The 288,358-nt window shown below is 40.1% G+C and overlaps 1 protein-coding gene and 3 long non-coding RNA genes across 4 annotated transcripts; 2 read left to right on the top strand and 2 right to left on the bottom strand.

The window, feature by feature from the left end:
- The first annotated feature begins 72,104 nt into the window (after positions 1–72,104).
- Positions 72,105–79,917, top strand: LOC115343181. Its single transcript, XR_003924019.1, has 2 exons — positions 72,105–72,167; positions 79,597–79,917. It is a non-coding gene; the product is annotated as an uncharacterized LOC115343181 (long non-coding RNA).
- A 5,833-nt stretch (positions 79,918–85,750) lies between these two features.
- Positions 85,751–276,045, top strand: LOC115343179 (von Willebrand factor D and EGF domain-containing protein-like). Its single transcript, XM_030018811.1, has 29 exons — positions 85,751–86,313; positions 124,456–124,640; positions 134,841–135,069; positions 137,662–137,894; positions 146,989–147,078; positions 148,332–148,467; positions 152,097–152,314; positions 155,163–155,236; positions 162,041–162,311; positions 165,339–165,517; positions 169,149–170,092; positions 187,340–187,476; positions 188,524–188,685; positions 193,183–193,287; positions 195,956–196,070; positions 199,567–199,817; positions 201,056–201,275; positions 207,063–207,200; positions 209,248–209,400; positions 210,865–211,029; positions 225,951–226,841; positions 236,312–236,407; positions 237,181–237,276; positions 240,188–240,283; positions 241,872–241,967; positions 256,760–256,855; positions 258,013–258,108; positions 266,035–266,132; positions 274,485–276,045. Exons 1-29 carry the CDS (start codon positions 86,217–86,219, stop codon positions 274,497–274,499), a joined length of 5,682 nt encoding a protein of 1,893 aa, XP_029874671.1. The 5' UTR covers positions 85,751–86,216; the 3' UTR covers positions 274,500–276,045.
- LOC115343182 lies at positions 178,990–185,454 on the bottom strand. The gene is made up of 3 exons (XR_003924020.1): positions 185,356–185,454; positions 180,301–180,487; positions 178,990–179,003 (listed from the first exon to the last, which is right to left on the bottom strand). It is a non-coding gene; the product is annotated as an uncharacterized LOC115343182 (long non-coding RNA).
- LOC115343180 lies at positions 205,959–245,692 on the bottom strand. The gene is made up of 4 exons (XR_003924018.1): positions 245,625–245,692; positions 211,275–211,439; positions 209,102–209,364; positions 205,959–206,127 (listed from the first exon to the last, which is right to left on the bottom strand). It is a non-coding gene; the product is annotated as an uncharacterized LOC115343180 (long non-coding RNA).
- Positions 276,046–288,358: the final 12,313 nt, after the last annotated feature.

The raw sequence follows: 288,358 nt of genomic DNA, 5'->3' as shown, positions 1-288,358 counted from the left end.
ATGTAACAGCCGTGGCAGAGTCTTTCCTTGAGCATGACCATGACCAGGCAGAGGCAGAAGTCTGCAACTAAGAGCAGAATTTAGCTCCACTGGACTTGAGTGACAGCAGGAAGGATTTCTTTCTTTTACTTCTGCTTTCTATGGGGATGGGAATACTGGGTATTTCTGAATTTCTGAACATATAGTGTTTGAACGTGAAATATTGCTCTTTTTTTCCCAATGAGTCTTTCCTGAAATATCTCACATGGTCAAAGATACACGGAGAAAGGAAGTTGGCTTTGCTGTTAATGTAATTATATGAGAAGAAAGGTAATCAGCTGTTTTCATGCAATCTGATAACAAATTACAAGCTGTGCAAAATCTGCTTGCATAGTAATAAGAAAAATGCACAATAAGCACTGAGTGTGATTAATTATCTGAGTACATTTGTATCCAATTTAGCATCAAAGAGTGACACGATCAGAATATTTGGTCTGTCTGGAGACTGGAACAGAAGTATGAATGAAAGAAACTCAAGTGCATTCTGGCAAATGCTGTACTTAGCCTATCTGGTTTAGAATATAAACCCTTGGAGGTAATTAGTAAATGTAGCTCTGATAGCAGTACGTGCATGACTCCCATTATTGTTAATGGTGAACATGTGCTTAACACCCTGAGCTCTCTACCAAAACTTTATTGAAATAGTTTCAAAAGATGTCCAAAATGCTGCAGAGCCTGAAGTAAAACAGACTGCTAATGCCAACTAACGTGTGCAATAAAATCCATGGCAAGAGAGCACACTGTTTAGGTGATGTTTTCCAGAATCTTATCTTTAGAGAATACTTACTAATCTTGAAAACTCATTCAGCAGACACTACACTATATAGAGCACATCCTGCTATATGATACAACTAAATAAATCTGACGTACCTTCATACAAGTCAGACTTCTGCAACCATAAAACTGGTGAGAGAATAGACTTCAGTCATTTCTCAGAATGGTAGCATATTGATGCATTTTAGTCTCTCTAATTTGCATGCAATCAAAGTTTAAAATTCATCATCCTGTGATTTCTGTTTAGTGAAATAGGCTTTTAAAATCTAATGCATATTGTTGAGGAAGGGCAAAATTAAGAAATGGCAGAGCTCAGAGTGAAAATTTTGAAATTTAGGGGGAAGAAGGTCAAAGGTTTTGCAGTAATAACTACCACCAACTGTAGGATGAAACTTATTACATACCCATCTGTAAATTTGCCTGGCTTTCCAAGGTTGGGTTTTTTTTAAGATGTCAGATGTCATATCTTTTTGAAAAATAAATTATGATTGTCACTGCTTACACCCTGGCAATTACCCTCTAATTTATTCTGCTGCCTGAGGAGACCCCAAGCTGCTTCGCTGCCCTGGTAGGGGCTCACTCCTTCAGCCCACATCTTGGCGGTCCGAGGCTCAGTCAATGGGCAGCTCTCAGAAACATGACGTGGTAACCATGGTGAACAGGCACCCGGGGGAAGTTACAACCATTATTCTGTATCTTTGAAAACAAAACCCCACAGAAAGTATTTATTAGGTTTTACTCAAAATAGCAAGCAGCAGAAAGAAGTTAGGATAAAAGAGGAATTATAACCAGAGTGGCTTTCATAATGGAGCATTCGATACTTGGAAGCATAGGTAAAAAAACTCTCTCTGCTGTTCCTATTTATTTGTCCAGAACCCTACTATTTCAGAGTTATTCCTTGTGATCAATACCAGCTTAAAGACCCGCAGAGTAAATCCAGATGACTGGTGCTCAAAGTCTTGTTAAATGGTTGGTAATTTTTTTTCTGGAACTGGCTCTTCCTCACCTTGCAAGCCAGGCTTTGCAGAAGCTGTGGTGGGAAGCGGAGTGATATATGTAGGGAATGACTGGGGCTCCGCACGCTATTGAACCGGAGAAGAACGAACGGAAAGCACAAAGAGAGGAAATTGGTTGTGCGTGGGTGTAATGAATATCTGGCACAAAGAGGTAATTAAATGAAGAATGGTTTAGCGAAGGAATAAAGGTATAGTACATATCTTCACAGAATAAACAGGCAGGGGATTTGTGTAAAGTTCACATCCCTGTGGACATCTACTTGCTACTTCTATGTAAAAATATGCACTAGAGTGAAATAACAAATACTGGAAGTGTGGTTTGTGAATGATCTCAGCTGTGGCCTCTGTGTTTTTGAAAATAGATACTGTCATGGAATAGCGTGCATGTTCACCTCATGTTAGACTACCTAAAAGCTGCCTGAAGTAGATAACATGACCGAATAAAAATATTTCCAGGTTATAAAGCTGAAGTTTGTTCTAAATGCTGAAACACAGTTAGTTAAGAAAACGGCAGTCTCTTTATGTGCAAGAGGAAATAAATAGTTTGGAGTAAAGACAAAGCTCTGCAAGATGCTTAACAATTGTTCATTATCATCACAGGTGACGTGCATAGAGAAATGTAAATATCGCCAGAAAACATTCATTTGAAGTATTAACACACACACACAATACACACAGAGTAAGCTCACAAAGGAAAATATTTACCGAAAGTGCAAAGAGACTTACTTTATAACTCGGATGAGTTTCAGCATATTAACATTAAAAGAAAAGGTGTTTATTTTAGTTGGAGGGCTGAGTATTTTAATAATGATGATTTATCCAATACTTATGCAACACTTCTGTGCATGTATCTTATTATGAATGGTTTATTAAACTGGTTGAAGTGGTCAACAGGCACTGCAAATGCATTTACTTTAATGTTGCATGTTACATTAGAAATGGCTGGATAAACATATCTAAGACATTTAGCAGTGTGAAGTGCAACCCTAAAATTCGAGTAAATGTGTTTTTAATAGTGGTTGATGTGTTATGACTCTCCTGTGCCATAAATGTTATGCATACTATTTTTGAGATATTTACACATTGCTAGATTATGTCTATAGTACTCCTGTGTTTATTAAATTATATAGACAAACATTAAAATAAGTGTAACATTCAAGTGTAAAGTTCCCTCTCAGATCTGCACAGCAAATACCTTTTGGGATATTCCAGCGTTCTTAAATGTTCAGGACTTTCACTGGAAGCAGTAAGATCAGAACTATGGTTCAAATAAGCAGTTGAGGTGTTGGCATGTTTATCTGAGTTTTGTTGATATGGAAATCCAGAAATGGCAGATTTGCTTGTTTCCGTATATTCTCAGTGAAATCAGGTAAGACAGAACTTAATACATTAAGGCCAGTTCATGAGAGCTGCAAAACAGCTTATGTGGAGTATTTCATTAGATGTGGACTTCTTTATAAGTGGTATGGGAACCATATCTGTAGTGAGAAATAGGTTTAAGTTAAGGTTGCCTAACAGTTCCCATAATCAACCTCCAATTTTCAGTTGCTTATAACTGTCTCCGCACTTATGTTTGCTTTTGGCTACATAGTTTAAGCCACATTATTTTGGATTTCTTCTCCAGCTATACCTATGAGAACATGTTATTTGACAGCATAGTGCTCTTGTATCAGAGGTGCTTTTCGCTGACTTTGTAATAAAAACTTCCCCAAAGGGGAAATCTTGGCAAACCTCGGTCCCCCTCCCCTTGGCAGAGAGCTGTTGCAGAGCTTTGCATTCGGCGCGCGCGGTCCGTACTCCCACCGCTCCTACTGAAGGGTGACTCAACCTGCTCGTGTTGGGTCTCCAGCTGCTGGAGCACTCATATCTTCTTCCATTTGGGGGTTTCTGTCACAACAAGGCTCAAACTGACAACAAAAAGACTGCCTCGCCTTTGTTTTTAGCCATGCTGGTGCCAGAGTCAGGTAGGGGATAAAAAAACTTATCTGACTCAAGTGATGAAGGGTAAGGACTGAGATGAGGGAAATGAAGGAGCGGGACCAAATGAGGTCATAGGAAATGGATGGGGTAGGAGGTGAAAGTAAAAATAAGAAAGCTGACAAGAATATTAGGAGCCATAAAGAAGGGCCAGGAGTGATGGCAATGGTAAAGGGGGGACTTGAATCAATGCAAGGGCACTAGTCAGAGCAGAAGTGGGGCAGGAGACAGGAAAAAGAGCAGCAAGCAGAAGGAGCTAGGGGAATGGGGACTGAAAATGAGAAGCGAGTTAGATCCACATAAGAACATAAGCCAGCCGACCACTGATGTACCCGGCTCAGCCGCGTTTGTCGAATGGATCCTTTACTACCCGGTACACTGCTAGTAAGGGCCCGTCCGGTAAAATGTGGTCCTGTACTTATACATTGTGTATGGCTATGCAGCATGTTGTAAAGCAAGTGCACAAAGAGGGCATGGCAGTTCGTAACTCCTTTAGTGTTTGACAGTCAATCTAAACCTGCTCTTGAGACACAGAAACAAACACATTCTGAAGAAGGTTGGTCAAAAGATGTCCCTCTTAGATGTGTTCCAGTGGCTGTATGCTTATGCCTTTATGTGTCTGTGATGAAGAAGATGAATCTGGGTAATTCAGTTCTGGAATGGATGTGTTAGAAAAATGTCTCTCTCTGTGCTACGCAGAGAAGCCTGCAGCAAGCCTTGAAAGGATGCTACTGACGGGGAAGCAGGCTGGGATGAAGGAAAAGTCCTACCAGGTGTCATCTGTGGGGCAACAAGACCTGTTTCCCTTCTGGTTGTCAGCAGAGGGAGGAGAGGTGTTGGTGAAGGGGTAGTGTTTGGAATTTCCCCCCCTTTCTCATTCCCATCTTGGCTGGGTTTGGGAAATGCTGAAATCACCAAAATCACCGGTCTACACACAAGGTAGTGTGCAGTGCATCAGGTGGCTGAGATGGGAGGGTTTATACATTTATGCCTGTAATTGGGAGTGTCCACAATTCTCTGTTACATAAATGAGAAAACAGGTCTCCTTGTCTGGACAGAGCGTAATAATTTTCATGATTTTACATACGTAAAAGCTCTTACTACATTGCCTACTGTCTGACTTTCCTTAAATGAAACTTTTGTCTCAACAGCTTGTAATATTTCCAACCTGGGAGGATACCCACTGAAAAATTAACATTAGAGCATTTCAACACTGTCCACGGCTCTGTTTAGCTCTGAATTATACAATTCTGGAATTAGCTACTGTCTGTTTTCAGTAGTTTTCCATTACAAGGGGTCAGGCACCAGAGGAAATAGTTTTCTAAACCAGAAAGGAATATTAAATGACACAGCTGATAAGTATGAACAGTGGTGCAGAAGATTTATTGAGTAATGTGTTAGGTTGATAAATGATAACATTTATTTGCAATTTGAGGATGTGACCCAAATGACACTCATTAGCTCAGCTTGTGTAGAACCGATTAGTTTTGTAAATTTATTATTTGTCTGGTGCTATTGGAAGAAGAGTCTGTTTTAATTGATTGGAAATCTGTTTTATTTCAGTGAATATTACGTATTCTGTTCTTAATTGTATTCCGTTTTTCCCTCCTGAATATCAGGGATATTATAGTCTGTTACTTGAGCAGGGGAGAGCTTGGTGTCTTGCTAAAAGGCTGTAGTGAATGCATTAATCCGTACACAGAGGGGTGGTAATAAAGCAAGATTTCTATTACCCACTGGGCTTCTTAGGAGTACACTGGGAGTGAAATGAGGAAGCAGCTGGCTCACGGACAAGTTGCCTTCCTTCTGTTGGTGGAGCTTGAACGACACATGTTCAGATTTCCCAGAAAAGTCCATGGATTTAAGAGTATGATTCCAGTTACACAGAGCTTTTTGCCTGTGCTCCTCACCGGTGCCAGATGAGGAAATGTCTGTGGCTCTCTTCTGGACCCCCAACAGTAAAATGTAGGGGTTTGGAGAACCTGAGAAGAAACTGTTGTGTTTGGGGCTTTGCTGCAAAAGTCCAGTGAATGTTAAACAATTCCAATTTTCCATAGGTCTTTCTATTCCAGAAAGTGGACTAGAAAATGGACCCTTTGTTTTAGGAGGGTTCAAAAAGCCTAAAGAAAGTAAGATGGTTTCTGGGAGTTGGGGTCTGTGCAATAGTCTGAATTAGGCAGGAACTTTGAAAGGTATTTTCAGGAGAAACGCTGGCCTGTTGAAATCAGGAAAATGTTTGTTTCCACAAAGATATTGATGTAGAACTCTTCAGGCAGGAAGGCTTGCATGTTATTGAAGTGTTGCATTGCAACCTTTTCTAAACCCATTTAGGTGTTTTCTGAAGGCTGGAAATAAGTTTTGTTTTGATACTTTGTTATTCCTTACTGAAGTGTAAACATTAGAAGATCAAAACTGAAATGAAACCTGAGAAAAATAAAAATTTTGGCTGGACCCATGAGAACTTCCTCAGCTTCACAGCCTTCTTCTAAAGGGGGGCGAGACCTCAGCCCCTCACCCACACCTGGCAGCCACAAATGTCCAAGACAGAAAAAATCATGGTGAGACCAGAAAACTATTTCTTGCCTAGTTGTCACAAAGGTTGAGGTGATCGTGGATAGTTGTTTCATTTAGTTACAGCTAATTCCTGCTTCCTGCAAATAAGCTGTAACATATTGGAGAGAAGAGACAAAAAAAGAAATTTGTCCTTTTATTTCAAGAGGTGCTTTGTTTATTATATCGTTAGGAAAGTTGGCAATATTTTCTAAATCTCAGAAAAAGACCCTGGAATTTTTTTTCTTGGTGCCCAGGTTTTCTAGGACACCACAGACTAACTTTAGAGTGAGGAAAGGCTGTGAGCACACATGGCACAAGAAATAAGTAACCAGATTCAACGACTCCTGAGAAGTTCTGATGAAAGGTGGCAATGTAATGCTGGATGCCTGCTGTCCTAAAAAAAGCGCAAAGGAACAAGCAGTTCAGAGAATCATAGAATCTTTTAGGTTGGAAAAGACTTTTAATATCAAGTCCAACCATCAACTTAACACTGCCAAGCCCACCACTAAACCATGTCCCTAAGTGCCTCATCTACACGTCTTTTAAATACCTCCAGGGATGGTGACTCAACCACTTCCCTGGGCAGCCTGCTCCAATGCTTGACAACCCTTTGGGTGAAGAAATTTCTCCTAATATCCAATCTAAACCTCCCCTGGCGCAACTTGAGGCCATTTTTCTCTTGTCTTATCACTTGTTACCTGGGAGACCAACACCCACCTCACTACAACCTCCTTTCAGGTAGCTGTAGAGAGCGATCAGGTCTCCCCTCAGCCTCCTTTTCTCCAGGCTAAACAACCCCAGGTCCCTCAGCTGCTCCTTGTAGGACTTGTGCTCTACAACAAGTCTTGTTCTTCCTTCCTAAAAAGAAGCTTTTCCCTCATGAGAAGAATTTGCCCTTCCTAGGAAATATTGAGATTTAAATAACATTCCTGGGGAAAGCTGACGTCTGGTGTTTGGAGGCATAGGACACACACTCATGTTCTTGCACCGCCATCCCTCCGTCTTCCAACAGCAAGCCCTCACCATGGGGTTAGTGACCACTGTGCAGAAAGGGGGCTTTTAGTCTCTTTTATTTGAGCCTTACAAGTGTACTCATCGGATAAAGGGACCTTCCCTCGCGCATCCCTGTTGTCTGTCCTGGCTATCAGTTTGCTGGTTACTTCAGGGGAGGTATTTTTCATCCTGAACAGAACTTGCAGCTAAAAAGTATTCCCTGACAAGGGTTTGCTCAGCCAGTGTTTTCTACTAAAAAAATGTTCAGCTATGATAAATTATTCTCCACTGATGACAATTCATTTTGTCAGAAAAATTCCCAAATGTGGCCAGTACAGACAGAGCTTCCTTGTTTGTTTGTGCAGTCGGTGCTCAAGGCTGGGTGACGGCAACGCGCTCTGTCTCAAGGCAGGACAGCACGGCTCCTGCTGTGTTACCGAGGGAGGCTCTGCATGCACAAGGCACGTACATTCTTCTAATGTGTAACAAATGCACGAGCCGCCTGCTTTTTCACACAAATAGCTATATAATACTGCGTTGTAACATTCTTTGGTTACCTTTGGTTCCTTCAAAAATGGGTTTCAGACCCATCTTACGATGGGATAGGAACATTCTCCTTTCTCTTTGTATTCTCACATTATTCTCAGAGCCATTTTAGATCTTGTTTTCCTGGGCGTGACTTTTATTTCCTTAAAAAATCACATCTTTCTTCATGTAGTTGTGAGCTACTAAAACCATGGAGCTCACTGATAGACCAATGCTATTGCACATGCTGCAAAAGGCAGCTGCACGGAGCCCTGAGGCCTTTCCATACTTACTGGTATAAATCCTGGCATCGAGGTTTGTGCCAAGGTTTTGCTCAAGTAAAGCATGCAAAGTCAAAACACACATCATCTCAGGAAATCTGGCCATCGCTGCCATCTCCAGGGTGAGCTGCTTAAATTACATCTCCTGCCGTTTTGACTCCTGGAGCAGAAACAGATAAGGCTTAAAGTCCATCTCTGCCCTAGGTATTTTCTGGGGTGTGGGAGAACTGTATTAAAAGCACAGCACAAGATAATACTTAAATGATGTTTTATTAATTAGCATAGAAATGTGTTTAAACCAATCTAAATTTCCTGAAACAATTTTTTTGTCTGCTATTTTAAGCAAATCGGTTACTGCAGACAAATCTTTGGACCAGAAAATGCTGTATGGCTTTGAATGAAAACATAAACCTGCTCATAACTACAGAGCCGCTCCTGGCACCTCCATAATAACATTATCCCTTTTGTTGTTCACACATTATCATCTGCAGTGCAAAATAAATATGCATGGTAAAACTATTAATGAATAGCACTTGGATGCAATTTCAGGAACAGATCTTAGGCATGCTTTGGAGGATGTGAGAAAGTGTAGCTCTATGCTCATACGATCAGCCAGACTTGAGCAAATCAAGCCAATGACAGCATTTTCTTCCTCATAACTATCATCTTTGGCTAGTTGCAGTCTGCCAATATTAAAAAAATTGCTTGTGGTTCTTTATCTGTTACATGGTCCTTTTCTGCTGAGAAAATTTTCCCATTTTTATAAAAACACCAAAGAAGGACATACAGCAGCCAAGCAAAGCAGCTGCAGCTTATACATGAAATTACAGCTAGGAACAAATATTTTGAAGTGCTACATGGTGCATGTCTATTGTGCTAGCCTTGCAGCAAATGGTAGCAATACAGACATTAGCCCACTATCTTTCTGGCACTTGCGTGCCCTTGTCCTTGGTGTGGCTGCTGCCTGTCCTAGCTACTGAGCATCCGCTCCAACACTCTTTTATGTGTCTGACAATTCCTATCACATCTACCTCCAAAATCAACATCAAAATGTACTTACTTATACATCTACGGTAAATACCGTCTCCCCCCGATTATTTTTTTTTCCTTCCTTGCAAGTAGAACAAATTATTGTCTTTCTTTGGTACAAACCATGCCAGCCCCATGAGATGGTAGACAGTACTGAAAAATAAATGCAGCATTTTCTCTGGGTTCTCTACTTATGCTTTCCACATAAGTCAGGGACACAGGAATTAATATTGCTAAACACTGACAGAGAGGACACAGTCATTTCATTACTAGCCCACAGATAACACTAGAAGAACCGGTTCTTATTATCTAATGCTGCAGCACAATCCATGAGTTCAGTGTTTCACAGTTTCTTCTCACTAATAAGTCTATAACAAAAAAAACTCCAAACCCCTTATAAGAGAGCATGGTGCATGTTCCAGACCAGACCTTGGGTTGGTTTGCTGAGGATTTACTCCATTGCCTGCCAAAGTGCTGTGGTCTGCATGGTTTGTAATAAAGGAGGAAGAATGCCTTGAGCCTTTATCCTTCCCTCTATCTGATCGGCTGGATGCTGGTAAGAATAACCATCAGGTCCCACTATAACCAGCCAGAAGAGCAACATGTAGGGATTAGCAGTCACCTTTTGGTTTGTTTTTTTTTTCTTTTTTTTTTCCTTTGTTTTTTTTTTTTTTTTTTTTTTTTTGACTAGTGCTCCCAAATGGCACCTTCTGTAACACTCAGCAGTGTCGTGGAGGCAGATCTTTCTGTTTAAGAAAGGTGTAAGGACTGTACCTAAGCTGGACCACCATATTTTTAAAATCATCTATTAAAAGTACAAAGATTGAAATACCACCTACAGCTTTGACACTTTAGTCAGTTTTTAGAGTAGCACGGTAAAGGTAAGGAGTTAAATGTATGCCATAGATGAGAAAATGACTCAAAAAGTGTAGCATATTTAGCCTGAAAGAAAAAGCAGACTGGATGATGATCTCATTACAGTGTCTAAATATATAAAAAGATTATAGAAGAATCTGGTCATGACCTACCTGGCTGGACTCTGTGAAAATTAAGGGAAGATATATTGACCATGACGGACAATGAAATCTGCACAGAAATGAAATGGGGAAAGTCTTAATAATGCCTTTTGAGCTGGACTGGAGCACAAAGTCTTGAAATAGAAAATGCATATAAAACCAGAAAATGCATGTAAGAGTTTTACAGATAAGCCAAGCTGAGGTGTGAAGAGTAAAGGTATACATGTGAACATAATATTCTTATTACTGTTTCCTAAAGTTTATTAATATCTAAACATTGCAAAAATTATCAAGACAGCCTGGAGGAATGTTTTAGTAGAAGCTGTGTTCTCATCTGTTAATGGTTGACATAGTAGAGGAGGATGGTTTAAAATATACAGTGTATAAAAAATGGGAAAAGACTAGTATATTGGGAAGAAACTTGCCAAAGCTAGAAACTTGACTCAGGGCTGTGTTTATCTGGCCCATGCCCAACCCTGGTAATGAGTCCCTGCTCTGTGTATAGTATACGTATGTATAGTGTAAAAGTAAGGTTTCTTAAAACTTTTTCCAAACTTACAGCTGGCATCGAAATGTGAAAAAGGCTGCCCACGGGTCTTTTAGTAAATGAACTGCCACTTAAAAAACCAAACCAAACCAAACCAACAATCTTTTTAGATAGTGAGAAAAAATAAACACCCATAAATGTAATGCTCATATTGGTAAGGAATTGAATAACCGGAGCAAACAAACAGCCACACAAGCTCAAAATTAGGAAATTAAGACCAATGAGGGAATTCACTCAGGCAGGGCTTTTTACTCAGGATGGAAAACACAAAGAGTAAGTTATCAAGTAAGGTCATAAAAGGCAATGGCATAAATGAATTTAAGAGACAGCTAGACATTTTTATGGAGAGAAGGGATTGAAGAATTCAGAGCCAGTGACAAATCAGGGAGATGGGGTTGAGATAAAATTAACGAGGACAGGCTTGCTTGTTGGCCAGAGGCATTTTACTGTCCAGCAATACCTTATGTCCTCTGTCATCACATCCTAATCTGACGCTGACATCTGAAGGTAGCATGAAATCTTTTACACCTCTTAGTATATTAAAGAGGAAAAAGTGCTTTCAGAGTTTTCCCCAAAGGGAAAAACATAATGTTACTTATTCACTTTTCAACACATGCACGTAGCTGCAGCGGGTGCTGAAAGGACTCAGTCTCAGGCGGTACATGGTGGCCTACTTATAAACTCAGAGTATAGTCCCTTGGTTGCTTTAAAGTTCTCCATAGAGGGGTTTCAATCATATCTCCTTCCATTTTTAAGCAAAATTTTGTTTATTTTTCTGTAGTTACTTCTTTAGATCATGGAGAGCAACTGGAGATTCCCACAGCAGTGTCCTGCTTCTCCGGTGCTGGGTTAACTCGTCCTGCTGTTGCATCAGCTCTTCTTGTTGAGGCATTGCCATACGCTGACGAGGCTGTGGCAGATTTTTACAAGGTCCCTGGACCACCAGCAGCCAGGCACTGCATCCAGAGGCGTCTGATGACTTTTTTAGCCCCCAGACTACAAGGGCTTGATTCAAAAATCTGACCTTGAATAAAGGGAAGAGCAGCTCACGCTGCTCATTTTATCTGGAATTGGAAGAGTGAGCTGTATGCCAGTCAGGAAAGTGTATGTATCCCACAGTGTTTTGGAGTTAATGCTCATGAAAGGAAGATTGAAGGAAATGGGCCTTGACATTTTGGAGAACATAGATTTACATTAGTTCAGGCTTAACAGTATAGAGGGCAAGTGGAAGGCATGGACAAGGACTTCCAGGATAACAAGACATCTTCACAAACTGACATGAACAGCAATGCTATTGCCAGCAGGACACGGGGTGGAAAGACTTTTCCAGGCAGTAGACAAACCTCGGGTAACTCAGAAAACTTTCTGAGAGCCTGTTGGCCACCTCTGGGACACCAGATCTGCCTGGCAGCCCAAACCTTTCCCTGGGTCCAGGAGAGCTTTCCAAGACCAGAGAGATCAGGCACCAAATAATGTGTATGCCATCCTTAAAAATTCATGCAGGTCTCTTGCAGCTGTGCTTTGAGGGAAATATGTGTCTGTGTTTCCAGTGTCTTCCCTCACCTTCTTCTTTGCAGGAAGGGCAGGAAAATGAGCCCAGCTCCTCTGCGGTGAGCACGCTGAGAGGAGCGCGGAGCGGTAAGGGACATGTGCTTCTGAATATGAGAGGCACTGAGCCCAAACTCTAGGGCAATATCAGGGGTGTGAGCTTTGCAATACGCATATTCAGAAGAAAATACCCAGCTACAAAACATTTCCATCATGCTGACAAAATGCAGTGATGCTGCCTTATTGGCAGAATCTTTTTCCTTCCTGCTAATAGCTTCATCTTATCCATATAAATTAAATTTACACAAAAGCATATGTGTTTTTTTCCTTTCTAATCCTTTTCATGGATCTCTATAAATGTATAACCCTTAGGCCCCTTTGTAGAGAAGCTTAAGAGGTTTTTACAGTAAGGCATTTAAAACAAAGCACATCCCGGTTTGTGTAGGGTTTACTGTAACCGACTGCTGGATCTAAACTGCGTTAATGAAGGCTAAACACAAATAATGCTAATTTGAAAAAAATGCCTGATGTGATTAGACTTCTGTTGAACACAACAGGAAGACTGGAACATATTTTCCTTCCTCTTTAGCTACTTCCACCATAATCTGAATATCAAGATCTTAAATTCATCAGGAGCCCAGCAGGCAGCCCACCTTTATGAAGAACTTTATCCTTAAAAATAGAATGAAAACGGCTATTACAAGCCATCAAGGGATGGGCAGCCCTGCAGGCTTACTGCGCTTAGCTAATATGGAACAGGAGGAGGTGGAACTTCTTGGATTTGTTTTTGTTTTAAATGGCTCCTCTGCTTCTCAAGGAGCTGTACTGATGGACTCTGAAAGAAAGCTGAGGTCAACTCTTTGTCTTGATGAGTTAGTGGAGAAATATTTAACTGGGGCCTTATGAAAACTACTTAGCTGCAATAATAACATCAAATCACTGTTAAATGTGTTTCAGGAACTGTCATTAGCAACATAGCTATGCAACCTAATTCTATTTGTTTAAACAAAGATCTCCTGAGGTCACATTATTCTAGTATAAATTTGAAAATCTCAGCTGCTGAAAACAGAAAAATGGAGACAGAAAGCAGGGTTTGGATGATATCCAAACTTTATCATATCCATTCTTTAGCGTGGACCTGTGGGGACAGAGATCTTGCTAGGGCTTTATAAGCTCTGTAAGCAGTAACACTGTGTGATTCCCTTTTGCCATTCTGTGATGCAGCTGCAAAATGAAATCACCAGCTCCATCTTATCATGGGGGTCCTGGCAGGAAACATTTACGATGGCTCAGGGGAAACTGTCTATTTCTCTCTTCTTTCCTGGTGATCATAGAGTCACTCTTCAGTGAAGACAGGAAATTAAAAAAAACCTGTTGCCCAAAGCCGGGATGGGGAGCTACTAATGCAAATGATGCCTAAGACTGAACACATTAAAAAGAATAGAATAGAATAGAATAGAATAGAATAGAATAGAATAGAAGTATCTTCAGTTTGAAGGTATCAATAATGATCATCTAGTCCAACTGAAAGAAAAAAGTAAAAATAATTTTTTTAAAAAAGTAGATTTCAGTTATTTGCATCCTAGTCTTTCTCTAAAGTATCTGGAATCTGGGATCCGAAACTACAATGAGGAGACATTCTTAACTGTTAGGATCCTCAACCATACAATTAAGGAGACATCCACTTAAAAGAAGTAAGTGGAAGACATAAAAAGAGGAAAGTCCCTTAAATGCTGTCCCCACTGCAGCACAGTTTCCTCACTTGGGACTTTGGAGAGTGCCACCATCCACGTGCACCTCACCTGAAAGTATTGAATGAAAAGAGGTATCTGGGTGCTTTCTTTTGAAGAACTGATGAAGGCTCACTTAAGAACAGCATCCCTGGCTAAATGTGGAACAGAACTTTTAGAAGAGAGGTAGTTTTGCACTTTTTATTAGTAGACTGAAGTTAGACTAGTAACCTTGGGACGGGGCTGAAAGACCTCCTCAGCCAGGGGTGGGATCAAATTTATGTCTCTTTCTCAGCAGTTTTTGGTGAAGATGCAGTCACCATCTCTCCCTGTAACTGTATTCCACATTTCAGAAGTAATATAAGGTTCCTTAGTGCAGTGTCGCGTCCCAGAGTTGGAGCGACTCAGGTTCGTGGATTTCCTTTGTCAGAATTAAGGTGAAACGACACCAGGGGAGTTCAAACAACTATCAACATTTATTCAACCTAGATAACCTTGCCCAAGTACAAGTGAACTTATCAATATGAACCTTGCAACATGTCGTTAAGCCGCTGTTTGAGAAGAGAAGGGAAGTATAGAAAAATGAAATGGAAAAAGGAACATGAAACTGTGTCAGAAGGAGAGCCGTCCCGTTGAGTCACGAGGTTCGGAGCAGACCCCCTTGCTTTCTGGACTCCTTCTCAGAGAGGAGCCCAGGGGCGGCTAGATCCACTCCTAGTCTCAGACTTGGTCAACGGTTTATGTTTAAAAGGATGAGGTGTAGGGACTGTGGAAAAGAGAGAAGGAAAAGAGAGAGGGAGAGAAAGAGAGAAAGAAAGAAAGAAAGAGAGAAGGAAAGGGTTTCACCAGTCCTGGGTCCAGCGTTGGTCCAGCCAGCGTAGAGATCCAGTTCCGGAGGGCGCGCGCTGAGAACTCGTTCTCCCTTCTTTTATAGCGTGTTAGTCGATGGTCTCGACATGCGCAGTCCCATTCCCGGGGTTCTCTGGAATCGGTCGGAGAGCTTTGGGGGGGGGGGGTTCATCGCAGAGTTGCCTCTCTTTTTCTGCTGGCATGACCGCTTAAGATAGAAGCACAGTCCCGTCCTCCGTGGGGCCTCCTCCTCCAGGCGCATATGCTGTGCTCCTTCTCCTGGTCACTTAAGATAAGGAATTGCGGCTTTGGAGAAGCGCGGTCCCACCCTCCGGGGGGCCCTCTCCTCCGGCCACATTGTCCTGTTCACAAAACTCCAGCATTTTTACAGAGGCCGTTTTCTCCACCAAAGTTCTTTAACGAATGTTTGAGACATTGACTATAATTTGTCCGACCGTCACATCCAGGAAAATTGAACATGCAGCCCAAAAAAGCAAGGCCAGCTGCAAAGGAATCGTCATCAAGAGGATGCAGGAGAGAGACTTTATAAAGAAATGCAATTAAGACTAGTATTGAGGGACTAATTTTAAAGAGAGTATACAAATGTGTAGTTGATAACAGGGGAAAAAAACAGGTCAAAACTGTCTTAAGCACCCATTTCCAGCCAACACTGGCTGGAGTGCCCCTCAGTGCAATCAAAAGCCCTGCAAGAAACACTTTAGACCAGTATATACAAAAAGCACTTTCAAAGAACCACTGAGAGGAGGAGATAAAAATGGTAACTACTGTAGCTATTATCTGGAATAATATACTTGAAGTGGAGAGATGAAAACCCAAAGGATCTTGAATGAACTGTCAGGATCCAAATGAAATGCTTAGCTAGGAAAATATTTCTTTTCAGTCTGGAAATTATATTAGCCAGCTATGCCTCTCCTTCCATGGGTGAAACTGTAAAAGGGCATTCTGAGGACCGGTTAAAAACATTTTAATTTGTGGTTTATTGCTTTGAGTAAAATTCTCTAGCTAACCAGTATTACATTTCTTTATTGAGTTTCCAAATTCCTTCACTCTCACTCCGACTGAGAGCATACTGCAGATGACTGATGGTCCCTGAGCCTCCATTCGGAGCAGGATTGACCCATATGAACAGTTCTCTGAGCAGGGAAGGAGACATTGCCCCCAAAAATGTCAGAGCAGGACGTGGTCAAGAGCTGCTTTCAGTCAAACCAGTCCTGAAGTCAAAGATACTACTGTGACTTTATCTGAAAGCAGAATTTGGTCTAAAATCTTCATTACATGAGAATTCCACCAGGATATTGCATACTTAAGGTCTCTGAACACATTTAAAATAACCCTCTTTTGCTTTATGTAATGAACAGAATAGATGGAATTGCTTTCCCAGACTTTCTGAGGAAATTGAAGTGATGTGTTAAAGATTTAACAGCTTTTATTTCTCTTTTCAGATCTTAACCCAATATCAAATATTAAAGTACTAATATATTTAAGGAAACCAGAAGTTGCTGTTATAATTAATCTCCTTTCTGAGAAAAAGTATTGCCGATTTCTTTTGGAAAGAATGTGAGTAATCCTTTAAAAGAAAATCAGAGCAAATGTGTGTGCATGTATGAAAGCTGCCGCCTTCTTTTCCCTAAATCTCAACTATAATATACATTGTTTATGTTGTACAGCAAGGCAAAGACACATAATCCGAAATGAGCACATCATGTCACATCAGTAACATAAAAGTGAAAAATGCATTTAAAATATAAAAAATTCAGATCCTGCAAGACACATGGCCTCTAACTCTGGTGGGAAACAGGCAGAGGAGTAAAAATTGAGCAACCCACTGAAGTTTCTACCAAATCTCCACCTTCCTAAATAGGAGTGGAATTTCTGCACAGGTAACTAAGGGTTATAAACTGAGCTTAAACTGAGCAATGGATTGGGAAGGATAGAGAACGAGAGAGAAGGCTGGCACCAAAATATCCAAACAACTATTTCACTTTTCTTTCAAAAGCACTGTTAAAGTTACAGGCTTGTATTAATCACCTGCAAGAGCATGCAATGGCTTCATGAAGCAGTGGTAGTGATAGTCCATGTATATGTCTTCATTACCCTCGCAGACGGGCCAAATGGTTTCTGTTTTCTTTCTAGCTGGAGACAAAGCAAAATGAGTCTTGCCAAGTATTTCAAATAGCCTTTTTTTGTTTGTTTAACTTCAATATTGTAAACAGCCATTTGTTTATAAGTTTATTTATGGATTACTCAATAAAAGAATAATCACGCATTTAAAAAAATTTCTGGTAGCTGCCAATGATAGAACTGTACAACTACATCGGTGACCTCAAAAACTCTCATGTAAAACCTGTGAACAAGAAAGGAAGAGGAAAAGGGAAGTTTCAAAGGTGAGCAATAGAAACATTTTAAACAACTGTTTTTCCATACTGTTCTTCTTATCACCATAAGGGTTGTCATTTGAAAACGGAGTTCACCTCCTTACAGATACCCCTGGAAAAAAGGACATGGCATTTGACACATGACTCACCATCCCACTGGAGAAAGGGGTGAAGCAGGGTGAGCTCTGCGTGTCTGTTCAGGCTCCTTGGGCTGGAGAAATCCCTTGTGTGATGTCAACAACACAAATTCAGTGTGTGAGGTCCTGGGTGAAGATCATGGCTTGGGGTGGGCTGGTGGCCCCACTTCTGCACCCACGCGGCCTCGCGTTCCTCAGCGCACACGGACACCCAGCAGGATGGAGAGGGAATGTGTTGGCTTCACTCCTTTTGAATAAGTAATCTTCACTTCAGCGGTCCCACACGTGCCGTCAGCCACAAGAAGATATTGCTTTGGGGGAAGTGTTTTGTTTTAGTGGGCTGGGGTATTGTTTGGTTTTTATTTTTTGCAGTATAACATTTTGGAGTAAAAAATAAATCCCGAAGAACAGAACCATCCTTTATGTGTGCAATATATGAAGGGGTTTAAAATTATTATTATTTTCTAGTTTGCTTGTTCATTCAAAAAGTCAATGGAGACATCTGGTGCTTTTGCAACTAGATGAGCATGCCAAAAATACAGTAATAATAAAAAAACCCTGAACAAAAACTTCCTCAGGGCCACAGCTGGAAGCAAAATGATGTCTGACATAAAAGTGACTAACCGTGTCACCTGTTTTCATTTACCCTTTGGTATGCTGCAAAATAAGTATGTGGCAAGGTAAACCCGTCTAGCAAAAAACAATGTATCTGGAATATATTGGTTAACTTATTTTTTTCCTCTCCCTTGTTCAACTTCATCAAAGATTCATTTAAAATACTAATGTTCTTCAGTCTATTATTTGAAGTTAAGAGAAGCATATGGTGCTTTGCAACAAAAGATAATTAGATTTCTTGTCTGCCTTCAGTATTATAGTTCGTTAATGCACTTTAATGGAGTTTACAAACAGAATAGGCAGAATAAATGATAGACTAGATTGAGGGTTTTAAAATGATGAGGTTTGATTTTCTGGGTTTGTTTCTTGGAATATCACAACTGTCCTATGGTCCATCTACTGCAGCATTCTTTGCTCCTTTAGGCATTGCTTGATGTTTTGGAAGAAAGTACAATAACCCTGTTGGTGATGGAAAGACCCAGTCATAACAGTGTTTTCCTCCTAAGCACTGCAGTTAACTCTTGTGGCCTGAAGCACAAGGGCTCATAGCCCCTTCATTATGTCCTTATTTGGTATTCAGTCAACATTCACTCCATCCATACCAATGGCTAATCATTCATTTGAATCCTTCTAAACTCCTTCCCTGTATAATATCTGACCACAATGAGTTCAACAAATTGCATATGCATGGTCTAAAACCCAGTCCTTTCATTAGTCTCATTTTAGTTTGCATTTTTCGTGCTCAAAGTGATGCCAACCATGTAACTAAATAATAAGTTAAAGTCTTAAGAATCTTAAAAAATCTTATCTATTGACATGCAACTTCACACAAACATTGTCTAGACATTTTGATGTAACTTTTTTAACTCTTAGAAGGAGGTCTTGAGAAAAAAGGGTTTGAGGCAAGATGGGAAACCACTGCCGTACATCTGCTAGGCTCCCTTCCAACTGCATTTGGAATGAAAAGAATGCATATGAGGAAATAGAGTAAAATGCTCCATAGATTTACTATACCTAAATCATCATGATTTTTTTAGACATTACGTATTTTTAAAAAAAGGAAAAGGAAAAGGAAATGGATATCTTGGTTTTTGGCTTTCGGCAAAACATCTGACTTGGTACAATATGGAAAATTATTAGTTCAGGTAGAGAAGAAGGTGATGAAGTCATCAGTTTGACACCTGTAAAAATATAACATCTAGTACTCAGCTGCATGCTGTGTATGAGCTGCTCTGTAGGGCTGCAACTACAGCCTCTTTCCAGTGAAGATAATGAAATATTTAGGTTACTGAATAAGACTCTGAAGTAAGTTGCTGCATACATTGCCTGTTGTCCATCTTCAGATAAGGTGAACCCAGACTGGAATAGGTACAGAGAAGGGGTAAAGGATCAGCAGGTGAGGAGAGCTTGTTTACAAAATCAGACTTTTTTCTGCTAAAACACAGAATGGGGGAGATATGATTGCCCTTGATAATTTCATTTGCTAAGGTGACTAGTGGTATAGCCTATTCAAATAATCTAAACTCAGGAATACATGGGTCACAGTGGCAAGGTTTGCATTCAAGAGGAACAGCTTTCATTTCCTCCTAAAATGACAGTGAAAGATTGCATTCCTCTGTGTCACATGTATTGCTAAGATGTGGGAGTCAAATAAACTTCGGTCCTCTCTAAAGGAAGGGAAAATATAGTCCTGCCTATATAATATCTTCCCTTAATGCATCATGACCCCAGCCTAAATTGATTTAATCATTCAAATAGTATTGTATCATTTCCTTATTTCTTGTCTAATTTCATTTTATGCCAAGGGTTTTGCATATAATCATTATTTTTGCATCGGCATACTTTTCAAAGACAGTTTGTTTAATTTCTTAAAATAAATTTGTAAGTTAAAACATTAGACCTCTGGCCTCTTTGGCTAACAGGACATAGGCAAAGTAATTTTTTATACTTATGTGGTAATTTAGAATATTAAAAAGACATTGGCTATAAAGTTTTATGTGTCTTCTTATTTTCATGCAGACCTGCAACTGATACATTTACATCGCAGCATATTCTGGGTTATTTGATATTATTATTCTCCTATACGATAATATGAAAGATACATATGACTCTTACTCACTAAGGTTTACATAAATGCTTGCTACAAGGTCTTTGATTTTTAGTCATTAATGAATCCCAAGGTATAGTTATGAGGCAGTATAAGTAAACAGCCACTCATAAATGATAAAGCTGCAGGATTTCATCCCTTCCTTGGAGAATACAGCATAATTTCAAGGCTGTCTGTGACATCTCGTCCATCTGGTTTTCTTCATTTAGGATAGAAAATAACAAGATTGGTCTAAAAAACTTCAGGAACGGGTAAAGTGAGAAGCAAACTGAGAAGCAACTAATAATAACACTTCAATAAAGCTTTAAACCAGTATAAGCATGAACAGAGGAAGTTGCTGCATTCAGTGAGTCCTGAACTATGTATTTAAGAAGAGCTCTCCAGAATAGATGTGGGGATACATCTATTCACAGAATCATAGAATGGTTTGGGTTGGCAGGGACCTTAAAGATCATCTAGTTGCAACCCCCCTGCCCTGGGCAGGGACACCTTCCACTAGACCAGGTTGCTCAAAGCCCCATCCAACCTGGCCTGGAACACTGCCAGGGATGGGGCAGCCACAGCCTCTCTGGGCAACCTGTTCCTTCAGTGTTTCACCACCCTCACAGCAGAGAACTTCTTCCTTACCTCTAATCTAAATCTACCCTCTTTCAGTTCAAAGCCATTACCCCTTGTCCTATCACTACATGCCCTTGTAAAAAGTCCCTCTCCAGCTTTCCTGTAGGCCCCCTTTAGGTACTGGAAGACTTCTATAAAGTCTCCCTGGAGCCTTCTCTTCTCCAGGCTGAACAACCCCAACTCTCTCAGCCTGCCTTCAGAGGAGAGGTGCTCCAGCCCTCTGATCATCTTCGTGGCCTCCTCTGGACTTGCTCCAACAGGTCCTTGTCCTTCTTATGTTGGGGGCCCCAGAGCTGAAGGCAGTACTGCAGGTGGGGTCTCATGAGAGCAGAGTAGAGGGGGAGAATCACCTCCCTCAACCTGCTGGTCACACTGCTTTGGATGCAGCCCAGGATACGGTTGGCTTTCTGGGCTTCAAGCACACATTGCTGGGTCCTGTTGAGCTTCTTGTCAACCAACACTCCCAAGTCCTTCTCCGCAGGGCTGCTCTCAATCCACTCATGGCCCAGCCTGTATTTGTGCTTGGGCTTGCCCCGACCCACGTGCAGGACCTTGCACTTGGCCTTGTTGAACTTCATGAGGTTTGCACGGGCCCACCTCTCAAGCCTGTCAAGGTCCCTCGGGATGGCATTCAATATTATTATTCTCCTATACAACAGTATTAATAATACGTAGGTTTTTAATTTCCTAATGTTTACACAAATACTTGCATTGAGTACTTTGGCTGCTAGTCACTACTGATTCCCCAAGTTTTAAGTCCTTCCCAGACATTGATCCTCCAGCAGAAGAGATGACATGAGCACAAGGGCAGTGACTATCCAATCTCCTGCAGAGCAAAGCCCTCAAGTTCCCCCTCAGAAAACAAAGAAGAAACCAGAGATTGGCAGGAAAAAAACCCCAGGGCTTAAAATGGCTGTTGTTGAAACCTGGCAACAAGGATCTTTTAAAACTTGATTAAAAAAAAAGGAGAAAAGAAATGTAACCATCTCTTGCCAGCTCAGCAGCATGGAGGCCAGATTTGTTTAAGCTGAGGAATGGGCATGTTTGCCTTCAACTCTTTTGAAACAGGTGACAGCTATTGTGCCAGAAATAATTTACTGACACAATTATTGTTTCTTTGAGTCAATGTTTGACCTAGACCTAGGGCTAAGTGTGTTTACTCTCCTAACATAATCTCAAGCCATTTTTTCCCCCAAAGGTGAGGAAGTTTACAGTGAGAAAAAGAATTAATGTGCACAGGCACACAGAAAGTTTACAAGTTGGTGGCAATCCAAAGCTAAAAATATTTGAAACACTGTGCAAGCACATGCACATACCCACTTGAGAGTCAGAGCCTGATTGCACAGCCAAAAACTTGTGTCCTAGCAGTCTAGTATAGAAAAATCCTTCCTTCTGCTTCAGCTCCTTTCCAGCTAAGAGGCTGCATATAAATGTACCATGACTGTCAAAACACATCAGGGTCTTTGACAACAATTAACATTAAGAAAATAGACACTGAGGACATTTTGGTTTTTAAATATCTTTCAAAATTGTGGAAGGAAGACTTGTAGATCTATAGGAAAGCACAAGCTGATTTCAGGATTTGACCAAATTGCAAAAATAACTTTCCTCTGAAAAAGTCTTTTATGTAAGGTCTTTAAATTCTTTTCAAATGATTTCTGTGTCTGCAGGAGAAGCTACTAAATATCCCAGTCTCTCTCTTTTTGCTAGTTTAACATCTTTCTCACTGTCTGCTCCTTTTGTTTGCTAACTGTCCCTTCTTTTCCTATGTACTTATTAAACCTCTGACCTTCTTTCACCCACCCATCTAGAAAAAGTGTAGTTAGAAAAGTATATGGAATCCTTTAAATTTGAGTAAAAATTATGAATGGTAGATACACTCCACGGGAAGGGACAATATAGTTCTTGACACATTTTCTATTTAAGTGAGTAATGCTAAATCTTCTCACCGTATGTCTTGCGTGATTTCACTTTGTATTAATAATTTCAGATATAATTTGCAGCTTTGTTTGTGTTAGTTCACTTCTTATTAAACTATTTGATCCAAATACCCTGGTTCTCCTTTGTACTAATACCATTGTTCTCTCCTCCATTTTTTCCCTCTCCCTTGGTGGCTCTTTTCCCTCTCTTGTGTATCAAAAAGGATAGACTTAAGTATCCTCTTAGAAGACAGTCTTTATGCTGAAAATAAATATTCATTAGCCACCTTTCTGATGTCAAAGATGAACTATAGTATATTTTAGTGTAATTGGTTTTGGCCTCTGTAAAGAATCTTTCTTCCTATAATAGAAGCTTCAGTACAGTTAGATCAAAATTTACTCCAACAATTTCCTCTGTCTGCTTGTTTCTCTTCCAACAGTGCTCTTGAGAGAATTACAGGAGACTTCTGAATAACTGGAGTGGATACAGATTATGTGTACTTCTCTGCATACTCTGAAGTGTGCTGGAATAGTCAGACCTTTGGTCAGAAACACATTTACATTATGACTCAGCCTTCTGACAATTGCTCCATTAGTAGATATTTAAAAAGAAAGAATAAAGATTCCCATGTGACCCACTCATTTATATTCCTCTGAACAAGTGAGGTGAAAATGTGCAGTGCTTTTGCACTCAGAAAATCTTTAATTGTTTTGTGCACAGTCAAATTGTTACATTCTCAACCATGTAAGGATGTCTCTACAATCCAGATGTGTCTACCCTCACTGAAATTGTTGCGGTGAAATGCAAACAAAAACAAATTTAAAATTTTAGAGTTTTCTTTCAAGGTGGTCAGGAAAACCTGAGTCCATAATATCTAAAAGAGTAATGACGGTTGGACTCGATGATCTTGAAGGTCTTTTCCAACCAAAATGATTCTATGTTTCTATGATTCTATGATTCTAATTAAAACTTAGTGAGGAGCACTATGACTGACAAAGTTTCTGTCAAGATGCACTGAAAGTTGCAACGAAACTTTCTGCTGTAGCTGTTTATCTCATGTAACAACTTCCTTGGGAGAAAGCACTGTGCCAAGCCCCAAACAGGAATAAATTCCAGAAGGAGCTAAGAACAATAATTAACTAAATTACTACTTTGCAAGGGAAAAATGAACTGTTTCAGCCTGGCTGGCTCAAATACAAATGCAGGCTAACATGAAAAATACGTGGCTTAATGCAATGATTTGAAGCCTATATAGAACAGATGGACAACTCCATGCAACAGTTGAGGTCATTGATAGTGAGTGGCAGAGAATAAGAGAAGAAACACGAAGGTGTTTAGAAGTCTATGTAATCCTTTATAAGACCTTCCAGCAAGAGATAAATGGCACCAAGGATTCATAATCACTTACGAAACACTTCTTGAACTATCTGAAGTAGTCAGTCATAGTGATGGGCTGGTTTGTTGTGGGATTCCTTTTCCAAAAAAACCTCTTACTGGGCACCGTGAGATTGCTCTGTGTGCAGTACTGGACTCCGCTGCATCACAGATGGATCAAGAGCCTGCGTAATATTTAACAACTATACGAAGCAAATCTATGAAACTTTTTGAAAATGTGACTGTCAAGGACAGCCAGCTGATTTTGCAGTGGGAAGATCTGAGCAGCAAACCCCATCTTGTCTCAGAAGAGCAATTATGATTCATTGATATAAGCATTTAAGAGAAGCTCAGCCATAAATCCTAGCTGTAGTCAATGATAGTGAGCTTAGATTTAAAGCTTGACTTCTCGGTTGTCAGGGTGAATAATCTGAGGGCCTGAGTTCATGGCAGCAACCTCAATTGGACCATCTTGATGTGATCGAGAACTGAACACAGATTTAAGACATGCATATATTAGGTGTTTTCCTCACGCTAGGGACGGAGAGTATTTAATGGGTTCAAACTGCAGATTTGTGAATACAAGAGCTGTGGGACAGGGAAAATTTCAGAAAACACAGAAAAATTGGAGATGCAATCTTACACTTGTGAGATCTGCTAGTTTTAGAGGTAAAGCAAAAAGATGCAGAGAAGATGTTTTTGAGACCTGGATGGAACAGGGAATTTTCTTCTTCTGCTAAAATGTCTGATGTTAAACAGGAAACAAAAGAGAGGATTCGGATTACAATGAGGCATATTGTGTCTGCGCCAAAGGAGGATCAAAGGAAGCAGTATATTATCTTGGAAAGCTTTAGGTCTGGCAGTTGAATAAAGTGGATATTCTTCAAATCATTTCTTGGAAAAAAATTAAAAATGCAAAATTTGAGCTTTATCTCTTATGTGACCCAAGAATGTAGGTCTTTTACTTCTTATTCAAGATTAAATCCTGTTATATGGCTGCCTTTTGAAGGATTTAATTGCTCCAAGGATTCATGCTTATACAGCATTCTTCACCTCTTAAAATCAGCCTAAGTCTTAGTTTAGCAGTGTTACCCTTTGATGGGAATATTTCGTGGCCTGTGTAAACTGGGTTAGGACTTTGCTCATTCCTTTGTCAACACATATGAATCCTGGCCAAAATAAACGTCCTGTCTTATTGGCAGGGACCACTAAAAAAATCTTAGTCTTACTGAGGGAATTGCGAATGAAGGGTTTTTCCAGCCCCAGCAATGTTTTTATTCCAAAGACTGGAATATTTTGGAGCAAAATGGGGAGATCATGACAACAGTTATTGCCTGCTGCTGCCTATATTATGTCTGTTTTGTGGGTAAACAATAGCTCCAAAGCTCTGCTTTGCAAATAAGAAGATAAGTGCTGTCTTCTGCATTGGTGAACAGTTAAGAGAATAGAGCCAGAAATGTGCTCATAATTTCCATGAAAAATAAGCTGAAGGTTTCTGAGGGCTCACAGAGGTAATAATAAGAAAACAGGACAAAAGAAAAAGTGTGTTCTGTTTTCAAGGTCTTAGTTTTCAGAGTGCCACATTTTTCACAAAAAGTGCTTGATTTTACTCCAGCAAGGGATTTTTGTTTTTTAATATGGACTTCAGTGGAGCTAAGATCATACTGCAAAAGTTGTCAGTGTAGTGGAAAACAGAAAAGCAGGAATTGACATGGATTTCTCCCACTATTACTAAACATTCTTTAAGTGAAATTTTTTTTTTTTTTTTAAGGTTTACTCTAAGTATTACTGCAGATTTATTACTTCTCTGTACTGCTTTGGTTAACAAGTGATTCCACTTGCCGATCGGCCTGAAATGCATGAAATAAATGTGAGCGTCCAATTTTCTAAATTAACACTTTGAAAACATTCCATACTTCCTCTCAATGAAGTTTGAATCCATTATTTATTTTATTTTGTAAGACAAAGGTAATTTCCTATTTACTGTGAATTTATTTTCTGTTGAGCAGATTCAGATAGTTCCATCTCAAACTGGCAGTGAAATAAAGATTCAGTCATTACAATATCCATATTCTGAATATAACCATCCATGAAGCAAATGAAGAACAAGAAAAATTGGAAAGATACAGTGAATTCTTTCTCTGGAAATCAAACTCTACCAAAAAGGTCGATTTTTTTTCCATGAAAAAAGATGTATTTGCAGTTCCATAGAAGTATCTGCATGATTAATAGAAATTCGTTTTGATATCATTATTTTGATACTGTCAGGGTGCAATGACAAAGCTTTTATAATATTTATGAGTCAGAGACTGTACAAACTACCACTTCCTGTTGATTAATTGTATTAGACAATGATGTGAGCAGAGGTGAGAAAGCTGCTGCCAAGAAAAACACAAGATAGCAGTGAGAAATACAAAAATAATAAATACCTAAGGATGCACTGGTGCACCTAAAATCATGTAGATGCCAATATATTTAATATCACTGATGCCAATTTCACTGAGAAAGCATCAAACAAGATAGTATGAATTTATGTATAACAATTTGGGGAAAGGAGAAAATCAAGATATTGTGTTGGTTTACAGACACTGAAATCAAAATCTTTCCCTGTAAAAATAATACAAAGATCATAAAGAAAGTATAAAATTTGGCTAGATTTAAGCTTTCAAAGGATGTGTCCTTCAAATCTAAAATAAATTATACAGTAATAGATTTCTTTCTGTAGATTTTTTTTTTTTTTTATCATCTTGCAGCTGACTCCAGTTAGGTCCAAAACCCTCTCAAAGTTAAGTTAATTGCAGAGCAGGGCCTGAAATTTTCAGTGTGGCTAGTGGGCTGCTGCAAATAGGGAAATTATATATTTTACTGCTGTGCATTGTCAATATGCTTAAAGGGATTTGAACATCTTAGGCCAAATTCTGTCTTCAGACAAATATGTACTAAATCCAATTTTTACTTTGAAGATTTATTTTAGTGTTACTAAAGATATAATGTCATCTGCTACTTTATTTGTTTATTTTACTTACATAAGCACTTACACTTACCCACATATATTCACAGCTGACTTAGCAGTGATGGTTCAGGGAATCTGTTTATGCAGAATTTATGAATTCTGGGTAGAGGTCTAAAATCGTTCCTTAATTGGATGCTTTGATATATACTGAGTCTTGTGCAGTCTGCCATTGGCATAATTTTGTCTAGAAGTAATAGTTAAAGTAAAAAAGTAGAAATAGAAAGTAGTTAAAGCTTGATGACCATTCAGGCACGTGGATCACCGTCAGACCTGAAACATAGCCACTTCTTTGGGACAAAATCACAGTGGAACACTTAACTCCCCTGCTTGAAAGTGATCTGGGAGTTGTTTTTAAATGGGCCTTGAAATTATAAAAGGGAACATCCCTGTGCGAGGCATTTTAAAAAAAGCTTTAGATGGGAGAAAAAAAAGAGAAGGGATATTTTGATAATAGGTAGCTCCTGTTCAACTATGAGACCAGTAAGAGAAGAGGAAAACTCATAGGTCAGGTGAGATAGCGGATCCTTGCTTACGGAAGAGAAACGGGGTACAGCAAAGACTGTTAGGGTCAAGGTCTATGTGTAAAAGTAATGGGGAAAATTAAGAAAAGAAATACCTACAGGGGTTTATTATTAAATCCAGATCGATGTCTTCGTTACCCCAGCCGAAGCAAAGAGTCACTAATGAGCATCTAAAGCCAGATGTCTGCTTCTTTTGAAGTGCTGTGTGTCTGTCTGCAGCCATTCATTTCAGAGGAGTTACTTTACTTCAAAAAAATCTGGTTTAAACATTCATCTTAAAGATATTAATGTAAAGAGTGTTCCCAGGCTTGAGTCTTAGGAAAGATGCTTTTACGGCGAGCCCTGCAACAGCCCACGCTGCACCCTCTTTTCCAAGGATGGGGGACTGACAGCAAGTGTCCAAAAGGAAACCTGGTTCAGTGCAAAGGGGAGATGCTCACGCACCTCATTTTGATAGAGAACCTTGAAAACATTCATATTTGATGGGGGTGAGACCCAAATGCTGCAACCTGGTGACTGGCTGGCTGAGACCTAGCGGTGCAATTTGAGGCCCAAAATTGCCAGGAGGATTTCTTCTGGGCAGGACAAGAGGGGGAATGGTCTCACAAGCTTCCTGCTAATTCTTTGTCCATTATTGTTATTATCACCATTGTTGGTATTATTAAACAGAGCTTTAAACTACATAGAATCTCATAACAATAAATGACACTTTTGGTATATTACCTGTTTAATACTACAGTAATTGCTTGTGATTAGATATAACTAATAAAAAGACTTCTTGCCAACATGATCTTTTTAATTAAGCATTTCATAGCTTCCAGTAAAAGTAAAATATGTTCTGAGTTGGTGTTACATTAGCTTGGGACACCAGCCCTGATGGTGTATTTTTTCCTACTTTTCTCAGAAGTTATCTTTTCATTTTGTTCCTCACAAGAACTAAAGGCTACCGATGTCACTTTCTTCGAATAATGGTACTCCCTCCCTTTTACTTCAGATATAATGCTTCAGAATTTGATGCTTTGCATGTTCCCCTTCCTGTTCCTTCTAAGGGTGTTCCCAAAGGAGCTCAGGACTCAATTAAGTGAATCCCACTGATTTCATGAGCAATAGCATCAGACTTGCTTTTCTCCCAAATTCTTCAGGAAATGAGCTTGAAAGCTTGAAGAATTTTGAAAAATCCAGTCTTTCTCCACTTCTGAATTGCACTCTATGATTATTAACATACACGTTCGATATTAAATGGATTAACGGACACCAGGGCTCTGACCGGATTATTGGCTTGTTCAGAAGGACATAGGCAGAAAGTCCAACATTTCTGCACAGCCTCCATAGCTCTCTGATACATGTGAGCTCTTACAGGAACTGTTATAATTTGCTTATCAAACACCCACGTTTCTTATTTCCATTCCATTCACCCCAAATGAGGTCTTGAGATTCAGATCTTTATCAAATATTAACACTTACTTGAATAAGGTTTTATTTAATGACCTTCCTAACATTTATGAGGAGAATTTTCAAGAGCAGTGGTTCCCATTTCTGCTTCATTTCAGCGCTGTCAGTTTTTATTCCCTCACTCTGTGTCTATACTCGCTGCCGATGGTTTTTAAGGCCTAAACAACCAAAAACTTTCTGCTGCTGCCTGTTTGGAGTCTCCTATCTCCTAGCACAACCCACCCTGATCCAGAGATGCAAAACCAGCTATAAGCAACATAACCCAACCTGCATCTCTAAGACTCTAACTATTAACTCCCTGTATGTATTAGTGTGTCCCAGAGCTGGGATGGGGAATTATGATTTTTTTTTTTTTTTTAAGGAAAAGGGTTGAGGAGGGCAGCCTACCAAGAACCAACCGTAGACTGAAAATGCTCAAGAAGATGTCAGCAGCAGGAGATGCTGCCCAGCTATCTCGTTAGAGTACCTGGTTTAATCAGTCACTGGAATTCATCTGTAGCTTGGGTGCTTGATCAAAATTTACAGATGTTCAACGGTTGCAAAGGAACTGCTGGTTGAGTTTCAGCCCATTTCATATATTTATTTTGATTGTGCTGATTTTTCCAAGCTAAGAGAAAAGAAACAAACAAATCTTTCCCCATCTGTAGCAGTAGAAAGAAAACACTTCAAGTACACACATATCTTCTGAAAACTGCTTTTTTCACAGTTCTTAGGCCACAGATTTCAGTTCCTCAAATGATTCATTTCAAAGTTATGTTGACACGGAAAGCTGAGCAGATATTGTTTGCAGAAGGGAGAAAACAATCTTAATAGAAATGCTCGATTTTTCCAGGGTCACTTTATACACTTTTACGGTAGGGTTTCAGCTTCATACTGGCCAGCAGAGCCTCCTTCAGGGATATATTTAGGATATTTGTAGATTATATGAGAGAAAAGAGGCAAAATATATAATAGAAATATCCTTGCAATTAGACTATTTATTATTTTTAGCTGTAGACTAGTAGTAAATACGGCTTTTCTGGGATTGCTCCTGGCAAACAAACTAACTATAGAAATGCAAAGTTGTGGAATTTCCATTTCATTTCTTGCCTCATTAATTTCATTAACTTACAAATAGATGAATACATAAAATTAAAAAGTAATTTCCTTTTAATATTTTTAAATTACTCTCTCCAAGTATTCAAACCTTTTAATCTGTTCTTTTAAGGTCTTCATCTAATTGCTTTTACAGAGGCATAATTGAGCTTTTGTGAATCAGATATCAGTGTGATTGATTATAAGAAAGCTAATCAGAGGGTGCCATCCACAAGATAAATGCAATTGTTTCTAAAATGTTTGCTTGTAGTCTGTGGCATTTCACTAACTTGGCAGCATGTTATGAAATGATGTGTGGGTGGGGTGTGTGAAGGTGTGGATTTATGTGGGGAAATCAAATCTAGCCGTGGAGGAAAGGCTATTTCTTCTTTTTTTCTTATACAAGGACAAATTGCATGGGAATTATAGTGTTTCCCATTTAATAGAAGTAGCCTTCCTTTTGATGTTTTTTACAACAGTGACAAATGGCAGCTAAAAAGAAAGGGGGAGAATGTAATCAATCTTTATACCTTTAAAAATAGTTGAAAACTAAGATGAAAATGAAAACATTTCAGAAAAAAAAAAATAAATAGTTTGAGACCAACAATTATCTGGAAGATAAGGAAAGTGCAGAAGGTGATTTGGGGCTAAGTGCTGGGTCTTGGAGGAGGCAAAAACTGCTGTTCTGTTTTTCTTGCCTGTTTGGGACTCCAGTTTCCATGGACACAGCACTGTAACACGTATGTCCAGAAAGGACAATGTACCCCCAAAAGGCCACAGAGTGAGTCTGAGAGCAGAAAATATGTAAGGGAGAAATTAGGAAGAAAAATTGAACTCTCTTCCAAGAATTCCCATGTATCGATGGCTGTTACATAGCAACAGTGCCAAAGGCTGCAGGTGTAGTTCAGACGAGAAATCATCTAGCTATTTAACATGTATTTAGTGTTAATATTTTGATTATGCATTAACAAAATGTTAATATTTATTAATAGTACTGGAAAAACCATAAAAATAAAATATCATCCAGTCATATTTGAGTGAGATTTCAGAGATATTAGAATAAGCTACAAAAACACATAATGCAAAAGATTCTGCTCTATCCTCAGGAATCCATTCTAAAAGCTCATCTTATAAACAAAAGATGAAAATAGGGAGTCTTGAACATTGTGCTGAACTCAGTGGAATTAACTCCTGGGAGGATTAGATCAGACTCTGCTAGGCACACTTTTGATGATGGAAGATTTGGAAGGGAAAACTCGGCACTTCTCAAATCACATGAGTTGAGAAATGAACAGGTAGGAGTCAGAAAATGGTCACTTATTTATTCTGCTCTTCAAATGACCCTCATACAGTTGTGGGCCTCAGCTGGATTTACAGATTTTATGTTAAGGCATTCTTTATTTGGCTTGGTTTTGTGCCTGTAGAAAATGCCAACCAAATGTTTTCTCAGTGACACTGCTGAGGGTAGAAATTCTGTTACTGCAATGCATGGTTATTGGAAAAAAGACATGTACAGACGCTGACACCTCTAGAGTTTTACAAAACTCACCATTCTTCCTTTTTAAATCGAGTATTGATTTGGTCTGGTTTCAATGTGTGCTTTAAACTAATGCACCATAATGAAAAGTCATGGCAACATTACTTAGGGATAAGTTTTTTAGATTTAGCTGAACTGCACTGTTTTCATAATTTTAATGAAGACACTTAGGAGCATATTTTTCATGTAATGCCTGGCAGTAGTCCAATGTGATTCCCATTAAAATCACCTGGTCAGAAATTTTAAGCCCCAGTGCTTGAAAACAAGTAACAAATTATTTTTTCTTAAATGAAATGTAAAAAAACCCAAACACATTATTTATATATTTTGTATTTATTATATCAGAATTGAATGTCATTCTTTAAACAGGTGGTAGAAAAGGATAACACAAGCTTATTTTTAATTTTTACTGCAGGTGCAAAGGACAAGTTGGAACTGAAATTTTTGCATAACCACACAAAAAAAGATATGACAGGTAAAATATAAATTGATTTTAAGAAACTGGTTTTCATAATACAGTGAATAGTTGTTTCCTTTGGATTTTTCACAGCCAAGGTTTTCTGCACATCCAGACAAGTATTGATGATGTATACCCCACTTTTCTTAAAAATCTCATAATAAAATTTTTAGTAATTTCCTAAGATCCTTTTATGATGGCATCTTGATATACCTGTCTAACCCAGGTTGCAGCTTCCTCACATGGAGCAGATAAGGACTTTTCTTACAGTCTTTTCTTGGCTTGGGGATGAAGGTCTAATTGTTGCACCATGCTTGAGCTGCCTCCTTTGTTTCTGACTTTGCCTCTGGACTTGCCTACCCAAGACTTCAAAAAATCAGCAGTAACATTTTCAGAAGAGCTATGCCACTGACAGTTACTTGTATTAGTGCCTTCATCATTGTGCCTTTGCAGGTGGTTGGAACATGACGTGGTTTGGCAGCAGATCTGTCTTTCTGCTGTACCCAAATGCACTATGGAAGGTGAGTTCTCTTTATTTTCCCGTTGGGGAGTAGGTGTGAGCCGCTCTCGTTTCAGCTCCCGAGACCCAGTTTTCTCTCTTTGAGATGTTGAAAACCTATTAATGTCTTTCCACCCTCACTAACTTCTAAGTATAGGTCCATCTCTGACCGCTCTTTTTGTGTGTGTCCTTCTCTAGCAACTTTCTTTCCTACATTTCAAGCATTACCCTTATCTAACACAGACTTCATCTTATCATGCTCCATTGCTTCTGACATATTAATTTACTGCTCCACCTAGTTGGTCCACTTTTCACTCTATGCTTTTTCTGTGCACTTGTACAGACTATTCAAAAGGAGGTAAAATCTTGAGTTGCTGATGTTGGTGTTTCTTCTACTGGTCCTTTCCCCAGCAGAACCTTCATAGGCTGATTCCCTCAAAGCACTATTTTGTACCTGCCAGTCCCTGACCAGAGGGTAAGGTGGTCAGTAATGGTGGTCCAAATTTCAAGGGACCATCCCTTTGAAGTAGAGTAGAAATACTTTCAAAATTCTGGCTTGCTGCTGGAGAAGTCAGGACCTCAGGTGGTTCATGAGAAAATACGAGGAGAGTGCCAATGCCCAAAGCAAAATTTAAAGGGTGGATGTTTCCCTCTCTGCTCCCTGATCTGCCACTTTAAGATAAAAAAGGCAGCGAGTAACGTGTGCTTGGAGTGCACAAGGTGACACTGGCAGCCAGAAAACATCTGCGAGACGAAAATTCAGTTTGCTGGGAACAACTTTGTCAACATTGAGACTCCCAAAATAAAGCTAGAGTTCAGTGAGGGTCGGGGAGAAAAAGTACTAAAATGCCAGCAAAACTGGGAAATGCTGTCAAAGCATCTGACAAGCTCAGCAAATACCAGAATTGCCTCCCCAGTGAAGTTTAATTAAAAAGTCTATTGTTTCCATTATTGCTTAATGATTCCTCCAAAAGTAGAGCAAAAGTTTATTTTAGAGGTTAATTATTCCTGGATATTTTAAAGGGATATGAGAGTATCTCATCTGGTAACTGAACCATTAAGGAGAGTGAAGCAAATGGTGGTGTAAGAATTGGTGAAAACAACATAAGTCACAGAAGAAAGCGTACTGTGTCAGATGTCATGGTGCTGTTGCATGAAAACCAGTCTACTAGCAAATTAAATTAACTTTCTGTGCTGGAAGAAACTTGTCAATGACTTCTCCACATTTGCTCCTGAATTCTAGCTGAGACTAAGCGTGAGAAAATGGTGCAGTTGTTTTTGCAAGCAAACAAGAAAATGCATCCATCAGGGCACAGCACTGACTGCGCTGCCCAGAAACCTTGATTCTGCTCCCTCATGCTTGTGTATGCTAATTACCATGCTGGGTTTTGTCATCTATCCAATAAGCCATACATCAAAACTCAAGATTCAACATTAAAACATGCTAATGGAAAAAAGAGGTATAAGTTAATAATTTTTCAACACAGTGAATAGTGGAATAGATTATTGCATGTGGGGAACACGTATTATCCAACATGAGGAAGAGAAAAGAGCTTAAGAGGTATTGTTACGCACAGGTCCCTATATCAGCTTAATTTTCTACCAACTGCATGTGTTCCAGAAGTACATTAATCAGTTTACTAACATCTGACAAGTGAAGTTTATCCTTTCTCATTCCTCTCCCAAACAATTAAGTGGCAACATTTATAAATGCCATAAAAGACAGAATTTCCAAAAGCACCGAAACAACAGTCAGTAGGATTCTTGCTGCTTCCCAGTCATGTAGACTCAGATATTTAACTATAATTAGGCACCTTATTACCTACTTAAGATATGTGCCATGACCGGCTCCACCCAAACTGATGCAGTTTGTAGACGTTACCCAGGTTATGCGAGTCTAGGACATACTGAAAATTTCTCTGAGATAATAAAGATGCTTCAGTAATAATTTTACTAAAAGACAGTCATAGCAGTACAGAAAATGTAGCAATCCCAGTGTCCTGAAAAGACAATATTATAACCTACCCCACAACTAAAGATATTTTGAATGTTGCAGATAGCACAAACGTTGAATGAGTAGAAGAGAAAGAGCCTGAAAAAGCACTGTATTTTAACTTCCTGGGATTTCCTGTAAAGAAAGCATTTTAAGTGGGTACCTGTGCAGGTTTTTTCATGTGTATGCTCAGTGGCATATCCAAAAGGTGTTAATATTTGTTAGGCTAGTATTTTTGATAGACAATCTCCAGTAGTCACCTCTACTCCAGTCTAAGTGCCAATGGGGGTTTGAATGTTTTGGCAAGTGTATGCTCAAGTGTGAGATGCAATTGATGTGCTGGCTGGGTGACCCTGCAGTATATACTATTTTTATAAAAGACAAATGTTTATTTGATTTACATCTACCGCTCCCCTATCTATTCACTTCTCAGATCATCTTCTGAAGAATGTATCAATATCACATTTTTATTTATTATCATCACCACTTTCTACGTATTATTGTTACTATGAGCAGTGTTCATTTTCCCACTCAACTTTTAGCTCCCTTATTTCCTGTGATAATGTGGCCACGTTTATCATTAGAAGTAGGTTACTTGAGCATACAAGAAATGTATTAACTCTATTTTTCTGTAGTTTTAAAAGGACATTCTTCATGTTTCATTGAAATTTTTACCAGGTACACTTAGGTATTGCTGCTTATTTATCTTTTCCTTTTAAGTACACAAAGAGGACAGGGAAACTCTTTTAAAGCCTTGGGCTCTCAGTAACTTCAATCCTTTAGCCTTTCTTATTCTTGCAGGTTTTGAATGGGTTTGAACTAGTGACCTGGTAGTGAAAGATCGTTTTCCATCAGGAACATTTGTCTTTCTGATATTGCTTTTACGGCTTTGCTCTACGTGGCATTTTCTTTTGCTCAGGCCCATCTGTGTATGTGTGAAGGTTAACTGTAGGAATCACTCGCTGGCTTCTTTCCTCTTGTTAGTGTGAAATACCAGTATCCAGCAACGATTTTTGACACAGCGGTGTCCATTCATTCATTTACTGGCATCAAGGAAATTGATCTCCTCAGGAGAAGACGATGGCATCTGACCTGCTCGAAAAGCGGAGATTTAATGTTCTGGGACAGGAATCGGAGCAGAGAGCCTGGGAGCTGCACACAATTTGGTGCACCCTTCGCAATGACCTGTCAAAACCAATCATGTCTTTCCTAAATGAGTAAAATTGTCAGTATTGATAACTGAGTGAAAATGATTCCTGGTTGAAAAATAGAGGCAACTCTTACTTAAAGCGTGGTCCACAGAAGCTGAAAGAAAATGGCTTCTAATTTTTTTCTGCTTTTCTGTCATAAGCGATTCTCTTTTGGGGGCTTTAGATATCATAAAAGAACCAGAAAAGAGGAGACCTCCTAAGGAAACACTAAAGCAATATAATTTTTTTTGTTTTTAAGTCTTTCCTCAGTGAAGACAGATACAGACTGATGCTTTTGTAGTAAAAATGTACTATAGCAAGCATCTTGCTGGAAAACAAACATTTAAGCTCTATTTTAAATTAATTCTACAAGAAGTTTTTTCAAGGAATGGATTTATTTTCTTTCCGGTTAAATCTTGAATTACTAGAAGTGGTAAAACTAGTAATAAAAGAAATGCTCTTGTAGGTGAGCCTGAAAATCCCAATAATTTAGTTTATTCAGGCACTCACGTTTGGTTTATTATTTGCAATCTAACAGTCTTCACGCTCAATCTAAAACCTTTAATTTTCTCTCTAATGTATATCTCCATGAAAATGAACAGCTCAGAAGACTTAGAAGCTACAGACATGATAGAGGACAATTAGTCTTCAGCAGTATCTTTTTAAAAGCTCAATGTATCAGCCTTTTAAAATATTTTTAAGGTTTCACTTGAAAAGGAAATTATGTCAATGGGCATTAATCATTTTGGAGGCTTCATATTGCCTCACAGATATTTATAGTGTTAATGAGATCAGCGATGTTAGGAACTAGTGTGTGTACCAAAAAGCTCATCTGCCCAGATAATAGCAGAAAACAGAAACTGCTTTCACGTAAGGTCGTTGCAGCATTCTGGGTTGACTTCTATAGAAAATCTTGTGGGTATCATGACATTCAGATATGTCTAGCAAGATGTGTTATTTCACGAAGCATGGTAACGGTTGGAAAAGAATATGGGCTTATTTATATTATTAGACAGCTCCTCTGTAATGCCTTTGCTGTCGAGGGTGATACAAATGCAGACTCTGTTACAGAGTCTGCAGTCCCAGCAAATGGAGCCCAGCTACAAATAACTGATTTTCACCTATATAATTTCCTATTTTGTCTTCTTGCCAGAACTCTGATGCCAAAGCACTTTGGTACGTAAGCCCTCTGCGAGACATCCTTGAGTCTATAAAATATAGTTTAGCAGGTAACAAAGCACATTGTTTCCCTGGGGCCATGTTACCTACTTGGGCCCTAAATATAATTATTCACAGTCAAAACTCAAACACACTTCTAGAAAGTGGTTGTATTACAGACTTTAAGAAATCAACAAGGGGAGCGCTTTTTGCATGTTTTCAGTATGTCATCATTCACTTCAAATATTTGTTAAAGTTTTCTAGAAAGAACTTAATAAAAGAACAAGCACTGAAGAAGTTATGAAAAAGGGATAGACTGCATGTGCAAGAGAGAAGAATGTGAGGAAGAGAGAAAAAGAAAGAGAAATAGAGAAAGAACAAAAGAAAGAAAGAAAGAAACAAAGGAAGAAACTTACATATGGTGTTTGATAGCTGTAATTGCTGTGCTTTGTATAAAAGCTTCATTTTTTGATTGGAGACTTTAAGATAGTTACTACTGAAAACAGTATTTAAAATTCATTCTTTTCCTCCTTTTTCTTTGAATTCTTCATTATGTAAAACATGTACTCCAGTGCTCTTGAAATGTTTTGTTCTCTTCATTGAATTGCACCATTTTTATTTTAATGCCCCTGTAGTCTGGATATTCTCTAAAAAAGCCTGCCTATCTGCTAAGAACAAATGTTCTTTCAGAGCCTGTTTCCCGTTTCCTTTTAAAAATTCCTTTTCTAAGTGAAAACGTAGTTTTGTTTGCCTGCTTGTTTCTTTTAAATACCTGCCTGCTTTTGTTTGTCAAGCAGATTTCTTACACCGGCACAGTGCCCATTAGTCAGGTCCACACTCATTTTACTTGCCCAAATCTGGTCAAAGGCAAGGGCAGTATGTGATTACTAGATATTATAGATGCAAATTTGAATAATCATTATTTTTATTTCTTAAATATTAATTTTTATGCCCTTGCCTAAAGATCTAAAAATGAGCATTTACAAGAATTTACTAAAGTAAACTTCACTTCTGTTGATACTTTTTAAATGCCAGATTGCTTAAGCAGGATAATACATAGGTACAAGTTCCGATGTCAATTTATCAAACGTTGCCCACCTTTGGGCTGATGTTTTGTAAGACAGCAGAGGAAAGAAAGCAGCTCAGACCACTGAAACTTGTGCCTTTCTGCTCCCCAAAGTGTGTTGAGCAAACGGCTATTTAGTTAGACAAGTTCTTTTGATATAGGCTTATAGGTCTTCACTTAAGGAAACATTTTTATTGAGGGAGAAAAGCCTCATGATGGTACTTATTTTTACTGTGGGTTTCAGCATTGCAAGAGTTATGGACACCATCTAACCAGCACTAATGTGCAGAGGCAGTATCAGGCTGATATACTGAGCATCATTACTTACTGTGGACTTTTTAAGAAGTTGGAAATTGAAGGCTGAAATCTCAAGACAGTCCTCTCAGCAGTCCAAGGACTTGGGTTTAGAGTTATCCATAAATTTTGTTTATGTTTATCCAATAAGAACTTAGTCAGTGAATGCTGCGAAGAATCATTTACTTAAACATAAATGGGAATTAATTAGTCTATCAAATGAGAGTAAAGGAAATTCTGAGCCAGGGATGCACTCATAGTCACAGTAACACATCATCTCTTTGCCTGATGGGCCTAAAGTTTCTTTTAAGGGTGGCTGCCAAATAATCTTGTTTCTTTTGTTTATTAGCCAATTTATACAAACATCTCACTTGAAATGGGAAAACTTCCAGCCTTTTCTATGTTACCTATGACAGCCTTTTTAGCAGTTGATTTCTTATTGGAAAATATTCCTCTGAAAAATACATTTTGCTGTTTATTGATTAATGATCATTTTTACTGGAGCTCTTTTGTAAAGATTCAGTATCAGGTGCATTTCTAACCTCCCAGCCCCTTTTCAGCACATCAGTTGGTGCACTCATCAGTTTGCCAGTCCTGCACTAAAAGAAATTAATGGACTATTCTACTTCATTTCATGGCGTCTGGTTGATGGAGTGCAGAAACCGCTATAAACACCGGGGTTCAGTGGGACTGCTGGCATGAGCAAGGCGTACAGCATTTGGCCCGCATTTTGCATCATCATTGGCCAGGCAGAGTTAAAATTATCACAGCAGCCTGTCTTGAGTGAAGCAGAAAGAGTGGTGCAGGCTGTGCAACCTTCTGATTATTAAATTGACCCATTCTGTCTTTTATTTTTTTCCTTAACTTAATTTTGTGCTATACTGAAATAAATGAGACTACTTATATTGTAAGAGGAAGGACTGGTTAATCTGGCCAATATAGCATATTCAAATTATATGTATTCCACAGTTTATAATCAAATATGAAGCTCTTCCTGAAATAAGCACTATCTGGCTGCAGTGATAATCACTAATGGGTCAACTGGGTACCAGAGTGCTGTAAATTCATACGATGACTACGTGGGGATGCTGTAGATTTTTTTTTTGCTTTTGTGTTATTTTAATAGAGAGAAGAGTCAGGCAAATAAGGGAAAAATTCCTCTAAGGTATACCAATAAAATCTCATTTAATTGTATCTTATAAATCTCACGCTAGTTAATGCTTTCTTTAAGGTTCAACACTTAGAATCACATTCTTTAAAAATGGATTTCCCTGAATGGGAAAAATGGCATTCTTCAAAAGTGGGAAGAAAATCTTGAAAATGACACCTGAAGCTGAAACAGCACATGGAAAACACAAATAAAAGTAAAATCTTTTGCTGCTGAAGCCTGGCTCATGAATTCAGAACATGAAGGTTAGCACTGCTGTTAAATAGTCCCTATACTTCGGCGAGGCTCCTTAGGATCCTCATAGCCATGCGGAACAGGAGGACAGGGTGGAAACAAGTATTCTCTGAATGACAGCTATATTTTTAGAGATATTGGGTGCTCACAGGGTACTTAGTTACCATCCTAAGGATAGACATAAATACTTTTCTCTGCCCTTTCAGATGAAGCAAATGCAGCAGATAAGAGAATTTTGCACTGCAGAAAGAGAGTGATTCAGCATTATGACTTATTTATAGTCCACACCTTGTAAAAAAGAAAAACAGAGGGACAAGGGTGAAATCACAGGCTGAGTGAGGTCAACGGAATAACGTCCTTAGAGCAGACTTCATGCCAAAATTCAGCAGTGACAGCTTTCCAAGGTTTCCTGAGTTCTTGATCATCAAAAGCTTTTGTTAATTCAGTAGACAGTAGAGGTGGGCACTGGGCACTCAGTATTTTGAAACTCCCTTGGTACAATCAGTACTTTGAAACTCCCTTGGCACGTTTTCCTTCCTGTTCTATTTCTGTCTGGTTTTTATTCCTCTATTAATTTTAACGGACTTCAATTAAGGTCTCTTGTCTCTGAATCTTTAGAGCTTTATTTATACAGAGCAGAGACTACTAGAACACTGGTTTCATTTTTTTCCCCCTCAGACTCCTTAAAGCACTATTTTTTACACTGGTCTATTATTTTAATTGGGCTAAATTTAGAAACGTTTAGATACCTTTCAAACCATCTGCAGTTTCACCGCTGTTTAATGACTTTGTCTTTATGGATATATTGCGATAATTGACAATTACATCTGATTGCGTGCCATCCAACTCTGATGTTCTAAAAGCTCAGAATTGCTTAAATCTGTATTTTAGTCACAAAGTAAATTCACAAACCATTCCATCATTAGCTACAGCAAATGGTAAGAGAGTTTTAGAGCGGGAGAACATTATTCCCTATTCATAAATTTAAATCACTTCCTCGTCCTCATATTTCATGTTTACAGGAATGTAGCTTGAATTTTAAGTTTAGCAGCTCTGACTACTGAAGTGTGAACTGCCGGCTCCTCCCCTCATCTTTCCAACCACTCTAAATCTTCTGTACCCGCTACCAATGAGACACAATATCAGTTATGCACAAACAAAACCATGCAAACCCACTGCACAATTTCCTTCTTCGGGAATGTTAAAGCAAGAGCGATCGCAATCAGTGTCAGCAACCAAAAATCTTCAGAAGTGGACATTTTAATTCAGATTTATGGTCTCACTAATTGGCCGGACTTTCAATGTCATTCTAATAAGTTATGTACATTTGAGGGCTGGAATTACCCTTAGGGGCTCCGAGAGTAGTTCTCAGGGAGGAGAAATCAGTGAAGCAGAGTCTGGCTATAGTCTTGAGTTTAACTTACTTTGTACGTATGCACATCAATCTCGTAATAGGAAAAAATCATATGCAGGCAATCCATAATCCATTCTTCTGAAAACTTTAACCCATGTACCATGGTTCAGTTCCCAGAAAGCTACTCTGTCCTGGGAACTGCTTTGAAAGATGGAGAATAAAATGAAAGAACAAGTTCTCAACTATCTGACAATTTCTCTCGAAGGACCACTCTTTAGGAGAACAAAGAACAATACTGGTTTTTTTCCAGATGAAAATTCTGCTTTGCCTTCTGTCAGAAAAAAAACCCAACAACTTTAAGGCTGTTGTTGACAAGATTGCCTTGTGCCTCCTGCCACAACATGATTAATCAGTGGTGCTTTTCACAAAAATGACAGTGAGAACCCCAATTTCTATAACCAAATTCCTGCTTAGTAGTTAATATCTACTCTCTGATGTGCATATCCAATTAAAACTGGACAACCTATTCTTCATTATACCCCAAAATGACTGAGGTGGTTTCACATACACAGAAAATTTCTCTTCTATCACGGAAGTGAATTTCCTTTTGGTACACTTGCTGTGCAGGGAAACGTCCCAAATAAATTTTAACCATGTGCTCCTCCGTTTGGAAACCCGCCTAGCAAAAACCATGTTGAAGTGCAACGTCAACCTGTGATTAAACTTCAGCTTCCTTAATCTGTCCCTACCTAGTGCCTGGGAAAAACTTTAACCTGAGACTCAGGTATGCTATAAAAGACCTTAAAGAAAAAAAATGTCTAGTCTAAGGCAATATCCCCTATTTCTTAGCCTGTGCCATTCAGTGCTGGCACTTCTGGAGAGAGGGTGAGGAGTGAGACTGCCTTTGGCCCTGATCTTATATCCTTAATGATGTTCATTCATCCTCTACTCCACAGTGAGCGTAGCACGCCTTGCTGAAGCGAGCTCCACACCAGCAAAGCAAGGGACACCGTTGGACCTGATCCACCAGAGCAGGTCGACCACCGGCGCCAGCTCGTGCGCCTTTCAGAGAGGTTGTTTGCTTTTTGGAAGTTCGCTGTAGCGGCTCACTTTGGCGAGAGGGGAAGCTTTTTGAGACAGCCTGCCTCACCCCCACCTCTTGCCTTCCAGCAAGGCAAAGGTAGCTTTAAACAACATAGCCTTTTAGCAGCATAATGTATTTCCAGGAGAAATACCCCACATGTTTATTCATGATGTGAATGATGATCTGAGTAGTAATAATGGAACAGGGTCATAAAGGTTTTCCATTGTGAACTAGTATTAATCTAATTTCCTACAGGATGTTTATCTAAGTCAGAAAAAAGCAAGCGGTTCAAAATACTTTGGCAAGTCTCTGATGACAAGAAGCCTGGGAAGTGCTAAGGATTGCTGGAGAATGCTAAATTGCATTCACTCAAGTCTGCTGAGAAGGCTAAGCTGATTCTGGCAGGGTTTTGCTAGGATCTAACCAGTGCAAATTAGCTTCTTATTTTTCTGAATGTTAAGAATCATCAACATTTAAAAAAAAAAAAAAAATCCAACAATGAGCATTCAGGACTTTCATCCATGAATAATGACAATTTTACCATATTGCAAATTTTGCATAAATATTGCAAATTCTATGGGGCTTTTAAAAATTAAATAATAAATGTAGCCTTAATGTAGGTACTTTGCAACTTTGTATGTCCAACAAAGTTCTGTGCTTATTTTTAACCACAAACCTTTCCCAACGTACAAAAAGGTATGGGTTACGCACTCTCCCATTAACATACTTTTAGGCTGCCAGCAAAGCAGTTTTTTCTGCAAATCCATTTCTGTTTGAATGTAATTTCGCTGCCTCGCTAGTAGAAAACACAAGCGCTGCTGGCACAGGCTGTCTTTAAAGATTTGGACACTTTCAAAGATGGGGGAGCCCAGCATTTGACTGGTGCCACTTCCATTTAGGTAGACTTGAGTCTTTCCAAGAGAAAGACAAGTCCGTATACCTCTCATTTCTATTCCTAGCAAATTTTTTGGCTATCTTCCCTGCTGAGATTGCTTACCTTCTTGGGACGTGATCCAATGCTAATTAAGTTAATTTAAGGTTTTTAATGGCAATGGTAGAGCAGACACCTGCCTGGGCTTGCCTCCCTGATCCTGCACACATGCCGATGGGGTCTGGGCTCGGCCCCAACTCCTGGTTGTAGCCCAAGCAGATGTGTTTTGGATGCCTCAGTTGCACCTCTCTTCGCGTGAGCCATTCCCCAAGGTCAGGCTATCGGGAAGGATGCTTTGCTGTCCGAGAGCAGGACTTTTGCTTTGTCTTTGGTGCAGCCGGAGCTGGCGCTGGCACCGGCAGGTCTGCGGGGCTGTGCTGGGAAGGCAGGGTGGTACAGCCACGTCTGCACCGTGCCTGGGCACGGGAATCCTGAGCAAAGGCCTTTTTTCCGTTCTTCGAAGTTAAAAGCAAGGGTGAGTCCCTCCCAGTGAGCGGTGCCGGTCTTTGCTGTACCAGCATAGATGCGGCTGGAGAGTCTTTGGGAACTGGAGCTTCCGTTTGAGAAGCAATTCCCTAAATCACAGCATGGGAATGTCTTACATGATGTGTAAAAGGGCTTGGGTGAATTAGCATATCTGACAGGCAAGGAATTTAACTAGCATTCAACCTCGTACTTAATGAATAGTCCATATGTCCAGAGAAGCAGGTAATTTATAGTCTAACATTTTCTTTTGATCTGTCGTTTGCTCTTTCTCTTTAGAATTAAATCACTTCAAAATGCACAAGGGAAGAAGGCAAAGGGAAGAAGTCTTTTTATTTTTAATTAGAATGTGCTAAATGGTAATAAAGTAATGTGAATACAGTGGAGACCTCTTAAATCCATAACAGTAAATCTACTGCTGCAACAGGTCCATCCTTTATCTGGTGTTCATTTAAGAAGGTTTCACCTGAAGTGTAACAGTGACATGAGCTGATGGTAATAGAGTAATATATTTAAAGAATTCAATAAAGCATCTGTTGTAGATTGCGATATGCCTTGTAATTTTATTGACAGAGGTTTGTTTTGTCCCGAGACATATAAAATGCTTGGTTAAATGGTTTGATTATACAGTACTTTTAAAAAATATGCACTCAACTGATTTCTTGTACTGTGCAGCTTGTCAGTGATTAGCCAAGATGATTTTTAAAATACAAATAATTGGATAGACTCTTAAAAGTTAGAATTTCACTCACTGGGGAAGGAATTCTAATGTGTGTGGCAGAAGCAGTAATTGGAAAATTACATTCCTTTGTATGCAAGCGTTAAGGTATTAGGTAAAACAACACAAAAGGATGTTTTAAAGCCATATATGTAGAACAGGAAAGAGATAATTTCTGAAATACAAATGCAACCAAAAAGTTATGATGTTTTTCTTTATTAGTTAAGGAAAATGTGCAAGAGTTTAGACACATTTCCATGAAGCTTTTTTTTTTTTCTCTCTCTCTCTATATAGATGGCTTGCTTCTACTTGAGTAAAAGTGGATTTTGGATATGACTGTAAGCTTCTTTCACCTGAAAGCAATTATCCTCACTTCGTGTATGCAATAGGCTATTCACTCAATCCTCTCTGGTCCCGAGAAGCTGAAAAAGGCCCTGGCGACATGAGGTGCTATCTGTACCATTTACTCTTTTGGCTGAGGGGACACGTGCGGTGTTTGGACACGGTACAGATTAATATGGGAAGATTACTTTATTTCCAGGTTAGCAGGAGGCTTGGTTTTGGAAGCACTACTAATTTGTGTTAGATAGGATGGCTGCTTGGTTTGAAATGGGGCTATTTTCCTAAAACAACTATCTTCCCTGCTTCTTTCCTAAGCACTTGATCCTGGGCCAGGGACTCCGGCAGCTCTCCTCTGCCCAGACTCGACACTGCATAACGACTGGGGTTTGTTAACTATTCCTCTGCCCTATTTCACTCACTTTTAGAGCAGGTATGTTTTCCTCTTGTCAGAAGGAGAATTTATGACTTCATGTTTCAGCATGCTTTGTGAAAAGGAAAGCAAATGATTTCTTGAAGGGATTATTTGTCCTTGAGGACAGGGCTTTGAGACGCTTATAGGATGCATGTGTGGACATATTGTGGAGCTCTTCTACTCAGTGTCTTGATTTATTTACTGTTGGTGCACTTTGTTCTTTTATTTTTAACTGAAATATTTTAAGAGATGTTGCTACTTTTGCTTCGGTACAAACAAGCGTGATTGCACACATCATAAGGTTTTGTACCACCAGCTTTTTGCTTTAATCTTAAATGACAGCTACATCTGTTGGAAGTTCGTTCCTATCTCCTGGTTTTTTTTAAACTTGACAGGTTGAAGGAGCCCTTTTAATGACAGTCTTGGTAGTTGCAGCTACTTTTTGAGATGCTTTTCCCAGGATCTGAGCCGCTCAGTGCTGGTTTTGCTCTCCGGTGGAAGTTGCAGATGACTCCAGAGCTTTTGTACCAGCAGCCTCTGGGGGGAAAAGCAGAAGCAGCCATTTATTTAATTTATCATAGTTATTCTTTTGGATTCTGCAGACTGGGTTTTGTACCTTGTCACACTGGGGTTAAACTGAGTGGACACGCATACAGGTTTAGGTGGTGGATTATGGCCAAAGCCTGTCACAAGTTACAGCAGCAGTTTCAGTCAGCATTGTTCCATTTTCCTTCTTCTGGAGCCAGGTTTTGTTTCATTGTTGTAATTTCATGTCAAACTTTCATTAATTCTTCATTGATGACCACGGGATCATGGGCCATGGTACCACAGATGTTACAAACCTTGTAGTTAAAGGTCACTGATACGATTAATTCTGTACATAATATTTTTTGTAAGGCTGTGGCATTGTTATCAAGGTTAGAAAGCATAATAAGGTGCTTGAAATTTTTGTGCTTTGAAGTCCTTCAGCATTACAGTGATGGGTAAAACATCCCAGAGAAAATAGAAAAAACTCTTGGAAAGCGTGTTCTCCTTGCAAAAACAGACCAAGGGTGCCTGGGATACAAATCCACCTCGGATATGCAGCTCCCCAACAACCCTGCTGAAAGGCGAAACATCAGATATTAACGGTCAGCTACGAAGGCCCACAAGCTTGTGTGAGAAGCAATGCTTGCTGTACCTCCTTCAGTTCCCATAATTATAAATACTAGTCATCGTTTAGCTTTTTATGTGTTTTCTGCACCGTATGTCTTGAAATTTCCATCATAGCATTCTCAGTTACTATTAGTTTAGTCAGCTGGATGCTGCAATAGAAGCTACTTGTCCAATTATTTTGAATTTTTCTAGGTTTATTCATGTTGACACATTCATTTTTAGTATAACATTCTTGATAAAATAGCCGAGACGTTGCCCAGTGTTTACATTAAGCAGCAGAGAAATCCAACATTACAAAATATGCAAGTGCAAATAGTCTACATAAACCAAAGGAAGATAGTGCTTTAGCTAGAAAAAAAAAATTACTTTCCATAAAATTCAGTTTTAGCTCAAAAATTCATATTTTGAGCTCACTTAAAATGTTCAAAAAAAATCACTTATACCTTCTTTTCTCTGAACGCTGGTGTGGCCATTTGTTTTGCTGCAAAGACTACCCAGAATCATTACAGACTTGCCCCCAGATATCTCAGCCCAAAGCATTTCCCTCCCAGCTAGTGGTATTGATCTGAGAAGTTTTAGCAAAGACACATCTACTATCTTTGAGATGCTCTCGATGCCCCAAGCACCCTCCCTGCTGTAGGTCTGCTTGGGAACTCCAGGTTCTCACCCTGCATACCAGGAGGTGGCCACAAGACAGGATCTCAGGGTTTGCCCCAAGTGCCTACACATAGCTCAGGTCAGAAACATCTCCCGAAATTGTGCAAGCTAAAGAATTGTTTTTCTGCCTCTTTTACCGCTTCTATAGATTTTTTTCTAATGACAAAATATTTTCAGATGATACAGTAAAAATCAAAATGTTATTGCAATAACTGCATTATAATAAATGTAGGCTGGGCTTTCAGCTAGAATTTTAATCTTTTTAAGCTGTTGCACAATCTCAGATCATCAGCTCTAGATGGGGAACATTTAATTTCTCTTAAGCTTCTGCTCTTAAGATTCAGCTAAGTGTCATTAAACCCAGGACATCAAAGAATGCAGAAGAGCTCCATAGACGCAATTCACACCCTTGTTTAGCCATTAGCTATGATTACTCTAATTGTGTAACTTCATTAGTCTTTCTTTTCCCTATTTAAAAGTAATATGGAATCTTTAGGCAATTACAGTGACTAACTAGCATTGTCCAGTAGTAATGCTAAGCCGCTAAAATACTTTAAATGTAATCGGATAGTAGTTCAATGTGATATTAGCTACAAATATTGCAACTAAAACACTACTTTTAGTGAAAATTGTTACCAAAGATGCTGCAATATTAACCTATATTCAGCTAATATGTAGTTAGATGTGGGTAAATGTTGACCTTATTGCACTGAGTATAATTTCTTTGTGCCTTACTCGCAACGTGTGCCTTCACTAAACCACTGTATTTTGCATACAAGAAACTTTGCGTTACTTCGGTATCAACAGTTACCTGAGCAACCTTGTTAACATCTGCAGATTTTTTCAAAGATGTTGCTAGTTATATTTTACTTAGAGTACTCATTTCTTAAACATGAAGTGTTTTTACAAATATACATATCGAGATATATATATCTATATCGATATCAATGTTGATATCTATTTATGTCTACCAATATAGATATCAATGTAGATATATTATTATATATATAGATGTATGCGTACATACGTAGTATATAAAAGTACTATAATGATATTATATTTTGTAATAAAAAGGAATATGTACTAAACATTGTTTTGTTTGTAGTCTTTCTGTACAAAATATTTTATGAACTAAAGCGAGCAAGGAAATGCATCACAATACTAGAAATAAGCCATAGTTTAGACTACTGCCAAATAACATTAGATGAGTGTGCTGATCTCCAAGTTAATATAGTTTTTCTCTTCAAGTGAAAAAGCAACTTAAACATATCTGCATCCACCTGCCCCTTTCCTAGAGCACATGGCTACATACACCGTGGGAAGAATTATAACATTTTCTAATCTGGATGGTTGGAAAGAGGTTGGATTTGTGGCTGAAAACACATGAAAGGCAACTGATTTTGCTTACGTTGCTTGACCTGTCCCATGACTCCAGTTTTCATGTCACTTCAGCACCTGATACCTAATCTGTAGAGTGCAAAATGCATCGTTTCTAATCTGGCAGCTAAAAGAGTATGGGCAGTGGTGCTTCTCCCAGCTCCTCCTCCAGCTTTTCTCCCTCTGGTATTTATTTTGTTTCCTGTTCAGGCCATTTCAAGCTTCTCTGCTCTTTCAAGGAGTTCAACATGCAAATATATTAGAAATGCAATCCGCTTTCACAGTCGTATTACGTTGGTTTCCTAACTACTTTATGAAGCAGAAAAAGGCTCTTCTAGTTGTGTGTGGCCATTAAATTATGCAACATCCGAGCCACATAGACTTAACCAACATTTCCTGCTGAGTTTTGTTTTGGCGAGGTTTCCCAGCTGCAGTGCAAAAGCGATGTCTCTGTGTGTGGCACGCTCAAGTGCAGGTGGAATCAGGAAGCGTAACACCAAGAGATGTACCGTAAACAAGGTACAAGGCTGTAAGTAACAGGCTTGATCGCAGCAGTTTGGGGTTTTTTTTTCAGTTTATCTCTATTTATAGAGCCTAAATCAGGCTTGTCTTTAAGCATAGGCAGGTGCTGAACACAGGAGACAGTCAGGGTCAGCAAAGCATTCTCTCTTGGGATCCTGTGCGTGCAGAGACACCTGAGCGTTGCCTCTGCCTCGGTATCTGCTCTCTTCTACGTTGAGGAGGAGGCGAGAGCAAAGCAAAGCTGGCCTTGCACCACCACCGTGCAATGCTGGTGTCTGCCCTTGAATGCTGAGCTGGGGAAGCAGGGAAGAAGTGACATCTTCTGATTTTCCAAGCCATTGCATGGGTCCCAACTGACCAGGCCATCCAGAGAAGGTGAAGCCCAAAGCAGGAGAGATGGAGGGATTTTTTTTCCTGGTCAAGAGGGAGCTCTGCTGGATATGGTCAGTGAGAAGATGTGGGAAAAATGTCAAGATTAGTTTTTTAAATGAATGAAAAAATTGTATTACAATTCATTTATCAAAGACAATTTACATGGAGGTGCATATGCTTAGCTAGGTACATTTAAAAGAAAAGCTGTTTTATTTGGCTATCTACTTAACAGCGCTCTGCCATTTAATCAAATCACTATGGCAGTGAACATGGTGATACCCTTTAATGAAAGTACCAACGTGGGATCCTTGAACATAAGAGAAGCAACAATAGCCTGACTATTTTCACGAGATGGTTTGGACAAGCAGATGACCAGATGGTGGAGAGAGAGGCAAACACTCCACTGCTGGCAAGCACCCAAAGCTTCTTGAACCTCATGTACTCTTCCCTATTAAATATGTCATTTCAATACCAGCCATGGTAATGTAGTGATAACAGCAGGAGAATAACTCTCCTTATAATTGTGTGAGACATCCAGATATATTTCCCTGTCTCCCTGACTAATGTTTCCAACATGACTTGTTAGCTTCTGCAATGATCAAGCAGCTATTAAAGATAAAACTGTGTTAACCTTTTCAAAAATTAGAAGAGCATGACTGTAACTGGAACTACAATGGCTTCCCGGAGACTAGAGCAAAAGGGTGAAAGATCATCCTGCTGAGACATTAGTAATGGATGTATTATTTATTTAGTATGTCTGAAACGCATATGAAGGATGTGGCCCCATGCAAATGCCTCCTCCTCACTGTGTAACTGCACTAACCAATGTAGGTAGGTAAGCAGAAAGATCCTGGATCAGTTTTTATAAGAGAGGTAAATTATCTCTCTGTTCAGTTTCCCTCCCTGACACATGGTCTAGCAGATTGGTCATCAAAAAAGAACTCTTGAAACTCTGAAATCAACCACATTTTTCTTAATGTTGAGTTTACATTGGACCCCAAACCATCTTAATCCTAAGGAACTTGTGAGAACCAACCTACCTATCTATCACAGTTTGTTCACATTTATACTTTCAGTCACAGATCCACGAATTAGACACTAACATAATACTTAATATAGCCAGACCCTCAACAATGACAACTGGGGTGTCATGTCATCCCATGAACTGACAAACTAGAGGTGCAGGATATTCAGAAATTGGTTTGTCTGATGTTGAAGGTAAGTAAAAAATCATCCTTGACATGCACAAGCTATAATAAAAGACAGGTCTTTGTTTACTGATAAGTATAATCTGTAGACTACAAGTGACAAACAGGCAATAAATCCCGACTAGATATAAGAATGACTGACAGTCCAAAAATACACTAACTTAGTCTACAATGAAAAGCTTTTTGGATTTGCTTTCTTAAATAAACTTTTTTACTGAAGTTATCAGAGCTGCTGATAGAATAAAGCTCATAATAAAAATAGATAATAGCAGCATGAAAATTGCAGAAATGCAATATACCATCCCAGGCACATGGAATATTTATAAGTTCTGACTTCTATTAAACTAGCATCTCAGTCACATTTTTGAGATTTTAATATCTGCAAGTAAATCATTGTCTTCCCACAAGGACCAGTAAAAAGATCTTCTAAATGAGCGTGTCCAAATTAACTGTTTCCCTCTCTCAAGTCAGGTTAGCAAACATTGCGAAGAATCCCTTTTGGAAACCGTCTGCTGCCTGCTTTTGTAGAACAAAATGGAAAAAGCAAAATCCATAAGGAAATACATGGAGAGCTAAGCTGCCCTGTATGAAAATGTTTCATAATGTAGGACCTGCTGTTCTCTCAACAGAGCTAAAATACAACCCATACAAATTCAGGCAACAAAAGAGTGCGGCAGGCAATGATGAAAAGTGCCTGACTTAGAGATAAAAGAGAGATTTCTCCTTGAACTTGGATGTTGGTGGTAATTTCCAGTATCAGAAATTTGCCCCAAATGGGCAGTTCAACAATTGTTGACCTGCTCACCCTGATGCCTACCAGCAAAGAATGAAGTCTCCAGGAAGGAGTGAATCTCATGGGGGCTCACCCAGTGACCACACAGCAAGCAATGAGCAGTGCGAGTAATTTCTCACCATTTCTCAGCTTATTCTTTTGATTTTATTAAGAAACCTAAAAACGGAACAAGCCTAAACTGTTAAACAAAAGCATTTTGAGATCTAGGCAAGAGTACATTTTTCTTGTAGCATCTTCTTACTTCAGCTGCTCTTCCCACATCTAGTCATAAGACAAATAAATGTTACACACCTTTCTCATCTTGGACCTCATGCAAGACTTCAAAACCGTGGGACAAAACAGGCTTGTCTCATATCAGCGTGAACGAAGCAGCCAGGGATATATTTGTGTAGCTGAGAGGGATGATCACGTAGGGATGCATGAAACCTCAGCAATACCCAGCCCATGCTCTAGGAGATTTAATAGCAGAAAGAGATGGAAAGGTGAAGTTTGCTGGAAAAGGAACCTGAATCTAACAATAAAAAACACTTAACAGCTAAAAGAGGTATCAGAGCATCTTTTCTCAGTAGGGCATCTGGTTCCAGCTCTAATCTGAGCAGGGCTTTGAGAAGTTGGTGCAGACCTTGGGTAACTCTGACCTCGTTCCTAGCACTGTGTTTCAGCTGAGGGCTGAAATATTGCAGGCATAAAATTTCTATTGAACTGGGACAAAAATGGAGTACTGTAATACTTGTATGTAAATTATTAGAGAATAAGAAGGCAATACTAAAGCTATCAACTAGAAAATTACTTTAGTACTGTAGCATATAATTTTTTTCAAACATAAACTTTGTGAAGTCAGAGATATTAAGAAAAAAAATTCTATAAATCCCTCTGGTAATAAGCAATGGAATTAAAATCCAGGCAAAATTAAATTCGAGAAGATTAATGTTCCTTTTTATATTTTGATGACAACTATAAACATAATGTAATTTCGTGAATTTACAGCTTTAAAATGCAAGCTGATACCCCACAATGGTGCAATTTAAGTCACAAAGCAAATAAGTACTTTTTATTCTAATGGCTCCACAGATAAATTTCGCAGTAGTAATGAAATGGCTTTGAACTTCTTAACTACCATTTAAAATAATACAGAAACAAGTAAGTAATTTATAATTGAAGTCCTGTCATATTTAAAATATATGTAGCAGCACGTTGACAATAGTTGCATATCATCAAGGTATATGTCCCAGATACCTAAATACAAAGTCTGGAGGTTTCTTCTCCAAAAAGATTTTGTAAAGTTCTGTGCCTTAAACTGCATATTACTTTTTCTCAGTCCTCTGAGAAATAAGCACTTTAGTGGCAATAACCTTGTTAAGTCTTTTGAAAAATCTTTAAATAACCTACGAGGACTCTGAGTTCACTGGAGGGTGGAAGAAAATGGAAATCCTGGTGGACCAGTTGGAATATGATGCAATATCCTGGAGGAAACAGGGAGGAACTGGAGGGCTCCTTCACAGAAATAAGGAATATCTTGCATTATTTGGTTTGTATGCTGCATGCACCCCACCACCACCACCAAAACCACATGCACACACACAATTAAAAAAGGAGGAAAATTACAAAAGGAGCAAGGGGAAAGATCAGGTGACATAACCAGAAGATGATTGTAAGAGAAGATACAATGTGAAGGAGGTGCTCAGACACTTTAAGGAACTTCAACTGGAAGTCAAGTGGCAAAGGACAACTCATGCTCTTTTCCTCAGTGCCATGCCTGTAGTCACAGTACCAGGGTTTTTCACAGTAAGGTTAAGTTGTACCCCTGTTGAGTGAAAACAAGAGATCTGTACAAATAACAAAAAGGACGTCCCCACCTGTTTTCACACTTGGAAATTGTGCTAAATTTGCCCTGGCTGAAATTTTCTCTTCAGATTTCCTCTACAGAACATTTGGGGAAAACGGAAACTTTATCTCCACTGTGTCTCTGATCCTTTTTAAAATTCTAATTATGCTTTAAAAGGAACCTTAGTGATCAGATCTCCCCATTTCTGAAGTCAGAATTCTTCTGCTATTGTTCGATAAAATTCCAACAAAAAAGTTTGTCTGAATTATTTCCATATGTATTTGCCCTATGTGCAGAATGTAATGCTAAAAGGACATTTTAAATCTATTTTCCTCAGCGGTATTTTTTCACAAATCAGTTCTCACAAAGCGCCAATGTGCATAATAATCCACTCGTATGAATAAGCAGTCAAAACAATTAGGAGTGAACAATGTCATGTTGTTGCCATAGAAGTGACAGTCACGCTGCAGACTAACAGGTTTCAGAAAACTCTTTAGGGGATTTCACAATTTAAGGTCCTGTTTCCACTGAAATTACAGCAAAACCTCCATTAACTTCACAGAAACAGGTCTGATCCGATGCCAACTGCAGAGCGGGTATGACAAGGAGCCGGGAGGAGACCAGGACAGCGTCAGCTACCAAGGGCAGGGAGGAGAAAGAGCCTTGGCACCTGCCACTTGCTTTCGATTAAATCCATAGACTCTTGCTAGCAAAAGAGGGATTTTCCCACATCTTGCAAAGAAAGATAATGGGTTGGAAAAGGCGAGTCTCTGAATGGCGGCTCCCAGCTCCCCAGGGCTTCCCTCAAAGGCAGGGATCAGCCATGGGACAACGTAGAAGACTTTGGCCTGACCCAAGAGCGCCGGGGCTTGCTCGCGCCTGAGCTGGTTTCCCCTTGCGTTGGCAATTGCCTCGCAGACAGCCTTGGCTAATTTTTGTCCAGGGCTCGCTCACTGTTACTCTGGTTTCCAAAGTGATGAACGCATTGCTAGTCCTATCAAGAAGAAACATATGCAGTACCCACCGCTGACATCCCTACGAAAATATTTTTAAATGCAGAATTATAACAGCCGTTAAATATTTAATATTAAGTAACCTGTGGGAATTTTAATGTATTCTCCTTGAAGAGAATACGTAAGGTAATCATAAAAAGGTGAAAAGAAATGCAATAGCTGGTTCATCTGAAAGCATGTAGCAATTTTAACTTGTATTTTATATATGAACCCATAAAATTTATATGGAAGAAATTAAATGTATAAAATGATTTATAGGTGGATTAAAAAGGCTTGCAATTTTTTTAGTTTCATACATCTTCATGAAAACAGTTATAAATCTCTGTAACTTAAATTGCTTATCCAAGTTCTATAGAAACAGCGTAAACAGAGCAAGCAATTATCTGTAATAAACTTTTTCTTTAATATTGTGGCATTCACCCTTTTGTAAAACTACATATCATAAATTATCTTGCACGGTATTAGGAAATCAGATTTTATTTGCTAGGCTTACATATTTTTTGCAATTGTGCTGAAACTGTCATCTTCCTGGCAGGGTGATCCAGTCATTAAGTGTTAATAAAATAATAATGCAATATAATCTGTACTTCTGGAAATTAATTTTTATATATATATAAAATAATGTTTTCTCACTCATACACCACCGAATTCTCAAAACTCTAGAAAAATCCCTTTGTAAGTGTGCTTCTTGGAGTTGAAAATTCAGTTTTCATTATAGCCAGTGCTGGCATTTTAAATGATAATTTGAGCAGTGTTTCCCGGGGTTCAGGCATTGACTTTTACACTCAACAGAAGAGTTTGATGGTTTTTGTGTCAGCCATCTAAAAATGTTCAATTTGAATTGGTGTCAGCTATGTTGAAGAAAAGCTCCACAACAGTGGAAGATGTGGGATTTTTCAGAAAAGCAATCTTAGCCCTCAATCTACATCCTAAAATACAAGTAAAGTGTTATCATTTGCTTGGAGTAATACCTAGGGTGGGAATCAGGGCTCTGTGAAGCACAGAACAAAACTCAGAGTAGAGATGATCCCGAATGAGATCAATGCTTACCTGGTTTGGAGAGCAAAACCACTCAGATTAATTGCAGTAGATGCAGAGTATATTGTTTGTATATTGTGGCATAGAAAAGCCCCCAAAGTCTGCTTTGAATAAAGAAAAAGACAAGCTACAGAGATTTATCTCAATATAGAAAGAGTTGTACTTAGGCTGTATGAGGGTTTCTGAAGGGAGGACACTCACGAGTGGGATGGAGATGTGCCAGCTCTGTGGGTCAGGCCGTGAGGTGTGCAGCCCTGATTTTCACCTAAAGAGATTACAGCCAGAAATACAATTTCAATTCAGCATAACGCTCTCCCGGCATATTAATATTTGCAGTGGCATTTCTATGCAGTGTTTGCTCGTTGTTGTATTCTACAGCGTGAACCGTGTGCGTTAAACTTTATGCAAATTGCTGGGGTTTTGAGGTCGAGGCAGAGAGTTTTGCCTTGGGTGACTGACGCTTTGAGCCAGGTGCTTCACGGACACACACCACCTCGCTGCTGGCATGGGTGGTATCAGAGACAGACCCTAGACTTTGCCGACTCCAAAAGGCAGCTCGTAAATGAGGATGTCTGATACTGTTATCGGTAGCTGTAGACAGCTTTTAATCTCTGCGGGCCTTCAGTAGCTCAGATATGTACGTCCTGACTGCAGCCCACACAATGCTTCACCTTAGCATGAAATCAATGTTGGCTCTTGACATGAAGAGGTTGGCATAACTGATGGCTTAAACCTGTATGTCTAATACCCTGCGTACTGGATAAATCAGAACAAACCGCACGTCTATTCAGTGTAGCGTTCTGCTTCGCAAACGGGGAAATCAAGACTACAGTTACAGCTATTAAAAAACACTGGTTGCATTTTGCACATTTAGGCAATCTGTGCAACCTAAACTGCACAGGCTGACCATGATTCCAAGTTTGTTTGCAGCTAAACCTGAGACAGCAGTTGGTTAGACTTAGTGCAATCATTCTTGTGCTTCACCACAAGGCTGAGGCTTTGTAACCTGCATTGTAAGAGGCTGATTTTCCCAGGAGCCCTGGGCTCTCTCCTTTGCCTTCATTGTCCGTGGCACAGGAACATCTACCTGTCACCATCCCAGTTTATGTCTGCAATGAAGAAAGCAAGACAAAATGCCTCTGGTTGATATTAAAAGAGCAGCGTCTTATACTTAAGAGATCCTATTGGTTCACTGTGCTCCTTTCTGCCTTCTTCTCATGTCAAGAAACCTCAGAGCAGCGGTAAGTTTCCACCATGTTCCCTGAAAGCAGAAGGATCAACTGGACACTCAGCCCAATTCACTTTTATCCTTCCAATAAAAAAAAAAAAGGGCATAACTTTTATTGCAAACATCTTTCACACCTACTTGCCTTTAGATTTAATCTTTCAAATCCTCCTGTTAGCAGCAAGGGTCAGATTCAAATAACAAGTTGATCTCTTTAAAAGAAAACTACTTCTGGCTTGAGCAGCCTCTGTGAATTCCTGGGATTCATAGTATTTTGCTAAGCCCTACTTACAAACAGTAAAATAATTGCACTAAATTTGGGACGGCTACACAGGTAAGGTAGCTGGTTAAAGCTTCTTACCTTGGTGCCCTCTGTTTCACCACCTGTAAAGGCTGATCCAACCCATCTTAAAATATATTTGAAACATCAGAAGTAGCTCAGGCTGGATAACCTTGGTGGTTTCCATCCCCAGCTGGGGCTTCCCTGAGTCATCGTCCCTTTGTAGGATGCTGTAGATGACATGACAGCTATTGAATTACCAATGTTTTCTGTCCAATGCATTAAGTTAGTCCAATATCAGCCTCCCCTGAATGTAAGTGCTGTGAATTTTTCTTTGGAGGAGTGTTTTTGCCTTAACTGATTGGGTGATGGCTATCTCATACAAGGCAGCTAAATTTCAGTGATATAAACCCCACCCTGAGTCTGTGTACAAAACACGGGAAACTTTTAGGGGTAAAAAACAGTGAACAGTCCTATTAGGAAGACAGCAATGCCATATGAATCACTTTTCTTGGTTTTCCAATGGAAGAGCATTTCCTCCAAACACTCCATCTTTAAAGTGTCAGAGCTGATCTTCACAGAAGACCCAGGAAAATACCTTCAAAAGGTACCTTCAAAAGACAAGCCAGGAACTAAAAGCTTAGAAGTCAACTGTTTACTACAAATCTGTAAAAGCTCTGGTTTTACAGTACATTGCAATCTTCCTCTCACCCACTCTACAACACTGAGCAAGTTCATATTTCACCCAAGAAGGTGCTGGGTCCCTGTCCCCTGCTGACAGCCCTCGCTGCGCCGAGGTGCCGGCTCCCTTCTCTGCCACAAAGTGATTAACACAAGCAGGTTGAGTTATGAGCTGTTGGTCTGAACTACATTAGGCTGAATTTTGTTCTTCTTGTCAGACTGACAAAGGGACTCTGGCTTGACAGTCTATCTGTTTTCTAATTATATTAGTTGGTTTAATAAGGGATATTATCTTTCCTTATAAAAGTTATTTCTCTTAATGTTAAGTAATGCATTCAACTCACAGAAACATTGTCAGTATTTCACTAACTCAATTCCCTCAGACCAAGTGAAGAGCACATGGAAAAATATCACTTTGGATTTCACTTCCCCCCTCTTCTTCTTCCTTGGCTAAGCTGCGTCCCTGCTTTGGTGCCGGGGAATATTATAATATCAGAGTTTGGGTGCAACTAGCTTGACCTGTCTTCCAGTACATTTGCTGAGCCTGGTCCTCTCTTGAGGCACCTTAATCCAGCTCTAATGATGTGAGTCACGTTCAGCAGTTGAGTTGGTGAGATCTCGCCGGCATTGATTCATCTCCGCCATCCCCTCCCGCAGAAGGGCTTTACAAAGCATCTCGGTGAGATGCAGGCTTTCACCGCTCCCCATCAAAGCATCCTCCCACCAACACAGAGAGAGCAGGAGCAGAGAAAAAGCTCCTTGATATAAAACAGCAGAAGCTCTTTTTGCTCCACTCCTCAGTCTATTGGGCACTTCTTTTAGGCAGGGCGAGTCCTGCCATTTCACGGCAAATGCTCTGTGTAGAAAGCATATGTACATTAAACCGTCTCTGTGACCATGTTTGACTTCCACTCTACAAATAAATGGGAGGAGATGGATAGCTCCTTTCCCTCAGGAACTTCTGTCTGCCCAAAGCTGAGAATCGCTGGGATATGCAGATTAAACGACTCTTTCTCTCCACGAAGGTATGAAAGCAGATTGCTCCTTACCCTTTCGAGTTTCAGGCCAAGGGGCTTCGACACACACAGAGCAAATGGGAAGACGTGTGATTAGGTAACTTCCAAACTTCAGAAACCTTTTCATTTCAAATTCTGACTTCCTGCCATGCACATATTCTTCTGTAACCAGGCTCCAAGGCAATTTATTAACAACTCCAGAGGAGCGATATCTGCAGAATCTGTTTTTCAGCTTTTGAGAGCCGAGCAGGGCTAATGTTACTGTTACAGAGTGCCATCACTCGAGTAATGTATATTCAATGAAGAAGTGCCCTTTGAAGGTGCAGATGAAATAGCAGATTATTAATTAATAATATAAATTATTAATAATATTTCAGAACATTTATCAACACATAAGAAAAAAATGGGAGGAAATAAAAACTAGACTATGTTTTCCAAAGATGATTTTTAACCACAAACTATCAGAAGTTTTAAGCTGCATCTCTTTTTCACTCTACTTGAGAAAGTATTTTAATGGAACGTACTGCATTTCAACAAAATCCCATCTAAGTTAAACACTTCCAGTATTTTAATTTTTTTGAATAAAAAAAGCCCAGTGAAGACACTTCTGCAGCCTTGAAATCTAAAAAAACCATTCAGACCTGAGCTCTGAAATGAGGGATTTTAAAAAATACCTGAAGTACTCTAAATATTACATAAAGAAAAGTTACAGAGGTGTTCAGGGAAGGAATAAAGGGAATTTTGATCACATTAGGGATTTAAAACGAATGTGAAATCATGAAAGTCTTAACATTGTTCTTGAACTTTCCCAGAACAGAGGTCTTCCTTGGATGAATGTTACAAGGAGGGTGGAAGAAGGAGTTAGACTAAAGCAGGATTGACATGCATGATGAATTACAGTTCATTAATCCAATTAATGAGTAATTCCAGAAGGTTTAATCCCAGATAAAGCTCTTTATTATAGCTCTGTTGGCTAGTGCTGCACTAAGAGCCCGTCAGCAAATCCATTGTAAACCTCTATTATATAAAGCCTACAATTCACTGTCATAGCTTTTTTGGTAATATTTTGTCCAAAAAATAATGAGAAAAACAGAGAAGGGAGTGGTCTTCTTGTGGTTTAACCCCAGCCAGCAACTAAGCACCATGCAGCTGCTCACTCACTCCTCCCCCTGCCCCTGGTGGGATGGGGAGAAGAATCAAAACCAAGTAAAACTTGTGGGTTGAGATAAGAACAGTTTAATAATTGAAATTAGAAATATTATAATAATAATAATAATAGTAATAATAGTAATGAAAAAGAAGATAACAAAAAGAGAGTGAAATAAACCCCAAGAAAGACAAGTGATGCACAATGCAATTTCTCACCACTCACTGACCAATGCCAAGCCAGTCCCCAGGCAGCCACCTGCCCCTCCCAGCCAACTCCCCCCAGTTTATATACTAGGCATGATGTCCCATGGTCTGGAATACCCCGTTGGCCAGTTTGGGTCAGCTGTCCTGGCTGTGTCCCCTCCCAACTTCTTGTGCCCCTCCAGCTTTCTTGCTGGGTGGGCATGAGAAGCTGAAAAATCCTTGACTTATTATAAAAGCTACTTAGCAACAACTGAAAACATCAATGTATCATCAACATTATTCCCATTCTGAATCCAAAACACACTATACCACCTACTGGGAAGAAAATGAACTCTACCCCAGCTGAAACCAGGACAGGTGTCTACCTTTATTTGACCAGATTCACATTACAAAAGAATTCAAGGTACATTTAAAAGACACAGAACAGCTGAGTGTAACTTCAGATATTTAAAAGCACTCTTGGTTTAGAAGGCAAATGTATGTTCCCCATTCTGAAGTCATCTGTATGAATGATTTCTTCATGCACATCCTATTGACTGATGGGAGCCAATAAAGTATACCAAGCTGTTTTGTAAAATAATCTCTGTTCAATTTTTACTCTATTTAATTTTTGGTAGTGCTACCTACAAGTGTGATGCTTTCTGAACACTTCAGAAATACAATCCCTCCTCTGCAAATCTCACAGGCAAAGAGGGATAAAGAGAGGGAATAAAGAGGGAGTAATATGAGTTTACATACCACTTGCCTTCATTCACTGCAAACAGCACAGCAGAATAATGTGTGTAAGAGGGAGTTAAGTGTGAGACAAGCATCTGCACTTCTAGTATGTGCCTAAGAAGGTCAAACCATGAATTAAAATCTATATAGCAGAAAGGACAGTGTTTCAGGACTTCTCAGAAAACCAGGAAGACTTTTCTCTCAAGAAACCAGTTCAAATTCCCACCCAATATCCCTGTCACACCAGTCCTTTTTGTCCCAGCAGCTGGTCAGCTCAAATATTTGTTCACCTACTGTGACAGGACTAACAACAGCTGGGCCTTCACCCAAAAACTGACACGTTAGCAGCTCTGGATACTGCGGTGCTACAATTTTGATTTGGTGAGTACTTGGCTATTCAACAGTACGACCATAAATTCATCTATTTTAGTAACGGAAAAGACTTGCAGTATCATGAGAGCCTGTGCAATGAGCTCAAAGGTTGCTCCTAACTTCTTTGAGCAGCTATGTCAAATTATCTTCCGCCTTCTCAGTTAGTAAAAGCTTTATTACCAAGAAGACAAGATCCTGCTATGATGACTATTTAAGTAAAAGTGCATCCTTTCTGATGTTGCGAAACTGCCTGTTGTGGGAGGATGACAGTTCACACCCAATTACACACTGTGATGGATTCATATTTCTTGATCAATGACTTTGAAGCCTTCTGGAACAACATTGCACAATGACCCTTCATTTTAAAGACCAAATAAGATGATTAGTGACATGCAGAAAAAAAGAGTCAGAATTTCGTGCATGTCAGAACTAGTTTTAACCAGTCTCTTTCTGTAGCAGTGCTCCTGAACTGGAAGAAGCTTCAATCACTCCAGCACAGAGAAAGTTGTTTGATGGAAACAAGCAACTGCAGAGATTATTGGAGCAGGAACACAATTGTCTCAAAAGGACTTCCATTTAGCAAAAGCAACATCACAATTTGAAATCAAACTTGTGTGCTTATTGATAGACTTTCAGATTTCTGGAGCTTGAAAATCCAGTGGAAAACATGAACGTTGATGAAGACTCAGTGTACTTCAGCATGGCAAGGCATATTATTACAGCTGACAGGCTTTTACCTACCTGTTTGAATCAGGGTCATGAAAGACTGTGGTATTTAAAATGGTCTTTTATACTACTAGAGCTATAAAGACCACTTGGTTAAAGCCCTGAAAGTTTCTCCTAGATCATCCAAAGGGAATGTTCTATCCTTCAGAAAACACAACAGCCTGTAGAATGGAAATGGACTTGATCCACGCGTGTCTTGCTCCTGTTGTGTAAATGTAATCATGACTGTACGATGTCTATCCAGGAGAAACAGCATGTGAATCGATATTTGACTAATGAAAACAATAATTCCTGCATTTGTTTTAATAATAACTACGCCTCCGAGCATTCAGAAGCACCAGCCAGGTCACGATGAAGATTGTTCAGCAGCTTACAAAACAAATTAAAGTGAAAGTCATCGTGAACTTCAGGGACGCTCACTCCAGCACTGGCTGCATGCCACTGCTAATGGGGTTCACACCAGATCCTCGGTGCATTTACACACGGTCGGTTCAACTCCCCAAAGGCTTCCACCTCTGCAAGTCCATGAGGAAAAGCAGACATTCCCCGGGAGAATTTCTGGGGTGTAGGAGCTGCCATTAGTGCCGGCAGATTTGCCGGGTCCCACCTTTCGCCCTCTTTCTGGGCACTTCTGCTGCTATCAGAAGCTTTCACACCCACAGCTCATGGCCTCCCAGTGCAGCAGCAGCAGCATTAGCATTTTCAGGGACACAAGAGGAATTACAAAACATATGGCAAGTCACAGGAACTGCAAGACTTTGACCTTGAGCAATATAAAAGCCATTGCACTAGACAGCCGTAGTGCATTTCATACCTCGAGAGGGAGCGGAGAAGTGAGAGACGGTAAGTGTGTGCACTTAGAGGGGAAGAAATGGGAGAGAAGGTAAAAAACTAAAACCGATAAAAGCGCAAGATTAAGACTGCAATGGAAAAAGGAAAGTCACCAAAAATGACCAGGCTTTTTAATGTGGGAAGAAGACAATCATGCTGTAGTCTTCCAAATGCTTTTAAACCCAAATAGGCATTTACATTTCTTTTCTTGCACTTTGAAACTTCAATGGTAAAAGCTGTAAACAGTTAACCTGAAAGAGGCAGAACAAATCCATCCTGTTCAGACCTTCTGCTATGTTACTGCTCATAAACTTCCTTAAAAAAATGTCTTTTGTAACTAAGAAACTCGCCATGTGTGCACTGGTTTGTAAATGGCAAATTAAAGATAAGAAAGCCTGAATAAAGTAAGACTACTTCATATTTGCATTCAAAGCACTTTGCAAGGATCAGTCAATTACCTCAAGGCGCTTTCTTACTATCCCCAGTCTGACTGAAAAATGCAAGCTCACAACTTCCCTGCGAGATAGGTGTTATTAACCCATTTTTCATAGCTGGGAAGAGAGACACAGGAGAGGTGGGTGGCTCACCCTGGGTCACGGTGGTGCTGGTGGCAGAGCTGGAAATAGACCTTTGGTCCAGAGTATTAAGGCAAGACACAGGGCAGTTTGTTTCAACAGATGTTTCCACATCGGAATTTTATAAGCCTCCATCACACAGATGAATTGAAATTTCGATACCTCCAGTCACAAAAAGCCTCCTGCTACTCATGTAACTAATTTTTCTTATTATGCTAATTTTAATATAAGTATTTCTCCTTTATGAAATCCTACTTTTGGCTCAGTGTTTTCCCCCATCACTGACTCTCCACTGTGTCAGGACAGGAATCTCTGTGTTCTCATAACTAGACTACTGGTTTTTTTAGGCAAGATTAAGATGAGCAGTGGGAGGACAGAGGTATGGTCTGATGGAATTTATCAGTATCAGTTGTCAGCTTACGAAGCATTATGTGATGTATGTGTCCAGCTTTCACTGTTTGCACTGCTGGCAGATTGTATGATTCCTCTTTATTGCCTTTTGGATTTTTCCTTTAAAAACAAACAAACAATCTACTGTTCCCTGGAGAAGGACAGGTAGTGTTTTTTACATCCAATAACGAGCCAGAAAGGAATCCATTCTGGGACACTCATTTTTACTCTGATGCCGATCGTAACAACAGTACTTCTCTTCTACGAGCAGCCATTCAGTCTGCTGTTGCTACTAAAGTATTATATATGTTATTTGCTGTGTATGTTTAAATCATATTTTATTTATGATTTTTCCCAATGACAGTTCTCTTTGTGCCCAGGCAAGAGTACTTTGGAGTCAGAGAAGGAATAGCTGTTTTGCATTCACTATCAGAGGGAACTATACACCTTTTTCTCCCCACCTAAGCAGGGAATGGCATGCAAGGAATATTTGGATCCCCATCCAAATGCCAGGCAAGTCTCTGCTGAAGACACTTCTAATGAGAGGTTTTAAACAGTTAACTAAAACGGATTTAGATTTTTCAGTCATTAAGGTAGTTTCTAATATATGGCACATAATTTTTCTTGAATTCCATGGTGATGTGAGTTTCCTGTTAAAGACTAAAGATGAAATAATTAAACATGGCTAAGTGACCTTGAAACTCACATCTTTCTGAGAGTCAATAGGGGCTGTGCACATTAATTAGTGTTTTCCAAATTCTGCTCTTAATATTTACGAAAGCAGAAAAGCTTTCCCTCACTCAGTCAAGGGCGGGACTGGCTAGCCTGTGACTGTTGACGTATTTGCCTTTATCATTATTTTCTTTGCACAGATACATTATTTAATACATTATTTAATTTGCAAAAATGTATCTAATATTTTGTTAAAGAAAGCTCTGTTGAAAATAATGTGTTTATTACAGCTTCATTTGAAAACATGCCTATTAATAACAGATTTGATTGCTAGCATTATAGGGTAGCTACTTCTTATCAATGATAGAAATATGAGATGAAGGACACAAAAATATGATTTATTAGAAGGGACATTAGGTCAAAGGTTGCAAATGCAACTAGTTAAATTTTATCAGTCATGCTCATAACTGCATCCTAATTTTAGTATGACTTTTAAAAAGCCTTTGTTTTCATTGTATTTAATAAAAAAGCCCTGTGAAGAAGAGCTCGGTTAAGCTTTACATTTATTCACTTCTTGTTAATAAGAGAAAAGTGAAATGTCTGGCAAATATCAATACAGGGCAAAGAGAGAATTTTAACAGTAGTATCTATTTTGTTGCTAAATTATTTCAGAAGTCTCATAGTCAGGAACACTGGAGACTGGAGTGCACAAGACACGGAGGAAACAAAAGGCAAAACAGTCTTGTGCTAACAGAAAAGTGAACAGGATGAATGTTTTCCATTCTCTTTAGTGTTTTTATGCTAGGCCAGTAAGTTATTGTAATCAAACTACAGAGAAAATCTCTTGTTGAGCTTTTGCTGTTACATTTTACCTAGCTGCCATGGGTCTTTTAATATTATTTTATTAGATTAAATGATGGCATGATTAGACTTTTATGAATGATAAATAAAGTAAATAATTTTAAATAAGGAACTTTAATATATTTGTTCTTTACCTAGTCAAAGGTTAATCGTACTGTATTTGTTGACTCTGAAGACAAATAACCTTGTCAGGGGATGCCTAATTGCCAACCAATACCATATGTGCTTGCAGAGTTTGAAATATGCACTTGTATTCGTAAAGGCAACTCAAGCCCAGAGTCAACTCTACGCACAGCCAAATTTCGATTCTCTGGTAGAGTTTGCCTGCCTGGCTCTTCTGGGAGCTTGAATTACTGCTTGGACGAAATGAACTGATTCAGTTCCACCAGGTGAAATAGAAATTCCAGCTGTGAAGGACTTCTGAAACGTAACCATTTTCTAACACAGCAGACTCCAAGTGCTACTTCATATTCTTTCCCCATAAGGGGCGTAAGCTTTTATGAGCTACTGATTGTGCTCCAGTAGAGGCTCAGCAAAGAATGACATTTTTTTGCTTCCATCATACAGAAGATGTTGGGTAGAACGTGCTAAATGGCAGATGGTCCATAACCATAGTGTGTTGCAATGCCTAGCAAGGGCTGGTAATGCATCCAGGACAGATATAACTTGTTTATAAATTTACTTTTGCTTGGGATGCTACTTTCTGCTGCTTCCCCCCATCATCACTGAATTTCAACCTGTTATCACTAGCAATCCAAATTGAAGAGTAATAGGTAACATTGTGTGAGTAAAAGTATTTTCGGTAAATATTTTTAAAGCATTAATAAGATTATTATTAATTATACATCCTTCTACATTGCAAGAGTTCCAGCACAAAGCTGGTCCAAAAACCAAGGTCCAAACACCAGCTAGATGCAAATGACATTTCCTCATCTCATTATCTAAAGTAGCTAATAGTTTCTGAAGATTTTAAATGGGCAACAGTCAAGTCATGATCTTGCTTAACTTTATGGACATAAGGAGCATTTACACTGGAACTGCACGGAAACAAGCATTTAAATTCCAGCACGTGCGTTTGCTTACCCTTTCATGTGTACAACCTCACTTTAATCTTGACAGTTCTTAACAGTATTAAGTATAAGGATCACCAGCCTGTATGGAGGTTGGTTCTCAAAATGCCATCGGGAAATAAAAATACTTATCTTTGCTTTAGATTGCAGTATTTCCCAGTGATTTCCTGCTTGTACTGATTTCCTAGTACAGTAGTAGTATTTAAGCCATGCATTGCAATTATTTATTTCTTTGGCGTCACACACGTACACGTGGTATTATTGATATCGTCATACATTATTTTAGTTATTGCCAGTCACTCTGACATATTTCTTTGCTGTACTTCATTTTTTAAAATAAATATTTATATGGTTATGAATGGAGTAGCTACATATAGACTTTAAATCAAGTCATATTGATCTGATAAAGGTAGATCTCAGCACTAATATTATCCTACTGCTGCATTTGTGACAACTGAAAGAGTTTACTGAAAAGGAAGAACAAAACTGCTCTCAAGCTGCTACTCCTGCATTGGCAGCAGCTCAGGAACAGTTATCTGAGACAGAAAAGTTTATTAAAAGTCAACTATCATCTTAGATTGAAAATGTATTTTATAGTATCCAGAATCCTTTATATAAACATGTTCCACGATCTCCCATTTACAGATTTTGGATCGAAGGCAACTGGCGAGGAGCTATGAGTAAGACCCAGATCCAGACTTGTGCACTCAGAAAAGTTCACAGGTGAATGCAAATCGAAGTGAACTCTTGAGGATTTCCAAGTCTGCAAGACAGCCTCTTAAATAGGTTAATGAGGCACCTAAAGCCGAGCTGTTGCCCATGCTCAGAGGTGATGCCATCGTGCCTAAGCTGATTTTATACCGCCCAGCAGGCAGGACCAGGGGAGCCTAGAAATGCCGGTTGAAGGAACTTCTGAAGGTCATCTACTCCAGCCTGCCTGAAGCAGGATGATCATCACGACCAGATCAGGTCAGCCAGGGCCAAGTCTTGGAAAACCTCTGGAAGAGGAGCCGCAGTCCACTTCTGCTGCAGAGGCAGGTGAGATGGCTGGACAGCCTCAGCTCTGCGCTCAGTCTGGCATGGAAATGAGGGTAAACAGAAGTGTATTTCAGAGCACTCCTGAGTCTCCTCAGAGGAGGCAGACAGATCTGGTCACTGGAGACCATCAGCCACATTAACGCAAGAACATGCACAAAGTGCCCAAAGAGCTCCGGGTTTGCCAAGGAAATGTGAAGCAATGGATTTAATGCTCACTTCAGGCTGAAAATATTTACACCTCCCAGTTGGGATCTCTCAGCAGAGCCTCAATTACCTCACCAGTATATTACCTGTGGTCTAACGGGAATGACTCTATCCCCTCCTGGTGAGACTGTGCAGTCAACACTGGATTAATGAGAGCAAGCGTACAGACAAGAGAAAAAAACCCAGGTATCCAAGCCTCCTTCGCTGTTACGTTACAGCTGACAGCTTAAGCCTCTTGTGACGAGCTAACTGCGGCCTTTATATAAATCATGTCTCTTGCCCAGTAACCAGCCATATTAAAATTAATAAAAATGTAAAGAGAAGGCCTTATATTAATTAGCAATTGAGTATGGACTACACTTTTATTATCTGTAGATTTTAGGCAGTTGCAAGATCTCTTTAGTGCATAACACACAGCCCAAAACTGAAGGCATGCATTTATGAATCTCATAAATTTATATTGCACTCTGTGTATATATAACATTGTTGTTTGCATGTATCACACACATCACAGCACTGAACAAAACTGGTATCACAAAACTATGGGTTTGCAATTTACCTTTCTAGAAAATTTTGCTATAAGCAACGTCCAGTTTTCACTCTGGCTCTATGTTACCTCTAATTTTCCAGCTGGCTTGAGTGAAGCAAAGGAAGGTCAAGTGACTGGTCCAAAATTACACAGCCACTCCAAGGCTCAGCTGGCTACCAGGGCTTGCTTCACCCATTACACCACCCAATCTCCTTACACCACACAGCCTCCCACAGAGCAATAATAGAAGATGACAGTGAGATTGCCATTTATTTTTCCCTATTAAAGCCTTATGATGTCGTCTTTCTTATATTCTAGTTTTAATTTAGAAAACTTCTAGGCTGAGGCTGCTACACAGACTTAAGAGAGGAAATACCATAGAAGTACTTGAAATAATATAAAGTACCTAAGCCTTTATCATGACCTGCTTGTTACAGCTATATTTGTTTTGTAGTCGTCTTGGTCTGAATTTGTTAAACTGAGTTCTTGACTGGCATGAAGCACTGCAGAAGAGACTTTGAAAGCACACTGACAAAGAGATGGAGGGCTGGAGTCTGTTCCCACAAAATCAGCAATAAAATCCTCATTGACTTCAATAAGTGCAGGGTGAGGTCGGGCATGACCAGATGCAGCGGCGCACCGCTGGTTGCAGTGACCCTTCTTCAGTGGGTTTAAAAGCCATTTTTTGAGGAAGACAGACTCTATCCTGATTTTGCCATCAAAGTGAGGTCAGTCAGAGCCGGTGGAGACTAGAAGATCTGACACTGAGAACATCTGAATTTTTTGTAGGCTGATCACATTTTTCAAGTGCAAATGTTGAGGCACTTTGAAAGTGAATTGCATATAAGCAATTCAAATAAATTAAGATCTGTAGCTTATTGGTATCCCAGTATTTTTTAATGTAATTAATAGCATATCAAATGCATTGCTCTTCTAAGACAGGTGAATTATCAGAGAGATGGCTGTTATCTACTACAAATACTGGTTTTGTAGCATGCTAGGTTTTCTGAAGGTCAGCCATGCTGTGATGTGAGTGACTGTTGCAAATATTAGAGATTTCTATCCTGTAATGTTACTCTTATTGTTACAAGAATTGTATAAATACTCAACCTTTGACTCTTAGTTTCGACAAAAAGTATTGTGTGTCCCCTACACTGATAACAGCAACTTTTGTATGTGGGAAACCAGAGAAGTGATTTTTTTTTTTTTCATTCATTGAAACTATAGGGTAAAATGACTGTTTGAGAGGTTAAATCCAAGTTTGAGCTGCAAGTCAAGTGAAACAAGGAAAAATTTCACTTTGATGAGTCAGATTTAAGAATGTTGCTGTAATGAAGGATAATTATGATGACGGAAACTAAGGACAGAATTATAATTGAAAACTCTGTTGTGGCAGATATTAAAAGACCCTGGAGTTCTGGGGCTGTTAAACATTACCATTAAAATCCTGGTAATTAGAAATACTTGACAAAGGATGGGTGAACATTTAGTAGAACAAAATCTTAACTATTACTTTCTGATAATCCTGTTAAATTGCACACTGTATTACATGCTTAAGTCTTGTGTGACTGAGGCTGCTTGATGGCATAGTTGGTTTCCAGCATCTAAACCTTTCACCTTATTGCCTTAGAAACAGATTTAACTAAAAAAAAAAAAAAAAAAAAAAAAAAAGAGAGAGAGAAGAAAATACTAGAAAACGTCTTGCACTTCAGCCCGCTGCTCTAATCAAGCACAGACCAGATATTTAAAGGTCTAATTCCCATGAAAGTTAGCTTGTGACCCTGTTCTTTGCATTGTATGAGTGAAATTTCCCAATTTGTATATAGCTGTCTAAATTTCATTTCAGGCTGAGCTTGTGGCTGTATGATATGCACTAATTCCACTCTCTTTAGTGAATTTTTTGGGTGCTTTTTCTCTAAGCAATGGAACTGTTTACGTTTTCTACTTTGAGGATCTCCTTAGTTTCTTTTTCCTTGGGCTACATGAAAAGCTGCTTTCTGATCATCTACGTAGAAATCAAGTGCAGTAGAAGGTCACCCAAAAGACCAGGGACATGTACGATCCAAAGGCTATTTTCATACTGCGGTACACCAAGGTAATTAGGCAAGACTTGTCTAATTTATGAATTATTTTAGACAATTTGAAAATGAAGTGATTTGGGTCCTGGAACACAAAGAAGAAAGGAACAGCTAGAATATTGCTGTTCGAGCCAATGTAATAGAATTTACCTTTTGACCAGCAAGTAGCTCCCATCATTTTAGGGGCAATATGGGGTCCAACCCTGCAAACACACAATCCTGGCAGCCCCGGTGAAGAAGTCATTGTGTCCATAGCAACACGCTGCAGCGTGAAGCATTTCTGCACCTTCTCAGCTCCCATCCTGGCACTGCTGGGGACACAGACCAGCTGTGCATGACTGATCCTGTTTATGTCACCACTATTTTAACTCCACATTACAAACCTTGTTTCCCCTGCAAAGAGCATCTGCTCTCTGAGTGACATGCTTTTAATGTGCTGATTTATCATTGTCAGATACGGGATTTTTATTGCTGAAATTTGAATATTGTATTTAAGGCACTTTTGTGATTACAGATGTTTTACATATAAATTGCCTTATATTACAAAAAGTATATTCTGTACTTCTCAAGCAGTCTTATTCTCATGTGTGTTACATTTTTATATCTTACTCTGCATGGCTAAGTGGATGTGAATGGCTCTCTGCTTGGAATAACTGCAACCCAGGCTACAGCGCTGCATTAGCAACTGCCCCTTGATCATGCACGGGCCGTGGTGGTTGAGGAAACACGTTGGAAACAAAAGGTTGGGTCCTGTCCGCAGTCTTCAGCTGTATCCATGCTGTGGGTGCCCCAAAACTCTGAGATTTCTGGGAGCTCTCACGAGGGCCAGAAATGCCAGAGGCTGCAAGTGCTCTGCCATCTCCACGCAACCTGGCTGGAGGTAAGGAATGCAGCCTCAGGCGAAGCACGCTGCAAGTGAACTGCTGACTTGGAGCCATCTCTGCGCTCCCTGGGAAGGGGCAGGGAATGGGAATAAAGGCTTGTGGGACCTCTGTGAGGCAGTGTAACCGGGAGAACCAGGATGCAGCAGTAGCAGCGCAAGACCAGGAGGGTGGCCAGCCTGGCCCTACCTCCCACCTGTGGGTCTGCCTGGGCTGGTGGCCGCTACAGATGTGAAAAGTGCGGCAGCTCAATTCATGATTAAAGAGTGGAAAAAATAGTATTATCAAAAGTAGGTTGACATAGATATATGTCTGTGTTGAACTCTACTTTATTATAGGTCATTAAGGGCACTCATGTCAAAAGTTGCTTGGACTCCTATATCTTGCTAAAGGTGTTGCCATGTCCAAGAAACAGGTTTGGTCCTAAACTTTTCTAGATAGTATATAATATTCATAATCAGTTATTGCTTTCTTAGCATTGTAATATGGAAACGCTGCAGCCTTAAACAAGTATTACAAATTTCCGCTCTTGCTGGCATCAGAAAAATTACTAGCATCATGTTTCAGACTTTGAATTCATATAAAGTATTCATGAAGATACAGGCCAGCTAACTAAATACATGGAGCGACTCAAAAAGTATGCATTGAAACACATCATACCTCAAATATAAGCTAGTCTCCAGATATTGTGTCAGACTGTAATTGCTTGTATATCATCAAGTGAGCAACCAAAATTTCTCAAACTGCCTTTGGATGATCATTTCCAGCTGGTGACTGACCATGTCATGCTGCAATGGCTATAATAGTTTTTAAGGTAAGCAAGAAGATTAAATACAACTTGATTTAGTGCTTGTAGAGAGAGACTCCACACTAAAAATGCTATTTCCCCCGCTCTAGCTCCCATCCAAAGGGGAAAACACCATCAAATCTGTGATGGGGTTTACTACTCCCTCGTGGGATCTTACTCCATGACAGCCAAACAGCCAGGAGCTGAGCTGCTGCGTTTCTAGATGTGGCCAGTAGCTTGAGAAGGAAAAGGGCAGAATACAGGCAAAAAAAGAGATGCCAGAGAGTCAGCAAATGTAACGAAGTATCTGCTCAGAAGGGGACAGGAACAAAGAAGAATAAAAATTTTACAAGAACTGAAAAAGAAAGGAACAGGGTATTGCTGGTAAAGAGCATGAGTAATTAGGTTATCCCACGTAAGCTGCGGAGAAGACTGGAAATCCCAGAAGGAGGTAATTACGCTACCAAGACCAGGGCTGGAGCGCAGCTTGTAGCAGACTGAAATTTCTGGAAAAGAGATCTCCCCCAAAAAAACTTCCTCCTGCTTGTGAGAAGGGGCCCTTCCTCCTGTCACCCACATTTTCATCAAGACAATTGTAAGAATGTTTAATTTAACATATATATCAGCAACATTTATTTCTGCAAGAAGGAATATCAGAATGCTGCAGGAAATAACCTGTAAGTGCAATTCTAGGAGTTGCAAAATCCTAAAGCAACTTTTCCCATAGTTGTTCTGTGCAGCCTGGCTGCTTCCCAGGGAGCACAGAGCAAAGTAGTTGAAATAACACCACCATCTGCTGGGCAGCCGGTTACTACAGCGAACCGAGAGGTAGTACGAAGGTGAAAGCGTGTGCGACTCCCAGCCACGGCTTCTTTGGTACATACTAGAACATGCTTGGTAAGCCCTCATCACGTAATTCTTCATTATTTTTATTATTAATGTTGACTGATGCTTTTCCAGCCTGCTTTCTATGTTAGACAGAGCTAAATAGATATATAATAAAAAGTGACTGCCTTGCATGGATGTGCATGAGGAGGGAAACGGGGAACATTTTTCATAGCATTTCTGTGCAGGGAAGAGCACCAGTGCAGCGGCTGTGCCCTGTAAAAGATATATTAATTTGATTCCCATCACGATTGATATTATTTGCTCTTATAGATCTGTTGCTAGGTCACATGTAGTTGCACGCATCGAGCCTGCAAAGCAGAAACCTCGAAATAGCAACGTCCACTGACAAGTTGAGATGCATGCCATGGCCAGATGTGGGAAACAGCATGTGACAAAGACCCAGAAATTATTCTTGCAGGAAGTATAAATGCTGCAGGATTTCTTGCTGTTGGGTCTATTAGACTTACTGTAGCCTCCTTCCACGCTTATTTCTGATACAAATCATTTCCAGTAACAATGTGGGGTATCTGTGATACATAGGTGGTATTCTGAAAAAAGGAGCTGAAAAGCCACAAGCCTGTCAACTTGGCTAACATGGTTAAGGCACATCATTTTCTATAGCCTAAGGCACAAACAAGGATGACGTGGCCTGTGTGGCATGGAGTATTTTTGCCCCCCCCCCCCCCCAAAAAAAAGAGCAGAGACCTGCTAACGGTTGGATCAGTAGAGAATAGCTTTCACAGGAGTCAGAAACAAGGCTAAAACACACGTCCATTAATGTGGGGAGACAATCTGTTACTGTCCCTTAAATTAAGATGAGTAACAGCCCTTACATGAAAGGCAGTGAGATTTCCTCCTTCTGCAGAGGAAGAATTGCTACAGCTACACAAGACCCCCCCGCACTGCATCAGTCCTCTGAGTTTTTACAAAGTTATAAGAGCTGTTAATGCCTCTAGCTATTTCAGACCCCCACAGGGTAAAAGAAAAAAAGGATGAAGTCATTAAATCTGCTCGTGCTCCTGGTAGGTGCTACTGAAATTTAAAATGCTTTCCCTTTCGGGAAGAAATGTCCAGAGGAGATGCAATCTGCTACCTGAGCTGCAAAGATTTGCCTGCAGGCAGGACAGTGCCACACGAAACCAAATGCTGCTGGGTGGGGATCGTGAGGCCGGATGAAGAACTTGGCCGTTTTGTTACGGGATGCGTTGAGACCGGGGAAATAGTCGTTAATGCAAAGCTAAGGATAGGTACTATCCTTAGGCCAGGTCCCATAATGGTATGGGCATAGGTAGGGCTGCAGCATCCCTGCTGGGGGCCTTGCCAGGGCTTTCTCCTGTAAGGATCAGTGCAATCACAGCTGAAAAGACTCACTGCAGATATATAAGGGTTTTTTCTGGGTGGTTTTTAGATTAGGTTTTGTCTAATATTAACGTATATTTTTACAGCTGAATGGTAGTAAATCCCTAGCCTCAGAAACCTGCTTTCCCTCTCGGAAAAAATATTCTTCCTTCTAATATATTTATTCACTTATATTTACATATAAATGAAAACTAATAGCATCAGATAGCCAAGGTGCATTTTCTCCATCAGTACCAGAAGCAACAGTAGATCCTGTGCATTTATTATGATTAAATATTATCGGTGTCTGTCACACGTGAATGAAGCCGTACCAGGAGCTGATTGTCTATCTTATACAGAAAGAACTTGGAAGACAATTTTTTATGTGTTTTTTAAACCCGTTACCTATCCCCAAGCTATCTGCTGGTTTATGCCAAGGTATCTCTATTGTCCCTGAGATGTATCTGCCTCAGCATAGTTTCTAATACTATGCAGACAGAAAATGTACTCAGCAAGCTTGCATGAAATTTCTAAGTTCAGCAGAACTATGCAGGAATTATTTTCAATAGGACAACTGAGAGCAATCACATTACTTAATATCATAATGTCAACCAAGAGATTATTGTAATATTGCCAAAATATTTATCAAATAATGTAGGGAGAGTATATTTTCAGTTCAGTTGTGAAACGACCACATCTGAACGCTGGGATCCTGTATTTTTGACCTGAATGACCTTCAAGCTGTGATGACTCTGCATACTCTTAAAGGAAGGGGATTGCTTCTCCTGATGATACTGCTTCAAAGAACATCACATGGAGGAAGGAGACATATTTTAATGCAGCACTACAATTGGATCATCTTAAATAGTTCTATGTGCCTTGCAATTGCTTTCTTGCAAATACCAAGTACCAAACTTTTTTTTGCATATTTTCCTTCAACAGTTTTTTTGATTTGAAGTATGCTGTTTATTTTGAAGTGTCAATTTAGCTCTGCCATCCTGTCTATATCATCAAGGCAAGCTGCTTTAGTTAACCCAGGAAAATATTCTTCACTGGGAATACAAACACTAATAAAGTTATTGGTGCAATAAATTATTTTCTTTTGTATGGAGATCAAGTAATTCAGTGCTTACTTCAGAAAAGACAATACAACCTATATTGTGAGTCCATTAGCAGCAACAACAAATCTTTTCTGGCTCTAGAGGAAGAATTAATTATTTACATGTTTCTCATTAACTTTTTACCTACTGTTAACAGTAGATTTTTAAAAGAATTCCTTTCTGTCTGTGATCAAAGTTTTCAACAAGCCCATTTACAAGCAGTATATTTAGCCATTTTTAATTATTTGCAGTCTATCACAGAATGACATTTGCAATTTGTAAGCATTGCTGAAACGCTGCAGGTATTCCAGAAATTCCTGACGAGTCTTTTTGAGCGGCCAATGCTTTTACTCACTGCCCTTGAAATGCTGTTGGATCTTGTGCTTATTTATCAGATACCATGTATATCTTGTCTTCACCTTACAAAATAATAGCAAATCTCATGAAAGACTTGAAGCTGTCTGTACACTCACCCATGGAGGTGACAGTCCTGTATTTCTCTGGAATTGTAACTCTGCTTTAGCACATCCTGGTAGCACTGTTAGTGGGATTTAGGGCAACAGAACATGGAGCCATACTTCTATTTTAGGACAAAATCCCAAGTTTTTTCCAGCTAAACCTGGATTCAGTTTTGGCAAGACAGTCTCAGAGAAACTTGTGATAAAATAGTCTTCACATGTCATCTGAAAACCTTATAGAATCAGGAAAATTCTCAATAATTCCAACAAAAAATGGCAAAATTTGGCTGTCTTTTGGTACCATTTTGGCTCACGTACATCTTAAAACCTAGACAAAGCCAGCACATATCCAAAGATATTTCCATCTATTGTTCGATTTATAGAACCACTTAGACTCTCACATCTCTGTGAGTTTGTGAAACTGAATCCTTTACTAATCAATTCACCTTCCAAACAATTTAAAGACATTTTTTCAAAAATTAGGGAAGGGTAGTATAATAGGAATTAGAACCTTAGATTGAGTCATGTTACAAAATGGACCGTGCCTTCCCAAAATGGCTGTTGAGTTTTCTTTGCATCACTGATCTGCCTTACCCCCCGTTTGTTCATCCCCAGCACCTAGCGCCTGGCTCCCTAGGGCCAGGATCCTTACTCAGGGGCATTAATGTGCCTTTTATCCAAAGGCTGAAAATATGGCTAACGCAACAGTTCCTGCACCATGAAACAGCCGATTTCTGTTCTGTGACTCGCTCCGAACTTGAGAGACTTATTTGCGATGCGACAAGCCAGACTGTTGTTCGTCTTGTCGAGCACTGCCCAGCACCAGCTGCTTCTGAGGAAAGTTCAGCAAACTTGATAATGAGCACTGGGGGAATAACAGAAGTTTCTTCTTCAGCTGAACAGTAATTGGCTTATGTCTTAAATATTTTATGTCTATGATACACTCAAAAATGCTGTAAAAGGTCTGTGTAAGCTCTTGGTTTTCATATAGGTGTTTAGCCTAAATTTAAACACATATAGTAAATTCAGTGTTGCATAATGCTATTGAATATCACAGATTTAAGATTTATTACCAAAGGAAATTGCACTGAAACAATTTATTGGAAACAAAACAAAACCTGTGACTTGATGATGGATGACTTTGTTCTCTAGTCTTAGACCAATTATTTAACAAAGCATTTGTTACATTTGACTTTAGGCCAAGCAACGATGTAAGTTGACATATTCTAGAATAATTAAAAAAATGGACAATTTGTTATACATTAGAGAGCCTACAAAAGAGCAAAGCACATTTAGATAGAGTTATAAAATCAGCTACTTTGATAACTTAGCCAGTGGTATTTAGTCATAATTTAGCCATTGATATTTAGTCAGCTCTACTAAGTGTATAACAAAATGCTGTAACAAAATGAATCATAAACTCCATGTCCCTTAATGCTACTTATTGAGTTAACTCTTCAGCGAGATGCCGTTACCTGCAGTGATTACAGGTTCACAGCATGGAAGTCAAAAGCAAATTTGGCAGGTGCAAACGCCTGCTTCTTTTCTTTATAGCTGAAGAGGAAAAGTGTCCTGTAACCTAGTCTGCTTCGAGTTGGACCAGAGTTTTATAAAGCTCTGTGCATGCTGGGAAAAAAACTTTCCTTCCTCCTATGCAATTTTCCAAGGACTTATTTAGTTGCATCCAGCCTGCCCAGTTGGGTAGGCAAAGGGTTTGGTCCAAATTTTCCTAAAGTATTTTGAATGCTGAAAAGAGATCTGCAGACCATTATTTTAGGCTAATAAATTGTGAGCATACTTCTGAAAAAGTGCTTTACGCTGCTCTGGTACCGAACTCGAACCGAAAGGGCCTGGGCGGCCCCATCAGACCGCTCAGCCGGAGGATGAGGAGAAGAATCAGTCAGGATGAAACAACAACAAGCACCACCTTTTCTACACAGCTATTAGAGAAATAGCTGCTTTAATGGGCTTTCAACCATTAAAAGGTAGAATTAGAGGCTGAATTAGAGTATTCAAATAATAGGCAGTCAGCTGTGTAAAACCTATCATGTGACATTGATGCTCTAAAATCCAAACAGGTAAATGTGATTAAAGTCCCTAATAAAGCAAAAAAATTTTTTCTTGGTTTTATGTTAATAGATACCATAATGCTTGTATGAGATTTGCTGTGATAGACTACTAATTTCAAGTACCTGCATTGCATCAGTTTGAGCCAAGATAAAAAATAAACTGGAAAATGAAATATTTTCTCTGCTGCATTTGTATTGTTTTCATCAACCTTCAGAAGCAGTGATTGCAGAATTGTTGGGTGGTTAATAGCAAATCCCATGTTGCCCCTAAAACCAAAAGGATAAAAAAGCAGCTGTAGAAGGCAACAATGGGGATAACTGACTGTAGGCAAGATCTGAATTTTATGAATATTAGAAGCCAAGGGCTGTCATACTCAAGGTGAAATGTCCCTTAGAAAGTGGCTAAGAACAGCTAATCCAAGATGAGGTCGTAAAAACGTCCATGCTTGTCGAAATGGATGACAACAGAAAAGTTGGGCCAAAAGAAAGGAAGCATTCAAAAAATAACCTGAGAGAGGTCTGTGTATAGTGTGAGACAGCAACACAATTATTTAAGAGCAGCCCATTATCTACTGCCCGGAAAGCCAAACAGGTTTGTGAAATAGAGTTATGGTTCCAATTTATGTGATATTTGGAATGAATGCTTACTTTAGTGTAAAAAAACCCGCACAAAATAAAACCTATTCCAGAACCTTCATTCCCTCTAAAATGTTACTGGTCCATAACAATAAATATTATTCTATTAATTTTATGTTACTAGGTTTTCAAAGGTAGGTGAATTAGATGAGATCTCTTCACAAAAGATGAATTTATGAGACCGCTGTTATTTATAAGAGCTGAAATAATGTGTTTGGAGTGCTTCTGTTTTTATTTAACACCTGCTTTTCCCTCCACACAATTTTCTTCAGAAAAATTCAGTAATGAATTGCTTTTTACCCGTCTCAAAAGATGAAAACCTGGAATTTGCAAAATGTCTGGTAGAGAATACTGAACGGAGGAAGCCTTGTGGAAAATAAATTATTGGGCAGACTATAAATTGGCCCTTAGCTCCCGTGAGGTCTTGCTGAGCTCTGTTGGAAACTTGCTTTTCCCGTGGGGTGATATGTATAAATCAGATTAACTCCACTGGAAGCAATGGAGTAAATATATCTGAGAGAATCCAGCCCTGTATTTCCAACATTTCTCTAGTTTCAGTTATTTTCAAGGTGGACTAAAGCCAGTGGCCACTTAAAGGTTTATGACAATATTAGCAGTAAAAAAGGTGAGATTTTGAAAAAACAGCTTCTGTAAGAGGTGAAAGAGAGTCTCCCATCCATGGCTGGAAGTATGCTGTTTATGACCTGTATTTCAGCAACTTCCATTCCGCCTTCCAAGGCACCACTAACCACCAACACATGATATTCCCCTATTTTTTTAATATAAAAAGTTGATCATTATTGTTTAATACAGAAAAAAGAAGCTCATGAAATGTATCACTGCCCCTTTGTTTTTGAAATTTATGTATTCTGTAAAATCCCTAGAGGAAGAAGTTTTAGGAAAAAAACAAAAGAGAAAAGCAGGGAGCAGCAGGTCCCTATGGATGATAGTGGAGGTGCCATGGCTGATTTATAGGTCTGGAAAATATTTGCAATGCCCGCATTATACTTGTTCTGGGGATAAAGAGAGGATTTAATTCACTAGTACTATCAATCTGTTACCTTTCAAGGCAGTAAATTCACTAAATTCACTAAAAAAAGCAATTCAGCTTCATGAAGTTGTTGTTGTAATATATCATTTATCATTTACTGTATGTAAGTACCAATAGCACAAACATTTAAAATCATCAACAGAACTATAAAGAGATGAAAGAAAAATGTTTCAGAATAAATCTCTGTCTTTTCCAAAGCAGCCTAATCTGTGATAAGGTTATAGAGTGAAACATATGTTACTGGGAGCTTGAAATAAAATTCTTATTTGTTCTGTTGCAAATGTTTTAACAAAATTGTTAAAACTCATTTCTTACTTGTGTATGATACTGATGGCAGGAAGAAGAGTGGGAAGTTTAAAAGTAGGCTGATGTGCCTTGGTTTCCTTTGCAATGGTGCAGTGAGGTTTCTTCAGGGGATTTCTCAGAGACTGTAAAATTATATACTATGGGGAGCATCCTATGGAGGAATCTAACTGTCCCTGTTAAATCTGCTGGGCTGGCTGTCCTTTAAAGCTCATCATGTTAATCTGATAGTGATGAATATCACCATTAATACTTAGATTAACCTATCATCTCTGAAAAGAAATAATATTTGCAACATTTTTCTTTCTTGAATGGATGTAGAAAGGCAATTGAGTCAAATTAGGGGAGTGATCTACACTGTAATACTCACATTTCTCTGCCACGTAATTTCACTCATCCACTAGTTAGCCATATTTTACACTTCGATACCATTTATATCGTATTTTCATTACAGCTGTGATTTTTTTTGTTATTTACTCCTAGCATCTTTTGCTTGTTCAGCAGTCTAAAACCCTTGAAGAGGCAACATCTGTGTTGAAGAAGTAGAAGCAACCATCAGGTCCACTTGAGAGGAGCCCTGCCAAGGCCACTTGCAGTAATCGCGCTTTCTTTGAACACAACATCTGCTTACATACGCTCTCTTACCAGATCAAATCGTAACAGCCAAAATGGAAAAGGAAGATGAAAGAAGAGATGACAGATATATGGATAGTCCGTTTTAATGCCAGTTGTATACTTCTTTTAACCCAAGCCGAATTCCCAAATTCCCACCTCTTGTTATTAAACCTGGTGGTTCTGCTCTGATTCTCATTATTCCTCCCGGCTGGAAGATCGGGGTGGGCGCCGGGGGGAAGAGAAGGGGGAATGGCACTGCACTAGTTGCCCTTTATGATTTTGATTTCTTCAAAAAGAAAAGTTCTAGAAAAAGGCTGAATGAAATGGTTCAAGGTAGGAACAACACCTTTCCACTTCATGGCTTTCCACCGCTAATACTGATGAAAAACTTCTGTGAAATGCCTTTTTGCTGTCATTTCAAAGGAAACTGTTTCCTAAATGGAAAGTTCACTCAATGAGAAAATTCAGTCTGCAATTTTTCTGAGTAATAGTGATTTCTGTATTGGTGTTATCTGTCCATAATCAAGGCTATGAGTAGCCATTTTTCTTACTCTTTCTTTTTATTAGCCGGACAAGATAAGTCAAGATTTAGGGAGAACAGGCAAAGAAGTTTTTCAGAAAAAGTCCAGTTCCTTTTCCCTACTATATCCTATGTTATTCAACTAATCCACCAATGTAAAAGTGTTTTGAGAATTTCCACTACATGAGAGTATTGTGATACTTCCCCACTTATTAATATTAATTTTGCAGAACAATCAAAATGCAGGGTTTTTTTTAATCAAGTAATCCATTTCACCTAATTTGCACGTTTGCAGAAGCTGAAGCAGTTCCTTGTGGAAGACAGGACCATGACTGATTCAGGCACCAGAGAAGCTCAGAAAAAAAAGAAAGAAATACTGAGCTGATCTAAGAATGAAAAAGATTTCTAAAAAAATTATCTCCTTCCTACTGATTCTGTGGCGATCATATCCTTTTCTGAAAATGGATTCTGATGAGATAACCCCAGCCAGTTCCAAGAGACACAGTTTGGACATGCGTGTCCTTTTTTTGTTAGCATTTGCTAATTGCCAATCTCTTCACATAGAAAAGTAATTTTTGGTTTTGAGCTGCTGAGCAACAACAACCATTCTCTTAGATATGTCTTAGGGCACTCTGGACCAGAGGTGAATTGCAGATGTGATTTATATTGACATCCCTGCAGTAGTTTGGTGTTTCCCGGTAGAGGAAGGAACTGGTATGAGAATACACGCCTCAGTCATGAGCGTGCCCTAGCACACACGAGTTCACAGGGTGTTTGGCTCACGTATAGCTCACCTGCCCTGGCAGAGGTGTCCATCCGAATTTAATAAGGGCACGCTGCACCCAGCTAAAGTTCAGACGGCTGGGGCAACATGCATGGCAAAACAGTGGAGAGAGCAAGACAGAGGTTCATCCCCCTGCACAGCCAGAGCCGTGGGTGCACCACGTCGGGTCAGGGATCACATCCAACTTTGATCCATGACAAGGGGCAGCGTAGTTACAGGGAACTGATTTAATTCCTCTAATAGGTTCACTTATGCTGTCTCAGAGCCCAAGCGCTCATGCTCTGTGTATCCTTAAAAAACCTGGAGATAATGAGTAGGTTTCTTCACTTTATCTCTGCTTTAGAGTTTGAACTCCCATAGTTTGGCCCGCTGGCTAATGAGGAGTTATGCACCGAAAGCCATCAAAGTTCTCCCACAAGGGAATTAGAAGCTGGAAGATAAACACGCCAAATGATTGAATGCACAAAACACTCTCTATATTCCTAGAGCTATGCAAAGGAGGATATGCTTTTGTATAATGAATTTTTACCCTAAAAATCACAACTACTCCTTACTTAAATGAAGAGCTTGGTCCTGAAAATTACATGTACTACTTCTCATATTATTTTCTGAAGAACCAGAAATGCTGTGTTCTGTACACTAGGACACAAAACAGAGGAAAACACAAGCTCTGATCACTGTCGGACCACTGTTTATTTGCCCAAACTAGGCATACGCTGAGATGAAATTCTTCTCATTTAATGTCACTCACCTGTGCAGTCTTGAAATACGAGTGGTGCGATAAAGACTAGTTGTCTGGACTAACGAGGTGCGTGAACACTGTACTTTGGTTATAATAAGCATGCTTGGCATTTCTCTAAAATATATGGACAGAGATGACTAAAAGAAATAGGAGCCAACAACAAAGAGAGAGAATCCCAGGCCTGAACCCCTTCTCATCCCTCTTAGGAAAATCCTTTGGGAAGGGGCATTTGCTGGAGACTGTTAGGACTCAGTTAAAATTCATTATGCCAACGTTTCCACCTGCTCGGAAGCTGCAGAAAGGATTGCAAGAGTCAGTGGACACAGCTAGCCCGTATCAACAGAGAAGGGATTGCCCTGGGAGCACAGCAAGTTTATTCCTTGTCACTGGACTTGGCAGGTATTTTCGATCAGATAAAACAAGCAAACAAAAATGCACAGAGGAGGGTTTTGGCAGATGTAAATGTGTAAATTCAGACTAAAAAAAAATTTATACTATTTAGTGAAGACATCTTTTCCCTCTGAAGGACTCTGTCCTACTAGGAAAGTGTGTGTACAGGCAGGGTCATGCTCTCTATGTCACCTGTGAATAACAAATCTCTTCTCTGCCTAGAAAGCCACCCCGGGGGACAGCCTCACAGTAAGAGTATTCCTCACAGGACCAGAAGGAAATAAACCCAGACTGTCATTTTTAGATCCATTTCTAATGAGTGTGTCAGAGCTTAAAAGGATTGTACAACTGCCCACTGGCTTAAGTGCAAAAGTGCTAGCCACACTCAATTTTTGAGAAGAGGAACATGGTACCCCTCTCTCTTCTCCTTCCTGGGGGGAACCAGGTAGATGGACACCTCCACACGGCCTACAGAACATACCCGAGTGACGCATTTCATGCCTCAAAACTTAAGTATAGCCCAGGACTTCTGCATGCAACTCTTAAACCTCCTATACTGACTCAGGAGCCTGAGCATTTCATACTTGGAACAAAGTGTCAAAAAGTCACGTCTTTGGAGGCCTTCAAGATATTTGCATTTTTATCATCATGCTATCATTCAGTTCCATCTTGAGGTTTGGTTCTGCACCTGAAGAAAAAGCAAAGATTGTTGTTCTTAATACTCTTCCCCCAGCCTTCCTCCTACCTCTGCCCAGTCCCGTCCGCCCGGAGCCAGCACAGCTCCTCCAGCCCATCCCCAGCACCGCAGCACCAACTCACCCAGTGGGATGTTTCAGGCAAACACTGTCTCTTTCTTACAAAGTGAAGAGATCTGAATACCTAACATGCGTATCCATCAAACAATTTTTGGCCAAGTCTAAAACGCTGCTGCCAGCTTCCAGCTGTGACTTTTGGCTTGTTTTAACTCCCCATATCTATCCCTACCATTGAAAATTAACTTAATACAACATGGACTGGTGTCAGGCCTTCAGTGTTGTGTTGTTTTTTTGTACAGACAGTGAAGCTAATTGTTTCAAATGTTCACTGCTCACACTTGACGACACCAACTTTCTGGGGAGTTTCAGGTTCTCCTCTTACTGAGGTTAATGGTGTGGAAACTGGGAGAGTATTTTCCAATATTTTTATGCAGGTTCTCCATGGTTTTAGTTTCCCATGATTTTTTAGGTTAATCTTTGGGAGGAAGGAGAAGGTGATTTTCACTATTTTTCTGACTTCTTGTCTTGGGCTGGGAGAACGGGAAATGGGGAATATTTGCACCTCACCTGGAGCTGTTTGTCCTCCTGAAATGAAAGGAACCATATCCAACTGTGCTGGTTTTGGCTGAAGTAGAGTTAATTTTCCTCATAGCAGGTAGCATGGGGCTGTGTTTTGGATTTGTGCTGGAAACAGCGTTGATAACACAGAGATGTTTTCGTAACTGTTGAGCAGTGCTTACCCAGAGCCAAGGGCTTTTCTGCTTCTCCCCCCACCCCACCAGCGAGGAGCCTGGGGGGGCACAAGGAGTTGGGAGGGGACACAGCCGGGACAGCTGACCCCGACTGACCCAAGGGATATCCCAGACCATAGGACGTCATGCTCAGCATATAAGGCTGGGGGAAGGAGAAGGAAGGGGGGACGTTTGGAGTGATGGTGTTTGTCTTCCCAGGTAACCATTTCATGTGATGGAGCCCTGCTGTCCTGGAGATGGCTGAACACCTGCCTGCCCATGGGAAGGGCTGAATGAATTCCTTGGATTGCTTTGCTTGTGCACGTGGCTTTTGCTTTTCCTATTAAACTGTCTTTATCTCAACCCACGAGTTTTCTCACTTTTACCATTCTGATTCTCTCCCCCATCCCACCACGGGGGAGTGAGCGAGCGGCTGCGTGGGGCTTGGTTGCCGGCTGGGGTTAAACCATGACACCAACCCAGGGGAACTCCTTGGCTGAGACAATGGGAAGCTTCATTTCATCTTCACCAGGAGTAACCACCGTCAAAGGTTCCACCTGATTAAAACTCGCTTAGGGAAACAACAGGTAAGGGGATAAGCAAGTCTACAAAACTGTCCTTTTTCTCCTGTTGCCCTGAAAACCTTCTGCTCACATTTTTTTGCCTGGTTACTTTTGCTTTTGGTATCCAAAAGACCAACAAAGGCTGAATTGTTTGTGGAAAGCTCTCTTGCTTTGTTGTAAATTGGTTTTGGTTGCCAATATTTCGGCAAGGATAAATCTCAACCCCCAACAGATTTCAGTCTTTTTCATGTTAAACATTTGAGCTATGCCTTTTAGGCCAAAACTTAGAGTCAAGAAAGATTGGGCCCCTATCAGTTTGTAGAAACTGCCACAAATAAATTCAAGCATTAACTGAGAAAGCCGTGTAAAGGTAGAAATTGTGCCCTGTTTAAAATAAACTGGAATGTTGTTGTTTGTCCTACATTTGTACTCAAGAAATGGATGGGGATCTCTTAGGAAAAAAAAATCAGAAATACTGGCCTTGGAGTCTTAATGATCCTGAAGGAATATAATCTAAGCAGCAGTAAAATCAATGGAAAGACTCCCAAAGACTCCCAAAGGGCTACAAGTCAGGCCTATGAGATAGCTGATCCAATGAGACTACTAAAAGCAGTGCTTTTGCAACATTGAAATCCAAAATCAAAATTAAGAAAAAGTTTTAGAACTTTCTTCTTAAATAATCTATATTTCCCTCAGTGAATCCAGTCGTAAAACTCCTCAAGGGATGTAGTTAAGCCAAATGAACAACATTTGAAACTCCTTGGCTGTACTGCAAAGTATTTTTAAGGGCTTTGCTTATGCTTTTAGATTAAATGCTCCTCACAGTGATTTGTGTGGAATGTTTACAGAGTTGTGTATTACTCTGTTATCAGATAATTTACAATATCCTCACTTAAACAAGCAGACAGAAAATAATCAAACTTGACAAGTCAAAGAAAAGAAGTGCTGGCAGTTATGGAAAACACTGAACAGTGAGTGGGGATAGAATATTTTCTAAATAAAATGCCATGAATATCAGAGTACAGCATGCAATTTAATAGCAAATTCTTCATATTGCACAGTAAGGTGGCAATATCCATCGTCACACAATAAACATAGTTCACACCGACTTGAAGTAGCACAAAGGACCCATGCGGTAGCAACAGGGCACTTTCCAATGAGACTAAACTTTAGAAAAATGTGATTGAGCAACATGAGTGAGTGAATTCTTTCACTGCCGTTTGCTTATGTTTTCTATTTCTGTTATTACTGCTGGTGAGCCGACCTTCTGAAACATAGATCTCATTTTTCAGGATGGGTTGGCAGAGCAAATGCTGCCACACTTTATTTCAGTAGCAAAGGACTATTCTCTAAAATACCAGACAATGACACAGCGACCCAAGATACAAACCTTCCGGACTGCTGTTTGTACTGCACAGACCAGTTCTGTAACAATTTTGCATAAATGTAGCCTCCAGGAACCTGAAGCGAAACCCAAACTATTTTCGACCTTATATTTTAGCATTTTTTAACCCCCTCTCCTATAAACGATGACAGATATGACTGCAATAATCTGAAGTTAGCGTCGTCTGCTTTAAAATCCTCACGAGCAGGCACGTTTGGTTTACAACCCTAATTTCTCCAGGATCACCTCCTACCGCCGACACTGACAGTACATGCTGTTCTCACCCTCCATGTGTGCGCGGGTGTGTTACCGCGTGTGTAAATCAGAGCAGCTGCAGGCAGAGCAGCTGCAGGGACACATGCTCTCTGCTGATCTGTTTGGGGGGGGGGGGGGGGCTGAGCGTGGTTTGTGTACAGCTGGAGGGCTTCCCTCTTGGAAATTCTGGGCTTAATGACACATTAAGCCCTCTCCAAGGGACTGGACTAAAGAGAACGAAAGAAAAAAAAAAAAAAAATTGAAACGGGCAGGCAGGCTGATGGCTTTTCCTGCAAAGTTTAGTACTTCAAAAGTTAACTTCTAAGCAACTGCAGATGCATGGATAAAACCTATCCTGGACAATATGCAGCAGCCCTTTCCTTTCCATCAGCATCTCCAAGTTGTTGCCTACCTGTGTTGGATTCCCTTGTTGGCCATTAGCACTGAGTCAGCTCCATTAGGTAAGGATTTTGTACTTTTTAATTATTTGATAGCCATTCGGGGGATAGAGTTCATGTGTATTTTAAACTGAGGTGATCTTGTTTACATTTACTTCTGAATGTGGGTTAGAGTGATAGAGGGCTATTATTAGAGTCTCCAAAATAGAATGGAGGTAAGGTTAAAATGAACAACTTCTAAGGTGATGAAGAAGGTCACAGTGATAACCAAGCATGCTTACAGCACACAATGTTTATTGTCCATTAGAGGACTCTCACTTTCCTTTTTTTCTTTTTTTTTTTAATAAAGAAATTACAAACGTGAAGATTCTTACTTCCTACTGGAAAAAAACCAAGTGATTTAAAGAATATTCGTAACATTTTCCCATAAATGGAATATATGAAATGAACCATAAAAGAAGAAAAAGCTTTAAAATAAGAATCTATTCCTGTAAGGAAAGAAGTATATACACCATCTATCAGAGCAACATTACAGATTAGTTAATTACACATATAATAATGCACAGCTACACAGTCTCTGGCAATAAAAAGTTCATGAGTAATTTTTCTTCTGCCATACGCATTAAATGTAAGGCTTGTTTCACTCCAGCACAGAGTTCGAAGAGGACATAGATTTTTACATATGTAGCTTGTTTATACAGCTTTATTAATCTACTGCAGGAATACACTGAAAATCATGTTAGACATTATTCAACTACTAAAAACAGAGTTAATAAAAAAACCTGAGAAAAGCAGCAGGACCAGAGCATAGTGCTGTGAGTGATCATGGATACAGCTTTGGGAAATTCTGTGGAGGCACTCCCCCCTTAATGGAAATATGTTGCAATATTTTACAAACTTTAGTTCCAGTAGAGTTTCAACTAGTCTTAAAAGTGATTGTCAGCCAGCACTCATTAGCTCTATGAAGATAAAACAATTTAAAGCACTCTTCATCTGAATATCAAAGGGTCACCCGGAAAGGTTTGCAGGACTAAACACAAGGCTAATGACCTTACCGCCTTTATCTTCAAACAATGCCTTTAATTTCTGAAACCTTTTGAAGGGTTGCCAGTTTTATGGAGTGTAGCAGCTACTTATCTGATAGAACAAGCTTTTCATCAAGGGGAAATGACCTTTTAACTCCTAGTAACTAAGTAACTGTATTTTCCATTGTATTTTTGTTACTGAAGGTAATACGTATAGACATACTTATTAAACTGGGAAGCCAAAACAAGAATTAAGAAATAGCTTGCTGTCTCTTAGGTGATGTGGAAGGATTCATAAGGCTTGTTGGGGTTTTTTTTCATAGTGTGAACCTGAAGTAAATAAAACTGCTCAAAAAAGTTTACATTCTGACAGATCGTGTTGTGACATTATAAGGATATTAACAGAGCCATATGCTGTTTACTTTTGTACTCTAACAAATTGGCTAATCCCATAAGAATTTAACTGTGAATAAGGAATGTCTGACCAAACAGCTTTTTGCAGATGCCTTGTTAAGAAGGAAAAGATGAAAAAGTCCTTTAAAGACCAAGGAAGAACTTTATCATCTTCCGCAATCTTATTTTAGGGGACAAAGCTCCCAGTGACTGAGCATATGATCATTATTTGGGGTTTTTACATCATTTCCTGTGACTGAGAAACATGAAAGGGTTACCAATAACATCCCTAGCTGCTCTCTGGTAGAAGATTAAGTAAAGCATCAGGGACAAAAGCAACTCAGTGAATCATAGATGTGGGAGGGCTGACACAACACAGAGCTTGTCAGACTTTTCTCAGGTGAAATTCTGTAAATAAGTCAATCAAAAGAAAAAGACAATAGATTTTTTTACAGAAGTGTTTTAGACAAAAGTATTTATCTTAAAATAGATAGTTTCTTGTAACATCATGATCGAGATGGAATTACTCCCCATCCCCTCTGGAGACTTTTCATAACATAAAATTGAAAAAGTTGTTAATTTGGATATGAGCTTCCTGCAAAGGCACCAGCCTCCCTCAAAGCTCACGAAATCCACTGGAGCTTCACTACAAGGTGTTACATATATAGTAAAATCAGATACAATTAATTGTTTGCAAGTTCACTCCTGTGGATTCTCCTCAACTCTGAAACACATAAGAAAAAATTGGAGCACATCTTGAGGTGAAGAAAGAGGAGAAGAGAGAGGATGGGGTCGGGGGAAGGCTAGGTGCCAACAGCCAGTGGGAAATGACGGTGCATTCTCAAACGATCCGAATGGTCTAATTTGATTCAAGAAAGTACATGAGAATAGTCTAATATGGCAAAAATTATTCAGTATGTCTTGCAATTTTATAAATCCTGGTCTTGCTTTCACTAGAAGAATGAAGTGAAAATCAGAGTATGTAATACTCTTTGTGTGCTACCCTTGATCTCACTGTGAGCTTCTGCTGTAAAATCTGGGTGCCATGGACTTTCCATGCTTTAAGCAAAAAAATCTAGTGGAGCTGAGAAAACATTTCCCCACGAGTATTTCAAAGGGAATAATTCACACTATTCGGGACCTTTCCCACCTGCTTCATGCGTCTACTGCAGATGACAATCCCTCCCATCCCTTGGTCGGACCTCAGACGTGCCCCCCAGGTCCCCAGCAGCCCTCCAGAGCCACAGGGCTCCCGTCACCCACTGGGTGCCCGAGCACAGGAGGGGGGCAAACACCCCCAGGGAAGCCCCAGGGTATCTGGCCTGAAAACAGCTTGCAGGGATCAAGGTCTCGGGCCATGAGTGGGTTTGGTCAGGGACATTCCCGTGACTTTAGAAATTACACTGGGATTATTCTGGCTCCACGTCTTCGCTCTGTGGAAAGCACAACAGACATTTATAGCGCTGTGCAAACAAAAAATACCCTGCTGAATGCTTTCCTACAGAAGTAAAACCAAGAATCCCTGGCCACGGCAAATAAGCAGTAACAACTCCCAAAGGGAGAGGAACAACCTTTGCAGAATGTTTCTTTCCCGATATTATTTTTAATTATCAAAAGCTGTTTACAGGTTAATATTTTATTTCCCTGTTATTTAAGTTTTCGCCAACATCAAGTAACCCCATTGGCCTCATTGTCTGGAATTAAGCCAGTTTGTATTGTTTGAACTAAGAGTGAAATCTGATTTTATTTGATTATCTGCAGTCAAAGTGAAGCTAGTAGCAGGGGCTGTACAATGATTTCTGTTTGCTGATAACTTTTTTGTTCCGCTCCTTTTCATCTGAAAGACAACAGGGTTATGCTTACCACAGGAATAGTTCTTTCATAAGGAAGGCAAAATCAGGCAGCTGGGGGTGAAGAAACCTCTTTCACCTTACAAGGAATGTGTTTATGACTCTCCCGAGCAGTGTCAGTATGTCACTATTGGATTTTAGGACTTTGGAATTTGGTAGGGAAATAATTTTTTAGTTCACGCGTTGGCCTTTTTATCTTCTGATGAAAATTAATGATTGTTTTCAAAGTTACACAGGCTTGCAAAATATGTTTGGTGTGAGAGGGCTGCCTTTCTACTGCATCTCTCAAGGATTTGCCTATTTCCCCTTGACCTGCCAAATGTGTACGCTGTTTAAACTCCTTTAACAGCTATTTATTACTCTGTGCTGTACTAAAACTGATGATCATTTTATTAGACGCTGTTCATAACGGTATAGGACATTCATGGCCAAAATGTTTGCTTTAATGGTCCAGTTCCTCTAAGTTATTTTGTCTCCAAATGCCAAATCCAAAGAAGTATTGTATACATCTAACTTCCTTTGCAATCAATAGGTGCTGCAAGCAGTCAAGACAAATCAGTGTTAGTTCCTAAATTGACAAGACAAATTGCTGTGGAGAGGAAGCATCATCATTCTGTTTTACAGATGGGACGGAGATGTGAAGTGGCTCAAGGTCATGCAGAAAATACTTTGGTGGAGCTGAGATCTGTACCGAGGCCTCATGAGTCACAACCCAGTCCCATTAAATGCAGCACAACTCGTAACTGAAACGAAAGCCAATATAGTAAATAGGAGTGTAATAAAAATGCTGAACCTTTCTCCATCCTCCTTGTAAACTCTGAAGTCAAATGGCTGCACACACAAACTCAAGGGGACACAAAGTATTGTTGGTGGGTTTTAGACTCCTTTACAAATTTTAGATGACCAATACTTGAAATTTGCCCCAAATCCCCTTTGATTTCAATCAGGAAAGGATCCATTCACTTCCAAAATGCTGTATCTACTCTATCATACAAAATAGTTGAAGAAAAGAAGGAAATGTCATTCCTGCAGTAAATTCATTAGAGACAATTTCTTTTCTGTTTGTTCCTACTTCTTCCTAGACCACTTCTGTAGCCTAATAAAATATTTTTGGATTTGAAAATGGCTCTTTCATTCCAATATATTCCCTCCATTTTTTTCATGACTTAGGCTTGCTGCTTCAGAAAGCTGAGAATATTGTGAGAAGTACTGTTTTGTTTATTTTCCCCCGGGTTTGTACTGTACCTCTTTGAATAGTTTGTTGGGAAAATTTCTCAAGGCAGCCAGATTACTCGTTTGTCTGATTTTGTCTACAAATTTGTTTCTTTGGACCTTTGTAGGTTTGTTCTGACTTTTTGGCTACTTTCTTCCCGGGTGAAGTATCTTTCTTGTCACCTCACAGATGGAGGCTTAGTCTTGGACATTGCTGATGCCCAATCCACTACAAAAATGGATATTGTCTTTAACACTTGGTTGGCAGCATATATTGCTTGTTTAATGATTTTTAAGTTTAATGAACTTAGGTTCAAAGTAGTGTATTTTAGCTTCAGTTATGACCTTTACTAATTTCATTGTGGCAGCTACACTATGTGTTTTGCCCTAAGTAGAGATTATTTATGGTGAAATCTGAAAAAAATGGATTAGTTTGAAGAATATTTTCCATCTGACTTTGAAACATCAGTAAAACCATGTGTTAGTGCATGCAATTGTTTGTACAGCTTTTTTGGAAAGAGTTTTGTGTGTTAAGCTCTTAGGAGATTTACTTAATGAATGTATGTACTCATTTGCTTCTTTCTGACACACATTATTTTGATTATTCTGATGTCTATTACTTTGACTGCTGTGTTCACACTGCATGGCATCCATGGGGAGCCGCAAGGGAATATTCTACATATTGAAAGGAAAAAACCTGATTGCCTAATATAGTTGAGGGATTGTAGTAGTCTGCTCTGCTCCTTTTGCTGGTTTTATATTAATTCTTCAATTGAGAGCGAGTTTATCTTATTCCCCTATTTTGTTCACAAAGCAGCTTCCATGAGCTGGGTAGCAATTTATCTGCATACCACAATAATGTAATGCAGCTCCTGTGGTAGCTGGAACATTTTAAAACTCAACTGTCCCTTGGCAACTTTGTGCGTTGACAGTTTCAGAAAATGGTCCCTCATGCAGTATCTTGCTGATGCCTCGTCAGCTCAGTAGCTCTTGCACTTTCCATGAACTGGTGGATAGCCCAACTTTTCCTCCTCCTTTTGCTAATACAAAAAGGCATAACACTTTCTATCCCAGACTCGCAGTCTTACTTTTAATTTTTTAAATGGCCGATCAAGTTATGTTTAATTTGTCTGAGAAGGCAAAAGTCTACGGAAAAAATCTAGAAGATGATACAGAGACAAGAGTGTTCTCAGAAGTTCCTGAATTAATAACTCTATAATGAGTTTAATGGTAAATGTGGAGAATGACTTGGGCTCTGAACTAGAGCATTCCTTTACAGAAAAGAGCCTGTCTTATGTCAGCTCGTCTTTGCTTCTCATCTCTGTTTAAAATTGTATTTTGCTGATGTTTAACTGTCATGCAAACTTTTCATTGAATTTTATCTTATTGATTTTCTATAGACCTATATGAAGAGCAAAGGGAGGTAAAACTCAGTCACTAGTTTAATAGCTAAGCTAACATTTTTTTATTCATAACTTAATAATTAAAAATTTCTTTAGAATTAGCTTTCTTAGACCTCACTGCATTAGTCAGATATGATATTTGTTGATCTGGTCCAGCTACCAGAACAGGCAGATTCCCAAACATCTTTCAGAGATTATTTTTAATAGTCGTCTTTGTCCCTTTCCTCCTATTATTTACTTTATAATCAACTATGGGTATGCTATAAAATTAGTTGACTGTGGCTCAGCCTCCCTCAATAACAGCATAGATACTTTGATTCACTCAGGCTACCTTATCATCAGTTCTGTTCTTTTCTTAATGGGCTAGGGAAAAAAATATATAAAAATTCACAGAGCCATTTGCTCTGTTCTTTTATTAGATGTTAAGATTAGAGCTAGCAACAAAGACATAAACAGGGTGAAATCTAATTAATTTCTTGTTTCTCTTTTGCAAGAAATACAAGGAAAATGAAGAGGAGGCTAGTTCCTACCCCAATGTACTTGCAACTCATTCTTCAGGTGTTAAAATATGTGGACATTTCATTTTCTGAATGTGTATAAAGAGAATAAAAATAAAGGCAAAAGAAAGTTATCCTGCTCCCTTAGCTAGTCCATAACCACCCCAGAAGTTGTTTTTTGCGCCAACAGAATCCTGTATGTGCCAGTGGCACTCAGTCACTCACACCCCATAACATTCCTGAAGTATTTGGGCTTCTTTTCTCCTATAATATCCTTTAAAAGTCTCACTCATAACTGTTGAATACAGGAATCTTCCAGTTTCAGTTAATTTTCAGTCCTTTGCCTGGACTAGTTATTTCAATTGATCCTGTAAAAGAAATCCCTAGTAAAGCACTGTGAACACTTACACTGGGAAAGCCGGAGTAGCTTGTAGCATTCCCGGTCTGCAGCAGAGATGCATTTTGTTCATCCTCCACTCCCTGCGCGGGGACACGACCTGCCCTACCCGGTGGGTCAGCATCTGCTGAAACGGCAGCAGGCAGGACTCGCTCGGACCTGCCCCGCGCGTACCTCCCGGCACAGCGCTGGTGCCATCCTGCCCGCTGCAACGCACCCCGTAGGAATGAAGGTTTGATATATCCTTAAGATGCCAGTGTCAAAGACTACGGCCATGTGGAAGAACTCGGGCTCGGCTGTGGAGGGCTGAAGTCCAACTTAATCCCTTTCCCTAGCTTGTGCTTGTGTGAGAGCATTAGGCTTAAAGATACTGATGTACTTCAAAATAGCTGGATTCAAGTTGCAGGCTATGATCCCAGCACAAGCTATACATCTCCCAGAGGAGTTTTACAACTATTTTCTCCTTGTGACATGATTGCTGCCTTGCAATACAAATAGCTTTGACATAAATCATAAATCTACTACCCACCCCCATTCTTCCACTTCTTCCTTTTTCATATTTTCCCAATAACTGATACCTTAGTCATGAAAATCACCCACAGTTATTCTTGCTGCTTCATAATGTCTGTTATCCGCTAACATTTCTTGTTCTTTTTGCTATTACCTATACTCTTTGCATGGGTGTGTAGACACTTTCTCTCATTAATACACTCCTGACAATATTATTCATCTGCTGTTTCAAAACAACTTCATCTTCTGTCTCAGGTCTGAGCTTGCAGATTGCCTCCCGAGAATACCAAGCATCCTCATTAAGTGCTGGCAGGATGCGAGGGGACCTGGCAAGCCGTGCCTGGTCAGCCCTGCACAGCTCCCAAAGACCCCAGTACAGAAGTACTCACAAGGTCAAGAACTGTGCTGGAAGGAGTTTCTTTACCACTCAGCAAGGCTGGTGGCAGAGACACTAAATCGTACTTGTATATACAGTGATTAGCTGGAAAACAAGCTGTCTCCCAAAGTCTGGGTTTTGTGGTGATATTGGATTTTATTTTTTTAAGACCTTTGAAGCAGGCAACTTTATTCTGGCTTCTTTTAATCAGGTTTTCTGAGAAATCCTTCCCTGGTAATGAAGCACAGGCTTTCTGAAAGACCCTTTGGTGAGATTCTTAGATTTAAAACCTTGCAGCTGGTCAGCACATGGGGATAAGGTATGCCTTTGACAACCTTAGCATATATTAATACTTATGTTGCTTTCAATGGGGCTAAACTGAATATAAAACTAAAACATTGCAATCCTGTAAGAGGTAGCACAGATGACCACATACACAAGCATAGGGAACATCATTTTGGCCACCACTGTTATCACTGCTTCATGTAATTATCACTAAAATTAGTGCTGCAGAAATGCTGTGAGAAGAATTATGATGGTCACAAAAATTACACCGTACAAATCCACCCATTAAGTGGGATTTTTGCCTCTGAGTTCCGTCAGGGGCTCACCGCTGTTATAGCCCAACTCTGCGCCGTGATTATCTGCATAACAGTTTATAGACTATATGACTTCCCAAAGATAACCTACTTCGGGTTGAGTAACTGCTGTTGATCTACACAGGAAGGGTTTTTTTCTGTCTGATTGCTTTCACAATTGAAAACAATTAAAAATTTACTTTCCCACTGAGACAGAACTGGGAAAAACCCAAAGTGCTAACTGATAGCCTGATATTTTGTTAATCACTTCTGATGGGAAAGATGTTGTGTTTTAGGATAGAGGAGCTGGATCAATCTCTTCTGTCACAGACAAGTGCCCTCAGAACTGGTCTATTGATTATGCCGGAGAGAATATCTTTAGATCTCTTATTTGCACTGTTTCACTTTCTATTAGTAATTAAATACATCTTGGAATAAGGGCTTTAGTGTCAGTCTCCCATGTGTTCATCTGCTGTAAAGTTGTAAATACTGCGATTGACAGCAGGTTGATTCATTCTATGGTGTAATATATATTTGTTATTTATAAAAAATAAAAATAAAGTAATTCCAGTACAGAGTTAGGCAGGTAGATAGACTGATCATTCAATTGATCAATACATGTTCTTTTGATCAAAACCATACACCCAAGTGCATCAGCCTCCAAATGCCTCCCTTCCTAAGATGAAACCTGTTCCCCAAAAAGGTACAGGTCTTCTCAAAACTTGCAGTTTTCTATGAAAAGTTTCATTAACAGCATATAAAATAATCAACACTTGAAACTCCTGACCAGCTCTAACCCAATCACACTGATCAACACACTGATTTTCAACCAGTTTATTAATCAAAGGTCCTTTTCTGCAAAAAGCAAGCCATGGAGTATCCTGTATCTCCTATTGTTTTATGCTTAAGAGAAGGCATAAGGGAACTGGATATTTTGTGTAAAGAAAACAAGCTAAAGTGAACTTAATTTTTGCTTTACAAAAATCATAACTTTACTGAAGGCAAAAGAGTCCTTAATTTGGGAGGCTCTGATGAGGGCCCTGGAATTGGGGGCAGCAGGTACCTGCTGGCACACAGCAGACAGCTAAACAGAGATATATTTGAGTAAATTCTGTATGAAGGGCTGGGGGCTGTTGCGCTATTTGTTACATGAACTGAAATGTGACGTCTTAAGAGCCCTCATAACTTAATTAATATTTCAGCCTGTAAGATATGCCTGGGAACATCCGTTCTCTACTATCAGAGGGTTTGAGCAAGGGGCTGACGAGGTGTTCCCCCCCCATCCAGTGCAGGCACCTGGGATGAGAAAGGCTGCTCTGGGTCTTGCTCCATACCCATATCTAATAACTTCTTCAAGGCCACGAGATTATCCCTGCTCCTTAAAACCACCTTCATTTCCTAAAGTGTTGCCTAGCACTAAAGCGCGCTGTTAAGCTGCTGCCATGTTTTTCCATTCTGGTAGAAAGTATTGTTCTATATAGTTTGATTTTAAGAGTGCATTCTGGCATCCATTTGGGGAAAAGGCACTATATAAAAGCAAAATCAATACGAGGGACAGTTATATTTCCTGAGCTTTTTCATTAGCTATAAAATATATACATTCAAGAAGGGAGGGGGAAACAATGTCAGTTTTACCTAGACTGAAGGAGGACAAGACAAAGCACGGAGGAATAAGCATGAATGTGCACTGGCAGGAGTATGAACTATGCAGCAATGCTGGGCACAGGCAGATCTCTGCTCTCCCTACATCCGAACACTCCTGCAAGACACTGGCCTCTCCTGTGATGGGCATCAGGCCACTGGAAAAATACAGAAATATATGTATTTTGGTAAATGAGGTGTTTGACTTGTTCTCAGTTTTCGTTAAAGCCAAACTGACTGTTGGCTGAATATTCACAGGGAAACTTTGCCTTTGCTCAGCGCTAAGAATGAAAAGAAAAACAATAAAATAGTGCTGAGGCAAATTCTTCCTCAAATCCCCACTGAACTCCACCCATGCTATCTTTTTCTTTTCTCCCAAAGTATACCAAAATATTCTTCTTTCTACCTGAGCAGGCTGTCCTTTCAAGCATCCTTGGATAAACCTCTCATCGACTCATGCAGTATATTTTCTAAGATTTGCAAATATAGAGCTGGAACAAATTCTGAAAAACTGTAATCTATATTTCTACAATTATAAACTTAGAGATATTGCAGGGAATTTTTACCAAAACCAAATCATTACTGCTTTGCTTAAGCCCAGCTGAAAAATTAAAATTCATACTGCTATATTAGTCAGTATTCTAATACAGGTCACTAAACCGTAAGAGCAACTATCTTATTTTAGATTGGAGTAAAATTTGAAATCACAGCGTCTTTTCAGTACCAACATGCGATTATGTGAGTGAGAAATTGCACACAAGCCTTTTTTTCCCTCTTTTTAACATGAGCCTTCTATAATGGCATTTTCATTAGTAGGAAATACCTGTCGTCTGTAGAAAAATAATTTGTCTTGGTTTTTGAAAACTAAATTATCCCCTCTAAAAGATTAGCTGAAAAACACTGTATATATTTATAAGCATTCCAGATAAAATACAAAGTTTTGCTTCTTTCTGGTGACCCCTAGTGATCTATTTTGTGAGAGAGTTCAAGAGTGAACCCAACAAGTTATTTATTTCTGAAACTCAGATAAGGCATCTGGAAGATTTTATCAGTGTGATTTTGCCTCTACCTCATAATTCAGGGAACTGGGAAATAAAGGCCCAGAAAACTTATCAGCGTGTGATTGTTCATTTTAAACCCAAGCGAAGCTGTGAAGGAACGTGCGAGCTGACAATAACAGACAGCACCAAAGAGCAGAAGAGCATTTGTAGGACAGCCCCTGTGTAAAATTGGTCTCTTGGGTCTAACATACCACTTACACTACGTGATTACCATCAATAAGTTTTACGTATATCTTCTCATGTTTTTCTTTTTGCCTTATGCTCTCAGTTTTGTTATTCACAGAGACTCCCATCCTGGTGTGGCCCTCTTAGGGCCCTCAGTGAGGTAAGATAGTGAAGCAAACCAGAATTGGGCTGCAAAACTAGGGAAAAAGTAGCCATTAAATAGAATTTCATTTTTACTATCACAGATACCTGGCACACAGATCAAAACTTATTTCAAACCCATTTCATGAAGGTGCCTCAGAAAGATGTCTCTCTCGCTGTTCGCACAACTATTATATTATATGACTGCGAGGTGTAGCTTGTTGAACATGTAATTTCATCATGAGAGAGCGCTCCTTGCTGTGCATACACTGCTGCATTACAGGAAAAGTTTGGATTAAAAAGAACAAGCCTCCAGCTAGCACTGCCCTGCTTCTGCAATTGTACAGTATGTCTCATACAAATAAGAGACATTTGTCCACCCGATTCATTCCTCTTGGGTTAATAATTGTAACGTGAGCTTTCGCAAGACGTTTTGGTGCCGTTGTGCCATCCGTCACTGTCCCAGGACTCTGTTTTCCTCCCACTCTGCCCAGAGGCCACCTCGTCCCCACGTCTGCTGTTTCCAGTCTCCAGCTCCCGCTCAGTCTTTTCCTGGGCAGCGGTTGGAGCTTGGACATTTTGTCTCCCCTAGCACCCTTCTTCCAGGGGGAAGGGGTAGGAAAGCATTTCTTGCTTCATCTCGAATTGTAGCAACAAGGTGGAACTTTACAATTTTAGCAGTCCTTTTGCACATCTCAGTGTCTTTTTCAGAGAATTGAGGTTTTGGTTTGATAAAAAATAAGATGGAAGAGCCTGTCTAATTTCTTAGACAGGGATCTCATGTTATGAATCCTGTAATACCGTGTTAAATTCAAGGCCATTGGTCCTGTCCAACTCTATTGATTTTCACTGGGAATAGACCAGTCATACAGAGAGAAGAGTTTGGCTCATTTTTGCATTGTAACAGCTGCCCTCAAACCCATTTTCATTAAAAAAACATTGAGACCAGCCTTACATCACAGATTCCCCTTGCATATTTTTTTCATTGCTTCTCGCAAATCAAACTATTGAAAAAATAACATTCACCTTCTGAATATTTTGATTGCTAATGTGAGGAAAGGCAAGAAAATTTCCTTTCTGTTTTTATAGCAGAAAGATTTATCACAGCTTGCTAAATTCTGGAGTGATTAAGTCATATTAAAGACATAACTAAAACAAGTGTTTGATTTCTGCCTTCTGAAGTTTTATACTTGGTTCAAGACCACGTTTTGATCTTGAATGTGATAATATTTCTTCACTATAATACAAATATTGCTCTCCTTCCACAACTGGTCACAATGAAGTCAATAAAATATGCAGACAAGAAATGCAAGCAGCATTTGGCTCAATATAAAGATTGATAATGTAACCACCTAAAAAAATGCTTTTTATCATCATAAGTCTCTCCTGGCTTTTTATAGTTTTCATGGAGCAAAATAATCCATCATACTTGAACTTCATGCATGTTCCTGAAGCCAACAGTTAGTACAAGTCAATTTTTAATTATGATATTTTTATAAAGCCTACAATTTATTTCCTGATTTTGTAAAACACTTTAAACAGCAAGTCATCGATATAAATTATGTAAATCTCAAGTGACCCCAAAGTCATTAATCTGACTGGATTTCACAGTGAAACATAATATAGCAATAACCCACTAGCTCTCCGTCTGACACCACAGAGCAGCAAAGATGGCTACAGCAGTGATGAACGATGGGAAATCACCATTCTGTTCTAGACTAGTGTGATTTTTAACCTCTTAAATAAAATGTCCATTGTGTTTAGAATACTTGTTGCACTCTCACGATTAGGGCCAAAGGAAAATGGGTCTGTTAAATCTGAAAAAGAGAATAGAATAGAAGGTTGTCATCTATAGCACCGTGCAAAGAGCAACGAACCCCGACTTGAAAATATTGAGCTTTACAGTCAGCCGGCCTGTGAACTTGTCCCCATCCCATTCCTCCAGAAAAGCCAGCAAATCCTGTTGTCGGCAGCAGAAGGAAATCCGCCCAGGAGAACTGAGAGCAGCAGTCGCCCTTTGGTAGCAGCAGCAGCCTTGTGCCCGTTTCCAGCGGTCCTTTCTGCTTTGAAGGAAAACCAAAAAAGTCTGTTGTGCCAAACCCTTTCCCCAGGGCTTTTTAGTGCTACAGCCCAAAGGCTGCAGAGCTGCTGGAAAGGTAGTTCCCCCAACCTATATGAAGCGCAAACCCCCCCGTCTACCTTCCATCTCCCTTCGCTGCTCCTTCCCCGGGGTCGCTCCCTGCGAGACAATCTCGCCTCTCCAGACCCGACACCTGTTTCTCTCAGTTAAGCCACTTTGTGTGTGCCTCCTTTAAAACCTCTTTTTTGGTTTTCCAGCTGTTCTCTCTTTTGGTGGCCACCTCAGTCCTTTCCAGCTGCTATCTCTTTAGGCACAGCTGTGCTGGCTCCATCCTCATCTGCTGGCAGCAGCCTTCTGCCTTCCCTTCATTTGTGGGCATGGACATCGCCTGTATCCTTGTGGACTTAATGCTCTTAAAATACCATTGAAGTATGTAAAGGATGAGAAGATGGCACAGGGACAAAGGAGGATTTTTTTTTTGCTTGTGCACAGGAGAGACGCTCACAGGATTTAGCTTTTATTCTTCACTAAAAAGAGCACTTCATGTGTCTCAATATTTTTTTCTTTCAAAAGTAGGATGTGGTTATTGTCTGGGTCTCAGCCTACATGAACTAACATCGGCCAAGCTCATGTAGACCAAAAAGGAGAGGAACTACTAGAAGGCAAAATATCCTGGCTGTTAGACCTTTCCAGCTTCTCTTGCTTTCTACGCCCTTTTTTTCACTTTATGGAAGTTCGTACAGGAGACCAGCAGGTGAGAGGAAGCAAGTGCAGCATTTTAGGATGTTTGCTAAAATGTAGTTGCAGAGTAGCGCAGGATGGCTTAAAAAAAGCTGATGACGTTCACCTTTCCTAGGGGACAATTCCCACATACTCCATTCTTTCTTCGGCACTTGAAATGGTTTCTCTTCCTATTTACAGAGTAAGATATACAGTCTGTACTTCAGTTCATATTTTTTGAACTTCACATGCTCTTCTCCATATTAAAACATCTCACAGGCAAATGCATATCCTTATATATACTTCTTATATTAACCCAGTTACACGGTGGCAATAAAATTCCATAATAAGAAATAAGAGCTCTCATTGCACATTCACAAAGCCCTCCAAAGAACAGAGGAAGAACAGACCGTAAGTCTCATAAATCCAGCTTAATTTATTCATAGTAAGAGTCTACAAATCAGACATTTTTATATTACAGGATATTTATGATAAGATGGAGAATGTATAACCCCCCCAACAATAATTCAATAATTGATGATAAAATAACAAAATAGATAATAGTTTTCCAAATTTTTTTTATTAAAAAGTGAAATATTATAAACAATAATGTGGCCTGTAGGCATTAAATCAAATCTGCAGTGGCTGAGGGCAAGAATAACATTTCAAAACTTTCAGAGCTCTCTGATCCCCTGAACCAGAACCTTCCAGCTTCACTGCTTCAGTGGCTGCAGTAATATGCAGATATTTTCTCTTCATCAAATCTACCCAAGTAACCTGGGGGGGGAGATTCTATGCACACTCATTTTCAGTCTCCGGATGGTTTTGCAGGTGTCACAGCCACAAGAGAAAGGGGGTGGTCTGCTAGAGCTGTCAGTCCAGCCAGCGTGGTTGGAGGTATCTTTGGCTTTTTGCAGGGCACACAGAGGAGGACTTGTTTTGGTCACACCCAGGTTCTGAGAAGATATACTGGAAAGAGGATTTGGCGATGCCACCACGCAGAGCACCTTCAGTTACATTATAAAAGCCCCTCCTGTACAAACCATGTCACTGCTCTTGCTCAGTCCAAGTCCCTTGCTATAGAGGCAGCCATCAAATCCATCTTAGAAATAGATATTTTGCTCAAGCCACCTAGATCTTTACCTTTCTGTAGGTAGAAATTCCCTATTTTCCAGCCCAAGTATGTTCATAGATGTTGCTCCTAAAGCAGATGTTCTCACAACGTTCTCCCTTAGCCTACAGAGTTCCCTTCCCCGCTGTGTACATATCAGCAACATGAAATGCATCCTCAGTCTGCCTTTTGCTAGGCTAAGCAAATTAATTTTAATCTCTACTTACAAAGCAAGCTCTTCATTCCCCTGATTATCCTAATAGCCATTCCCTCTGCTTGCACAAATCTGAACATGTACGCAGGGATCCAAATGAGGTCTATACAGTGGCATTAATTTAACTGTTGCTCTGCTGTATTTTCAGCACTGAAAGTAGCTTTTCACATTACAGTGGAAACAGTCACCTTGTGATCAGATAGTATATCCTTCTTTTATTAACCCAATTCAATTGTTAATTCTCGGCTTCCTAATGTACTGCTCTGCCCTGGAAGTATTCAAGTCTCATTTGTATGTGAACAGGACTTAAAAGGGTTTTTGGAGGTAATTCTAGATAACGGTATATAAGAGGTGCATACTCAATTCAATGGTATTTGTTAGAGAAAGGAGGAAAAAGGAATGTGCAGCAACAAAGGAAATTCTGTGACTCAGCTAGAAAGGTAAAAAGCAGGAATCCAGTAAATATCAGTCTTCTGAGATAATAGCTTTCAATGTTCAGCTATTCTTCACCAGTTCCTTATCTAAAGCCTCTGTGGCACATGCTGATGAGAGAGAATTCGACCCGCAGAGCCTCACAGGAGAAAGTGATGTACACTCTAGGCCCACTTTTCAGCCGCTTAACAATTATGAATGCTTTTTGTTGATCATATAGATTAGAAATCAGGCAAACAGGACTTTCCTACCTGGGAGGAAGGTTCTGATTTACAATATTTCTGCTTATGGAACCTATTCCTCCTGTTTAAAACTGTTCAAGTGTGTGTCAAGGTCAATCTTCCGTGAGGACAGAGTGGCCCACAATGCAAAACTGGTGTTTGCATGATTTTGTGTGATTATGAAATTCTCTTGCTGCTCTCGGGAATTACACACATCCGATCATTTCTGCCTTGCTCTTTCCTATTTAAGTCATCGTGAAACACTCCAAAAAATGTAAATGCAAATGCAGATCAGCCTGCTTCCCGCCTGACAGCAGTTTACAAAACTGATAGTGAATCTCTTCACAGCTCTGCCATTTTTTTTTTTCCCGGGCACCCTAGTGAGTCTATCTTTCTCTAGGAAAGATAAGGCATCCAGCCTGGTTTGTTAAAAGTCAGCCTAGCGAGTAACGCGCAGCACCGCCAAAGCCCATGTGTTTTTCCTGCCTCCGCCTCCCAGAAGAACATACCGTCTACACGTCTAGGAGGGACCAATCCTACCTCATTCTTCACAGTCAAAGAGGGCTTTTATAAAAACAAAAGGCGCTTCATGGGGCTTGAAGAAGCAGGACAGCAATCCCATAGCCCAGATGGCCTCAGCGGCCGCCACGGTCCCCTGGCCCTTGCTGTGCATGAAATACAGGAAAGTCGGGCAAAATATAGGCGTGTTGGAATCAAATGGCTTTTTTCTAGAGTGAGAGGAACAAGGGCTTAGATACTGATTTTATCCAAGACCTGTAGGAGAAGATTACTTACTGCTGTCTGGTGTCTGCAGAGAGCCACGGTCTCGCTCTCACTCAGCCAAATGATGCACTGGCGTTCACGCTTTATTTCAGTCTTCAGCAAGCATTCGCAATTAACATAAGGAGCGTAATACTTATGTATTAGTTTCTGTATTTGACTTGAAGAGGCAGATGGATAAAACTAAATAAATGTCAACTGTTAGACCACGGGACTTAATGTGGTTTTGGAAACAGGCGACAGAAGTTTTAATTGCATACAGAAAGATTTCAAGATCATTGAGATCACTTCCATCTGATGCTAATGACTGTGGTTTCCCAACTCAAACCCCAGAATTTACAGCCAGGCTCAGTACCCATTTTGCTTAGACCACTTCTTATGAGCAGTAATGACCAGTAATGAAACAGTCAAAAGCCCAGGTGGCTCTCCTGCAAATGTACATTTTAGAGTCTCGAGACCTGATCCTGCAGCTGCCAGCTTCACCCTGTGAAAACCATTAGCAGCTGGCTTCATGTCTAGAAGAAGAAAATGAAATATGCTGCATTTTCACAGCCATCAATCAGCAGATGCAGTGCCAGGAAAGCTTCATAATGATGTAGATATTGCCAACTGACTTTGCAAAAAAATGTTCTTTTCAGGAGAGAAACATGTAGGAGAAAACCAAGAGATGATCTCAGCGTACACTTGTGTGCATGGGGTAGTGATGCCTTTGTTATTTGGACGGACTGGGGGGACTGAGACCAGAAAGCACCTCCCCTGCCAGAGGTACCAGCGCTCGCCCTGGTCCCTAAGGGCAGCAGCGGGAGCAGGAGAGCGCATTTCTCAGCACCCTTCTGCACTACCTCCCTGGAGCCGTGGCAGTGGGCTCGTCCCCAACCATACACGATTAGACGAGTGACTTTGCTTGCCTTGCTGAGCTTTCTGTTATTCTTACCGAGAAGAAAGTCCTGAGAGCAGAAGACCTTAAAATGAAAAATAAAGTTGGAAACCTTAGAGTTGCGTAACAGATGCAAGTAAACACGGTGGGGAGCAATACAAAAGTATTAATGAAGACAATGTTACTTTTTGCGTTTTGTTGCTTTTTCTCTTAACGTTTTGCAAAATGACAGAAAGCTATCAGCAGCATCGCTGCTCTTAAATGTTGTATTTCCAAAGATTTGTCTGCCTGTACCCCTTTTTATTACCTTTACTGACTTCCTGACAGAGATACTGAACCGTCTGGCATGACTCACGCTGTGAGCAATCCTTTTGTGAGAACTGAATGAAAACAGGCTGATAACAAGGGCGATCTCATTAAAAAAAACCAGCCAGGTGACTGGTTACATGGGATGTTATTGAAATTATGCATGCAGAACTCTATCATATCGTTTTAGATCATGTTTTCCATGGCGCAGGAGAAAGTATCTTTATCAGCTCAGTGGAGAAAGGTTGGAGATGATTGAAGTAAAACAGCAGGAGGAGGCTGATATGATTAAGTCACATAGCCAACTGCCCATGTATAACACAGTAATGGAGGTGAAAGTAGAGGGCAAACTAAAATTAAGTCAAAAGGACACAGGAGACAAAAGGCTACACATATAGGACAAGGAGAGGATGTACAATGAGCTGATTTGTACAGCAGGTAGAGTGCAAAATTTTCATGCCCTGTATTTAGATATTTCCTGTTAATATTGATGCAAATGCTGTGCTAACTAGTGCTGGAAGGGACAGTCTGTTTAGCGAGCATGCATGGAGAGAGGCATGTTTAATTAATTTCACAGTCGTGGGCAGAGAGGTCAGATGACAGCCTGTGAGTAAAATCCCCAGCAATCAGACTGGACAACAGCAGAAAAAAAAGAGTATTTGGGAGAAAAGCAGGGTCGGGTCAGCTCTGGACCCACTGTTATGATTGTTCACCCCGCTTCAGCAGAAAATAAGGTCTTAATTTTGCTACAAGCCACCAGGTAAGAATATCATTATCGTAGTCCATCTTAGTTGCTGCAAAGTCAACATAGTCTAAATTGTTCCCTCTGGGTAGAACGATGCTAGGTACAAGTCACAAAACAGCTGGTCATATAAGCCATAGGGCAACCAGGGTATCAGCACCATAGTGCTCTCCAAGGAAGAAGTGATCCATAAAAAGTCATTAGAAATGTCTTCAGTTTGGTGCAGAGGCTGTTGTGGGTCACATCATGTCAGGTTGTCATTTGGTCCCCAGTAATCTCAAGCAAATATGTTGGCAGAACAGAAAGCTTGCAAAGATCACTTTTGTTAGTCATCTTCCTGGTGCTTTTCCAGTTTCTCGTGGCACTGTCTCAGCCTGAGGCCTGAGTTCGCTTCAGAATAATTTCCATTAACAATTTACATCATTGCGTACGCTCACAAAGAGTTGTGCAAGTCACAGTTACCTTTCTCAAATGTTTCAAGAAGACAGCAAGACTGCCTGGTACAATCATGCAGTCATCAGGCACGATAGAAGGGGGTGCTAGAAATTCTTATAAATTCATGTAATCACTAAGAGCATGTTATTCTCTTCATCTGTGGATGAAGAACTACAAAAACAGAGAACAGTAACAGGGTGCTAGTTACAATCCCAGGCAGGAGTGAAAGATCTGCTTCCAAGGCAAGGAAGCACTCAGTGCCTTGAAGAAGCCGACAGGACTCTACCCAGCACTTGGGGCAGAGCAAATATTTCACCTTCCATCTATCGACGCACAAAGTTGTGATGGGAAGCGTTCACAAACCAGGAAACCCCAGAGCTCAGGTTGTTTGTGCTGCCTTAATTTGCTCCTTGTGCTTGCAAATTCTAATCCCGTCTCTGTGGCGTGACCACACACAGATTTGCTCAAGGAATGGCACTTCCTTCGGTGCCCAGGATAGATGGCACCCCATAACAGAGCAGTGAGCCAGTATTTCATGTCATTCTTATTTGTGAGCACATGGCTTTAATACATGTATGCCACGAAGTAGCAAAAGCCATCTTGGAAGTGCCATTCATTTCCTGATAGGCTTTTTCCTTCTTTACTATAGTAACTGGGTGCTTAATATGCAGTCATTAATTTACTTTCACAGTCTTTGAGGGGTGAAGGGCAAATATTATTAATGTTATCAAGGCAAAGGAAAGTAGTGCAAGTCCATTAACAGGGAAGGAAAACAGGTAAAATTACATAGGGAATACAGATGCATTTGAAGTCTTCGTTGCTTCAGTCTTCTCAGAGAAATTTAATTACAATCAGATATTTAGCACAGCTAATTTCAAGATGGTAATAGGAACACAAGGCACAAAAAGAAGAGGGACAGCTAAAAATGGGTATATCCAAGTTGTCAGTAACTGCAGAATCCACCTTGAGTAATAGCCAAATCCTTACGTGAATCATTAAAAATTATCTTCAAAAACTTATGGAGAACCTCTGAGATCCAATGAAGGACAAAGACAGAAGAACAAATTCAGTACTTAACATCAAAAAGTGAAGAAAAGATGAATCGAGAACCTACAAACCAGTCAGACTACCTTCGATGCAGGTTCCTAATGACTCGCAACTTGCAGAGTTATTAGGAAAAATTAACAAGAATCAAATTTGTTACTGAGGGTAGTGCACATAAAGCACAGCAACTCATTAGACCTGTGGCACTTGGACTTGAGAGGCCACAGCTGGAGTACCATGTCTAATTTTGATCATCATACTTAAAGAAATTAGAGGCAGTTCAAAAAGGGAGCAGCAAAGCTAACAAAGGGTCTGGAAATATGACCTGCAAGGAAAGTAAAAAGACATAGGCTTATCTTAGAGAAGAGAGCACTGAAAGTTTAACCTTCTAACATGGGCAGTGGAGAAGGCAGCAGTTGGTTATTCCCCGTATCCGCAAACGGCAGAGGAAGAGGGAGACCAGCCTGACCTCGGCATAGGTGGAAGCTGAACACTTTCTAACCGCGGGAGAGTTAGGTGGTGGGACACCTTGTCTGGGGAGACGGGTGTCCACAAAACTCCCGTCACCTGGAGCTGAGAAGGCAATAGGCAAACCCCACAGGTGGGTGGCTTAGCAGTATTAAAACCTGCCTCAGAAAAGGGGAAAATAAGGGGATGGGAAAAAGCTGGCGTGGATTATTAAGAACAAATTGCACCGTATGAGCCCCTCTCCTTCTCTGACAGCGTTACTGTTCTAGGGAGTGAAAGGCAAGTGAGAGGTGTGATGCGTCCTGACTTCACCGGCATCTCCAGGCCAACAAGTTAATGGTTTCAGAGACAGGGGAATGGGGCTAAAAGTGTCCCATCCGCTGAGGTGTCCCATCTCTGTACCCAGAGCTGCCCAAAGGGGAGCCAGGCACAGAGCCGCTCTCTCCTTCCATGACAAGTACAGAGACTTTTTTTTCCTCACTCTTTCACACTGGAATGAAACAAAACCCCTTTGAAATGTTTAGTAAAAGCACTTAGAAAGAGAGGGAAAGGGAGAAAGATCCTTTTCTCCTGCCCCCCTCTCCCCCCACCGATCCCCTAATAGCTGCTGGCCCAGGAGATAAGGGCATTAATTTGGGAAGTTTTGCTCAGGCAGACCCAGAGCGGAGCCTGAGTCTCTCATTTTGTGGTTTCTCATGTTCTTTGATTATTCCAAAGTGCAGAGCTTCCTCCCTTTTCTTTTCTCCTTTTTTTTCCCTCCAGCAATTCCATACTAAAAATCGCACAATGATAACTTCAATGGAAAAACACACTTCTGTGAAATCTCAGCTGTGGCAAGTCAACATTTTCCAACAGAAAAATTTTTCATCAGAAAGCTCACAGCCAGCTTCGACATCGAGATTTCAGTAGCAGCTAAGCTTTAAGTGCCTCATATTTCTGCATATCAGGGTCATCAGTCAGGCACCCACAAAACGAGGAGCATAAAAGTAATGATCACCTCTGACATGGCTGGAGTGACTTATCTGGTGTGGCACAGGCCCCCGTGGCAGCCGTATCAATCACCTCCTCGGGGCAGCATTCTCAGAGTATTTTTTTCCTCCAAAATATCAATACTAGCTAACATTTTTTAAACACTGTCATCCATTTCAGTCAATCTTATTCTTCATAATTTCAGTCTCTTTCTATTGGGAAATTTGGAGTCCATTTCATAGTATGAAGTGTCAAGAGAACAACTGCATGAAAGAACAACATCCTTTCCCTTGCCACTTATATTTGTTTGCCTGAGAAATATGTGCAGTAGCAAAATATACACATCCACCCAAGCAAGAGAGTGGCGGTTCTGATGCACCACCACATACTAAGCATCTCTTAGACATACTAAAAAGGTTAACATTCAAAGTCTCTGCATGACCGGAGATCAGATTTTTAGGTAGTTTGATCTTGCTACCCAACCTTCTATTATTTTTTTCCTCCTTCATAATATTTGGATTATTTAGATAAAATCTTAATGGGTAACGCTACTGCTTTTCTATCTTATCCATGCAATTGCCTTCACTTATTTATATGCAATAATGTCACAAAGAGCTTATACTTTTCACTTTTATCAGCCAGAAAGCATACCGGAATTAACATATGGTATCTCACTCTATTCACTTTATACTGATTCCAAATACTCAGGGGCAAGTAGTTAGCAGACAGAGAGTAAAACAAGCATGTAAAATCCATGCCAAGCCCTAAATAGACAAGGGTGTGAACAAGCCCCTCCTTGTTGTTGAGCAACAGGGGACTGCTGGGAGCCCTCTCCTCAGAGGGACCCTGCGGATATTCCCCTGGGGCAGCACCTGAGGCCCCGAGCAAAAGAATTTGCAAAGTTTTCAGGGAATTTCTGGGAGCTGCTCAGAAAGATAAGTTCTGCATCAAAGCAATACATTCTGCTAAGAGCACAGACCAAGCAACGGTAACATCTCTAAAGTTCACAAATGTTATCCCATGTGTGGAAAATGGGTTTGTGTATAATCTGTGGTGTACGTTGTTGAATGTGGGTGGATTACATGACCTTCCCCAGTCCTTTCCTGCACTATTTGCTTTGACCTTCTATTGCATTGCCAAAATGTAGTTCCGTAGTTCCTCGCTCCTGGCTCAGGCTAGACCTCAGGGCAACAGGGACAGGCAGTCTGTTTTCCCCAGTGTATTTCTCTCTTTCTCCTTCTAGCAAGGTTTTGTCTCATAGACAGGGATTTTTTTCCCCTGTCAGTGTAAGAGGGGCTAACTTAGCTGTAGTGTTAATTTTACTTGGGCCAGAAGAAATGATTAATTGGTTTGTTTATTCTCTTTAATCTTAACATTGTTTGTTAACAGCTCCAACTCTTACTTGATCTGGCAGAAAAAAATCAGCTCTTATTTTAGCTATTATACATATATATATCTATCATAAAAAAGCTGAAAAGCAGACTCTTCCGCTGTCTCTACATATCACGTGCACACACATATATGATCACACCGCAGTTCTTTACGTCCTACTCTCATGGGAAAGGACACTAGCTTAATGACTATTTGCAGAGCCTTTTGCAAAGAGCTGGACTGCCATTTCTCATGAAATCACAGCCAAAATAACCTGCTGCTGTAAGAAATCTTTGGCAATGCAAAAATACTGCAAATTGTTATTGCAAATAAGATTCAATCTGTATAAAAATCTATGTCATTCCTGGCTATACCCATGATGCCCATGGACTATCCCAAGAAAAGGCTTGCCTTGAAAGAGAAAATGTCATTTTTCCTACCTTAGAAGAGGATTTTAAATGATGGGACACATTCCAAGAATAGGTCTGAGAAGAAAATATGAAAGCTGCAATCCTATGATCAGAGTGATAATGTTTTTGGTCCCTGATTAAAGAGAAATATTCAGCTTTGATGTACTCTTTGTAGTCAAGGAGTCATAATGAATAAGTAACAAATACCAAGAAATGAGTTTGAGAGAAATACAGAAACTAGCTGGTTCAGATGGCCGCTTCGAGTCAGACCTACACTATATTATCCATATCACTGATTGAGACCCTAATGGCAAATCAGACTTGCTGGCAACATGAACAAATTTGCATCGTGGCTAAGAAGAATTGCAACCTAAAAGGGTGAAAAAATGTAGGAAGGGCAGCTGTCTCTCAGGACACATGAAGATGAAGACTGTGTCTTGCTGTTGAAGAAATATGTAAAAATATTGCAGGTGACATGGATCCAGAGTGTTTTGGATGCATAGCTAGGGGAGTTGTTCATTTATGTGGCTGATCACTACAGTACGGGAGATAAATCAGAATTAGACATCCTTGCTTGAGGTAGAGGACAGGGAAATACCTCTATTATAGAAGGACCACCAAGAGACCAAAGCGGCCTCCCCGCTTCATGTCCCCATGCAGATGCTGTAGCAATAGCTTAGAGATAAGAAGGATTATCATGAAAAGCAGTAGGCTGACCCTCTTTTCAGCACTGTTCACGCCAAAATGCCTCTGTGCTCTTTACACTGGGTAATCAGGGTTGGGATAAGTGCCATGCCAAGACACACTTCATTCTTCTATGTATTTATGCTGTGTGCATGCATTGCTTTCCTGGTGCCAATGCAATAGGAGCTGTGTAACTTCCAGCTTGTTATGTGATGGGGGTCTTGTAGGAGACCTGTGTTTTCGATCTGGCTGTCCCACAGTCAGAATAAAACGAATAAAAAATAAGGGCTGATCCAATAGAGCAGTTCATGTGTATGAAGGCAGTTGAGATAGGAAAAACAAAAGCACAGAGATTTTGCTCCTTGGAGCAAACCCAATGATACGAGTGCCTTCAGGAGCGTGTTTCGAGTGAACAGAGCTTGGGTTAAAATGGCATTGGCAACACTTTTCTCTACATCAGCAAGATCTACTGTAGTTGCTTTTTGAACATGACAAACTGTTTGGCCTAGAGAAAAAGACACCTATTTTTCTAAAAGTTGAAATATTTGCTTTCAACATCTTTGCAAATGAAATGACTCGATGCCTCATGTTTCCAAGATATTTAATTTCAGGTTGAATAGGAGTTTAGTCTGACTTTCAATTATTATCAGTCTTTCTTTGTGATTTTAGAGATTGTATTTCTCTAGAAAAACTGAAAGGTTTCATTTTAGATTGAAATAAATCACTTTTCCTTGCTGGACCAGTGAATTGCAAATCATCTACTTACTAAATTTTCCACGTGCCGGTAACATATACTCAACAGTTGCCTTTTTCAAAATTTACTACAGCACAGTATTATAGCTGTGTCTTTCTGTCCCTCCTACATGCAATCTTTTCCTTTCTGCTTTGCTCTGGGTGCTGTCTGTACTTACATTATCGCAGCAGAAAAATGTAGAACATTAGCATCTGTTAATCCTTTTATACCTCAAGTCTTCACATGTTTGGCCAACTCTGCTTTCCATTGTGCCTGTCTGTCTCTGGAATAGCCTCAAAATTCCAGATACAGCAAAATAACCCAAAGTGTAGCTTGGTCCCGTGGTACTGCTGGAAGGCTATTTTAGAATTAAGATAATTCAATGGTTTAAGTGTGTTTGCTGGATCCCTAGGAGCAAACTTTTATCCCAGTTTGCAGGGATTTAGCCATTCAGTTGTTATTAATATTGAGCCATGCTGCTGAATCTACATGTTCTGTAAGGAAATAACCTAGATTTTTGTGCTTTCCTTTACAGTAGACACTTATTTCAGCAAATAATAGAAAGGATGAAACGAAACTTGTCCTTAGCCTACAATTTTACAGTGGCATGACAAAGAAGGAATGAGAGGCTAAAAAATAGCTAGCAAAGATCTTCACAGCAAATTTGGACCCCGGCTTTTCTTTCACACCACATTTGAAAGTAATATGTGGGGTAAAATAGAGAGTTGCTGTTCCTGCCAAAAGGGTAATTTGGAGGAAGGTGGGTAAACTGTGGGGACTGAAGTGAAAAAGAGGAAGATAAATGCATCTCAGTCCTGCGATCCTAGCATGATTCACTTTGACAGGCCTGAATGTTGGGTCTTCTCGTGTTCGTCAAACAGAAACACGGACCTGTCTGCAATGTGCTTTGAATGAGAGACAATAAGCCTTGTGCTGCATTCTTCTGTTGATGGAAAGCTGATTTTTGGACTGCTAAGACTGAAACATGCCAAACATTATCAGCTGCAGAATTAGTCTAGCCAACGCAAAAGACTCCAAAAAACCCTAATCCAAACTCTAACCTAAAACCCAAAAAAGCAAGTTAACATCAATTCTTCAAAAGAAACAGGATTAATTAAGAATCAGGCAGGTAGGGAAATTCTTTGAGAGGCACGGTGATGCTATTTTTGACCACCCTTTGTCTCTGAACTTTATTGACAACAAAAGTGATTTTAATTGTAAATGTTGCTTAAATAACATGGTTGAGAGCGAAAGTCCAGTAAGGATATTTAATCATAGTGCAGTGCAGAATAAAGGACCTGGCCCACCTCTAAATCAAGTGAATGCACTTACCCAAAGCAGTTCAGCTTTGATAGTCCACGAGGAGCAATTTTCTTTGCCGCACAGCACGTGGACCAGAAAGGCAGGAGGGCAGGAGCCACCACAACTGGGAGGCTGAGCTGGAGATGCCTAAATTCCCACAGTGAGACTGGAGCAAGTGACAGCACGTAAACCTTGTCATTTAGGGACTCCACAGCTGTCTCATCCACTTCACAAGTCACATCTGTGAAACCCTCTCCCACAGTAAGTGTTTCTGTCAGAAACTATCTTGCTTAGAAAAAAAAAGGAGACATTTTCCATCTCATTATAGCCAATAAGCAGAAGTTGGGCTAAAGAAACTGGTTTTAATATCCCGCTCCCTGGTTTCTGCTCTGCAGGGACATCATGAGGCAGCAGAACATTTTGGTATCAGGCCTGTAGATTTTCTTGATGAAATTATGCATTTTATAAACGTAATTGAATATGAATTGGTGCAAAGAAAAATAAAAGGAAGGGAAACAGTCTTGGAAGCTGGCAAAGTTGGCATGTTCTTATTTATAGCTAACAAAACTATATGAAAGAGAGCAGTTTCAGTGGGAGGGGGATCTGCCATGGAACACCCAAGTGCTCAGGCCATTGCCCCAGCACATGGAAAATCTGGTTTCAAGCCGGGGAAAACCAGCCAGCTCCAAATTTGCCAGTGGAGCCAAACCCAGCAGAAGATATCCCCAAGTTGGTCCCCCTCCTCCTGCCTGTTTGTTTGCATTTCGTTGCTCTTCCGCCGGGTCTATTCTGCCGACTGCACTCTGAGCACATCCAGTACCTCTCTGAGCATATCCACTGCTTGCAAACAATATTTATACAACTGAATTCAACATCAAGGCTAAAAAAGGTTAATGGGATCCTCATTTCCGAATGTAGAAAGACGAAGGTTGTGGGGGATAAAAAAATAGCCTTCTTGAGGTCACCTATGAATAAATGTGAACAGGTGTAAGGTCTGCACAGCAGCATGTGGCACCACCACTTCTCAGTCTATCACAGGCAAACCCCTTTTTATTAATGGGCTGACAGGCGTGTTATTCAAACTGCGGGGTTAAAAACATCATTACATTTCTGTAATATTCCACCCACACGGTGGATACTGTAGGAGATGCAATAGTCAGTCTTGCACGTGGGACCACAGCTGACTCAGGCACTGGTTTGGAGATGTAGGTCCACAGCGTTCTTTTTGAAGTGGCATATACCTTCTTTAGTGGGAACTAAACCTTCTGTGGACTGGGTTAACAGCAGAAAACAACAGAAGTAGAGCTTCCATGCTAAGTTTTAGCTATGTGTGCTTGCGCAGGATATTAGCACATGCCACACGGATCTACCTATACAAACTCTCTGTTCTCTAAACAACTCATAAAACACAACACAGAAATGACCAAAGCCTGACATTCACCACGTTTCACATAATCGAATTTTACAAGTTTCAAAAGCAACTCAGCAAAGATGGCAAATTGCTAAAGAATAAAGTAGCAAATGATAAATTGATTGCCTGCTGTTTCTTTGTGTACTAATTTGTGTTATGGCTTTCCAATCTGAAATTGCTTGAGTAGATTTTTGCTGTTTGTTTTTTTTAGCTCAAATTGCAAATGAAATGACTGTGGTAAACTGAATGCATCAAGTGTAATGAAGAATTGATCAATTGTTATGTTGTAGGGCTTTTCTGAACAGTGGTTTCTAGCCTATCTTCTTAAGATGAAAATTACAGTTATTAGCCAATTACCAAGTAAGAATGCAAAATTGAGTCTGGTTTTGATAACAGAAAGATGGAAGAAAACCTGAAATAGTGCACGTCTGCCTATAATCGCCTTGTCTTACCTATAGATTGTGATACACAGATAACATTTTCTGTTGAATTATTCCCTAGCAAAAGAATTAAGCTCTGGTTACTTTCTCGTCCAGTAATACTGGGTTTTAAACCATCTTTTTCAATAAAAAGTATAACTCTATTTTATAAGCTAAAAGTCTACTCTCACTGTTATTAGGCAAGAAGGAGGTGGAGGAGTAGAATTGAAAGCTCAGCATGGAAATGGCTCCATGGAAATAAAAAGTACTAGGATTCATCTTGTCTGGTGAGAAGAAACTATACTGCATTATCAGTGTCTAAGAAAGAAAGAGAGTGGTTCCCACTGAGAATACTCCATCTGGCAATCTGATTTTCTTTTATTTACTTTCTAAAGAACTAGAAAGTGCCAGTGCTGCAACTCCTGTAAAAAGCACTGGCATCACGTCGACTGTGGTGGCAGAAATCCCCATCCCATCCCATTCCATCCCAACCTATCCCTGCATGGGAAACCCCACACAGAGCCGGACAAGCCACTGAGGGACAGAGCTCATTTCCCGGCTCAGAAGACCTTCTGAGGACACAAATCTCCCCAGCACATTTGGAGTCATTTTTAAGTGAGCATCAATTTTAGAACACAGGAACCTACACTGTGATCAAAGTTAGTTCAGTGTAAATGAGAAAAAAATCAGTCGGTTTACCTTCTGCACGGCTGATCCTGATCAAAACACATCTGCCTATAATATGCACCATATGGGGCAACAATTGTCTCGTGTTTATTCCTATGCCTCCCTAATCCCCTGTGTCCTCTGTAAGCGTGCATATCTGTACCTGCAGCTCTAGCTGGATGGCCAGAGAAAGGCATTTTGCTTTATGCACATATAATTATGGAGATGTTTTTTCTTATTATGGTAATTACATCCTAAAAGATTGCACAGGTAGCAGCTGTAAATGTAATGAAGACTCAGCTGATACCAGCTGAACTGGATTTTCTTTTATATCAAAAAGCAGCTTATAGCTGAAGTCCTTGTAGATTCCTGAAACTTTGATATTATGAATGCTTCTACTACTCCTGGTAAATAAGCAGAGATGACCCTAAACAAAAAGGAAAATTAGTACCTATTACAATGGTGAATGTGGAGTAAATTCCGCTGAATAAAAATAATAAATGCATTTATCTGGAGGTTTTCATGTATAGGAACTGAAAGCCTTGCTCATTCATGGCATGAATAGGCATCAGCAGATCTCGTTCAAGTGCTAGACACACAATGGGCGGCATTTTCCACAACCAGAGGTACGAGATTCCACTGAAATACCAGCATAGCTGAGGGAAACTGCTGGCTGAAACTGTGACCATCCTGTTTCTATAGGAGGAAGGCACTGATGCATTTTAATTTTGAAAATAATTATGACTGTATGTACAGAAACCGTATCTTTCGAATGTTGAAGAAACAAACAGTGAGGATTGCTGATAAACTTGGTTTCTAGAAATCTATTAGACTTAATGTCGCACTTCCACGGTTGGGAGTACACAGCTTTATCTTATCACACTGGCCAGGCAGGCTGCCGACTATTTCTAGCTCATGACCTTTTATTTTAATATTTTTAAATCCATCCAAAGTGCTATAATGCATAAGAAGGGTTTTTGCATCCACAGCAGGAGCTGCTATGTGTCGAGCCCCTTTTGCGTCAACTTTCTCCGAGTTTCGAAGAGTGGGCAGCCTACGAGAGGGTGAAGGACAGGCTCAAAGAAGACCTGAATTTTGGTAGGAAGGTGGTGACATCCTTCCAGGTTTGTGCATTAGTTGGGAAGTGGAGCATGTCCATGTACATTGCTGCAGAATGCTAACAAATAAAGCCTTACTCCAAAAGCAAGAGCAAACCAAACCATTCTTCTTAAATGTCAAAACTCTGACAGAAAAGCCCATTATAAACATGTGAGGAGTGTGCAGCTGCCGAAACCACTATTGTGCCAGTGAACGGAATGAATAATAGCGATGAATAATAGCAAAACAATAGCAGGAAAAATTGCCTCGTCACCCTGCATACATTAGGAACTAAATCACACCCAGGACACACGCACGGATCTGGCATTTGGCGGAGCTAAGCTGCCTTCAGTCGGAGTCCCCTTATCTTTCCGCCAGTCTCTGCCGCATCCTGGATGCACTGACAATAATAAGTTAGTGGTGACACTTTCCCCAATGCTCTGTCATCCACATACAGAATTAAATTGAAGAAATGGGGGGAAATGTGGCCAAAATTCAGCATTTGCCATGGGAGCAGTCTGGAAAAATGTGTGGCTCGCAAATTGTAATTAGCCTGCGTCGCACTTGAGGCATGGAAACAGCTCCAGCTCTCAAAGGGCTAAACCATGGAAATCAAATCTCCATCTGAATAGAGCCCAGTGGGTTCTAAAATCAAAACATGTGAGTTCATTTTTGCTACTGCTATTTAGGAAAGCTACATTTGCAAGTGTATGTTCAACTGAGATTAGGAGGTAAGAAAGAACCTTTTCATTTTGTTTCATTTTTTCATTCTGAGGGATGAGAGCAAAATAGACCAATCAATAACAATAATTATAATTTTCTTTTTATTGATTGCTCAGAAGTCCTTAAAGGCATCATCATTAACTTAGAGATAACTTGAGGAAATTTATGGGGTTTTTAATTCTCTTCTGACACAGCAATAGTAAGTGATTTCTATATTCAGATGCTCAGCTTTCCTGCCTCTGAAGCTGAGCCAGAATTAGCGAGGATGAGACTTGGTAAAATTTAATAGAGTAATTGACACAATTTGGCTTTGTTGCTTTTCTAACTGGCACATTCAGTAGATGAGGCTATATTTCACAAAGCGGGGGAACTACAGACTTCACCTGTCCTGTCCAGCTGCCCGTTGTTTTTCATCTATGTGATCATGTATCGTCCCTGTTGTGCCCATATTGATGAGAGATGCCAGATAACCAGTCCTGGAGACCAAAACATTTTAAAGAACACTTCTGCTGGAAACTTCTTGGCTCATCCAGGTCAGTTGGCCACACATCCATTGTTGTCCCTGAAAATACTCGTTCCTTCATCCTTCCTATTTAGGGACCACTGAAGAAAGTGCTTTTCAGCACCTCTCCTGTGACGGTGCTCCAAACTCCACATTAAACTGCCCAGAAGTTCCTCAGACTTTGCTCACATTTCTTGCAGCGACCCCTTGTTGTCACCTATTTTGTTGGCCCCTCTTGACACCTCTTCTGGCCCCATGCAAAATGCATGTCTGCCTCTATCTGCGTCCTCCTGTGCGAGCTGTACGTAGTACATTATTCTGCAAAGCATTCGGGGGAAACACAGACTAGAAGTGAAGTTTCATATAATCAATTCCTCCTTTTAAACCACAAGTTAAAAATAGAAATGCAAGCCAAGATAAGAAATACTAGCATGAATAAATAATTGTTTTCTCTGGAACTGAACGTTGGCCCTTGGCTTGTCAATAGTATATTGCTTTATTTCATAGAAGACCAGGATGATATGTGACCTTGTTCCCAGGCAAATGAAACTTGGATGCATCATAAAGACAACATCTTGAGATGGTAGGAGGATTTTTTTTCAACTACACTTTCTCTCAAGGCCCCGTGCTACTGCCTTTGTGCAGAAAAAAAGAATTCCCTAAGAATTAAGCAATAAACTCACTAATCCTGCCTGCTGGGAGCAGTCTCTAGTAAGAGTTTCAGTTACATATACCATAAGTACAAAATATCAAGGATGTCATATAGAGCATCCATGGGACTGAGGGAAGAAGGGATCTCTGGCCACATCGCTGCCTCTGTCATTGGTGCTTGGACCACACTCAGGCACTGCAGGAGGATATATTGCAGGCTACGTTTTTTTTCCAAACATAGCAGATCCCTAGAGCTGAACAGTTTAAAGCCTGCTTCAAAAGAAGAGCGCTTACTCTGTAAGACATACATGTGAAAGAGTCTTTAATTGTATACTGAGTTCCCTGACTTACAAGAAGACACCTTATTTTCAAAACAGTGTAATATCTAAGGGGAAGCATTAAGCAGCAGACTCCTAGAAAACCATGTTCCTCCCTGGCTTGATTTTCCTTCGTTTTAATTCTGTCTGTTATTCAGTACAAATAATACATATGAAAAATGTCTTATTCTTTTCAGCGGGTGCTCAGCCTCTTCCTGGGTCAAATTTTCTATAATTACATTCATTTTACACAATGGTTCATTTATCTCTATCAATTTTGTCTTATGAACACATTATGACTTGTTCAAGACCTGGCCATTATGAGTATGTGGTGTTTGCACAATGTGCTTCCTTATCACTTCAGTTCAGTAGGAGATTCTTCTGCTTCTGAATTATCTGAAAATAGCTTTATTTATTAGCTATCAAGGTTTTTTATAAAATTATTATATTTTACCTACTAGAGGAGCATGCACGGTTCAAGCATTTTTATGTAGTGATCACTTTCACATTCACAACAAATTTCTGTCTCTGACTATTTTTAGGAATAAAATTTTTGTCATCAGCATGTGGAATAATTGCATTAAAATCTTAGCAAGTGTTGGTTAAATAAGGCAGCAACTTTCATCTTTAATAAACTGTCAGATGTGTCTTAGCTACAAATGCCCTATCTATTAATAGATTATTGTTCACCTGGAATTTGCATCCAGCAAAAGAAATTTTTAAATGTTGTCACATCAGAGCCTTCTACTGTTATTTTGAACACATCCATTAAGAGCTTGGAAAGAATTTCCCTTTCCCAACATCTGCCTGCCTTTCTTTTCTGACCAACCTCTCTTTCAACGTATGGTAAATCGTAATCCGGGGAAGTGGATGTCACTGACACACTGAAAGCTTCAGAAGCTTTCACTTGAGCTTTGCTACGTCAGTGAAATGCAGCCACCGGGCATGGAAGTGGCTGGTGATTAAAAGGTTTCCTTCTGTCGCTAAAACAGAAAGAGAAGAAAGCGAACACATCCTTTGTCTGCAACTAATTTGGAGTTACGGCTTAATAGCCGACGCATTTCAGACTGATTTTTCCAACTGAAAATCTTTCATAATTTTCCTGTGAAGAGCAATTCAAACACTCTGGAAAATGTTTTGTTCCACTATGGATTGTAAGAAACAAAAAGCAGAAAACTGAAAACCTGCCAGAGAGGTACTTCAAAAATTTACTGTGTCATACAAACGTCAAATATACGAGTATTGTCTTACATAATTTGAAAATATATATATATATATATGCACACTCATATATACGTACGCATACTTACATATACCTATGTGTGCATATTTTCAAATGTCGTACTTCAAAAGCTCCCCAGCATCTCCTCTCTCTGCCTTTGAGCGAAGCCACGTGAAAGCCGGCGGGCAGCCCCGCTTCCCCGGCCCCGGGGCTCGCTGCGGTTTTCAGGGAAAGCTCCAGCCGGGCTCCCACGATGTGGGGGACGACAGCGAGGAAGAAATCTCTGTCTGGGAATATATCTTTCCTGGTCACAGAACAATTACAGCACATTGCCAAATGGTGCTGTTGGGTAGTATTACCTGGATCGGTCACTGGGTTTTCATTCACCCTCCACACAAGAATTATTTTGTGATCTGCCACCTATTTCCCAGAGCTTTAGAATGCCCTTTAAATATATTGCGTGGCTGGCACCACTTTGCCCAAAACAAACATGCACCTTGGGCTTGTGGACTATATTTCTTTTAGGGTGTTCTAGCTGCCATCACCTATTGATATTATTTGATTTGCAGCCACTATTCAAAGCAAACAAACAAAATCTCACAGCTTCTTAAACCTTCCTCCACCTAAGCCACTGATATTTACTGGGAGCAAGAGCGACAGGTAGAGCTCTGTCACATCCGCACTCACCTGCCTTTAGGAAATAAAAGCAAATGTTTAGTGAATTATTTTCTTTCAAGTTTTCAGCCTGCTGCTCCAATTTTCCTGGCATCCCTCCCTGACACATGTGATGTTTCCTCCCATGGCCATGACCAACAGCCGGGACGGATGGACCCTTAGCAAATGCCTGGTGGTCCCCCCAGCAGCATCTTTTCCACCAGCACCTCTGCCCGAGAAGTGCATGTGTGGCTCAGCTGCTTGCAGCCCACCCAGCTACAAACCTGCTTGAAATAAGCTCCAGCCAGCAGATGTTTAAGGTGTTAAATGCGTGGGCCTGTGCTGGGGGGACCCCAGAGTAATGCCCTAAAAACACTCTGCTTTGGCTGGTCCCTGGCATAGCCCTGTGGAACCCCAGTCCCACCCGGTACAATATTGAGCAACCCACCAAGGATGGGCTTCTGGGCTGCTGCTGTCCCCAGGATCTACCGACATTCACGTCTTCCCCCAGCCGTGGTCACGTCAATGTTTCCTTTAGGTGAGAGCCAAATCCCAGGTCCGTAACAGTATTTTAACATGAAACACCAGTTCAGATGATACACACTTTCCGCTCTTTTTCCATCGGATATTTTTGGATGCTTCTGCCCTCTGCAGGAGGCTCTCTTCTTCCCAGCGAGCCCGCAGGCTGCCCTTCATTTCATTTGCACATGACAACTTCCCACACATTAACGTCAGGGGAATCTCGACCTCCAGGCATTAACAGCAACTTTTCTTATGGCTTCAGCGGAGACACGTCTTCCCCCACGGGACTTGCTTTATCATGCCGCCACAGTTATTCAAATGCTGTTTTCACTTAGCAGCTGCAACAGGTATTGTTATTTGTTTGCTTTTTGTGTCAAAAAGGAGCTACTCAGTATGTCTTTGCAACAAGTTGCTGCCACAAAATTGTTGGGTTCAAAAAAAAAAATGCTTGAAGTCTACTGAAGAGAACAAATCCTTATGTCTTAGCAACAGCTCCTTGCCTATATCAAGGGTGATGGTGCTTCAAGAAGCAGCTCTTTGCAGGAGACTAAAGCGCCAGCTACTACGCAACATGCAATTCCAACAACACTCTGGACTGAGAGCAGCAAAATCTCGCTGCACAGTTTAATTTCTTCCTGAAGGAAATCTGAACGGTGATAATGACGATGAGCACTCAGCTGCCTGAAAAGCCAGCATTTTTTTCATAAGCTCTTTTAATGCAATTATAGGAATAAATCTGGGCAATTAAATTAAATGTATAGGTTTCTCGTATGTAAAGAAATAAATATTTCCTTTTAAAGGCAATTTAGCCTGCACACCAGAGAGTAACATCAACTCCATACAAGACATGGATGTGGACTTTTATTGTTTCCCACAACAGGGGGGGACAATTGTGATATTGAGCACTTCATCACTGTACACAAACTTGACATCTGCATCTGACTTTGTCATGAATTAAAAATGAAGAGGAAGGCTTCATCTGATTAGAGTGTAGCTGCAGTCACCATAAGGTACAGGCGGGCATCCCTCAGGTGAACAACCAAGAGGGCTCAACTGTATCTTCTTGGGGTTTTTCTAAATAGCATTTTCATAATATAGTCTGATTACAGTGATGCCTTCATTTATTTATTTCTGCGGGAAAGGCAGTAGTAATTAACTTGTACCATGGCCTGCAATTTACATGTTAAAATTTACAATGATTCTGTCATAAGGCCATAATAAGCACCATTTTACAAGGGAAACTCAATAATTGAGGGATTGTTTTGCTCACGGCTTGCTGCAAAACCTGGGCGAGCTTTTGCTCGCTCTCCCTCCTGCTCCGTGCCAGCGCACCGCCATCGACTCCGGTGTGGTTCTGTCTGATCCGCATCAGGGTGAGAACAAAATCTGTCAGTCTGGCTCCAGGGGAGCTGACAGCGGATCAATTTGCCTTGCTGCCTCCTCAATGACAGCCTGCAAGCATAACTAAGCAGGTATATAAACATACTCTGACATTAAATACAGACTAAAATACACCTTTAGAGGTGGTGGCTGCCTGAGCCAGGGCTTCACATATATGCTCTTTAAGGAGCGAACACATGGCGTTTGTCCCAAATACTGTTAAATTTAATGGGTGAACACCCCTCTCCTTATTGACCTTGCGTGCCTCCCCCATGTGCTCCTCCAAGCCCCTTCGTGCTCTTTGCAAGTCCCGTCTGCAGCGTTCAACTCCTCTAACGTTAATATGCTCTACTGCAAACAAAACTATGCGAAGGATGAAAAATAATTAGCTGTGTCTCAGTGTCTAATATATTTGCATTGTTTAGACAGAGTAGTTAATCATTGGTAAGACCGCAACATGTTGTGTGAATTTGGATTATAATTAATACATATTAAGCAGAAGGTTATTAATTACATTTAAAGGGAGTATTTGATATTATTATTATTGAGAAAGTGAATGCAATTAATTATATTACAATGCTCTTGCAGGATTCCTGTGGCAATACTGTGCAAAGAGCTGTTTACTTTTAGACTCTTCTGTCTTTTGTTCAGAAAGCAGGTACTTAGGGCAAGCAAAAAGCACCACGAGCCAAAGTCGTGGTCCCATTAACACTCCTGAAGCACCGAGTGATATTGAAGGGGTCAGCGAGGGGCTGCATTTTTTAATGGTTTTTAAATACAGGGTAAACTTTTCATTTGTATAAAATAGTTGGTCTGCTAAAATGTCACTTATTCCCTTGGGTTGGGAATTGGCAAAGGACCGTCTCCATGTGGTCCCTACCGCTGAGCCCAAATCTCCAGAAAGGACATCTGAGGGAGGGAATTGGATCCCAGATTTAATTAGAAGAGCAATATTTCCAAGTGTTCCCTCTCTAAAATGGCTCTTACCTGTAGAAAAGAAAAGCTTAGGGCACTCCTTTTTTATTTGAAAAGGCAATTGTATTAATTCAGCTGAATTTTGCATTGGAATTGCACTATCGCTTTGACAGTTTAGTTCCCTGAAAATTGCAATAAAGGCTCTGTTACGCTACATTTTGTCCCCATTTGTCTTGTATACCATTGCCTTGCCTTTGGCACAATAAAAATAATCTTTAAAAATAGTACCATAAATGGATTGACTTTGACCTTCTGAGTATCTTGTCAATAAAATAAAAATGATAAATCTGTTTCAGAGTGCCACTGGCGTAATATTAAAGCAGAGTTATAATCTGAAAAATGACATTTGAAAAATGATATTATGGGGAGGGGTCTTATTCTCTGTCAACGGTGTCACAAACATACATAAGCTCTATTTACAGTGCAAAGAGGTGATTTGCTAAGTGCTCGGCTTGCTCCTGAAACCAGGTTGTGCAATTCCTGCAATGTGCTCTCTGCCTCTTACATCATCATGAGCGATTAAAGATTACTGCAGCAAGAAATTAGCTGAGCCTTCTGTTGCCGATGCATAAAGCAGAGCAGCTCCACCTCAGCCTCCTCCTGTGACCCGCTCTGCAGTGCCAACACAGCGAAAATGGACTTTGCCCCACAGAGAAATGGCTAAGATAATAAAGACAAGGCCTTTTTTTTCTACATGATAAGCTTTCTGAAAATAAACAACTTCTAAAAGAATCACTGCAAGGCTTCTTTTTATTAGGTGATAAAAACCTACTGAATATTCTGTAAAAAAACTCAGGAGATATATGAAAATAAACAGGGCAGGCGTGTAAACAAGCATACGTCGAGGGGCAGCAGTTTTTATTCAAACTTTGCGATGCATGCGCAGAAGCTCTGATGTATTTGGCTTTCTGGGTACATGCCTCAGGCGAGTCTGACCTGTCACTTGAATATTTGCAAGCCTAACTTCAGCTTATTTCTAAAAACCCTGTATTGTTGGTTTTTCACCATTTCGTTTTCTCTTTTTTAGCATTTCTTGTTTTCATTATTCTAAATATGTATTTAAAAGTATGTGAAGTGCACTTTATACTTGAGTATCAATATATATTGTGATTAAAATGCTCATGCATATAGTAAACTAAACTAAAACCCCACATATTTTCAAAGATCACAGGGCTTTGGAACCTCAAAACGTTACTCGATTTTTTGAGGAGGAGCAATTCAGATGTTAATCTGTAAAACTAGACTGAGGTCACATTAAAGGATTGAGGTGTCTGGTTCTGATTCAGATATGATGAAAATCTGGATAACTAAAATCTTCTTGTTACCAAGCTTCCAATTTTATATATTTAATTCCAAATTTGATCTTTTCCCAGTGTTTGCCTTGAAAACTAGCCCGATCCTAAACTGAATCTGAACATAAGAGACGTAACCCTCCTTTAAGCGCGGTTATTAACATTATCCAGTTGAATTAACTTGAGTTAACTTATTTAACCTCTGTCCTTTTTCACCCTTTCCAGCTCCCGAGTGCTCACCGGAGGGACACCGCGTCCTCCGCAATCCCTACCGCAGCACCAGGTTTGACTCACTGGAGTTGCAGCGAACGGCGATTCAGGACCTGGTTTGTGACCACTCCTTGCCACCGGCATGGTACCGTTTCATGATCGACAACAGGCCCGCAGAAATGCCAACGAGATGCGTCGAAGTCAGTAAAACTTAAGCATAACCCTGGTGAATTTTAATAAATCCTTTGATGTAATTTTCCTTTCCAGCCACCTCTATACTCTCATAGCCAGTAGACTGCAATGGGGATAGGTGAGTGGTAATGGGAAAACCACTTTTCCCATAGTAATAACAATAACAGTAATAATAACAGTAATAATAATAATAATAATAATAATAATAATAATAATAATAATACTGTTACATCCAAGGGCAGTAGTCAGAGACTAGGTTCCCTATGGACTGGGCGTTATTCAAGTATAAAACAAGGTGTTTTCCAACTCTAAAGAGAGATACCGTAGTAATCCACATATGTCACCGTAAATCAATTCTGTTACTTTAAGAATGGCTTCTGGAACCTGACTCTTTCCTCATATGATTTATTGTGAATTAGGAACATGGCCTTATTATGAAATCAGAAGGGAAAAATCAGAAAAATGAATATTAAAAGAGATTCTTTAGTGATACAGAAGGAAAAGCGAAATTTGAGTCTTTTTCCACTGTTACCATTTCTTGTATTATTTAGTTTCATAAGTATGCTAATGGCTTTCTAGAGCAAAAAAGCTCCATCACATAAGACTACTCTCTAAAAAAGACAAAACTATAATTATCTGTTTTTATGTATGTTTAATATGTATGACAATAACATTTAACTTGCAATCATTGCTGCCAGAGCAACTTGAGACCCTAACTAAAGTCATTGTCATCTCAAATAGCCCAGCTGCAGGAGGTTAGAATAATTTCAAACACACTGTTAAACAAAATTATTCAGAAAATAATAAACTAATTACCATAAATGAATTTAAAGATGAAATATTCAACCTAGAGTGCCAGGAAGTTTAATATTAGGCAATGCTACCCTAGCTGGAGAACCTTCTCGAAATTAGCAAACAATGTTTCATATCCATTCAAAATGGACCTGTGAACCTATCACAACAGAAGTATATCTTAATAATCGAACATTAAATGAAATATTAAGAGATAATTATTACTACTGTGGGATTTCTAACTCTCTGCATACACAAAAAATAAATCTAATTAATGTGAAAAAATTGGCATGATTATTATTGAAATATTCATTTCATGGCAGGACATCCTTGAATATCCCAATGCATTATGAAGTTTATTTTTACAGTTTGTTCTATAAGTGTGTATATATTCTATAAAATTACTTAATTTGTCATTGTATTCCAACAATTTTGAGTATGTAGTAATGCTCAACTGTATGAGAGTTCTTTCCAACAATACATGCTTTGTTTCTTTTAATCTCTTCTCTGGAGTTTTTTATTCAGGTTTGTAGAGCTATCTTCATTAGTTTAGTTTCTTATCTTGTAACATAATTCTTGTCATTGGTTTCTTCATTATCCTCTGAATGACAGTAAATCTCTGCTTCGCTGTGCTGATGAAGGATTACATCTGTTAGATGTCACAACTGGAAGAATACGCTTCTTTTAGATCTTCACCTTCTAAATCTGCCTCTACGTTCTCTCTCTTCCACTTAATTAAATCATTGTTTAATTTGGTTTTCCATTTAATTTGAGCAAAACCTCTGGAACAAAATAATTTAAATTAATAACTGCACAGCTTCCACTCCTTAATAAGCAGTTATTATTGGACATTCCAGCCTGGCTGGAGTGAGCTGATTTTAATTAAACAAGTTAAAGACAAAAGCCTAACAGATAGAAGAGAAAAGAGACCAAATAAAGCCCGACAATACAGCTGGAGAGTTAAAGAGTGCATTACTCCAGCTCCTGGTGAAATATATGCCTGGTGATATCCTGTTGATACTGGTTGGATACAATTAGCTGCTTATCGATGGATAAGATTAACTTCTTAATTCAAAGTAATAGAAGGTAAGGATTCTTGTCACCCAATTGAGCTCAAAAGGGATTGAAACCATAATGGAGATTTAGAAGTCCTGCCCAGCTTGGGAGGGAATTGCGGCAGGACAAACGGCACGTGCTGGGTGGGCACGAGGGGGGTGAGCTCCAAGAACCGGCTGCGGTGCCTGGGCAGGGGTAGCCGACTCCTTCAGACAAGCTCTCAAAACCTGTATTCTGAATCTTGCCACAAAAAAAGCTCCACAATAAAAATGTGGCCCCAGCTGCATACAGTTTCCTAACCATGGAAAGTATTATATTCAACAGGGAGCAGAACCAAGTCACATACAGAAGTTATGGGAGCCTCAGCCTACAGCCATGTCACAGCTAAGAGGCACAGCAGCCTTTGTAATGAAAAACGAGTAACAGCTCTTAAGAAGCTGCTTCTCATCTACTAGTTTAACAAACAAGTGAAAAACAAAGGGAAAAAAGACAGAAGAAAAACCCAAAAGCTTTCATGTCAAAGAGAGTGAAAATATGAATTGTATTCCTGAATTCTCCATCCCTCGAATCCAACTGCCGTCCATAAACTCATACCTCCAGTGGCAAAATACTTTTGATTGAAACAGCTTTCCAATTTAGGCTTTGCCTGCTGAATTTCTCTGGGGGGTAATGAAGGATCCTGACCTTCCTCCCTCTATTTCTTCTTCGCTTCTCCCCCCGTGCTCCCGAAGGAGGCACAGCAATTACCGGATCCTGGGCATGCACTCTTGGCCACAGCCACTTCCCCATCCAAAACCAAATCCTAGTAGAAAAGCAACACAAACTTGCAAATTTCGTACCCCCAGGTATCGAGGCTGCTGCCTACAGATCACAAACAACAGTTTGTTCTTCAAGAACTGCCAAATTCACTGTGAAAGGCAAAAACACTAAAGGAAGAAAGCATAGGGAAGATTTTACTAAGATTAAGGCACTGTACTAAGGAGCAAGAAACAATGCACAGACATGGCCAGACCTGGTAGTAAAATGACCTTCAGAGAAAGAACAAAAGTGACATAAATATTCAAGCTCAACAGAAAATCTATTAAAAATATGGAGAAGTATTTAACAGTCAGTATAGGAAAAACATACATCAGTTACAGAAGTTCAGGCTTCTAAATTAAAATACTATAGGGTATACACATACATCTGTATACATGTATATATGGGCAAGCCCCGTGCGAGGAATGAATACTAACAAAGAAATCTGAGAGAACACAACATGCTAACGTTATTGAAGATCTGCTCTACAGTCAGATAAAAGATCAATCTGTGGATTACAAAAGAGCAGTGCATGCTGCTAACCGTAATGCAAATCCAAATGCCATGCCATGCTAACGACAGGCAGGCTTTGCAAAGCTGGCTCACACCTCACCATGAAGCCAGAAATGCGACTGGAAATGCACTTCTTCCCCTCATTTACATGGGGGTAAAAAAGCATATATTATACTCTGCAACCTTAAGGAAAAACGTCAATTAAGAATTTGATTATGCAAATAGTAATTGGTTCTGGAGCCAGCAATAATACTCTTGATACCACATGCACGAGTCGGCTTCATTACTTCTCAAAGCAATGCTAATATTTCCAGCTTTAAGTAGTCAATTACAAACAGCAAATGATAAGCTAAAAAGAAAGGGATTAAAGCCAGAATCACTACTGGAACAACTGTCACTATTAAACACTTGTCCTCTGAAACAGAAGATTTGTGGTACCACATTCCTTGAGCAGAGAGATTAAAACAGATGTTACTGCACTGACCACAAAAATCACTGCACACCCACTGCCAAGGTAAGACACTGGTCTCACTGGTCTCCACATTTTCTGAAATGTCAGAGTACCTCAGCAGCCAGCAGTCCTCCCACAACACCCATCAATACCGATGGCCCAGATGTATGGTTCAGCATTTATATATGCGTGCATTAAAAATATGCATACTACCCAGACCGATAGGCACATACCAGATGCGTACACATACATTTACGGAGATACACCCACACCCATAGGTATATATGTGCACAGCACCGCGTCCCGTCAGCTCAAGTTCAACCTCTCAGAGCAGCCACCGCTTCAGTCTTGGTTTCCTCCCAGTCTTAAGACAACCCCTCACTTGGGTTCGCTCTATTTTCTGCAACCCCGTTGGCATGCACGGCAGGAACTTCCAAGCGACCTCTTGCACCAGAGCGGAGGTCCGCCAGCCCCGGGTGCTCGTCCCTGCTGGCAGCCGAAGGTGGTTGTCCAGAGGGAAGGGCAGGAGCAGGGCAATAGTTTCAGCTTTGCACATCACCTATCTCCAGCAACCCCTGGCTCAGGGGCTTCTGGAGTCAGACATGGGTTGTATGAGACTTTAAAGGGATTTCTCTCCCGTGACCCAGCCCAGTCACTGTAAGTTTTCAGCATCTGCACTCCTGCAGCAAGGATTTCTACAGGTTAGTTACGGATATGACACTCTGTTTTGGAAATGCCCAATGATATTACCTGCCTGTGACTGTATACCAAGATTACTGCCAACAGCCTCCTACAGAAATTTAATTCTCTAAATGAGCAAAACCATCTCCAAATTTGTATATGCTCTAAATTCATGTACAACTCTAAATGTGGCATAAGAAGGACATGTTGCGCAGTCAGGGCTGGTGTTTTCTCAACGGTTGCAATTTTAACAATATAAATTTATTTTTATATATATATACTAGGCTGAAATGTAGGCTTAAATGCTAATCTTTGGTGTATAAAACAAGGTCATGTTCAAGCGTGTAAAGTCTAACCTGCCTATGACGCTTAATATTGTAGCCCCTGGAGAAGAAGATTTACTTTTCCCATGCTCGGTTTAATTTCCTCCTCTACTTAAGCTGTTGTAGAACATTTTATACTCACAATCGAAATAGAATAGCTCAACTGCGTACTATTAATTTTTTATTTTGTTTCAATTTTTATTTTGCTCTGAATCCAATCCAACTTTGATTTGCAATTGTTTTATGAACTTAAAAGCAAGTGACAATTTCAAGGTATTATTTCCTGTTTTCATTTGTAATTCTCTTTCTCTCACATATACATGAATACTCCAAGATCATAATAGTAGGTATGAAGAGGTTTTGTTTTTCTTATTTGTTTTTCAGGCATACAAAAAGCCTTCTGTAGAAATTACAATTACAGCCTCTATTGTTCAGAAGCATGTACTTGAAAGAAACACAAGACAGGCAGTGGTTTAATTACTACTACAGATATTCCTGATGTAAACTGATTTCAGTGGAGTTCGGCCCCAGATTGAAATAAAAAAATCTTATTTACTTTAACTTACTACAAAGAAATTCAAAAAACTAAGACAAAGTAAAGTTTTGAGTGGATAACAGATGCAAAATCACAATGCTTTAACTGCCAACCAACAGTATACCAAAAAACCTTCCATCTCCATCTAACTAAAACAATGCATTGCTCACATATGGTGCTACTTATTTTTAACAGCATAATTTCAGTGCAATACCCAAGTGACAAGAACAATCAAGCTTGATTTCTTTGTGCAATTATAAAGAACCTTAGAGTGTTCAATCAATCAAACGAGTTGATTCTCCAAACCCCAACTAAATGGAAGGAGACATCATTGGATTAAACAAGAATGGTTTGTCCCATTGTTTTGGCAAAGGGGGATCAAATTTAATTTTTTTTCATTAAGTTTTCTGAACTAAATTATTTAAAAGATTAGCTGGTACCTAATTACGAATCAAAAATACTTAATGAATGCTTACCTGCCACATAGAGGTGTTGCGAAGATTAATTAGGTAAGGTTTATAAAATGCTTTGAAGATTAAAAACACCACTTAATTGTAATTGGATAAAGTATGAAAGGATACTGAGCACTAAAGAAGCCTGGAAACAGCCTAAAAACTTCTTTTTTGCGTTAGATAAGTTCTCATTTGTGCAAGCTGTGTCACTGGAGAGCTAATACAGATGCACTGAATGACCTAAATTTAGGTCATTTACAACAACACAGTTTACTTCACTAACTTCCCATGACATTGATCAGTCGCTAGTCCAAGTAAACATGTCAACTGAAGCAACCAAATGCTTGTGATCTCTTCTGTGGAGTGTTAATCAGACGTCCACTGCAGCTCACCATCCAGGGCACTGCTCAAAGACGTATAAGGGAGACAGGATCTGTATGGAGAGAGACTATTTCTCATTAGACCTACCAATATACTCAGAGATAAATGGACAGACTGTGGGCACACATGTATTTGCCAGTGCCACTGGCATTGTAGCTTATTTTTCTTCCTGCTTGCGTAGCTGCCATTTCGAGTGGGAAGCAGGGATATTTTGCACGGCACAGCAATAGTGCTCCTGTGCAGTCTAAATTCCGTAGATCGCCTGGAGAACCCCAGCAAAGCCATGGTCTGATCCCCACCACCGGCTTCCCAGCAGACGAGCTCCTGCCTGTGACAGACTGGCAGAGTTTGCTCTTCTGGGGAAGCAGCTGTATAATTCCTCTTCTTCAGTTTGGAAATGCTGCTGAATTATGGTGTGAGATTCCCACAGCTTCGTGCTATTCATAGAGCAGCCATGACGGTAGTTATTGCAGGTAATGCTATATCTTAAATGCCAATCGTTTACTACCTCTGTATTCCATTTTCTGTTTACTCTCCCAAATGACTGCTACGAAATTTAATGCTAATTATGCTACAGCTGGGACTTGAAAATTTTGGCTTTTTGAAGTCTCTTCTCCTAGACTTTTTTTTTTAATATTTTTTCTTTGTTTTTGTCTGTTCTTATCTGTACCGCTGGTTGAATACATGAATATACATTTGCCCTTGCCTTCCCAGGTCTGCTTTCTAATTCACAGAGGCCTCACGCAGCAAATCCTTTTGGCTAGCATGGGGCAACTTGCCTGACTGAGGTGGACAACATGTAGCTCAAAGCCGAAAATAAATGCACGTATGTCATAAAGCTGCCAGGAAAACAGAAATATTTGATTTATACTAAAATTCTTCCTTGGCCACCCTGTAATACTGTATCATAGTTTGTTACAATAACTTGCTTTCTCACAGTCTGACTTTTCCTGGGTGCAAAATCAGTCAAAAGGGTTCATTACTGCTTGTAATTTGTGCACATTACATAATAAACTATTTTGCTCAAACGGTTTTAGCGCAAGATTTGCCAGAACAAATCCGGGGTGCTGCAGATCACAGCGGGGTGTTATCAGAAAGCCTGCACACAATGCTGGCAGCTGACATCAGCGATGCTAATCCATACTTTCTCGAGCACTGAAATGTCTCACAGACTTGTGGCGAGGATAAATACAAAGAGGGAGAAAGTCACCATCCTCTTATTTCAGCATTGGTTTTTTTTCCTCTATGTGTTAACAGGGGATACAGACCCACTTTTATGTACGGACTGCATTTTGTCTTTTTTCGCAGCCAGAATGCACTTGCGTCAGTCTATTTATCTCTATGGCCAACAGCACAGCAGATAGATGGGTGTCTCATTAATGAATTTATCTTTTCAGCACTGCTGCAAGGCAGGGAAGTACTATTACCATCTCAGCCACCTCTGCCTCTAGTTTAGAGATAAGGAAGTGAGGTACACAAAGAGTAAGTGATTTGCCCAAGCTCAGGCAGCAGCCAGGGAAACTGAGGCACCGTGCGTGCCTGGCCAGAGGCAGTCCAGCGGCCGCACTCCCAAATGGAGCAGCGCTGACATGTCGGGGCCAGTTACACTGGCAAAGGCAGGAGCAAATGGATGCAACAGCTTATTTTGAGCAGCAAAAGGTCTTCTACAGAAAATCGTTAGAGTATTTTTTCAGTTTGTTCAGCCCTGGGTGCAAATGTTCCTCGAGACACAGGTATTTGCAGGAGATCAAGTCACCTCAAAGCGATGAAGGTCACCGTTCAGCAACCGAATGTCAGTAAAAGGCGACAACAGCCCTTTGCAGGGGCTGTTAGCAGCATTGGGGGAATGCTTCCCATGGCACGAGCAGTGCCAGCATCCCTCCTCCTCCTCCTCCTCTTCCTCCTTGTTGGGCAGCGAGCGCCGGTGCCAGCCGTGGGGTCAGGTCCTCAGGAGAGCACCCCAGGAGGGATGGGTAGGCTGCGCTGTGTCTCCTTACCAAAATATTTTCCTTCAGGGCTTTCTGTGAGCTTGCACACACCCGTTGAGCTCCAGCGCTCATTCATCTCTTCCTCTCTGTGCCCCCCTACTCTAATTCTTCCCAGCTTGTGGGGTTCAAAACACCTGCGAGATACACTCAAATACCTGCATTTCAATGTCATTTGAAAAATAATGATTTAGTCCAGCAACCTTTACTCACGCATGCAGAGGCACTGATGTCAGCAGTTACCTGGAGTAAAAGGAAATTCAAGGTGCAAGTATCTCAGCAAGAAGATAAAATTTGTATGAAGCAGAGACCGCTGAGCTCCAGTTGCCGTCCTTCTCTCCGTGCCCGTCCTTCTTCCTTCGCGTACAGTACTTCTTCTCTGGACGATGTTTGCTCCAGCCTTCTGTGTAATGACAGGTGTATGCTTATAAACACGCTTTGGAAACATGTTACTTCACATCAGATCTCATTCTCTAGGTCGGAATTTCACCAGGATAGAACAAATTCCCAACATCTGCATTTTTTCCCAGCACAGAAAGCACCGGTGTCCCTTAAAGCTGTAGATAAATAAGCAGAACAAACCTCTTAAAAAGTTACACGCAACGTGGCTTTTAAATAAAGGAAGGGAAGGGATGTGTCTAAAGTTCCAAGTAAAAGCATTTTCATGCTGATCCCCTCCTCTCCTTTGCTAACGCAACGCCGGCACGCTGTTTCTCCCCGGGGACCTGCTGCGCTGGATGACCTCCAGTGCCTTCTGCAGGGACACTGGGGACACGGGCACCTGAACGGGAGGGCAGGGTCAGCCCCTCTGCTCGGCCGCTGCCACATTTCTGGGGGATAAAAAAGACTTTGGACAATTTTAATGGCGTCTCTTGTTTTCAGAAGCCTGACAATAACTAGCTCCAAAAGGAAATCAGACTGTGTCATGTCATATGCTTTAATTTCTTCAAATACCTTCTTCTTCTGGGTGTGCAGCCCCCGCTTCCCCGTCCCCGCTTTCTGGCTTGTATAGCTCCCAGGTAAAATTCAAACTACAGGAGGGCACTGGCGCGTGACTTAATAAATTTATCCTTTGACTTTCACCGCTTCCCCTGCTGTCACAAACAACTTTTGATCTTAAAAAGTGAAGCAGCAAACCCAGGCCAATGGGAAAAAATAGTGGGTTTTTCTTTTTCAATGTGATCTATAGCCAAATGTTCACACCAGGAGGAAGCGTGTCCCCAGAGTCGGACTATTAGAGATAGTTCACTATCGCCGGCTGAAGAAATGCAAAGCAACGGCAGCGGTCACGCTCTGTGGAACATGACTGATATCTGGGTGTAAATTATTTTCAGTATTTGGTAATAATTTTCAAACTTTAGCTCCAATATCTGTATGCTTTGCATATTGGCAAATGGTAGTTAACAGTGCAGAATAACGAGTTACCATTGTAATTGGCTGTGTATATTTTATTAGGCTCCAATTATACCTAATCTCCTTACTGAGGTACTTAAAGGCATCTTTGGATAATCATGTCCCTCTAGTCAGTGGGAAGAGCCTGGCAGGTACAGAGGGCAATTCAGATCCGAGATGCCTGAACATCCGTCTGTAAGTTGGGAAAGGTAAATCTGGTGCAGCCTCTCCCAGCCATGACTCAAAATGCCGTAGTCTAAACCATTTAGGACCAACCCCTTCTACTTTGCGATCTCCTGTGTTCAGGGTATTCAGAGAATCTGTTAATAGATAGAAGCCTGAAGGTCAAAAACCCCAGAAAATTTGATCACATCATGTATACCCTGCACATGTGCTTCTTATATCCTCCAGATGTGTTTCCCTTCAGGAATGAGGGAGAGGCTCAGGCCCCAACTATGTGTCCCGGACGTGCAATCGTCTTGCCCCTCGTGCTCCGTCAGCCTTTGCTTTCTTCTGCCACAGACGAAGCACGGATGGGAATGGCCAGCTGGCGTGGCCCAAAGCGTGCTTCCCAAAGAAGGGAGCTAGCCTGTTTACATGCTTTCATCTCTTTCATACAAACCAACCGAAAATAGAGGAAAATACTTTGGAATCCAGTTATTGTGTTCTTTGAGAATTTTATCTGTGTAAAGTCACCTCTCGAAACTGAGCAAGACATTTTCATCCCCACCTATACAGCTTTTTCACTGACCCTCCAAGTTCACCACACTCAAATTCTTGGGTTTTAGTGATTCTCCACGGAGTCTTACCCCATTCGCTGTAAACGGTTTCTTTTGTGTGCATCTTCAGATGAATAAATGCGGGACGCAAGCTCCAGTGTGGCTGTCGCTGAAGTCTGAATCCCTGCCAGTTCCCGGTGAGAGCAAGCGGCTCACGGCCTGTGCTACCTGGCAGGTCTTCTTCGGGGGCACCAAGGACTGCTGCTTGTTTCGGATACCCGTCGCCGTCAGGAACTGCGGGGAATTCTTTGTGTATCTCCTGCAGCCTACTCAAGGATGCATGGGCTACTGCGCGGAAGGTGAGGATCAGTGAAGTATTTATCAATAAGGTTGCATATGCCTCTCTGGCTCTGTGTTCAAAGGTCCTGGTATTGCAATGCACATCTCGGTGACCTTGCAAGTCAAGCATCGCTCCCAGCAAGATGCAGACCGTGTAGAAAATAAATCAGCAGCAGTCCAAGGTGTTCCTGAAGAATAGCTATTACTACCAGTGCAAAATGTAATCTGGTGTGTATTACTGAAGTGTTCTTTGCTTGGTTACAGTTCACATGTAACCTTTCCTACTGTCTTTGGCTCCACTTTGTCTTGAAGTTGCACACCTAGCGAGCGGACGCATCTCGGTTTTATTGAGGCACTGTACCCACGACACTCTATCTAAGGTCTGCACTTATCTTCAATAATCCAGTATTCCCCCCCCAAAAGATAATTCTGAAACTCCAGAAAGAAAAAAAACCCAACAGATAACATCTTTTTCATGACATTTATATAGTTATTCTCGTCAGAAATAATTTTCAGCCTACTACAAGAGATCTAGCCTCTGTTCAGTAGCTAGGAAACAAAGGAATAGCAGAAAGCAATTGCTCACTCAGTTAAACCTTCTGAACTTCAGAGCATGTTCAGGTGCATATGGATTTAGTCAGAAAAGACAGTTCTTTCTCAAAAGGAAAAAAATACTTTTATATTTTCCTTTCAGCATTTTTGGACAGAGACATGACACACTGAGAAACTAGGGTCATCACCTTTCAATCAGGCAAAATTCAAGCTTAAATAAATTTTAAAGAGAGAGAGATCTATTTTCTTATCTTTATCAATATTTTAACATTCCCACATGAAGAAGAGGGAGGAAAAAAGGCTCAAAGAAAGTGAGATTAATTCACTATTTGAAATAAAAAATATCCATTAAAATAAATGAAACTGCTCTTTAATTTCCATGATTCTGTCTCAGAAATGACTTTTTAGCTGAATACAGCCATTTTACAGTTTAAGTTTGGCTTTTTTTAAACTATAAGATTTCCAGTACCCTTGCTTGAAGAATTTTTTTACCAATACCTTTTGGGTGATTAGTTTTGTCCTTTCTGTTGATCCACACTTGTTTAGCAATGTAAATCTGCCTGCGTTTTTCATAAAAGAAGCTTTGTCCCTCCCCATCTATCCCAAACCAATGACTTTCTGCCTTTTTCTTACCACTGCTGTCGAAACTTTCACCTTTTTCCTGGGCATTTCAGTGAGGTGCAGCTCTCCCGAGTCTTTAACTTCTTGTCTTTAGGATGTTTTTGCAGTATCAAGTATTGGATGGAAAACATCCAAAGCCGAAGTTTTTTACTGGGGTTGTTAACTCACTGTCTTAAATTCAGCTGTGACCATCGCACCACAGGAGCCTCTGCGCAGCCCCAGAGCCGGGTCCAGCTGGCATCGTCACGGCTTCTTGCCGGGGTCAATCCCCCAGCCCCATCCGCTGGAGGCTCGGGAACAGGACATCGGTCGGCACTTCTGAGCTGCAAAACAAAATGAATTTAAAGCTTCATAGCCTGGCAGAAAGGACACGGCTGGGAAAAGCGGTGTACGTGCTTGCAATTCTGCTCACGTCTTCCCATGAGCTGATCACCTAACTTCGTCCTTCTGGAATAATTTCCTGCAGAAAGTCATGATGTGAGCCACAGTTTGAGGCAGCTTCCCTTAGAAACAAAAGAGAAAAGGATATAAACAACTGGCCCTTATTCATTTTTTAAGTAACTTGTTTCTTTTTCTTACCTCCTGTTATTTGCCCTGGACAGATGTTAACATATTGGTTCTTCATTCTGCTATAACAGCCTCATACCTTACTCTCTTGGGCTTCCATAATATTTTCTACACTACTCCCAAAAAGTTACTTAATTTATCCTTTCAAAGCATCTGAACCAGCTTCATGTTCCATTTGAGTCTGAGTCTCTAGAGATGAAAGAACATCACCCTACAGTATTATACATCTTTTTGTTTCTACTTTCTAGGTGAGTTTAACAGGAAGAAAAGTTTCAGGCTTCATTACTCGTTGAAGCCTATAGAAAGCAGGCTGTATTTTTAGAGCAATGGCATTATTCTGGGCAGAGGGAGATTATATTGAGCAGACTCAGCCTAGGTATGTCCCAGAACAGCCTGGAAAGGATCTTCACAGCATGGCAATATGGGCTGGGTGCTCTCTGAGAGTCGGTTTACCTCTGCAACATAATGATTTCTCATATCTCTTCTGTACTTATTGCAAAACTTGGATCAAAAGGCTGTGCTTCAGGGAATGCAAAGCTGATGGCCTTTGCCAGAGTAATTAATTTGTATTAATCTGTTTCATTTCAATAACATTTTTCTTACTGCAAAATAAAAAAAAACCCCAAAAAAACAAACACAAAAAACCAGGTCAACTATTAAAACAACAATGGGTAGTCAGTATACAATTAGCAATTTTTGCACTTGGTATGAAATACATTTTCTTGCTTGTATAGTTAATAATCAAATCACAAGAACATAAAATGTAGCGTTTCTCCCATGTTTAGTTATATTGAAATCTTCTTGCTGAGTGAACAACTGTGATATTAAAATAACATTTTGTGCTACATCCTTCTTTTGTTTCCTTCTTCCAGACAAACTCACAAGCCTGGCTTTGCAACCGGTGATAACTCCCGAGCTTGTGCAAGGTCGCGTCCACCTGAAGTGCGCTTTCAGCCGCCCCTCCTCAAAGCCGCCGCTGCAGTACGTGGTGGTCTGGTCGCGCCTGTCCACCCCTGGCAAGAGAGAGCAGATTCAACGTGACACCACCCTGCAGTCGTTTTCCTACGTAGAGATGAACGGCGTCAATCTCAGATTGGGAGACACGGTAATGTCACCTCGCCTTCGGCAAAAAAGGTCAAACACGCGGGGGGATCAAATCCTTTTCTTAAATTTTGTTGTGTTTTTATTAGTGCTGCTCCTCGCTCGTTATACTTACAACTACTGCAGAAAACTGTTTCGCCACAAGATTATTAAATAGCATTTACCAGATTCAGGATCTGTAACGTTTCTTTGAATTGCAGTGAGTTCACAGAAGCTATCCATTTTACTATTTTCTAAAGGCAACTTGAATATTTGCACTTACATTGCTGCTTGAATGCCACGAAGTTGGTATGAGTAGCAGGTACATGTGCCTGAGCCAATTTTTGCTTAGTATTTTTTGTATCTTTCAGCAGCGAGAATTTGCAGTAGAGGCAGGCTCAGCTATATGCACTCAGTAATTTTTATACTCATGGACCAGAGACACAATAACATCTTTTCACAGAAAAGAAGGATGGTACATTTTAAAATAGAAGGAGGTTTATTTTATGGTCTTTTTCATGGTGTTCTGCCTCTCTGATTCCAAATTCTTGGTTCAATAGCATACTGAAAGATAGAGTTCATTACAAAACAATCTTTAAGAAGTATATTTGATGGCTTACATAGCAACACAGATCTAGTTTCAACAACAACAAAACAGAAGCCAATACAAGATGTGGAAAAAATTGACTTGTGTATGAATTCATGGCCTTTCATGGTACAGAAACAAGACTTTTAAAGTTAAATTAGGTTCATAACTTTTATAGGCAAAGAACCATTAGTGATGCTACAACAAACTGAAAAAATAAACAGGGATAATGGCCTTGTGTTAAAAGCAGGTTGGAAATAGTCTTGGCATTTTGCAGCTCTTCTTTGAGATATTTAAGATGTTTAAGAAATGTGAACAAGCTTTTCCAGTTCTTGAAAGGATGAGTCATTTATAACAGTAGCACAATCTAGATAGTTTTTTCTCATTTCTCCTTGTAATTATGCCTCCTGAGTTCAGAATCTGATTGATGCTGCCCTCACTTACTTTACAACACGAGGCAGAAAATTCTGCCAGTTTAAGACAAGTTTGTGTTATGAAGAGATATTTTCATCAAAATAATTTCACTTGCAATCACTTCAAGTCTAGTTTTAACAATCCTTAGAGATTCAGACAAAATATAGTTCTGTTAACTAGTAGCATCACCAAATCTTTATAAGACCATTTTTATTATATTAAGTTTTCAGTAAGCCCTTCTTTGTCCTCTGCTGAAACTACATGTTTAATTTAGTGGGTTTAGTGAGACTAAAATGTTCTCTTCCTTGCTAGATTTTTTTTAAAGGTCTTCATGGCCTATTTGACTAATTATAATTATCCATAAATCATCACTGGTGAAAACCAAGCAATGAAGCCTCAGCTGTAACTGATAATTCAGTTTTACATAATAATGATTAAAAAAAGCATTTCACTGTGTTTGCCATCCCACTCTGGGTGTCTAATAAGTCACAAAGGGACAGACTCTCCTTTCATCTCCAGTGGTGTAAACCTGAAGCAACTTAGTAAGTGGTGGAGACCAGTGACGAGTGGTGTTCCTCAGGGGTCGGTGTTGGGACCGGCGCTGTTTAACATCTTTGTCAGCGACATGGACAGTGGGATTGAGCGCACCCTCAGCAAGTTTGCCGAAGACACCGAGCTGTGTGGTGCGGTCGACACGCTGGAGGGAAGGGATGCCATCCTGAGGGACCCTGACAGGCTGGAGAGGTGGGTCTGTGCGAACCTCATGAAGTTCAACAAGGCCAAGTGCAAGGTCCTGCATGTGGGTCGGGGCAATCCCAAGCACAAATACAGGCTGGGCCATGAGTGGATTGAGAGCAGCCCTGAGGAGAAGGACTTGGGGGTGTTGGTTGATGAGAAGCTCAACATGACCCAGCAATGTGTGCTTGCAGCCCAGAAAGCCAACCGTATCCTGGGCTGCATCCAAAGCAGTGTGACCAGCAGGTCGAGGGAGGTGATTCTCCCCCTCTACTCTGCTCTCATGAGACCCCACCTGCAGTACTGCCTTCAGCTCTGGGGCCCCCAACATAAGAAGGACAAGGACCTATTGGAGTGAGTCCAGAGGAGGCCACAAAGATGATCAGAGGGCTGGAGCACCTCTCCTCTGAAGGCAGGCTGAGAGAGTTGGGGTTGTTCAGCCTGGAGAAGAGAAGGTTCCGGGGAGACCTTACAGCAGCCTGGCAGTACCTAAAGGGGGCTTACAGGAAAGCTGGGGAGGGACTTTTTCCAAGGGCATGTAGTGATAGGACGAGAGGTAACAGTTTTAAACTGAAAGATGGTAGATTTAGATTAGATGTGAGGAAGTTCTTCACTGTGAGGGTGGTGAGGCACTGGCACAGGTTGCCCAGAGAGGCTGTGGCTGCCCCATCCCTGGCAGTGTTCCAGGCCAGGTTGGATGGGGCTTTGAGCAACCTGGTCTAGTGGAAGGTGTCCCTGCCCAGGGCAGGGGGGTTGGAACTAGATGATCTTTAAGGTCCCTGCCAACCCAAACCATTCTATGATTCTATGGCTACTGCAAAGGAAAGGTGACACCACTAAAGGGAGAGTCAGACCCTGGGGAACAAACTCTGCCACACAGAGGCTATTTGTAACTTCCACCTGCCCATGAAAGATGCAGGTGGAAGGCTTGTTTCTCAAGCAGCTTTAAAGGGAGGTCAGAACCCCACTGACAAAAGCCGTATTAGAGAGGAGACAGTGAATTGAGAACACTTTCCAGTTCTCTTTCCCCTTCACCATCCACAGCCCGGTAGTAGCATCCCCATGGCTGCACACTGCCAGGGTGCATGGGTGGCATTCAGAGCTGAATTTGTCCCCCAGGACGCAGAATTTGCAGCGTTTTGAAAACTGCTTGCTTTTTTTAACCTACTCTTCATCTACTTGCACATAGCCTGAGTTTGGTCTCAGTGCTTTCATAGCCTGAAATCAGCATCTTCTCTGTTCGTTTCTTGATAAAAAAGCTACAGCCAAGTGAGAAGATTTTTTTTTAATCACCTTTTAGGTGATTGATATCTACGCTATTTTTTATCTGTCAAAAAGTCTCCAGGTAATAGGTTAGTCACATAATAGAATATCTATTGATATATTTTAATACACAGTCAAACCTTAGAGAAGAGTTGAGATTTACCGGCCAACATTTCTGAACTTGTATTGACTAAACAGCCAGTTATTTTTTAATAGCCATCATGTGTGCTTTTCTCCCCCATCTTTGGGCTCCAATTTTGTTATTTCAGATCAGTAATGTTGGCAGCATAATGTTCGCAAAACTATTGCAGCCTTAAATAAATCTATAAAATGCCGCTATTTCTATATAAACACTGAAAGAAGCCTACTGCATCTGATATGAAAATCCTGGCATTCCTAAGCCTTATTTATGCGATAGTGACAGAGGTCATTTCATCCCTCAAGGCACAGCCATCTATAAATTATAGCGGCACACTGTGAGTAATGAGTTATGCTAAGAAAGGTGTTTAGAAGAAAACCGTGCAGATTTTGCTCAGCACAGCAATCCAAAAGTTCATACGGCGAGGAGCATTTTTCACCGTACATAAACTATGATGCGCATTGTAAAATAAAAATGTTTAAGCAAAACCAGGCTTTCTGAGCTGTGCGCTGGAAGTGGCTGCTTTGCATGGCACTCTGCAAGAGCAGAATAATACACCCCAGTAAAAAAGACTGTAAATTAGTGCCTCAATATATAAAATAACTAATTTTCACTCACAAGGGGAGTGAAATTTCCCCCTGCTTAAATACTAATCCCATCTCAACCACTGGACTTGACAAAATCAACAACAGAAATAGGAAGACCTGCCTGTTTGTAGGTTACACCTGAGTTTACAATTTCTTTCTCAGCCTTCAGGTAGAGAATGAGGAGCATGCCCACAGAAACAGAGCTCTGGGTGGACTTGAACAGAGATTTTAAAGCAGAAAAGGTCAAAGAGATGATGAACCAAACTCTGCAGCTGATAAGACACCTTACTACTACCCTGGGAAAATTTCTTTCCTTAGCAGATGAATGACCTACAGTCAGCCTCCACACACTGTTTGGCCATTTGGCAACTAGAAAGAGCTGCCTTCTTTATAGATAGTGAGTAGCAAAGTGACTAGAGACGGACTTCCCGCAGTGTCGGGTCACGCTGCTGCACCGGCTCCCTCCCTTCTGCAGCCGAGAGCCCATCACAGGGAGCAATTTGTGTTCAAAAGCTTTAGGGTCTAGTTTATTAATTAACTCGAAGTCGGATTCTCCCTACTTGCCCCTTCCTGCTAACCCTTCTGGAAGGCCTTTCCAGAGACTTTGTTCCTACCCCTTTCTGCAAATACCTACAGCCAGATCATTTCTTCGAGCTAATGAGAACCGTTTTCTTTTTTTTCCTCCGGCTTCCCTAGAAATGCCATCCTTCAGCTCTGCTCATCCTTTGCTCTTTTCATCAAGGCTGTAAACCACAGCTCGCTCCCACACGTACACGCTCCCCAGCTCCCAGCAGAGCGACTCCTCGAGGCTTTTCTAACCCCGGCCCATTAGCGTTTAATAGAGCAGACAACAGCAGCTCCGAGGTCTCGATAGCCATCGTGAGACACCCTTTCACCTGGCGTGATTGATTCTCTGCCCAACCCTTCACCTGCAGGCCATGAGTGTGGCTGAGTGACTCTTACCCTTGCAGCCCCAGCCGGCCTTTTGACACGGGTGATGTAGCTGGGAGGGTAGATCCAATCCTGGAATTAATAGAGTTAATCACCCACAGCTTAGGCACCTGCACCTTACAAGCAGCACGCAGACTTCCCTGCCTAGTGAATGGGAAGAAGGAGGTATCTCTAAACGGTACCTTCTGTTGAGAAGGGAGCTTCCCACCGGTGGACAACATAAATTACTGACTGGCGCAGCATCGCTGAATTCCCACTCCTCCCAGGAGATTGGATGTCTGAGTCAGGAAAGTGCCTCCACCTACTTTTTAATCCAGACCTTCAGCTCCTACTGAGATGTACCTGGCTGTATGTAGTCCTTGAAAGATCTCTACTAGTAAAGGTAAATATTTCAACTTTAAAACATTGCTGTTGCCAATGTGGGGCCTCTGGCACTACAATACAGCTCAAGTGCTTGCTGGAGAGATGGGAAATGGGTAGCTGCTCCTCCCAGCGATGAGCTGCATGCATATCCTGCCCTTCCCAAGGGAGCATCCCAGCCCCAGGGCACAGGCCTTTTTCAAACAGAATTTTGTGCCTAGAAGTAATTTTCTGCCCTATGGGAAGATCTGCCAGCCCATGGGGGAAAGGGAGCAGCCCACACCCAGAAGCAATCCGGTCATCCTGTCTGAGGGCACCCTTACATTTCTGTCCCTTTAAAAGGGGTAATGAAAAAATATAATTTGATTTTTTTAACAGATCTAATGAGTTTGTGGAAAAATACTGCCTAACCTGTCATGGCCATCAGCATACTGCTGTCAGTGGTGCTTTTATCTCTTTGCTTTAAAGAGGCTGCATCCTGAGATGGGGCGGGTGGGGAAGAAGAGAAAGAAAAATTTGATTACTGAACTGGAGAAAAAGAGCTAGTATTTAGCTGAAGGCAGAAAAAACCCTCCTCAGAGTGACTATCATAATAATTATGTGACAAACTGTCAACCTGTAGCTCAGTAGCCGATGAACATATCTGCTGATTGTGAAGTATGCACCTAAAAAGGTAAAGGCACTACAAGGGGAGGAATTATATAAAAGACAGAAATAAAATGTAACTCATGATGGCTGTCCATACACTTTGAATTTGCAAAGTTTGTGGTAATCTCCAAAAGTGCTGAAGATAGAACTGGAATGGACTGATAGTCTAAGAATATCTCAGTGTATTTTTACAGAGTAATTTTTTATTTTAGTGTTCAGTGCTTGTATTGGGTCTGCATGGCAAGGTTTTTGTAGCAGGGTGGCTACAGACGTGGCTTCTGTGAGAAGGTGCTAGAAGCTTCTCCTGTGTCTGACTGCCAGCCGGCTCCAAGACGGACCCGCCACTGGCCAAGGCCGAGCCCATCAGCAACAGTGGTAGTGCCTCTGGGAGAACATTTAAGAAGGGGGAAAAAGAAAACTGTGCTAGTGCAGCCAAGAGAGGAGTGAGAATATGTGAGAGAAACAACCCTGAAGACCCCAAGGTCAATGAAGAAGGAGGGTTAGGAGGTGCCCCAGGCGCCGGAGCAGAGATTCCCCTGCAGCCCGTGGAGAAGACCATGGTGAGGCAGGCTGTCCCCCTGCAGCCCAGGGAGGTCCACGGTGGAGCAGATCTCCACCTGCAGCCCGGGGAGGACCCCACGCTGGAGCAGGGGGATGCCCGAAGGAGGCTGTGACCCCATGGAGAGAGGAGCCCAGGCTGGAGCAGGTTTGCTGGCAGGACTTGTGACCCTGTGGGGGACCCACGCTGGAGCAGGCTGTGCCTGAAGGACTGCAGCCCACGGGAGGGACCCACGCTGGAGCAGTTCGTGAAGAACTGCAGCGCGTGGGAGGGACCCCACGGTGGAGCAGGGCAAAAGTGATGAGTCCTGCCCCTGAGGAGGAAGGCGCAGCAGAGACAACGTGTGATGAACTGACCCCAACCCCCATTCCCCATCCCCCTGCGCTGCTGGGAGGGGAGGAGGTGGAGAAAATTTGGAGTGGAGTTGAGCCTGGGAAGAAGGGAGGGATAGGGGGCAGGTGTTTTTTAACATTTGGTTTTATTTCTCATTATCCTACTCTGATTTGATTGGTAATAAATTAAATTAATTTTTTACCAAAGTCAAGTCTGTTTTGCCTGTGATGGTAATTGGTTGAGTGATCTCTCCCTGTCCTTATCTCGACCCATGAGCCTTTTGTTATGTTTTTCTTTCCCCTGTCCAGCTGAGGAGGGCAGTGATAGAGCAGCTTGGTGGGCACCTGGCGTCCAGCCAGGGTCAACCCACCACAGTGCTTTATCAATAAAATGTACCTCTAAAATATATATGTGAGAAAATACAATGCTTGCAGGGAATGAGGCTGGGTTCTGACATTTCCCAGGATGTCGCTTTGGGGAAGATCACCAGGTTGTGCCTCCGTTAGTGCCAGGCATCCTCATGTGCAACCCTGCTGCCTCTCTTGAGAGCTCCCTGCTTGGCAGGAATGCTCCACATGACATGTTTTAGAGTGAAGTCTCCGTGTGAACATTTTAAGTAAAAAGCAGTGAAGCCAAAAGTGCAAACAGCCCGACAAGTTTAAATATAGTATCTGCAATGCAGGTGCATTCAGTTTGCTCAATAAGCTCTGCAAGGGGATCAGTATTATTTTAATAGAGGGAATATATGTTATCTGAACTCTGTTGTCGCCGCCTTGTCAGATCCTGATTTTGCAGACTCTCCCTGTGGCAGCTGTAGGAGAAGCAGCAGGAGGAAGATCAACGCTCGCCTTCTGCCTTCCCAGCAGAAGAACTGTTCTGCAAACTCTGTAATCTGAACACGAGCCTTTAAGGAATGCTTGGAGATAATAAATATCTAATGATAACAGGGGCTTATTACCTTGAGGAGACAACGACTTGTTCTCCTTTGGAAGCAAACTGGCTAACTATGAAGTATCTGAGGAATTTTAACTGTAAAGTACCTCTGTGAGGTCCATGTCTCCCACCACCCCCAGTACACCCAGTACGACCTCAAGGCTTCCATCTAGGTAACAGAAAAATAACACCACTTTCTCTGAGCTAAACTGGCTGGAGCTGTCAGAAAAGAGTATTTATGAAGGCAAAAATGACCTAAAAGGCACATAAACCCGGGACTGAGCTGGACTGGAAATAATCCACCTGAAGAGCATAGAAAATGCTTAATTTTTCCCATAGCCATACAAATGACTCTGTATTGCCAGTGGGGCATTTTTGTTGTGTGCAAATGAGTTAAGAAAGAGGATTCTTCAGTTTGGACGAAAATCATGACTTGATGGTAACGAAGAGGTTTTTTAGGGTGGTAAAAGAAATATTCCAGAGTGGTATGTAACCTATGCCCACCTGACCAGACGAATAGGGGAATATTCTGGTTTTGATCTTGTTTTGCTGATACTGGTCATGAGGGTCGTGCCTGAGCTGGCAGGTGAGAGCTCGCGAGAGCAGCACGGCCGGTGAGTGGTGATGGAAAATCCATCCAAAAGAGTTTATTATAATAGAAAATAAATTAGATTGGTCCAATTCTTCCTCATGGGTTACTCGAGGCTTAAAAAAGGCAGTAGCTATAAATATGCCATCTGACTATTTGGAATTGATTTAGTATGACACAATCTGTTACTTCATTTCCGAGAATAGGCCAAAAAAAAAAAAAATTCAGAACTACAGTTTCAGAGCCTATTGTCGTTTGCTTTAAGGAAAATTTCTGTAGTTTAATCTTACGATCCTAGAAATTATGTTAGCAGTTTGGGTTTTCTGAAACCAATGAAACATTAAGATGGCAGATGGTGTGCGGTTTCAGCAGAGATAAAGGTTGCGTGACTGTGCTAGGAATAAAACTTAAATGGCCTTGTACATTGTGTCTGACAGAGTTTTTTTGTTTGGGGGGAATTATTTTTTTTTTAATATAAACCCTGTAGGCACATCTGCATCATCTTTTATAATGCAATAAGAAAAAAAAAAAGGAGCTTCTTATATTGCTGACACAGTTTCTGAGACTGGATGACTGTCAAACTAATTTAAATTAAAAAAAAACCTGCTTACAAACATGGTACAGAGAGAGGATATCTGATCCAGTGGACAGACTGAAGTCTGGGATCCCAAGGGCTAATGTCCTAATCCTGACAGTAACATCTATGAACAATGAAATTCTCCCTAATTAAAACGAGTTAATATCACTAACCGAGGTGTTTGAAAAACTGCAAAGAAAACACATTGTAAGCATTCAGTATTATTAATTAAGACAGAAGCCATGTTTCTTGCTGATTAAATGCATCAAAAAATCTTCCAAATCTCAAGATTTAGGCATAAATATTTTTAAAGCCTAAACCCCTGAAATATGTTTCAACAGTAGAAAAAAAGCTTGACAACTCTGATCAACAGGAATAATTATATGAATAATTATATGAGTTTTCTTCAAGAAAAGCTATAGCATATGCTGGTTATTTATTACAGGTCTTTTGCACTGTCACCGCTTTTACGAGGGACACTCCTGAGCAGCAGTCGTTGCCTGAAGAGAGCAAAGGTTTCTATGCTGGGATTAAGGTAATGCCAATGGCCCTGATTTACTGACTTGGCATATCCCTAGAGAATATTTATACATTATCTGACATGCTCCGAAAAGCAAGACACAGAAACATAAGCCCTGATCATCATAACCAGTGCTGCTTTTATGTTCACTTTGAGAAAATGGCTTTCAGTCTGTTTGTAAAAGGCCCTAAAGCACCCATCAACACCGTGTGCAGGTGTTGACACTAATGCACCATAAAGAATGTGGAAAAAATACATCTTCTAGTAAATATGCCCCAAAGTATTCTGGTGGTTATGTATAATGGGAAGACACACCTACAAGGATGCAGAATTTCATTGTAACCAAACCAGAACAGAGTGAAGATAAAAATGAATTTTTATCCATCATCTTATGGTCAAGCGCTACAAAAACCAAATTGCTGAAGATAAATTCACACTGAGTGCAAAAACCAGGTCTAGTCCCGCTCAAGGATTAGACTGTCAGTCTGGCAGTCCAGGAGATTTTGAGATCTTCGGAGTATCTAAGCTTCATGTCTCCACGAATGGTGTTTGAAAACTCTGGCAGCCCATTCTGTGAGATGTTTGAAGAACAGTTTTGGGTTTTGTGGACATGTCAGAATTTCCCAGGGTATGGAAATTCCCATTTCTGACTAGCCCCGAGCGCTGTTTCTGCTCTTGCCCCGGGAGAACAGACAGACAGAAACGGCACAACCCGAGCTGTCTTCCCGGCGCACGAACCACCGAAGCTGTAATACATTATGTACGGAGAAATCCTTCTTCCTGCCATAGCAGGGAAGAGGAATTGGGCAAAAATTGCACTCGCTTTGCACCTGGGGCAGAGTACCAACACAGAGTCCATGACCATGAGGTAATGCCCTACTTCAGGCCATGGTATGTCTCCTAGTGCAATGGAACGGGAGCTCCTTTCAACCAGGGACAGTAAAAAAGAATAAATTCTATGGTATCATGCTTAATAAAAACCTGTTTTGAGACTAGAAGATGAGAAGCAATTAGACACTATATATGACAACTGCAAACATTTTCTTAATTGCCAAGAACGTTGAAGTGTTTTAACAACAATTTCCCCTTATAAAGTTGAAGATCATTATTACGAAATTATTATTATGAAGACTATTACGAAGATTATTGTTATTTTACAAGCAATTATATCTTTTCATAATTGATTAAAACCACTCAAAGTTTCATAAATATCAGTATTGCCTAATTAAGCTGTCAAAATGGTCTAAAAATTATTTTCTTATTTCTAGTTTTTACCAGAATCACTACAAATTGCAGAGGATGGCAAAGAGCATGTTTTGACCATTCTGAGCACTGTACCCATTGCCTGTCCTGGGCATGATGATTCCTGTAAAATTACTTTGCAGCTAAGTACTGAGGATTTGGGTAAGAGTTTTACAAATTGGCATTGAATCAAAGTGATTACTTTTTCCTGTGTTTATGTTACAATGAATTCTAATAGAAATTATAAGATGTAAATAACAACAAAGGGAAGAAACCATAAAATCAACAAAGTAGGCCATATATTTGTTTGCAAAATAAAATAGACGATAATATCATGCAGGTTTTTGAGGGAAAAAAATATCTGACTAGCAATAACCTGAATGGTAGTCCATTGAGATTTATGGACAAAATAACTATCAGTAGAAGAACTTATTTGAAATTCCAGGAGTATAAAATTCCATTTTAAGTTTTTGTAGCAGTAATGGTCTTAGGTAGAATAATTTCATTAATTATCAATAAGAAGTTCACCTGCAGATTTATTATTCAGTAAATGTGTACTGAAGCCTTTTTTCTTTTTTTTTTTTTTTGCTGGCTTACAGTTTTTGTCTAACTTAATATAGAGGAAAAAAAAACATTCTTGTGCTTTTATATTATTCTCCTTCTAAAGTTTTTTTTTTTTTTTAATTGAAAACATTGACAAAGTCCCTTAGAAAATTCTTGCCCTTTTAATCAGTAAATGCTTTCCTCAGGTTAGTCTGGTGGAATAGCATGCCTAACCAAGAGGGGCATATATATATATATATACTTTCCATTTGCACTAAATAAAACACCCAATCTTTTTTCTAGCAAGACAATTATTTCTCTTCCCATAGGTGACTCAATGAAAAAGAAGTTTAGAGATAGGATTACAGCCACAGTTTCTCTACCCACAAAAAGCCAGCTCAAAAAAATGTTGGCAAAACCCAGATAGTTCCTGATATTTCTCCCTTTCTAAATCCCTCTCCTTTCTCTCCCCATCATCAGCCAAGTACTTAGACAGAAGAAAAAAATAATTCAAATGGTATCATAACACAGTGATCTTAAACTGAACAGCACCTTATGGTTCCAGCAGCTGTGTTGGCTCTCGTACATGGAGTACTTTGCATTTCTCCATGGCTCAGTGCTGCTCTGTTCTACATATTGCTCTTGGCTTAGAGCCTCTGCTGGTCCATCAAGCAAACATCCACTTTGCTCCTGGGAACAGATTTTCTTAGATATTGAGGTAGCTAAGAGCGCAGGCTGGTGTGTGGTGGGACGTCCCCGTGGACTCCAAGCAACTTAGACACCCACCGTTTATGAGGATCAAATGCAAATTAGTCACATAAACTGTCGAAGTCATTTTTTTAACTCACATTTTCTTAGACATCGACAAAACCTTTCAGAATCTCACTGACAATGAATGCATGGTCCAGGAGTTCTCAAGTGGGGGAGGCTGAGTTTGACAGATCGGACTGAGGCTGACTCCTTGCCAGGGTCTTCTCCGGTCCCACAACGCGTATTTGACTGGAAGAAAGAGGGGAGGCAAGACTTGCAGAAGCAGCTTTCTTTTCATGCTGTCAATGGGCTTGATGTGTTGGTGCCCAGAGGTCCCAGGATGGAGGCACAACTCAACCAATTAACTAATCTTTAAAGGAAGTTGTCACTGAGGTGGAAAATTTCCGTTAGTTTTAATCAACTCATTTCTGCAGCTTAAACTAATAACCAGCTCTAGCCCTTGATTGCTCCATCCTGAGGCTGTTTCCTTGGATGACACTTGGGCTGTTTATGATCAATTGGGATATCTCTATACGCTTAAGGTTGAGTATCTGCTGCTGGGTGTTTGCATAACCACATATTTGTTTTGTGCCTTTATTGTCTTTAGGGTCCGTTAGTTTATCTGAAAGAACATTGTGGGCTTCTGAAAAACAGTGTCAGCCACAGTGCTATAAATTGAAAATAAAAACAATTTTAGCTGAGATTCGTTTATACCGAATAAATTAACTGACAAGCTCCTTGTCTGACTGAATCCATATAACAACGCTGTTGTGCTAATTATGTAGGGAATAAGTGATAAGAAAGCTAATTACAAGCACAGAAATATCTCTCTAAGTTCAGACAATATCATAATGAATGCCAAGGCACAGCAGAGCCACTGGAGTTCGGCTTCTGTTAAGTTTATCATTACTATTTTGACAAGATGATTTTGTTTGATTTTAAACTTTTGTTCTGGGTTGTGAGCACAGCTCATGGGGCTGTAATGGCAATAACAATTCCTCATGGAAACCTTCAATTTAATTGAATCAAGAACCTTGAAAATGAGCCAGGACTTTTCTATAAGATGTGAGGCAACCTTTAAGGCTTTGATAGGAGAGATAATATGCTATTAATATTTGTAGGTTTTTAGTTCAGTTCCTATAGAACTCTACAGGGTTAATTTAAATTGTATTTTATAAGTCTTTTCCATAAGGAGTAAAACATTGATTGTTTGACCATATTAGAAATACCATCTTAAAACACTTGAGTGCCATCTCCTATAAATTATTAAGCAATTCCACAAATGGGAAAAATGATATGAAAATAAGTGATTTTCATATCAGATTAATTACATTGCCACCATTTCTAGAACTTTGTTCTTATCAGCTGATAATTAATGTTCTGGAACAGAAGACTAAATACTAGTCACAAACACTGGCGGTCCTGAAATCAGCAGCGAGATTTGGACTGGCTTCAGTAGGGCCACGACTTCATTTTTTACCCACCAAAGGATTCGTGAAGGGTTGGGTGACTTCTTGAGGAGCAGATACACACTATGTAAAATGCAGACCAGATGGCTCAGAACCAAATGCTGTCATAATTCAGGTTTTGTAAATCAAAAACACATCTATGGAACTAAAAATCCAGGTTTGTCCTTTACCTGAGACCTCAACATTAAGGGTCAGGACCCAAGAGAAGTGGACACTACCAGTCTTGCTGCTAGGAGAGGTCCCTTTAGGAAAGATATGATGTGCAGAGGCAGAGCTGCATAAATGACTTGGGTTGCCATTGCCATATTGATTTTGACACTATCCATCACTTCCCTACCTATCACAGATACTTACATAGCCAGTACCACCATAGCTTGTTACTTTTCCACATTCTTTTAGTGAATTTATCCTCACAATGCCTCTGTGAAAGACAGAAATAAAACTATCATCATTTTACAGACGGGAAAGTAAAGACCATAACCTAGCTAAGCCAAAAATACAAACGCAAATCTGCTGCTTTTGCCTTCTTGTCGTGGATCCAAAGTTCACTAAAAACTGACTCGAGAACCCTCCCTTTCCAAATCAAAATTTCTGTTTGTTTTAAGTTGAATAACTCCCAGCAGATACTTCCTTGTAATAAAGCTAGGGAAAGATAAACGTTTTCCAGAAACACAGACTCATCTCTTTCTTTGTCACGAGAACTACTCGTCTTCATTCCCTGGGCATGGACCCATAAAGATAAGACTGTCATTCCAGAAATATTAGCACCTGTGGAAAGAAAAGCACCACTGAATTTTAGTAAACTGTCTACGGCAGGGGGAGGAAAAAAAAAAAAAAGAAATAAAAAGGCACAGTGAGATGTGCAGAGGGATGCCAGATTGAGTCAGTCACAACCGTCTTCATGCAAACCCCATCTGGTTTCAAGGTATGTGCGTCCTGGAATGCGAACCATTTGTGTCGGATGCTAAACAGGGTACGGGCAACTGTTTGGATAACTCTTGTCAGACTCGGTGTTCGTGTTCATTTTAGATAGCCAATTACTGGGGCCCCCGAACGTCGCCCTTTCGGCATGCCAGGTGGATCTGCTGCAGGCGCCCTGCTCGGAAAGCAGCTGTGCAGCCGCCGCGCTGAGAGTGACAGCCGTGACAGACTTTGCTCAGGATGGGAACCGCGTCAGCCGCCTCAGAGCTGAACCGGTCGGATGGAGGGATTTGCTTTGGAGGGCTTACACACCTAAGGATGTGAAGGTTGGGTCCTAAAATAATTTGGAAAAGGGGTCAAATTTAAATGGGAGGTTTCGTGTCGAAGAAAAGGAGGCGCTGATAAACCTTAACCGTATAAACACCTGGGGACCGCTGTCAGCAGAGTAAACCCAAACAATCTCTTTATACACCAAGAAAATTAACATATAAAGCTTCGTGCTTTAACAGATTTAGGTTTGATTATTAGTCAGCACATCAGTAAGGCCAACAGCTGGGTTATAGATGTAACCGGGCGTGCTTGCGCCTGCTGGAAGAGGAGAGAGGGAGAACCCAGGTTAGGGAATTAGCACCTTTTCGAGAAGGAGGGAGAGGGAAAACCAAGGGTTTGGAGAACAGTTTCTGAAAAAGCAGAGGAAAGGCAGTGCCGTGGTAATGAGGAAGGAGAACCGGGACTCAGCAGAGCCATGTTCAACTCGTGCCGGTGCCAGGAATCACCAGGACGCCTCCGACAGCACACGCAGCTGCTCTGTCTCTTCATTTATCCCTGTACAGAATGTCCAAAATAAAAATAATAAGAAGCAATCAGGGAGGCAAGCCACACTTTCCCTGCAGAAAGCCTGGCCAAAGGAGCGTGGCGAGCAGGGACCGGCCCGTTGTCTGTGAAGTTGTTTCAGGGCCTCAGCTGGGAGGTTTGAGAGCCGTAATCCCACTGCCCGAGAGAATAAATCAGAGCACAGATTTGACTCAGCTGAATTTCTCAGAGCAGTGGCACATCCAAGCTGGTATATTTTAAGTAACCAAAACCAAACCCCCAATGAAATCTACAATTTCACTGCCCTAATTTTTGTGGATTTGCTCATAAAAGGATGAGATTAAACTGCACCAAAAGAATTTTTGTTTTCAAAGGTAAAATGCCTAGCATGGGACTATATCTTTTCCTCTCCAGCATAGGTTCCTTTTAAACTTTTTAAGATTCTTAAATCAGAAATTGCAGCTAATTCAGTCTAGTACACTCACATACCCATATTTTTTCTTGAAGTTACAAATGCTTTCATTAAAATATGAAAATGTAGCAAGTGTGAAATTGAATTAATAATTTTTAATAATAAATTCCATCTATCTCAGTAAAAACTTGATCTATGGAAACATAACAGACATTACCTTCCCTCCCCCCCATTTCCCCGTTGCTGCTTTGCAGTTAATTAGAGGCCTTAATGTACCACAGTTCCTGCAACATATCAAGGAAAAATCCATATATTAAAATCCACATAATCTTTAGTCCTTCAGACTTGTTCAAATATTTTTGATTTATCTGAAAATTGAACAGAAATGGTGGGCAGAACATCCTGACACATTCAGACACCTGATAAGGTGGATTTCTTCAGCAAACTGAGACTGCCTGCAACTAGGACTTGCATCTTCTGCTGGTATCATGCAAGAAAAGAACAGAGGAGAAAGGGCCACGTGGTTTTTTTCTGCGCAAAGGTTTTACTTAGGAAGGTTGCGGCCATGGAGAAAATGGGAAAATTCTGAGACACTACTTTGTATCACACTGTAGATACAAATGATACGATTGAGCTCAGATCAAAATGCTGTTCAAAGAGGTGTTCAGTTTTTCAGCCCTCAAGACCGTCACTCTGATAGTTTGGTATGCCAGACACCAGCGGGTGCCTAAGCAGTTTCTGTGCGATGGTTAAGGGGCATTTTGAAATACAGATGACATCTTGCTGCAGGTGAGGAATTTTGTCAGGAAGTGTGGTTCTATCTTCACTCCTTATTCATTTATTTAATTTCACCACTGTTCCGAAAAGCTAAGTTCTGCTTTGTCACCGAAAGACTGTACAAGGCTACAGCAGCCATTCTTCTTCCCCGCTCCGTGGATTATGGTAGAACTAACTGAATTGCACCTCTGGACTTCTCATGGGCAAAGAGCGAGCAAAGAATTAACAGCCCTGGCCAAGAAATCAGCCTGGCAGGCTGGATGTGGGAAAACCATAACACTTCATCACTCCCACCAGCATGACTGGGAGCTCTTCATTTTGAAAATCACTACACAACCCAGTCTCGCATTTCTGAGAACTGGATAGCAGAGTATTCAGCCATGAAAAAAACCCACCATCTTGAGCAGACGTGGCACTGCAGGCCCAGCACTGCCTGAGATTCAGGTATTGCAACTTCGAAGGGAGCTGCCCTACCTCTGGCTTTCGCAGGTATATCTGCTCCTTGCAGGGCGGCAGGACTCTCAGGACTCGCCTGGGACCCAGCTTGTGCCCGAGTAACCAAGAGCTGATGCCGCTGAAGGTCTCTGTTGCTATAGTAAATCCTTTCCTCTTTTATTCATGTGCCCAAAACAGACAGCCCCAGCAGCCTGATTTGGGGCCTCGTCACCGGTACCCGATCAATAACCTGGACATCAAATCTACAAACCAGCCATTCAGATGCTGTATCAGGAAATCTAAGGTCAAATTAGGGGACAGGCAGTGACTACTACTAAAATATGCTAACACTACTTAATTACAGCATACTTCATACCATACTCCAGGCATTAAAATTAGTACAATTTAATAAGCACTCTACTTTCCTGATAATTTTAATGAATGATCTACTTCTTAGCAAAAAAGTTTAATAAAAGAGCTTCGCTTTTTAGCAGATAAAGAAAGACAGTGCATTACATCAGGTGGAATAGGAGCACTTTGAACTCCCTTATTGCATGTGATTAAACTCCGTTGTTTGAAAGCAAAGCCTATTTTGTACCCATTCGCAATCATGTTTTAGAAGTCAGATTTTAGTTTGTACTTGACACATGAATCCTGCCCCTAATGTTTTGTGAGGAACAGTAATGAAGAAAAACTGCTGTGTAGACTGTATTCATTACACATTTCATTTTAACTAGGTCACAGTTCGAGACCTCCCAACAGGGAACTGCTACTCTTTCACTGATCCACACATTATCACATTTGATGGATGGTGAGTATTCTACTTTGAAATAATTTTGCTCAATTACTGCAGTTTTCAGTTTCTGGATGTAGCATGCATTTGGTTTTACATTAGAATATCAAAAGAGCATTTTACGAGTTTGCTTATAGTGATTAAAGTAGTGCTTCAATAACATACATGGTTTCCTTCCAGCTGTTTAGACTCCTTTTAACAAAAGGACCAGAAATGGATTCATCTCGAAGCGGCAGTGGTTTTGAGTCTGAATAATTTTTACAAGACAAGGGTCAGATTCCAAAATGTTCTTCAAACAGACCTGTCATGAATGACTTTGAGAGGGATTCTTCACCATGTGCCACCGTGTTAGTGACACCCCAGTTCCACACAAGTGAGCCATTACGTCCCTGCAGCAGCACAGCGCACAGGGACAGCCTGCTCCTCCCCAGCAGTTCAGTAACGCCTGACGTAAAGTCACTCAGCCCAGGGATGCTCTTGCATTCTTCTACTTCCAGAGCTGGTTTATGCACAGCTGCTTCTCTGCACGGAGTTGACACTCATAATCACAACCAAAAAACCATAAAGATGGCCATACTGTCTCAGATAAAAGAACTCCAGAAATGATAATATCAGGGAAAGAGTGCAAAAATGAAGTCGTAAGTCCTCCTGTACTGTCCAGATGTCCTCCTATATTATCCAGCAATAGGTTGCTTAAAGACTTTACTGAGCCAAAGGTGGTATATTTGTGTTTGACAGCCTGTACTGTTCAGAACTTTTCTTCAGTTAACTTCCCTAATCGTTCATGAATCTATTTACCCCAGCTATTAAACGTAACAGGAAGATTTTAAAGTTTGCATCTAGCACGTTTGATCCAAAGTTGCTAATATTTCAGATCACATTCCAGGTTCATCATTCTGCCGTTAACCTCCTAATGGCACAGATAATGACTTCAGGCGCACAGCGTCCACAGGGGCTCGGCAGGCATGATATTCTAATTTTGATATCCGAATGTCCCAATTTCAGTCCAGCATGCTTTGGAGGTAGCATGTGAAATGACGTCAAAGCTGGAGAAATCTGTCAATGAAATGTGAGTGAGAAAGGCGGTGACTCTATTAAAGGTTATACGTCTGCCGCAAATAAAGATTTCACCTAAACTGGGTAGTGTCAGCTAGGAGATTAGCTCTGCACATCGAGGGCTTTCCCGTTTCCCTCCTGCTTCGCTGAATACCATTTTTAATGAGGTCGGGCATTTGTTTCATGCAAGTTTGGTTGCTCAATATGTAGAAGCTGCAGAAGAGCTACGAGAGGTGCAAAGACATTCCCACGCCTTATGTATCTGCAATTATTTCAACTCTGGGATATTAAATTAGATTAGAATATTATTTCAACACTCTCTAAACATTTATATTCTAAAATATTCCCTTCTGATTTAGGGCTAAGAATGGACAATGATCTGCCAGGTTGATGTGTTTAGGAAGTCATAAATCACTGAAAAGTGCCTCTTGAAATGAGGGAACACTCTCAGCCTTGTAGCACATTTTTACATTGCTTCCATGGGAAAAAAGGTCTAAAATAAAACAAAGCAATTTTATTTGAATAACTTATTATGCAACCCTGTTACTGATAGCACACATAAATGATTCTAAGCAATTTACAATTCTATTTGAGGACAGGGAGTTTGGAAAAGCCCATCCTTCTGTGGCATTCTGCCTCAGAGTCACACAGCCTTGAAATGGAAAAATCCCAGGATTAGCTTGGCCCCTTGGTAACTGCACGTTTCTTCCTTGTGGACAGACATTCATTACTGCTCTGTCCAGTGTAGCTTTAAATGAGCCAAGCTGATGGGGCTTCTGCCATCTCAATAACTAGGTTATTTCACTAAGATATATCACTTCTTGATATTCAGCCAAGTTTCTTACCCATCATTTCACAGTCCCATTACTCCTACTTATATTCCCATTTATTATTGTAAATAATTTCTCTTTCAATTATTGTAATGATTATGCCACCCTATTACACATCAGTTAAGCAACTTCTCAGTCTGCCTATCCAAAAAAATGTTAACACATTAGCAAATTGTTTTAAAGCTCTGTATTTCAGGGGTGGGGAATGCAATTCCTGCTTCTGTCCTGATACAAACCTATAACCTAAAGATAAAGGCTGACACAGAGGTATGGGACTGGAGCATTCCCCGTTGGTCATGAAAGGGTACGTGGTGGGAAATCGTGTTTGAAATGAGGTGTGCGTTTGGTATTGCGAATGGAAGAATTGTACAAAAGCCTTGTGGGCTCAAGTAAGAACCCATATGATTGTCCCTCAGTAATAAAAAAGTGTCAGAAAGAGACCGATCTGTAGACTGTAAACAGCAAAGCAGGAGAAGAGAAAAAGCTAAGAGCAATTTCTCCTAGGGACTATGAAGCAATAGGCTGAGAGGATGAGTGGAGCATCAGCTCTTGGGCATCTGGAGCTACATCTACTATAAGGGATCTGTAGGCACAGGCTCAGGTGAGAACATTACACAGGAAAGAAAAGAAACATCCAAAATTCGTCCAAGAGAACCGAAGGAAATAACAGCCTTCACCCACCTCTTTATGGCTACAAAGACAGCAGCAACCAAAGCTTAATAAACTATCATCAAAACTGTTTCTGAGATCAAAAGCAGAGTATCCCTCAGACCATATAACCCCAGGAAAACCATTTGTTCCACCACAAAGCCTGTGGGTCAGCTTACGAGGAGACAGCAGACTCTAAGATCAAACTGCCGTAGGCAGAGCTGCTGTGGTTGGGTGGCGATCAGATCAGTTGTCTCTCTGGCACCCTTTCCACCCGCTCGAGTCGTGGGGATGGCTCACTGGAGGACCGTCACATGAAAAGCAAGGGAAAGGCTGAAGATGGGGAACACTGCCAACAGCAAAACGGTAGGAGTGTTTTCTACGCAAACAGGCATGCGCATAAACATAAGCATATTCCTGCCTTCTACAGAGTTGCTTACCTTCTTTGACTTTCCCATTAGCAGCGGTGAAGAGGAAGGAAAAATACACAATGGGAAAAAGCAAGGATGAAAACAAACACGAAAACAGAAAACTGCAACCTTTTGTGGTTTCCAAAATTTAAATGAAAAGCATTAAAAATTTAAAATTTAATTTAAAAATATTTATTTGAATAATTTCTTTAGCAGATTTGTTGAAAAATGGCATGAAAATCAAAAGACTGGAAGATTTTTTTTTTGGTAGTAAAATTTTCCTACTGAAGTGGTCACTTCCAATGTATAGGTTGTTTCGTGAGGTTTCACAATAATTCTTCATTTCGTAACTTCTATAGTGATGTTTTCAATGGTTTTTAACCTGAGATACTGAGCTCACATTACATCTGAGGTAGTTAGCTATTCATTAGGTAACTGAAATACCTAACTCCCACTTCTAATGATAACACCCCCCTTTGGTCTGCCTCCTGCTAATATATTTCTGTAGAAATATTTATCTTGTAATCTTTTCATTCTTTTGACCAAAGGAAGTGACTGAAAACCAAAGGAGAATGTGTCATATTTTACAGTGTAAGCACAACCAATTTGTGTATATTGGAGCATAGATGTGAAATGGCGTTAATTATACTAGCTAAAATCCAGAGAGAGCACTTCCTTTTATAGCAAAGTACCTTCTAAATTAAACAAATGTGAAAGCCTGGTAAAGCAAAAGTATAGGTCTCATTACTAGTTATGGCACATTATAAATATAAAAGCTTTTCATGCCATAAATTGTAGATTCTTAAATATGAAGTACTAGCTTAAAACTAAATATGCAGAAAATCCCTTTAAGGCAAAATATAAAAAGGGAAATATTTCTTCATTGGTGAACTATATTTATCATTCATGTTATTTTGCATTTTATCTTAAAAAAAAGGAAGAAGATTTTTCAGATTTCTCAAACATTTATGCTAATCCATCCATCAGTATTATCACAGGGGCAATGGGGCCATTTCCTGCACAATAGCAAAATCCCTCAGCTTGCACAGCTTCACTCTTCTGGTTGGCTTTAATGGCATTCATCACAGTAGCCCACAACCAAGTCCTGGGCATGAGTAGCCCTGCCAGAAATGCTGTTCTTTTTGATAGTCTGTAGAAGTTTATACGACCCCAAGCATCCAGTGACTGCTGAACAGAACCCAACAGCTTCGCTCCCCAAGAAGAACATGACCAGTCCTTAGTGGTGAGCGCTCTGAAACCAGAGGACATCCTCCAGCATCACCCAGCACTTCCTAGGGTCACAACTAGCATAAAATAGTTCTTACTAGCAACGAAAGAGGGAGCCTGGAGGGACGTTTCAACAAATCAAATAATTTGGTGGCAAAACTGTGGGGGGAAATCTTTAGGAGCAGCCACAGTAATAACTGAATTAATAAAAACATGAAGTGTAGCTTGGTGAATAGTAAGTGCATTGTGTTAGTTAATCTAATGCTACTAGTAGTAATTGTTTACATGTATTTATATTCCCTTCTGTCCCTCTCTTACAATAAACCAACAGAAATTATTCCTATAGCATCTCACCGTCATAACCAAAGACTGAGGAGCATTTCATAATTCTTGGTTTAAGAGCACAACTTGAGCCATGACTTCATGCTGGGACGAGAACTCGCTGGACTCCTTGAAAAACATCCCAAACACATAGATGCAGAGGGAGGGAACCACTTTCCACCCAGTACATCCATTGCTACAGACCATTAGGGAAGCAGGATGGGGAAGTGCACTGTGGAGGGCAATTTAGACACAAGCAGTGTCGCTTGGTTCACACAGAACACCCAGAGCTCCCTCATGCAAGAGCTCCAGCAACTCTACTTCATGCTTTTAGTGCCACAAGCAATTTCTCAAATGTTGTCCAAAGAATCATTATCACAATTACAGTTGTATAAACATCATAAAAGTTTACCTGACTACGTGCAATTATCCATTCAAGTAATTCAAAGGCAGCTGAAAGCTTCAATTTAGACACATTGCAGATTTGTTATGTGCTATGCAAGCTATGCCCTGACTTAATTGAAGGACTCTAAGTGACATCCAGAACAGTTGGATTGGGTCCACTGTCAATGGTTATTAAGCAGTAAATAGCTCCCGCACTGTAACTGCAGTGATATTTATATGTATATGCTAATACAGTCTTATTTACCAGATACAGCTGATTAGTCTGGGTACAGCCATTCTGACGCATTATTTTCCATCAACCTCTCTAAACACCTTTCCTTCTAAGCTCCCCCTGTTGAAGGAAACTGTGGAAGGTGATTCTCATAAAATATCCTGTCTCCTCTGTCTCAGCTGTGAAGATGTCTAAATGGAGCTAGTACTTGATGTTAAAAGAGATTATCTATTTTTTATGTTGTCCTTAGTTCTAATCAATCTTAGCAACAGCATCTGCACAGTGTACTTAGGATTTATGTACCTGATTAGAAAATAAGATGAGACAGAACCATTCAAAATCTTATCGTTTCATGGCCAACTTCACTAAGTTTTTCAAGATGAAAGATAAAGTCAGATGTGTTTTCTAGCAGAGAAAAAAAGCAGCTGGAGTCTAAATTCTTACAGTGTTTTAAGCTACGTAGTTTTCTATGGCTTTTATTCTGAAGAGAAATAAAATGCAGATACATACATGCTAAAAAATCTCAGTTCTTGAGCCATTTGTTCCTCTGTATAGGAAACATTAAAAGACTGGAAAAATATTGATGTTTGTATGACAGTGCTTAAAAATAATCCTGCTATTTAGTTGAGGTATTTTATACATTCCTTTTTACATTTTCTTCTTTTATTGTAGAAAAGAATAATGCTTATTATTATAAGCTTATACCTTCGTTTCCATGTTACTTAATTTCATAAAAATCGTGTTTAAAACTAAATGCAGTATGCAGTGCCTTAAAAGGAAGTAGAATAACCCATCATTTTTAAAGATGGCAGCTGTTGGCTTGTGAGGAGAAAACTCCAGCAACATATATAAAGTATACAGCTACTGCTTTCTTTACTTTTATTCATCACGTTAGAATAAAGCAGGGTAAGAATAAGATAGGCTTATGGAGAGAGAAAAGAAAGAACAAGGAGAAGAGGATCTTCTTGCAGATCCCTGTTGTGGATGGGGCTGCAGGCGGGAGGGGTTTTACCTGGCTCGGGTACAGGGGAAACCCTTGCAAAGTTATTAAAATTATTCTGCTCATGGTCTCACTCGGGTGGAGCAAGGACTTTCTGTACAGGGAAGAATGAAAGTCCCAAATAGTTCAGCACACTGCACTGTGCTGATTGTCAATCCATTTAGAGCAAAAGTTGTGCTTACAGGGAAGTTGGAGGCAGGGGAACCAAGTTCATTTTAACAGGTTTTTGAGTAGAATCCCAGTTTTTCACACAAAGTATTCACCTAGCCGCAGTCAGTCTTGTAAAAGTTGGCGATTAGTCACAGAAGAGGTTATTTGAGCACTGATTTTGCTTTGAAGAATACCATGCTGTAAAGCATCCGGTTAGAACCAAAACATATTTATTAAGGCCTGGAGGCAGGGACTTTTTCCTATTTGCTTTTTATCAAATGTTTATCCCTTTTATCCATGCCCGTTGCCATGGCAGCAGCTGGGAGACAGCTACCCGCTTTTTACATGAATTCTTAGGCACTTCCAGCTAATAACTGCGACAGCGTTCCCTTGCTTACGGCGCGGGAGAAACGCTTCCCCACGTGTTGATTTTCCCTCGTCCAAGGCCAGCCGCCACGCTGGTCTAATTAAAGAGTGCTGTTGCACGAGTACCAACAAGTGGCCGTCACGGGTGGATGCTCTGGGGTCTCTAAATCCTCTTTTTTGTTGTTTGTTGCTGTTTAGGCGCTACGATAACTATAAAATCGGCACCTTCCTTTTGTGCCGGAGCGTGTCGCGGGCATTTGAAGTGCACGTTCGGCAGTGGGATTGTGGAGGCCACCGCTCCGCCACCGCCTGCAATTGCGGCGTAGCCGCGCGAGAAGGGGGTGACACCGTGGTGCTGGACACCTGCAATGGCCATTTTCGGGAGAGCAGACCCCAGTTAGCCATCAAAAGCACCGAGGCATCGCCACGTGTCAAAATCCTAAAGTCCTACGGAGGGAGAAAAATAACGGTACGTGGGTATTTGAGTACTCTTGTTGTTCTTCTTTAAAAATGTGAGTTTAATATTTCTGAATTATTAATGAAGTTGCTACAAAAATTTCTATCTGAAGCCATAAGAGCGCCTGCAGCAAAATGTACCAAAAAACGAGATGCCGGGAAGAAGCTGGTTAAAGCGTTAGTTTAACAAACTGTAAAACAAAACAAAACAAATATCTCTGGAAATTTCTCGGAGACATAGCAGAGTGCCAATGTTGTTACTTACTGTCTGCAGTATGGCAATCCGCTCTCTGTTTGTTTATGCTAGGCACTACCCAACCACATCACATAAAGTAAATTTCTTTGCAGAGCTTATGGTATAAATATTCAAGGAAAGATCACAGGTAGCAGAATAATGTACTTTTAGAGTGGAACGGTAAGGCAATATTAGTCAGATCCAGATAGCCCCCAAAAGCCATGAAAATGGGCTGCAAATGTGCAACATTTGGTATAATTTAAAGCATTTGCCTAAAAAATATATGGCCACAACATACTTTGCATGAATATCACTTATCCACACTAACCCAGTGAAATCACTGGAAGAATAAGAGTGGGCTGCAAGAGGGGCTTTGGTGAGGAGAGGAGCCACAAATTATGGACAAGAAGATAATTTTATCCTAGAGTTGTATCATCAAGATTTATTGCCAGGAAATGTTCTGGGTGAAGGCAGGTCCACAATAGAGCCAGAATGATGCTGGGAGCGCCTGTGCTTGGCTCTCCTTGTGATCTGGCTTGGAATTGATCTTAGTAAGGTAGTAATTGGAAGTCTGTTAATTATAGCATAGAGAAAAAAGCAGAAAGCAAGCTGTCATTTCATTTTGCAACTGAATGCAATATAATTACTTTTTTATTACTAGTATAATCTTAGCAAGGAATCCCTATTCTCATTTACATCTCATGTAAGTCTCAGTGAAACAAACCAGGACACCCCCGGGACACGAATATGAATCCCGCCCTGATCTGAATGGGGATCTGTAGGAACTGTGCAGCAACGAACACGATCCCTGATCACGCCGCTGTGCACGGTACATCCCAATTTGCTCAGCAGTTGCCCATCACCAACCTCGCGCAGCGCAAGAGCCGGCTCCCCCACGGCTCCCGCGCCGTTCAAGGCTTGATGCTTTGAATGGGGTTAAGTCACTCTCTTTTCTGTGCAAGCTTCCAGCAGGCAGTCACTATATATCTCTGCAAACCGAGGTCTCAAAAAAGCTTCTTCAAAGCCTAAATCGGCGGTGTTAAATCCAGGTGGGTTACAGAAAACCTGGGCAGTTGTTAAGTCCTCAGTGGCAGGTGGGATGCTTTGCCCAGGGCAGCAGGAGGAGAAAGGGTTACAGCCCTCTGAATTCCTGAAATGAATCCACACCTGGAAATATTAATCCAGACAGCATAGAAGACTGAAGCAGCTCATGCAGTCCTGACTGCAAGGATTTTATATGCAGCCTTGTAGGAAATGCTCCTCCCTGTAGTAAGGCATATAATTAGAAGGCACATGTTTATCTGAAGAAGGAAATCAAATCCTACCCAGCACTGTGTCAACTGTAGTTTTCCTGCTCTACCTATTAAACCACTAAGAAAAAAAATTAACTCATCAGGCCACTTGAGCTTTATGTTGGGGAATCTTTTTATTTTTTTAAACTTACCTTGGGAAGCAAAACATACAGCCAAGGTGGAGGTACAGCCAAGATCTTCTGATGTATTCAAAGAACTGGGTTTATATGATGACTTCCATTATTCACCAAGGCCAACAATTTTTGAAAAAAGGATGTTTTAAATGCCCTGATCAAAACACAGAGGGCCTGAGTTCAAAACATAGCGTCCCCAGCTGTTATTGCAATCAGTGGCACTTTGCTGCTCCGCTCAGCCGGGCGAGGAGATCACTCACGGAGAGCTCCTCAAAAAGTATTCTCACGCCCAAAATGATGACTGGGAAGCTAAAATGGGCAAGATTGCTATTTAGTACAGCCAAAATGTAAACTCAGGATTCCAGCACAGCAATACAAATATAAGCTAGTTGCTTTTTCACAGATATGAATAGATTTAGTGGGGAGGAACTTAGAAGGGGCGAAAAAATCCCCACTGAAAGAAACAAAAGTAGTGGACATTGTTTGGCTGAATAAATTTTATACTCAGGCAGGGGTAACTTAAAAAAAGGAAAATAATTATTTTGAAATTATTGTAATGAGATGTTTCCAACTATTTAATGTACTTTAAAGATTAACTGAAAACATTTAATTTGGGATCAAAAAAAATATTAAGGTTACTTATCAGGATAGAGTGTTCCTGCTCCCACTCCTGACACAGATCAGTTTCAAAATAATTTTCTTTTTACCTGTAAAAATAAAGCAAATGAACAAAAATGCATTTCAGTTGAACAGGTTTTTTTTCTTTTCTTTTTTTTTAATATTATTTGGTTGGGACACCAATCTGAAAAATCCATTATCCACACAGTTACTTCTTTGTCTTAACTTCAAGATTTTTTTTTTTCTTTTAAAGGTCAGTGTAAGCCTACCACAAGTTCTTTAATGAGAAAATTGCTTTATCCACTTTAAAACACAATCATTTTCTGGGTAATCCGGCCTTGGAAAATGAAACGATTTTTCAGAGAGAAGAAAGCTGTTTTTCAAACTTGGCAGTTTATCTAAAAGAAATGATTTCCCAGGCAAAGACACAAGGGTGGCCTTATTGTTATGGAATTCACTTCAAAAATTAGCTGGTAACTTACCAGTGGGAAAACTTCAATGGATGTAATTATTAATTTAAAAAGTACTTGTGCAGTTTTATATTTATGTAATGCTATCAGATATTAGTACCATGGAATCTGAAAGCACGCTAAATAATAACACAAATAAATATTTACAGTGTATCTAAGTGATCTTAAATTACCTCTGCCATCGCCAACGTCCTACTTTGATATTTTCGTTTATAAAAAGGGACATTTTTTTATTGCATAAAAAGCTTGGTAACCGCTTCGATTCACTGGGGGTTTTTTCTGCCTCTTCAGATCCTGTTCCCATCGGGAGCATTTGTTCGCGCCGACATGAGCGAGTGGGGAATGGGTCTGACGGTGAGGACGCCGGGTAGCGACTTCAACAGCACCAGAGGTTTGTGTGGCCTCTTCGACGGGATCGGTCACAACGACCTGAGCAATGAGCCTGAGGAAGACTTCATAGAGGAGTGGAGGTACAAAGCGAGAGAGGATCCCGGCCTGGGAGATGCTCTGTAGCACTGTTTCGAGGGGTGTTGATAGGTTTATTTCATTACATACTCCCCTAACGACCTGACAGAGAGATCCGCTTAATCTAGCGAGGGAAGCCTGGAGACCTATTACCAGCCGAACAGCACGGGGCCTTAATTTTCAGTCAGCACAATACACAGAAGCAGTTACTGAGAGAGAAGTTTTATATTCGCAAGTGATGTCACGTTAACAGCTGTGCGAAGATCCCACTCAGCTGTGAAAAAAATTGTGGTTCTCACCCACACTGGAAAATGTAGATAACTGACAATACGGATTAATTAAGGGTTTGGTATTTCCCTTGTTCTTTTATTCCCAAACACTAATTACAATATGTGAGTATAGATTAAATGTTACATTTCGACAAAGTGTGGTAATATATGTACCATGCTAAAACTTAATGTCTACTCTAATAATGATGACATTGAGCTCTAAAAACTTGCACTTTCTGAGGCAGATGGTCTGGAACCAAAGCCAGGGGTCTGGTGCTCTGACATATCCCTATCCCTATCCCTATCCCTATCCCTATCCCTATCCCTATCCCACATTTTGATTCCTATTGCTGAGCTCTAAATGTGCCTAACAGGTGTTCCTAAAACCAAAATGGGTTTGGCTGACTGGGTAGTTTTGTTTGTGAAGTATGTTTTGCAAATAAGGAAAAATAAGTCAAACCGCGTTAGCGTACCGCTTAATCTGTACATGGGAAATCAGAACAATCCTATAGGAACAATAAACTTTTAGACCTATTGCGTTTCAGAAAATAAACAAACACCTCTACCATATTCTAGTTATATTCAGTGGGCTTAAGTAATGTCTATTTAATGGTAATTTTGACCTGTCATTACAAATTTTACTATTTAGAAGTCAACAGCCATCTTTCAAATCTTAATAATGAGATAACCACTCAGAGCTTCCTTCTGGGAAGGCAAATGGAGAAATAGTTTGGTGCGAGAACGAACCAACTGCTGACTACCCAAAAAGGGGCTAACAAGATCCTTAGGAGGAGCTGTTCAAAGCAAGTTTGTTGAAAGATCAGAAGCCAAAGCACTACATATAGGAATTACAGAAGTTTTCTAGGGCTCAGCACATATGATGGAGATACTTCAGGGAGGGCAGAAGAAGCTCCTGCTAAGTCAGAAGGGCAGAAGGGGTGATGAGTTTCACCTTGCGGTACTCCCAAGGGTGAATCTCAAGGACCCTTCAGAACCTGGTTAAAAAACCAAGCCCATGGAAAGGCTGAGGCCACCTCCAGAGGAGACTGGATCGGTCTCTGATCCACCCACGGAGAAATGGCACAGTAAAACCCAAAACCTACAGGGTGATTTTTCTGCTGCTGTTTTTAATTTCATTTTAAATAACACTGAGAACATGTTAGGTTTTCTCCAACACCTGAAGCTAGTCTGAGTGCTCACCACCTGGCAGTTCGGCTCTTTCCCTGGCTCCCACCTCTCTCAAGCAGCTGCAGGGCTCTGAATGGCACAGATCTGTTTTAAACAGCAGCTTTCCAATGCAACTTTCAAACAATAAAACAACATCAGAGCCTCCCAGCCCTTAAATAGCATCCAGACAGAGAAAAGCTGAATTTTAAAGCATGTATTTTAAGTAGGTAAAATAAATTTTTCAAACCATTTTTCAAATCTTTTGAGAAACCAGCAGCAATGTTATTAATTTTGGACTCCTTCTCCGTAACAGCATCCAACTCAGTTGGAAAACTTGTCTTTAGTTTTTCCTTGATTATAACGGGCAGCTAAGAGCAATGATAGTCTGGTCATCTTAGGCAGGGGACAGAAGACACATCCTAGCTCACTGAGGTGCTGTCGGTAAGTGCATGCCTCTGAGGAAGGATGGGGTTTCCAGTGGCTCCATCCTTTCCACACCATATACCCCCCTCTTGTTGACCAGGGCTGACCAAAGGAAGGTATCTGGTTTGACACAGGAATAACAAAGGAATTTGTTTCAATAAAATATCAAGGCAAAAGAGTTTCATTTTACTGAAATATTCATTTGTGGTTTAAGTTTCTGTCCTGATTCTGGACAAGTTTATGTAATTTTTAGTTAGTTAGTTAGTTATTAAATATGTGATATTTACCCTAGCCTCTAATTTATGTAGCATTCCCTCAAAGAAAGAGCTACTTCTGCTGCCTTCGTTTAGGTTTAGTTAGTTCATGATGTAAGTCTGGGTAGCTTCAGCCGCAGGTAACACCACCGTGCAGAGCCGGAGGAACAGTGCGTGCAGGACTCCCACTCAGACGCTAAACTGTGTTGTCCAAAACACTCGTATTCCCTCAATCACCCAATATGTTTTATTGTCCTAGACTGTAGGAAAGTGCAGAATGGTCTCTGCATTTCTGCGAGCATGAAAGCTCTCCTGTTGTATCACACCGTATTCTGTTGTGCCCACACATTGGGAAAAATGGTTTCATAAATGTCTGGGCTCATGTTTCAGAAGAAGAAATTGGTTCATGTTGCCTGTGTCACCATGATGTTTTATTTAAAAGTTAGTATTGTATCAATGATCAAAATAGTAATATCATATATGCCATTTTCAATATATTTTGGAAAAATTGGATAAAGGCAATTACATTTTCTACCACAGTATCTAGCGTCTGGCTCCAAAATTTTGGCAAATGCTTTCGCTTTCCTGTAATCTCTACATTCTGGCTGCAAGACAAAATTAATGCCAAAATAATTTAAATTTTTGGTGATAATTCCAATTTGTCTGGAAATGACATGCTGCCAACTATTGGGACAAGAAGCATATCTTTTTCCATGAAGCTCCAGGATCCCTCTTGTGCTGCACAAATAAGATCAATAAGAAATCTTGTAGTCATGATATTTCCAAAGAAACTTTAATCATGGCTGTTTATTCAAACTGAACTCTCTAGAAGTTCATCCATCATTAAAGCTGGACTAAATTAAAAAGGGAAAAAGAAAATCACCTCACCTTATTTGATAGCCTAGCCCTATGATCAAAACTGCAGAAAACTGCTCTGTGTCAGAAGAAAAACTCAAAGAAAGCTCCATTAGAAGACAAGAATGAAATGAAGTAGAGATTAAAAAAAATTTAAAGGAAAAAACATTTGAAAGAAAAAACATAGTGATCCAAGTGTTAGAAGAAACACCTAGTAAGGAGAGCACGGGCAAATAGATAAAGATGGTTTTCACAATAAAGCATTTGAAACAAACATGTCTTTTTTGTCATTCTCCAAGCTGTATCTGAGTCACGCCAGGGACAAATCCAAGGCCTTATTTCATGTGTAATATGCAAAGGGTAACCTGCACCTTAGAGGAAGTTCTGCAAAGAGAAATCAAGCAGTTAGGCAACGCTCCAGCAAAGCACTTAAGCATCTGTTACTAAAAAGTCCCCATGTAGTGCTAAAGAATGTGCAGGACAACTCAAGAAGGGCAGTGCAAAAGCAACTAAAGAAAACAGAGATTAAACTTAAGCATTTTCTTAAGTACTTTGGTAGATTGGGAATTTATACGTTCCCCAGCCTCAGGGAAGGAAAGCGTACTTGGTATTGTAGACTAATCTGTTGAAAGTTTCCTCCCTCTAATCTCTTTCTGTTTTTAAATCAGAATACCTCCAGGGAAGAGTTTATTTGACAAGACTCCAGCACCTTCTGAGGGGAAGGAAAGGAAAAATTACTGCAGATGTCAGAAGGAGAGCACTAAGTCCGTGCCCGTGGTAAACACGCTGGATGCCTTTCAGACTGCTTTCCCTCCATCCTCTGGTTGCCGTTACGATCATGTGGATTACACCTCAGCAATCCCGTATCTAGATGTTACGTCAGAGTTTGTCACTCACTCAGAAATAGAGTCTACTTTCAGAAAAGATGAGAAACTGTCGACCAAGTCTTTTGATCAGAGATATCTGCCTAAATCAGTCCAAAAGCGAGGTAGCCCCGAGGACCGATTAAAACCCCTCGCACACAATGTTTCCATGAAAAGCAATAGTTCCATTAACTCTACCAAAGCAACAGAAGACCTAAGGAGAGCAAAAAGGCAAGAAGACTATTATGAATACTCATCCTTTCACCCATTGCATGGCCCAAGCCAGAGAGACTCAGAGCGCTTTGCATATTTTTTCCCAGAGGACTACTTTGAAGGGATTAGGACGAAACTTCCACTGGCATGGCCCACTCCCAATGGCTTAACTGCTGCCAAAGCTCGGGAGATTTGCCACCAAATTCTTGCAAATTCCACCATTGGCTTAGTGTGTAAAGGTCTCCTTGGAAAACAGATGGATGAGGCAATTGATATCTGCCTTTTAGATCTGCAGCTCAAAGATGACGTGGCTTGGGTGAGGGCACTGATAGCCCTTTTGGAAAATGAATGTGAAAGGAGAGTGTTAGGAAACAGAAACAGAGTGTTTCATGTAGGAAACCAGCCATCTGCTACCCAGGAGGAAATCCTCACCGCTCTCCGGTGTCCTGCTTTCTGTAATGGCAATGGACAATGTACTGAACTGGGCTGCCAATGCTTTGAAGACCACAGCTCCTACGACTGTAGCATTGCCAAAAGTAAGTAAAAAATTCTGTTTGTTCCTACCCTACCCATCTTTCCATGGTATTAGAATTATTAGGTAGAACATCTGCACAGAGTTGTTTGCTCTTCAAACAGTGCTACTAGTAAGATATTTGATGAATTAGTAATCAGTTTTTTGACCTTGAAGAGCCGATCAAAATATCTGGTTGGCTGGTCCTTCACTTTTTCGCCTCAGTAACTTTTTAAAAATGGATTTTACAAGCCCCTTAGCAAATTGGTTTTGCAGAAGTGATTTTCTTTACATCTGATCTATCACCGGCATGCTGACAAGCAAGCTTCTGACAAAAAAGAGGGTCCTGCTCACCTTGTGGTCAATATTCATGTTAACACTGTATAGATGTTTCTTTTTTTTTCCCTGATCAACGGAGAATAAAATTTGAAAATTAATTTCAAACACTGTACTCGTAACAAAAAAAAATTAAAAGTGACAAAATGAACAGGTAACATTGTCAAAGCCATAAAATAGCTACAGGACATATTTGAGCCTGCAGACCTGATTCTGCAAATATTTATGAATTACATTTACACAGGAGACTATCCCACTAGGCTTGTTTCTTCTTTACAGTTCAGCCTCTCAAAGGATAAATCCCAGTCCAATGTGAGTACTGACAGTGCTTGAAACTAAGCACATGCATAAATGTTAACATTAATTTCAAAATGCAAGCCCTGCCTCAGCAAACCGCATAAGCTTATGCTTGAAGTTACAAAAAGGTGCTTAAAGCTCATCCGTACAGTTGAGTTCCTGTGGCTTAAGAAGTAACAGTATTTCAGCTAAACTGAAATGACAAGGTACGCTCTCTTAACCCATCCCAAATGTGGGGCAAAGCCTTTTTCTATGATGCTTAGGACATTATTCTGTATTTAGGACAGGTAAAGCTCATATCTAGGGTTAGTCGAGACATCCAAATGTCCATCCAGCCCTGGGAGCTCAGCGGCACATCTGATACCCCAACGCATTTACTAGCTGGGACAGGATTACCCACGTGCTTCACAATAAATATGTCTTCAGTGTGCTGATTTAAAGTGGTTAAAATATATCCTGAGATTTTTTTTTTTGTTAATGGCAGGCTAAAATTTGCAGGATCATTTCCTAAATATGGAGGAATTCATTCTCTTCTATACAGAGAACAACTGACACCAGTGACCAAAAAGCAAGTTGAGCAATTTTGCAGTAATTGTCCAATATACAATTCAATGTTTAACTTTGTTTCTCTGTGATACAGTCAGGTTAGGGGGGTTGCTTAGGCCAGATTTTTAAATTTTATTTTATTTTGCTATGGTTGAAATCCCAGAGATTAGAGGAAAATGACTTCAATATGACCTTTCAAGTAAAAGCTAATGGCACCTTGTCTTCTTGCTGCGACATCAAATATAAACAAGGACAGAGTACAGAGCACGGCCTGAGATTGCACAGGGAGGTGAGAAGTGGAAAACAAACATACATCAGCTGCGGCAAACATGCCGTAAGCCATTACTAGTCCCTTGTCTGGCTGCTTTGTCTCTCTCTCACTGCCTTTGCTTCACTTTTCTCCACTTGAGGAAAACGTGGTAGTTAGTCTTTGCTTCAAATCACTTCTCTTTTGGGAGTCTGGTTTATTAGAGTTCACAGTACATCAAATTATTGCCTCCCATTTTCCAAAGAGTCACTAGTATCCCGACTCCCCCTGGCAGACCTGGAAACCTCTCTGCTCCGCTGCTCCGGGGCTCCCGTGGGGTCTCCACTGAGCCAGAGCTGCTCCACGGAGGCTGAGTTTTTAGCACGAGCATCCTCGTACTTAGCCTGGTCCCTGGGGGAAGCAAGCTTGGTGTTGGGTCTGCAAAAGAGCTGTGCTGTTGCAATTAGGAACGTATAAATTTCCCTTAATGTTTATACGGCTCCACTTTCTGGGGGTGAGTTTCTTAGTGGCGTGACAAAATTAACATTGACAGCTTCAGCAGTTTTCCTAATACAAGGCAGAAGGCCCTTTTCCAAAATTCCCGTGCAGTTTTCCCAACATTTCAAGGGCAATATTTGATTTAAAAAGTGAATGGCCCTTGTTCGCTCTATCACACTGTATACAACCCACGTTATCTTAGCTGCAGCTAAGGACTTGTATTTTTCTTAAACTAATACCTGTAAAATATTTTCTGTGGGTGTAAACTTTAAGTACAAATATTATTTTTTATTTAAGAAAACCTACAGAACACATTAATAATAACTATTTGAGGGGAAGAATGCTTTCTAGCTGAATAAAGCAAGCTCGGGGGAAAGCATTAAATAAAAATGTAGTAGAAATTGTCATTTTGAGCCACCAGTATTTATTTTTCTCTTGAGGAAAGGGTAGTGGCCTAACTCTCTAATGTGCAGGGTATGTCTTCCCAAGGGTGCACCTGACCTGGGGAACATTTACCATTCATTTTTCTTTTTTCCACCATACTAGTGAGATTATATGCTGCCCTCTCATCAACAGCTGTCCATCTCCAGAGGTGTAAGACAACAGTCACTCATGGTATATTCTACACCATGAACATACACTGGGAACTTACTCATTTGGACAGAAGAAAAATGAAAAAAAAAAAACCAACAAAATGTCACAACAGACTGTTATTAAGGCTAGTGGAATTAACTTTAATCACTAAAATCTTCTCTTTAAAATATAGATTTATTTTTTTCTATTTGTAATCTGTCTACAAGTTTGTACAGGGTAAAACCCTGACCATGAAGCACAGTTCATGGGGATGGACCCCTCAGGCCATGGAAACCTCTGAGCTGTTTTCTGTATGAAAACTAGGATCTTAAAGAGGAACTCTTGTCTCCCAAATATCCTTGTAGACAATAATACTACTTAGTAACTCATTGTGCATTCTACATCCTAAAGAAAATATTTATTCAAAATATTTTACAATCTCTTTTTCATTAAAATTGGGGGTGGGGGGAAGCAGCTGCTTAAGCAAATATAACTTAAAAAAAAATTGCTCACAAATGAAAAAAATCCATTAACGCTTTTGAGAGTTTTTTTTGTTAAAGAAGGGATTCTCCTTCATATATAAACCTAGGGTTTGTTTGGCTGGATTTGGTTTGGATTGTTGGTTTTTTCACCCCAAATGAAGACACTAAAAATAAAGAGGATCCATTTCCTGACCACATTTACCTAAGACATCATGGTATTTACAAATGGGAACAATGGTGATCCACAGAGTTGCAAATACCTTCTGTAAAATGGGTTCAACAAATGCAAAACACTTCAGCAAATATACCTTTGAATCCATAAATTGCTATCACTTGACTCTTCCCAAAGTATGTTGCCAGAACTGTCCTCAGCTCTTCCACATGATGGGTGAGTGGCAGGCAGTATGAATTTCCCCCGATGTCAGTGGTAACAGTTTGAAGATCATCATCATATCAGTCCTTTTAAAGAGAAGGGCTTCCTTTAGTTTGGGGAACATAACATTGAAACATGTTCAGTGGATACTCACCAAGATTTTAGTGAAGACCAGTGATTAAAGCTATCTTTTCTCTTATACTAATTTCTGAGTATTTGACCATATGTCTGCGCAGCAACCTTTGGATGCTACTTCTGCATACGTAGTATGTGCCTGTGACCTGGATGTCAGAAAACACCTCTTCACCTGAGTACTGACAGAGGCCCATAATCATTAAAAACAACGGACTCCAAATTTGTCGACAGCTTCTCACTTACTTTAGAAGGTTTATGCTTGTCTTACAACAGCCCAAAGTCAGAGCTTTGTACCCTGGAAACTGAGCTGACTGTAGTGCTTTTGGAAAGCATTGATCTGCAGGGTGGTCAAAACCACAAGACTCTGAATCCAGTCCCCTGGAGTAACCTTCTCCAGCTTTAGGATCCCTTGGAGAAGGGTTTGAAATGGTATTATGTCCTTACAGGAGGGTCAGTAATTTAATGTGGATAATTTGGTTTTAATTCCTGATACCACACATAAAAGCATACTTGATAAAGAAGAAATTAAGAACAGGAGGTGTCTTCTGGTACTCATTCCTCCTCCTCTCCCAGATATCCTGTACGAACTAACGCTAGACTGGTGAAACACCAGTCCATACTGGGAGGGCGATAGCTCAGACAGTCACACTGGGTGGCTCCACAGCAGAGCCCAGCAGTGAGGAGGACCTGGCCGCTGGGTTAGTCCATCCCTTGTACTAATGGTACAGAGATAACAGGATGGAGAAGCATTTGAAGTTCAAGCTGACTTGGAGCAAAATTGAGAAAAAAAAATATTCCAGAAAAAATTTTTAAAAAGCAAGGTAACAGCTGGCATGTTTAATTTGCAGAACCTTCTCCTTTGTCTTCAGTACAACTATAGAGAAGCTAAGAGAGGACTTCACAGAAGAAGTTGGTTTCAGCATTAACTGTGGAGAGGGAAAAGTACTGCCACAGTCTAGAGTGAATCAATGTGATGAGCTGCAATGAACTCTGTGTATTACAGACTATTTATGAATTCATTTATGACTGATCTACAATATTCTTTCTCTATATATAAAAATACAGAAACTGTGTATCTATAAAAGTACCTGATCTTGTAAATGCAATGTAAAGCACAGCTATTCATGCAGCCAGAGGTCAGATCCCCTAGAAGGACAAACAAAATCTTAGTTCTGGCATGCCAATCACTCTGACATTATAATACTTGGAAAGGTCAGCTAGTTAATTTGGTACAGACAAGCAAGATAAGTATTAGCATGAGCTTCACCTTTAGCTGTTCTTGATTTTTGAGTTTCCTTCACAACAATTTTTAAAGATATTTGCTTGTTTTATATTTCATAGTGTCATGGTTTAAACCCAGCTGGCAACAAAGCACCACGAAGCCGCTCGCTCGGTCCTCCCCCCCGGCCCCGGTGGGATGAGGAGGAGGAAATATAAAGAAACAGTCGTGGGTCAAGACAAGGACTGGGAGGGATCACTCCCCACTTATGGTCACGGGCAAAAGACAGGCTCAACTTGGGGAAAAAAAAACAAATTCAATTTAATTTACTACCAATCAAATCAAAACAAGGATAATGAGAAGTAAAATTAAATCTTAAAACAACTTCCCCTCACCCCTCCCTTCTTCCTGGGCACAGCTTCACTCCCGAATTCTCTCCCTTCTCCCCTCCAGCGGTGCAGGGGGACGGGGAATGGGTGTTGGGGTCAGTTCCTCACACGTTGTCGCTGCCGCTCCTTCCTCCTCAGGGGCAGGACTCCTCACTCTTCCCCTGCTCCACCGTGGGTCCTTCCCACGGGCTGCACTTCTTCCCAAACTTCCCTGGCGTGGGTCCTTTCTGCGGGCTGCAGTCCTTCAGGCACAGCCTGCTCCAGCGTGGGCTTCCCCATGGAGTCCCGGCCATCTTGGGGGCATCCATCCCGCTGCTCCGGCGTGGGCTCCTCTCTCCCCGGGCTGCAGACGGGAATCTGCTCCCCCGCTCCCCTCCGTGGGCTGGGGGGGGACAGCCTGCCGCCTCACCGCGGGCTGCGGGGGCAGCCCCTCCTCCCCCGCTCCTCCTCCTCCTCCTTCCTCACTGACCTCGGGATCTGCACAGGGGTTCCTCTCACGTCCCGCTCCCCTCTCCGCTGCAGGTTCCCCTCTTAACTCTGTTCTCCCAGAGGCGCTACCGCCATCGCTGACGGGCTCGGCCTGGGCCAGCGGTGGGTCCGACTTGGAGCCGGGGAAGCTTCCAGCAGCTTCTCACAGGAGCCGGCCCTGCAGCCCCTGCCCCGCTACCAAAACCCCACCACACAAACCCAAAACACGTAGGCAGAAAAGTTCTACATAGACAGCATAGAATCATAGAATCACTTAGGTTGGGAGAAGACCTTTAAGATCATCGCGTCCAACCATCAACACTGCCAAGTCCACCACTAAACCATGTCCCTGAGCACCACATCTACACATCTTTTAAATATCTCCGGGGATGGGGACTCAACCACTTCCCTGGGCAGCCTGTTCCAGTGCTTGACAACCCTTTCAGTGAAGAATTTTTTCCTAATATCCAATCTAAACCACCCCTGGGACAACTTGAGGCCATGTCCTCTTGTCCTATCACTTGATACTTGGGAGAAGAGACCGACACCCACCTCGCTACAACCTCCTTTCAGGTAGCTGTAGAGAGCGATAAGGTCTCCCCTCAGCCTCCTTTTCTCCAGGCTAAACAAGCCCAGGGTTGTTTACATGCATACCCCCAAGGTACGCATGTGATGTAACACGCTTATTTGCAGGGAAAAGGTCTACAGTATCACACAATAATGATGTGCTTCTTAAATGGCAGTTCAAAAGACCAGAAGTCCTCAGAACTGAAGTCCTGTTAAGGTCACTAAATCCAGGATTTCACACCAGAAAAGGCTATTAGAGACGAAGAATTAAGATCAATCTCAGAAATAAAGCTGTGTGTTCCAACGGGAAGATCTTGAGGCCCCTGACCGGCAGCTCAGGCATCCTGACCCGGCAGGCAATCAACACCGTGCAAGCACAGGTGGGATAAGCCTTTGGGCTTTTGTATTAATAAGCAGAGGTTCTGTAGGAAGGGAAGAAAAGGACGAGAAATGAAGAACAGAATTAGGTTTCTGCAGGACATACAAAACTGCTGCCTCTTTCACTTTCTTTTAAAGGGCAGGACCGAAGAAACAGAAGAATGTATGTTGATTTTGGAAATGCTAACTCTGAAATGCCATTGTTAGGAAGAAGTTATTTTCCAGGAGAAGTTACATGAGTAATGAAGGAGAAGGCAACTCCTTTTGCTGGCCATATATTTTCCCATTAGCTCCAAAACAAATCTCCGTCTAATTTTCTCAGGCTGGAATTATAGACGTGAATTAAAACTCCCCCAAGATCAAGGAGGCCATCAACATAATTCAAATATCTTTTCCAAGGTCACCCAATCTCAGCTACACTACCGATACATAATAATGTATACTGCCACTGGTTTTGACCAGCACACAAACACAAAAACATGGCCATGCAGCATTTTTACGGATCAGAATACAAACCATAACATATTTGGAATAATTTTAAATGAAAACATGTAGAAAGAGAGAAGATGCGAAGTGTGGCTTACAGACAGGCTTACTTACTCCTCTGCTCTGCCTGACTCCAACAGGAGCAGTCCAGGTGGCCAGAGCTATAATTATCCTCACATGAAAACTGCAATTTGGAGTTGAAAGGCACCTCTGAAATTTGGCAATGCTCCAGAAGCTTAGACTTTCTTAATGTTGCTTAACATTTCATAAAACCCCCCCAACACCTGTATAAGGTGCTTAAAATGTCATTACCACCTGTAATTAAATGCAGAATCCAATTACTGTGGATAGCAAATCAGGTTGGTGCTTACCGTTTGTATATATTGACCATGTTGCTTATAAAAAAAAATCAGGACTAGTAAAACACACATAGAGGGATGTAATATGGAGATTGCATGAAGCTCTAAAGAGCAATTACAAGATAAAAGGTAATGAGGAATAATAAGGACAAATTAGTTTCAGTGAAGTAATGACACTTGAAGTTTAAATTTCTATGTGGAAAGTTCTGGAAAGAAAATAGCCAGCAAAGAAATCAAAGAGAGCAAAACTGATGGTGAGAAGGTGAGAAGTTAACACTTACCAAACACACTTACAGATATCCCATTTTCATATACAAAAATTTCAGTAACGTTATTAAGAAATTTGTGAACTCAAACGCATTTTCAGAGCTGTGACCCACAACTACACAGGTCCCTCAGACCCACCTGCAACAGCAGTTACATGAATTACACTGTGTTATTTTTAGAATGATTATATAGACTTTTCTGAATTTATCACACTGCTTTGGGCTGAGGCTTTTTCGGGTGCTCTAATTAAATAATATTAATTAAAGCACCAACTATTAAAAAAAAATAAATTATACTGAGCAAAATATGGGGTCAGCTATTACAATTCCTCAGGTGGGGTCTTCAAAACAAAGATGTATCTCCCCTATGGAAGAATAAGCTCAGAGCTTTATTCAGGCCAGTCATGCAAGTTCAGGACAAAATATGTACTATAGAAATCTCACCGTTTATATAATTCTGCTTTATTTTTAAGCTTAATTCCTGTTTTCAAGGACAAAACATGAGGGAGACATTTGAAGAAAAGATTTAAATTGTTTTGAGATCCTCGGGTGAAAGGGGACAGAGTATTTCAGTTCTCTACGTCAAGCATCTGCTTTGGAGATTTTGTATGGGAACACATTGACTTTGAAATAAATATGTTTCTCCCACTTCTATCAATTGAGTGGTCTTTAAATTCCAGATCATGGTGCCATAATGATTATTTAAGGGCTGTTAGTCTGTCAAGTAAATGGATACTTTTTGGCACATGCAATATGTGTTTTGCTGATGTGGTACATCACAACAGCGCAGACGGAGCCATCATGGTGTATTGGGTCAATAGAAGCTCTCCATGAATAAATTAGACTATATAAAGTAAAAAATGTATACTAGACTTTTCAAAGAAAAAAACAGTTAATTTCTTAAGTCACCAGGATATCTACAAAGAAACATACTGTATGTAAAGGTGGTAGCCTCTGTCCCTGCGGCCACTCTGTGATGCTGGTGTGACCAGACCTTCAAGGGAGAATTACATTTTATATCACCATAAGGGCCTCAGAAAAAGAGTTACCTGAAATTGTGGAATTTCTGTCCCATCCTCTCCTCAGGAATTGATCAGATTTTCAAATTTGTTTAGATTAGTAAACAAAGAAAAACCACAGCCAAGCTTTTTGCTAATATGGCAAAACAGTTTATATGGTAGTGAGGGTGCAATAGACTTTAACAATTAATTGTATCAAATTTTCAAAATTGGATTTCAAAATAAGAGTCAAACATGCTTGTGAGAACAGCAAACACCATACTTACTACTCTTAAATTTTTCTGGCCAAAACAGAGTGCTATTAATATAAAAAAAAAAAGAAATTATTAAATGGCATTATTCTTTAAAAGGCTTTTTTCTTTTCAAATAGTGAGTCATTGGGCTTAATTCTCCTCTTCATTATAATAATTCCACTGACTTTGGTGGACATAGCATTAACAAAGTCATAGACACTATTACTTCGATTAAGTTTATATTATCAAGAAAAAATTAGGTCTCTTTTTACAAATGCTCTTTTCCTTTTTTCTCATATTAATTATTGCCTTTTTCATTCCACAGTGTTGAGTTTTCCTATCTAGCCAACTGAGGGAGGTTCGAAAATTTCCTATGCCTATGCCCCCCACTTTCCCTCTAGTATGTACTTATTCACTTGACAACAGATGGACAGTAAGTGAGGCAGTGTTATTGTATTATCGTTTAGAAGCTAACGCAACTGTTTCTATCAAATACATTTTTCTTCAGTCATAATTTCTGTAAAGCAGGGAACACTTCGTGCAGATCTCTATATACTGTTGCGACATAAAACACACTTTAATATGCTGCTTTCTTTCCACTGGGATTACGTTCTTTACATAGAGCTTAAAGATATTAAGAATATATTCTTATTTCCTTCAAGCTGACATTAAAGAAGTTTCACTAAGATATCAATACTTTGTAAAAGAGGTTCTAAATAACTTGAAAATGAAAACCTTTCTTTTGAGACCTGTTATCTCCACTTAGTATCAAATTTTTCCTCAGCTTACTGGATAATATTGGAAAATAGATAAAGAATAAATATGAAAATACAAATTACGCAATTCAAGATATTATTGGTTTCAGTTATTCAGCTTTTTCCTAGTTAAACCAATTTATGATTTAATACCAAATGCAAACTGGGGAAAAAAAAAATCTTTTAAATGTTTATTTACAAAACACACTGTTTCTTTCTCCCAGACATCTACAGAGGAGTGGTCCTCACGAGTAAGCTCTGAATCCTAATAATAATGGCATATTATACGAATAAAATTATTTTACAGTTTCTACAGATCTGGGCCATAAAAATTTACACCAATATATTCTTTTCAGGCTAAAAAGAAAGGTGGCATTAGTGGTCATAATTACAAAAGTCATAATGAGTAGGCATAATGAGTAAATATCAAGGCTTTGAGATTACTCGTCAAAAGATAAATTTTTGAACATAGGACTTACTTGCTTTTGAAAATATCATGAACAAATGAACACCTCCAGCCACAAAAATGTTAGTAAGAGTTACAAAATTTACAAAGGAAACATAGTTAAGAATCAAAAGGAAAAAAAAAATTGTGAACCTAACCTACCATTGATGCATCCCGACTGACACCTATGTACTCTATATTGATGGCGACAGATTTTTCCCAGTCACATAAAACATATTTGTGGGTAATTCTCAGGGACTGACAATCTTCATGCTAGTTTTGAAGCTTTTCTTCTTTTCATAGCAATTTTAGTTTACTTTTTGATGGTGCAGTTGCAATAAACAAGCATCTGAAAAGTCAAACATCAATACCAGCTTAATCTACTGTTTTAACTCCCAGTTCCTTCCATTCAAAGCACAGACCTGGCTGAGCGGGAAGAGGACTATTAGCTTGATAGTAACAAAGTCAATAGAAACCGAATTTTAAAAGGATATCAAATCCTCATGATAAGGGACATGGAAGGTTGCATGCTTGGTGATCCATACTATTCCCTGCAAATCAGATCAGGGAGATTAGTCTTTTCTAGTGATTAGTTTATTTGCTTTAATGCAAAGCAGTGAAAGCAGTTCAGTGAAATATGTAGCTAAACAAAATGATTTTCTGAAGTATATATAGAATTAAATGCTAGAAAAGTTTACAAAATTATATGTCTGATTTAAACTGACCAAAGCCAGACACTCCAGATACATACCTATAACTTCTTTACATCAGGCTGTTTGCAGGCAGCACAGGAAATTTCATCCTTAAATCTTGTTAAATCCAATAGAAAACAAAAAGCCCTGAACAACCTCCTTCCCCAAATACTCACACACATGCACACATGACAAATAACAAATTCATGACAGTTTATGAGCTATAGAATTAAAACATTAAAAGCGCTGATTTACACTGACCAAAGCCAAAAATTCAGAGCAAACCTGTAATGCCTTTATATCATGCTTTATGTTGTATAAAGAACCCACAATCCACCAGTACAGAATGTTCAACCAATTGTGAATAAAAACCCAAGTGTAATAACCAGATCTTATTCTAATTCAGTAACTGTAAAGATGGGAAAATTACTAAAAACAACCAGTTGGATACTAGCATGGACATAAGGACCATGAAGACACCCACGAGCACCCTCATGCCCAAATCCCTTGGAGTGGCATCACTGCAGTCATTTGTGGGGAGCCACGAGATGCTGCCAGGGGTTCTGCCCTGAAGCACCTTCGAGGCACTGAAACTAAGACGTGCTTCGGTATGCCAGTAAAAGCCATGAATGTGCAACCAGATCTTACATGTTACCAACTATCAAGGCAATATTCTATAGTTAATAGCACACTCCTCTTCCTTTCTATTGCTAAAGTAAATTGCTAGCAAGCCGTTTAAAAATAGAAGGATAAAATAAACATAAAATGTCATAGTGAGATTTCTAAAGCAAAAATAATTTACCATATTGTTGCAGCACATGGATCCTTTCAGTGTGAAATTGAGCCAGTCCATTTCTCACATGCAGTGAGTACTTGCAAAATGCTTTTCCCATACTCTCCCAGGGCTCACTTCTGCAATCCATACTGGGTACCAGAGACCCTCAAAGCACAAAACCAGATTCACTCCATGTCAACTAAAGATCATAGGTCTTGTCGTGGTTTAGCCCCAGCCGGCAACCAAGCACCACCCCGTGGTGGGATGGGGGAGAGAATTGGAAGATTAAAAGTGAGAAAACACGTGGGTTGAGATAAAGACAGTTTAATAGGTTAAGCAAAAGCCGAGCGCGCAAGCAAAGCAAACCGAGGAATTCATTCAGCGCTTCCCACGGGCAGGCAGGTGTTCAGCCATCTCCAGGACAGCAGGGCTCCATCACACCTGACGGTGACTTGGGAAGACAAACGCCATCGGTCCCAATGTCCCCCCTTCCTCCTTTTTCCCCCAGCTTTATGTGCTGAGCATGACGTCCTATGGTCTGGGATATCCCTTGGGTCAGTTGGGGTCAGCTGTCCTGGCTGTGTCCCCTCCCAACTCCTTGTGCCCCCCCTGGCTCCTCGCTGGTGGGGTGGGGGGAGAAGCAGAAAAGCCCTTGGCTCTGGGTAAGCACTGCTCAGCAGTAACGAAAACATCCCTGAATTACCAACACTGTTTCTAGCACAAATCCAAAACATAGCCCCATGCTAGCTACTATGAAGACAATTAACCCAATCCCAGCCAAAACCAGGACAAGTCTATAGTTTGGTTCTATGACAAACTCTGTTTCTTTGAGAACTGGTTTTGGAAGCAGGGATGCACACAGTCTTCATTTAGAAGCCAGGGAGGTCACTGATGTTCAGAACTCCTGGCAAACAGCATATGGCTGCTAATGCTTTTTCTTAGGGAGGATTTAGAAATGAGCTTTGAGTTACGGATCGCGTAAGTTCCAGAATAACACATTCAATAATTGTGTATATGATTGCTGCAATAACCCTACACACAAAAGAAAGAAATACAGTATTTGTGCATGTATTTGAATGGAGGCAGATTCAGACTTGCTCTGTCCAAGCTGTGAGATAACCAAGCATCAGTCTGCTCTGATCCAGAACCCTCATAGCTGCAATAGCTGGATGTCCACAACCGTGCCAGAAAGCTCTGGCACAACAGCTTGCTCAACCAGCTATATGATTTCAAGGACAGGGCAACTGGACAATATGGGCAATTTTCTTTTGCACTTCAGCAAAGCTGTGACCATACCCAGCAGTTATGACCTGGTTCTTGATTTGCTTTTCGTGACTTAGGTTGCTTATTTATCATCCTGATCAAGAAAAGCAGGGCAGTCCATTTCCTTCGCTTTATTTGAACAAAATTCTTGCAGTTTTAATTTCAGGTCTGCTGCTCCAGCCCAAAGTTGCATGTGTAGCTTTCAAGCACTGCAGAAGAATGTTTGCTTGTGCTAAGATACTTTCCTAATCAAAAGTGGAAACCCAACATGAACCATATCTATCCGTCATGAAGACTTCAATAAGTGTAGTTTTGCAAGATTCTTGATTTTGTGTCAACTGTCTCCGTTTTACTTCTACATCTGTGCATACTTATTATTTACATAATACTCTACAACAAATATCTATATTTATGCAGGGGTTTTTAAAGCCTATTATGTAGCCTGTGCTCCTTGTCAGGTTTGATTCATGTAAATACTTACAGAAAGAAACCTCACTGCCAGCAGCCCTGAACTTACTATTCTTTCCTGCAAATTCCTACTGGGGTAAAGCAGAGGGACTGGGAGGGTCCCTGTCTCTCAAGGGAGGCACAACACAAGCACTGCAAACCAAACAGGACGGATCCCTTACTTCTGTCTAATCGCCTGAGGTCTAGAGGTCTTTTAGATTTCCACCTTCAACTCCAGAGTCCTCTCTCCTTTTTATTCCAAGAGAGTTTCATAAAAACCCGAGATTTTTTTGCTTTTTTCCCCAACATCTCCTGCTGTTCATCAGTGTCCCAATGCGATGCTCTACCAGGTTAGATGCATTTTGGATGTTGTTACTTGGTGTGTGTGCAGACCAGGCATTAGGAATGCATCGGGATGCCCATGTCTGAGCCAGCAGATATGAACACACAGCTCCTTAAATCCTCCTCTGTAAGATGAGTGCACCCTGCCACCCATCTGAGCTGCAGGTGCTACCCTGAGCTTCAGTTTTTAGTCTACCAGTAAAAGTCAAAGTACATCTTTGGCTTCTAGGCCGTACAGAGAGAAGAAGGAAGATGTTGTGTCCCGGATTTTGTTACGTTTTGGCATTCACACTCCTAAACATAAATCGTTAATGTTTGAACAAATCATACCTTTCACAAGCTTGTTCCATGTGCTGCCTGATTTCCCGCAGATTTCTCTCCTGCCTCTAACTTGCTCCTCCACAGACTTCAGACATCCATCCCAGGGCTCCACAACATCCACTCTCTCTGGATAGCTGCACTTTTGCCCTCACTCACCTTTCTGATATTTCCCAGCTCTTCCCTTTGCTCCTCCCTTTCTCCCCTCCAGTCTTCTGCTGAACTACTTGCAGCTCTTTTGCTAAGGTTTTTCAGGCTCTCCAAAAAACTCGTTCTCACATCTCCATCTCTCTGGCCCACGAGCTTATGCACAGGCTTATTAATTACCCATCTACTAACATGGGGAGCGACAAACAACAGCTGAATCTTGATTGTGTTTCCCCCAGCAAAAGCAAGATTTGTTTGGGTGAGTACCCAGCTATCGACTGTCATGAGATTTTTCCAAAGTGAATGTCAGTGAGATTTCACCTTCCATGTTGGATGACACTGGCTAATATGTGACAAAATTAGAAGGCAGAGGGAAAGACAGACAGAAAACCACATTAAAAAAAAAAAAAAAAAAGCTTAATATTCCTATGCGCCTTAAATGTGATATTTTAAGAACCGGTTAGATAAAAATAATGACCATTTTCAAAAGTGATATACTGCCTATGCTGAGGTCTAAGGTCTGAACCCTTGTATCCATTTGTTTAAAAAAGAGTCGTTATAATTACTTTCATTTTCCATCAGACTTTCTCCCTCTTCTTCCTCTCCTCTCAACACCCCCTGCGAAAGGCCTTGGTAAAAATCTGCATGGGGACTCCACCACCTCCTCAGTACCACATTTCAGCTGGCCAGAAATAAAGGAATAGAGCATTAAATTAAATATGGTCTCCCACACAACCATGCTGTGTATTCCTCCTTTTAGAGTGGTCCCAGCTGATGGCTTGACACATCTGGCTGAGGTAACAGAAAAAAGCCCACTCAAACAATAGCTCAGTCCTCTGCTTCTTCCCACCTTCATCAAACTACAGAAAACAAAAGGCACATTTTTCTTCCATGAACGTTTCACCCCTTTCACCAGAAAAAGAAATCTCATTTTCATCGTGATTAACCCACAACATGACAAATCTTGAGAGAAGATATCCAAAGCATATAGGGTGACATATTTCCTCCAGATTTAGATCAATCTAAAGATGTGTCCAAATGTGTGTACAGAATGGTTTGAGAGAAATAAATATGAAATGCCACGCTGATACTGTAGGTCATTTCAAAAAGCATCGAGGCTGGATAATCTTGCCGTGGCCCTGACACGATGGTGTTGCGGTAGTGTCAGGATGCTCATAAAGACGTAAGGGAACCCTCAGAAAAGCACACGGGGCTCATCAACAAGCAACCAACCTGAGAGTGCCTTCCTGGAAGAGGACCGGCTGCAGGAGCACACTCCTGTGCCTCGCTCCGTCCCAGGCTATGAGATTTTACTTCACCCACAGAAGCCTGAAAATCTGCAATGATAATGAAAATGTTAATGCAATCTGAGCTACCTCAGTACTAGTGGGGCTAACTATTAAAATCTCATGAAAAACATAATGAAGCCTTTTTCTTTTTTTTTTTTTTTTAATCTTTATGCACTAACCACAGAAGAAGGCAATTTATCAAAACCATTCACTACATCTGACTAATAGTTTTGTACATTACAGGAATCCACAACTAACTGATGAATGCTGACAAGCTGCAAACCATTTCTCTTCTTGTAAATATTGCAAAGTGTCCAACAGTGCTGCTAATACTGCTGCAATAAAATCAATAAAAAAAAAATAAAAGAAAGAAAAGTTAAAAGCATTTCAGAAGCACAGAAAAAGTCTTTTCACTATTTTTCACATTTATGTTGCTTTCCTGCCTTTCCCTGGAAAAATGAGAGTCATGCAGCTATGTTGTTACAGGCTGCAATCTGGTGGGATCACAGAGTTTAAACTGTATTCATCCTAGTCACAGCTTAAACGGCAGAGCCCTAAAGGAACAGCGAGGTACTGGGGAGGGTTATCAACTCAGCTCAGGGCATTTTGCCTCTTGAATCAGAGCTGAACCAATCTACCATTAAAATATTAGGCGACACAGAGCTTCTGTTTTAGATAAGCTACAGCTCAGAGAAAATTGATGGGCAATATTGCTTTGCCAGAGCAGTGGCGATGGGGCAGGGAAGCGAAAAAGCTAAGCAGCCTCTCCCCACCATGTAACAGGGAAAACTGCTTGCACTGTGCTGGTTCATGACGTGCCTCCGAGGGCTCCCAGTCATGGCTCTGCTACTAAGTGGTGTTCAGGAAACAAGAAGCAAATTTTCTGCTTTGTGTCATTTGTCATCATAGTGGCTTCTCCTGACCATTAGAACTACAAATATTATCAATAAAAATATGAAACCATGATCCTGACTGACTGCTGCTATAGACATATTAGGGTATTAGAGACCTTCTGAGTGTTGTGCTATTCGAGTGCCAATGCAAATATCTGCCCAATTATATTTTTTTTCTAAAGTAAAGATGTGAACTTTGCCATCCAATGAACTTGCATTTTTACTGTGTAAAAATAAACCCAATATGAAAGCAATGGGCAATTTTAAATGGTGAATACCTTAAGTACAACAGAACACAAAGGAAACTTTAACCGAGAATCATAAAACATTTTAAAAACAGTAATGGGTGAAATTCAACCTTGTAAGGGGGACAGCACCGGCTGTACATCATTTAAGCCCTACTTAAGGCCTCAAAATAGGATTTAAGTGAAACTTAGCTGGTGCATGACATTTGTGCTGATGCTGTGCAGAGCTGAGTGCCACCCGTTAATGACTTAACCCTCACAAGCAAGCATTCCTTTGAGGATCATTACTTTTATTGCATCCAAAGCTTTTGAAGACAAAGGACTGTCTTTTGCGGTCTTGTTTGACATTATGAGGAGCCTGGTGCCATGGTCATCTTCAGATATTTCCATGTCTCATTCTCATGCTTCTCTGTGCTATGGCATGACACCGTGTCCTCTCAGCTGTGCTCCCATCCTGTTACGTGGGTCAACAGAAGTATTACCACCGGACACCTTTTAACATGAAGCTGCAGCTTCAGTTAATTGATTCCATGAGCCGTATAACACTCACTGATACATCTTGCAGCACTGGGTGCACAGGGCAATTACTCAATGGAGGTTTGCTGCTTCCCATTTTGACAACTGCCGCTCCTCTTTTCCAGAGAAATTCACAGCGGGGCAAGGAAGACCCCAAGGAAAAGAATTAAACCAAAACAACCAGGAACAACAACAACAAAATCTCTGAGAAACCAGAACAGAACAGCGTGTAAGTGCTACTCTCTAAAGCTTTATATCTTTCTCACCCTTTCAGAGCAAGCTTTGGAAATCACGGGCTTAGAGAACGGGGGCCTCTGCGACGTCCGTGCCTCTGACTGCGCCACGATCCGGGTGTTTGGCCTCGGCTTCAAAGAGTCGCCCAACCTGCACTGCGAGGTCACCAGATTAATTGTAAGCACCTTCCCATGGGCTCGTAAAGTATTACTGATACAGTCAGTCTTTGACCTGTTTATAGTCAAATCTTTTACCCTGAGCTGTGCCGAGTGCCATCATCTCTCACTGCCTCTCTCAGAGGGGTACAAGTACCTTCAAAACCCATCGGCAATATGTTTGCTACGAGTGAGGGGAGCTGAAAAGGCTCAGCCCTTTCCAGGACTGGTTCCTTGGAAATGCACAGCTATGCATTCTTGCTAATTTTCTCTGTGGGGTTTTGTTTAATTCTTGTTTGGTTCAGCTGCACTGTAGTCCGGTGAAGCCTGAAATCACAATATTATTTCTCATTTTGTGCATCTGGAATCGGTACGCTTGGTTGTTTTCCTAAACACATTTGAATGCTAAGTTTTGTGGTTAAATATAAGGTTTCCTCGACATAGTTACAGAGGCTCTTATTTGAATTTTCTTAGTCATAGTTCAAGCGCAAATCAGAAGTTTTAATGAGTATTAAACCCTTCTCTTCTGCTAACACTACAACTTTATTATAGCCAACTATACACAGGCAATGCTAGGACTGATTTATTTGGTGTATCAGCATACTCAGACATGAAGTGTTTGATTCATCTCATAAAAGATGTTCAGCCTGATACCCATTCAGTGCTAACATGATAATGAGGCACAGCTGAGATTTGCCTACCATGCCCGCTTAGGGCTCCTACAAGCAGTGATGTCTTGTGCAGCTGATCTACGTAAGTAGCTGACGTTGCCTTCAAGGAGCAGCAAGCTGGCTGCTGAGCTTCAGGAGCAAACACAAAGTTGGTCCACCACGTTACCCTGTCTCATCCTAAGCACGGACGACAGCACTTCCTAAATTAATAGACCGTTTGCATGCCTAGATGAGCACGGCTTGCTCTTTACTGTGGCTACAGTAATAGCGTCATTTCTTTTAAATAAACAATCTGGAAATGCCTTATATTATTAATTAGAAATACAAACATATGTTGACAACTGGAATTTCTTTATATGAACCGTCAGTTTCTGCACTCTCCTTCTGTTTTACTGCAGCATCTCAATGGCGAATGGATATCAAGAGAACAAGAAACCACAAAAGCAGATTTTGTCAGCTCTGAGGCTGTTGACTGCCAGATTCCTCTCCTGAACATTACAGAGACAGAGGCTGTGCACTTTGTGGCGGGTGATGAGCCGTTCGCAAGATGGCAAGTGAAAGTAGGAATTCCTTATGTTTCTAAGAAATTATTTAGAAGGAGAAAACGAGTTGTCATGGTAAATTAAAATGCAAAGCACAATTTGCTTCCCTTCAGAAATGAAAATGCTTATAGATATACTCACATTAATGTCACGTAGGGAAAAAAAAAGCCAACACCAACCAAAACAATATACGTTAACAACAGGTGCCTTTGTAGGCAATCTGAAAGTGCAAATTACAATCACTTCTCCAGGTAATCACCTGAGATTGATGCAGTTGTACTAATCAATTGTTAATCATTAGTATTTCATTTCTGGCAACCCCAGCTCAAACTCCTGATTAGGCAGCAAGTATAAGACAGCTTTGACGCCCTGGTTGCAAGACTTATGCTTGCTCAGTGCAGGAGCCGAGCGCTGGCTGGCTCCTGGGCAGCGGGTGAGAGCTGGCACGGCGCGAGCAGGGATGTCATGGTCTTGGTCTTGAACGACTGCAGGAAGAAGCGTGTGCAGTACCTGCTCACGCCAGGTTCTCTGCTGCGGTTTTAGCCGCTTTTGCTCACAAAATGATACCTGCTTTCTAAATGTTTCCAGGAAATCAGTGCCTTACTGACCCTGTGCCTGCTACCCTTGGTCTCGCTCTCAGCCTGGATGGTTATTTTCTGCAGATTGGATGGTTTTTATAAGACTGAGATCATTTAAAGGCTCTATAGCTGAGAAAAATGTATTGCCGTTGTAGGAAGACTGCAGATGTGCTTTGAAAATTGCAGCATGTAAAAATGAAATGCGTAAAACACTCACTTCACTGCCGTGTTACTGCCTTGCCCTGCACCCCACAGCTGTCTGTACCCCAGACTGGGGACACGTGCTGCCATGTGGCTTAGGGGAGAGATGTTTGGCAGTGCACATTTTCTGTCCAGTCATTTATTTTAAATAGGTAGGGGTTCGTGTTTTAAGAGGTTAGTGTAAGATCTCTGTGGGAGCAGAGCCTGACCATCAGCTGCTGGGGTGGACCTTGGACCTTCCTTCTGGAGAAGGTGCTGTCGGAGTGGGCAGACACCGAGGCTGAACCAGGAGAGCAGCTCCTCTGCTTAGGGCTCCAGAACTTCTCAAAAGAGATACTGAACTCTGCCAGCTGTGAGATGAAATGCCGCCTCACGATGGAAGGATCTGAGAGAGAGACACCCTTGATTTTCCTGGCCCAAGAGGACAGCTGACATTTTTGCACGTGCACAGGGCTGTTTCTCCAGTGTAACGAGGATAGCTTCCTCGCAGCTCAGGTGTATTATGATGCAGTTTGCTTTCAAGTGCTGCCTTTCAGCCCTGAGGAGGTCTGTATAATTTTTCTTATTTTTTCTCCTCAAAACAGATATAGAATGTCTTTTGCCTTGCACTTAAGTTCAAGAAAACCTCTGCACCTGTAAGCTTTCTGCCCTTTCCCTCTCCTTCAAACCCGGCAGAAAAAAAACGGTTGATGGCTATGCAGCAAATGCACAATTAAATCATCTCAGTCCACATGCGAATCCTAGTTCTCCTGTGGATCTTTTTGCTGAACGAATTGGGAAGGCAGAGCTCAGTGCTCAGTTTCAAAGGCAGCTGGCCTTACACGGCAGCACAGAGAACAAAACAACGGAGCTTTTCAAGATAAAAAATGATTTGAAACTAATTCCACAGATGTTCAAAAATTTGTGCTCCGGAAAATTCCTGATAAGACTTACTGCAACATTGATCTTCTGGGTTATGTTAATAGATACTTTTTAAAATGTAGGTAAAAGATTTTTCAGAGCCAAAAATCAAAACAATTTTTTCTGGAAATATCACTGTTCAGTATTTTCAGAATCTCTCCCCCCTCCCAAATCAAATTTCAGAGGAATCAGCAAAGTTGCACATAAGCTTTTTTTACTACCAACATCAGGGGAATGGGGGGCTTGACAAGCTCTTCCCAGTGCTCTTTCATTTTATCTGCTCTTGTATTCATATTTCAGATTTTACTCATTCTTTCCATGACATGCTGCCGAACATAGGTAGGAAAGTACATGGGGCTACATCAAAGCATTTGGTATAATTAGTTTCAGAGCATTTGGTATAATTAGTTTAGATATCAAAATACAAACTCCTACTTGGGCAGCAGATGACTTGGGCTGTCCGCACAGATGCCCGGGTGAAGAGGTGAAAGAGCTTGGCAGGCACTTATCTAATTTGGGAAGCAGGTCTCTCACTTATCCTCAATTCATTATTGTTGCTTGTATTTGTCAAGAGCAGAAAAAAAAAATTTGTTAAAAAGTCAGTGAGGCAGAAACCGAATTTGAATTCAGCAAGTTTTTACAGCTTGCTTTTTTCATTTACAAACATTCGTACAAGTCAAATTGTATGTGGTTTATGAATGATACAAATAGCCAAGACTGTTTTGTGATGAATGAAATACTTCAGGCAGAAGTGACAGACTTCCTGATTGTCCTGACTGCTTATCCAGAAGTGGTTCTTTCTTTCCAGATGATGTGTATGTTCAAGCAATCAAGGCACAACTCTAAGCACGTCTTTGCCTTTTAAGGGCCAACCAAATTTGAAGAGAGGTTTGCTCAGCTTAGGTCTCGTTGAAGTATTTGTTCCACATCACTAAGATGACTAATGGAAAAGCAATTAAAATAGCTATAAAACAACCCAATTCTAAGAAGACACCAAAATGGATGTTTATAATAGAATGTAGAAAAAAATACAGATTAAAAACCCAAAAAATCAAATTGGCGAGAGTTACATTTCACTCACGATGCTCACTTCAGACAGAACAATTAGTGCAATTTTATAGCTTTTTATATTTTCCCCTGTCTACCCATTTCTTCACCCATTATTAGTGCACCGGTATTGAGACAACATTGGACGCTCTGGTAAAAGAATGAAATGAAATTAAATGTAAATTGCATTAGGAATAATATATTCTTAATGGAAGTCTTGCTGCCAATAAGCACTGTCTTTCAGTGAAGAGCAGGTCTTGAGGGGGGTTGACTGTTTTATTTTTTTCTCTTCTCAGACTGCAGGATAAGGTCTTTACTTCTTTTAAAAGGGTTTTTACCTTTAGTATAACACACAATAGTCCAATATCTCAACTGAATATGATGCCCAGGAAAAAATTACATTTTTCCTTAAAGCTACACCAAGGAATTTTACTGGACCAATGAATTTTACTGAATTTTTGGACCAATTTAAATTAGTCCAAAGAAGTTTTCTCTCTTCCACAATTTCAAATCGTGTATATCCATAAGTACGGCCTGTTTACCTCCTTGTGTTGCTTTCTGCAGAAACAAATGCTCTTAGCTCGCAGTTCATTTTGAGCTGAGAACCATCACATGTAATACTGTGGGATTATCGACTGTATTACGTTCCATGAGCTTTCAGATCATTTTTAGTGAACTTCTGATAATTGGTGGTTTTTATGAAACTTATTAATCTTTACTCTCTGTACTTCCAGTTACCTTTGTTCAATTTAACATACTTTATACTCTTGACCTCGTAAAAGTCCCTTGTAAAGGGACTGAGGATGTTTTAGCTTTGGGGTCACAGGAGAGATGGAGGAGGGCTTGGGGATTGTTTTTATAGCAAGAGAACAGAGGGGTACCTGACCAATCCAAAGCAAAGGCCTTGTTAGATCTGCTAAACAGGAGCTTTAGTTTGACTGTGAGAAGCCAAAACCTAAAAAATACCTGATAGAAAGGGCTTTGCTTTCCTGCTGGTGTTCCTCAGTGTTTACAGCATGGCTTTCGGCAGTGTTTTGGGGTGCTCTTTAACGTTCACACCTCTCAAGAGGTGTCACGACGCTTTCTCACAAGCTACCCCTTTCCACACTAGTCTGGTATCTTTTCATTTTTATTGTAGAAAAATTAAAATATAAACTTACTCAACCCTTTCTTATTGTATAAGCATTCATATAGGAAAAATGCCATGCTAAATTAAGGCTTTCTAAATTACCTACATGTATGGGAAACTGTGAGCTGGGACAGGAGGTGACTGGTCTAATGTACCTTCCTATGGAAATGCAACTGTTGCTCTCTGGTATTATCCACTCTAGCACTTTTTTTTAAGGTTAATTTAATCACCTATATAATATGCATTCTCTTTTTTTTTTTACCCCAAGGAGTTTACTTACTGATTTGCCATTAGTGAGAAAGTGGTCCTGAATTTCAGCCAAAAATCTTAATTTCACAACTCCTTGAAAGACCCCCTTGTAGCACTTACTTGAGTACGGTCTCCATAAGGGTATTGAAAAAAACTCTCAGGAGAAACCTAACAGCAATCAGAAAAGTTGAATGCCAGCTAAGCCAAAAGATCTTTTGGTTATTAATGACTAGTTTCCAGTTTGGAGCATTAAGTAATTTGTTAGCTTGCAGTAGAGCCACTCACAAGTGGTTTAATTTATCTTGCTGGCAAGCACCCAGTTCAAGGGGGCAATGGTATATGCTCCAAAATGAGCAGACAGTCTCCATATGGAACATTATTACTTATAAGGATGATTTTTGTATCATTTAGATCACTAACGATGGCTTCCAGTACAGTAATTCCAGAGTGCTGACCCTGTATGATGCGGTCTGCCAGGCCTGCCAATTCTATCCAACCGGACTTTGTAAATTAAAGGTAATTTAAAGATCATAAAGGTTTAATATGGATCGTTCATCTCTTCCTTAGCCCTCTCCCTCCCTTTGATGTACTGTGTGTAATAACTGCTTTAGAAGAGGAAAATCTATTTCGTAGGTCAGCTGCATAGCCTAACACTTTTCTCTCTTTCACAATCTCCTGTCTGATTTTTTTTTTTTCCACATTTACGTGGGGTATGAATACCTGATAAAGCATGCTTTATGATGGTCCTTTCTCAGACAGACACTTCCAGAAAGACCATGGTTGACAATATTTATACTTTGCAGCTGTTAATGGAAGTAAATAAGACCGAGGAGTCTCCTCTGAAAGGCAGCTTAACTTCACTTTCTAAGTGTCTCTGCTATTTTACCTCTCCTAGCCTGTTTGGCGAGGGCACTGTAACTGTAAGGTATATCATTTCTATACCCATTTTCTGCCTTAGCAAGAGGTATACTAAGATGCATGTTATATAGTTTTTGTCATGTGAAAACACCCTTGAGAGAACATAAAACATTCTTGCTTACATTAAACACTGCTAAGTACAAACATACAGTACTTTGACAGTTTCAAAACCATAATCAAAAGTCTAGTGCTACGTTTTAAATTGCCAACATGCTAGGAACTGCCTGGAGAGCACTATAACCCTCTGTTTTCCTGTGAACTTATTAGTGTGACATCCCCCATCCCTTCAAAAAGAGCTTCGCTGCTCTTATTTTCTAGAGAGCTGCATTAGAAAACTTTTCTGGTTTTCAGTGGGGCTTCAAAAGAAACTTTTGGAGGGTGTTGGGTGGGATATTTGAATGCACTGATCCTGCTTTCCTACCCTGAGGCAAGTATGAATGGAAACCACTGGTCTGCATTTTTATAAAATGAAGAATAATCAGGTATATCTTAACTCATTTGCCTCGCTCATTAACATTAATGGGAAAATATAGTTTTCAAAAATGCACTGATTGCAAGAACATACCAGTTACCAAAATAAAATGAAAGTTCACATTTTTTCAAATAAATCAGTGAATAGAAATTACTTTATAGGCCCAAATGAGGGCAAAACCACTTAAATTTCAGATTAAAATAATTGTGTCAGAACCATTTCAATTAAAGCTAGGGTGGTTTTTTTGTCAAAGGCTTTCCTTATTCTTATATTTTTGAAATATATATGTTTTCTCAATATGCTGGTGTTCTCTACGGATTATAACAATTTCTATCCTAAGATGCTTCAAGGGACTATTTGAACTAGGCTTCCAATTGCATCAGACCACATTCTAATTACCCCTCTTATAACATTACTTTGTAATACCTAAATTGCTTTCAGAAAAGGTGTTTCAATTAAGGGACATTTTATACCAGGCCATTTCACATTCTGTGTTCTTCTTTTATGGAGCCTATTCCGTACCACGCTATCAAATCAGAAAAAAGCATCTTTTTCATCAGAACATCAAGCCCTTGAAAACAACAATGTAATAAAATCTAATTAACATCCAGATTTTAATGTTGAAGTTTTGTCACATTCTATCATGTCAGGGCAATTATGAGAGGCCTTTTTTTGTTTCTCTGCCTTACTCATTACTCTTAAAGTGGTATTATTTAAAATATTGACTAATACGCTTTGCAAAAGAAGTCTGAGAAACTAATAAAGCCATAGATAGAAACCACAAGGCGAGTAACAGGACGCACATCACTCTCAGAAAAGCAGTACATATTCAAAGGAAGGAAAAGGAAAAATGTCTTTCATCCTGGTAGCTTCTCCCTCCTGCTGTCCCACTGTAGCGGTGACATCCCCCGGGTTCACAACAGCTCCCCGTGTTTTGCCAGGAATCTGCAACGTCAGATAAAGTCCCATCTGCAGGTGTGCCCCAACACAGGCTACAAGCAAAAGGCATAACGCTGCCATAGAGCCTTCCCGTGGCGTAGATGTTTAATTACATCTGTTAATTAGGTCCCTGTGTTTGCTTCTCGGACAACCCAATTCAGCTTCCCTGGCCCTGGTGGCCACCCTACCTAGGAGAGGACCAGCTCAGCCTCCAAGGCTGCTGTGCCCACAGCGCACCGCGTGAACTTCTGCCGCGATGTTCTGCCTCACCTAGCACCATCAAGGTGTTTAGCTGTCATTTACAACTATCTCATGGAAGGCTAAAATCTAATGCACTTCTTTATTCTGTTTTTATATCATTGCTTTTTCAGATTTTTATGAAGAACCTCCAGAAATAATGAAGTTACCAGAACAGGATTCCAAAATTTCAAACAGAGCTCTTATCTGGTCTCAGTTTTTGTTAGTCTCATGGAGCTCACTTTTAAGCGTTACCTAATAATCATCATATTAGTAGTCACAGCTGGGAATAATGATCACATACACTATATAAGTGTGGAAATGAAAAAAAAAAAAAAAATCACATTCTGTTGTGTTCATTTATGACAAGCAACATCACATGTTGCCTAACCTAAAGCTTTCAAAGCTACAAAGATCTCAAACTGAAACTGGACATCTTACATGTCTTGTTTTCTCCCTGTCAGGAGAAAGTGCCAGCATTTAAATTGCTACTATTTTGTTTCGAGAGACAAGTGAGTTTCTGCTTATCTCCAGAAATTATTAACTGCTAATTTCTTATCTTATTTCTTTTTTCCTTGCCTCCACCTCCCACCCATTTTTATTTCCTTTTTTTGGCAGGAAAATACTTGTAATATAGATGGACTTTGCTATGGTGAAGGAGAGTCAAGCCCTACCAGTCCTTGTCTTCTTTGTGAACCTGACATTTCTAAGTTCACCTGGTCTATTAATGAAAGTAAGACAGTTTTTCTTCTAAGATTTAGAAGCACTTATCTGAGAATTTATGATTCAGTCTATGAAATACATCATTCCCTCATTTGGCTAACAGGAATCTATCCTGCATAGTGTGCATGGATAGTTTGCAGTGGGAATAATTGGGTACACCAGAAATGCAGACTGACCAGAATCAGACAGTACTCCACTGTATGTACTATGCATCTGGACACATATCTTGTTCTGGCTAAAACCTGACAAATCTCAAATTAATAAAACCAAAATAACACCTGAAAATGAAATTTTGATATGCCAGTGCCCCATGCAGTGCCTAAGTCTGTCAGCTAAAGGTGATGGACCCTAAATACCTCTGTCATCATCTCACAGGTACAAATCTTTAAGGGAACAATTTGGGGAAAATACTGTTTTTAAAACACTAGTGTATATTTTTGGTATCTGGAAGAATTGTTTCCTTTCCCTGAGCCAAATCCTATGAAACGCCACACAGAAGACCTTGGCTTGGCAGGGAGTCTAAGTGATAGGGATCAGCCACTCATTACCTTCACTGCCACAGAACCTAAAGGCTCATTCTGCAGTCCGTCACGGCAGCGGTCACGGAGAAGGCTGCCTTTTGAAGCACCTCCTGAACGACTTTATCATAGCTTTTTCATGGCTGCATCCCCAGTGTAAATAAGAACCATTACTTACCGCATGCTTTACAGATAATCCATGTTTCTAGCAGCATTATCCTCCCAGCGCATCTCCCCACTTACATGAGCACATTTGCATCTGGTCAATATAAAGATTATATTACTGCTTTTATGTAGATTCATGTGTTGGTTCTAGAAAGAGTTTCTCTGCACTTTTAGGTTCTGTAAACACAAGTAAATTACAGAAAGGTATGTATGTGAGTGGCAGGACCAGTTTGCTCTGTTTGTTTGCAGTTTTATATTCCTTTAGGGTGACTAGGTCAGCAGGACCCTTCTGGTAGGAGAGGAAGATTGCTCTTGTCCTTGGGGAACAGCTGGGGATGCTCAGGGACAGAGGCTCCTAGAGAGTGCAAGGTACGGCAGCAGAAACGGCGAGAGCTTTATCACAGCGGCTGGAGTCCATAGCTCCAGCGGAGACACTGCCGAGGAGAGCAGTGAGCAGACACGCTCTTCTCAGAGGCGACAGAAGGGCCCTTGAGAAGGACCAGAAAGGACCCAACGGTTGCCAGCAACACAAGAAGTCATAAGCTGTCTGAAATCAGTTTTGGAAGCAAGAACACAATAGGAAGGGAGAGAGTTGTTCGTGAGTCTCTTTAATTCCTGTTCCAGGATAGCCACTTTGAATTTTCTCTATTTAAAAACATACACGTCCAGTTTATGTCCTAAAAAATCCAGCTTTTGGCATTTAAAACTCCCTGTCAGGAAAAGGTGTAGGCAAACCCATCCCAAGTGTTGGCCAACTAAAAATCCCATTGGATGTGACTTGGATGAGTAGTTAAAATATCTACAGGTAAGCCAGACCTGAAGAGAGCTTGTACACCTAAAAGCTGTGTTTTTTTCCCCAGGAATAGTTTAGTCTAATGAGAGATATTATCTGTGACTCACAAACCTTGCCTCCTTTCTGTCCTTCTGTTGTGTTGGCCGCAGCAGTAGCATCTCTAGGGACGAGTTGATCCTGATTGCTATATAGATGGACTCATTACTAATACCAAGGCAGATCGATTTTAAAATTCAGAAAACATATAAAAAGGGAAAAACTGCATTTGTTTTGGAATTTATAAAGCTAGAAATGATTTGGGAAATCTGAAACAGATCGTGGTTCACTTTTCAATAATTTCAAAATTTAAAAATTTAAAAATATTGAAAAGAAAGGGTTTGTCAGACTTGTTTTCAAAATTGTGAAAACCTTTTTAAAAGTTCTGCTGTAAGTCAGAGTGTATATATTTATATATTCAGTGGATAGCAGGGAGGTCTCTGTGGAATTAGAAACACTCTTATTCACAGACTACTTTCGGAATATCTGATGTTATGTTATTTTGTGCCTACAACTTCTCGTTACCCTCCATCCAGTTAACACCTTTGTGTTTATCTGTAAATGCATACCCAGCATCAATATTTCATTGATTACTTTGGGTACAACTTTTATGGGCTCCATGGTTTAAGTGTTTGGGAAATAAAAGGTAAATTAATAGATGGAAGATTTCAGCAGTTATGCCAGGACAATATGCTGGACAAGCAGTTTAGAAAGCTCTGATAGCACAGCAGCAATGAGTGGAGAGACACATTTAAATAATTGCATAATGTGAGACATGCTATGGAAAGTAAAGCTTGATAAAAGGATATGCACCACAAAAACCCCCTAATGATGACTTCCCACAGGCATAACATAACGCAAGGACACATGCAGTCCTTACGAGAACACATATATAGTTCATAGTTTTAGAGCATGACTTGAAATTAATCCTCGGTATTAGAAATGTACTTTAAGTTAAATATAACTGTGGTCAAATTACATTGTGAGAAGACTCCTTTAAGTATCAATACATGTCAATTTGTACTTCTGGTTAAAGAGGAAAGATGGCTTGAGACTGAGGAGTCTTAGGACATGGAGATGAAATTCTCGGCCCTGCACAGAGCTGCTGTCACCTCAGGGTACTCATCCGATCTTACTTTTCCTTGATTTCTAATTATAAAATGTAATACTTTTCTCCACCTTGTCCTCTTTACCTGTTTATATTGTAAGTATCGTTAGGCAGTGTTTGTCTTCTACTGTAAAATAGCCTTCTACAGTTAGGCTTTTATCTTCATTAAGGAAATACTGAATGTAAACACCACCACTAGAAACAGCAATGCTAATGGTGACATGATATGACCTACTGTCACTGGCGACAGACAATCTCAGCATCACTGATGTACCTCTGCTGGCACTGAGAAGACCTTTAATCCTGATGAAATGTCCGACTGAATTCAGTCAAACTGCTCAGGCTTAATTACTACTCATGTGTAAAGGCAGGAAAGTCTACTCAACGGAAGAGTTACCCAATTCCCGCCCCCTGCCCCCCCACCCCAAGTTGCCCACCCAATTCATCTGTCATTCATAATTTTGAGATTCAGTTTACTTATATGTACAGATAGATACATAGATAGAGGGGTAGATAGAATAAATATATATATATGTAAGTATTAGAAATAGAATTAATTAAAGTTTTAGTAAGAATTGGGGGACTAGTGGGAGGTTATAGAAGTCGTGTCTGATCTCCTCCCATGTATCAGATAACACATTCAAAGTAATCAAAGGTCAATGTGGGAAAAAAGTTCAGTATGGGGCACGAAAAAAATAGGAGGAAAAAGGTGTACTTTTTGGTAAAGCTATTTGCTGCCTCTAACATCTAAATTGCTTCCTCTGTCACTCTCAGGGTATGTTCTGTACCTTTTTTTTGAGAGCACTCCTACAAAGACCCACCCTGTGAATCTTTACACGGGCGAAACTGGAATTAATGTAATCGTGGTTTCATTTTTGCTGTTTAGACAACCTGCCTCCTGTGTTCCAGGCCCCCTCCAGCCAGCCGCTGACATTTATTGGTGAGAATTTTGTTTACCAGTTAGTAGCTGTGGATCCGGAAGGGTCAGCTGTGCTATTCATCTTAGAGGCTGGGCCACAGGATGCCAGGCTCTCTCCTGCTGGCCTTCTTATCTGGAAAGTTGATTCAGAAGAAATGCAGACCTTTGAATTCACTGTGTCAGATGAATGCAACGCACAGAGCAGATACTCTGTTGAGGTAAGGAAATGAACACTTTAAAGGAAAAACAAAACAAACCTGTTTATCATGTCACTGCTTTGGTGCAATTGTCATTATAGCTAATAATTTGTTACTGTCTTGAAAACTAAGACTTCAGCTATTTCCTCATAAGTGTATATTATCCAGCACAGCAACAGTGATCAATTCATGGAATAAATATCTCTGAGAACATAGAAACTATATATACAAGGAACAAGAGAGAGTGCTATTGATTGCTGTTTGAAAGAACACTCTTGCAGAGCCTTTTAATGGTTCATTAATCTGCTTTAAAATTCACATTCTGCATTTGGATTGCTGAAAAAAGCATATAACATAAAAGACCAAGTTTTAGCTATAAAAGGGAGATTATAACTCATTCTCAATGATATTTTTAGAGGATGTCTTGCTCTTATGTCATTACTCTACACTTTAAGTTTCTTGGCAGAGCTTGCGCGTTGCTTTGTCTTTATTGTATACTCTAACATTAATCCTGTGACAGGATGAGCTAATAAAGTGGGATGCAGACTCTTGACATAAGAACAGTTTTGTGAAGAAAAGATTTTTCTTCCGAAAGATTCCTATATCTTTACTCATTCAAACCACTACCATCAAAAATACCAGTCTGCTGAACCCACACAGCAAAGGGGAAACTGGAGTCTAGATATGGTTTTGATGGAAACATTTCAAACTAGACCTATGTTTAACTAGGTGAGATAATACAGAGGTTTGAATCTGTTGAAATGCTGTTCTTGTACATAGGTAAAATACAACTATGGACCTCTCTTCCCTGAAGAGAGAGACCGGCTGAGGAATGCCACAATCATGTTCCTGCCTGGGAGCCATTTGTAATGTGAAACAGTAAGGAGGGCAGGCAGGAAAAGAGAAAAGATTTTTCATTTCTTCTCTGAAGAACAAGGAACAAATTCTGCCCTCAGATACTCTGTAAAAACCGGTGTTATAGGAAATAGGAATTTTTTTTTTTATAAGAAGTTAGAATGTGGCCCTAAATGATGAAAAAAAAAAAAAAAAATCCCTTTAAAGTCAGGCTTTCAGTTAAATAAATAAGTATGCTGAGTATGAGACCATCTATCTAGACAAAGCAAATCAGTTAGAAATAAGTTTTCATACTAGATAACATGTTTGCACTGCAAACCTGTCCCTTCCTAAGGGTAGCAATATACCTCTCAGCTGTGATTATTCAGAGGAATCTTACTATGACTCCCATTTGCCTTCCTCAGGTTGGAGTGAAGCCCTGCAGCTGCCTCAATGGTGGAACATGTGTTACCAATATTAAATTCCCTCCGGGCCTTGGTGAATACCTGTGCTTATGTCCAAATGGATTTGATGGAGAATTTTGCCAGGAAGATATTAATGACTGCAAATCAAACCCCTGCGGCAGCGGAACGTGCGTGGACAGTGTGGATAGCTACTTTTGTAAATGTCCCCCTGGTTTGGGAGGTAACACCGCACTGTTTCCATCTCTGATTTAACTAGAGCTATATTGCGCTACAGGATTTTTTGAGTGCAGCATGACCACAAGCATCTGTCAAGTGGACTACATAAGCCGCCTCTTCTGCTCCCATGACTTAGCTTTAGGCAGATAGAAAATGTGCAAAACCAGCTATCTAATTACCCACGCTCAAGGAAGGAAAAATTACCTAAAGCTCTGTGGTCCTGAAATGATCACTCAAGGAGGCTGTGAACCTCCCTGATGTCAGTTCCCACCTGCTTATTTGCCATGGATTTGTCCATCCATGAGAAGAGCTAAGATAAGACTGAGTGGAAGCAAGAAAAGGCAAAGATCCAGGACCCTTTTGCACTCCACAGGATTTGACTAAATTAAGCCAACAAAAGAACTAGGAATTAATGATTTTTCTAGGTCTGGGAAGGAGAAGTAGATATGGAAAACAGGCAAAAATAAATTGTCCTTTAGTCCCACTTGACACTTCATTAAATTTAAACATTAGAAAACCACAAGCCCATTTGGTTGTCAGACATGCTGATGGAACAAAATCTAACCTTTTAAACTGTTCAGGGCTGGCCACAATATGATTTTAAGAGATGAAAGGAAGAGGAATGATCACTGCACCAAAGAAAGATTCTTTTAGGAAAGCAGAGTGAAAAGCACAAAGAGGAAGAGTTGGAGAACAAAATGCAGTGAGGCCAAAGAGGTGGATGCAAGACATGCAGCGCAAATGGGATTGGAGTAAAGATCTGAAATGCGAGGAGAGAGAGAAGCATCTAACATAACACAGACGAGGAGAGAACGTGTGTGTACCTATCATGCAATTTATAGTCAGCTTCACTGCACTGGGAACGTCTGTGAATGATTCAGACACGTGAAAAAGCACTTGTGACAGCACGCAGACGACTCCCCTGTGCTCTGCAGGCTGGAACCGGCAGAGCCAGCCGTGAGACTCGCTGCTGTGTTAAGCTTCTGGAGTTTGGCTGAGCTGAGTCACTGTTGGGTCTCACAGAGTGCCTACCACCTCCTCCAAGCTGGGACCCACGCTCCAGCTGCTCCTAACACCGCTCGCTTCCAACATAACACGTTTTCACATTGGCCTGAACATGCCTTCTCCTGGAGTTTCATGGAAGCTGTTTTCTTTTCACTTCTAGTTTAGTTCTTCAGGAGGTACAAGGCAAATTTGAACATGCAGGACTTGAATATGATTTCTAAGCCTGGTTCTTCCTTAGCTTTGCAAAGGGCCAGTTAGAATAACACCCACTCACCCAGGTCACTGTCTTGACTGGAAAGTCAAGACATCGTGTTACTGTCCATTCTTGTCAGAGTCAAATTAGCCTCCCACAAGTGAAAGGTGCTAACTGAAACTGTGTTAGAACATCTCTCGGATCAGAACCGTTTCAAAAGCAGAGTAAGAAAAAAACCACCTTAAGCTGATCTCAGATTTCAGTCCTTGAACCTGTCAAAAACCCTATTCTGTTCACATATGGAAGCATGAATGAATTCATAAGACCCATAATGTTGGCTGCTGTGCAGTGCTATAGGTTTGCAAAATCAAGTAGAAATAACATCAAATGCACATAGCTATTACTGCTTATAGTGTGCATATATAGAAGAAACTCAGTTTTAAACAAGAGCAATGAACAGATTTTACCCTCAATGGGCTCATGCAGGCAGCAAGGTACCCTTTCTGCCTTTCAGCAGTTCATGAAACCTTCTTTGTTTTGGTCATGTGGGACTGCAAGTCCAGATTTCATTAACTATAAAATTCCAGCAGAAATGAAAAATAAAAATAATTCAGAAGTGGAAGTTCAGAAAAATGACCTAGAATATCTGTGACACCTAGACGGTATTGACTCCAGGTAATGCTATCAAATAGCCAAAGCCTGCTGCTATGCAAAGTGTTTGTGCCACCAGAGACTCCACTGATGCAAGAACACACAAGCCTAAGCACGGAGAATAAAGTTAGAAAGTGAAAGTTTGATCAAAATATAAAAATCCCCAAACCAAACAAACAAATGCAGAATGTCTTAACTCCCCCTGGAAATAACATTCCTATGAGCACAGGGAAATTTGGGGACCTTTTAGGCTGTATTTGGTTAAACACTGGAGATACACAGTGAGAACAATTATTCATTGCCTGTAAGGAGGTGGATTAAATGAATAAAAAGCGATATAATTCCATGAGTTAATAACTTCAGTGGATCTGCTCCTGTTTGATCTTCGCCAGTTTCACACTGCTGCCCTTCTCACTTTATGCGGTATTGCACATAGATGGAGTGAAATCAAGCTCTATTATTCCACATAAAATAGTCTGCCATAATTACAATGCATTGTTTATAAATTCACATGGAGCGTATTCTGAAATGTGCTTCTCATTCTTGCACAAAGAATTACATATCCAACACTTCAAAATACGACACTTGAAAGCAACATACAGCTGACTGTAGAGATAAGGGCACAGGACACCTTGATGGCCAGAGAAACACTAGGTTTTCCTGAACCCTTAATTCTTGCAGATTAAATAAAAATGCATTAGTTTTGCTGTTCTCCCCTGGCTCAAAATGCTAAAACACAAGCAACAAGAGAAAAAAAAAAAAAAAAAGAAGATATGATTGAATGAAATAGGAATACATCTCAAAGTTTTAATAGCAGGTGAAAAATTATAAGCAAGTGGAGCTGAAAGCCAGCTGGGAAGTAGATGATTTTACTTCAGGGCAGGTTCTGTGACAACAATAAAAGCTCATCCTTGATGCTGTGTTTATGTCTCAATTCCCCAGAAAACCATCAATAATCTAATGAGAAGGCAATGCTATACTGCTCAAGTGACAGCACCACTTCATCGTCAAATCTTTACAAATGATAGTGAACAGGTAGTAGAAACAAAAAGTTAACTCTTTTGAGAGCTTCCCAAACACCACTGCAAGAGAAGCAGCAACACAGGGAGCAGAGTGTGGTGCAAAGTGGCAGCAATTCAGGTGCGTTGGTGTGTCTCAGGCAATGTAAGGGTATAACGTAGGAATGGGAACAAGGCAGGGAGAGAAGCCACTGGAAAACCTGAGAGAAGGATGACTCAGAATTATTACTACTTTAAATTTCTGCAGAGACTTATACGCATTTATCTCATTGAGTGTTCAAAGCTCATTCATTTTTCTTCGACATTGTTGACAAGATAACAAGAATTCCTGTTGTATCTTCTTTTGGCTACTGAAAGCAAGAACATCACCTACCTGAGAACAGAACTCACACTTGAAAACTGTATCTCAATCACAAAACTATTCTTTCTTTCCCCATATACCAGTGATTAATTCAAAACTGGGGGGCGGGGAGGAAGATGGAACTGTAATTTCATTTTACTTTTCAGGAAACTGAAGAAAACCTCAAGATTTGTTCATGGTTTGTAATAACCATAGAGTTCCTAAATCAGATTGCCTGTTCCTTTAGAGTCAACTTAATGTGAACACAGTCAAAAAGTCTTTCTCTGCATCTGTAGGTAGTCAGCTCCTCTCAAGGCATAAAAGGACTTTATCTTCTCAGCCAATTTGCCATGCAGGGATGGAGAAATAGAGCTGGCACAGAAACAGATGTTTCAACCTTGCAACCTGAAGATCTTTTATTCCTATTATTTTTATTTGTACTGTAGCAGTGCCAAGAGAATTGAGACTCCCTTTTGTTGCAGTGCACTGGAGGTCGTGCAAACAGAATAATTGATGCTTCTTGGTATAGACAGCTTTCTGTCCATTTCTGCTGCTTCTTCAGCAACCTTCAGCCAAGTTTCAGACTTTGCAAACATTTGTCCTTGGACTCCGCTGGATTATCATTATGTCCAAATTGATCAGATACTGTTTAAAATCAAATCTCTCTGAGTGAAAAGAAGTGCTTGCATAGTTCACCTTTACGTTACAAAAATCAGTCAAGTGACTGAATTTTAAAATTTAGCTTGCTACTTATGGTGTTCCTTTGCTTTTTGTAATTCTCTCATCTTTGCGATTTTAAAGCCAGCCCTTTGCAGCAAAAATAGAGTATGTAGGAGGGAGAGGAGGGGACTGAGGGAAAAGTGGCTGTTGTTACTGAAACTGGGAACTTCTTTCCTACTTTCATTGTCTATGGTATCATTTTAGTCTTTATATGATACTCAGAGAAAGGAAATAATTACTAATCTAATCAGAGGGTAACTCATTCAATATTTTCCATAATGTGATGTCTAATAATTTCCCAACACATCACCAGAAAGCAGTCTCAGAGAAAAGCAGCCTTATGCTACAAATGTGCTAATACAATCGTACAATAGAAATAGGAATCCAAAATAAACAGGGGAGGGAAAAAAGTAAGTTAAGCCCTGCAATACTATGTGATGTCTAACTTAAATGAAAGAAGCAAGAAGCACACAAAACCAGAACACCTTAGCTTGAGATGGCACCAGAAAAGGGATGTGGCTTTTGCACTGCAGTTCTTTTTTTTTTCCACAAGACAAAGCAGGCATGAGAAGGTGATGTCACTAGCTTTTTTAGGCAGCTCAATCAATAGAGACTTCAATTTGAGTTTTTTACATGGAGATGCTATTTTAACTTGAAAGGAGTAGTGGAAGCTATCTGAAATGCTGAAGCAATGAGAGATTATGTTGTAGGAGATGAATAATAATGCTCTGTTTTTATCATCCTCTAATTCATTCCACTGTGACAAATTTCTTTTTTGAAAAAAAAAAAAAAAATTCTTTTATCCTTAGATCTTTTTTCATGATAAAACTGGATATCTGATATGGAACAAGCCTTTCTGTACCTTGTGGTATGTCTTGAAGCAGGTACCTGGAGTCTCCAGAAGGTGTCCCAGTCTCCTTGGGTATTCCTACAAGGGACAAAGGGCATGCCTTAATAGAAGTGATATGGGCTCGTTTACTACCTGCTCTCAGGGCTGCATATTCTAGTAACCAGCAACAGCCAAGCAAGTTTTCTCAAGAGCACAGAGACAGCAGCATGCACACCTGAAGCCCGAGGGAGTTTTTAACAACATTATATGTGATTACTCTGCATCATTTGCTGTTCAGATAGTAATTTTAACTTTTGGGTCACCTTCCCCTATAGGTATCCGTTAAACCATCCAGAGTTGTGAATTTGAATATCGATTGCTTCAAGGGATTTTTAAAACCCTGTTTCCAAAATCAGCAATAGTCAAGACACATTGTTTTGGGTTCAGATCCTATAGCACCTTATCTTCTGTACGCCAGCACTGTGGCTCAGAGACATTTTCAGAATGTTTCTTCAAATTTTAATTTTAAATAGAAAAAAATGGGTTTTTTAAAAATCTCATTATTTCGTAAGGTTTACCTTCAGCCAGACTCTATCAGGCTGGTTCCCAATAAGCTATTAGTTATGTGAGGTTCACATAGAAACAATAGATCAGTCCACAGGTCATCATATCCTAAAGCCAAAATGGTGACATTCATTGGCTTCTTCAGTATATGACAAAGATCTCATGTAAACAAGACAACAAAAGCAGCAGCAAAGATGTGAAAGGCAAGGGAAATAATTTATTTAACATGCACAGTTTTCTACGAGCAGTAGTTTCAAGTTCAGCACTTCTGGTGCCAATAACGACAGTAATAAACAGTGTGATAAAAGCAGGTTTAAGTGAGACAGTGGGGAATTTGGCTCTAACATGAGTGACGTACCCTGTAATGAGTTTACAGCTGAGAAGTAAGCCTTAGTCTACTTCAACATTTGAGCTGAGGAATAAACAGGGAATCTTTCCTGATTATTAACCTCCTCTTTGTTTTGCCACAGGGCTTACTTGTCAGGAAGACAGGAATGAATGTGAAGAGAGTCTTTGTTTTCCTGGAGTGTCTTGTATGAATACCTTTGGATCATATGCATGTGGAATTTGCCCCAGTGGGATGGAGGGAAATGGTAAAACTTGCAGATGTAAGTGTTTTGCATGAATTGTTTTAATAGATGGGGGAAAATGGGTTCAATTCTACTACTATTATCCTTAACTGAGTACTTTGCCACTCACTTTGAGTACGGACCTTTAAATATACAAAGCAGACTATTGTCATGTTATATTAATATGGATAATTGCAAATTGGTCTCTGCTATTTTTCACTGCAGTTTAGTTTCATTTAGGTTAAGATTAACACCGTAGCATACAAAAGGGTATTTTCCAGATGCCAGCTAGATAACTTGCCAAGGACGTTCCCCATGTTCTCCACTATTTCACTCCTAAATATACCATCCATTAACAAGTACTAGGGGAACACCCCCGGGATTACTTTTGGTTTGGGCGAATGCTGTGTAAGCAGGGTGCAGAGCAAGAGGAAGATCTAGGTGCAAGTCCTTCACATGCTTTCACCTCTTTTTCCAAGGTGTGCTTTCATTAGAGGACACAGTCCACAGCTGCTGAGCTCATGCTTGGCATAAAGTCATGCCACAGGTCCCGACTAGTGAAGGAAATGGCCAGGAACAATTTTACACCAGCTCAGTATTTGCTTTGGGGGCAACAGACTCTTTAGTAGGGAAACTACAGTGACTTTGTATTCTGCTGAGACCTGCCCAGTGCATGGGATGCGACCCACTCATGCTCTGCTTGTTTCAGTCATATACATATGTCTTCCCCGAAAATAACATTTTGTTGGCCAGAAGGAGAGAAATCAACACTTGAAGTGTTTTGCATTTGTTTGTTGGCATTTCCAAAGAAATCTGAGAAGCAAAAGATGCAGACATTAACTGTGCAGATGTTAACTTTTCCTCATATTGACTACCAAAATGAAAAAAAAAATCCGATGTAAAAAGACTCAGTTGTAACTGCAGGATCCTGGCACCAGAAGGACTGCCTTTGCCAGATTTACCAAATAACCCTTCAATCATATTGCCAAATGTCTGTACAGAATGGTTTTTTTGCTGTATTATTTGGCCACATTGGTTATTTCAAAGTGATTTTGCATCTGTTTCACTAATGCATGTTTTTGTAGTTAATTTGACCAATGAAGGAAGGATATACAAAATAATGCCCCTTTTTTAAACACATCAGAAAAGTAATTTCTTCCTTTGCATTTTTTTAATTACAGAAAGATTTCTTTATTTCTGAAATGCAAATTTATTAGAAGGAATAAACCTGAGGGCTTCCTTGTCCACCCAGAATAGATTAGAAATCATTCTTTGTGGTTCTGATATACAGACTTAACATACCTACTCATACTTCCCTTGCTTAAGCAAGTATAAAGGCTTCTGGGAGGAAGGAGGAGAAAACTTTATAGCTCTTGGAGTGGGCTGTAGCTCATTGCATTCTTTAATATATATAAAGAGTCATAGTCCCAGGCTTAATATTAAGAGTACAGAATATCCAAGAGACCCAGGGCAATAGTTGTTTAACTTGCAACATTATCCACATAGACTTTACAATCCCTAATCTGTTCAAGAAGTTACCTTAACATAATGCAGAATCAATATTTTTTTAGTCTCCACCAATCAATTTTCCTCTTTTCATCCATGTATACTTTGTACAGGTATTTTGACATGTACAAAGTTTGTAGCTGAGCTAACCGAATCCAAAAAACATGCACAACATAGTTTCAGACAGAAGCTTTCAAGGAGAGATGGGAATCAGACAGAGCACAGGTCCCAGTGTGTAGCGTAGCATCTTCATCCAAGTAACAGTGCTGTCTAATACATGGGGACCTGAGGCCTTCTTAGTGCCCTTAGCTCAATAAAAGATCACTGTGCATATTAAATATGTCTCCCAGATAAGCAAAGTTCAGTGAGTTTGGGCATAGTAATTTTTTCCATATTTGTGTTGAAGCTTTGCTGCGTGTCAGTAGCTGACTCACCTGATTTGCCTTTATTTGCTTGATGGTTGGCTTCCAGAATAAACTTATGTCAGGTTATCTGATTTGTTGTTACTGTTGCCTTTTATCATCAATCACAGCTAAGCTCTAACACCTTGTTTCCTTGTCTCCATGCTTTCTTTTCACAGCTGTGCTTGCTGCTGACATTACAAAAGCTTTAAGCATTGAAAAAGGCAATGCTAAAGGTGATTTGAACAAGACCGAGGTTGAGCAGCCACTGCAACCCTTAGAGGCAAAGGATTCTCCTGTAATTAAGAATTTTAACATAAGTGATCGACATGGTAGGTATACAAGGGTATGAAGGCTTTTTCATTTGCTGCAGTTTACATATTCAGAAATCATACATTTTTAGCATCTTAACAGTAAACATAAACTAGCTGTTTATAATACATCATAGAAATATCTTTCTATGTTAAAAATAAAAAAACCCTTAATACATCAGACTGTGGATTGCTGCTAAGCAATTTTACGTGGAAGGGAGACATTACAGCAATAGCAATCAGAGTGGTCAGGCTTAACTAGAAATCGCATCGCTTCTGAGGTAGAACAAAATCACTCCAAATCTTGGTGATCAATGGGAAGCAAGATGATAAGAATGACAGCTTATGCCAGCTTGCCATAGCCAAGTGACACTGATGTTTTATTTCAGTATTTGATTGACAGTCACTGAATTAAGACTGAGTTTTGAGCATAAGCAAACCTCGACTCTTGAAGTATGAACTTGACTGTGGCAGTTGCTTTTCCCGGAGGCAGAGCACTACAGCACTCTGACATGGGTGTGCACCTGCACGATGCTTACGTGGCCCTGTTCGAATGAGTGCTGCACGTTTAGTTGATTTTCTAGTGAAAGCAGGGAGCAGAAAAATTGAGACTCGGCATATCTATTGTGTAGGGACATATGTAAAAGACAAGATTATTTTTTTCTCACCTTCTTTTTTTATATGTGTACCAGGCCAGCCAACACCTAACCAGAAGTTGCCTCTTACAGGTATCCATCATAATGCTGTAGGGAAGGTGCAAGAATAATGCTGAAAATACTTGAGAATCATGATGGAGACCTCACCAGAGGCAATTAAAAAAAGATCTACAACCATCATTAAGATTTTATTCATCATCTGTTCTGTCTTGACACTATTAAATACTTCACGGGCAGTTCATATACACTTGCTATTCAGTGACATCATAAGTGATAAAATATTATATACTACCAGAGTGTTAAATTTTGCACGTAGTTCTAAGATAATTAAAGTAGTCTCCTATCATACAAGGTTTGACACATTAAGGATGATTTCTAGATCAGAAACATATGTACTTGACAGTGTATTTTTAAAGGTAGGGTACATGTGCTGTGCAGTTTGATGATTACCTTCCAATTATAAAACACCAAAAGGATGTCAAATAATACGGTTTCTCACTCAGTTAATTTTTCACTTATGATGAAAATTACAGTTTCTATATTATCCATGATAAATGCCAAACAACTTTGAGTAATAAACTTGAAAACATGTAATTAGAGGACTAATAAATCTTGCTTTAATGAGAAACAGCTGTTCTGTTACACTGTGCCTACAGGACATTCTCATGTTTGGCTCAAGGTTTGGGAACATTCTGCATTAATTAGACTTTAGAAGAATAAAAGCAGTTATAAAGCTTTAGCTGGGCTCAGGCAGTTACTGCTTAATTTTACATAGCCATTTGATTTGAGAAATTAAAAATAAACAGGCTTGAACTCCCTTCTTTTTCAGGCCATGCAGCACCACTGTCACATATTACTACCTGTGCCAACAGGCCATGTTTTCCTGGAGTGTTATGTTTTGATCGGAAACCCCCTTACATTGGATATGTCTGCGGCCGATGTCCAGCAGGGTTTTTTGGAAATGGTCGAATCTGTACCAAAGTCCTCAGACCAGGTACTGTCTAATTTTTAGAATTTTAAAAAGGTTTTGCATACAAAGGCTGTAAGAAAAATATGAACTAGTATGGCATTACAATACAATGTACTTTATCATCAAACACTGAAGGCTGCTTTCTTTCATTCTTATCTGATGAGCACCTAGCAGGTCTTATTTCAGGAACACCTGGCTCTATGAGTCAAAATTCAATAGATTAACCACCTCATTTGCCACTAGGGAGAATTCTTCACAACAGGACTTACTAGACGGTATGAATCACCACATCTGTATTTCTGCCACAGCACCGGCATAGGATTTCAAAACATGTTTCCTTCTCAGTAAGATCAGAACATGACACATGCCAGTATCACTCTGTTTTCCTTCTTTCCTAATTCTTTTGCTGCAAGGGATCTGTTGTCCAAGGTGACCTGTGAAGATGATGATAAACAAAGTGTCATGCAGGAACAACTATACCAACAACTAAAGGCAACAGATAATTAAAGCATTTCAACAGTATCCTTCGTAGGCTGAGCAATAATCTTCCTTAGGGAGCTCTGAAACTCAGCTGGTCCCATTAATCTCGGAGGACTGATCATTAGAAGAGGTCTTCTGCTGTGATAAAAGAAAAGCTGGGTCCTGACCTCAGGCAGAAAGTGGCAATAGCATAGCAACCACTCATCAGTCATCCAATCCTGCTCTCTTTCAATGAAATTCTCATAATTCAATGTATGGTTCTCTAGGGACAGTCTGAATGGTTGTCCCCTTTTTACTGCACAGAGTGATTTGCCAAAAGAACTCATGTTTATTCCTTAATAACAGTAGTTACTAGGTCAGATTCCTAGGTTTTCTTCTAAATCTTTTTCTTAAGTATTCAAGACAGGCTGGCTTGAAACCCGTCAATTTGTTCCCCCAACCTCCTGCACTTGACAAACCCACCTTCACTCCCCATTCTGTATCCAAATCAATGACTGTTACTCTGGTGTTATACTTGGATGCATACTATCAAAGCAGAAGCAATTTTACTGCTTAGCGTAGGTATCATCCAATCTCTTTGAACTATAAATTGATTTTAGCCAGTTCTCCGAATCTAAAGGTCACAAAAATAAACCCAATATTTTTCTTTCTCTAGCAATGAGTATGTACAAAGTGTTACTTAGTCTGTCAGAGTCACCAAGTCAGCTATTGACTCTTCTATAACTTGATGAAGCTGTAAAAGTGGTTGAGAGAAAAAAAAAAAAATCATTCTGCATATAAATAAACTAACATTTCTGCTATTGCCCAAAGCTGCTCCTTGTCGTTAATGGGATAATGGGATATACGTTGTACAACCCGAAGGTCTTTTAAACGCTGTTGAGTAGAACAGATAGTCTACAGCTGTAGGTATTGGTACAGTAAATCAGACACACTCACATCGTGCTTATATAAACATTAACCAATAAATTTGTGTATGTTTTAAAAAGGGAAGCATAAACAGTAGTTGCCATTTACTGTGATTCATACCTGTCATATACAACTCCAGGCAAGATTTAAGAAATATCTCAAGTATCAGGATCTGAAACTAATACACGCTTCTTTCAAAAGCGAGCTGTATATCAGAGGATGGGGTTGGTGTTTTTCTTTTTCCTCTCGAATACGCAAACTGAGTCCAGGACTTCATGGACTCCATGCTGCAAATGTGGCCATCCAACCAGCGTGAGCACTTTGGGGAGGGAATGAAGAGGAATTATTTCTTGTTCTATCAGAACCTTATACTCACTCATGTGAATTATATCACAATATAAACGATGAGAATCTTGTGCCTCAAGGTTAAACAAGAGTAGTCATTTGTTTTAATATTCAGAAATGAAAGCAATTGCTGCAGCTGTACTAGCGTCCTAATTTATGACCAAAATGATCGGTTTAACTTTCCTTCCCATGTGCTTTGCTAGTTGAAGCAGAAGTATTGTATAACATTGATGATTAAAAAGATATCAGACAAAAAAGAATGAACTTTCAATTAAATTTATGTACAGTTATGGATTATGAGTATTGTGAAATCCTCCCTGTTAGAATAATAGATTTTCTCCCTTGTAACTTACGCTATCAGTCTTCAAATGAAACAGAACAAATCCTCTTCAGCTTGCTGCAGTGCTTGTGAAGGTACTGAGATTATGTGCCACTTCTTTCCAACTCTAGTAATTTTAATACAAAAATACTCTTGCTAATCCCTATTTTGTACTTTTATTGGCTGCTTTTGACATGAAGTTATACTCAATTGTTGTGATTTAAGGATTAAAGGATAAGTATTTTCTCACAGAGAAACTGCAAAAATTACCCAGCTGCCTTTGTAGACTACTGAGGAGAAAAAATATGCTAGAAGAAAATTGTTTCCTAAGTCAATGTTTGATGAGCTGCAACCAAAAGTCCTTCAATTTTGATTTATAATCAACAAAGTACCATTTCCTCAGAATTGATATGTGATAGGTATTAATCTTTTGATGTACTTGACTTATTACAAAGTGTGTAACTCCACGAATAAGTTTCTGAGCTATATTTACCTGCTCTGCCAACAATGCAGGGCCTCATTCTAGTCTCACTTATGTGTTTTACCTGGCTTATATCACTAGTTTGTACCAGTTTAAATCAACCAGACTTTGTTGCAATTGTTCTTGAAGTACATCAGATTAGTCTTAAGGAAAAACATCACCAGTATCAAAGCTGGTATGGAGTTTCATATATAAAGGGAAATTATTATTATTATTAAAAATACATTCTCATATCAGAAACAAAAAAATATTTCTCTCCCTTCAAAATCCATAAAGCAGGTATCCTACATTTTTTTTAAATTTACTAGTAGGATCAAAAGTCCCTTAATTTTGCTGGCATTGCAATAAAGAAGAAAGTCTAAGGAATTTAAATCTCTCCAGGCTTCCCTGGGCACATTTCACATTTGTCTAAAATATCTGTTACCTTTCTGTTAGAAGAGGCAGATCTATTAAATCAAACCATGCAGTATCATTGGTCATATTCTTGGCACAAAGAAAATAAATATATCCTAATGGGGGATGCTGGTGATGTTACTGCATGTTGCAATATTAGTTCTCGTCAGATGCTACTGGTATTTCTCTAGACTGGTTTCATCACTCACAGTCACAGAGATACCCATCTGTTTGCACTTTCTTTAGCAGGTTAGAGAGGTTGGTGTCATCACAAAAGATTTATTTTTTTCCTATTAGTAAATCAGCAATTTTACTGGACAAAGCAGTGCCGCATCCATCACCGATAAAAGATTGTTTGTTCAGAGCCAGCTCTTTCTGCCTCTCCTGGTTTAGGGAGCTGAAGATCAAGGCAGAGGATTATTTTATGATCTCTATAATCGAGTTCTGCTTTTCCGTTCTGAACACCACTGCTAGCTCTCCTGTCATAGCAGTTAATTTGCGGTATTGTAGACATTTGGCACTTGATATACTTTTGTATGTGCCAGCTATTTGTTATGTTTACGTACTCTATGTTTTACACTATTCCAGTATCTGCACCATGCTTCTGAATTCACTTTGATTTTACATCAGAGAGACCTCTGTGACCTTCTCATTTACACCACTGTCAGATCAACATCAAGGTGTGGATTTAAAAGGAGAATAAAATGGTTTGAATTAAAAGAGTGTGTGTGTTTAAACACATAGTGCTTAGTCTAACACCAGAGGAACATATTAGTCTTATCTTCTCAACTTTTAACTTTGAAATCACTTCTGTCATTATTAGCACTCATCGTTGATCACTGCCCGTGAAAAATAAATAACTCCAGTAAGAGCTCTGGTCACCAACCCAAGGTTTCATCTCCAGAGCTAACTGCAAGAGTAGGGACCTCTTACTGCCTGGAACCAATCAAATGATTTAGCTTCAAGAGATGACTGAGGAACGTAATGGACTCCTTTCATCTCTTATCTAACAGAATTGATGAATTTGCATTAAAAAGATCAAGGCCCAGATTCCAGTCTCACTTACACCAGTGTAAATCATAAGTGTTTCCATTAAATGAATAGCATTACCCTAATGGACTGAGCCGAGCACTGTTCCTGGAAGACACGTCTTAAAACCTGTTAACGTAGGTATATCACACACAGAACTTTTAAATATGAAATCTGTATGTACCAACAGGTGTAGAAAAAATGCACACACTTTTCAGCATTCAGAGGGTGCTTTGCAATGGGTAACTAACGAGTCTTGACATGGTTTATGCAATGAGTTACAAGGCTTACTTGAAGGCAGGAATATTTTGATGCTGCAGTCATTAGCTGTGAATCTTGCAAAGAAGGCATAACAGAAATACCAAATAAATAGTAAATAATACTCTGATTTGCCTCTGTGTGGTAGTCTCAGCTATTCTTGTGGGCTCCAAAACTGGGAAGCATTACATCTCAATGCCATGGCTTCCAGCTCCTAGCTCTGACTCAGGCCATTGAAACTCTGTCCACAATTCATCTTTGGAATTTATGGCGGAAGTTGCCGATCTCTTTCGTAAACTATGTTTCAGTGTTTCTAGTTTGTGTATTTCAGGACAAAATATACGTTTTTTTCAGACTGACCAGTTATGATGTAATGATTTCTCCTTCAAGGGGTACGTGATGAAATGGCAACTGAAGTGGGGTTAGAAACGCCGTACAAAGACATTCCATATAAATTTGGACTCATGAAAGACACAGTTTTGCAAATGGTATACCAGTAATCTATGCACGAGGCCAGGATCAGCCTGGCATTTTGGACATAAGCTGTGACCCTTTCCTGCCCTCTAGGTATGTAATTGCCACTGAAAATCCACTCCCGTACTTGTCAAGATAGGAAGGGAATCTGAGAGTCTTTCTGATGGCTTTCTCCTCCTTAGGGATACCTAATAAAATATTAAGTATTTTCGGAAAAATATCAACAGAGGCCTGTATGGTATATGCTATGACCCAAACATAACAACTAAAGTAGGCACGGTGGGAAGAATATGTTTAGATAATTTAAAAGATAAACGGTTTCCAGCTTCACTGATCCATATACTCTGTCAATCCAGAATTTGTTAAGTGCTTCCAATACAGATGATATATTTAGGAAATGATGTAGCTCAGCAATAGAAGACCAATGAAGCCCAAGCCATAAAACCACTAGGGAAGAGGACTCAGCTATATGCCATGAATAATATTTACATTCAATCAGAACATCAAGTACAGATTACATTTCTCTCCTACCAAGAATGTGCCACCTTTTGCTTAAGCAATCACTGTGCCATCATGACTTTTAAGTGATAACAACAACTCAGTCTCCCACAAATAATCTATGGAGGATACAGGCCCTGTAGTTTTTTACACTGACAGACCAGAGAGCAAGATTATCTTGTCTTAAAATTTCCAAGCTCATTTAATCATCTAGCTATAATAGCACACAGCTTTTAAAGAGAGCCAACCCTGTTTCCACAAATTTGATAAGATTGCTCTTTTCTTAAAGGCACTTAGAAACCCTTTAAATCTGTAAGTAACTCATACTGGACCAATATCCTGGCCCCATTAAAGCAACACAAGAGTTTTGCCACTAAGTGCAAAAGCAAAGCAGGAGTTGAAGAAAAAGGATTCATAAGCAATGCAAAGCACAGTACAGTACAGGGAGGGTAAAAACAGATGTGAGTTACACACTTGTCATTGCTCAGGACAAATTTAGGACCGGCTCCTTAACATCTTGCTGTCATTGATGAACAGGTACTTGCAGAGGTAGTGGCACTCCCTTCAGTGGACTTGCTTGCAGAATCAAGTGATGTTCACTGCCAAACCATGGGAATTTTGCCCCCCAGATTACACATCATATATATAGCGCTAGTTCATTTCTGAAGGGACACAGCAACAGCCTATAGCTCACACAAGACAACTGATCCTCTGGGAAGCAGGAGAAAATGATCTCTCATGCTGATAATTTATTAGATTAAGGATTTCATAGAATCATAGAATAGCCCAGGTTGGAAGGGACCTCAAAAGATCATTTGGTCCAACCTTTGATTTCTCAAAGAGAATTTATTTCATGTATTATGATAAAAACCCCAAAGACTTTTGGTTTGGTGTGGTTTAATTTCTATAGGACACAGGGGTAGAACCGTACACTGGAGAGCATCACCAGAGCTCTCTGGTCTATAAGTGGTGGAACAGCTGAAATATCTTTTATATTACTAAACAGTAACTGTTCTCGCTAAGAATTTCCCCATGTTAACACATGTTGCTTACAGTACTGATAGAATATTGCCTTAAAAATCTCACATTTGAATCAAGCTATTGGTTTATGAAATTTTAAATTCTTCTCGAGCTAATGTAATACCTCACAGGAAAGGTAATCCTTAAGTCTTCTTCCTTCCTTCTCCCCCAGATGCCTCTGGTCAGTTCATAACTTCCCCTTTATATTTGTTTCAATGCAAAAAAAAAAGGGGGACCTGTTATCTTCTTCATAGCTATTTATGTGACAATGTTGAATCCCTAAGTGACCTCGGCTCGCTTCAAAATTCTTGCTCCATTAAAAACAATAATGTCCATAATACATCCTCAGAGCCTAAGAGAGGAAAAGACTAAACACAACACTGCTGGTAGTTGAAGTGCCACTATCAAATGTCTCTACTTGCTCATCCTAATACTTTCAAAGAGAACTACAAATATTATAAAGGCAAGTCTCGTGATATGAGAGCATGTCCCCAACATGCCACCACAGAATTCAAAGGGCAGTAAGTTTTGTCAAGAGCTGATGACACCTACGTTAGCCGTGAGCTATAGTTAAATAACCATGCTTCAGGAACTGTTGTATTAACAGAATATGCTGTTCCGTTGAAAGATAAGCTTCAAATTCTGCGCTAATGCTGCTTAGCTTGGACTTAGGGATGCCAACCTCTCTTCTGAACTGCAACATGAGTTCCATGCACATTGTTCATAGTCTTTATGCACAGCTAAATGGACACACTGTTTATCATAGCTAACCTGTTGGCAATAGTGAAAACCCATTTGGTTAAACTAGATACAAATTAGCAGAACTGACTAAGAACTTTTGTGGCCTACCATCTGAAAACTTATTATTGAAATTCCTTGCTTTTTGTTTTTATATTAGAAAGAAACTATAGATAGTTGTCAACCTAATCAGTTGAAATTGTGGAGAATTCCATAAAAGCATGATTTCACTGGGGGTATTTATATGTGCTTATATGGCATTAAAATACATTCATTACTGGTCTCCAGCAAGGCATAGTTCAGATTGTTTCTTGGCTTTTATATGTAAAGTAACTCATTTTTATGTGTTTACAGCCCAAAACAACATAATTATAGTTTTAGACCATTTACTTCTTGAATCAAATAAAAGGAGAATTTCAGTAAAATATTCAAATTTAAGCTATTTTTTCTTTGAAGAAATATTATGGATTTTCTTTTGAAGAAATGTTATGAACTTTCTTTGTAATCTATTATTACAGTTCTAAAGGATTCTACATAGATGTTTCAGAGAATTAGACAGGGATGCTTCAGAGATGATCTGTCTTGATTTAGCCTATTTTGTATATATCTACCAACCTGTTCAAGCCACGAGAGAGTCTGAAGGCCCATGAGGCATCATCAGATAAGAACACAGTTTCTGTTAATTTTTCTCTCTCTCACAGTGCTGAGAAGTAAAATATACTGCCAATTCCTGAATAGAAAATATAATTTAGTTGTATGAACTCTATCTTAATACTGTCTTTGTAGCTGCTGAAATAATACAGTTGCAGACTCAAATAATTGGAGAAGGTAGAACACAAAGAGGAGAGGTAAAAGTTCAGACCTGAAAGATGGACAAGGGATAATGAAAGAAAGGACAACAGTTACGAGGGGGTTAAGTGGGTGATCCATGGTGTTTTGAAACACAACTGTACTTCTCTTTCGCTTCCTGTTTTGTTAGCTGGATATTCAGAGAAAAGCACATGAAAAGCACTTCTAAAAGCTGCAGCAGAGAATGGGTTAGACCCAAGGAATGTAAAGAGCACGGAAAGAGATCTAGTAACAAAGGAGCAAGAGGAGCAAGGCTCCTGTGCAAAGGGTGAGAGCACATAAACCATTTAATTTTTGCAACCCCTAGGAGAGAACTTTTCAATTAAATCTTGAAATAAACTGGAAGGTTGGAGAGGTGTTTGATAAAACATTGTTTGTTTGTAAAAACATAGCTGGTTTATAAATCTCCATATACAATCCAAAAAAGATACTGATAAAGAAAAATATTGATGGAGAGAAAAAAACCCTCTGTTTGGGGAGCATGCTCATATCTTTGCAATCAGTAATTCTTACACCATTTTTAAAAAACACTGTCTCTGGTGACCCTTACGTTAAAATTTCTATTGAAAACTTACAGAAAATATCACAAAAGGTAAAAAAAAATGAACCAACAAACAGAGTCTGCAAACAAAGTGCACAAAATGCATTATTTTCCTTAAAGGCCCATTTTTCTGTACAGCTATCATTGTGTTCATCACCTTCTTGCACTGTTCTTGCACTTTGCCTGCGTATGATGTCTTGTCCCAAGAATCTTACTAACCAAAAGCTGATGGATACCTTCTTGGAATGCAGATACACATATATTACATGAAACTGTTATGTATTAGGATGTTTCATATTTAAAACTGTTTTGTTACTTTCAGACTTGAGTGTCATTCTAGAAATCCAGTTTATAGCCTGCTACTACTATTATCTACTCAGGACACCTAAAAAAGAGACAATCATTTAAATTCTATGGAGAGATCTGGCTTAAATGAATATAAACTGAGGCAGTATTACTGCCCCAACTTTTTAGGTTTTTTGTTTCTCTTAATCTCTAAATTATAATGCTTTCTACTGAAAAAGTTTTATGAATAGAAAAAATATTTTGTATAAGGAAAGGGCTACACCTAAGCAAAATCGTTCTAAGGTATCGGTTTGGTATTTGTTGAGTATGAAAGAGATTATCTTTATGTATTCCTTGACATAGATAAGACTGAAAATGTTCTCTGACATATAGTTGGTAATATCATTTCTATGTTCATGAACTGTTTGTTTCCTGACCGAGCATCTCAGAACCCCCATTTTCTTTAAATACATCAGTTAATGAATTGAGATGTCAAGTATATTCTGAAAACCTAGAGGCAAATGAACTATACAGTGATGCAAACAAATACAAAAGCCCTTTAATGCCACATAAGCAAACACACTATCTCTTCTTGAGGGAATATATTCTCATATACTCGCATAGGATTTCAACATCCCAGAACTGGAGAAGGACCTCCTTGATGGCAGACTCTAGATCCCATTCCATTTGTGGGAATCATTTACTCTGAATACAGGGATTCGTAAACAAAGTTTAGTGAGTGAGCTGGCTGAAGATCCCAGGTTTTCTCCTCCACAAAAAACATTGTGTTAGAGCAGAATGATTTTGTGTTTCATGCATACAAAGCAAATTTGCGTTGCAAATTATGAACAGTGTTACAGAATTGTGTATGTGCAGCTGCAGGCACATTTGACAAACAAAAGAATCTGAAGCAGAGGAATAGTTATAATCAGAAGCGGCTGAGTGATGCAGACTCCATAGAATATTCCCTATTGCTCATGATTTTGGTAGGTGAAGGGGAAGAAAATTGCTCACCAGGTAGCAACATCAGCAACACAATCTCATTTTCTATCAGGCTGAAACATAGCTCAGGGACAGTGAACTAGATGTTCACCTTTTAATTTCATCATTAAAGCAACAAGTGAGTAAATTTACCCATCACAGAAGTGGTAGTTTGAGAGCACAGATTTTGCTAAGACTGAATGCACCTGTACAGACGGATAGAGAGTCGTGCGACTGCTTTGCTCACGCGCTGACCTGTCTGGATGTAAGGCACACTAGGTCCACAAGCTGTCTCGCTCTGTATGCCAGCACAAGCTAAATAGCCTGGCTGGTTCGTTCTTTCTGCCTATGCACTGCTAGTGCCTCGCATGCAGCTCCATGTCATTTTCTGAGTTGCAAATTCCAGATCTGGGCACCTCTTATATAAAAGTTATTACTCATATCCTCTATTTCCACATTTTTCAAAGTGGGGATTAACTTTTGCCTGTGCCTACTTCCAGTGTGTTCTGTGCTCCTAAACTCTTTTACAATACATTTGACTCTTCAATTTTCAACATAAAAAGTAAGTAAAGGGTCATGAGCTCTAAACTTAAGCTCCTATCTAAATTTATAATAATATCCCAATCTCAACGCGTCTTTAAAATGGTTTTGTTTCTATAGAAATAATCCTGGAAGTACACCCTTTGTAAAACATGGGTAGTCAAAGCTGTACCTCACTTAAAGGAGCTGAGGAACTTCTTCTGGGAGTTACTGCTTGTGATTGTAAGAGAAGGAACATCGGTGACTGGGAAGTCCAACCAGCATCTGAATGTGGGGAAATTCTGGATGCTTAAGAGGAAGGAAGGGAGAATCAAAGCTGTATTTCTAAATATTTGGGAGAGGGAAGATATTAGGGTATGCTTGGATGGCTAAAGAGAAGATTTAGGAATTAAACACACTCTGACTAGAGAAGAAAGTTATGCCAGAACTTAATCAAATAAAACAGCGGATTCAGAATTGATGGAAAACCAGAATTCCCCTAGAGCTTTCTATTGACAGCTGCTCTGTTTCTGCTTCTCACCAAGTAAATACAGAAAAAAATATTAATGTGGAAAAGTAGAGAGAGAAATGGGATGATCCTTAATACTCTGGTAACAAGACTTCTTAGACCAGTGTAATTTTTCTGTTCTCTCTTGACATTTTAAGTAAGATTTATGTGCTGGTAGATGTTTCAAATTTTAAATGATGACCCGCATAGTGTAATATGTCAGAAGAGCATTTCTCTGTCGACATTCTTCTGAATAAGAAATGCTGTAGACAGCATGTACTACTAAATGTTAATAGCTCTAAAACTACACAAATTGTAAATTTATTGAATTGTGTTAATAATGAATTCTTAAACTATTCACAGAATTCTGAAATAGTTGTAACCTGATCGGAATTAAAGGTGCCCACAATCCTCTGAACTGACAGGCAGAAGAAACCACAGCCAGATGATCTTGCTAAGGAGAAGGAGCCAGTCTCCACCTCAAAGGTAGACTGGTTTGGGGCATTTTATTAGATTAAAGGAGAGAGCAGCACTTGAGATTACATGGCAATGCTTATAGTGTCTCCCTTCTGTCATTACATAAAAAAGTTACACTTAATTTAAAAAACAAAATGTAAGTTTCTAACTCTAATAGCTGCAAAAAGAGAAGCATGGCAATGAAAAGGTAACAAATACTCATGTCTACAAGAAGCTTAAACAAATGTTTGAGGTGTCAGCTGCTAGTTGTAGGTCAGGATGGGGCTGCCTCCAAGGCACATGGCTTGGGAAGAAAGGTGTGGAGGTATGTAAGTCTAAGACCAGCAAAGACTTGGGTGAACAGCACAGAGGAATATGGTAACCAACCTGGTCCACCCTGTCCCAGGCAGAGTATGAAATGTGTGGTAGTTCTCTGGGAACAGAAATCGTTGGGGTCAGAAGGGGATGTGATTTCTCTTAAGTCAAGTCTGGATGTGGCCTTTTTCTGAAAGCTTATAAATGCAAAAAAAAAACAAACAACAAAAAACCAACCACAAAAAAAAAAAAAAAACCAAACCCCAACCCCCCCCCCCCAAAAAAAAAAACAAACCAGAAACTCAGAAGAGAGAAAATATATTAGATTTCTTCTCCATGTTTCAGAGTGTTGATATCTCACCCTGGCTTTGAGACTATCGAATGTCTTCTCTGTTTGTGAACTGTTGTTTTCACAAGCTTATATAGTCATTTTATTACCTTCAGAATGAACATGATCATCTTCAACTACAGATATCTAGTAGTTCACCATAAAACACAAATCAAGTGAGAGAAGAAATCAGAATTTGCTGTGCCTTAACAACAGCATGATGGCATTGGCAAACATGAACCAGAGACTGGTTATGACAATTCTTATTTATGAGCTTAGTGCGTGGCACAAAATATCTGAAACCCTGGGTGAACCAAAGGCTGGGGCTTCTCATGTGGGACAACTCCTGCACCACATAGATAGAAAGTGTCCTGGTGTTGAGTTGGATGAGGGACGTTAAACTTCTGTCTCAGAAATTTGCCCTCTGTCACCCTTGTTTTCATCTTCCCCAGACGGGGGACAACAAAGGAATCTATCTTCTCGGGGCCTGATCCGTCCTGCCGTTACACTGCACTTACTTAAAGTTGGTGTAACTCCATTGATACGAATGGAGCTGCTGCCATGCACAACTGGAGCAAAGCAGCAGGTTCTTGGTCTCTTATCTACCTCTATGAAAAACAAACTCAGTTGTTCCACTGCTGCACATTTCCCCGTTAGTACAGGGAGAAATACTGACAGGTAGTGAAAATGTATTTTTGTACAGTCATATAACCTTGAGCACTTTGCCTTGTCATTTTTTTGTTATTTTCATCCAGTCCAATATGTAATCATACAGTAGCATCACAGAGAAAACCAGACTCACGCAATCACAGTTCTGCATTGATAATGGGTTATTCATTTGAAGATATTGATCAACTGCAAGGAAAATAAATTGAAGTAATACAGGATTTGAGAAAGCTGCTGACTACAGACAACTGAGTCTGCAATCTTTTGGTATACTTCTTTGTTTTAGCTTATTTAGATATCTGGAAGACTGCAGAAAGAAATTTTCAAGTATTCCAGCAAAAATCTATTGTATTCTAAGCCTAACCAAATTGCACAGTATCACTATAAGTAAAAATCTGAGATAACGAAAGCTGAGAGGACACTCCAGTAGCCACATTTGAATGACACCAACATCTTATGAAGTTTAGTGGTCTCTGCAGAGTGTGTGAGGAACCTTGATCAGTATATATCACAATGAACAACCAACCAAAATGTATCACTACTCTTCATTGGTAGTATTTTTTGAGATGTAAAAATTGCATTATCATAGATACACTCCAACAGTATGACCCCCCTTACAGAGAAGGCTGAAGTTTATTTGCGGGATGGGTATATCACCTGTATATCTGATAAAGAAATAAAAGATTTCCCTTTCTCAGGTAGTCAGTCTGATCCCCTTACTAGTTACTAAAATTTAGTTAGGAGGAAAACCCATTTAATTATGACACAGTGGAAGGAGCTCAAAGCTATAATCACGGCTTTTTTTGGACATTTGTCAGAGAAGTCATTCAGCCCTTCACTGTCATTCCTGTTGATTTCTGGCCCCTGGATCGAATTTTCTAAAGGCAGTAATGACCATCTATTACTGATAATTTTCTATGGGGATATTTCTTTCATCTTTCTCTCATTCATTTTTAAAAATCCTTTGACTTCTCCTATCCTCTCATGCTCTTTTTGTTGATGTTCTCCCTGCTTCACCATCTCTTTTCTTCTGTGTACTTCATCATTCATCAGCCTTACTTTGGACAGTAAAATCCATGTATTTACCTACTGCTCTACTAAATACCACGTATTTACCTACTGATGTCCATAGCTTGATCCAGTACCATTGTAAAACTCCAAAATGTTATACTTCAGGGCAATAAAAACTCATCAGCCACCAGTAGAATGACACTGTTTAACAGCCACATAAACACAACTTTGTATGCCAGGATTTGCTTCGATCTAGTCAATGCTCTAACTTTCACTTTGATCTTTGCCAAGCATCTTAATCTCTTTCCTTGCTAACTATGGCTAATTTCTACATCAATAGGAGTTTTAAGAAAGTGATTAATATTTATATTTAAAAGGAAGAGATACATCCTGCATGGGGTTAACCCTAAAACCAAGTGAGGGGTTTTGTTCAGGATCCAATATATTCCATTTCCTATGGAGTGAGTATGCCAGAACAGGTTAAAAATAGCTTCTTCCATTCATTAGAGTCAGCAGATGGCCATTAATCTTCCTGAAAGTATTGATTCAAACTACTCGTCTCCACTTTTAAGGCCCTTCACAGACTACCCTTTCCCCATCTATCATCCCTCCTTACACAACTGAAAAGGTGGCTGGCTTTGTAAAAAGTGGGTGACAGTTACAAACCAGCAGTCTCTCTTACATGCTGCCCCTCACGTCTGGAGGGAGCTGTACACAGCATTAACAAAGCTTTTCCATTTGTCTCCTTTAAATGCTTTCCTAAAACTTTCCTTTGCCATAAGGACTACAAAAGCATTACATAGTTATACATTGGTGGGATGGGACTAGAGTGTCTCTAGGACATGATCTTGCCAAGGACCATCTTAACATTGTTTACGTCTCCATCTTCAATATCTATCTGTCCCAAACTGCAATGTCTCGTTCTGTCCAAAAATGTGATGTCTCATCTTACTCCTAGACTGCAAGAGCTTGAATGCAAGGTCTCTGTGTTACGTACTGTCTAGCAGAACATTTCCCAGCACATTCTGCAATGTAGACAGTTAATAAAAACCAAATATTAGCTCAGGTGGTCAAGAACTGTAGGGTGTACCATAGAAAGGTGCACAGTGCCAAAACCTCATGGAGTAGTGTAAGCCAAAATTAATAAAACAGCATGGCAAGTGTTTTTCCCCTTCTGCAGTTTAACCCCTGTAAGCCCAGTGCTGCACCTCAAAGAATAATGCCTGACCTTCACTAAGGCTTACTACCTTAGGCTCAATGTTAAGCCAGCCTAAATACATTTCCTCTAGTTCATCAACTGCCACCCTGTAAGTTTCGGTATTGCCATTCCCTGTGCATCCAGTGCTCGTGTTACCCATAGCAGATAACACCATGTTTCTATGGCAGTCAGCATAAATGTGCCCTTAGCATATATATAAGATAGATTAACTCTTTTACTTCTAGAATTGATGTTCTGTTGTTTGCTCATAAGCCAAATGTTCACTGTGGTGTCTTTAAACTCTAGACCAGCAAATTTGGCTAATATACATCTTCCTTCTGCTCTAGTTTCAAGATCTTCCCAAAGGCATGTGGATTTTGCTGGAAGAAGTATTGAAGATGCTAGAGGCTCTCACCATGAAAATGTTTTAAAGACATCAAGAAACATACATTCCCTTCTTTCCCAAACCCAAATTCCAAGACAAGAAACTACATACTTTTTGGAAAGAAACCCCACAGTCATTAACACTCCATCCCTTACAACGAAAAGGAAGACTTCCCAAGTTCAGACATTGTCAGCAAAAAAACCTGATATGGAGTCTACAGCAACTGAGAAACAATCTTTTCTTGAAAAAAGAGGTGATACACACACTTTCCTTCTGCACGAGGAGCCAGACCCCAGAGCCACAACTGTCAGTGCGATAACCCATACCCCTCTCCATTTTAAACAATACAAACCAGGTACAACTCAGAGTGTTCCTTCTCGTCACAACACAAATACAAGTTCATTCTTTGCAAGGCCACATGCTGTTCAGCAAACTCGTTCCAAGTATGGCTATTCTCCCAGAAAATGGCCCAGTCGAGTCGCAGTCTTGAAGACTAAACCACCCCAAGATTTCCCAACAGAGCAGCAGAGAGCATCTCCTTTGGCAGCACATCTCACCTCCTCTTCCCATTTAATAGGCTCTTCCCTTGATACAGCTCCCCAAAGTGCTAGCGTCCCAGCGGGGTCTGCTCCCCAAGCAAGGTTTCCAGTACAGACCACAGCAGACAGAAAGGCATACAACACAGCGATGGATCATGTGGAACTGCCGAAAACCAGCAGTAGGACGCATCAGAAAGTCGTTTGCGCTAATATGCCATGCTTTACTGGTGTGCAGTGCCAGGTGGCCGAAGACGGAGGATTTAAATGTGGGCCTTGTCCCAGTGGATACAGCGGTGATGGAATTACATGTGAAGGTAAAGGGGAAAACCCTCTTTTATTCCTTTTATAACTTCAAATTTAGTAACTCTCCGAAGTAGAAGTTAATTTTTATTATAAATTTGGAGATTTTTCTAGCTGGGATCATTCTGGTTTTCAAAGCCAATTATGTTTCCAAATAATAGACAAACATTCTATAACTTTGAAAAAGCTCTTTCTGCTTACAAAAATGACATATTTACTTGATAATATCTAATCTGTTGAAACCAGGAACAGATTGCAATCTCACTTACCCTTGCTTAAGGCCAGATTCATGCTACTGAAGTCATCACACTTGAAAACATATAAAACTTCTGTGGAAAAGAGTAAAATTGATTCCATTTCTCTATACAACACATATTCTAGGGAAAACTAATTGTTCTACTACCTTAAAAATTACTTTTAAATATCTGTCTAATATCTTATATAGAAAACTGAACTTGTCATCTGAAACGTATAGCACCAGAAGGGTTTTCACAATATGAATTATTTATTAGACAGTTTAGAATACATCCATAAAACAATAGTATTATGCACATTGTTGAAACAATGAATTCCCTGACTTAGCTATCATTAATTACACCTTTTGTTGAAATCCCTCTGATAAGTTGATATCTTAATTGGCCTTTCACTACACGAAGCAAAAGTATTTGCATCATCTGTTTCATTCTCCTTCACATATGGTTTCTCGTGCTCTGCGCACAGAGCAGACAGGCGTAGGGGGGTCTCAGCCGTGATGCACTGCGGAGGACCTTGCAGGGATTCCTTGCTGTAAGCAAGGCTTTGGGGGGGTGTAAAGCTCCCAGCAATACTGCAGCCCTCTGAGCTCAGAGCAGTGCTGGAGATATATTACAAAATGCATAAGAAAAGGTTACTATACTCTTGGGTGTTATATTTTTTTGCTTGTTTGCACATTTCTGAAATGCTCCTTCTAAAGGTCTTAGGGTTACTTGGCACAAAAGACCCTGTCTTTGACCTCTGTTTTACACCTGGAGCTGGAAAAGTACTAAGTAGCTCCTAGTGCTGAGAAGCCCAAAGCAAATTTGACCACAGAATGGCCTCCCCTCAAAGACCAGGCCCATGTACATATGAATATTTACAAATATGGGCATATGGCTGCTTTGTGTATATTTAGTATGCCCATCAGTACGGTCCTTAAAACATAAATCTACCTCTGCCTTTTACTGTCTCACAAGATGAGAAGTTTTCTTCAATTACTGGTTTTACTGAAATCTCTCTGGAGAGTCCTTAGGATGAAATACTTTATTACCAGCATCATTCTCTGTCTCGGGGCTTGATGACATGAGACACAAACATCCTTTATTTGTCTCTTGTCACTGACCGTGTCACCTGACTCAATAATAAGCCTGTCTGCTCCCTGCTTCTGCTTCATCCCGAGCCCCTCTGCGCACCTGTGAGCAGCACCCTGGAGCATGGCCCGAAATGTGAAAAGCACCCATTGTACCTCCGGCCATTGATGTCTCTTCCCATGTCAGATGCAGCTGATTCATCATGACAGATGAAGCTGAAAGATGAGGCTAATTCTTTGGATTAAGGCCTGTCATAACCTCAGCTGTCAGCACTTTACAATCATAGAATCCTAGAATTGTAGAATGGTTTGGGTTGGAAGGGATCTTAAATATCGTCTAGTTCCAACCCCCCTGCCCTGGGCAGGGACACCTTCCACCAGACCAGGTTGCTCAAAGCCCCATCCAGCCTGGCCTTGAACACTGCCAGGGATGGGGCAGCCACAGGTTCTCTGGGAAATCTGTTCCAGTGCCTCACCGCCCTCACAGTGAAGAACTTCCTCCTCACATCTAATCTAAATCTACCCTCTTTCAGTTTAATTCCATTACCCCTTGTCCTATCACTACATGCCCTTGGAAAAAGTCCTTCTCCAGCTTTCCTGTAGGCCCCCTTTAGGTACTGGAAGGCTGCTATAGGGTATCCCTGGAACCTTCTCTTCTCCAGGCTAAGCAACCCCAACTCTCAGCCTGTCTTCATAGGAGAGGTGCTCCAGCCCTCTGATCATCTTCGTGGCCTCCTCTGGACATGCTCCAACAGGTCCATGTCCTTCTTTTGTTGGGGGCCCCAGAACTGAACGCAGTACTCCAGGTGGGGTCTCACAAGAGTGGAGTAGAAGGGGACAACCACCTTCCTCGACCTGCTGGTCATGCTTCTTTGGATGCAGCCCAGGATATGGTTGGCTTTCTGGGGTGGAAGCGTGCATTGCTGGGTCCTGTTGAGCTTCTCTTCACCCAACACCCCTAAGTCCTTCTCCTCAGGGCTGCTCTCAATCCACCCATCGCCCAGCCTGGTTTTGTGCTTGGGATTGCCCTGACCCATGTGCAGGACCTTGCACTTGGCCTTGTTGAACTTCATGAGGTTCACACAGACCTACCTGTCAAGGTCCCTTGGGATGACATCTCTTCCCTCCAGCGTGTCGACCGCACCACACAGCTTGCTGTCACTGGCAAACTTGCTGAGGGTGCACTCAATCCCACTGTCCATGTCGCCAACAAAGATGTTAAACATCACTGGTCCCAATACCGACCCCTGTGGAACACCACTCGTCACTGGTCTCCACTTGGACATCGAGCCATTGACCGCAACTCTTTGAGTGCGACCATCCAGCCAATTCCTTATCCACCAAGTGTTCCATCTGTCAAATCCATGTCTCTCCAATTTAGAGACAAGGATGTCATGCAGGACAGTGTCAAATGCTTTGCACAAGTCCAGGTAGATGACATCTATTGCTCTTCCCTTATCCACCAACACTTTAACCCTGCCATAGAAGGCCACCAAATTTGTCAGACATGATTTCCCCTTAGTGAAGCCAGAATGCCACCACTATTGCACCAACTTCCCTCAAAACAGTAGCACCCTCTAAGAAGAGGAGGCAGCAAAACTGAGCAAGTGGTCAAAGTTTAGATGAGACAAACATTTGAGAAATCTTCAGGCTTAGATGCAACATCCATGGCAAGTGAGCAAAAATGTTGACAGAGTCAGACGCTATAGGTAGTTTTCACCATCCTATTTGATATCGTAATTCACTGAGATAAAAGAAACAGCCCGTCCGTAGCAAGTTTTAATACCTGTGGAGCTTGAGGGCATGTGACCTTTATTTAATAAGAGTATCTGAAATTACTCTAAGATAATAAATACTTTACTGAGTGATACTTATCTTGTGACAGAATGTAATTTTTTTTTTTACAGTTGTGCAGATTCAAAAGCAGGCTTGGAGGACTGGTAGAGAAAAAATAAACAGCATCCTGAATATGGATTTCTTTTCTACAGTAAATCATACCACACTTTATATCTGTAATATTCTTATCCCTTTGGACAAACCCCTCAGTCTCCCTGTTATGATTTAGTTGGAAGTCCTCTCCCTCTGCTCTGTCTTCCTGCTTTGGGAATCACAGAGTCACAGGAGTCCAGGCTGGAAGACACCTCTGAAGACCATCAGGTCTAACCTCCTACCTTCTTTTAGAAGAACATAGCTGGATGTCAGTGGTTTTGACTTGTATTCAGGCATCTAAACTGAGATATGTTCAGATGCTCTTAGCAATTTCCATTTAGATCACTCCTTCACTAACGACAACTTTGTCATCTGTATTTAGAAGTAGGACCTTGCTTTTGCCCATCTTGCTTTCGCATAATAAGCATTACAGATCCTTAATTCTTTTACTTCTGTCAGCAGCTACTTACTCTGCAGATGAGGTGAGATGAAGTAGTTCCTCAAGGCTCTACTCATCACTCCCATGCTCTTTCCTACAGCTGGCCAGGTTCTCAGCTTGTAGAGCTCTTTCACCTTCCTGCACAAAAGCAGTACCACCATTTATTAGTGGCCTAATGTTAAGACTGGTCTGCTAAACAGGCAAGGCCTTGAAAAACTTCATTTCAGAGTAGCATTTTGGAGATAGCCAGCATCACCGAGGCAATAATAAAAAATAAGTAGGGGAGATAAGGCCTACTGCAGTTCACTGGATTCTCCTGCATGTTGTCTTGCAGAAGATGCTCGCTAGCATTTTTGGAGTAAATTTAGCCAAGAATTCCTCTGCTGATGAAAGAGGTTACTAAATACCTAATTTCCACTCTGAGTGCCCTTTTCAAGGATATATACCATAAAACCAGTGCCTTACTATGGTACACTCCTAGCAGTTTTTCGGGACAGCCCCCATCACCTGCCAAAGCGCACTGCAGAAGTGTCTTAACACTTACAGAGCTTTAAATGTTTCAGCTCAGTATGCCAATCAAATAAAAAACTAGCACTTTAATAACGCATAATTAGTCCAAAGAGGATTGTTTTCAGAATGTTTCTGATATTTTGTCTAGTGTATGACAAGTGGCACAGGTAGCGCAGCACTTTGTAACACTTGAGGCTAATGCTCTGAAATATTTGTTAGTGTTGTTAGTCACCTTAGAGCAATTACTTATCATCCTGCCTCTGTTCCCCACTCTACAACAGGAACACAGACCTGCACACTCAAAGATGCTGTATCCACTGGACAAGGAAACAAATGTTGTCTTTTCCCTGGGCTCAGTTTATTCACCAGGGTCTGTGCACACTGTCTGAGAGCAGCTGTTGTAGTTCTTGAGCTCCTTAGGGTACCCTAAGGTGGAAAATGTCCTTTCCATTTGATAACAGGGTTGAAGTTAACAAAAAATTCTGCTTCGGGCATCATTGTTGTGCTTCTTTCTGAGAGACCTAGACCTGAAGACTGAAGAAAGATAAGAATTTAAGCCAAATTTCTGGTCATCCTTGGTTTTATTTCTCTAACTGCAAGTTCATTCGATAGGGAGTGTCTGGTTACTAAAACTGTACAATTAAAAAGTCAAAGACTCAGTTCCGTAGAATACAGACAATTATTTAAAACTATTCTGGATTAGGTGATAGTTAAGGACTAGTATCTTTCTAGTTTTTTAATAGTCATAAAAGTTCCTCAGAATTCCTATGGAAAATAAAGTCCTGCTACTCTAGAAAGATTTTCTTAAAAATGTTAAGTCAGTAAAGCTCTGGGTTATTTTATAGGCTTTGCACAGCATTTTCTAAGGGAAAGGGAAGTCTAGAACAGTAGTAGTCATGCTTTCTGCTCAACAGTTAAAAACACAGCATTGACTTGACATTACAAAACCACTGTTCAAACCAAGTAATTTTCAAAATAACAGGAAAGATGGAGTAGTTGGGAAAGTATTACAACCTGAGGATGACAGCTGGATGAAATGAAGCAAAAATAATCAGGTAGCTGACATTCATCTGTTCTAGCATTTTTACACCCAAAAAGCTGTACCATATCAGACCAAAAGTCCTTCCTCTATCTCTCTATCTCCAGTAGCTACCAACAGCAGATGTCTGGCAGTATGTGGGAAAGATACAGGGATACTGTCCAGAATAGTCTTTTAGCAAGTTATGGATCATATGCTTCAAAAAGCCAAGGTGATACCTTTGAACAGTACCCTGTTCAACCTTTCCAGGACACGTCTGATTTTGCAGTTTTCTATCCTATCCCCGCAAGTCATGTCTTTCCCACAGACCTAATCTATTCACTTGTTGTTCATACAAAAGCTCTTTTATAACTTTGGTTATTCCTGTCACCTTTTTCTGCATCTTTTCCACTTTCACTATATCTTTTCTGAGCTGGGGGATCAGACCTGAACATGGTATTTAAGATGCAGTTCACCATGGATACAGACCATAATAAAGTCTGGCATTTTGTGCTCTGCTCATTCCTTAACAATTCCTAACACTTTATTTGCTTTTTTTGACTGCAGATGAGCACTCAGCTGACATTTCACAAAACAAAAGCCATTAGTACAACCTAATCAGAACCGTTGTCTGCATTTGTATTCCCAATTTATTCAGTCAAGTTAATCTTGTTAATTTTCTATTTGTTATGATGGGTATTTATTTCATAACTGGGCTCTGGACTGCTGGACTATTTTAATATGCATATGAGTTATTTTAATTGCACTACTACATGCTTTAACCCTGTGCCTTATTTTCTTTATCTGTGTATCTTACATGCAAAAGAAAGGCTTCAGTCCACAACTTTTCAAAAGGAAAACCAATAACCTGGTAACTTTCTTTTCTGTTTTTTTCCCTCCCTCGTGCTGCACGTATTCAAACTTCATCTGTACATTTAGGAAATTAGATTAATGCATCTTGAAAGAAAATAAATAATGTACAATGATTGCATGAAACAAGGTAGACTATGCTCCTTCCAGTGAAGTCCATCCTGACCTGACTGGTTTTCAAATTTTTAAATGGAACTGCAGGTAATGCTCTTACATCTCTGAGCCTTGCTTTAGTGGTGCACGCCCAAGACCTCACGTGCTGGACAGCACAGGGAGTTTACTCGCTGTTGAGATGTTATCAATAACTCTGTCCTGGAAGCCATTTGCTGATGAGGTTATCAAAAACAGAGGAAACAACACAGCATTTGGTATTCTTGAGTACCCCCAAAGTTATCATAGAGAAACTTATAAAAGTGCACGATCTCATTTTAATGGAAAAAAGAAGTTTTGGGATATTTCCCAAAAAGCCCTTTCAAAGAAAACAATAATGGACTTCTCCATTTTCACCTCCAGATTTTAAATTATAAACATAAACATACGTACATTTGACAGCAAGATTGACCATTTGCAGCAATGTTTTCCTCTTTACTGTTATTTTCTACCATCCAAAACCGCTTAGTATAAAGCACTGCAATACCTTTGTACAATTTAGCAAATGTTTATGGAAAAAAATATTCATTTCAGAAGATGAAAGGTAGAAGTTTTGGAAAAGAATTTGACACAAACAGTATATTTCTATTACGGAGGGAAATGTCTTTTAGGTGAATATTACTCTCACTCTTACATTGCAGCCAGTGTTCAGGTTTTATCTTTTGCTATTTGCCAGTAATAGAATAGTTTTAAACATTTGACTATTAAATGTCACCAAAAGAGCTAAATGTTTTAATATCCAAAATACCATGTTCTTTTCTGACAGTTCAGATGCATCTCGAAATGTGTAAAGGCCAGATGGAAAGCACTCTATTCAAATGGACGCATTCGCTTTAAGTGCTACATACAAAACACACTGAAATAAAGCATAATATGTTTGAATGTCACTGTGCTTGGCATAGCACTTAGGCACCTGGAGGCTTTATGCAACCATCATCCTACAGGAAAGGCAATCACCTTTCACACACTTCAAAAAGAGTGGTACATTTTTCCCAGGTTTTGTGTTTCCCTGTCTCCATGCAGAGAATATTAACCAATTCTACCTACTGTTAATTTATAATTGCAAAGAAATCCCTTTATAAACAAGTCCTGTGCTTACCCAAGCCCCGAAGAATGGAGATGTCTCAGATGGACGTGTGTGCAGCGGACGGGTCGGCACCCTCCTTTCAAAGCCCTACGCCTGTCATTGACTTCAGTGAGATCTAGCGCAAGCCCCCCAACGCGAGTGGTGGCTTATAAATATAGTACTGCAATTTTAAAGGAATAAAAAATTTCTTTGAAAACAGCTTCATTTTCTTTCCCTTTCTTTCGCTTTCCATTTCATCACGGACTGCTACCTGCTGTTCGCTCTAATAGCAGAGGATCCCCAGCTGCCTGAGCCTCTGACCTGCTCCAACAGCTGCTACCGGTCGCTGAATTAAAAAAACTTTGGGAAAGTTTAACACTAACTGCTTAAATAGGTCTAAATCAAATCTATTTAGTTGTCCAGACAATGTCTTTTTTTTATTATTATTCTTTTTTTGTCACAGATGTACACTGCTTATTTCAGCGAAACACATGCTGAACTGCAAATGTCTAAACCTTATAGCCCATCAAATCAAAACTAAATTTAGCCTAATGACATTCTCAGCATGTATAATATGGTTCTAAACTATACCTAGTGAGTTTTCTGTTCTCAGGCATGTCAAACCCTAAAGTTATTTTAATGCAGCATTGAAAATTTCGCAGTTAAAACTGTATAGTGATAGGAAATGTAAATACTGAAGTACCTGAAGACCAGATCTAATATCAAATACATTTCTTTAACGTTATTTGTGTCAAAATGGTTTATTTAAAGGTACCTTCTTGGAGCTTGTCTTTTTAACTGCAATTGGAAAATGTGTGGTGGCTTTCATTACATTTTTGGGTGGCAAAGTTCATATGCAATGGCTTTATCTGAAGGCTTGGTAATAATCACAAGAGGTGAGGAGGTCTTCAACACATGAACTTCAGTTAAATTATGTTGTGCCACAAGTATTTGTCCTTCATTTAGCTTCCCAATTACACACTCCATTTTCCAGTTTTAAGAACAAAATGTGGTACATTAGGGTTTTTTTTTCCCTTGTAACAATACTTAAAATGAAAGATGCTTTGTTTCAGATCTCTTTAGCTTCATTTTGCATTTTCCTTGGAATAACCTTGCTTAGCTTCATATCCATTATAAAAGACAAAACTCTGCCAGTAAAGTGTGCCAAAGTACAACATTTTTCTTTGTATTCACTTCCCAAGCACAAGGAAAGGTATTTTTCATTCTGTTATGTGAGGTGGCTTTTTTTTCTGAAGGCACGAGAGCCAGCTGATACACATGCCTTGCTCTGCTCCTGCACACAGCACTTCTTCTTTGAGTAAGTGTCAGTGGTCGTCTTCTACCTTCAGTGGTCTTCTCTCCTCCTCTCCTGTGTTTGGCATACAAAACTACCTCTTATCAGAGGGCTACAAACAGAAATGTTCGTGACATCAGATGTGAGGTATCTACCTTAGATTTCTAGATTTAAGAAGCTAAACCTTCCAGGCTCCCTGCACAATAAAGGCATTAGGCGCATAATGATATTTAAAAAACAAACAAGTGTCTTCAGTGAATAGCCTGTTTCAGGAGCTGCAGTACTTTCCGGCTTTACACAATACAACTGCTCATCCTCTTTCTTCCGCAGAATGACATTGCATATTGCAATATGTCAAGAAATCATTATCTAACTTGTTGCTTTGTCTGCAGACCTCACGCTACTTATTAAACATTAAAATTGTTGCTTAAATGTGTCATTTTGCTGACAAATTCCCATACAGCTCTTTTCTATACAGAAGAAACACTTCATCTCTGCTTTAGAGTAGCTTCTGACACCTGTTAAGGCTTACTGAACATCCACAAGGCAAATTTGTAGAGGGATGGGCAAGGTCTTTAGTCATTAAGTACATTTGTACTTGATCCATCCTCAGAATTCAAAAATACATACTTAAAAATGTGTATGCTCAGAAGTTAAATATGATTATATTGAAATCATTCCCTTGCAGACATTATATAGCTACTCATTAGTGCTGTATTACTAATGTGATACCTACTTTTATCCTGCAGTGTTTTCCTCAGTAGCCAAATTACTTGTTGGATTAATAAAATGGTATGGGAAAAGTCATAACAAGTGCTGTGCTCATAACCACACAGAATGTAATATTTGAACTGTATTTTTTTTCTCGTGTTTTATTCTTGCAGTCCACTGTGACCCACCATGTGAACACGGAGGAACTTGTCTATCTCAAAATACTTGTTCTTGTGCTTATGGGTTTGTTGGGCCTCGATGTGAAACAAGTATGTATGAACTCGTTCAGGCTTTTCTCCTCATTACATGTTTGAATTTGCAGAAAATTAGAAGACAAAAAAAGCCTTTTTATTTTTCTATATTTCCCCTTAAAATGATGGTTGAATAGAGCAAGGAAATCAAAGTATAATATATTGAAGTAATACAGTAGCTAAACTATTTCAGAGCATATATTTACCAGCAGCGTAGTTGTATTATATAAAAATATGCACATCTATATCAACATTTTCTACATAAAAGTGCTTCTGGAAAAACAAACAAACAAGCAAAAACCTCCATGTTATTTATAGTAACATTTATTAAATTCAAGGTTGTGCGAGTGAATGCAGTAATACTAATTTTGAGAACACAAAAAGACAACCATACCTATTAGGAGTCGCATTATTGTGCAATACAAGTTACAAAAGAAGTTCAATATATAGAACATCTGGGGAAAAAAAATCAGCCTTCAAACCCTTCTATATTAGCTGAATGGCGAAACGGGCAGTTTCATTATTAGAGTCCTTGCTGCTTATTTAAATATCAGGTTGCCCTTGACAGGAATATAATTTTATCTCTGAACCAGAGTAGCTGGAATACTTAAAAAGCAAAGAATTTTAGATGCTAGACTTCTAATAGAGAAAGAAAACCAAGGAGAGGGACAGATTCATCTCTCGGTTTACTTCTTGGACTAATACCATTAGTTATCTGCTGTAATAGAGCAACTTTAGGATCTGCATAGGTGTTACCGATGAGAGGTTTTGATCCTTTGCGTATTTTCCAGTGGTGTGTAACAGACACTGTCACAACGGAGGGGTCTGTGTGTCACCGGATGAGTGCAAATGCAGAAATGGATGGAGCAGTCCTTCTTGTGAAACAGGTAAGTGGTTAGAAATGACTGGTCTCTCATGTCTTTTGTTGCCCGAAATCCATGTGATTCCCACAATTCAGCAGTCAGACTGGGAATCGCTTAAAGAATTAAAACATAAGAACAGGAGACCTAGTAAAGGGCAAAACCTCATAAGGCTTTGAGTTTATGTAAGTATTCGTAAATGTAGATGTTTATCTAAATCTCAGGTTCACATAGAGGAAACCCACAAACAAAACCTTTTTGTAGCTTTTTAAGCTTGCATGATTCTGGAGTTTATTCTTAGCATGCACAAAACCAAAAATAAAGCTATTCACCATTTCAGAAGTTACTAGGTAGCTCTGCAAATGAGAATAATTCTCACTGGGATTTTGGAGATGTGTTGGTTTACAGTGTCAGCTGCCACGGACATAACCTCACTTTTTGTTGGTCCTGTTCACGGAGAGCTCAAAGAATGAGTCCTGCCCCACACCTGCAGTGGCAGAGATGAGGGCAACGCAGCCATCTGCACTGCTCACCATCTGTGCAACTTCCAGCTTTCATTGCTTTTAACCCTACACATTTCTCTCAAGGTATGCTGGTGGGCCAGAAAGAACCATTTGGCTTTTGGTGACTTTTAATGGTATGCGGTTATATCTGAACTTAAAAATACATTTTATGGAGATGGGAATAGGAGGAGGCCAGTTTAAGTTAGGACAAGAATATAAGGAAGCAAATGTGAATTCTGCTGCTAAGTTAGCAACCGCATACACACTTCTAATACTGCATAGTCTAAGAAAGAAAAGTGAACCTAGAAAGGTAAGCTATCAGAAATTGAGACTGACTACTAAGATTTTTGTCGTCCAGTTTTTGGATTCAGTTTTGCCATTCCAGAAGATGCCTTGTGACTGTGCAAGACAGAACAAAAGCCAGTTTACAAGGAGAATGTAACCATTCACCCCCTAATGTTAAACATCCTGCTGCTGCCAGAATTCACACTGCTCCTCCTGCCTGCATCTCATACTTGCAGAGTACCTACAAAAGGCATCCACAGAAGTGTGCGTGCTCAGGGAAAAGCCACTTCCACCTGTCAGTACAAAATGACAAGGTGAGGATTGGAACTAGGTACCTATTTCTAGTCAGGACTCGTAGTTTGAACCCTGTTTTGAATAGATACAGACCTTCCACTCAGGGTCTAAGCGCTAAAAGCTGGAGGACGTATTTTTCCTCCAAAGGCACAGCAACTACAGCACTCACCTGGGACAAGGCATGCAAAATAGTGAAATATGAAAAGGAGCATGAATGAGGAGTACCTTAATCAGTGCCAAACCTCAAGGCTACAGAGGCAGTCTGCCTCTGCCACAGTGAATATTAAATGACTAAGACACCTTCAGCCTACATTACCTTTCCTGGAAGGTGAGAGATGTCATTTGAACTTCTATCTCCCGAAGACTGCTTTTCCTGTAAGTGTTGAAATGACAGACCTGTTGAGGACACATAAATTAACCTAGCTAAGATCCACGGTAAATGACTGGGATTGCCACTAGCTATTCTGGTTCCCACTATCTCCTCTTTTTCCTGCTGGAGATTACTCTCCTTGAGTTCTGCAAATTTATTTTGGAGTGGCTTTAAACAGGATTATTCCAAGAGCAGGACAAGCCACAGCAGCAGAAGCAGTAATTTCCAACCCAGAATAACAGCAGCAGGATTTGTTTGTCTGCCAGTACCTTGGGGGAAAGGCTATGAGGCTCACCTCTCCGGCACTGTTTTGTGTGCACTACACAGAGTATTTTGTGGATACTGTTGGGGTTTCCTGCCTCAAGTGATATGATAGAAGTCTCTGGATGAACACAGATATAGAAACAAAAAAAAGGGGGACTTTACCAATGGAAATATAAACACTGACAGAGTGTGGACATCTGTGAACTAGCTGCAACAATGAGGCAACTAAACCAAATTCACCATTAGCAATGAATGAAGTCCATTTTGATTTCATAAGTGACTGCTGCTTAGTCAGAAAAGCCTCTCATCTAGACTACAATTTCACTTTTTTTCTCTTTCCAAATTGACATTTTATTTCTCCTTTAGTTCATCTGAAACATTTTAGTGACCCTTAATTTATTTAAGCTTAAATGTATTTAATTTATTTAATGGGTTATTCTGTAAGATACTGAAAGACAAAGGGAATAGCAGGAAAAAGGCTGTTTTAAAGTGTCACTCTGCTTTACAATGAAAACTTTATCAGATTCCTTATTCTTCACACACTGACTTCCCAACTAAACTAATTTGCAATTCTAATACTTTTTTTCCAACAGTCAGGCACTTGCCGCATAGAAATATGCAAGACAGCTTTTAATTCCTAGTGCCTGTTATATCATCTACAGTAATAACAGATAAATAAAGAGGCAAAGGGAGCTCAGCCAGTGGCTTTGTTGGTGATGCATGAGCCAGTATGTTGTGGGAACTGGCATTTAAATGAGGCAGAACAAATGGAGGTTTTGCAGTGTATACCTATTCAACTTACGGAAATGCCACGATGCTCTGCTGAACTCAGACAAGCAGCAAATGGTTAATATCTCATCTCCAGGTTATCCAGGCTGTATACAATGTGACTACGTTTTACTACCTTGGGATTGTGTTTGGTGAGGATACTAGAGTGGAAGCAAATGAACTGTGCAAATCAAAGGAAGACATCAGAAATAAACTATTAAATTATGTTTTATTTCATCCCCCAAGCTATGCTAAAACACCACTGAAATGATCCCACTGTGTCGACAATGAATAAATGCCGCGGCACAACTGACCAGCAAGGATTGTGCGAAATTTATCACAATATTACTGGAAATGTTTATTGTAATGACATGTGCAGCAGCAAAAGAGTGCACATTCTAAAAAAATTCAAAATTTTATGAGATTCAATGAGTTATGTTATATTCACATACAGCTGTGTGCAATCCTGTGTGCTTGAATGGAGGGATCTGTGTACGGCCAAATATGTGTACATGTCCTTATGGTTTCTACGGGCCACAGTGCCAGAGAGGTAAGAAAGTTCTATTTATCATCTTGATAAAGGATCATCTTGATAAACAGCAGCCTATATCATTACCTGCCCCCCCATGAAGTGTATCCAGAGACTTTCCTTGTCATAACTCCCTGTGTGCTCCTTTGATGTTATAGTCTGTTGTAAATCCACATTATATTGTTCTTAATGGTATTGTGAAGGAGTAAGCATTTATTTATGATGGTATTAATGATAACTAAACAATTAATCTAAAACTATCTGAAGTCAGTGATATCGCTAATTAGCAACTATTCAATTAAATGTTAAAGCATGGCTCTACTTTGTTCATTTTGCATACTCTACAGTGTGTACTATACTGCGTTTCAGAGCCAGATGATAATTTTATCTTCAAATGGGGCTCACAATATCACCTACTTGACCATCCTAGAGTGTTGTGGATGGGAGACTTGTATAGGATTTCTTCAAATCCCTGCTCAAAGATGTGATCAAATATTGCTCTGCCTGACACAGAGCAGGACCTGATTTCAAACCCCTGTCCTGAAGGGGGGAGCTCTAAACTGTGGCTAGCAGTATCTTGGGCTTCTTGCTCACTTTGTGCTGCAGAAATCAAACTAATGAATACTTTAACTACCCATTAGCTCAGGCAGAATAGACAGGAGAGAGGAACTTATGTTATAGGGCTCAAATAGCTGGAAGACCCCTGTGCATATACCACTTGCTTTTCATTTTTTTGAGCATGGCTCTAATAACCCCTCCTGAATCTGGGAGTATAAATAGACTCTCATTACCAAACCTGAACTATTTCAATATTAAAAGTTCTTTTCTCTTTCTCTCTCTCTTTTGTTTCCCTGGAGTTCCTAGATGAATGCAATCCCAATGCATATTTTTGCAAGTGAATGATTCACACACAAAAATCTAATTGCAAATGGAGCTTGCTGGAAGCTCTTTGTTTTTGTGATGTTGGGGGTGAAGGAGAGAGTGAAAATGATACAGACTCTGTAATTTGATGATCTTTCTCTTGAGGTTCAACATGGAAGGTGATTTTCAACATCTAGGTGATTTGGAATTTTTATCCTTAAGTGTTATGGTTTAGACAGAACTAAAACTTGAAAATAAATATCCACATTTGTGGGATATGGAAGTGATATAGGGAGATAGTGGATGGATGCTGAAGAAAAGCAAAGCCCTTCCTTCTGCTTCGTTGAGAAAGGGGGAAGAAATAGCACCAAAACCAAGTTAGCAAGTATCAAACACTGATCTATTTCAAGGGCAGAAGCCCTTGAAGAAGCCCTTTAGCTAGAGAGTTAAAAACCTAGGAGGTTCTCGGGAATATTCTCACCACTTAACTGCAGGTATCTAAAAGAGACTCTTAGGTGCTAAGTGTCATGTCCCACATTCTTTCCCCAAACAAGAGAGAATCAGGACCTCCAGCTAGGCATCTGCCCACATCACCCTTTGGAGACACACCTTCCCTACCCCAACTAAAGAAAAAACCCTCTGCAGACTGGTGTCCCAACACAGGCACCTAAATAAAGAGCCTATATCTAGGCAACGTTGATCCCCTGTGTGATTTTCGTGCACAAAATTTTTGCTTTCCTTTCACTAGCTGTTTGCGTTCCCCCTTGTAAGAACGGTGGTCACTGTGTTCGAACCAATGTGTGTTCCTGTACTGAGGGCTACACTGGAAGAAGGTGTCAGAAAAGTAAGTGACAAACTTCCCTTTGCTTTCCAACATTCCCTGACTCATAAACAGTTTTTCTCTTTTTTGTGCATGTTCAACAGAATATTTAGTCTGGATTTCTGCCGTGATCTCCTATATTTCTATCAGAACACATATAGCACTACGTTATGTCTAAAACCAACTTGTTAATTAGAATAGCATTAAGTCAAGTCAATGTTGGGAGTACAACGTCTTGCTAGAATCATCTCTAAATATTTCATGCGTTCAGAATGAGTAACACTCATATTTGGAGATGAATTAATTATTTTGCATTAAAGACTTTTTGGGGAAAAAATTAAAGCCAAAGGCAGAGCAGCTGACTGAGATCCTTAAAAATATTAGAACGTCATACTTCTAGCTTAATTAAGACAGTTGATTAATAACACTTCATCCTTGCCTTTGTTCTTCTCACTGAAAACTCCCTCTTCACCTTAGCATCGGAATTCATATTCGATTCTTCTATTCTTCTGGGGAAATAGGTTATTTTGGCACTTTTACAGACTCTATTGCTCAACAATATCTGTCACCCAGGGAGTTTAGGATATGTATGTGATTTTTTTTTTTTTTTTTCTCTTAACCAGTTTGAAATTGGCAAAAGGGGAGCTGTGAAAACAACCATTCTTGGCAGGAAGAATCTGTACATTTCCAGAGCACTTTATGTCTCTCACACACAGAGAAAAAAAGCTAGTAAAAAATTCCTTCCAGCAACAAAAGCCCTCTCAATCCCCATACTAGAGATTCTCCCCTCCTTCAGCAGGGAGAATCACGATGCACAGTTCTGCCTGGCTGCAAAGTACACAATTGAATAGTCTGTTCTGGCAGGAACAAGCTGAAGGGAAGAAAGGAGGAAAAAACCTTATGTTTGGCATCTTGTTTTTGAAGTTAGAGAACATTAGAAAAGTGCTGTTTCCAGCTTTAAACATAGTACCACATCTCCAGACAGATCAAAGGAAAAAGAGGTGATCATGATGACAGTCTAGCAAAGCACTCCCCCAAATTCTCCAACTGCTACCAACGCACCGCATGTTTCTTTCCACTTGCAAGGAGTTTATGAGGTTTTGTTGCCCATCTTGGCATAATCTTTTGCAAAAAAGCTTTCTGATATGATGAAATTATTTTTGTTCGGTCCAATCTTGGCCTCCATTCTACTTCAATAACCACTATATAGTCTACTCTATTTAGCCTAGTGTTACAAAAACTTAAATGAAGGGCCTGTGTTTGTGATGAATGAAGAGAAACACAATTAACTAGAAGGCAAATACTACTGTTTGCTTACTCTTACTGGCCACTGACTGTTCACAGGTAAAAAATGTTGACTAATGTTTCTTTTTTCTTGCTTAAAATCAACTGCACATGGGACAGGTACCACGATCCATAGAAAGAAGTAGGTTATTCACAAGCTTTTCATAACAAGCAGTTGGTATTAGAGCTGTATGTCTTCTCATTGTTGTCATATGAAATAGCTTCTCTCTCCTCTGCCAGAGAATCCAGATTTCTCTGCTCCTCTGGAGCAAAGGACTGCAGGGCACACAGCAGAAGTGAGTCTCAGCTGACCTCTGCAAACCTTCCCCCCCAAACAAAATGGAGAAAACTAGTGCTCCTATCAGCTGGAGGCTGCTCTCAGTACCGTACACCTCAGAGTTCAAATGCGAAAGGCATTTCATATCTTTTTTTAGGCACGATTTCATCCCATTCTCAGTCAGGCATCGACCTGAATGGTGGATCAACTGACGTATGTGGCATAAACTTAAAGGCTAGGAGTATATACATAGACACATGTTCCTAACTCATTTACACATAGACAAATGAAAGAGTGGAAAATAAATTCCTAGCACGAAGAAGTTCCACTACCCAACGCCTATTTCTTAAATAAAACGTAAAATGTACCACAACATCCACTTGATGTTCCAAAAAGAGCTAATATACCATGTAGCTCATTCTGTCTCATTTGCAGTGTCACTAGCAGTATATATATGTATTTATACATTTATCAAATTAATTTCTATAATCCTGCAGCTGCTTGGCCCGCTGACTCTGCAGAGGTGAGACCAGCCCCATGGGCTGCGTGCCTGAGCGCTCAGAAACCCAGCTGGGAGACGATCCATGCAGTGCTTCTGCTAACCTTCCTGGGAAGGGTATGGCAAGAAGGAATCAGAAAAAAACAGTAGATTACTACTTTACAGAGAGGATTTTCTCTGGATTTGAGCCTCTTTTCTGTTTGCCTTTAAGGACCCCACGTAACCCAGCTGTGCCCTGAGTTGCGCAGAGTTGTAATATCCTTACACAAAGAGTAAGGAAAAGAAATACATACATGACAATAGCAAAACTGTAATTAGATACAAAGTTTACTGGAAGTTCAATACTACAACAGCTCCCATTTGCAAATCACCAGGACAATGTACCACATTTTCAGAGGAACTGCCAGAGGTGAACATGTGGCCCAAATCACAGCTCGGTGGTGTCTAACCTGTTGCTGCCAGGTTACCCCACGCTGAGAAATGTACAGATGGCTTAGACAAAATGAGGAGTGGGACAATTCTGAGAAAAACAATTGCTTGTGAGGGGTTTTATTGTTATTTTAATTGTTCTTCACTCTCTGAATATGAGTTTTCAGTGTCCTGAAGTCCTTTATGCTTGTAGTACAGTTTCAAAAACCTCTGACAGCAAATCGGCTTTACTATGTACTTACACTGAGTCTCTAATCTTAGAAATTTTGGGTGGATTTATTACCTGCCTAATAAAACCTATCAAGACAGAGTGAGTAAATTTAAGACTAATAAAGACAAGTCTGAAGAAGTTTCCCACTCATGTATTACATGCAGGGCAGCCTCAAGTTCTTGATCTTTAGTTTGGGAAAATATTTGTGGGTTTGGGAAATTTCCCATGAACCATAAAAACTGAGAAACAGCCTTTTCAGAAACAGTGATCTGAACAAAAATATTACCTTTCCAAACATGTAGTGAATGCTTGAAATTGGCAGTCTTTTCAATTTTGTCATTGTTTATACACAGCAGTACACAGTTTTTGCACACTTACCTCTGAAACCTACTAGTAATGATATGAATTGCACCAGTAAACCCTTAGATTTCAGATTTAATGTGCTCCAACACAGAGTTAGGGCAAGGGGAAAATTCCCTGCCATGCACAGCCCTGATTACAGTAAGGATGCTACAGTTTCTAGGCTCATGGTACCATAACACACTTCTGGATGACCCCTTTGATGGAGTTACGTGAAGTCAGGGAAGCCAGAAGAATTTGGATGCCCACCCTGGAGATAATTCACACATTAGGGTTGTTCCTAATGTGTCAACCCAAGTGTCTTGCAACTCAGATGTAAGTAGCAGACGGCCAAGTGGGACAGACATTTGTTCTTGTGATGAGTCAACAAAATAAGAATAATAATAACTGTGGGTGTCTGTTTCTCCAGTAGTTAATGCTCATGATTATTTCTTACATCTTAACAAATATCATAAAAAGGCACCTTAATATCCATAATTGAAATAACAGAATAAAGAATTCACATACTCTAAACAAATTGCATATTTGTCATGATATCAGCTTTATGAAGGTTTTTTTAGGTAGGAACAGTGTTCAGAGGCAAAGATAAAAATAAGTCTAATCAGGTTTTTTGTCACTTACCCCTTGGATATTTTGGCATTGTTTCCACTGCTTTTAGGCATTTCTCGTTCCTTAGTATCTCACCTGTGTGGACAGAGAAACAAAAGCTTCTGTTTACTTTTGGCAGCTTCAGATTCTCAACTGAAGGAGATAATTAAAACTAAAAGCCATGGCAGCCAAAGACAGGTTATTTCCTAACTGAACCCAAATACTCTCTTGGTTCATTCTGAATATATAGCAACATGCCTTAGGATCTTCACTTCCTTCCCTGTACAGTTTGGCATTTCTAATACTCTTTGCCTGACAGCCAAAACCATGCAGGACAGAGTGGCAGCACCACATCTTTGCCATTCGGAATTACTCTTCTTTGATTCCTTAGTGTACGGAGAAAGGCATTCAGCCTGAAAGTCTGTGTTTGTTTTGTAGGTAAATAAACATCACCTCAAAAAAATGTGTAAATCAACCAGCTCTGATTGGCTGCCAGCTGAAATATAAGGCTTTGCCTGGTGTGTTTACTGATAAATAACTGCCTAGTGATTATGCAAACCAGACACCCACACCCAGGACGAGTGGGTGTCAGAGCTGACAGTGAAATGTATGGTTATGCCTCAGCAATTGTACAACCTTGTATCCTCACTTGCTACGCAGTGTTTTCAGTATAATCAGTCTTGTTGAGCGGAAAGAGGCAAATGCTGGCAGTACCTCAAAATAAAATATATTTCCAGATCGACTTTGCATCAAACAAACATACTCCCTGTTAATACCAGAGAAAAGCTATTTGTTCGTGGTTTTAAATTCCCTTTTGAAAAAATGCACAGCTGTAACAATCCTGGGATATCATTCCTGTTCATGAGGCTTTAAAGGAGTGTTCACACTGCTTTCTACTACATACTTACAAAAATGATAAACAAAGAAAATGGATTAGATTTCATTTATTTACTACTTGTATTTTCATAGGACTGCTTTAGAAATGACTCTTTAAAAAAGGAAAGTTAATAGAAGCTGAGATTTCTTGTGAAGGGTTGGGGTGAAGAGAAGGGGAGAAAAAGAGAAATTCATGGGACCACACGTTTATCCCTTCTCCACCGCTGTCTGCTTCTAGTGAGGTCATCTCTGAGCAAAAAGGCAAGCCACAGCTCCCTCTGGAGCTCATCAGCAAGCAAAGGTCACAGAAGAACAGCACTGAACTTCCTCCTCCTCCCTTCTCCAGAACACCAAGCACACCTGCAGCCTGACCTCCGTCTCTCTTTTGGCACCGTACCTTCTTGCCACTCGTCTGGCAGCCAGCTAGCTGGAGTTTACATATGGTTTAAAACAGAGACCATGTTTCTGCATGCATCTATTTTATCGTGTCAGGCTAAATCCTGCCGACTTTGTATCACATAAATCATCGCACTGACATTAGGGCTTTGCACACTGGAGCTCAAAGTTAGTAGATAACTATTTCTCCATTTCAGTAATTCCTCCAGGCAGGATTTATAGCCAATACACAGTGCACAATATAACTCACGCTCATTCTTCCAGCTCTGCTTGCTCCTCTTCCCTCCCCCTCTCTTTTTCCTTCCCAGTACCATGAGGACTTTACTTGCATGAGAGCTAGAGGCAAACTAATTGGAAATATGAACACTGAGTTTCAAAGGCAGCTTTTTGCTAAGCAATGTCATATTATGAAAGTCACTGATTTCCCATATTCCAGCCTCTCTGTGTTATGTTTCTGTAGATTACTGCCTTGCCAGCTCCATAAGCAGGAAGTTTTACTGCTCAACAAATTATAATTCCACTGAGTTAACATCCTGACAACAGGTGATATATTCCCTGGAATATCTTCACTGAGTAGGCAGATTGACTCAAGCTATCTAATATCAGCCAGTTTGCAAACCAGAGGCCCAGCATACCCTCCCACACAACTGAGCAGGGAACAATCCATGTATCTCATCTAAATGGATGGAGGAATCATTTGCGTTAGACTTGCTTTTCGTATGTCAAGGATGTGCTTAAAGGCAACAACTATTTGTCCAAGATTTCTGGATGGCCAATATCCTCAGGTAGTGGGTGTTTGGAAATAAGTAAACAGCTGCTCATAGCAGAGAGACTTGTAACTTACTGCTAAAAGCATTAGTTTTGTGACAGAAGCAGAAAGGTTTGTTTATTGACTGGTTGGTACACAGTCTGGAGACACAGGAAAAGGAAACACTGGTCTCAGTTCTTACTTGATTTTCCAGCCCGTGTAACAGAATACGTTCATATTGGATGTCATCTTCCTTCCTTAGGCAGGAAATACAACAGAAGACGAATTAAAACCAATCAGGGCTACTACTGTCTTTCCCATTCCGCTGAACACAACATGATCCATGCGTCTTGCCTGAGGGGAGCGGGAAGAGCTCTGACTTCCCGGAGAAAGGGAGAGAGCCAAATGGGAGAGAGTGACTTGAGGTACAACCCGGTTTGTGGTCTGCTCTCAGAGCAGTGCTCCTCTCTGCTCACTCTTAGTAAGGATTTGTACAAAACCATTAGTTGGCCTTTCTTAAAAGCTACATTTTGTTCATATATATGTAGCTGATGCATTTATTTTAACAGGGGTTTTGAGCACATGCAGTTGTCTAAATTTATTTTGCAGAAAGAGAACGAGAATATATCTGTGTAAGAACTGAATATATATCCTAAATAAGCCCAAAAGCCTTATTAAATTTTTATTCATTCCATAAGCAAAACATTCACAGACTGCAGCATGAATTTTACTAGAGTAGAAAATCTAGGTTTTGAGCCAGTATTTCTTTATTTGTATCTTAAAGGCACTAAAGAAATGTGTCAGATCTGCTGCTGTATGTAAACGCATACTTAAAGTAAAAGAACAGGGATTGCTGAATTACTGCATTTCTCTTTGCAGTAGGCTTCTGTGTGAGGGTAAGTGCTTTTTTCCACTAACTGATTTAAGAAACAATACTTTAAAATATTTTCACATCTTTTTAAAATGTCTCTTAAAAAAGAGACCACTTGAAAACCCAGAGGACAGACAATTCTGGAGATTAACATTGTCTCTTTATCCACAAAAAGACATTGGCAAGACAATCCTCTCCAGCACCGATTCCCCAGTAAGCCTTAGCTTACTTTCTGAGACAGATGACAACAGGACGACTAACAGATTAGTGCAGTGCCAATGCAGACACCAGTCCCCTTCTGAAGCCCCTGACTGAGCTCCCACCTGAGGTCCTTGCTCTTCGGCTGGGTTATCAGCCGTACCACAGTGGCCTGTGGCTGGTCTTCTTCTTGGCTCGAGACTGTGTCTCCTGTGCCACTGCGATTCTCTTCAGCTACTCTGCCTGAATGTCCCTTTTTTCTTTGTATAGACGAAAATAAACCAAATTGCATCAAGCATAGGTGATGGCTTAGCCCACTCAGCGCAATGAAAATGTGCCTAAATGGCAGGTCACACCACAAGCACAGAAGCTGCAAAAACAATCAACAGAGGAAAACAATGTATATGAGAATCCTCTTTCACTTCTTATTCAGGCATGACAAGAAAGCAGCTCAACAGAACAATTTATACACATGCTGCAATGGTTCACTGACCTAATAAAACACAGAGCATTCTTCAATGAAGAGAAAATGTTACCAAACCCAAGACCCTAACAAGATGGGAATATAAGCTGTGCTGAGAGTATACTTTACAATTCCCCACATTAATTATATACTAACAGTTGCAAAGATGAGAATAAATTATAGCTATAGTCTCTTTCAAATTAATAGTGTTGCAATCAGACTAAAACCAATCAGCAAATGAGAAAAAGATTTTGCTAAGGATCTCAAAATCTGACAGTTCCTAGCAGAATATTCCCCAAATGGATAAATGTGCACCTGCACAAGCTTATTTTGTTTATAGTGGCTTTCGTTCTGAAAGATGCTGAAATATTTTGCAGCTATCCAAACATCATACCACTGTATCTCTAGAAGGAGTTTCACCTGACAAGAGACAATAGGCAAAATGAAGATCAGGAGACCTAGAGGGAGAAACGTTTCAGTCCAAGGAGAGTGGACAGTCCCTATCTGTACTGGAGTGACAATCCCTCATTGGTTTCCAGAGCTTCCTGAGGTTTAAGAGTCTTGCCTATTGCACACTACCAGGGAATCTTCTGGAGGTCAAGGTGGAGAGATCAGGATCCTCTTCAACTGACAGAAAATGTTATCATCTGATGAGAGTGACATGACAGCAAACAAGAATGCAGTACATCACACACTGACACTCGGAGTTTAGTCTAGCATCTCAGTAGTTTTACCATAGAGTATTAATTATTTTTCCCATTTTTCCTGAACTAATAGCTAAATTAGATTTATTTTCTGCATTAAGATCCCTAAAAGGCCCCATAGGTATATCAGAGAACACATCAGAATGAAGATCAGACATAATTAGGCAAAGCACTGGCATTGCACTGCTATCTATATGGTCTACAATTTTTCAGACCATTTTTTCTTCTGAAATGTGTGCTAGGTCATGCAAACTAACTCATATTGCTAGAGCTGTGTGGTAAAGTGAATATATAATAAATGCAAACTGTCACCACACCCATCACAATTACATTTACAGCTCCCTCTGTGTCTTGTAGTAATTTGTTCTCCCGCACTGCATCCCTCAGAGGTTTCTACCAGATTATTTTTACTATTCAGAAAGGTAATTTATTGAAGAAGTGCTTTGCATCTCTGTCAGAGATACATGAAGCAAGAAATAGGGATGAGCAAACCTCAAAATGATTGGTAGCTTGATAGGGATAAGGATCCAAATTTCAGAAGAACCTTGCACAAAAATTGTAAACCATTTTATTACAAGACAAGTATTCCTTCTTAAAATTTAATCTGTGGCTATAATTACTGACATTCAGTGGATCACACATCCGAGGTTACTCTGATAGAGCTTGAAGAGAAGGTTTTTTCTTTATTTCCAAATACAAATCAACATAGACGAGGAATTCCAGAGAAAATCAAGCTCTGGAACAACATACGTGCCTAAAACTCAGCACGGGCAAAACTAGTTCCTTACTGCCCTTGGAAATAGAAAAAAAAGGACCAGAAATTGCTCGTGTCCCGAATCCATAACGTTTTTCAGAGCTATGTGCATTTGGGACCTTCACACCAGCAGATATATTGGTACATCCATCTCACTAATGATCTGTTGAGCATCAGTTATACCCTTTAAAGGGGAGAATGACACTTTTTACCTCAACTAGTTTCTGCTAGTGTCAGGGCAGTAGAATCCAAGCAATGGTGCCCCGTGTTAGAAACACCTTTTTTGGCCAGAACACACCCATTTTGTGATTCTTTCTTTCAAAGGATTAAAGATCATTCAGCAAGATCAAACCTTTATTTGGAGCCTAGAAGCATCCAAACAATTGTTTCCTTACTGCAGTCAGGATAATGTTTCATTTGAGCAGTGCTGCTGGGATGCATAATGCACCCAGAGAGATGGGCAACCTTCTTTCCAGTCGATCAATTGAATTGTGCTGTTTCATGAAACTGCTGACCTGACCCTCCAGATCTCATCTTATAAAAAAGATCAGCAACATCACTGCATTTAAAGGCTGTAGCCTCAAGATTGTCCCATTCCTGGCGCAGACCTTCTCCCTGGCTTTATCAATAGGTGACATATATTACCTATAAACATTGGAAAAGGACTAGAAGTGCCAGTTTTAACACAAAAGCCCTCTGCATTCACATCTACTGGATTCATGTTTGTTCTCAGCTTGAGTTCAGTCATCTGTATTTCCTGACAAGACCAGTCGGTGTTATTTTTAAATCTGTCCCATGCTCTGTGTCCCTACTGTGTCATATCTCCCCAGCTACAGCTCTTTGTTTTTGAGAATGTCACACCAAATCAAGATAACCACTAAGCAGAAAGGAGAAAACAAACATTAAAACATGTACACATACAAAAGCCAAAACTGCGACTGATCAAGCTTCCTGCTCCTCAAAAGAGCAATAGAGAGAGCAAGTGGAAATATGCACTAGACCCACAGAGAAGTCAGTCCAAAACCAACAGCAGTGAGAAATAAAAGCAGTGCCTGTGAATCACATATAAATGACAGCACAGGGATGGTGACTTAAAGGATACGTTGAAGTATGTATCTACCAGTAGGTGTTCTTTTGGCCGCATTTCTGTGTTCTTTGTCAGTAAGCTATAGCCTGATGCATTACCTTAGCTGGCCCACGCAGATGTTACTGCTTGAGGCTATTTTCTCTCCTCCATCCAAAGAAAGCATCTAGAAGCAGGTCAATTTTCTCAGCTTCTACAGGGCATATAAAAAAAAAAAAAAAAAGAAAAGAAAAGTTGTCTTGAAAACTACATCTTCTAATCAGCACTGCAGCATGATGCCCTGTCTCCTCATCAGCAGCACGGCTCAGGATACGTCATGACAGGTAATTTTTGATTCAGAAAGAAATAGTCTGTGAAGTCTCATTGTCAGGAAAGGACGTGGATGTTCAGCTGCAGCAAGGCGTATTCCTGAAACATTGCAGAGGATCCCTTTCTGCCAAGATTTTAGGAGCCTAATTTAATATTCTGACTGTTTTGACTTTATGAAGGTGCTGATGAAGACTGTCTTATTTTGACAAAATTGCAAGCTTTTTACTACTTATTATTATCTACTTCTAGCGAGAAAAGGTGTAATGGGGTACTTGCATCAAAAGGTGGCTTAGGTTCAATTTGAAAAGTTTTTGTCTGCTAAGCCACAGAAGCAGTGGCGGTCTGAAGGAAATATCTGGCTTCTTTTAATCATTGTAAACTAATGAGCAGATACTGCTGGCTAATATTGTTACTGTTTGTTAGAACAAGAGATTACTCTCAGTTGCTTCTAGTATATGCAGTCCCACAAAGCATGCTCAGTGCTTAACCTTGCCTCCAATCCCTTTTGGCTTTGCATAGCAGGGATATTTTGCTTAATACTGTGTAAGTTTTAGGAGAACTGTTACTGTAAATCAATGGCAAGAAAGGCAGGCAAAGGAAGGCACTGGAATTGTAGGTGTTCATCGCTGGTGCTACTTACACCAGGAGGACCTACCTGAGTGTACACACATTTAAGGTGTTGGTTGGCTTTTTTCTTAGAATTTTAGTACTCTCTGGAAATATTTATTTTGCAGGAAAATTCTTCCCTTTGGCTGACGAAGCAGGAGGTCTGACTACCTTAAAGATGTTAGGCCTGAACAGTTGAACTATGGAGCTCCACGGAAGTTGATAAAAAGAGTTGCAAGAAGCACTTCACTGGGTCAAGTCAGCCTAGAGGGGATAAGCTATGCAAAGGGTCACAGGAAATCTTAAGTGATTGTAAGGTCAAAATGTATTAAAGCCATCAAAGAGAAATAGCTGCTACATAAAACAGAAAACTTAGTAACTTGTGAATGCCTGTCAGCGCACAGAAAATTGCATACATTTTGTATGATGTTAGGCGCAACACCTATGTTTTATCTTAACACCTGCAACTGCTTATTATCTTATCAAAATCTCCCCTCACCTGAAATACAACATGTAATCATGCTTTTTCTTTAACCTGGGTTATCACCTTCAACAAAGGCTTACCTCATCTAACCGGTTTTGGAAAACATAAGATCATGGAAGTCCTTTCTAGAGTTAAACAGTGGCCTTATAGAATTGTGGCACATTATAGAATTAAGTAACCCTATTGCATATGAAATTCTGTGCTTCGGTTCTTACTGAAGAGCATGGAAATGTCAACGGTGACAGCAAAGGGAATGGGATTAAGGCTTTAGTGATACTTACTGACTGCCAGCAAGCTTGCAACCAGGATGTGTTGACAGCACAGGACTCTCCCTACCCCCAGTGATATACCCTACAAAACTGCAACAAAGGGAAGACACGAATGAGTTTATATCCATGTCATTAGGGCTAGTACTCAAGGCAGGTGGAAAGCCTACCAAACCACTGTTGTTTTGGGGTAAAGATGCCAGGCCTTTTTTAAGGGGAGGGGAAAAAAAGAAATGTGAGTCTTTTCAAAGTCATGCCAGTGCCTGGGAGGATTACAGTTATTCGATTTGCTCTCCTACTGTCTGATAATTTATTTAGTTTTCCTGTGAGAGGCTGTAACATTTTTGTTTGCTATTTTGAAATTGGAGCTCCTCCACAGAGGCCAAGGAGTGGGACTAGAAAAGATCCGAACTAGTTATCATCAAGAAATGTTGAAGTCTGCCTGATGGGTATTGAGATGGAATTGTATTTAAGAAAGTTAAAGAAAGGGAGACCAAGGTGGAGATGTCAGACAGGAAAAGGGGAGAGAGAGCACTGCCTTCGTTTACATAAAGGTGCTCATGAATTCCCTAGCAAGAAAAGAAAGTATCACCTGCCCCGGAGAGCAGGCAGGCAGAAGTGCCCCTCTAGCACAGAACAGGTTTGGTACTTTCCTTAGTTCACTTTGAATTGAACTCCTTTGGATTTATCACCGAAGTGAGAGATGCCACAAGCAATAAATAACAGAAAGGAAGTTCATGCTATATTTTCATAGTTACTTGTTCATTTGTAAGGAAGATGAACAAAGGGAGAAACAGATCCTAAGTTGAAAGTCAGTGTGAACGGATATGTTTTACTCAGACCAAGACTGGACCTCACCTGTTGCTTGAAGTTTTGCTGAATTACAACGCAAATTGAGCTGGAACAAGTTCAGTTATACAAAAACTGAAAACTTAAAGGTAATGAAAGAGCACACTAGTTTGACTCTCTGTAATTGAAGGAAGAGTCTGTTGTTCTACAATTTAAAAAAAATCTGCTATCAGTACAAAACAACCAGAAATATCTTAGAATGTCATTGTGTGTATAAGGTTAAAAATACACAGGGAATGTAAGGGAAAAATAAAAAAAAAAAAAAGAGAAATACCAATTTGAACAAGTGCTACTGTGCTTCTAGTTAATTTTTCTTGGCTTTAGTTTTTAAGGGGTAGGAGGAAGACATTGTCCAAGTTTCACATGATCTCAAAATCAAATCTCTAGATTTTCAACTGATTTTGGGACAGCAGGTTAGCACTGGGGACACCATGGTCTGTGAATATTACAAAGCATAAGGTCATTTGAAATCTAGAACCAAATTTTATGGTTTGAGGTCATCTTTTCTAAATTCTGAATATATTTGAGCTGTTTTATACTTGAAACGGGAAGTCAAATACAACACAACATAAGATTGTAGGTCAGAAGTCCATTATTGGAGACGTGAGATCAAAGGGGAGAGAAAAAGGTTTTCAGAGTTATGGTTGCCACAGCACTTTGAACTCTTCTAGGTTTTAACTAGTGGTTGCAGCACTTTTTGATAGTTCAGCAAGAACTCTAGATCCGTGTTAGCCTTAGTAAGCAGAGGCCAAGATTATAGCGTGGATCAGGAGAGGTGGAGAAAGAAGGAAAAAGAGGACAACAATTTAAGGGCTTGGATTCAAGCAGCCCTTATAAACGTGGCTAAGTCTGACCTGCCTGAGGGCAGGTCACTATGCTGAGGGATCCAGGAGGCTTCGCACAGAACAAAATGCAAATGTAGCCGCCAACCAAGAGCAGCAATGTAGTGCTAAAACCTTCCAGTGCAGCAGCATCTGCACTGAAGGAATAGACCAGGACACAAAAAGCCACAAAAACAATATTTCAATACATCAGAGCAATAATTAGGGAATTTAAATCCACCTATCTAAAAAAGCCTGATCATACCTAAGAGAGGAACAGAAGGTTATTCTCCCATCAAATAACAGTTGCTGTATTTTTGCATGCTATTTTTTAGTAATCATTCCTATTTTGAGGCTCTTTGCAGGATTCCACCTTCTACAGTAAAGGTCTGAGCGGGGGTTGTGGTAGTTTCAGAGTCCTGTACATCGTGATGACTTCAAAATCAGAATTGCTACAGCATTAGTATTCAAGTTCTGTTCTTACTGCTGATGTGCCAAAAGACATCACAACCTTAAGGCTAATAAAAGGCACTGTAATGCTACATTTTAGCTGTCAGCCCCCTCGGTGCCTGCAGAAGCAAGTAGCCTGCTCCCTGCTGAGGAAGAGCTGGGTGTTCAACAGCCACCCGGCTGGGCAGGCAGGGAGGACTGATGCTGATTACCCTTGTTGGTAATGAGTCACTGGGAAATCCCATTGTGTCTACAAAGCTTTAAACACAGCAGGAGGCATTTGACACAAATGTGTTCTCAAACCTTCATTGTCAGATTCCCCCTGATTTGACTCTCATATTCCAGTCCGACCACTTGCTATGTAACATGGTTTTATTGTCTTTCACCCAGTTATCAAATGCCTTCTTCCATGTAAAAGGCAGATCATTCCCACTCCCACCATACCAGCACTGCCATGTTTCTAAACTACACTGCCTCTGATGGGTCCTTCCTACACTTATCGTAACAGGCAAGGAGAAACAGGAGATGAAGACTTTGGGTATCTGCCTATGGCATCTACCTATATCAAACTGCAGATGTCTGACTTGCCAGAACAGTGAGATTTTACTGTTGGTTGTTGTAAAACAACAATATTAATAAATACAAGGCTTAATCTGAGACACAAAAATTAGCGATTAGATTTCTAATGAAATCTAACAAAAAAAATCATCTGGTTCCTGTGGTTGAAAGAACGACTTAGCTTTCACATCTTATTTATATGAAAGAATAAAGTAAAAAGGTAAGTACTTTTCAACAAATGGCGTGAAAAGGCAATGGAGGAATAGACCAATTTAGTCTTTAAGCTTAGTTGAATGCAAAAACATTCCCAAAATTTTGTGAAAACAATCTATCCTCTTCAAGTCTTTTCTTATCCAAATGAACATCTGAGAACATGTTTTCCAATCAGGAAGTGAAAGTTCTAACAAGTATTCGGTCTGTCCACAGCTGCCACAGAAAATATCTTACTTGTTTTTCCGAGAATCATTGTAATATTAATGCCTCTCTCGTTTTTCTGGTGAGGCAGCTCTGACTGGAGCTTCCCCAAAAGAGCTTCCACACAAGGCACAGCATTTTCCAGAAGGATTTATGGCAGCTATCAAGCCTCTGTGTTTCAGATTCTCAAATCCAAATTACTTTTCTGGTTTGTAATTACAAGCAGTTGAACCTTCTGAAAGGCAGCAAGTAAGTCTCTGGTAAAGTCTTCCCTCATTTCCCATCTACCATGTTCTTCCTTTGCGATGTATCTGCAGGTGTCTGTGATCCCATGTGCATGAACGGAGGGAAATGTGTACGCCCAGATGTCTGCGACTGCCCATCTGGTTGGAGGGGAAAGCACTGTAATAAACGTAAGCACCTCTACTTCCCATCAAACAGATTATTGTTACTTAGGCCAGTCAACATCAATTGTAATCTTCTTTTAATATTAAAAAACAATGTGGTGAATAGAATCTGTTTTGCTACTTCAGCAGGTTGAGGAGAAACAGTTTTAAGTACAGGTAGTACAAAATGCTATAAAGATTTGATGCTTGCAAAGGAAAAAAGCTGTGTAGGGGAACCCTGGTTCTGCTTCATGCAGCTGTCTGTTATACATCTTGTTATGGAAATTCATTTTTATAGTATTAAAGTTGAAGCATTGATTTTATGTTTTAACAACTTCACATATTTTGTTATATTTTACGGAGAAATGCCATATATTTCAAAATACAGAACTATTTAAAGCCTGCTATAAAGCCTTCCAAACTGATATACTCTCAAGGTCACCAGATACATTTTGGTGCATAATTTGGAGGATGATGTGTTCTTACTCTGTAACTCTACCAGATCTGACTACAGTTACATAAAAATGTAATTAAAAAAAAACCTCTCAACCTAAAATATTTTCAAGGAATATTTTTCCTTACGTGGCTATTCATTACCATGATGTTGACAGATAAACTGAATAAATTTATAATCAAGATGACATACTGTATGTAAACCAGATTAAAATATTGGCTTTTTACCCTTTGGGTCCTGATAGTAAATATAATTTCAGGAGAAGTGTTTTGAAATTATAATATTAATCATTTATTCAGAAATTCTGAAGGAATTCTGTGTGTCTCACACTTATAAACCAAAACATGCATTCACTCTTTCAGGATCTCTGAAGAAATAATATATGCAGTATACATATCAAACTTTACTATGAGAATCTATTTATTTATAACATGGAACACATAATATGCATATAACACATATGAATATATCATATGGAGAGTATTCTTAACTGATGGTGAGCTGAGCATTAAAATATCAAAGGTCCTAGCAGAAAGTCATCAAAGATAAATTTCTTAAGAAGCAAATATCAAAGAACCCTGAACACCGAGTATCTGATGAATAGAACACATTCACTTCTTTAGAAATTAACCATAGGGGATAAAACCTAGCAGGTCACCTTTCAGACAGCTCTTGAACATCCAGATATATCATGTACATCTTCTCACTTGTTTCATGTCAATCTCTTCAGCTGTTTGCCTGCAGAAATGTCTGAACGGTGGAGAATGTATAGGTCCAAACATCTGCGAATGCTCTGAAGGGTGGGTAGGAATGCTGTGCCAGACCCGTAAGTCCTGCTTTAATTACTACACTTTTGTAGCCACACACGTTGCACCAGAGACCTTTACGCATTAAATTTTCTACTTTGTGTATCTTGCATTAGGTTTACAGTTGCACTGGATGATCTTAAAGGCCTTTTCCAACATAAATGATTCTACGAGTCTCTGATTCTATTACATGTAAAAGTCAACCATAACATGATTAGCACCTAAATTCTGCCTCTTATTTGTCAGAACTGTCTTAGGCTGCCAGTAAAACTATTACTTTTAATGACATTTCTGGACTCAACTTCAGCGTGAGAAAGAGACCTGACTCATCTTTTACTTATGTGGATGCTAAGCTCGACCTGTCAGTCAAAATTAGTAGTCTTTAAATTAAATAATTTGAAACATAAGGTGAAAAAAGAGGGGTCAGGGACAAAAGGAAATGGAGTAGCCCATTCTGTGTACCCAGATGGCATTAAGCACAGAAAGAAATTCTATGTATCTGCTAACCTAAGAGCCCGATCCTGTAAGTACTACATGTTCAGACTGACCACTAAGATAGCTGGAAGTATTTGCATGTGGAAGAACTGGAAGACCTGGAATAGGAAGAGATCCCTTATTGCCTGTAACATACAGGGTCACTTCAGTTTGTGTATGTTATTAGCTTTACAGTAAAAGGGCATGAGGAAAATATCAAGGCATTATCCCCTTTAAAGGGCAATCTTTCTTTCCTCTCACACTCACAGAGCGTAATTACTTATGGAAATCTTTTGTCAGTTAAATCCCAATGGCTGTGTAATTGTTTCTTTGTGCCAGCTGTCTTCTAGTTCAAACATGGTAATGTTTAAAGTTATTTATTAGTTGATGACATATTCTTGACTCAGTTTATTAAATAAATAAAAAAAAACGTGCTTGTTCTTGTGAAAGGCAAGTAAGGCTTACTATCATTAACATTTTTTGCTGTCCTATGCAGGCACACACACCTAGGCAACTTTTTATATATCTATTTAACCAGCTCCTTTGAAACTTTGCTCCAAATCTGTTCATTTGCTAGTCACTGTTTTTATTATTTCTTCCTATATTTTCACTGTAGTGGGAATTAAATCAGCTTTTTGTCCAAAAGGAGCTGGCTGAAACTCCTAGGTCCCACAGGAAACCCAAATAACCACCAAGTGGTTGGAATTTCTGGTTTCTTAAATAGAAAGAGAGAAGACTATTGTCAGAGAGCAGATGGTGAGGTCTTATAATGTCGCTCCAGGGCATTCACAGTGAAGCAGGGAGGAAGCAGGAGAACAAGAAAGTCTTCATCCTCACAGATGTTAGGTGTAAAGTTTTGCATAGAAGTGTAACCCCTGAAAGCAAGTCTGGTTTTGTGTTTTAATGGGAGTCTGTTTGCCCAAATCCAGAACTCAATGAAAAAAAATGTATTTATCTGCCTAAACATAAATAGCCTTGGCCTCAGCTCTGGCACTGATAAGCAGGCTGCTAACAGCAGCAAAGAGGACTGTAACCAACCTCTGGTTACATCTTTTTGTTACCCTCGTATTTCTTTGGCCTGTTTCCCATCTCCCACAAATAGTGGGCCAAATCCATGCACCCTGCCAGAACCAGCACATTTCTGGCAAGGAGGTGTTTGGTTCATCACACTACTCCCCTTTGCAAAACTACTTTGTCAAATTTAAGCCCCCAAGGTTTCCCTGTGCTCAGCACCCCCTTTCCTGCTTGGATGTGTTTGCCCAAATTCTGTGCTCCGCTATAGTATCAGCAACAAGGCTGAACATGGTCTTGATTTGCACCACTTTAACTACAGACTTTGGCTGTTAAACTCAACAACAGAGCAAAACATTCACATTATAAGACAGGAAAGTAGTAGCAACATGTTATTCAAATATCATTTCATATTCTATATTAATTTATTTTATTACATATTCTATAAAAACTTTATTGTTATATTGTGTATGAAATTATTACTTTATATCATCTATTAATTATTATATTTGTCATATTATTAATCTAAACTGTTTCCATTTCCTAATGCAAATATTCACTTTACAAGTAACAACCCAGATGATAGTTTTTCTCAGCAATCACTGTACCTTCTCCACTGTCCAGAAGCAATTAGGGCTGGATTGTTTCTCTGGGCCTTTTTCAAGGGTAGGAGGAGGTTAGATAACCCCAGTTTCATTCTTTTCAGCCTGTGAATTCATGCAACTGCCCTTATGGAGATGGCAGAGATGGAAATGGAGATAAAGGTTTCATCTACACACTGAACCCCATTTTTTCCTCAATAACTTCCTAACACATATCCAGTAGGGTGACCAAACCAAAGGATCTACAGAGACTTCCACTGTTTTCTGGACATTTCTCAGAAGGAAAAAAACAGTTTCAGTTCTCTATACTGAGATAGCTAGCCAGAGTAAGCCATTAAGCCAACAAAAAAGACAATGGACAAATACTGAGAATTCATCTTGGACATCTACTTTTGATTCATCTTTAGTAAGAAGGCACAGATCACCTTCATCAGTGCAGTTTCTAACTCACAAAAGCCTCAGCCTACAAAGACATGTCAAGAAGATGTTTGGAGGCAGCAGTAAATATAGCTGCCACAATAAAATCTTTCCTAAGTCTTCTGTTCTCAGTCTTCTATAAAACCAGAAAAAGCAAAACATTACATTCTCTACTTTTAAGTCCCTAATAATTAATTTAAATACTCACAAGTGCAAATACTGACTTCTCAGATTTACCTGCCAACTTTCACCAGGGAAGAAGGACATAGATCTCTGTCACAAGTGATAGTCCAAAATGCTTCAACCTTTCAGTGGACAACACCACTGACAGTAACCTAGAGCAGATTTTCAGTTCTCTTGCAATGAAGATTGGCACTCTCTAAGTCAGAATGATTTTATCTCTAAAGTATTTTGAAAATGCTTCAGAGACCATGACCAGTCTCTGGCTACCACTACACTGCAGAACTTTGCAAGAGTAAAAGTACAGACTTTTAGGAGAAATTGGTAATGGATAAAATACAATAGTCTTCTTTTATCAGACTGTAAATAGAGGTCAGTCAAGAGAATAGTTTTGTTCACCACTCATCTGTAGCTGAACAGAATGGCTTCTGAAAGAGGATGGATAAAATAGGTCATTTGTCCCAACAAATAAGGTGTATGGTAGAATACAGGTATTACCCTTGATAAATACCTATGACTTTGATGGTCATAGTTTAAGGAATAATGGTCAAGTTTCAGGCTGTATTGCAGATGTCAGGAAACTACCTTTCAGAAGACAGGTTAAAAAATGTCATTTGAAATATTCAACATGTCTCAACTACAGAAACCAGCAGCTTCATAGATTAGGCTCCTTCCATTAGAACATATTTTCTGTCTGACTTTGCTTTTAGCTTTCATGACAGCAGCACAAATATTCCAAAAATTCCCTCTCTGAAAACACATAAACAGTATCCCAGGATCACCATGTTTTTGTCAGTGATTTCCTTCCCATTCCATATTAGATACCCAGTCTGAAGCTCAATGCTTGTTGCTTCCCCCTGCCTCCTGCAGTGTTGACTTACATCTCTCTTTTTCTTGAGCTGGAAAAGAAACATTAGACCAAAGCAGTGAAAACATGACAGTGCAATCTGATTACCCTGACAGATATAGCCAAAATACAACCCAGTAAAGTCAAAAGGCTTCTGGCCAGGGATAGAAGTCTGTTGTTTAAGGCTCTGAATGAAGGATCAAGGTATAATTCTAATAATTAATTATAAAGTATAAGAAGGTTATAGTTGTGAAGGATCTTCATCATTAAAATTCATGCTGCTATCTGCTGTTCTAATATTATTGAACCCATACTGGCTCCTCATTGCCCTTCAGAATATCTTCTCTTTATTTGCATGTTATAAGTGTCAAGCTTATAGCCTTATAATTTCCTCAACATTCTTCCTCATTCTCTCTCTCTGCCTTGAACAACATCTCAGACAGGCTTTCTTCTAGCTTTCCTATGTAACCCTTTCAAACCTTAAAAAAAGAAAAATTTTTTTAAAAAAAGAATGTAGTTCACATGCAAATTATAGCTCTGTTCTTTTAACACCCAGGGATAAATCTCCTTCTGTAATGGGCATTTATTGATTATAATTTTAACATAAGCTTAGCTTATTAAATGACTTTCTTTGCTGAATCTGTGCAGGATAATGCATACATTGCCTGTGTCATTTTTAGTGTTTAGTGGCTTAGCATCCCTTGTAAATACATTTATGAAATATTCATTTGAACTTCAGCTATGTTATTATCCTCTGTGATTTCAATTCCAATTTTCTTCCAAAATGTTTTTAACTTTTCTCCTAACTGAGCTCTTGTTTTTCTGAGCACTACAGCAAGAAGCAGTGGGTGGAGAGGGAGAGACAGGCAGGTAGCAAAGGATAAAAAAGGAGGAAATCTTTTACCTTCCTTTTCTTTGTTTGCGTCAACTGAGAATCAAAGAAACCACAGACAGAAAAAAGCCTGGTACTTTATCTAATGCCTGTTCTGTCCATGCATACCAGCACAACCCCAGCTGCTATAGGGGTCTCCAGAAAAGTCCACCTCTCTTTGCTTTACCTGTTCTTATTTTAACCACCACCAAGCTGAAAGGGGAATCAACTTCCATCTTTCCCCAGATCAAGTTCATATCAAATGAATAATAGTAATATCATACACAGTTCTCTCTCTTCTAGCTTACTATACAGGGGAACAAAACTGGTGTGAGCAGAAGGATCCCCTTCTGCTGACAATGCACTCCCTACTCGGAAACATTTTTGTTCCAGGAATGAAACTCTTAAGATTTTTCCAGTTACAAATCTGACTACTTTCAAAGTACATGGAGGAGCTGAAGTAGCAGTCAGCAGACGATGAGCACACTGTTCTAGCTTAAGTGTGATTTCATTCCTCCTCTGCCCCATCCACACCCAGGATTCAAACTTGCCCCTACCCCTGCCCTGCCCCGAAGGAGAAATTCAGAAGTTTGCAGCTGCCCATTCTGGGTCTTAAGGAGTGTTTTGCAACAGACACCTAGCAAAACCAAGTTTGTTTCTTAAAATTTTGTTTCAACAAAACAGCACTTTTACCTTTTCAAAATAGCAGAAATATATCAACTAGCTCATATACTAGGATGCCAAGTCACCAGCTCCACGTCACTGGAGTCCTACAGCAGATAACCACCTGACACAGCTGGCTTTTTTAAAAAAGAGCACCTGAAGGTCACCAGCATGTCCAGGTCTCTGTGTGTTCTTGTTCTGGACACGGTACGGGTCAGTAGTTTTGACACAGCATGAACTCTCACTACCTGACTATACTTACAAGAGTAGCAGTTTGCCAGGCTGTTTACAGCTTCTCCTTTTTAAGATGCATAGAGTGGCAATAAATCTGCTTCTTCGCTCCTCTGTCCTATAGCTGTGAGGCCTGAAGTTCAGTATACATATTTAGATTTTAATATTCCCTACTCTGGCAAAATCTCAACCTCCTCACTGAGTGTTAGCTGCCACAATAACCTGATAGAACAAAAGCAATACAAATTCCAGATGTTAAACACTTTGTTGCTGGCCTTCCAAGGTCATTATAACAATCACTATAACTCTGAGAATCACATTTGGATGGCTTAGGATCTCACAGTCTGTTTTCTAAAGAAATTTCACTGGCCTGGTCTGTCTCTGAGACTTCAGATTGTAACACTAAGAATTTGCATGAGCTTAAACCTGTGTCAAAATCAGAACCTCAGTCTAACAAACTGAAGTTCTAGGATTTGTTCCTTCAGCACCTCAAAAAAGTAGATTTCCTGTGAAAAACCCCTCATTGGGTGTCGTGGGTTAAGCCCAGCTGGCAACAAAGCACCATGAAGCTGCTCGCTCACTCCTCCCCCCCGGCCCCGGTGGGATGAGGAGGAGAAAATATAAAGAAATGCTCGTGGGTCGAGACAAGGACTAGGAGGGATCACTCCCCACTTATGGTCACGGGCAAAAGACAGGCTCAACTTGGGGAAAAAAAACCAAATTCAATTTAATTTACTACCAATCAAATCAAAACAAGGATAATGAGAAGTAAAATTAAATCTTAAAACAACTTCCCCTCACCCCTCCCTTCTTCCTGGGCACAGCTTCACTCCCGAATTCTCTCCCTTCTCCCCTCCAGCGGTGCAGGGGGACGGGGAATGGGGGTTGGGGTCAGTTCCTCACACGTTGTCTCTGCCGCTCCTTCCTCCTCAGGGGCAGGACTCCTCACTCTTCCCCTGCTCCAGCGTGGGTCCTTCCCACGGGCTGCAGTTCTTCCCAAACTTCCCTGGCGTGGGGCCTTTCTGCGGGCTGCAGTCCTTCAGGCACAGCCTGCTCCAGCGCGGGCTTCCCCCTGGAGTCCCGGCCATCTTGGGGGCATCCATCCCGCTGCTCCGGCGTGGGCTCCTCTCTCCCCGGGCTGCAGACGGGAATCTGCTCCCCTGCTCCGCTCCGTGGGCTGGGGGGGGACAGCCTGCCGCCTCACCGCGGGCTGCGGGGGCAGCCCCTCCTGCCCTGCTCCTCCTCCTCCTCCTTCCTCACTGACCTCGGGATCTGCACAGGGGTTCCTCTCACGTCCCGCTCCCCTCTCCGCTGCAGGTTCCCCTCTTAACTCTGTTCTCCCAGAGGCGCTACCGCCATCGCTGGTGGGCTCGGCCTGGGCCAGCGGTGGGTCCGACTTGGAGCCGGGGAAGCTTCCAGCAGCTTCTCACAGGAGCCGCCCCTGCAGCCCCTGTCCCGCTACCAAAACCCCACCACACAAACCCAAAACACATAGGGATACATTAAAGTCTTTCAAATCTGATGGAACACTTTGCTCCATGATGAAGGAGATGATGGTACTGGATCATAGATATGTGTCTACTTTATTTTCAGATCTGTCTTAATGATGCATGGTTTGCAGCCTCCTATATGCCTCTGCCTCACAAGAAAATATAAGAAGCCACTTGTTGATACACATCTGACCAGTTTTGAAGACACTTAGTCTGACTGCCTGTAACTAGGATACAATATTCTGGCAATATTTATAGAAGGTTTAACTCCTGAGATCTAATTAAAATACTATGACATGTGTGTTCTTCAATTGGTGCCCTATGAATTGGCTGTTCTCTTTCGTCTATGCCAAAACAATGTCAAAACAATAAAAACTGCTAATGAGGATGAAAAACTGGCTGAAATTTAACTAATTCAATTGATTATCTTTTTTCTCTCTTAAAAAAAAACCCCACTGATTCTTTTATTAACAGAATATCTTCAAACGGATGGGCCTCCATAAGTAATATGGTACTATAAACAAAATTTAAAAGTTTTTCTGATTCCTTTTTACTTGGAATAAGTAGCTCATTACTGATTCTGTGGGACCATGAAATTACATCTTCTTATGCCCTGGTTTCCATAAGTGTAAGTATGCAATTCACCAAATTCTCCCTTTTATTTATTGTGATAGCATCACCTTTGGGAATACATATTTAACATATCTTTTCATCTCAAGTCAAGAACAAATCTTTTAACAGCTGTTATTTTAATTCAACTGGAACAAAAAAAAAAATCAATTTTGGCACAAATCTGACCCAACCATCAATGCCCAGAACATATACTGGCTTTCAAAATTAGGCCTTGCACTGGTCCATTTCCGACTGAGCTGAGGCAATTACTTTAGCACAGTCTTCTCTTTCCCCACCAGTGGGAAGAAGAGTAGGAAAAAAAAAGAAAAATTATAACCCTAACAGACAAATAGGCATGAAAAAGCCTATGGAAAACCATTTTTAATACCTCAATATTTTTTTATTTATTGTCCTTTGCTCCATCATATGAAACTACAGAATCATAATATATTTTGCCAGAACATTTTCAAAAGCATCTAAATATTCCCTTTCTAATTACAAGACTTAGAATAACTGTATTTCTAAACAACTTTATCTTTCATTTGTAGCACTTTGTGAGCAAAAATGTCTGTTTGGAAGCAGATGCATAAGACCAAATGTCTGTGCTTGCAGAAGTGGCTATACTGGTTCAGCATGTGAAAAGAAGGTAAGCTCCAAACCCACTGATTCTTATGGTAAGAGGGACAAAAATAACCAAATGGAACTGAAACAGCCTACAGGAAAATGGGTTAAAGTCTTGTTAACCTTATGAAAGGTGTAAATAAGGTTACAAAATAGTTTACAGGAAGTTTAATGACTGCTAAGCTGCCAAAATACCACTGTATCCAAGTTCTGTACAAAATTTTCCCTTAAGGAACAGTTTAATACTTGAAATATAAAACCCACAAAAGCTGTGTCTATTCTGGTAGGTAGGGTCATCCTTAATACAGTGCTCCTGTCCAAACTCGCTAATCATCTGCAAAGTAAACCCTGGAGAAAAACAGCTAGTTGCAGTCCAGCCCAAGCCTAGAAGCTTTTCTGAATTGCAAGGGCAACCTGTTCTTCCCCACCAGATGCCCCTCCGCTTGCTTTTCACCCCCTTCCCTTCCTAACTTTGCCTCTTGTTTGCAACGTGCACCCAGGAGGTCTATAAACAGCAATTACTCTTGTTCATTCCTTCTCCACTCCAGTTTCTGATGTCCATAGACAGCCTGCTTTGTCTTGCTGAGCTTGACTTCAAACTCTACATTAAATGTCACTACAGACCTATCCAAAAGTGGCAAAACACCAGAACAATTCTCATGGTCGGAGAGGGATTCATCTCGCTTCTCCAAGTAACTTTGTTAGAGGCTCTTTTCCAAGATGAACTCTCCTAGCACCTGTTAGCACTTGCTATTCCGTTACCAAATGGGTGCTCCCACCTATGCTCAAACAGAGCTGATGGGACTAAATCTTCTGTGCCGTCCCAAGGTGAATGGCAACCAAAACAGGTGACACCTGTCCTGCTCTGTATCTTCTTGCTGTGATAGCTGTTCCTGTTGTCTTATGAAGAAACAATGATTTCTCTCTTCCTGGCATTAACCAAAGCAAACTGAAGTCCAGTTCATGCAAATCTTTTTTTGCATGAATTTGAGAAGCATTGAGTTGGGCAAATACTATGCTCACCACCCCCAAAAAAAACCAGTAAGCCATGTCCAACTACCAGAATGGTTTGTAAGGTTATAGTACATCTGACAGCTGGGCTTGACCTGACCATCACATCAGTGTATGTCTTTAAGTCGAGTTTATCCCCTACATCACCACTAAGACAAAATCATTTTTTCTGTCTTGCCTGGTGTGCCTAAACACTGTATGTATCAACTTGAATTTCCCCTTCTATTTTGAGTACTGCTCTATTTCATATCCTGCACCTCCTGTTTCTCAGAGAATCTTCTCCCTTCCAGAGTCACAAACAGCCAAAACAATTTACAGGTTTGCCATTGTTAAGAGCCACAATTTTAAGCCACGGTCATTTCCCATAACTCAAACACTACTCCAATCAGATGTCCTGATTGGCCCAATCTCCAGCTTTCAAAAAGGCAGGTTGCCCTGTCATTTATCTATATTGAAAGGCTAGGGGCAAAAATCAACATATTTTCATTTCAATTACATAACGCATTAAGAGAAAGCATGAAAATCTATTCCAATAGTCATTTTATTCTGTTAATGATAATTAGGTTTTAATATCAGAATTAAAGTTCTGTATGGATTTTCTTAACAAGTACATTCTTATACTAAATTACAGTTCCTACATCAATATTGAAATGCAGCTGATGTAGATCAGATGAATAAGTGTTGTAATTTTCTATATATAAAAAAATCTATTAAATAGGTTGGCTGTAGCCTAGGAAAATACGGTGCACATTTTCTCAGTTAACAGAAGTCCAAATGGAAGCAGGAATATGCCAAGATAAACTGGAGTTATTGTCTGCAGGTGTTTATATCCAGGAGACTTTCCCTTGGTAGGTCAAGAGTTGCCCTCTTTGATACAGCAGACCAGGATTATCAGGATTGCTTTAGAGCATTACTCTAGTTGTGAAAGTGTGAAGTATGATATTTGTCATTTCACAAATGAAGTGGAACTTTGTTGCACTTAACAGAAAATATTACATCAAAAAAATAGGCTTCCTTTTCACATGAATAAACTATTACATGGTAAATCACTCCTGAAAGAAAAAGAAAGTAGAAGACGACTTTGCATATTTTGTATGTCCAAAATGCCAAGCCATCAATGATACATGTAAACACATGGGTCTCTCTAGCAATGATTAATCTCACATTTTTCAAGACTGTTTAAAGCACTCTTCAGTTTCATGGCTTATTCTCCAGAATTACTGATTGGCTGTGCTGATATGAACGTGCATTACTTTGATGTGAAGAAGGAAATGCTCTGAATAAAAGAGAATTAACAGGTTCCCTTCAATCTGTAAGCCTTGCTGAAAGCTAGAATCAAAGTTAGTAATAAAAATGATGGATTTAATGATGTCTAGTTTAAATTACATGGCTTATGTTATATGAAAGCAAATGAGCTACCCCTCCAAAAAACCAAAATTATGAGAGATATTAAAATACAAAGCTCATTTACTAGCATGGATTACAGTAAATTGTAAACATAGGAATTCATACCCATATTGCTGTGGAAAAGTTGTGATGATAGTCTTCCCAAGAGTTAATTTATCAGACTGGATCAGGTATAACTGAACAATCTGTACAAGTTTTAATCAACTTCTTCTCCAAACCTCTCAATCGTGGAAATCTCACAATTTATCTAAGTAATTGTCCAAGTATTTAACTACAATATTAGAGCACAGTTTGTTTTTCCTAACCCTGACCATAAACCCAATCTGCTGCAAGTAAAACTGATACTTCTTGAGGTAACCTTGGTGGGCACAGAGAAAAGTTATCACAGTTCTTTCAGTAACAACATTTATACGTTTGAAGACAATTAGAGTCTTTGCTGCCTGATTTTCTCCCATTTTCCTAAGCTAAACCAACCAATTTTCAAGCCCTGTTCTCTGTTGCTCGTCTAAACTGTCTCCAGTTTCTCCATATCCTTCCTGACATGCTGTAGCTGAGCACCAGTGCAGGCTAGTGCCCAGCAACTGCCTCCCTGTGTGTCTCTGATTAATATATTTACAGCAAGAGATTTACATTTTTCTGCAGCAGTGCTGCAACCTGCTCAGTCTTTTCCACAGTGCCGATACCTTATCACTTATTTCCCATTTGGCATTTGTGCAGTTGACTTTTCCTCTGTAAGCACCATCTTTATTGTCTTTACTTAATTTTGTCTTACAGATTTCAAGCTGTCTCACCCATTTATCAAAACGATTTTTAATTCTAAGCCTGCTTGCACTGCTTCCAAGTGTGACGATGTTCAAAAAGTGACACCTCATTGTCTAAAACATTAATGAAAGTAGCGAAGAGTAGAAAAATCAGGGCCTACAGACTACTGATATAATTATTCCTTGATAATACTTTCTCAAACAGGCTTTGCTCCTTACTTATTTAATCTGAATCATACTTACTGGCACGACTATCTGAGTCATATCAGAAGTCTCCCTAAAGTAAAAACCATACTGTTCTTGGTGGATAGAGTGGCTGGTTCCCTTATTAAGCTTGAGGGGTTTATAAATTGATTGTTTAATAATTTGTGTTAGTATCTTTCCAGATACCAACTTAGTCTGAATCTTTGGCTGTCATTCCCTTGCTTTTCCTTTTTTTTTCTCATTCAAAAATGTGTATTATTTTTACTGGGATTATTTATATCCTTCAGGAGTTCTCAAAGAAAGTCACTGCTGGTTTAGAAAACGCATCTTTAAATATGCTGGGGTAAACTCTGTGAGGCCCTGTTGACCTGGAAAAGCTGCTTCATGTAAAGACCCTCTTATATACTAAGGCTTTCCATATGGGGAGCTAATGCACAGTAGATAGCATACCATAAATTCAAATCCCAGTTTATTGCCTAGTCATTTAACCTTGTAAACAGGCCTTAAATCTGACTTCTCTGAATCTAAATACTCAGTTCCTTCCCTACTCTCCCTTGCATGCCTGTTCCCTTGTTAATTCTGATCATGTTAAACCTTTTGTCACATTTAACCTTTCCGTGAAGACTGAAGAAAAGGCATTGAGCACATAGCCTTGCCTGTGTCATCTGCAATTTTCTCTCCTTCCTGTTAGATTTACCACTATGTTTTGCTATGGGAGTTAAAACTCATGCTTTACTCTGTTTCTGTTATGAATCTTCGAATAATGGGAACAACACAGTAGCAGTGGCATGTAAAATTTGTCCAAAAACCTGGATTAAATTGGAGTTGAGCAGCCTCTTCCTTTCCCTCAGCAGCAGCTGACAAGGGATGCTCTAGGTGACTGCACTCGCAGCTAACTGAATTGCACCAACCTCCCTTTCCTAGGGAAGGAGATGCAAGCTAATTGCCACTTACCCAGTTTAGGAGACTGATTTCCTCCTTTAAACTTAATTTCTGGTCTTCAACTTACTCTCACAAAATTAGAGTGAAAAATTCCTTTTTAGCAGCATCTTTTTCAGAGTACGGACTGAAAACACTAAGGAGATAGATACAGGGAGCTAGAAAAAAAAGGCCTCGAAAAAAAAGGCCTCGCTGCAGAACTCCTTTTTCCTCCACAAAATAAATAGTGTCTGGAGTCTGGTTTTCCCAGTGCATTTGGAAAAGCTGGACGGCCCATATTCGCTTAATCACGTTATTCCCCTTTCTCTGCTGTAATCTTCGGTATAGTTCCCTTTTGTGCAGTTAAGATTCCTGGAGGAACAATATACATTTTCCCAAATTATTCATCATCTACATCCTAGTTCTCACGTTTATATTGCCAAATGATTTGCAATTCATTTTCTGACATTTTTGGTTTACTTTTTTTTGGACTTCTGCTAAACAAAGCCTGCCAACAACATTCCTCAGAAGGCTAATGAACTTGCTAGAATAGCAATCACTCTCTTAGAAATCTTCTGCGTATTTTTAATTTGTATTGACTCTTTGAGAGATCCAGATAATTTAGGAAGTTTCATGGCAGACATGAAGACAAATGCTCCTGCTGACTTTTACACTCAAAACAGCCATTAGAGCACATTTGTTCAGGGCTGGAAGGGGTGACCCAAACAAAAAAGACTAAACAGACCTCTTTTCCAGTGGAACCGCAGTTAAAAACTTTGGCACGAGTCCCAAAAGAGACTAAGAAAGACAATCATGGCATCATTTGCACAACAGGGAGTTTTTCAGAAAATTGAAATTCATATTGTATCTGTTGTCCTATCTGATACCATCACACTTTCCTTGGGTTTTTTTTTCCTTCCTAAATGGATTAAAGTAATAGCATTAATTAAGCCAACAGAATTAATTTAAGCTAAACAATGTTATCTAGTTAGATATAAATGGTACATAATATTACACTACAAGCTATCGTGATGGTGTATTGTCCCAATAACAGTTTAAATATTAATGCACTAAACTTGCCTGTCTGTTGAATATTTATTCTTAAGCATAAAGGTACTGAGAAGTGTAGCCTGTTACAGAAAATAATAATTAAGAAAACGCTCACCTTATAGCAGATATTTTTAACACTCGAATTTACCAGTAAACCAAACAGCAGCAGGCCATTCATTCCCTATGAATGAACCCAGTGACTACCCTCCAAAGATTAAACATACTATTGATTTCAGTACAGCCTGAAAATACAAGATGTTTTTAATAAACAATTCCTCATATTAGGCAACCCTCTGCTGCAGTTAGTGACCTTAACATCACTATTACTTTGTTCATTTATACACTAACAGACATTAAACCACAAATCATGGTGCTGAAGTTATACGAGCTGTATTTAGCATCTGTGAATATACAGGCTAGTCATCTGTGGAGTTTTAGGGAAAAATGGCATGCCTATCCTTAAATTATTTGACAAATAAATGGAAGTAATACGAGATAAAAAAGGGAAAGTCAAATATAAGCAGTATCGAGCTACACATGTATGTCAGTCAGACTATTTGCTTGCTTATTACAAAGGAATGTAAGAGTAGTTAATGCTATTTAAGCAAAAAAAATGAGACTGTGACTTCCTCATCATATCACTGAATATCTTCAACACATATACTTGTTCCTGTATTCAGACTGTATTCAGAGGCTTCTTGATACACTGTAGTTAGCCTAGATCTGGAAGCACCCAAGAGTTTGGGCTTCCAGGCGTGCCCAGATAAATCCACGCAGAGATGTGCCCTACCAGGTGAACTCGCCAGCTCGGGTCCCTGCTAACCTGGAGGTCTCCATGTATGCTCCATCCTACTGACGACAAAAACCTGCCACTGGTTCTTAAAGGATTTAAAGAACTATGGTAGTGCACAGTATGAATACTTGACCACACTTTTAGTTTCAGAGAAGCTTGTGAAGAAAGAAAACTTCTAAAAGTGTTCATTCTGGACTTCTGCTGTTTCCCTGCAATAAAAAGATGCATCCTATATCTTCTCTTTAAGTCTAAATGGGACAGAAAAGCATTACTGATTTGGAAACCACAATGCTTTGCTTTAGCTTTCATTAGAGTTTCATGAACACAGGAGAAACCAATCTATTGAAAGTCTTCCCTGATATGTTTGACTTCAGCTGACACATGCATTCAGAATGGATTTTTGGGGTGACTGCAGACAGGGCTGTGTAACATGAATACTTACAAGTTTCTGTCCTTTTTGGTACTAAATATATGCTCCAACTTTCTTCACACATTTCTACCAAAAGAAAGCAAGACAGGGCCTTTGCAGGATTTTAATTTTCATAATATGTCCTATTTTATATATAAACATTCATATATATATATATATCCGCATCCAAAGAGGAGCGACAAAGCTGGTGAAGGGTCTAGAGCACAAGTCTGATGAGGAGCGGCTGAGGGACCTGGGGTTGTTTAGTCTGGAGAAAAGGAGGCTGAGGGGAGACCTGATCGCTCTCTACAGCTACCTGAAAGGAGGTTGTAGCGAGGTGGGTGCTGGTCTCTTCTATCGAGTAACTAGTGATAGGACAAGAGGACATGGCCTCAAGCTGCGCCAGGGGAGGTTTAGATTGGATATTAGGAAAAATTTCTTCACCAGAAGGGTTGTCAAGCACTGGCACAGGCTGCCCAGGGAAGTGGTTGAGTCACCATCCCTGGAGGTATTTAAAAGACATGTAGATGTGGCACTTAGGGACATGGTTTGGGGATGGGCTTGGCAGTGTTAGGCTGATGGTTGGACTCAATGATCTTAAAGGTCTTTTCGAACCTAAATTATTCTATGATTCTATAAATATATATATATATTTACACATACAAATATATACACATCTAAAATCCAGATACATATTTTAGTATAAATGTGTATAGATAAATGGAAATGTGTAATATGACACAGACATGCACATACATGTTTGTTTGTCCTCAATAAATATATATCACTCTTCCAGATATTACACACATTTTTCCCATGTAAACTCAAATCCTTACTCTAACTCAACCTGTCTAAATCCCAGCAGACACTTGTAGAAGTACGCTCCCTTTTCGTATAAAATAAATGTGCCATGTACTATTCACAAACAAACAACTGCTACCTGGGTACATCACTATCAGAAACTAAGGTAAGGTATTTTAGAGTCAAACAGGGAAGTAAAATTTGGATACATGATGCTAATATCAATGTTAACCTGTCATATCAAATAGAGATACATCAAGATTAAGAAGCACCTTTCTTCTTGTCCTGAATAATAAATTCATGTCAACATCTTTATGTGCTTTGTAATATAGATTTCTATAAAACTGCCCTTCAAAATGGGTTCTTAAATCTATGTGCTAGCATAAAATAAAGCTTTTCATATCATCTATTATCTTGTTTTGGGATAAAGAAAATTCACTCATGTATTTAAACCAAGATGATATTCATGGACAACTTCTGCTGTATGAAAATGGGATAAGTGCACTGAAACGCTTTCAGGCAAGAAGCCAACAATCTCCATGCGTTATACGGAAGTGGCAGAGTGATTTTTTTAAGGCACACCTGCTTTAGATGAAAGAAATTGAATTCCAACTCCATAACTGTCAAGCGCCACCACAAATAATAGAGCCTAAGCCAAATCATTTCAGCAATATAGCTATTTTCCTGTTGAAGCGATGGAGCAGAAATCAGCCTTAGCTAGATGATATCACTTTATGTGCATGCTTTGGAAACAGTTCCATTCATCATTTCACTGCTTAATCCCTTTCAGTAACATGTTCTTCATTCCCTAGTTAATAAAAACTTTGGTTACCTAAGTCAAAATTCTGAAAAAAATGTGGATTGTGATTTTGCCGTAATTACATAAAAATTGTGAAAAAAATACAGTAACTACAATAAATTATTTGAATGCTTGCACATATTTTTTCTCACATGACATCACATGCATGAGGCTGTTTCTTCTACAGTCCCTTAAGCAGCTGAATCCTCATTTCTTTTTTGCAGCTCCCAATAGGATGAAGATAACATAACAACAACAGGACAATGAAGACAATCATTTGGGTATTGATAATCTGGCACTGAGCACGTTTTTCATTTGGGAAGATAGTGTGAAGAAATTGCTAGTTCTCTCCCTTCTATCCTCATATAATCACACAGAAGAATAAAAAAAAAAAAAACAACCAACCCTTCTCATATGTCAATAAACCTACATTTATTTTCAAACCTGTCTATGGCAAGGCTCAAATTCATGATCCATGGCTGTAGTGACACCATCACAATGACTGCTCCTGACAACAACAAGATTTTAAAATGGCACAGACCATTTTATAAAGATTTTTAGTGCCATGTTATTCTGCTTTCATTAAAATTTGAAGGCACAGATAAATTTCCTCATTTCTTCCCATTTTTTTTAAACAGGTATGTTTGCCTACAGTCTAGAGAAAAGTGAATACATAAGATCCTGCTGCTTCTGAGAAATTTCAGTGACTACCAAGGGAAAGACCTCAATAATGTTTAACCAAACTAGCTCCAGCCTGTATTGTCTTTCCCTGAGTAACTGCTAGAGCCAAATGCTTTAGTTTCCTAAGTTGCTAATGTATCAGCATTTATTTGTGGAGGTATCAATGCAGTACCTGGTGAAATGCTGGCTTTTATTTGCCTTTACACCTGAGTTCTTCTTTGCCCTCTGTAATGGCTATACATTGCTCCCGGGCAAGTTAATGGTCGACATGCCAAGGACACAGAAGCCCCCATGTAGCCATACAGTCTTAATCCCTGGAAGCACTTTATAAAACTAGCTCTCTAATCATACAGTAGGGGCTTAGTGAAATACTGGAAAACCTAGGTGCTCTCAGAAATCTGCATCTTAATCCGAAAATTCAGGTTTACAGAAATCTACCATTGGGTCACCTACCAGTGGCCAAAAGATGAGCCGCGTGTTTCATCGCAGGCAGTGGTACTGACGTGGGATGGGATGGAGCAGTGGCAGGAAACCTGGCGGAGGGAGGAAGGAGTGCAAGGAAAGGAAAGAGGACACCAATTATAAGTTCACTTGGAAAAAAGAGTTTTAAACTGTCACCTCGGACAACTCGGGTTCGGTAAAGTAAATCCCAAACCACGCTCTGGGCATTCATGCTCTCCGTTCATTTGTCTCACTGGAAGATTCAGAGTAACTGAAAAAAGACCAAAATCTCAGTGCCTTGATGGAGGAATACAGAAGTTTTGACACTCCCTCACTCTTCCAAAAGCAACTTAGGGGAACAATGATACAAGTAAGGATATTTTGATTGAACGTTCAGGGCTGCAACAGTAACTAGATGTAAGATTTGATCTGACCCTTACTGTCAATTTCTAAGATTAAAAAATACTGACTGTGAGACCTTTGAATACTGCAAATTAAGGGTTTAAAAAAGCTTGGAATAACTGTCGCTACTATAATTCACAGAAACATTCCTCCTCCCTTTCATCCAGCTCCTAATAATAGCATTTTTTCCCCACGTCTAATATCGCAAAATGATTTAAATGTATCCATTCTGTTTTCCAATAAATGATTCTCTATTCTTTATTTCTGAAGTTTCACCTTTCATTTTATGTTATGAACTGCTCCAATGTAAATAGTAAAAGAATAAAAAAGCAAATTACACTTGCCACTCCTTGCAAGTTTCCTACAAACACTTAGACAAAGGACCAGACCTCAAGAATACTTGCTGTATTTTACTAATACATACTTATCTAGATCACAGTTAGCAATGTTAATATGAAGTTAAGTTTTTAGCATTCGCTTTAACAGTTCCAGGAAGACATTAATACTAAAACAGAGCATTGGCACCAGATGAGTATCTACAAGATTAAATTTAGGGTGGCAATTATGCCTTTCTTGAAGTACGGCCCCAATCAATAAAAAAAGATTTCTATTACCTTGCCTCCATAATGTCTACAAGAGACAGTGCTAATGAACAAAACCCCTTGCCAAGATTGGATTTCAAAACCTAAAATAGCTTTCAACACCTTGCAGCTTCTCACTGTATTTCTAGAAGTGACTATTTGAGACAATATACATCCCCATCTATTTTTAGACAATTAGAAAGTTATTTTGCATCATTGAGGATAGTTTATGTGTGATTATAAAACAAAAACAATCACTAATAAACAGTAATGCTCAGGTTCCAGTATCTGATATCAAACTATAGGTAACCTACAGTTACTGCAGTTTCACAGATCGTGTCAGTGTAACACTTCTTTCTGGAGGATGAATTTGACACTGTTCCTTTCTCCCAGCCAGTTTAGCACTTAACTGATTTTCTCCCCCTGATTGTTCAGTATACTTTGGTAAAAAGTCACTAGATGATACAGTGATGACTATATTCCCAGCCTGTGTTTTAAACAAGATATAGAATAATGTAAGAGACAAATTATTCTCTAGAATTTCACAGGTGTTTTACACCTTGTTGAAAAATACCCATTTGAGATATTTTCTTGCAAATACAGGGTCTTATTTTCCTAAACCTTCTCTTATAAGCCACTTCTTCTAATTGTCATGTGTCCAAAAATACTGCAAGGAGCTAAAGGTAGGAGGCAGTCTTACTAATTGCACTCTACCAAAAAAATGTACCAGCTCAGTATAGTTACTGGAAGTTACAAGTAACTTAGTTCTAACTTCTAATTGTCATTATGACTTCCAATACTCTCTGTTTGCTGAAGACTTATTTCAAAATACTATTAAAACCCAAAATAAATCATGACCTCTTGTTATGGGAATAGGAAACAGAACCATCAGGCAGAAGGGGGATTGTATGGGTTTTTTTCTTAATGTAAACCTTTTTAAGAGCACAGTCATTGGCAGATTTAACTCATTCATGGCTTATAATATTCATTCATGTGCATGTTTAAACATTAAGTCCTTGGCTCTAGTCTTTTGGAATTTTCATAGGGTTTGTGTTGTTTTCAAGAGAAAAGATGACACTAACACTTTTTCTACCTACAAAGAAGGAGACTGCAATAAGTAGGAGGGAGTTAATTTTTCTTGCCAAAAAGATGGGGCAGGTTATATGCTTCATTGGACATATGTATGTATGCACATATATGTGTACCTCCATAGTACATTAGCTTAAAACCTCCTAGAAATTGCTGTGAGGCAAAGAAAATGCCCTTAATGGAAAAATAGCCATGCTATTCGGTATTCCAGAAAGAAAAATACCATTTCCTTTTCATTTAAAAAGGGCTTTTTCTCTCATGTTAGGAAGTGCAATGTAAGTTGAAAGAAGTGCATGTACTCCCTGCAGAATAGGTAGTTAGATAAGACATCTTAACTCCTTTTAGAATGAGCAGAGTTTTGCTCCAGAAATGTACCGCTTTCGGCGGGGCCTGCAGATGTCATTCCTTGGTTTATCCATAAATAAGTACAGCAGCAGCTCAACAGCAGAAGCCACTAATTCTGTCCTAGGGAGACCACCCTGCGCGAGACTGAAAGAGTTAGTGTCTCAAACATCGTGGTGGGGCAAGTTCTGCCTAACTACAAACTCTGCCTAACAACAAACCCTGCATAGCAAGGAACCACAGGTGAACAGAAGCCGATCAGCACAGATCAGCACAGGACATCAGCAACAGGACAGGGAGGGCCTGCCGGAGGGGGCGCAGCTCCGTGTTCTGATGCGCTGTTCTGATACGCTGAGCAGGGCAGCTCACCATCCAGGGCCAAAGATCAAACCATGGTCATGTCTGCAGGGAAGGAGAAGTTACTCCCCAAACGACCCCCAAGCCCACTGACCCATTTCCCGAAGGTTCTGAAAGCACAAACCAATTAGCCTCATGAGTTCGAGTGCCCACCCGAAGGAGGGGCAAGGATGATAAAAGGACACAAGCTGAAGCCCCACATGCGTGCGCCCACCAGAACTGGACCCGTTGGCTGACTGGACCAACGCTGGATGCAGGACCAGTGACATCTTTCTCTTTTCTTGTTCTCTGCCTCTCTCTTCCTCTCTCTCCCTTTCATAATCCCTACACCTCATCCCTTTAAGACATAAAAACATTGACCAAGTCTGGGACTAGGAGTAGATCCAGCCGTCCCTAGGCTCTTCTCTAAGAAGGAGTCTAGAAAGCAAGGGGGGGTCTGCTCTGAACCTCAAGACTCAACAGGAGGGATCTCCCTCTTCCCTGAATCGATGTATATGGTTACCACAGGTTACATGGATTATTGAGGTATCTCCATGCCAATTCCTGTTGTGAGAAACCCCGCCACCTACTGTTATACCTTGCGACCAAGCGACCAAGTTCAGGTCGCTTCTGCCATGAATAAAATGTTCAACTGATTGTTTGGTGTCGTTTCACCTTAATTTAGCCCGAGGGAATTCCAAACTCACCACGAATCCCTGGTCTGTCCAGCCTGGGTCTTGACACACCCATAGGGGAGAGAAGCATGATCTATGTGTATTTAATGCTCAGCCTTCCTGCCAGAAAACCCTGTTCTGTATGGGTCACTGAAAAAAACAGTAGATGATGGATTGAAATGAGTACATTTTGGGGCTCAATTCAAGCTGATGACATGTTGAGAGGGTCTGCCAACTCATATGTCATGTCCCAAATGAAAAAGACTTTGGAATACTCCATATACATAAATAAACACATGTAGAATTATGCATAAAATTATTTTCACTTTAAATTATTTAACTACAAAAGTTGTAGAGCATGACATGCTCTGTGGGCCTAATACTACATCTTTATGCTCAATTAATTTAACATTAGTATCAGTTGGAGAAGGAGCAGGACATACCAGAAAATACATGGTATGCATAACAATAGGTACCTCTAAGATTACTGTTTATACTTCGGCCAACTAATTCATACTCAGGAGCTCTGGGTAGGAGCTGCCACGTCCAAAATTAACGTTCATTATTCAGAACAAGTTTTCATTGTGCTTGAGAACAAAAGCTCTGGATCAATCCCCAGGCACATGCAAGGCAGGTTTGGAAAGAAGGAAGGTCTCTGCCTTACAAGACACAGACAGACATTACTCTCTCTTCTATATTGCTTCCTATTTGTATCAGCTGAGATCTGGGAGACTTGACATTAGCCAGTTTCCCCTAGGAAGAGGAACACATGGATGCACTGTGCGGTTCATGTATATGAAGGTTCTGCCTCTGTGCTCCTAAACTAAGACACAAATTGTCCAGAGGTGCCTTTCTTTTCTGCCTCTGCCTGAGTCACAGGCAACTCAGTTCCAAATTAGACACGTTAGCTGAGCTTTTCAGAGTTCAAAGGATTATGTCCTTCTCTCTCTCCTGTGCCAGAGCCAGTTCTGTTATTACCTTCCCATTAGACAGGTAACACTTCCCCAAACTCTGCAGCTAACCTGGCTTGGAGAAGCCCCTCTACTAAAAGTGATCAAAAAATGGAAAGTGCTTCTGAGGAAAAACCCTGACTAGACAAATTCTCAGTCTGAACCAGAAAGAACTTTTATCCTAATGATCATAATTTTGTCAAAAATTTTTTGTACTAACTTTACTCTCAAAATTTTACTCTTCTGTCATGATAGCGTTCCTGATGGGATCAGCCAATTTCTCAGGTGATTTCTTTGACACCTGGTTAAGAATTTTTTTCCCCCTGTTTAGAAGTAATTTCAATCTAGACATGTAACTTGCTGGCATTTATACTGCACAGGAAGATGGGAATAACTTGTGATAAGTTTACTGAGAGAATACAGAGGCTTTTAACCAGTCTGCCTTAGAGCCATGAGAAGAAAGAAACATCCTCCTGGTCTGCTCGTAAGTCGCCCCCTTTTTCCTTTCTTTTTTTCCCCAAAGCAGCTTTCGGCATGCATTACCCATGACTGATTTATTAGATTGTTAGTGCTGTCAGAGTCCGTGTCAGGTATAAGACAGATTTGTCATAAGGGTGTAGCAAAACTAGATTACCCTATTCAAAAGCTGCATGCCTTCCCTATACTCTGTGCCAAGCTTCTGATAGTCAACAAAGAGTTTGTTACTAACATCGATGTCTCAGAGAAAGAAGATCCAAGCCTTTGTGGTCATCAAGCCTGTTTATTTCACATTTTAACTAAGTCTGGGGTATTGAAAAAGAATTTCAATGGGCATAAAATGAAGCAGCCTATCTGTTTAATACCACAAGCCACTATCAACCTAATATGTCCCTTTGCCCTTTAATACAGAGACCATTTCAAAATCTTTCTCCTGCTATTAAAACACTTTTAAAAGCTTATGCCCTTATAAACCAAGCAATCATTTTCCCCTCGACAGCTATGACCTGCCATTACTTTACAAGACCAAATTACTGAAGAAGACTGGAGGTTCATCAAGGCAAGTGGCAGAGGTTTCCTGCAGGAGATAAAAATGACCAAAGCACTATTCACACACAAAATGAAATTCAAACCTGGTTTTATTCTTTTTCTTCATACATAACAAGAACTATTTTTGCAACATCTTCTTGGAAACATCTGAGGATAAAGATACAAGTCAAGACATATGCAATGAGCTAAACAGAATTGTTTTAAAGACCGTAGCTAGGAAGATCAAGATGGAAAACCATCAGTTATTGAAATTATGCAAGGTTCAGGCTATTGTAAAATAAATCAATATAATAAATAGGGTGGCATCTGAACAAGGCAAAAGCACAGAGATTAATACTGACATAAGGATATATAGATATTACAAAGTAAGCCCAGCATATTGATTTCCCTTTCCTTAAAAAAACAGAATAGGAGGAGACGAATGAATCCAAAATACACAAAAGAAAGCTAGGTTCAGTCTCAAGGTAGCAAAAGCTGAGAGTGAATTTTTGAGTCATAAGGTCTTAAAAAAAAAAAAAAAAAAACCAAACAGAAAAGAACCTGAGCAAGGTTACAGCAGCAGTAGAAAGGAGCTGGGGGAGGGGGGCGGATAGGATCTAATTTAGTAGCTATTGCACTAGAGACTGCCTGGATTAAAAAAGAAAGCTAAAGAAGGTTTACATAAAATAATAGGAAATTATTATAGGCCTGTAAAGTGGATTACAGTCTAAACATGAAAATGTTTACATGTGAAGAGTATTTAAAGGGTGGCTACAAAGAAGATGGAGACTCCCTTTTTACAAGGAGCCACATGGAAAAGACGAGGGGTAATGGGTACAAGTTACTCCTGGGAGATTCCAATTGGACACAAGGGAAATTTTTCACGATGAGGACTATCAGCCGTTGGAATAATCTCCCCAGGGAAGTGGTGGATTCCCCAAGATTGGATACTTTTAAGATTCAATTGGACAGGGTGCTGGGCCATCATGTTTAGATGTGCTTTTGCCAAGAAAGGTTGGCCCAGATGATCCTTGATGTCCCTTCCAACTTCGTATTCTATGATTCTATGAAATCTCTTTAAAAGGTTAAAACATTGATCATGAAGGGGCTGCATATATGCTCATCTTAAACTGAGGGAATCTATCAGTGGAAATGCTTATAAGATCTGTATAATCATGGCACCTGTTGTGTTTTCAAATAATTGAGAGAATCAGACTCAAACCAAATGAGTTAACTTGATATAACTGATCTGTAGATGCTAAACACGTGGTTTTGCAGGAAGTACACGAACCTACTGTTCATGCCTTTACTTTTGGAAATTATACTGCTTAGGTGGAAGAGAACTGCACTTGTATAAACCAAGGTTTCAACACAAAGAATAAACTAGTACTGAAAAGGGCCTCGAGGGGATGTTAAATTGCTCTTCCACCTCAAATATTCCTGGAACTATTCACAAAGCAGAAGGTACCCAAATAAGGAAAATGGATTTTCTACTGAGCTGTGAGTAGCCAGTCATCACAACAGAAAGTGATGGGATTTGAACAGTGACATGAACCCAAGTTCTCTGAAGTCCGAGTCCTGAGCTGTGCATTATATGAACACACAGTTTTTACAATCTATATACAAGAACTGGACAAATGAAACACACCTGTGAAATGAAGAAATCAGATGCAACAAGGCAAGGGTCTTTCTACAGGTCTGACAAGATGCTTCTGCCAGATCCAACCATCTCTCCACTGCCGAGGGCAGTGAGCCAACTGAGATCCTCCAAGAGACCAAGGAAGAGGCAGATGGGGAGGCCTCCACGGCCTGAGTGGACAGGAGGAACAGAAGCGACTTCCAGTGAAGCCAAGAGGAGAGCAGAAGCAGCAGTGGCCGTGCTCACACAGCTTTCTGGATGCTGTGGTTTTCCTAGTAGCTGGTTCTACCAAGCCAGACCAAGCCTATTCCAACACAAGCTTAGGGCCAAGAGCTGAATGCAAATCTCTGAAGTCCCAGACCAATGCTCTTACAATAACACCATCTTTCCTTTCTAAAGACACTGACTTGAGTTTGGTCTTGCTGTACTAGAAAGAAGGAGCCAATTATATCAAATAAGTAATATTGAGCACTACTCAAAAGTCTTAACTCTTTCAAAGACTACATGACTGGTTTAAGGTCACAGGGCACCACAAGGGCAAGCTAAAACCCAGACAAACCAAAATCAAGGCAAGTGTTTCCAAGGCCACGTTGCCACCATGTAGTCCACAGTTCAACTGAAACAAACTTTAGAAAGCAAAGTTCCAGCTATTTTAAACCCATTTTAATACCTTAGTTATAGTATGAACCTAAATGCACTTGTCCACTCATCCCACTTAATGAGCAATCTGAGAACTAATAAATATTCCATAGACGTGTGAGAAATTGTCCCTGTGTTTAAAGAGAAAAGCTCCGTGCCAGCAGCCTGGCACTACAAACTGCTTCTAATGTTTGTGTGGTGTTTTATGTCCATGAAAAGAAATCTTAATCTGCAATTTTAATACTGTACTGACTACTACAGTACTGCAATCTGTTACTGCCTGAGAGCGCTGGAGAGTGTTTTGCCTAGATGCTGTAGGCTAAGTCCTGTCCTTGGGTGCAAGGGCACAGCAAGATGCATCTGTATACTCGAGGGCTAAATTTAGATGAAGGAGAAAAGGCCACATGAGATACAGAGTTCCACTTTGGATCATTTCATGCTTGGATTTGTAGTCAGTAGCTTTAAATTTTCCGAGTTAAGAGAGGGCACTTGCAATACACTCAATTTTATGCAAGTTAGGCGTGCTCACAGATTCATAGTACACTGCTGAAGTAGCTCCTATCTGAGCAAAGTTTGTACAAAATTACTAACAGAAAGGGGGGGGGGGGCGGATTAAAACAACAGCAAAACAAATTAAGCAGGAGTTCAGAAGGTTTTCTGCCTAATTTTGAGCTCAAGCTTTCTCAAGATCAAACAGTCTCACAGCCCTTTTATACACACAAAGGAAGATGCCTGAAGGAAAGCAGAATCCCCTCTGACTCCACAGCTGTACGGAGAAGCGTACGCTTTGCCTGCCCTACTGAAGCCAGGCCAAAAGTAATTCCAGCTCCTGGCTTTCCTGCACCTCTCTATAGCCCCTCCACATGCTGTTAACACCACCTTATCTATGCTGGAGTTTCAGTTACAGATGCTTTTGCCCATATATCCCGTAGCCAAGGTGTATCACGTCAGGCAAACATTCAGTGTGCACCAGTTGACCTACCTAAAACCTAAAAACCATCTGCGTTTCTTCCTTGGGCTCCCTAGAGAGTGAGCACGCAGGTAGCAGGAACTATTTGGTATACCAACTCAAGAGCTTAAGTGAGCTAACAAGCAAGTGAACCCTCACAAAAGAGAGAATTTCTTTGATTTCAAAAGCTTATTTTTTTTATAAAGCCACAGAACTGCAGTTTGGAGAAAAGAAGAGCTTGTAACTGAATTCTAGGCTGTGGATTTATCAGTCCATAATAGCAAAACAAAAAACCTGAAATTATTTCCAAATTAGAAAGATGTCTAGTAGGCATTGGGATTTGAAGCCAGCACTCAGCGTATATTTATTGAAAAGCATAGTGTCATTATTGAATATGCCATACAAACTAAGCAGAGATTACTTTATGTTAACAAAATTACAGCAAGACTTATCGAAGACAAAAGCTAAAACATTATTAAATAATAAACTTCCATTAAAAATTATAAAATGATTGTTTACTTCTCTTTCATAGAAGTAACTACTGGAGAACACAAATCCAACTGGACATTTATTGGGCACAATGCACTTACTTTTTAATTAGTAATTTACAGGTAAAATAATGTAAAACTCAAAGAGACACAATCAGATCAAGCTTGGCCTTCAGATTTTCCAAAAATTAGTTTAATATTACTGTATGTTTTATCATTGTTTTATAACATTACTACCAAGACAATGGAAATATTTACATTTTATCTTTCTAATCGTGTAAACAATTCCTAGTGAAAAAATATGCCAGCTCAGAGCACCAAAACTTGGAATGGACTTGGATCAAAATATATAAGGAAAAGGAAAAAAAATATATATTTTATTATATAATCCATCTTCAAAATGAGAGAAAATAAATACATTTTCCAGCCAATATGAGATTTCAAAATGTAAAGCCTTACATTGTATATGGGCAAAATTACTTATTTCCTATTTTTGTAATATTTTTATTACCACTAAATACACCTCAATTCCTATCTCCTCCCTTTTATATACTGCTCATATCAGCAGAGAATAGGTAAAAGTCTGGTTTTGCGCTGCATAACCCTTCATAACCAAGTGAGGCATTACAGCAGAGAAGTCCTTCAGCTTGCACCAGACTTTCTTGGTCATTTTGAGACCTATGTCTTCTCTCCTTTAGGCTCTGTTTCTCCCACTCGTTACTCCCCCATCCTGTTTTCACACTGCTGATCATTCCCACTGCTCTTCTCTACACTTCCGTAACGGTCAAGACCTTTCCCAAGGTCCAGTTTCCCTGCCCGAGTGCAGGGAAAAAACTGAGGCCTTTGGGTGCCAGGCAACATTACTACTAACGCAATACTTTTCTTGATATATCCCTGAATGCTTTTTGACTTCTATGTAGCAGGACACTATTATCTCATATTTTGTCTGTGATCCGCTATAATCCTCTATATGCTTTTTTACAAAAATGCCATCTACCCATCTGGTACTCAGACTGTTAATTGTTCCTGCAGAGTGTGGTATGTTGTACCTTCCATGGTGGAACAGCATCTTATTTTTTCAGACAACTGCTCCAATTTATTAAACTCATTTTGAATCCTAACCCTACCTTCCAGTTTACTTGCAGCCCACTGCAGCTGTGTATTACCTGGACATTTTGTAGGCAGGATCTCTGTTCTACCATCCCAGTCACTAGCAAAAACCAGGCTGTCACCGAACACAGGGCAGACCCAATGGAGCCTCACTAGCAAAATGTGTCCACGCAGATACTGTGAACCATCAGTAACTCCTCAGATTTGCTCCCTCCTCTCCCCACAGCAAATGCACCTGGGCCAGGTTTCCTCAGCTTACTTCTGAAAAAAGTTCTGACACAGCTGGAAAAGGCAATGAAGGCTACATACACATAGAGACAAAATCCTCTGTCATCCGCCTGCTCCTCATTTTTCCCTTCCTTTCTTTAAGCAGATCCCATTGCAAATCAAAGCCCTAGAACCAGGTGATATTCTTTGCTCCTTATCTTTGATTTCAGAATGGAAGTATGATGGATATTATGATAGAAATGAGAATAGACGCATTAGTCCATAATAATCCTGTGTTCTCAAATAACTTAAGGCACTGGTTCAGCTTCACTCATTCAGCAACACAAAACATTATTTATTGGCTGTTAAAGAAATATATGGCAGTACTCCATGGCAAATTCATCCTTGTTTTGAAACATATGTTATCAGTGCTCAGAAGGGAACTGTAAGTATAGATTTTAAAAATAGTCTTGCAAAAACATTATCTCTGAAAAACTGAAAGTGAAGCCGCCGGAATACAGTTTGACACCATATTGTTGATAATGTCTGGAGACGTCACAGTAGCACATTTTCCATATTTCCAACCTAATTTCTAAAACACAACTGAAAGCACAGAGAAGTGCTGTGCTCCCAGCATTGATGGCAGATGCTGGAGGAAAGGCAGCGCTCGCTCGGGCTGCCCTCCTTCCAGGCGTCCCCTGCCAGAGGCTCAAACCGCAAACACACAGCACAGGCTTGGGGCGTGTGGGACAGCACGCCGCTTGAAATCAGAGCGTTTTTAATCCTCCAGACACCATAATAGAGGTCAAATACCATTTACAGTTTTTAATATTTTATTTTTAGGAAGACTGATGACATTATAGCTCATTGGATATTTATGAAGAGACTGAGTAGTCTCATTTTCATGGGTAGTGAGCGCCGTGGACAGAAACGTTCACACAAAACCCAGCTGTTGATGATCTGCATTGGGAATTTTTTGCTATCCTACCCAACATCGACATTTTTAAAACTGTCAAGCCTTATTTTGAGCAAAGCAGCCTGTTTTGTTGGTGTTTCCATACAGCAGAAGGCATATCGAGGGAACAGAAACAGGCAGGGAGCATTCAGTAACACAGGTTCATTAAGTCATTGCAGCACAACTTAATTTGGCTGTAGGACATTATTTTCCATGGAAACTCTGGTTTGTGCTAATGCGACTCTACAGGAGGTCTAATCGGAAATGTCTGATACACTTAGGGGGAGCGGAGGAAGGAGTGCCTTGATGCGCCCCATCGGCCCTCGGCTGCCGGGATCAGGGCTTGCGGGAGCAGAACTGTCTTTAGGTTTGTCTCCAGCTTCCCAAAATGCTGGAACCCCTCAAGCTCCCGGGACACAGTTGCAGGAGCTGGAAGGGCAAACTGTGCCTGCCAATGCCTGGGACACGGGATGGCCCATAGCGTCGTGCAAGACCACTGCTCAGACCCCTCTTCGTAGCAGGAATAACCTGGCAAGAGTTATTTTGCCCAAGCCTTGTCCAGACTGGCCAAAGCCACGTCTGCAAGGCCACTCTGGATGCCAGGGAAGAGCCCTGCAGGCAGCAGGTCCCACAAGCCCTTCCTCCCCACCGCGGGCACTGACACCATGGGGCTGCCAGGTAATGTAACCACTTCTGCAATGGCAACAGGAGAATCAGGATTGCAAGAGCAATAGTCTGTAACAGCATCTATGAGATGATGCTTAAAGTTTGTTTTTCTCCTAAAAACAGGCCATTTATCTTTTAAAAGTTTCTATGTCAGGCTGTCAGTGACAGAGAATGCCAGACTGATACTTATCCTTTCAACCCTAACAATACCCTCATAAATGAAGTGATAATGGCCTTTAATTATAAGAACACACTTTTCCATAGGACCCTTGCTTCAGCTGGTGCGCTCTGTGGACACAGGAAGGGGCCGGAGTCAGATTGCATGCAGTCTGCCATAAATCTGGCATTTCTTACTTCTGAGCACAGGGCAGATTTCCTCCTCTTCAGTCAGGCGCCTTCCCTGGTTAAATTCTGATAGCTAGAAAAAAGGGTACTAACTGCCTGCAAGGTGAGAAAAGATTGTGGAAATAACCTCTGCTGGAGATACTAGGGGGTGAGAGTGAGATGTAGATAAAGAGGTAAATAAGGAAGAGGTGAGCAACATTACAAACTTCAGTGCTTGCAGGCTTCACTTAAAAATATATAAATAAAATGTAGAGTTATGATAATCAGAACAGAGTAATAAAGTATTATCTGCTAATCTTTTGAATTTTAAGTGTAGCTGTCGGCTCCACACAAGCAGGGCTTGTTACTTTTTAACATCCCTTAGAGACCTTCCACTGTCTTGACTACTTTCTATCACATTATATCACAAGTACAGTTTTCCAATTAGTTGGGATACTTGATAGAAGTTTTTCCCCTTAAAAAAGTCAATTTTACAAGCAAGAAAAGCTTTAAAAGTGAGGCAGCATTTTACCAGATTAGTACATCATTTTCATTAACTGAACTTCATCTATTATGTTATGTAAAACAGTTACACATAGATAGACAGATAGAAAATGTAT

The sequence above is a fragment of the Aquila chrysaetos genome, chromosome 6, assembly GCF_900496995.4.
Source record: "Aquila chrysaetos chrysaetos chromosome 6, bAquChr1.4, whole genome shotgun sequence".
In the NCBI taxonomy this organism is placed as follows: Eukaryota; Metazoa; Chordata; class Aves; order Accipitriformes; family Accipitridae; genus Aquila; species Aquila chrysaetos.
This window is presented reverse-complemented; position numbering and strand designations above follow the sequence as displayed.

Bases quoted from the DNA above. Each gene is read 5' to 3' on its own strand.
- LOC115343179 (XM_030018811.1), top strand. From the start codon at position 86,217: ATGCAGCAGCCCTTTCCTTTCCATCAGCATCTCCAAGTTGTTGCCTAC. The intron at 86,314-124,455 runs GTAAGGATTTTG...CACCCTTTCCAG, and splicing joins CACTGAGTCAGCTCCATTAG to CTCCCGAGTGCTCACCGGAG. The intron at 209,401-210,864 runs GTAGGTATACAA...CTTCTTTTTCAG, and splicing joins TAACATAAGTGATCGACATG to GCCATGCAGCACCACTGTCA.